The 288,358-nt window shown below is 40.0% G+C and overlaps 7 protein-coding genes, 2 long non-coding RNA genes and 5 other non-coding genes across 33 annotated transcripts in view; 11 read left to right on the forward strand and 3 right to left on the reverse strand.

The window, feature by feature from the left end:
- Positions 1 to 7,938, forward strand: part of LOC134297979 (uncharacterized) — a 35,976-nt gene extending 28,038 nt beyond the window's left edge. The window contains exon 2 of the long non-coding RNA XR_010004935.1: positions 7,308 to 7,938. This is a non-coding gene — a long non-coding RNA (uncharacterized LOC134297979). The remainder of the gene's footprint in view (positions 1 to 7,307) is intronic.
- sytl2 (synaptotagmin like 2) overlaps positions 1 to 10,561 on the reverse strand; it is a 93,004-nt gene extending 82,443 nt beyond the window's left edge. For 4 of the 8 annotated variants that reach the window (XM_062977075.1, XM_062977079.1, XM_062977076.1 and 1 more), the window contains exon 1: positions 10,293 to 10,560. The gene's annotated coding sequence lies outside the window, so the exon portion shown is untranslated. Of the gene's footprint in view, positions 1 to 10,292 lie in introns of all 8 variants that reach the window. The other 4 variants (XM_062977078.1, XM_062977077.1, XM_062977080.1 and 1 more) reach the window with 3 other exon arrangements.
- Positions 10,562 to 23,372: 12,811 nt separating this feature from the next.
- ccdc83 (coiled-coil domain containing 83) lies at positions 23,373 to 58,999 on the forward strand. Its single transcript, XM_062974341.1, has 11 exons — positions 23,373 to 23,485; positions 25,603 to 25,732; positions 26,907 to 26,991; positions 29,694 to 29,862; positions 32,961 to 33,128; positions 36,697 to 36,788; positions 38,458 to 38,526; positions 40,145 to 40,266; positions 52,412 to 52,482; positions 55,759 to 55,928; positions 58,946 to 58,999. Exons 2-11 carry the CDS (start codon positions 25,632 to 25,634, stop codon positions 58,997 to 58,999), a joined length of 1,101 nt encoding a protein of 366 aa, XP_062830411.1. The 5' UTR covers positions 23,373 to 23,485; positions 25,603 to 25,631.
- LOC134298103 (5S ribosomal RNA) lies at positions 45,414 to 45,532 on the forward strand. The gene has a single exon (XR_010005079.1). It is a non-coding gene; the product is annotated as a 5S ribosomal RNA (ribosomal RNA).
- LOC134298179 (5S ribosomal RNA) lies at positions 46,404 to 46,522 on the forward strand. Its single transcript, XR_010005128.1, has one exon. It is a non-coding gene; the product is annotated as a 5S ribosomal RNA (ribosomal RNA).
- On the forward strand, positions 47,728 to 47,846 carry LOC134298114 (5S ribosomal RNA). Its single transcript, XR_010005080.1, has one exon. It is a non-coding gene; the product is annotated as a 5S ribosomal RNA (ribosomal RNA).
- Positions 48,835 to 48,953, forward strand: LOC134298122 (5S ribosomal RNA). The gene has a single exon (XR_010005083.1). It is a non-coding gene; the product is annotated as a 5S ribosomal RNA (ribosomal RNA).
- LOC134298178 (5S ribosomal RNA) lies at positions 50,061 to 50,179 on the forward strand. Its single transcript, XR_010005127.1, has one exon. It is a non-coding gene; the product is annotated as a 5S ribosomal RNA (ribosomal RNA).
- Positions 59,000 to 60,789: 1,790 nt separating the features above from the next.
- On the reverse strand, positions 60,790 to 137,760 carry picalm (phosphatidylinositol binding clathrin assembly protein). Of its 9 annotated transcripts, none has more exons than XM_062977107.1 (24): positions 137,308 to 137,760; positions 99,754 to 99,896; positions 96,502 to 96,577; positions 95,803 to 95,905; positions 93,145 to 93,238; positions 91,055 to 91,166; positions 88,981 to 89,087; positions 87,135 to 87,176; positions 86,339 to 86,424; positions 85,224 to 85,347; positions 83,245 to 83,375; positions 80,471 to 80,571; positions 76,776 to 76,922; positions 75,851 to 75,934; positions 75,503 to 75,583; positions 73,943 to 74,050; positions 73,366 to 73,497; positions 73,230 to 73,260; positions 72,457 to 72,556; positions 71,267 to 71,290; positions 68,177 to 68,236; positions 67,333 to 67,437; positions 63,507 to 63,610; positions 60,790 to 62,378 (listed from the first exon to the last, which is right to left on the reverse strand). In XM_062977107.1, exons 1-23 carry the CDS (start codon positions 137,435 to 137,437, stop codon positions 63,518 to 63,520), a joined length of 2,214 nt encoding a protein of 737 aa, XP_062833177.1. In that variant the 5' UTR covers positions 137,438 to 137,760; the 3' UTR covers positions 60,790 to 62,378; positions 63,507 to 63,517. The 9 variants fall into 9 exon arrangements, with proteins under 9 accessions (XP_062833177.1, XP_062833176.1, XP_062833178.1 ...); XM_062977106.1 differs by having other exon boundaries at positions 83,245 to 83,381; positions 137,308 to 137,756; XM_062977108.1 differs by lacking the exon at positions 71,267 to 71,290 and having other exon boundaries at positions 83,245 to 83,381; positions 137,308 to 137,754.
- A 128-nt stretch (positions 137,761 to 137,888) lies between these two features.
- Positions 137,889 to 144,824, forward strand: LOC103278449 (uncharacterized). Its single transcript, XR_506063.2, has 3 exons — positions 137,889 to 138,280; positions 138,703 to 138,859; positions 142,714 to 144,824. It is a non-coding gene; the product is annotated as an uncharacterized LOC103278449 (long non-coding RNA).
- Positions 144,825 to 153,531: 8,707 nt separating this feature from the next.
- On the forward strand, positions 153,532 to 169,882 carry eed (embryonic ectoderm development). The gene is made up of 12 exons (XM_003219358.4): positions 153,532 to 153,743; positions 156,784 to 156,936; positions 158,312 to 158,404; positions 159,023 to 159,088; positions 160,859 to 160,984; positions 161,093 to 161,174; positions 162,360 to 162,451; positions 162,732 to 162,865; positions 167,653 to 167,758; positions 167,906 to 168,064; positions 168,494 to 168,567; positions 169,568 to 169,882. The coding sequence occupies exons 1-12, from the start codon at positions 153,573 to 153,575 to the stop codon at positions 169,692 to 169,694; spliced, it is 1,383 nt and encodes a 460-aa protein (XP_003219406.1). The 5' UTR covers positions 153,532 to 153,572; the 3' UTR covers positions 169,695 to 169,882.
- Positions 169,883 to 172,688: 2,806 nt separating this feature from the next.
- Positions 172,689 to 180,338, forward strand: hikeshi (heat shock protein nuclear import factor hikeshi). Of its 2 annotated transcripts, none has more exons than XM_003219344.4 (5): positions 172,689 to 172,843; positions 173,353 to 173,590; positions 176,390 to 176,541; positions 178,732 to 178,850; positions 180,112 to 180,338. In XM_003219344.4, the coding sequence occupies exons 1-5, from the start codon at positions 172,814 to 172,816 to the stop codon at positions 180,164 to 180,166; spliced, it is 594 nt and encodes a 197-aa protein (XP_003219392.1). In that variant the 5' UTR covers positions 172,689 to 172,813; the 3' UTR covers positions 180,167 to 180,338. The 2 variants fall into 2 exon arrangements, with proteins under 2 accessions (XP_003219392.1, XP_062833185.1); XM_062977115.1 differs by lacking the exon at positions 172,689 to 172,843 and adding an exon at positions 172,944 to 173,080.
- A 140-nt stretch (positions 180,339 to 180,478) lies between these two features.
- Positions 180,479 to 215,937, forward strand: ccdc81 (coiled-coil domain containing 81). 2 transcript variants are annotated; one of them, XM_062977110.1, is made up of 16 exons: positions 180,479 to 182,135; positions 183,693 to 183,810; positions 186,838 to 186,899; positions 187,283 to 187,439; positions 189,114 to 189,370; positions 191,142 to 191,227; positions 192,654 to 192,745; positions 193,260 to 193,479; positions 198,197 to 198,317; positions 200,453 to 200,599; positions 203,828 to 203,935; positions 206,144 to 206,313; positions 208,689 to 208,767; positions 211,137 to 211,363; positions 212,811 to 212,936; positions 215,593 to 215,937. In XM_062977110.1, exons 2-16 carry the CDS (start codon positions 183,732 to 183,734, stop codon positions 215,732 to 215,734), a joined length of 2,073 nt encoding a protein of 690 aa, XP_062833180.1. In that variant the 5' UTR covers positions 180,479 to 182,135; positions 183,693 to 183,731; the 3' UTR covers positions 215,735 to 215,937. The 2 variants fall into 2 exon arrangements, with proteins under 2 accessions (XP_062833180.1, XP_062833181.1); XM_062977111.1 differs by having other exon boundaries at positions 180,479 to 182,071.
- Positions 215,938 to 226,119: 10,182 nt separating this feature from the next.
- Positions 226,120 to 288,358, reverse strand: part of me3 (malic enzyme 3) — a 175,166-nt gene continuing 112,927 nt past the window's right edge. For all 3 annotated transcript variants that reach the window (XM_062977085.1, XM_008108123.3, XM_016992694.2), the window contains 11 exons: positions 285,310 to 285,385; positions 263,530 to 263,691; positions 252,973 to 253,076; positions 242,262 to 242,371; positions 237,928 to 238,025; positions 234,702 to 234,815; positions 233,262 to 233,367; positions 229,275 to 229,417; positions 228,962 to 229,135; positions 227,417 to 227,515; positions 226,120 to 226,395 (listed from right to left, as the gene is read on the reverse strand). In XM_062977085.1, the coding sequence (XP_062833155.1) occupies positions 226,234 to 226,395; positions 227,417 to 227,515; positions 228,962 to 229,135; positions 229,275 to 229,417; positions 233,262 to 233,367; positions 234,702 to 234,815; positions 237,928 to 238,025; positions 242,262 to 242,371; positions 252,973 to 253,076; positions 263,530 to 263,691; positions 285,310 to 285,385 (1,348 nt within the window). In that variant the 3' untranslated portion in view covers positions 226,120 to 226,233. The remainder of the gene's footprint in view (positions 226,396 to 227,416; positions 227,516 to 228,961; positions 229,136 to 229,274; positions 229,418 to 233,261; positions 233,368 to 234,701; positions 234,816 to 237,927; positions 238,026 to 242,261; positions 242,372 to 252,972; positions 253,077 to 263,529; positions 263,692 to 285,309; positions 285,386 to 288,358) is intronic.

Consider the following 288,358-nt stretch of genomic DNA (forward strand, 5'->3'; position numbering starts at 1 on the left):
GTCTTCTAAATGGGAATGCTTTTGAAAAGTGCTCAGAAGCTTCCATTGACCTGAAGAGTTACTGATTGTTCACCAAGGCTGGCACGAATCAAAGTGCTATTTTGGACCTATAAAACCCTATATAGTTTGGGTCCAAGTTACATGAAGGGCTGTTTATGAAAAAGTGATTAGAATGGGGCTCTAATGCTTGTAGGTCATCTTTAATGCTTTAATGTCTACACTTTATACATTGTTTAATCACTTTGTGCTTTCATTAATAACTACCGTGTTTCCCCGAAAATAAGACAGTGTCTTATATTAATTTTTGCTCACAAAAATGTGCTAGGTCTTATTTTCAGGGGATGTCTTATTTTTCTATGAAGAATTCACATTTATTGTTGAACAAAAAATGAACATTTTTATATACTGTACAGTAGTTGTCATCACAAACCAGCATAACCAGACAAACTGTGAATCCTATTAAGAATTTCTTGTTACTACCATTATTTCCATGTACAACTGGTATGTACATTTACTGATCCTGCAAGCTCTGGTGTTTTGTTTGGCAGGCGCTGGGCATGCTTCCAAACAAAAACTTTGCTAGGTCTTACTTTCAGGGGAGGCCTTATATTTAGCAATTCAGCAAAACTTCTACTAGGTCTTATTTTTCGAGGATGTCTTATTTTCGGGGAAACAGGGTATGTATGTATAGCTTTCTTCCAGAACCAGCATGATGTAGTGGTTTGAACATTAGGCTATGAATCATGAAATCAGACTTACAGTTTGGGGTGTTATGTGCCTTCAAGTCAGTTCTAACTTATGGCAACCCTAAGGTGGCCTTTAATCATGGAGTTTTCTTGGCCAAGTTTATTCAGAGCCTTCCTTAGAGACTGAGAAAATGTAACTAGACCAAGCACACCTAGTACGTTTTCGTGGCTGTTTTTAATGTTAGTAGCTGTCTAGATTCCCTTTACTGAGAGAAAGGAGGGATATAAATGAATTAAACAAAAAAAAAATTCCAAGAAAGGGCAATTACTCTTTTTAAAAATCCCAAAATGGGGGGAATTGTTCTGCCCAAATATGTGTTTCTCCAATTTTTCACCATCTTCCCAATATTCCATGTGAAACACACATTTGGGTGGAACATTCCCCCCATTTTGGAACTAAAAAAGTACAGTAGAGTCTCGCTTATCCGGCAAAACGTTGGATAAGCGGAAACGTTTGGATAATAAGGAAGAATTAAGGAAAAGTCTATAAAACATCAAAATTACATTATGATTTTACCAATTAAGCACCAAAACATCATGTTTTACAACAAATCGACAAAAAAAGCAGTTCAATCCACAGTAACGTTATGTAGTAATTACTGTATTTACGAATTTAGCACCAAAACACCACAATGTATTGAAAAACATTGACTACACTGACTACTAAAAGGCAAACTGCGTTGGATAATACAGAATGTTGAATAAGCGAAGGTTGGATAAGCAAGACTCTACTGTAATTGCCCTTTTAAAACTTTGTTTGTGTTTTCAAATACATTACAACTTGTACCCTCAGTTGCCTTCTGACATGATAAATAAATAAATGCCATCCTCCCAATGCTGACACTGTTAAAAAAAAACTTGCAGCAAGGCAGAGAATGTGGAAGACAACATGGGGTCTGGAGGAGTATTGAAAGGCTTTGTAAACATCAGCTTAGTTGTCTGAGGCTATGTTAGCTCAAGTATGCCTATACTGTTGAAGAAACTTGGACGTCAAATTTCAATTTTTCACGCACAGAAAGAGGAATTACAGCATACTTTAAAAGAGATTAGAATCCAGCACAGCAAGTTACCATGCCCGGGCGAAGTTTGATGACTCTCCGCTACAGGAATGAAGAGTGGACTGAATCAACAGTTTAGAAAATAGCACCAACCTGCCACAAATTGTACAAGGAACTCACAAAAACAAGCAACTGGAAAAAGCCAGCCTTGATTTTTCAGAATGGAAGGAAGTGGTAATGCCACAGAAACAAACAGCGTAAAACAACGTAGATGTATCTGAACAGACAAAGCTGCTCATTAAAATGATTAAATATAAACGTGTTAGGCTTTTCAGACTGAAAACAAGTGGATTAACTTCCCTCTTGCAGAAATTTAGTTTCTTCCACCTGATTAAGTCTTACAGGTCTTAATAATTACAAATTTGAGAAATTAGTAACACTTGCTTCCTACAAGTGTTTTCTGTGTTGCTCAAACAATAGCATGCTCAGGTTTCCAAGCCCTGGTTTTTATCACCTATTCATACTACATGTTAAATAGCATGCTTTACCGGGTGCTATTAGACTAGAGCGTGAAAAGGTTGTTTTTTTTTTCTGACTATAGGAAAGCCCTCAACCAGCAGTGCAATTGACAAATTGATTTCTGGATATTGTAGTCACCAAAAGTAACTTTTCCAAGCTCTGCTTTGAATACATAGCCATATATTGCATGGTTGTCCTGGTGTAGTTGGCATAAATTGCAGTCAAAAGCTACATACCAACTTGATCCAGGCAGCATTAGAGACTTACTGTAATTATGCAGTGCCTACAGCTGACCTGAGTCATGGCTTTTAAACTGTCTGCCTGGCATAATCCCATTTTCTAGTTCATGCAAGTCTTGCTTGGGTGAATCTGTATGTTGTACTCGCTGGCCTGTCTGTACAATGTTATTGGTCTTCAGGTAACACTAAGTATTGGCTTTGAACCCTATATTCAAATAAATATATTGTCTCTGGTTTAGGAACTGTGTTTTCTGTTTTGCAAGAGTAGAGGCAGATGTTTATAAACACAGATAACTTCTGATTTTACCGTACAAAGAATCCAGTGGCTACCCTCTGTATCCACGGATTTTGCACCCACAGATTCAATTTTATTTGTTTATGTATTTATTTTGTATCAAAAGAATTGCATAAACTGGTACAAAACTGATAAAAATAGAAGGAGCACAAGCTGCTAAATATCTTTTGACCAAAAACGGGCAACAGCGATCGCATTGTCTGTAGCCTCAAACAATTCTTCCTCGGTACATGTGGCAGGACACTGTGGAAAAGCATACAGATGCGAGTTGTCTGTTCTGCTCCACAGTCGCACAGGTGGAGGATTCTTTTAGATAGTGCCATTTTGCCAGGTTGTCTTTTGATCTGCCCAGTCCACTTCTGAGTCTGTTCAGGGACTTCCAAGTTGCCCATTCTTGGTTTGCTGTTGGAGGAAGACCCTCGTGGGGGGCCATCCAATTGGGATTTCCTGGTTTAGCTGCCCAGAGGGATGAGTTTGCTGTTGTTGGGGGAATGTCAAGAGGAGTGGTGGTCTTCATGAAACTTTTCTTTGATTTGAGTCTACTGGGAGGAGGCTGATAGGTATGCAGTGGATGGCTTTCACGGTGTTCAACCTTATTTCTCTCAAGGTTAGCAGCAACTTCCCATCACACATCGGGGGGGGGGGGGGGGGGGCAATGCCAGCTAGCTTGTATCAACAGGTGTAAGTTTAAGACATCTTGTGATTATTCTGCATATTTTGTTCAATGCTATGTTCACCTGCTTTGCATGAGCAGACTTGTGCCAAACAGGGCAGGCATTCCCAGCAGTTGAGTAAGATTCAACTATCCATGTCCCTTTATCCATTCAAAAAAGCAAACCTTGGTTTTACCATGGTATATATGGGTTGTCATTTTACTAAGCCATTCTAAATAAGTGAGTGAGGGTGGCTAGTCAGTTTTCCCAGACAAACCAACCTCATCATAACATTGTTTGATGCCATGATTCCTTTCCATTGTGCTGCCTCTATTGGTAAAACCTCAGCCCCAGTGCAGAATGGCAGGTGCCAATCTTGTTGGTAGTTCTATACCTGTGAAAAACCTCCTATATGTTTAATCAACTAATCCTGATTTTTTTAAACTAGCATAATCAACTGTGAGGGCCCGTATTTGCATTTTAATTCAACTGTGGTTTAAATCATGTTTCCAACACCATGGCATTTTGTTAAAGTAGAAAAATATTAAAACTATTCTAAGTATTAATCTGTTAAACCATTATTTTCAGTTCATTGTATAATGCCCCAGTTTTTCTTGCCTCCTGTCACTTTCTCCTAAACTTATTTCATTTGGTGCAAAGTTTAACATTCAAAAGATGTTTTCATTTTTTCTCTCAGCAGAAAGCAATGAGAGAAGAGTAAGTGGAATCACCTTCCCAGTAAGATCAGGCCAAAGCAAACTGTTGCAGAATCTCTAGAAATCTGCGTTCTTACTCATGAAAAAACTTTAAATATCTTAACCATACCCTGATGTTGCTTGGCCCAGTTTTCATCTTTGAAAGGGTTTCATTTAACCGAGATTTGGAGCATTAACCCAGTCACAGAAAACAAAGCAGCAATGTGCAGAATTTCACCTTTCCTGACACCATAGGTTACTTTAACCCTTAGGATTATATTGCACATTGGGAAAAATGCCAGGCAAAGTTGTTCAGTTGAAACAGAAGTCAGACCCATTTCTCTCCCAAGTGCAGTAACTTGATAGCAAACCAGAGGACAAAGGCATCGCTTGATTCAGTCTTTCTCTTTGGTTTCTTGGTTAAACTCCCATTTCATTCTGTGAATGTTAGCTGTGACACAATCTAACCTCACAGTCCCCACCCACAAAAATAGAATAACCTAATGCTAGACTTTCACATGCTGCAATCAAGGAGTAAGGAGATAAAATAGAAAAAAAACCAATCACCACCAGACAAATATTTGGCTCAATGATTCATCTCAATGCCTCACACTGTTGCAAGAGCATTCACTTTTGAAGAAATTATAGTATTGTTGCTTTCAATATTTCTATTTTTCCTTTAACTTGGAGAAGTGAAAGTGAAGACCTCAGATAGCAGGCAGCCCTCTAGACAACATGGAAGGGGGATCCCTTATTGACTTGGGACTAGGAGAAATTGTTTCGTAAACAGGATGTCAGCCAGATGTTAACTTTTTCCCATTTAAAAAAGGTCTCTCCTGCGCTAAATGGCCCAGCCACAAATGATGTCAAACTGTTCCCATGGCTCCTGTGGGTGTGAGGTGGGGTAATTTTGCCCCATTAAAATACTTTAAAAGGGACAAAGTGGAGGGTGCGGCCGTCCAAGATCTGATGAAGGAGAATGTAGCCCTTCCACTCTTCATTTTATCTTGAAAACAAGCTGGCTCCATCTTCAATTTGACATATTTTCAAATGTTTAAACAGAGCTATCATATCATCTTTTAACCTTCTCTTTCACAGCTAAACACACTGATCCATACAGTTTCCAGACCTTTGGCCATTTCAGTCATGCTTCTCTGGACACCCCGTAGCTTGTCAATATCCTTCTTGACTTGTTCTTGACTCCAGAACTGAAGCTGATATACCAGGTGAGGTCTGACCAAAGCAGAATAGAGTGGGATGATAACTTCCCTCGATCTAGACACTAAGCTCCTATGGATGTAGCCCAGGACTGCATTGACTTTTTTTAGCAGCCATAGCACACTGTTGAGTCATGTTCAGTTTGTGGTCTACTAAGACTCATAGATCCCTCTCACTGATGTCAAGACAGGCGTCAACTATCCTATATTGTGCATCTCATTTCTTCTGCCTAAATGCAGTACCTTACACTTCTTATTGTTAAATTCATTTTGTTAGTTATGACCGAATTCTCAGTTCGGTTAAGGTCATTTTGACCTGTAATCTTTTCTGCTGGGATATGAGCTAACCCTCCCAATTTGATGTTATCTGTACATTTTATAAGCATGCCTTCTATTTTGTCTTCCAAGTCAGTTTTAAAATCTATAAAAATGAACCCCAACACACCCTATTACTCACTTCTTTCCAGAATGAAGAGAAGCCACTAGCACCTTTGGAGTTCTTCCATTACCAGAATATTACCAGGTTTTACTGGTATATATACACAAATGATCAGCCACTGCCAGAAGGGACAGAGAGTTTCATCGATGCTGACGATCGTGCCATCACAACCCAAGCAGGAAGCTTTAAAATGGCTAAACAGAAGCTCTCTGAAGCTTTAGGTGCTCTTACTGCCTATTACTGGGAAAACCATCTGATTCCTAATCCATCTAAAACACAGACATGTGCTTTCCACCTTAAAAACAGACAAGCACTATCTGGGAAGGAATCCCACTGGAGCATGGCGGCACACCAAAATACTTGGGAGTTACCCTGGACCATCCTCTGATTTACAAGAAGCACTGATTGACTATCAAGCAAAAAGTGGGTGCTAGAAATAATGTCATACGAAAGCTGACTGGCACAACCTGGGGATGACAACCAGACACAGTGAAGACATCTGCGCATGTGCTTTGCTAGTCTGCTGCTGAACAAGCATGCCCAGAGTAGAACACATCTCACCACATTAAAACAATGGATGTGGCTATTAAGGAGACATGCCACATTATCACAGGATCTCTGTGCCCCACACCACTGGAGAAATTATACTGTTTAGCCAGTATTGTACCACATGACATTCGCCGGGAACTACCAACCAATAATGAATGGACCAGGGCAAGACATCTCTGGGCCATGCCCTGTTCGGATATCAGCCAAGACGCCAGCGCCTTAAATCAAGAAACAGTTTTCTAAAATCTACAGAGGTACAGGAACATCTCAGCAAGCAAGAGTCCAAAAGTGGCAGGCTAAAACCCTGAACCTCAATCCGTGGCTGATACCAGATGAGAAACTCCCTCCTGGGCACACAGAAGACTAGGAGATATGGAAGGCTCTGAATAGACTGCGCTCTGGCACCACGAGATGCAGAGTCAACCTTAAGAAATGGGGCTACAAAGTGGAGTCCACGACACGCGAGTGTGGCACAGAGCAAAGCACAGACCACCTGTTACAATGCAGTCTGAGCCCTGCCGCATGCACTATGGAGGACCTTTTTACAGTGACACCAGAGGCACTCCAAGTGGTCAGCTTCTGGTCAAAGGATATTTAGTATAATGCCAAGTTTTTAACTTAGTTTGCATTTTTAAATACATTACAACTGTACTCTCGGTTCGCTTCCGACACAATAAATAAATAAATAAAATACCAGGTTTTACTGGGAGATGTGCCACTTTTCCTTATTTCATTAAACACTCACCCTGCTCTTACTCTAACATATAAATCACCAACAAAAATGCAGCACAGAATGCATAACAATGCACCTTTTACTTAATCACTGACTTGTCTTCATTTATAAAAGCAAGTGCACATGAATTTGTACCAGACTGCTTCGTCTTCTCACCAATTTTTGTGGCTGTTTCCTTATTGCAGAGCAATTCCAATTTTGCTTTGTTTTTCCTCTCATTTTAGATATGACATCACAGAAATCTAACATCGAAAACAACACCATGGAACAGCAAAAAGCGTATGGATCGAGATCAACGTACAACAGAAACCTATAATGATAGAATCACAGAACCACAGAGTTGGTCGAGAGCCCAAGGGCCCTCCAGTCTAATCCTATTCTGCCATGAAGGAGCACACAAGCAAAGCACTCCAATAGATGGCCATCCAGCCTTTGTTTAAAAACTTCCAGAGAAGGAGACTCCATTGCACTCTGAGGCAACATATTCCAGTTGAATAGCTATTACTGTCAGGAAGTATTTTCTAATGTTTAGGTGGAATCTAAATATTGTCAACCATTGTCAACCATGAGAAGTGCAATGCCTGCATGTTACCCTTAAATATGGATTTTCCCATTTGTTGCTCTGTTAGTGTAACCCTTAAGTGAGCAAGTCAATCCTTGGCGTGACACACAGAATTAGCTGGCAATCATTAGGCTGAAGCAAGTCTTAAACATCTCAGCGGGAATTTCATTCCAGTAAACACTGTGTCGCTACAAATGCAATATGGTTATTGGAAAATTAAAGCAAAACGTCTCCCCTTGTACTATTCAAACACTTGGAAAATATTCTCAGAATTAAAAATTGCACAGCAGTTACACTATCGTATTATAAACCTGACTTCAAGACACCCTAATCACATTTAACTTAGTTGGGCAGCTTGAGATGATAGAAATTGCATTTATTGTGCACTAACTGACAATAACATTTTAACAAGGTTCTAGAAAATGTAGGGAAATTCACATGCAATACATATCCCATGAGTCACTCAAAGATATTCATCATGTCAGTATTGCAGAATGGTCAGAGTACTCCATTTTGAAGAGTCCTGTGTTCAAATCCCACTGCTTGCTGGGTGATGGGAAGCCAGTCAGTATTTCCAGTGTGACTTACCACTCAGGGGTGTTGTGAAGAAAATTCCTTGTTACATACACCCAGGGCTCCCTAGATAAGCAGGTGTCTAAGGTTGGATCTACACTGCCATATAGTCCAGTTTCTGAATCCAGGCTGCCTGCTTTGAACTGGACTATATGAGTCCACACTATCTTTAGACTAGACTAGGAAGGTTACATTGACAGCATGGATCTTCTAATCAATGGCTATTGACATATTTTATTGACGCTATTGCTCTTGCTAATTTTATGTCTGGTTTTAAATGTTATTGGTTTTTAATGTTGATATTTTATATGTTGTGTGGCACCATTGTATGCTATTTGTAAGCCGCCCTATGGGAGATGGTGGCGGGATATAAATAAAAGTTTATTATTATTATTATTATTATTATTATTATTATTATTATTATTACACTGCCCTATAATCTAATTCAAAGAATATCATCTGGATTCTTAAACTGTGTTATATGGCAGTGCAGATGGGGCCTAAGAAATCATCCACTGTGTGACCCTGGAAAAGTTACCTATACATTTTCCTTTTCCTTGACATATTTATTTATTTATTTACCTTGTAAGCATTTTTATATTTTGCATTATAGTACCTTGTCCTTGTTTTCATGGCAGCTACATCTACTGCTTTTGCTATTATTATTCTTCTCATCATTGTCATCATTCACTTTATTCTGTGCTTTAACTGCAAGTATGCTTAAATATCTAAAGGTACCAGAACCATCTGATCATGGGCCAAGATCTGGTCAGAAGTTGTATAGGAGACAGTCAGTGAATATCAGGTGCTACAGACAATATTTCAGAGCAAAACTACTGCCTGACTAAGAAAACCCTATAGAATGTATGGGGTAGCCATAAGTCGACAGGAAACTTGGAGAAACATAAACAAACACATATAAATATAGCTCAATTCTAGGCAAGTCTGCTCAGGAGCAGGAGCCTGCGCATCAAACACCTTTCCAGACAACATACCTCACACTAGAGCTTGGGCCCACTTTAAATCCACTTTAGGGAGGGGGCTTTAAACAGCTCAGCCAGACAGGCCCTGGGCCTTACCAAACTACAAACCCCAGCATTCTGCAGGAGGCAGAAACCGGATTTAAAGTTGATTCATGCTCTAGTGAGATGGGGTAGTTATCAGTTCCAGATATACAGATAAAATCTTCTTTGGGGGCTTATAAACAGAGACTGGGTGGCTATCTGTTAGGGTATTTTGATTGTGCTCTTCCTGCACAGCAGGGGGTTGGACTAAATGGCCTGTGTTGTCTCTTCCAACTCTATGAGTCTTACAATACTTTGCAGCAAACAAGTGATTAGGATGGGAAGGCTACTTCAAGCTTGTCAACAGGCATTGTTTCAAGAGACAGGGAGGGGAAAATCCATGCAAAATGCACCATGAGTTGCCTAACAGTATTTTTTAAACATTTATTAAAATCCAGCGATGTTTACATGGAGTAAAACACGAATACAATAGAGTCTCACTTATCCAACACTCGCTTATCCAACGTTCTGGATTATCCAACGTATTTTGTAGTCAATGTTTTCAATACATCGTGATATTTTGGTGCTAAATTTGTAAATACAGTAATTACTACATAGCATTACTGCGTATTGAACTGCTTTTTCTGTCAAATTTGTTGTATAACATGATGTTTTGGTGCTTAATTTGTTAAATCATAACCCAATTTGATGTTTAATAGGCTTTTCCTTAATGCCTCCTTATTATCCACCATATTCTCTTATCCAACGTTCTGCCGGCCCGTTTATGTTGGATAAGTGAGACGTGAAGTACAGTACTTAAGACCAACGCTGCCAGAAACACCCAAAAGGTAAGTAGGTGCATCCGGATGAATTACAGTATCTCCAAGTGTTTGTAAAGTATGATGAATAACAGTATATCCAACTGTAAAGGGAATCCTTCCATAACTTACTGCACCGGCGGGTTTTGAACCTTCTCCTTACTTTAAGAGAGAGGCAAGTTCTTAAAGTAAGGACTAGTCCAAGAAGGAAGGCATCTCCCTCCCTCCCTCCAGCTCCGCGCCTTTACGCACCTGTGCGCTCTCAAGATAAACTCTTTCTTCCTTCTCTCCAGAATTGTTGTCCTGCTTCCAGCCCGGAGAAAGAGGCTCCGGCGCAGCCCGCTCCTCCTCCTCCTCCTCCTCCTCCTTCCCGCTCCAGGTGAGGGAAAGGTGAGAGCTCGCCCTGGCTGTCTTGGCTCCCTTCGAGCCTCTTTCCAAACCCTCCAGCCTGGAAGAAGAAGGCGAAAGGTGCGCCTAGCTTCCTCCTCCTCCTTTCTCCCACTCCGCCCCCGGCGGGCCCTTTGCGTGCGCCAATGGGGAGGAGGCCGAGGCAGAAGAAGCTCCCGCCCCATAAGATCAGGGACTCCTCCTTGGGCTTCCTGCACGCCTCCAACTCACAAACCTGTGGGTCAGTGAGGCCAGGCTGTCCAAACACCAATAAGGGAGAATACACCTTCTGACAATCAGGGACAGTGTGGAACAGGGCTCCCCAAACTTTTCAAACAGGGGGCCAGTTCACTATCCTTCGGACCGCTGGAGGGCCGGATTATAGTTGGCCACCGAGCAATAATAATAATAATAATAATAATAATAATAATAATAATAAACAACCACGGGCAGAAACCAGTGCAGGTGGTCCCGGTGGTGATGGGCACACTGGGTGCCATGCCAAAAGATCTCAGCTGGCATTTGGAAACAATAGACATTGACAAAATTACGATCTGCCAACTGCAAAAGGCCACCCTACTGGGATCTGCACGCATCATCCGATAATACATCACACAGTCCTAGACACTTGGGAAGTGTTCGACTTGTGATTTTGTGAAACGAAATCCAGCATATCTATCTTGTTTGCTGTGTCATACAACAACAACAATAATAATTAATAACAATAATACTAATAAAAAGAGGGTTGGAAGAGACCCTTTGGGCCATTGAGTCCAACCGCCTTCTGCCTCTGTGCACCGAAAGCACAAGCAAAGCCACCCAGCCTCAATGTTAATAATAATAATAATAATAATAATAATAATAAAGAGGGTTGGAAGAGACTCCTTGGGCCATTTAGTCCAATCCCCTTCTGCCTCTGTGCACCAAAAGCACAAGCAAAGCACCCCTGACAGATGGCCACCCAGCCTCAATGTTAATAATAATAATAATAATAATAATAATAATAATAATAATAATAATAAATACATCACATAGTCCTAGACACTTGGGAAGTGTTCGACTTGTGATTTTGTTATACGAAATCCAGCGTATCTATCTTGTTTGCTGTGTCATACAATGTTGTTGTGTCAATAATAATAATAATAATAATAATAATAAGGGTTGTAAGAGAAGAAGAGATCCCTTGGGTCATTTAGTCCAACCCCCTTCTGCCCTTGTGCCGTGGGGGCCGGATAAATAGCTTTGATGGGCTGCATCTGGCCCCCGGGCCTTAGTTTGGGGACCCCTGGTGTGGAAAGTATAGGGCAGTGATGGTCGAGCTTTTGCACTTGGTGTGTCAAAATTCGCCAAAAAACCTAGCATGGCTTGGGTGTTGTGTCACTTTGAGAAATAAAACCCCATAATTTCGCAATATGTATAGTTTAAATAACAAAAATTGTATAAGTGTAATATATAATTGTGTTTAATAAATCAAAAACTATTTACTACTGTTATTTCCATGTACAACAATCTATGGTACTTCTTGCAGTTTAAGCTTCACAAAGTTTCCACACTGATTTCTCTCTATTCTAGTTTCAATATAGTCATGAATAATGAATAATATAATTATAATATAATATAATAGTAATAATATGATAATATACTACAATAATAGAATAATAATAGAATGAATGATATAATAATAGAATATAAAAATATAATATAATGATATAAAATATGTTAATAGGATAATATAATAATAGGATATAATAATAATTATACAGTAGAGTCTCACTTATCCAACACTCGCTTATCCAACGTTCTGGATTATCCAACGCATTTTTGCAGTCAGTGTTTTCAATACAGTAGAGTCTCACTTATCCAACATAAACGGGCCGGCAGAATGTTGGATAAGCAAATATGTTGGATAATAAGGAGGGATTAAGGAAAAGCCTATTAAACATCAAATTAGGTTATGATTTTACAAGTTAAGCACCAAAACATCATGTTATACAACAAATTTGGCAGAAAAAGTAGTTCAATATGCAGTTATTCTATGTAGTAATTACTGTATTTATGAATTTAGCATCAAAATATCACGATGTATTGAAAACATGGACTACAAAAATGCGTTGGATAATCCAGAACGTTGGATAAGCGAGTGTTGGATAAGTGAGACTCTACTGTACATCGTGATATTTTGGTGCTAAATAGATAAACAATTTGGTAACCATTTTATCAGAGCAGCATTATTGGCAATCTGGCAAAAATACAAGAGATTCTTTTATAAGAATACTCCACTCTGGTTGTCTCCGTTAGAGGCAACGCAACGTAGATTGCTCGGCTGGCAAAAATGGCCGACATACTCGGAAATTATTAAGAAAACAGAGGCGGGGATATCTACACCCCCCATGAAAGAATGGGAGGATATTAAAAAAGAATATAAGAATGTCACATGGCTACAATATCACCAACTAAAAGAATATTATAAAAAAGACAAAATACTAGGTTTCAGTACCACTACAGGCTTCTGGGATAATCTGCTGAAAAGGGAAAAAAAACTATAACAATCCTTTATAAAAAATTGTTAGAATGGAATACGGAAACCGAAATAGTTAAAGAATCAATGACAAAATGGTCCAGAAATATAGGTAGATCTATAACTATAGATGAATGGCATACTATTTGGAACAAAAAAATTAAACTATGTTACTCCACTGATTTAAAAGAAAACTGGCTGAAAACAATACATAGATGGTATTTGACGCCAAAAAAACTAGGATTAATGTATAAAAGCAGAGACAATAGATGTTGGCACTGTAGGGAACGAGTAGGATCATATTATCATATGTGGTGGAATTGTAAGATAATAAAAAAGTATTGGAAAACAATCCACAAAGAATGTAAAAAGATACTAAAACTGGAATTTGAGTGTAAACCGGAATATTATTTATTAGGTTTGTATAACTTTAAAGAGAGGGAGACAACAATTACAGAACAAGAGAAGAAGAACAAGGAGAGACTATTTACCTATATGGTAACGGCCGCCAGACTGGTGATAGCAAGAAACTGGAAGGAGGGGAAAAACCTCTCAAAAGATTTGTGGCTGGAGAAACTAATGGAAATTAAAAGCATGGACAGACTAACCTTTCTGATCAAAAAAAACTACAGGAAGACCAATGAGAGAAACGAACTGGTCACCTCTGGAGGAATATCTTCAATGAATGATGAAATGAAGAAATTATATGCGTTCGAAGATGGAAGCTAGCTGATTGGAAGTCACATACCCAACCCTCCCCCCCTATCCTACCCCCTAGGTTAGGGTCCTCCCCCCCTCCCATATTTACTCTTCACCTCCCCCTCTCCCCATCCACCTTCCCCCCCTCTCATACCCCCTTCCCATCCCCTCTGCCTCCCCCTCTCATCCCCGTATGCCCTCCCCCACTTACGTGAGTCTTACCCTTTCCCCCACATTCCCCTCCCCACAATTCACTGTAAAATACCAATAAAAAGTATTATTAAAAAAAAAGAAGGCGCCTCCACCACACTCCGAGGCAGAGAGTTCCACTGCCGAACAGCTCTCACAGTCAGGAAGTTTATTTATTTATTTATTTATTTCCAGCATTTATACCCCGCCCTTCTCACCCAGGGGGACTCAGGGCGGCTTACAACAGTTGGCAACATTTAATGCCAAGAACATAATAATAAAACAAAAAAGGTACATATGATCAATTAAAACTATAAAAATACATCATTAAAATACATTATAACAATTAAAACATATGTAAATTAGATCCATTTGTCTAAAAACCTCATGCTTCAGCCTTCAAACATGTCGACGTTATCATATTACTCATTAAAAGCTTGTGCACACAGCCATGTTTTCACAGCCTTTCTGAAACCCAGAAGAGTTGGGGCTTTTCGGATATTTGTGGGGAGGGTGTTCCACAGCCAGGGAGCCACAACTGAGAAGGCCCTGTCTCTTCCCGAAGTTCTTCCTGATGTTCAGGTGGAATCTCCTTTCCTGTAGTTTGAAGCCATTGTTCCGCGTCCTAGTCTCCAGGGCAGCAGAAAACAAGCTTGCTCCTTCCTCCGTATGACTTCCCCTCACATATTTATACATGGCTATCATGTCGCCTCTCAGCCTTCTCTTCTTCAGGCTAAACATGCCCAGCTCTTTAAGTCGCTCCTCATGGAGCTTGTTCATCAGACCCTTGATCATTTCTAGATGTCGTAGTCCCCACAAACCCAGTCAACAATTGGGACACACAGTTTACAGAAAACCTACACACATGGATAATACTTACATAAAAATCTCAAACCATCACCCAAGTTAAAAAAAAAAAAAAAGCACCATTAAGGCCCTGGCAGATGATACAAATAGAATCTGTGAACCCCATCTCCTCCAGGGTGAACTGAACCACCTAAACTGGGCTCTACAGGCCAATAGATAATCCACCACAAATATCAGAAGAGCTGCAAGATCAACAACAAGCCATGAGAGTAAAGACAAAGATCCACCCAGAGGAAAAGTTTTCTTGCTATACATCAAGGGAACCACTGACTGCACAGAAAAGCTGACAAAGAAACCCAACCTACAAACTATCTACAGATCTACTAAGAAAACACAACAAATCCTATGTTCAGCAAAGGACAAGAGGGATCCTCTCACCTCTGCAGGAGTCTAACGTATACCATACAGCTGTGGAGAAGTCTACATAGGAACCATCAATTGCAGTATTGCCCAAACACGAATCAAGGAAAATGAAAGGCACTGTAAACTAATTCAACTAGAGAAGTCAGCCATAGCAGAGCACTTGATGAACCAACCTGGACACAGCATATTATTTGAGGACATAGAAATGCTGAACTACTATGTCAGACTATACAGAGAAGCCATTGAAATCCACAAGAAGCACGTGGACAATTTCAAGAGAAAGGAAGAAACCATGAAAATGAACAAAATCTGGCTACCAGTATTAAAAAAAACTCTAAAATCAGGACAGTAAATAAAGAATGAGGAGCCCCAGTGGTGAAGTGTGTTAAAGCACTGAGCTGCTGAACTTGCAGACTGAAAGGTCCCAGGTTCAAATCCCGGGAGCGGAGTGAGCGCCCGCTGTTAGCTCCAGCTTCTGCCAACCTAGCAGTTCGAAAACATGCCAATGTGAGTAGATCAATAGGTACCGTTCCAGGGGGAGGTAACAACGCTCCATGCAGTCATGCCGGCCACATGACCTTGGAGGTGTCTACGGACAACGCCGGCTCTTCGGCTTAGAAATGGAGATGAGCACCAACCCCCAGAGTCAGATATGACTGGACTTAACGTCAGGGGAAAACCTTTATCTTTACCTAAATAAAGAACACCTCTCAGAAAACAGGGGAATTCCAGAGAGGAAACAATCAAGGGCAACTAATACCTCCCAACAAAGGATTCCCCCAGTCAGCTAGCAGCTAGGCTTTGAAGTTGCAATTTATTTATTTACTATATTTATACCCCGCTCTTCTCAACCCCGAAGGGGACTCAGAGCGGCTTACAGATTATGGCAAAATTCAATGCCGCATTATACAGCAAATAATAAATATAACGTATCAAATTAAAATAACGTATCAAATAATTAAAATAACGTTTCGAAGTTGCAAGTCTATTCAATGCTAATCAAGCTGGCCAATTGCAACATTCACACTTGCCTCCAACAGACAAGAGTTCTTTCCCCAAACCTGGACCTTCCACAGATATCTAAACCCCACTTGCCTAGTTTCCAACATACCTCACAACCTCTGAGGATGCCTGCCATAGATGTGGGCAAAACTTAAGGAGATAATGCTTCTGGAACATGGCCATACAGCCTGAAAAACTCACAGCAACCCAGTCAGTGCTGAATTTATCATTTTATATAAGGGCACCTTTTTACCACGATATTGTATGTAATGGGATTTGAGCACCCATAGATTTGGGTATACATAGAAGAGAGGTTGAATCCTGGAACCAAACTCATCATGGGGTTTAGCTTAGAATAAGAAAATCATAGAATCATAGAGCTGGAAGAGACCACATGGACCATCAAGTCCAACCCTATTCTGCCATGCAGGAAAAGCAGTCAAAGTTCCCCTGACAGATGGCCACTCAGCTTCTGTTTAAAAGCTTCCAGGGAAGGATCTCCCATCATACTCCGAAGTTTGTAGAAGGAAAAGTTGAAAGGGGACATAATAGCTATGTTCAAATATTTTAAAGGGTGTAATGTTGAGAATACGACAAGCATTTCTGCCACTGTAAAGAGTAGTATATGTAACAAGGGATTCCAATTGCCGGAAAAGAGACCCCACCTAAACATTAGCAAAAATATTCTGATTATGAGAACTGTATTGGAGTCTTCTTTTCTGGAGCGTTTAAGCAGAAGCTGGATGGCCACCTGTTGAGAGACTGTGTGTTCCTACATGGCAGGATTATGATGATAATGACAACAATACATTTTTTTAATTACCTGCCTTGTGGTCTCCTCCAATTCTGTGATTCAATTATATCAACATTTGTGCAGAAGGGGTTTGCCTTTGCCCTGCTCTGAGGATGAGTGACTGTGATTTGCCCAAAATTACTGAGTGAGTTTCCATGGCCAAGTGCAGATGCAAATCTTGGTCTCCAGTATTATTTACGTATTTATTTACAGTATTTATATTCCGCCCTTCTCACCCTGAAGGGGATTCAGGGCAGATCACAGAACACATATACAGCAAACATTCAATGCCGATTATAACAATGGCACGACAGACAACAGATAGAAGTATATATAGGCTTTCCCATCTTTTGGCATCTTTGAAAGCTGTGCTCGGTTTCAGCCACCGATGGGTGCTGTTGCTCCATCTCCCTGCCAAAGAGGTTTCTTTGTTTGTAAACTTCCTTCTTTTTCTGATCGAAATGCCCAGCCTACATACCTCCCTGCTTTAATGCAGTTCCTATTCATCCACTCACATTTGTTTTCAAACTGCTAGGTAGGTAGAAACTGGGCTAAAGGTTTGGAGCTCACTCTGACCAGGGCTTCAAACTCTCACCCAATTCGCCTCCCACAGACCACTGCGATGCCCACGAATGAGGGAACTGGACCAAACTTGGCACACAGATGCAATGTGGCCCACTTTACGCCCTGATGTGGTGTGGGGGAGGATGGACCATGGATGATGGGATTTGCAGTACTTTCAAACGCTTCATCTCCCACAGACCACTTTTACTCTATCCAATGACACGTCAGGACCAAACTTGGCACACAATCCCCCCCCATGACCCACTTTACGTTCTCCTGCGGTTTGGAAGACAACGGACCATGGATGATGGGATTTACAGTACCTTCACTCACTTCCAGAGACCACTGCAACCCACACTGTCAGGCTCACTTCAAAGGACCAGTCTGAACGCAGATCAAAGATAGCTGCTCTCAAATCCAATCTTTATTGAAGAATACATGACTTTGGAAAAGTCGAGAATGACCTAATGTTTACATACATCCATTTTTATCACCTCTGATGCAACGTAACACCACACGCAAATATCATCATCAAACCCCACCCTCTGGATCACATTACTACTATTCCCACACACTATACCAATTATAATTGTTTATACTTTCAACCCTGAGTTCCCAGGCTCATACTATCTTCTCCCGCCAGGTGCTTTCAGGGTTATTTATGTTATGACGCCAGGTCCAGGGCTCGGAAATTCAGCCCTGGGATCTGGCTCCATGACACACACCAATGACTGATAACAAACTTGGCACACATACTCCTCATCACCCACTTTACATCTTGCTGCAGTTTGGGGGACAATGGACCATGGATGATGGGATTTACAGTACCTTCACTCACTTTCAGAGACCACTGCAACCCACACCAATGACTGATAACAAACTTGGCACGCATATTCCTCATCACCCACTTTACATCCTGCTGAAGTTTGGGGGACAAAGGACCATGGATGATGGGATTTACAGTACCTTCACTCACTTCCAGAGACCACTGCAACCCACACCAATGACTGATAACAAACTTGGCATGCATACTCCCCATCACCCACTTAATGTCCTGCTTCAGTTTGAGGGACAACAGACCATGGATGATGGGATTTATAGTACTTTCATTCACTTCCTGATACCACTGCAACCCACACCAATGACTGATCAAGACCAAACTTGGCACATAGAGCCCACATGAACCACTCTACATCCTGGTGCTGTTTGTAGGGGGTGGACCATCGGTGATGCATATGGGAGTTGTAGTTCACCCATGCCCACTGAACCCAGCTGACATTGGATCTAAAGTACACTTGGAACACAGGCAAACAATGCCTTTCTCAAATAACTTGGGCACCATCATGTCCCCAAGCTAGTACTTTATAAAACTATAAACCCTAGGATTCTATAGGATCTTGTCATGGCAGTTAAACCTAAATAATGGCACCATAATTGGATATTGTAAATGTCCTCCAGATTTAGAAGAAGTGAGATTTCATTCCTGGCCTAGGATCCTTTGCATCTTCCAGCTTAGATGCTGCTAGCAAAGATAGCAGAGTAGTTAGTGCAATCTACCCCACTTTTGGGATATCCATCCCAGTTAGATAATTGTCTGCCTTGAAACTCATTTATAATTAATACAATTTTTGAATGGGAAGAAAGCCACAAGAGCCTTGTAGTCCGTTCAATCCTGAAAGACATCCATCCAACTTCTGTTTTAAAACCTCCAAAGAAAGAGGTAGTCGATTCCGCTGCTAATCAGATTTTACAATGAAAAAAAGTTTTGGAACCTCTTTTCCTGTCATTAGAATCCAACAAGTTTAAGAGACTTGCATCAATTGGCATTTTTAAAAAGCCTATTTCTATTTTCTTTTAGAACGTTCTCATGGCATGCCTTTATCTAGCTCGATGTAGCCTGTCACCACGGGATAGTGGAATGTGGTCTTGCTGGGCGTTTGGAGCGGAAAAGCAGCATTCTGCAGATAGGAAGAATATGGGGTATTTTTTATTGTTTTTGACCAAGCGAGAATATTTTTAGAGATAAAAACTGGCTTTGTGACATTGAGAAAAAGTGTTTCTCAGCGCTGGGTTTCGTAAGAAATGCTCAAAATGCTGCCCCCGGAGACAAGAGATCAGATGTTACATGAGCAAAAGAATTACACAGTACTGTCACAGCAATTCTTAAAATGCATAAATTGAACTTTAGCTATGAGGAGAGGAGATGGAGACATTGCTACAGCAATATATATATATATTTTCCTCCAGTGACTGACTAAATTTTGTAGCATTGCAATAACTTTATAAACTTCAGTTGAGCATTGATAAGGGCACTTTAGCCATGGAAAGAAAAGGGCAGGCAAAGTGACCATGAGGAAAAATACCTTTTTCAAGCTCTGAGAGGAACTTAAGGATAATGCTTTTTATAACCTACAGATACAAGCTTCTACTTTATAGTGTCTTAGATTTTGGAATCCATGCTTAGCCCTTATAATGGCAAATCTGAACTTTGTTATGATACACAAGGGAACTTTATATCAAGGCTTTCATGACTGGAATTATTGGGTTGCTGTGAATTTTTCGAGCTGTATGGCCCTGTTCCAGTAGCATTCTCTCCTGACATTTCACCTGCATCTTTGACCTGCATCTTCAGAGTTCTGTTGGCAGTGAAGCAAGTGCAGTGTGTGTGTGTGTGTCTGTATCTGGAATATCCAGGATGAGAGAAAGAACTGACACTACTTGCACTTTCTTTGGCCCATTTTTTTTTGGAGCCAACCCAGGATTTTATCATAGTATATTTATTATTATTGTATGTGACCTCATTGTTTTATGCATTGTTTTATTGTTGATTGACTTGTTTTATTGTTGTGTTTTTATATTATCTGTTGCCTGGGCTTGGCCCCATGTAAGGCGCCCCGAGTTCCTTCGGGGAGATGGGACAGGGCATAAACATAAAATTATTATTATTATTATTATTATTATTATTATTGCCTGTTTAAAGCAAGTGTGAATGTTGCAATTAACAAGCTTGAGTAGCATTAAGTAGCCATGAAGCTGCAAATTCAATCAGTGAGGGAATCTGTGTAGAGATAGCCTGGCTGTTGTTGCCTGAAGGCATCCTCTATTTGGGAGGTGTTCATTGGCACTTGATTGTTTTCTGTCTGGAATTCCCCTTCTTTTTGAGTGCTGTTTGTTATCTACTGCCTTGATTCTGGTGTTCATTTTCATGGTTTCCTCCTTTCCGTTGAAATTGTCTGCGTGCTTATGGACTTCAATGGCTTCTCTGTGTAGTCTGACATAAAGGTTGTCAGAGTGATCTAGAATTTCCTATTGGGTCAGTGGTCCCCTTGAAATATGGTAAGAACACTTTTCCTCAAGGTAGATCTTTGTTTTTACTCTCGTGGCTTGTTCTTGGTCTTGCAGCTCTTCTGGTGTCTGACATCAGGGAAGCTGATGAAGAAACACAACCTACAAACAATCTACAGACTCACTTAGAAAATTCAATAAATTCTAAGTCCAGCAAAGGATAAGAGAGATCCTCTAACCACTGCAGGAGTCTACCGTATACCATGCAGCTACCAGTTAATACCTTCTATACAGGATTCCTTCAGACAAGAACAGCCAGGCGACCTCTATGGAGATACCCTCACAGATTGACTTTGCGGCTTCATGGCTACTCAATGCTATTCAAACTTGCCCATTCCAAAATTCATACTTACTTCAAACAGACAAGTTTTCTTTCTCCCGCCCTGGACATTTCATTATATATACGGTACACTCCACTTGTTTCATTGCCAACAGAATCTCTGAAGATGCCATTAGCCACAGATGCAGGCGAAACATCAGGAGAGAATGCTGCTGGAACATAGCCCTACAGCCTGAAAAACACACAGCAACCCACATTCATGTTATGTCTGAATTCTGAACTCTTTCTGTACATGGAGAATTGTGACAAAATATGTGCTATAAATTAAATTTAATGTACAGTAGAGTCTCGCTTATCCAACATAAATGGGCCGGCAGAATGTTGGATAAGCGAATATGTTGGATAATAAGGAGGGATTAAGGAAAAGCCTAGTAAACATCAAATTAGGTTATGATCTTACAAATTAAGCACCAAAACATCATGTTATACAACAAATTTGACAGAAAATGTAGTTCAATAATGCTATGTAGTAATTACTGTATTTATGAATTTAGCACCAAAATATCATGATGTATTGAAAACATTGACTACAAAAATGTGTTGGATAATCCAGAACGTTGGATAAGCGAGTGTTGGATAAGTGAGACTCTACTGTATTTCATATCCTGTCTTTCTTCCTAACGGGACCCAATGCAACTCACATATGACACAGATTTCGATATCCACAGGGGTCTTGGAACCAAACCGCAGTGGATACCAAGACCCAATTGTGTACAATACTGGTAATATTGTTTAGGAAATGGTCCAAGTCAAAATAGAAGAGTCAACTTTCACAAAGGGAGAGGGAGGAAAAAAACAGCCCTGGAGTCATGTTTCTTGGCTTGCTGAAAACCAGAAAACTGACAGCTCTGGCGTGTTACTCCTTGAACCTATTAGAGTTTGTTATTATTATATGCCACGGAGTCTGCTTGTCTTTGGTTTCCAGTCCTTCTTCTTCTTCTTCTTCCTGGGTGTAACATTATTTTGTCAATATATGTTCGAAACATTGTTCTGAGTCACCTGTTTGCTGGTCCAGCCCAGTTAGTATATATATCCTATTAACAGGCAGCCTCCACACCCATTGGGTGCATCCACACTGCTGAATTAATGCAGTTTGACACCACTTTTACTGCTGTGGCTTAGTTCTGTCAAATCCTGGGATTTTGTAGTTTGTAGTTCTCTTTGGCAGAGTAAGCTAAAGACCTTGTAAAACTACTATATATATAGTAGAGTCTCACTTATCCAACACTTGCTTATCCAACATTCTGGATTATCCAACACATTTTTGTAGTCAATGTTTTCAATATATCATGATATTTTGGTGCTAAATTCGTAAATACAGTAATTACAACATAACCTTACTGCGTATTGAACTACTTTTTCTATCAAATTTATTGTATAACATGATGTTTTGGTGCTTAATTTGTAAAATCATAACCTAATTTGATGTTTAATAGGCTTTTCCTTAATCTCTCCTTATTATCCAACATATTCGCTTATCCAACGTTCTGCCGGCCCGTTTACATTGGATAAGTGAGACTCTACTGTATATTGAATACAACTCCCATGATGCCATAGCATTGAGCCATGGCAAAGTGGTGTCAAACTGCATTAATTCTGCAGTGTAGATGCTCCATAAATCCAACACATAAGCCTTTACATTTCTTTGGCTGCCCACCTATCACTACTACAATGAGATCCAAATTAAATTGGCAATATTTCCTTCTTATAGGAATCCCACAGCTGTTTAAAAGTTGGCAGCTCGCAGGAGGGTAAACAAGAGCCTTCCCTCTCCAGCAAAGCAAATTGCATTATCGTTTGGCAAATATTGAAGTTGTAGGAGTGGGTCCTTGTAGGGAATGCAGTAACGCCGGTTGGCCTGCAAAACAGATCTAGAAAAGGAAAGAACAGACAGTTTAATGAATGACTCGGGCGGCGGCACCTAGGCTATAGGGCACGAACGCGGATGCATCGTCTACACTGTAGAATTAACGCAGTTTGGCGCCACTTCAACCACCATGGCTCAATGCTATGGAATCATGAGAGTTGTAGTTTGGTGAGGGACCTTTTTGGCAGAGAAGGTTAATAAAGACCTGGAAATACAATTCTCTGGATCCCACTGCTTTGAGTGAAAAGAAGTCCAAGAATGCGTCTTCCCCGGCTTGAAATAATGCATGATTTGTGCATGGAGGTGCAGTCGTTCCCAAACAGAGGCGCAAGAGGGAGATATTGGCTCAGAAAAGGATGCAAAGAGAGCTTCCCTCCATTCAGAGAAAACAGGGAAATAGACAAGGTAAACCAATAGGAAGGCCCTCCTGGTCCGGTTGCCATGCAACTGGGAAAGTTTGGACCAGGCTTGGAATTAGTGGCCGGCAGTTGGAAAACAAGAGGCAGGCCTGGTAAGGAAGTTGATGGAAAGGAAGGAAATTAATATATGTGTGTAATTGTGTATATATGTAGCAGCTTTTGTATCGGCTTATGTACCTGTGTATATATTTATGCAGCTGTGTATATGTATCTGTGTTTCAGTATGTACCTATGTTTCCATATGTGTATGTATCTGTATTCGTTTAAGTATCTGTGATAGATTATTATTATTATTATTATCATTATTATTATTATTACCCCACTATATCTCTCCCAAGGGAGCCTCTGTGTTCATTTATTATATGTATTTGTATTTATGTGTCTGTATTTGTTTATTATTATTATTATTATTATTATTATTATTATTATTACCCCACTTTATCTCTCCCAAGGGAGCCTCTGTGTTCATTTATTATATGTATTTGTATTTATGTATCTGTATTTGTTTATTATTATTATTATTATTATTATTATTATTATTATTATTATTACCCCACTTTATCTCTCCCAAGGGAGCCTCTGTGTTCATTTATTATATGTATTTGCTTATTATTATTATTATTATTATTATTATTATTATTATTATTACCACCCTACTTTATCTCTCCCAAGGGAGACTGTGTGTTCATTTATGTATCTGTGTTTGTATATTATTATTATTATTATTATTATTATTATTATTATTATTATTATCCTGCTTTATCTCTCCCAAGGGAGACTCTGTGTTCATTTATGTATCTGTATTTGTATATTATTATTATTATTATTATTATTATTATTATTATTATTATTACCACCCTACTTTATCTCTCCCAAAGACTCTGTGTTCATTTATGTATTTGTGTTTGTCTGTTGTTGTTGTTGTTGTTGTTACCCCACTTTATCTCTCCCAAGGGAGACTCTTGTGTTCATTTATGTATCTGTATATTATTATTATTATTATTATTATTATTATTATTATTATTATTACCCTGCCTTATCTCTCCCAAGGGAGACTCTGTGTTCATTTATGTATCTGTGTTTGATTATTATTATTATTATTATTATTATTATTATTATTATTACCCTGCCTTATCTCTCCCAAGAGAGACTGTGTTCATTTATGTATCTGTGTTTGTATATTATTATTATTATTATTATTATTATTATTATTATTATTATTATTATTATTATTATTACCCTCCCAAGGGAGACTCTGTGTTCATTTATGTATCTGTGTTTGCATATTATTATTATTATTATTATTATTATTATTATTATTATTATTACCACCACCCCACTTTATCTCTCCAAAGGGAGACTCTTGTGTTCATTTATGTATCTGTGTTTGTCTATAATAATAATAATAATAATTATTATTATTATTATTATTATTATTATTATTATTATTATTATTACCCTGCCTTATCTCTCCCAAGGGAGATTCATGTGTTCATTTATGTATCTGATTATTATTATTATTATTATTATTATTATTATTATTATTATTATTATTAGTATTACCACACTTTATCTCTCCCAAGGGAGACTCTTGTGTTCATTTATGTATCCCATTATTATTATTATTATTATTATTATTATTATTATTATTATTATTATTATTATTATTATTACCCTGCCTTATCTCCCCCAAGGGAGACTCTGTGTTCATTTATGTATTTGTGTTTATTATTATTATTATTATTATTATTATTATTATTATTATTATTACCCCGCTTTATCTCTCCCAAGGGAGACTCTTTACCCTTCATTCCTAAATTATGTTATCCATAATTTATTTAGTTATTTATTTACATCACTTTTACCCTGCCTTTTTCTCCAAGGAGACTCAAAGCGGCTTACAGTAAATAGGCAAAAATTCAATGCCTAAAAACAATGTAAAAACAACAATTCATATAAAACAATCTACAAAACAACAGTTCATATAAAACAGATACCATTACAAAATAAAATCACATTATGTAAAATTTTAAGAATGTCCAAGATTAAAATCCATTCATCCAGAATCCTCAAGTCTTTGTACAGGTCATGTAAAGTCCATAACTCCCTTTCCCCAAGTGTACAAAGTAGGATTGCTACAAAATGTAGTGGGCCCTGGATGGAGAGATACTTCTACAGAGTATTAATCTGTCCTGTTTCTTTGTTTTAGATCTATTTCGCCCTACAAAAGCATAAGCCATGGCGAAGGACAAGAAAAAGAAGGAAAAGAAAAAAAAGGGCTCCACGCAACACTCCAAGGAACCTCGGACCTATTTTCCAGAAGCTCTATTAGCTTATCAGTAAGTTTAACAAAGAGGAAACTTAAAATCTTCTTATAAGAATGTCTGATTGCTTGCATTTTTGCCCATATTTTCAGGCATTAAATATTTTCCCTCCACACCACATAACTCATTAATGTAAAATGCTTGGGGGAAAATTGTTTTAAGTGGTATAAATAAATAAGCATGGCATATAGAAGTAGAGGCTGGTCTATAATTATGCAAAATGTATTGTAATGTGAAAAGAAGCTTTGATGGCAGTGATTCTGTACAGCGTGCCACTCAATCAGCCATGACTTCTTCCAAAATATTCCTGATTGGGATCTTTGGAATTTTTTTTAAAAAAATGTTTAAATAGAGCAGGTTAGATATTTCTCCCAGTATTGGGTTTCCTTTAATCATACTGTTTTGTTTCTTTTGTAAGGGTTATTAAGTATTTATACTGGCAGAGTGCAGGGACTTAGTGCTGAACTCGTGGCAAGAATGACTACTCCAAAATTGACAGAAAGAAAGGAATTTAAGCCTAAATCTAATTCCATACTAGTTTATTCAAAATGCATGCTAATATAGCTGTATAAAGGAAAATGTATATGAGCAAGTGTGGTGAAAGTGGTTTGAGTTGTGGTCCAGGATTACAAGAGATCATGGTTTAAATCTGCTCAGCCATGGAAACCCAATGGTTAACATTGGGCAATTCAAACTTCCTCTGATTAAAGAAACCTACCGGCTGTTAGGAATTGTGGGAGTTGAAGTCCAAAACACCTGGAGGGCCGAAGTTTGCCCATGCCTGCTCTAAGAAAAGGTTGCCATAAGTCAACGGATGACTTCAAGGCACATTGTTTTACTTCTGTGGGGACTGCCATTTTGGAAACATAAAGATCTAGATTTGCACTATGAATTTACTCTTAGGCTAGTAAGAGTATTACATAACCCTAGAATACAGCTCTCTCTTCCCTGTCCATTCCCCTTCTGTTGACCTTTTGCTTTGTAAGCTAGATGGCAGGGTCTCTGTCTCTCTCTAATTGACGTGAGTTGCTTTGCAAAGCAATAATGGGCTGAAAAGCAGGATAAAATGTATTAAGAAGATAAACTAAGTAATGCCTAAGTATTTCAATCCTGTTCTTCTTTTAAGAGGAAGAGCTTAGTTTGCTTTGGTAGCCAACTGATTCGTTCTCGGTGTTGTACATATCTTTAGAATTCAGATCAAGGAAGAGATTATTGATCAGCTTCTGCGTGACATAAAGCGCCTGGAAGCAGCAAATGACAGAAACAAAGAAAGGGTGAGCAAACAATTGCTTTTTGTTCGGTTTTGGGAGGACCCTAGTTTACTTGTAGGGTTCTGACTGTGTCTGAAGACTCAGTTGGGAACATTCCAGGGAGCAGTTTTAACACTCAGATCCACTTGTGGATCATAACAACAACAACAACAACAACAACAACACTTTATTTGTATACTGTTCTATCTCTTCGAAGGGACTCAGAGCGATTTCCAACATAAGTAAAACATTCAAAACCAACACAAAAACATACAACACAACCGTAATACGAACATAGACATAAAATTACTATTAAAACAACATACTCATTTGGAGTTAAAAGCAGTTTCAGTACTACTCCATTGGGTGAAGTTCAACTACCAATGGTTAAATTCCAAGCCGGGCTCGGGGAGTGGGCAAGGTGCAACCCAATAGCCAAGATAAGGTCTGGGCTCCTAGATCTCACATAGCGATGAATGAACTTTGCAACTCCTTCCCCACTAAATTCTGCCGCTTGCGCCCTCAACCACTTGTTTTCAACAATGGGGGCGTGGCTGGCAACGCAGCGTTTTGGCGACGCTGCGCAGCTGCGGGAAGGGCTGACTGGCTGGTTGAGGATGCAAACGGCAGAATTTTGTGGGGAAGGATTTGCAAAGCTCATTCATCGCTATGGTAAGTGCCTAGATTTGAATGGCGACTACGTGAGATGTGGTATTTGGGTGTGGCTTCCAACTGCATATGGTAAATGTTTTCTCCTATACTTTGTTCATTTTTAATTCCAAAACGTAACCTACTTTGTGGATAACCCTCGTAACACTACTTCCAGTCACTGTTTAGACTAATATATGGCTGAAAGCAGAATTATAGTGGTAGTGATGGAGTGTTGTGTGACACTGGAGATGTTTTCAGAAATTTTTGTTGGTTTTGACATGTGTTTTGGGTGAATATTGCTCCCAAGAAATACAATTAGAGGAACTGGTATGTTTTTCAGGTACCATAAAACCATACCTTGTGTTTTTGGCCTAAAGGCACAGTTTCCACACCCTTGATTTAAACAATGCTAGCTTCAACATATAAATGCCTCTTTGGTCTTCTTAGTATAAAGGCAGAAGTTAGCACAATCACAGGGTCCTTGGGCAGAATATCTCCTTAACAATGTGCTGCCTTAACAATGTGCATCATTTTCTGTTTTGGCTTCTGTTATTTTAATTGTTTTGGGTTTTAATTGATATGTTTTAAACTTATTTTAATTATTTGATAGTGTACTGTAATCGCATTCAATTCATGTATTCTGTGAATTTTAACTACCCATATTTTTTTACTCTTCTGTAAGTTCAATGCAGTTTGAAACTGCATTATATGTATGGTCAGTGAAGACATGTGAAATGGAGTTCAAGGCAATTAAACTGGATTGTATGTCTTTACACTGAACATATCAAGCAGTTATATGGTTAGTGATAGTGTAGATGGGATCTTGGGAAAAGGCCGGATATAAATACAGCAAAAATCTGTTCTCCTCACTAGTGTCTATTTAACTGTCTTCTTTCTTTGAGCTCAGTCCATACACCTGTCCAAAGGGAGAAGGCAAGACAAGTAGAGATGGTTTGTGTGTGTATGTAAGTGTAAAGTGGTCTCCAGGACTGGTGTTTTGCTGGTACAGTAGAGTCTCACTTATCCAACGTAAACGGGCTGGCAGAACGTTGGATAAGTGAATATGTTGGATAATAAGGAGAGATTAAGGAAAAGCCTAGTAAACATCAAATTAGGTTATGATTTCACAAATTAAGCACCAAAACATCATGTTATACAACAAATTTGACAGAAAAAGTAGTTCAACATGCAGTAATGTTATGTAGTAATTACTGTACTTACAAATTAAGTACCACAATATCATCATATATTGAAAACATTGACTACAAAAATGCGTTGGATAATCCAGAAGGTTGGATAAGCGAGTGCTGGATAAGTGAGACTCTACTGTATTTGGCCATTGGCAATCAAAACGTTATCCAGATGTATTTTTCATGATAAATGGGCAAATATATGCACATGACTTTTTCCCCAAATACCCACTATATGCACACTAACACATATAGAGCAGGCTTGGGGCCAAGAGGAGATTTAAAAATTGTGGATCAAGAGGAGGATCATTGCTATGCCCTGACCTTTTTTTTCTAATCAGAAATTGTCTTTTGTATGTACTGATAGATTTTCCACATTGGATAAATCAAAGGATATCAATTGGATTATTTCCATTGAATTATTTTTAATACACTACACTGGCCAAAACACATTTTGGTATCTCAAATGTTAGCCCTGTTTCTGGGTATATTTGACCTGCTGATTCCAAAAATAGCACCTTTCTCCTATCAGCTCTAGCTTTTGAGATATGGAATATATACCATATACCAGTCACCATCTGCTCGCCCAAAGAAAACCATATCTAAGAAACTAGAGCATCATGAGGTCTATCCAAGGCATTTTTCTGAATTAGAGCCCCAAATAATCCCAGGAACAGGTCTGAAAACCAAAACACCAAGACTTTTTTTTTTGTTCAGCTTTGTTATTCTTGATGTGGATATTTTCCCTCTATTCCACAGTGCTACAAAACTATTTAGCTTCAAAGTGGTAAATTTATTTAAGCCAATTTAAGCATGTTTATGGAGAAGTAGGACAGCAAATGACATCAGTAAGCACATTTAGTTTTCAATTGCCTCCTGTTTCAGAACCAGTACTTACAGCAAGAACAGATTGAGAACATCCGGGCTCTCTTTATCGCCCTAAAAGAGCAGGAGAAAGAACTAGAGAAAATTGAAATAGTTACCAGGGATGATGTAGAGGAAGCAATGAAGGACAAATGGCAGTATGTCAAAGACCAAGAGAAGCTTATTAAAGGTGAGTTATAAGATCTTTGTTAGATGCTGTTGTCGTGTTACCTTCTCTAGACTTTGACTCTCTAGTTTATTTATTTATTTATTTACAGTATTTATATTCCGCCCCTCTCACCCCAAAGGGGACTCAGGGCGGATCACATTATATACATATTGGGCAAACATTCAATGCCCATATACACATAGAACAGAGACAGACACAGAGGCAATTTAACATTCTCCTGAGGGGATGTTCGATTCTGGCCACAGGGGGGAGCAGCTGCTTCATCTTCCACTGTGACAGCACTTCCTCATTCCTCATTCCAATGTCGTAAATTAGTTAAATTTGCCTCCCTACTTTATAAGTGGTACCTTATTTCCTACTTGATAGATGCAACTATCTTTTGGGTTGCTAGGTCAGCAACGAGCAGGGGCTATTTTTTATTTTTTAATTGACGGGTGCTCACCCCGCCACGGGCTGGCCTCGAACTCATGACCTCATGGTCAGAGTGATTTATTGCAGTAGGCTGCTCAACAGCCTGCGCCACAGCCCGGCCCCGGTTTAGTGGGTCCCCTGTATTCATAGGAGTTTGGTTCTGAGATCCCACATGGATATGGAAGAATGTGTGTGATCACACCCCAAATTATTAAACAAAAATGATGTGAACATGCACACTTTCATGCAACCACATTTGAGAGTGTCTATCTAAGGGTGAGTGGCCGGGACAGAACAGGGATTCTGTTGGTGTACTGTCCACCCCATTGCACAACAGTCTCCCTGCCTGAACTATTCGGGGTAATCTCAGGCCTGGTGTTGGAGTCCCAACAGCTAGTAGTGCTGGGGGACTTCAACATCCATGCTGAGACCTCTCTGTCAGGAGTGGCTCAGGACTTCATGGCCACCATGACAACCATGGGTCTATCCCAAGTGGTTTCTGGCCCCACCCACAGCATTGGACACACTCTAGACCTGGACTTCTGTTCTGGATGGGATGATGGTGATGGTATTGTGGAGGAACTGTCCCCAGTTCCTTTGTTATGGACCAATCACTACCTGGTCAGGTTTAGCCTCACTGGGGCCCTAAACCTCTGCAGGTCCATCCCAGGAGGTTTATGGATCCGGATGGATTCCTGAAGGCTCTTGGGGATTTTCCTGCCTCTTCGGTAGGTGATTCTCTCGTAACTCTGGCAGACCTCTGGAACAGGGAAGTATCCAGGGAAGTTGACACAATTACTCCTGAACGTCTCCTTTCACAAAGCAGAGCCAAATCAGCCCCCTGGTATTCCAGGGAGCTGGCGGCGATGAAGCAAGTGAAACAGAGACTAGAGCAGTGTTGGCATATAACTCGTAGCGAATCTGACCAAGCACAGTCTACAGCTCATTTAAAAGCCTATTCCGCAGCAATGAAGGCAGCAGAAAAATAGTTTATTACCTCCAACATTGCATCTGCACAGAACTGCCCAAGAGAGCTGTTTCGAGTGGTCAGAGGACTATCAAACTCTGCTCAGCCAGGGATCCCTGACCAATCGGCAGCTCATTGTGAGGAGTTTGCTAGGTTCTTTGCAGATATAGTTGCTCAGATACATTCCAACATAACCACCACTATTAATGCAGTCTCTGTGGATGTAACTGAGGCATCTGTTTGTGATGGTTCTATGGATTCTTTTCAACTTATTCAACTTGAGGATGTGGACAAGATCTTGGGAGAAATGAGAGTGACCACTTGTTCTCTGGACCCTTGCCTATCCTGGCTAATTAAATCGGCCAGGGGGGACTGGAAAAGTGGGTGAAGGTACTGGTGGATGACTCCTTGACCCAAGGCATAATGCCGATGAGTTTCAAGGAGGCTGTAGTAAGACCTTTATTAAAGAAACCAACACACTCAACTGAGTAATTATTGGCCAGTATCAAATATCCCCTTCCTATCCCCTTCTGTTGCCCCTGGTGGCACAGTGTGTTAAAGCACTGAGCTGCTGAACTTGCGGACCAAAAGGTCCCAGGTTCAAATCCCGGGAGCGGAATGAGCACCCGCTGTTAGCCCCAGCTCCTGCCAACTTAGCAGTTCGAAAACATGCAAATGTGAGTAGATCAATAGGTACCGCTATGACGGGAAGGTAACGGCGCTCCATGCAGTCATGCCTGTCGCAGCTATTAAATTGGGGTTCCAAACTCTCAACCCCTTCTGCAGAAGTTGTACCCTTCATCCAAGGAGAAAAACCCCAAAAACAAACTGTCCTTTAGTAAAGAAAGATTTATATAAACAAAACATACAAAACACAGTCCTTTGCTTTTATCAGCAGCAAAAAACAAAGCTTTCTTATCTTCAAGCTTTAACCTTTCTGGTTTCTGGACTCTCCGTCTTCAAACCTCTCTTCGGTTCCACTTCAATAGCTTTTCAGCAGCAATACCATCTTTGCCACCATCACAAGCATCTTCACATTCACCTTCACATAACACAAACACACAACACTAACACAAGATTTACTCAGTCTCTATTAATAGCCCTCAGTCTTTAGCAGGTGTCTTGATTGCTGCTGGTCAAACATAGATAGGACATGATTCTTACAAACACTTATCCATTTTCACATAAGAAATGACCCAAATAATATAAAACTCTGACAATGTCGGCCACATGACCTTGGAGATGTCTACGGACAACGCCAGCTCTTCGGCTTAGAAATGGAGATGAGCACCAACCCCCAGAGTCAGACATGACTGGACTTAATGTCAGGGGAAACCTTTACCTTTACATTATTATTATTATTATTATTATTATTATTATTATTATTATTATTATTATTATTATTTCTAACATCTTCCCTGGAGATGTTCCCTTATTTCCTACAATATTATTGTTTAGATACTCGGGTGGGGGGAACAGTGTTATTCTATTGTGCCTAAAAGTCTGCTTAGCACTCAAGATCCTCTATCTCTTTCTTTTAGTCTTAATGACATAATGTGAAAAACAAAAGCTCCTCTCGGCATTTGTATGCATTTTTACAAATTGTAATCTTAAAATGACAGACATAATTATTTGGTGTTCTACTAAGCATTTATTAAGCAATAGCAATGACTAACCATGAGATTTTACTCCCTCCAACGGTCTCGTTTCATCTAACAAGACATGCGCTACCAAATACATTATGTTGAACAAAGGCTTCTGCAGAAGCAGGCCGAGGTGGATTACTGGGAGGCATACAAAAATGTGGGATGTATTGACCATGCCAAACAGATTGAGTGCCTGGAACAAGACATCAAGAAGTTGAAAGAAGATCTGGAGGAAATGACAGGTAAGTTGATGTTATGTCTGCGCTTCAACCAGGCGTCTAGTCAGAGGCTCAGTCCCTAGCAGTCTGAGTGACACACACTTCCTTGGCCCATTTCAAACTGACTTCAGAGCAGGATATGGAGTTGAGATTGCTATGGTCGCCTTAGTGGATGATCTCTGTCTTAACAGGGATCGTATGTCCCTGTTGGTGCTTTTATTTATTTATTTATTTATTTATTTATTTATTTATTTATTATTTACCTTATTTACATCCCGCCTTTCTTTAACCCACGAGGGACTCAAGGCAGCTTACAAACGGCACTTACACAGTGCCACAAACATAAAAACAAAAACTTGAGATAAAATTAGGTTAAAATTGATGCATACATAAAGGCATAGTTAAAATACGTTCCAATGATAAGACATGCCATCCACAAACAAAGTCTAAGCCATTCCATATCAATTGCACAATTTCCAGTTAAAATTATTGCACTGTGCTATTTTTCAAAGGCCTGCTCCCAAAGCCAGGTCTTGACTCTTCTTCTATAGCAATGATGGGCAACCTTTTGCACTTGGTGCGTCAAAATTCACCAAAAAGCCTAGCATGACTTGGGTGGTGTGTCACTTTGAGAAAAAAAAACCATAATTTCACAATATATATAGTTTAAATAACAAAAATATGTAATTGTAATATATAACTGTATTTAATAAATCAAAAACTATTTACTACCATTATTTCCATGTACAACAATCTATGGTACCTTTTGCAGTTTCCACACTGATTTCTCTCTATTGTAGTTTGAATGTAGTCATGAATAATGAATAATATAATAATAATATAATAGTAATAATATAATAATATACTACAATAATAATAGAATGATTTTATATATATATAAATGTAATTTGCATAATTCCCATGGAGTAAACAACAAAACCACTGGACCAAATCACACCAAATTTGGCCACAAAAGGCATTAGTCATCCAATCAATCTGCATGCGGCAGCGTGTCAGCAAAAATGGCTAGGCGTGTCAGTGCTGACACATGTGTCATAGGTTGGCCATCACTGTTCTATAGCCTAGGAGGCAGGGGGCTGATCTAATATCACTAGGGAGGGAGTTCCACAGCCAAGGAGCCACCACTGAGAAGGCCCTGTCTCTCGTCCCCACCAGTTGTGCTTGTGAAGGGGGTGGGATCAAGAGCAGGGCCTCCCCAGACTATTTTAAACTCTGAGGTGGTTCATCGGTGGTTTTACATCTCTCAGCAGCATTTGATACCATCAACATGGTATCCTTCTGGAACGCCTGTGTTGCAATGGTTCTGCTCATACCTCTCAGGCAGGTTCCAGATGGTGGTACTTGGGGATAGCTTCTCCTCCAAAAAAGGATCTGTTATATGGCATCCCACAAGGTGCCATTCTATCCCCAATACTTTTTAATATTTACATGAAGCCGCTGGAAGAGATTATCTGGAGGCATGGGGCAGGGTGTTATCAGTATGCTTCAGTTAAGGATAGTGTGTCTCCTCTAAGTGAACACCTGGAGGAGGTAATGGGCTGGGTGAGGAAAAACAAATTAATAATAATAATTAAAAGTGTATTTATGCCCCGCCGCCTCTCCCCAAAGGGACTCGGGGTGGCTTACAGCAATCCACAAAAACAGAAAATAATATAAGCAATACATAATAGACAACAATAAACAATATCAATTAGTAGAATTAAAATAACGTAAGTATTAATAACCATTTTAAATTTAAATTTAAAAGCTATTGCCCTCTAAACAAAATTGATATATATACGAGGGTTATCCAGAAAGTAGATTACGTTTTGGAATTAAAAATGAACAAAGTATAGGAGAAAACATTTACCATATGCAGTTGAAAGCCACACTCAAATACCACTTCTCAACATAGTCGCCATTCAAATCTAGGCACTTATCATAGCGATGAATGAGCTTGGCAACTCCTTCCCCACAAATCTCTGCCGCTTGTGTCCTCAATGCAGCGTTTTGGCAGTGTGACCGGCTTGTTGAGGACACAAGCGGCAGAGTTTTGTGGGGAAGGAGTTACCAAGCTCATTCATCACTATGATAAGTGCCTAGATTTGAATGGCAACTATGTTGAGAAGTGGTATTTGGGTGTGGCTTTCAACTGCATAAATTCATTTATGACATTTCTATCTCGTCTTTCTCACCCCAGAGGGGACTCAAGGTGGTCACTTTCCGAATCAGCCATTCCTATTGTCAGGCTATCCAGAAGTTATGATTAGCGTTCTCGTGGTCATTCAAGTCCTGTCTGATTGTTACGAATACGGTCTAGCCATTATCAAAGGCTTGCTTAAATAGCCAAGTGTTTAGCTCTTTCCTGAAAATTTACAAAGTGGGAGCATGCCTTATTTCCTTGGGGAGAGTATTCCAGAGTCGGGGGGCCACTATCGAGAAAGCCCTCTCCCTCGTCCCCACCAACCTTGCTTGTGGAGCCTTCGGTGGCCTAGGGGATAAAAGCCTTGTGACTTGAAGGTTGGGTTGCTGACCTGAAGGCTACCAGGTTCAAATCCCACCCAGGATGAGCTCCTTCTATCAGCTCCAGCTCCATGCGGGGACATGAGAGAAGCCTCCCACAAGGATGGTAAAAACATCAAAACATCCGGGCGTCCCCTGGGCAACGTCCTTGCAGACGGCCAATTCTCTCACTCCAGAAGCAACTCCAGTTGCTCCTGACACGAAAAAAAACCTTGCTTGTGAGAGAGGTGGGATCGAGAGGAGGGCCTCTCCAGCTTATCTTAAAGTCCAAACAGGTTCACAGGGAGAGATGCAGTCATTTAAATAGGCAGGACCTGAGCCGTATAGGGCTTTGTAGGTAATAACCTGCACTTTCAATTGGGCACGGAAGAACATTGGCAACCAATGGAGCTGCTTTAAGAAGGGGGTCGTATGTACCCTACAATCCGCCCCTGTAAGCAGTCTGGGGGGTTTACAAAAATTTAAACCAAGGCAGCCATTTGAAAGACCGCCAGTTATGCCAGTCTTCGAATATTTTTCGGTGCCCTTAGGTTGCCCTTTTTTTCATTTCCTTGCAAGCCTCCCAGTTCCCACTGGCAGCAGCTGGAAGTACCCGGAAGTGGCACGGCTGTCAAGAGCCCATCGAGTTGGTGCCAAGTATTAGTGGGCTGCAGATAACAGTATTCAAATCTCCTCTTCATTTCCTCCTCTGAGTTTGCAACTCTGAAACTGTGCTTGGCCCTGATCAATATCTTCTTTTTATTACCAACTGAACGTTACACATTTAAGACAGGCACACATCTTGTTCTGTATTATCCCTTTATAAATCATTTGTGGACCAAACTGAAATGCAACATGAAAAGATCTATGCTCTTGCTCAAAGAGAGAAGATAAAAGCTGGTATTATATTATTAGGATTGAATTTTCAATGCACATGGAACTCCCATTGAACAATATAAAACAAGTGCTTGAGAAATGTCAACATGACGATCGAGCTTTTTGAATTAATTCATGAGTTTTGGTGTAAAGTACTTCTACATGTTTTGTTTTCTTCTCTCCCTTCCCTTGGCTACTTTTCCTCCTTCATAAGAATATTTTAGGATTGCTCTGGAAGAAACAAAGGAAAAAATTGATAAGTTCACCCTGAAACAAATAGAACAAAAGAAGGAATGGGCCACTGAGGTATTGGGCTTTGTTTTGTTTTGGTTCTTCTGGGGTTTTGTAAACCAAGGAGCATGATGCAGCCAAGTATCAAATTCATTCGGTTTATTGTACAATCTGAAATGAAATATATACTGGGTTGCTGTGAGTTTTCCGGACTGAATGGCCATGTTCCAGAAGCATTCTCTCCTGACGTTTCGCCCACAATCTATGGCAGGCATCCTCAGAGGTTGTGAGGTCCATTGGAAACTAGGCAAGGGAGGTTTATATATCTGTGGAAAGTCCAGGGTGGGAGAAAGAACTCCTTAGTTAGCATTGAATGGCCTTGCAGCTTCAACACCTGGCATTCTCTCCTGACGTTTCACCTCTGAGGATACCTGCCAGAGATGTGGGCGAAATGTCAGGAGAGAAGGCATCGACAACACAGATATATATATATATACTCATTAGATATATATGTATGTGTGTGTAAGAAAAGCAGCATATCCACACTCACCTTTCATCTCTTCCCCTTCCAACTCTTCTGGGTCGCACATGAGCCTGCTCATTGCCAGAACCTTGTTAAGAATATGGTCCAAAACCTGGATGGTTCTCGTACAAACTGGAGAAGGAGACATAAAACTAAAAATAGATATGCCACTTCAGGCATGGGCAAACTTGGGCCCTCCAGGTGTTTTGGACTCCAACTCCCACAATTCCTAACAGCCTCAGACCCCTTCCTTTTCCCCCTCAGCCGCTTAAGCCCCCGACTCCTTATTATCTAACGTTGCAGTTTCTGGCTTCTCTAACTGATCTTGAGGCCCTGCACTTTCTGAGTCAGGTTTTTCCAGAGAGAACCATCATTTCTCTGACTTGAACCTTTCTCACTTTGTGCCCCAGGAAATCTCACAGGAAATCCCACAATTCTGACTAAACCATCAGTGAACCCATCAGCCTCAGGCTGTACTACAACACAGAGCTCCTACAGCTGATCAGCGATAATAGGCCATTTAAAGTCTGTGAATAGAATAACCATGGCAAGTTTTGTATAACTGAATGTCATTTTCCTGGGACAAATCAGAAAAAGCTTCAACTATTCATCTTGGCCCTGTACTCCTGTCTCCATCATCTATCGGAATGCACCCCTTTCCACTTTTCCTAAACTGGCATTTGTCTTTGAAACCAAAAAGGGTTTGTGTTGTCGAAGGCTTTCATGGCCAGAATCACAGGGTTGTTGTATGTCTTTCGGGCTGTGTGGCCATGTTCCAGAAGCATTCTCTCCTGACGTTTCGCCCACATCTATGGCAGGCATCCTCAGAGGTTGTGAGGTATGGACCTCTGAGGATGCCTGCCATAGATGTGGGCGAAACGTCAGGAGAGAATGCTTCTGGAACATGGCCACACAGCCCGAAAGACATACAACAACCCAAAAAGGGTTTCTTACTCATCCCATAGACAATATAACACTGTTATCTTTAGTCGCGCCATTTATATGTTGAAGATTGGACACAATTGAATTTCCCACTTGCAAAAATAGTGACTCATGTGACATGACATGAGCAGCATTACGTATCTGTTCTGATAATTTAGAACAATGGGAGCTTTTTGTTCCAATTTTCTGATGTTCATCTTTGGGTAACCTGTCTAGACTTGCACTTCTCACTTCCTTAATGCGGTATTTCCAATATCAGTTGTCACTGTATTTCCTCAGAATGCCGTTAAGCACATCGACAAGATCAGCCGAAGGGAGATTAAGGAATATGAGTGGCTAAAGGACGAGGTGAGTGCATCAGGAAGGAACACCAATAAATAAAAGTACGTAAAAGACACACTTCACACCAGGCATCTAATCTTGCAAAAAGATATGGGCTGAAAGCACCCCAGATCCACAGTCCACCAGAATGGAACTGAACAAGACAATCTGCAGCTATTAATAAGAGGAGTTGCAAGTTGGAGCAATGGACATGGCAAAGCAGCTATGGGAGTAGGAGGTTTGAGAACTAGTTCTATGCAGATGCAACAGCCAGTTGATGTTGTAGTTTGATGGTTACTTGGAGGCTCTGGGAACAAGGGTTTGAATCCATACTCAAATGGAAACTCACTGGGTGACCCTGGGCAATTCACTCAACCTCAGAAGAAAGCAATTGCAAATTCCCTCTGACAAAAAACCTATCGTAGAATAGGGTTGCCATAAGTCAATCAACCTGAGGGCACACAAAACAGCTGTAGTTGTTGACTGATTGACTAATGTTCTTGAAACTGGGGGCTGCAGTCGTTTCCAATATAAAAACTTATTCCACATACTGGCTCTTTAAAATTATAGTTGCAGTGATGTGATAGCAATAACAATGTCTGCTTTGTATCATCCCAAACTATCTCCATTTCCATTTCTAGCCTCTGCTGTGGACTTTACTAATTTAGCTCAGATTTTTTGGGCTGCAACTGCAAATGTGGCAACCTTTAATGTTATATTTTTGGAATAATCCACAAACAAATCACAGATAACTGCAGACTGTTGCCATGCTGCCCTTTCTTCCAAAAAGGATCCCAGAAGATTGTTTCTAGCGTCATTGTACAAAGGGCAATTTAACAGTGTATTAAATCCTCTCTTTCCCCGACCCACAAATACAAAGTCATTGGGCATGACGGATTTCTCTAGATCTTCCCTCTAGCCAGTCTGAGGGCATTATTTGGAAGCAGAGGGCTGTAAATGCTTTTCTAAGGGCTACAAACATTAAGTCTTGAAGTTACTGTGTACAATATTGGTCACTCTTTAGTAGAGGATACTAAGTGATGAAACCCTGCTGTTTACTAGTCCGCAAGTTTTCAGATGCAGGGGTTGCAGTAAATGCAACAAGTCTGGGGTGGGGCAGAAGTCTACTTCTGTCTTTGAGAAAACAGGTAGAAAATAGGTGTTTTTAATACTGAACAATGCAGAGCAGAACTTTCCAAACTTTTCATGTTGGTGACAAGCTTTTAGACACAGTAATTCAGTTTTACTGACAAACTGGAGGTTAACCAACCCTTTCATACAATATGTGTGTGTGCGTGTATGCATAGACACACACACACAAGTTTCTATAATCTTCCTATATAAATACGGTTTGGAATCTTTTCCATTAGATTATGTACCTCAGTTGATTCTCTATGAATCACTCCATGTGATTTAACATAAACATCATTGTCAACAGATTTTCCTCTTTTTCTTTCTTTCTTTCTTTCTTTTTTTTTCTTTTTTCTTTTTTGAATTAAAAGCTTATCCATTTTTGTGGCAATTACTGCAACTCATTCAACAAATGGTTCAAATTATAAAAGTTACAACTTGAACACCACAAGCTTGCTTTGTCGGGGTGGGGGAAGCATTTTTCACACAATACGCCTTTTGCATTTCATGTCAGGTTGCAGCTTACCGAAGAGATGTGAGTGACCTGGAAGTCGCCATCCATGAACTGGAGACGGAGAACATCTATCTCATCAACAAACTGTTTGAGCGGAAACTACAGTTCCTTAAAGTGCCCAGGTAAAAGAAGTTCCTAGAAGTTAAATGCCTTTAAGCATGGTAGAAATTCTTTCAGCTGCAGCCTAGTTTCATTACACCTTGTAGATCATCAAAGATAGGTAACGCAAGATAGATTAGTCATTGGATTAGTACAATTTGATATACTTGGCAAAGAATCATGTTCTATGATGTAGCAGACTGTCAGAAAAATTAGTTTATGAAGTGGGGATTTGCCAGGATTTGAGAAAAATGTGAACTACAAAGTGTAAAGTGATTGGGAAGTTACTACCATACCACTCCAAAGGCATAAATCTCATCTGATTTCAGAAGATAAGCTAAGTATGACTTGAAACATACTTGAGATGAGAGAAGATCACGTAAAGATAGGAATTTCCAGGTGCATACCCTCTAACTCTCCTGATTTGTCAGTTCTGTATCATTCCTGTTTCTCAGCTGCTTTTAAAATGTCAGTTTTTTCCTCCTCCCACTTGTCCCCTTGCTCCTCACCTTACTTCAGTTGTTTTAAATTGGGTTTAAAATGCAGTTTACATTCAATGAACTCGGCAAGGAAGAGAACGGGGATGAAATTTTGCCCTTCTGAGTAAGCTCTGGCAAAAGCAAACTGCTTGTGTGTTCTTCCTCACTAAGAATATTTTCCCATCATAGTCACATGTTGAAGTTGGACAGTATTTAGACAGAGCTTGTAAAGAAGCCTGTCTGGAACTCTAGAGAGATTGATGGCTGCCAGTCAAAATTGCGTATATACTGAGCTAGATGAGTCCATAGTCTGTCTCAGTATAAGGATGCTTCCTGTGCTCCATTATGGCACATAAGCTGAGAAATTGCTAGAGGAAATATGGTCAGGGAGGAAGGATTCCTAGGAAATTTGAACTCTGAGAGAAATGAAGTTTGGAATTTTGGTGGGGACTTGCATCATTGTAAGTGGATTTATGTCTGTAGGAATTAAAATTGGGCAGTTGCATGATGTAGATCCAGTAAAGGGTGCTGTTACATTAGGAGTGCCAGCAAAGTAACTGATACACACTGGGACTGATGCACAATGTTTCCAATGAGTGTGTATCGGTCCTATTGTGCATTGGAACACCTCCATTGTTGTGCATGGGGACACCTGTGTCAATTCCCACACTCCCAAATTCTTTTGGAACCCGTGCCATATAACTAACTATACTTACAGTTAAGTTATTTCCACCATGATAGAGGATTCTGATACAAGTTTCTAGGTTTTATGGATTAAGAGATGTATTTGGCAAACCCTGCTGAATCAGAGAAGCTTCCTGGTCTTGAAGGCCCCTTCTACACTGTCATATAAAATCCAGATTATTTGCTTTGAACGGATTATATGGCAGTGTAGATTTATATAATCCAGTTCAAAGCAGACAATCTGGATTATCTGTTTTGATAATATGGATTATATGGCAGTGTAGAAGGGCCCTAACTCCCTTCTGTACTGCCATATATTCCAGATTATCAAAGCAGACAACCCACATTATCTGCTTTGAACTGGATTATATGATTCTACACTGCCATATAATCCAGTTCAAAGCATATTTTATTTATTATTTATTTATTTACAGTATTTATATTCCGCCCTTCTCACCCCGAAGGGGACTCAGAGCGGATTACAATGAACACATATATGGCAAATATTCAATGCCAACAGACAAACAACATATATAGACAGACACAGAGGCATTTAACATTTTATTTTCCAGCTTCACGATTCCGGCCACAGGAGGAGCTGTTGCTTTCACTGTCCACTAGTGGCTGTACTTCCTCATTCCTTTCCTCGTGTTTTGCTGGCAGTTTTTATGATGTTGTAAATTAGTTAAATTAGCCTCCCGCATAAAGCGTACCTAAATTTCCCTACTTGACAGATGCAACTGTCTTTCGGGGCTGCATAGGTCAACAACAAGCCGGGCTATTTTATGGTCGGGGGCTTAACCCGACCCGGCCTTCGAACTCATGACCTCTTGGTCAGTAGTGATTTACTGCAGCTGGTTACTAGCCAGCTGCGCCACAGCCCGGCCCGAGTTGTTTATTGTGTCAGAAACAACTTGAGAACATACTGCAAGTTGCTTCTGGTGTGAGAGAATTGGCCGTCTACAGAGACATTGCCCAAGGGATGCCCGAATGTGTTACCATCCTGCTGGGAAGCTTCTCTCATGTCCCTGCAAGTTAGAGCTGACAGACAGGAGCTCACCTCGTTGCTTGGATTCGAACCGGCAACCTTCAGGTCAGCAATCTGACCTTCAGGTCAGCAGTCCAGCCGGCACAAGAGTTTAACCCACTGCGCCACCGCAGCTCCTTTCAAATCAGATGATCTGGTTTTTATATGGCAGTATAGAAGGGGCTCGAAGTATACAGAATAATAAACATTGGTAGTTAAATTATGTAATTTAAAAGGGAGAAAAGACCTGCCATATTTGGCCTCAACTTCTGTTCAAATACTGTGTAACCAGGCTTTAAAGTTACATATAACATTTCGGCAGGCATCCAGCTAGTATCAAACTACTTGATGAATATGTTTGTCCACAGTAGCACATTGGCACAGAAGGGGTAGAATTAGCAACATCAAGCTCCATTCTTTGCAATTAATGAGGAAATAAATGTTCCACTGGTTCTTTTCTCATAATTGCTAATTTGGATGACAAGCTATCATGCTATACTGTTTAGAATGAATACTAATTGCACTTGGCAAGGAAATGAAAAATGTCGCCCTTTTAGCATTGTTTAGCCATTTAATTGTGGACAAGGAAGCATTTTATGGAACAAATCATCTGTTAAATTATCTTATACATTGCTGCACTATCTTTTCTGCCTTTTGATCTACAAGAACTGAAAAATTAGATAAAGCACATTTTACTCCAGTACATTTGAAACAATGGAAGTGGCAACAATCAAAACACAAGTTGTTTCCTCAAATTTCCCTGCAGTATATCGCTCTAACCAAACTAAACTCTTTCTCATGTTCTTCTCAGTTTTGCATTTGTGGCCAGCTGCCCATTTCTAAGTGAGAGGTGCCATGAAAACCATGGGCATAAAAGGCTTAGTTTGGGCAAAGTTTAGTTCCCCTGATATCAACAGTAGTCCAGCCCTGTCTTTTTTCCCATATGTGTCAGTCTGGTTGAAGTCAGTGACATTATGTATATATAAGATTACAACCTTCAACACATGCTTGCCCTTGAGTGGGCCATATCGTCACTATTGAATATACTTGTGCATAAATCAAGGGAAGGTTTTGAGTTCAATTTATTTATCATGTCAGTAGCAAATTGAGAATAGTTATAATGTATAGAAAAACCACAAAGTTTAAAACTTGGCATTATACTAAATTTCCTTTGACCAGAAGCTGGCCACTTGGAGTGCCTCTGGTGTCATTGAGAGAAGGTCTTCCATTGTGCATGTGGTAGGGCTCAGGCTGCATTGTAGTAAGTGGTCTGTGGTTTGCTCCTCTCTACACTTGCATGTCGTGGACTCCACTTTGTAGCCCCATTTTTTAAGATTGGCTCTACATATCATGGTGCTGGAGCCAGTCTGTTCAGTGCCTTCCAAGTTGCCCAGTTTTCTGTGTGCCCAGGAGAGAGTTTCTCATCTGGTATCAGCCACTGATTGAAGTTCCAGATTTTCACCTGCCACTTTTGGACTCTTGCTTGCTGAGGTGTTCCTGCAAGTGTCTCTGTAGATCTTAGGAAGCTGCTTCTTGATTTAAGGCATTCTGGCTGATATCCAAACAGAGGAAGGGCCTGAGATGTCAATGCCTTGGTCCGTTCATTACTGGCTGCTAGTTCCTGGCAGATGTCAGGTGGGCATAGACATCCTGTGATAATGCGGCATGTCTCATTAAGGGCCACATCCACTGTTTTAACGTGGTGAAATGTGTTCCACACTGGGCATGTGTATTGAGCATCTGAGTAGCAAAGCACAAGGGCAGATGTCTTCAATGTATCTGGTTGATATCCCCAGGTTGTGCCAGTCAGCTTTCGTATGATATTATTTCTAGCACCAACTAGAGCAGTGGTTCTCAGATGTTTTTGGCCTTACAACTCCTAGAAATCATAACAGCTGATAAACTGGCTGGGATTTCTGGGAGTTGTAGGCAAAAAAAACATCTGGGGACCCCAGGTTGAGAACCACTGCACTAGAGGGTGAATTATAATTACAGTAGAGTCTCGTTTATCCAACCTTCGCTTATCCAACATTCTGTAGTATCCAACGCAGCCTGCCTTTCAATAGTCTATGTTTTTGTAGTCAATGCTTTCAATAAATTGCAATGTTTTAATTAATTAATTATTTTAATTAATTAATCATTAATTCATCAGCCCCAGTGGGTTTTTAATAAATTATCCTGTTTTTATTACGGTCTTACCATTTATGTGTTTTAAATGAAATTTTTTATCTTGTATTGTTGTTTATATTGATATATTGTATTATTGTTTTATCTTTTTATATTGTGATTGTATTGTGTTGCTTATATTTTGTTATGTTGTTTGGGCCACTGCCCCATGTAAGCCGCCCCGAGTCCCCATGGGGAGATGGTGGCGGGATATAAATAAAGTTTTATTTATTATTATTATTATTAAATTCATAAACATAGTGATTACTACATAACATTACCATGCATTGAACTGCTTTTTCTGTCGATTTGTTGTAAAACATGAGGTTTTGGAGCTTAATGTATGTATGGCAGGATGGGCAACATGTCCTTCAACTTAATTCTAAAAGCCGTCTCAAGTTGAGGTTGCTGCAAAAGCAATGTATTTATTTATTTACACAATTTATATTCTGCCCTTCTCGCCCCGAAAAGCACTCAGGGCAGATTGCAATCCACATATACATGGCAAACATTTAATGCCATTATTAGACATACAACGCAAGGTCTTGGGCGGACACAGGGTGGGAAATGGGCACAGTGCCTCAGGGCCAGCTGAAGCTGGGAATAGTGTGCAGTGTTTGGTCAGCGTCCTTTCTAGGCATTCGGGTGTATGTGTGCGCTGGTGTATGTCTCTAGTAGAAAGGTGGTGGTGGAGGAAAGTTTGAGAAAGAAGAGGAGGAGGTGCTCAGTGTCAGTGACCAACAGATGGTGCTGTTTTGAGATGAAGTGGTGGAAGTTGTTCAAATCTAAGAGAGGGAAAGCGAGCAGCACATCTGCCTACGGCCATACCACCCTGAACACGCCCGATCTCGTCTGATCTCGGAAGCTAAGCAGGGTCGGGCCTGGTTAGTACTTGGATGGGAGACCGCCTGGGAATACCGGGTGCTGTAGGCTTTTTTTGCCTCCATCGCAGATCTCGGTTCCTTCAAGGAAGGGTCTAAGCTGACTTTCCTTTCTGCTGCCTGGCCTTAGCGCCCAGCTCTCCTGCCTACCGGAACCAAAGCAAAGAAGTCCTACTGAAATACCTACCTTGACGCAGACTCACGTCCTGCAAATTAGCTCAGATTTCTGAAAATTGCAGAAAATATTGTAATTCAGTGATCCGGGGCTTTTAGACTGCTACGTTTCCCAAACAAAAGGGTTACACCGGGAAACAGAATGACACGTCCTACTATCGTTATTTCAAAAAGGCAATTCAGCTCTCTCGCCCAAAACTTACTAAGCTCCTTGGATTTCCCACCTTTGGCCATGCCGCCAAACCTGCAAATGCGGTTCAGGTGTCTAACACGTGGAGAAAACGGCAATGAAGGGCCCGATCTTCTGTGTTCCAGGGCTTTTGGAATTTCAAATTTAGGGGGCTTTAATCTGAAAACATGAAAAGATTGGGGCAGGGCAGCTGAAGTCTTTTTGTTGTGGTGCTGCAGCATTTCTCCTTGCTGTGTGTTCCTGGTCTTTCAGGCCTGTCTGTCTTCCGCGGCGGCATTTTCAGAGAGCCCAGATGGTAAGGTCGTGGGCAGACACAGGGTGGGGAAATGGGCACAGTGCCTCCGGGCCCGCTGAAGCTGGGAATAGTGTGCAGTGATTGCTCAGCATCCTTTCTAGGCATTCGGATGCATGTGTGTGCTGGTGTATGTCTCTTGTAGCAAGGAGGAGGAGGAGGAGAAGGTGGTGGGCCTCTGTGTCAGTGACCAATAGATGGTGCTGTTTTGAGATGAAGTGGCAGAGGCTGTTCGAATCTAAGAGAGGGAAAGCGGGCAGTCTGTCTGCCTATGGCCATACCACCCTGAACACGCCCAATCTCGTCTGATCTCGGAAGCTAAGCAGGGTCGGGCCTGGTTAGTACTTGGATGGGAGACCGCCTGGGAATACCGGGTGCTGTAAGCTTTTTTGTCTCCATCGCAGATCTCGGTGCCTTTCAATAGTCTATATTTTTGTAGTCAATGCTTTCAATAAATTGCAATGTTTTGGTGCTAAATTCATAAATACAGTGATTACTACATAACGTTGCCATGTATTAAATTGCTTTTTCTGTCGGTTTGTTGTAAAACATGATGTTTGGGTGCTTAATTTGTAAAATCATAAGGTAATTTGACGTTTAATAGGCTTTTCCTTGATTCCTCCTTATTATCCAACATTTTCGCTTATCCAACATTCTGCTGGCCCTTTTATGTTAGATAAACGAGACTCTACTGTAGTAACTACCGTTACGGAAATGTATGCAGGTAGTCCACCTTTTCAAACAATAATACGGTCCTATTGCAAGTAAATGTGGGCATAAAATACTTCTTGCCTTTGGCAGTGCACTCATATAGGAACAGAAATAACATTGCCTTCCATAGGCTTCTGGACTTCAACTCTCACCAAAATTGCCATAGTGAGAAGAGCTGAGTGTTGTGGATAAGCAGCATCTGGAGGACCATTTGATTCCCTCTCCTCCAGTACCATTTTACTATTCCTTTAAGGAAGAAATCATGGGGTCAGTGGTAGAGCACTTCCTTAGCAACTAATAATCCAGTTAACAACAAAAACAATAATTTTAAAAATCTTCTTCCCAAGACCCATGACTCTGACGCACATTCTATTAATAAGTGGAAGCCAATTCAGGAACGGTGTATGTATGACAGGATGGGCAACATATGTCCTCCAACTTAATTCTAAAAGCCTTCTCAAGTTGAGGTTGCTGCAAAAGCAATTTATTTATTTATTTACACAATTTATATTCCGCCCTTCTCGCCCCGAAGGGCACTCAGGGCAGATTTCAATGCACATATACATGGCAAACATTTAATGCCATTATTAGACATACAACGCAAGGTCTTGGGCGGACACAGGATGGGAAATGGGCACAGTGCCTCAGAGCCAGCTGATGCTGGGAATAGTGTGCAGTGTTTGGTGAGCATCCTTTCTAGGCATTTGGGTATATGTATGTGCTGGTGTATGTCTAGTAGCAAGGTGGTGGTGGAGGAGGAGTTTGAGAAAGAAGAGGAGGAGGAGAAGCATCAGTATCAGTCACCAATAGATGGAGCTCTTTTGGGTTGAAGTGGCGGAAGTTGTTCGAATCTAAGAGAGCAAAAGCGAGCAGCCCATCTGCCTACGGCCATACCACCCTGAACACGCCCGATCTCGTCTGATCTCGGAAGCTAAGCAGGGTCGGGCCTGGTTAGTACTTGGATGGGAGACCGCCTGGGAATACCGGGTGCTGTAGGCTTTTTTTGCCTCCATCGCAGATCTCGGTTCCTTCAAGGAAGGGTATAAGCTGACTTTCTTTTCTGCTGCCTGACCTTAGCGCCCAGCTCTCCTGCCTACCAGAACCAAAGCACTGAAGACCTAATGAAATACCTAGATGCAGACTCACGTCCTGCAAATTAGCTCAGATTTCTGAAACCTACTCAAATACCTAGATGCAGACTCACGTCCTGCAAATTAGCTCAGATTTCTAAAAATTGCAGAAAACATTTTCTCCAATCGAAATTCCATGATCCGCGGCCTTTAGACTGCTACGTTCCCCAAACAAAAGGGTTCCACCGGGAAACAGAATGACATGTCCTACTATTGTTATTTCAAAAAGGCAATTCAGCTCTCTCACCCAAAACTTAGTAAGCTTCTTAGATTTCCCACCTTTGGCCAGGCTGCCAATCCTGCAAATGCGGTTCAGGTGTCTAACACGTGGAGAAAACGGCATTGAAAGGCCCGATCTTCTGTGCTCCAGGGCTTTTGGAATTTCAGAGTTAGGGAGCTTTAATCCGAAAACATGAAAAAAATGGGGCAAGGTCGCTGAAGCCTTTTTGTTCTGGTGCTGCAGCATTTCTCCTTGCTGTGTGTTTCTGGTCTTTGAGGCCTGTCTGTCTTCCGCGGCGGCATTTGCAGAGAGCCCAAATGGGAAGGTCTTGGGCGGACACAGGGTGGGAAATGGTTCCTCCGGGCCAGCTGAAGGTGGGAATAGGGTGCAGTGATTGCTCAGCATCCTTTCTAGGCATTCGGATGCATGTGTGTGCTGGTGTATGTCTCTTGTAGCAAGGAGGAGGAGGAGGAGGAGGAGGAGGAGGAGGAGGAGGAGGAAGAAGAAGAAGAGGAAGAAGAGGAGGAAGTGGTGGTGGTGATGGGCCTTTGTGTCAGTGGCCAATAGATGATGCTGTTTTGAGATGAAGTGGCGGAAGTTGTTCGAATCTAAGAGAGTGAAAGCGAGCAGCATATCTGCCTACGGCCATACCACCCTGAACACGCCCGATCTCGTCTGATCTCGGAAGCTAAGCAGGGTCGGGCCTGGTTAGTACTTGGATGGGAGACCGCCTGGGAATACCGGGTGCTGTAGGCTTTTTTTTTGCCTCCATCTCCTTTCTCCATTCCCTTGCCGTTTCTTCAAGCAAGAGTCCAAGCTAACTTTCTTTTCTGCTGCCTGGCCTTAGAACACAGCTCTTTTGCCCATCGGAAAGAGAGCAGCCAAGTTCTTCTGAAGAATCCCTTCCCTTGAGTTTTTCCTTTTCCACTCACTTTTTCACATGTGAAGGAACTGCAATCGTGGCCTCTCTTCCTGCTCATTAAGGTTGTTGACACCGACTCGAGTTCTGCGAATTTGCTCAGGTTTCTGAAGTTGGAGAAAACTTTGTCTACAACGGAATTTCACTGATTCGGTGCTTTTGGACTGATGCGTTTGCCAAGGAAAAAGGGTTCTATTGAGGGGGACATGGGTTTAAAAATAGAATTTTCAAAGACACTTGTAATGACTACAAGTCCAATATGTTTTGATTGACCTAAGTTGCAAAAGGCCTGTGTTTGAGAAAGGCCTGTGCCAGACAGGGGAGAGACTGACACGTCCTGTTATCCGAGACCTCGGGTGCGCAAAGTAACATTACAGCGGCCCCCATTATTACAAACAGGCCGTTCAGGTCTCCCAGACAGCACTTAAGGAGCTCCATGGATGTACCCGCCTTTGACCATGCTGCCAAACCTGGAAACGCAGTTCAGGTTTCTAAACGATGTAGAAAATGGCAATGAAGGGCTCGATCTTCTGTGCTTAGGGCGTTGGAATTCCTGTTAGTTCGAGAGCATAAAAAGGTTGGGGCAAGGCAGCTGAAGTCCTTTTGTTGTTGGACTGCAATGTCTCTCCTTGCCGGGTGTCCCAGATCTTTGAGGTCTGCCTGTCTCCAGCAGAGAGATTCGCATAGAGGCCAAAGTCTAAAGTCTTGGTTAGGCAAAGGGTGGGAAATGGAAACAGTGGCTCAGGAATAGATGAAGGTGGTAGGGACAATTGTTGAGTGTCTGTTCATCATGAATTCTTGGCATTCGGGTGTATGTGAGGTGGAAGAGGAGGAGGAGGAGAAGGAGAAGCATCTTAGTGTCAATCACCAATAGATGGTGCTGTTTTGAGTTGAAGTGGCAGAGCTTGTTCGAATCTAAGAGAGCAAAAGCGAGCAGCACATCTGCCTACGGCCATACCACCCTGAACACGCCCGATCTCGTCTGATCTCGGAAGCTAAGCAGGGTCGGGCCTGGTTAGTACTTGGATGGGAGACCGCCTGGGAATACCGGGTGCTGTAGGCTTTTTGCCTCCATCCCAGATCTCGCTTCCTTTCAAGGAAGAGTCCAAGCTGACTTTCTTTTCTGCTGCCTGGCCTTAACACGGCTCCCCTGCCTACCAGAACCAAAGCACTGAAGACCTACTGAAATCCCTACCTTGACTCAAGTCCTGCAAATTAGCTCAGATTTCTGAAATATTGCAGAAAACATTTTCTCCAATCGAAATTCCGTGATCCGCGGCATTTAGACTGCTACGTTTCCCAAACAAAAGGGTTCCACCGGGAAACAGAATGGCACGTCCTACTATCGTTATTTCAAAAAGGCAATCTCTCACCCAAAACTTAGTGAGCTCCTTTGATTTCCCACCTTTGGCCATGCCGCCAAACCTGCAAATGCGGTTCAGGTTTCTAACATGTGGAGAAAACGGCAATGAAGGGCCCGATCTTCTGTGCTCCAGGCTTTTTGGAATTTGCAATTTAGGGGGCTTTAATCCAAAAACATCAAAAGATTGGGGCAGGGCAGCTGAAGTCTATTTGTTCTGGTGCTGCAGCGTTTCTCCTTGCTGTGTGTTCCTGGTCTTTCAGGCCTGTCTGTCTTCCGTGGCGGCATTTGTAGAGAGCCCAAATGGTGATAGACAGACCCTGAGGCAATTTAACATTTTTCCATGAGGGTATGCTCAATTCCAGCCACAGGGGGAGCTGCTGCTTCATCATCCACTGTGATGCCGAGTCCTTGATGGTAGTACTTCCTCATTCCTTGCCGCATGCTGCTGGCAGATTTTATGGTGTCGTAAATTAAGTTAAATTAGCCTCCCTGCATAAGTGGTATCTAGAATTTTCTACTCAACAGATACAACAGCTTTTTGTGGACAGTGAGCTAGGCTATTAACGGCCGGGAGCTCAATCTGACCTGGGCTTCGATCCCATGATCTTTCGGTCAGTAATGATTTATTGCAGCTGGCTACTAACCAGTTGCGCCACAGCCCAGCCCTTGCTCCCTTTCTCACAGTGAAAAAAAAGAATGACAGAATAATATTAATTATACACTTTTTAAATATTCCGTTTTATCTCTCTGGAGAAACTCAGAGCAGATTACAGTGCATATAAGGCAAACAATCAATGCCTTTTTTCATGAGCAATGACATACAATAACACAGATAATGTAAAGGGCTTCACCTTTTTTCATTTCTGGCGTCTGGAGGCCACGCTCAACTTCCAGCCATGGGGAGGTGCTTTTGTTCTGTTTTCCATGCCAAAGGAACCTGCTGTCCATAAACATCTCCAATCCGTTTTGCCGGCATGTCTGCATAGGACCCCCTTTTACCTTCCCGCTGAGGCAGTACCTATTGATCTATTCACATTGCATGCTTTTGAACTGCTAGGTTGGCAGAAGCTGGGGCTAACAGTTGGAGCTCACCCCACCTCGTGGCTTCGAACTGTTGACCCTCCGGTCAGCAGTCTTTCCTGCAGCTAGTGGCTTTTACTGCTGTGCTACCGCGGCCCCATTACAAGAGAGTGGACAATGGCCCAAATCTTCACTGTCTTCAAACCTTCTCTCCAACAGCATTTAGCTTCTGACAAATTATTTCCTTAGTAAAGGAATCACTGTTTCCAACCTCTGCTCTAACATGTATAGCAAAAACAAAAGCTAAACATAACAAACCCAAAACAAATTGGTGGGATTGTGAACAGCTAGTCCCTTGTTTTTCCAACCATTTGCCGAAAAGAAAAACAAAAAGCCACAAATCACGCTCTTGTGGTTTTCCCCAGTGTGTTAGCGATTTGCCAGAGGCAACTACAAGCCCTTGTATGCATTTTGCATGAGCACAGGCTTTTCAATCAGAAGGCCCTAGGTTCAGATCTCCAGAAAGTGATGGGGAAGGAATCCGGTGAGACTCCTGACAGTCATATTAACAGTATGGTGCAAGATGTTCTCAGGCAGGGGAAAAGAAAATATGGCTTTCTCCTTTTTCCCATATTTTGGTTCAGGGAATGTGGAAGATGTCACCTTTGAAACATTTTTGCCTTTGGGGAACAGAATTCATTGCTCAAGCATCCCAAGGGAAATAGCAGATACATAGTTTGCTCCTGCTGTGTGTGAGTCTAAGAGAAGTTAGAGCGCATGGAGGAATAATTCAAGCAATAGATCAATGCAACTTGCTAGCATAAACATATTTTTTAAAGAAAAGATGTTCTCTGTTTAAATAGAAAACATTTCACCCATTGATGTTACTTTTTCTGATTTGTAACTTTGCAGAAAGTTATTTCTTACGCAAGGTGCTGGCCTACAGATTCCTGGAAAAGACTGGGAACATAGTGACTTCACAGGTAATGTATTTGTACTGGGGCCATAGATGAGGAACCGTTTAGGCAAGGAATGGGCAAACTAAGGCCCAAGGGCCAGATTTGGCCCCCAAGGCACTTACCTCAGGCCCTCTTCATTTTACTTGCAGCAGCCCGTCACATCCTTACGCTTACTTACTTACTTACTTAGGTGATCCCTCTTAGTTCAAGGATGATGGCCTTCCAGACATGGGGTCCTGTGGGTGGTTTCTTAGGTGGCTGAAGAGACCTATTCTTGCTCTGCATGTTCTCCAGCAGTGAGGACATCGGTTTCCAGGTGGAAGGCGGTCTCGGTCAGGGTTTGCTTGATGGGTCTTCCTCTTGGCACGTTTCTCCCTTAAGCCTCTCCATTCGTGCCTCTTTGAATTCCACAGCACTGCTGGTCACAGCTGACCTCCAATTAGAGCACTCAAGGGCCAGGGCTTCCCGGTTCTCAGTGTCTATGCCACAGTTTTTAAGGTTGGCTTTAAGCCCATCTTTAAATCTCTTTTCCTGCCCACCAACATTACGTTTCCCGCTCTTGAGTTGGGAGTAGAGTAACTGCTTTGGGAGACGCTGATCGGGCATTCGGACAACGTGGCCAGTCCAGCAGAGTTGATGGAGTAGGAGCATCGCTTCAATGCTGGTGGTCTTTGCTTCCTCAAGCACGCTGATATTTGTCCACCTGTCTTCCCAAAAGATTTGCAGGATTTTTCTGAGGCAACACTGATGGAAACGCTCTAGGAGAACGGATGGGGAGGAGGACACATAGCAGCTGAGAGCGCTCTGGAGTGCTCTCAGCCACTGTGTGTCTTACCCTCCTCCCGGCATAAGGGCAATGTGAGCAGCCCTGTCTTTATACCAGGAGGATGGCTTGAGGAAGGCACACAGTGGTTGAGATCTCTCCGGAGCGATCTTGGACGTCACCAGTCTTGCCCTCCTCCTGGCGTAATGCCGAGAGGACAGCCTGAAGATCAAGGGAGGAGTCCTGGGGAGGAAGATCGGGTCAGTTGCCACAGGTCTCGTTTGCAGTGAGCAGCCTGTCCTTATGCCAGGAGGACAACCTGAGAATGACGTATCCCATCCTGGCCCCACTATCTCCCAGGCCTTTCCCCTCCTGGGTCCGTCCCTCCCAGCATGTGCCTGGCTACCCTCTTTCCTGGACCAGCCCACAATGCAGCCCCCAAGGCAAAACGGTTTGCCCATGCTTGGTTTAGGCTAAAGGGATGTCTGAACCGGAAAATATGGACGGATCCCCAAAACCTCTGGTAGCTCCCCCCACTCTTTCTGAACCTGAGAAAAATGTATCCGCCTAGGAAGTAAATAAAATCTGATAGACTGATATCTATATTAGGGAAGGACAAGATTGGATCTGTGGCTTTTGGTGGTGTACTACAATTCCCATCATCCCTGACTATGCTGGTTGGGCTGATGTGAGTCCAAATAAATATAAACACCTGAAAAACTACACATTCCCAATCTTTTTGCCTTCTCTGGTTGATTGCCGATCCAATTAGAGTAAATCCACTGTTAAATAGGATTTCTGTACGTATTGGCATACTCCTTCAGCAACTGTTTCAGTGGATTTACTCTAACTGGAACCAACAATAAGATGTTGAGCTGAGCATACTGGCATATGAGAGCTAGCATGGACTTGGGTTGAAGCCCTTTAGTAGTGAAAACCCAGTGGGTTACATCATGCAGAGAGGAGAGCAGTGGTGAATCTTCTTTGAACAAACCTTGCCAAGGTTCTATAATAGGGTTGCCACAAATCAGAAATTATGAAAACACACAACATAGTAGCAGGTCTTCACTTTCTGAGGCACTCTATCACAAATATTCTGAAGCTTTGTGGAATTTTTCTCTGCTGTGTTATTCTGAAGGTCAACGTAATGACTACAAAGAGAAATGTGCATGCCCCAATGCACCAAACCTTTTCTTTTATCCATCTTCCCGGTAGATCATGGTCCAAGTCTTGCTGATAGGATTTCTCAGAGTCAGAAGAGGTGAAATGGGTGGTGGTAGCCCAGATATAACTCCACTTTGTAGCACTCAATATAAAATAGATTAATGTTGAGTTGTACTGAGGCCATGATGAAAAAGATAGCATATTGTGCAAATGAGTTGCGCCACACAGTCTCTCCCCTCCCTAACAGGCTGTGGGAACGAACATTAGTAACTTAACCATAGTTTCTAAACTATCTGTGCAGTTGAAGATCAATAAAGTGGGCACTTAGAAAACAAATGGCCAGCCTGAGAGTGTTTATGCTGAATTTTATGATTCAACTTCACCACTCTATTGCACCATAAAATAGTTTCAGGATTGATTAGTTCTCTCATGTGCCATGAAAGGGATATAGAAACTGTAATTTTGGGGAAGATGTTAAGAATTGAGAGACCTATACAGATAAACTCATTATTTACCAGCTAAAAAAGCTATCGTAGTTTGGTTTGATTGCCTAAGTTGATTTTTTTTTGAAGAAGCAGGATGTTATTTTCAAAACAGTAAGGAATATATGTGCCCTTATACCATGCCATCTGTGTTGCTGCTGCTTTTGGAACCATTGCTCTGTTCCCCTTAGGAATTATGGGTGATGTAGTATAAAAATCTGAAGGGCCAGATGTTGAGAGAATCAGTGCTTTGGAAAATCCTAGGCAAAACCTCAAGCCGAGGAGAGAACAGGTCTCTATAGATGGGTTAATGTAAAGGTAAAGGTTTTCCCCTGACGTTAAGTCCAGTCGTGACCAAATGGTGCTCATCTTCATTTCTAAGCCGAAGAGCCGGCGTTGTCCGTAGACACCTCCAAGGTCATGTGGCCAGCATGACTGCATGGAGCGCTGTTACCTTCCTGCCGGAGCGACAACTATTGATCTACTCACATTTTCATGTTTTCAAACTGCTAGGTTAGCAGGAGCTGGGGCTAATTCTGCTCCCGGGATTTGAACCTGGGACATTTTGGTCTGCAAGTTAAGCAGCTCAGTGCTTTAACGCACTGTGCCACCAGGGGCCCATATAGATGGGTTATTGTTCTTTAACTGTATGATTAAAAGTAAAGAAACACTACTTTGGTAAATAACCATCAACATAAGGGAAATATTACTTCCCATATCTGCACCTTGCTTTGATTATCCTGTACTAGGATGAGCTGATGCGAAGAATAAGATTAGAGTCATCTACAAGAGAGGGAATTTAAAAGCAAGTGAGGATGGCGACCCCCCAGAACCCCTCTATGTTGCCTGCAGCAAAGATAACCCCTTCTACGTTTACCCCCCAATTTACAGAATCAGCATCTGAATTCGTGCTTGCTGTGGAGGACAAACCAAGCGAGGAGAAATATGAGCCAGACAAAGAGGATGAAGAAATAGAAGAAGACGATGTAGTGTATCTGCGAGGAGATGCCGCCTATAGCTTTCTCCCCCCAATTCTGTATGAAGACAGCAAGGATTTCAAGGTGAGGATCTTTTGCCCAGGAGAGGGTCTGAATGGGATAATACTAGTTTTGCTAGAAGACTAAAATGTGGCCACTGACCCTCAGTTCCTAGAGGCTTACAATGCACTGAGTGACTGAACAAGGTAAAGTTTTCCCCTGACATTAAGTCTAGTCGTGTCTGACTCTGGGGGTTTGGTGCTCATCTCCATTTCTAAGCCGAAGAGCCGGTGTTGTCCGTAGACACCTCCAAGGTCATGTGACCGGCATGACTGCATGGAGTGCTGTTACCTTCCTGCAGAAGCGGTATCTATTAATCTACTCATATTTGCATGTTATTGAACTGCTAGGTTGGCAGAAGCTGGGGCTAATAGCGGGAGCTCACTCCGCTACCCAGATTCGAACCGCCGACCTTTTAGTCAGCAAGTTCAGCAGCTCAGCAGTTTAACCTGTTGCACCACCAGGGACTCCTGACTGAACAATCACATCCTAATTTATCAATAGTCTTCCAAAATTTTGAAACAAACCTGTTGCTTTTTACCTACTCCTCACTTCAGGATGGTATCTAACCTTAGTGAGTGGCTGCCTGCCTGTATGGTGTTGGGTTGTTGTATGTCTTTCGAGCTGTGTGGCCATGTTCCAGAAGTATTCTCTCCTGATGTTTCACCCACATCTATGGCAGGCATCCTCAGAGGTTGTGAGGCATGGATAAACTAGGCAAGGAAGGAATATATATATATCTGTGGAGAGTCCAGGGTGTGACAAGAGTCCTTTGCCTGTCTGTATGTTTCTAGAAATACTGATGGTATTGTGTTGTCGAAGGCTTTCACGGCTGAAATCTCTGGGTTGCTGTGAGTTTTTCGGTCTCACCCTGGACATTCCACAGATATATAAACCCCACTTGCCTATTTTCCAACAGACCTCACAACCTCTGAGGATGCCTGCCATAGATGTGAGTGAAACGTCAGGAGAGAGAGCTTCTGGAACATGGCCATGCAGCCCGGAAAACTCACAGCAACCCACTGATATTACTCAGCTATGAGGCTGTGTCTGTTTAGGTTAGGCAGCTGCACTCTGACATTTACATAGCTAGTGCAAGCATTTCTCCAATTCCGGCAGTTGTCCCAGAGCCAACCTAGCTATTCCTGTTTCCTGTTTGCATTTCTGTCTCCATTCTTTCTCAAATTGAAAGTTAAAAAACTGAATATGCTCTTTTTAAAAATCTATCTTTCCTATCTCCCCCCCCCCCCCCCCACACACACACACTGCATGCCTTAGTGCTTGGAAATACATAATTCTAAGATCCAAACTAAGTGTTAAAGGAAACATGCATTTCTTGTTATAAGCCCATTTTTCCCCTCTCAGTGGGATTTGATGCGTGCCTCAGCAATCATATTGTAAATTAAAGCTGGTGCTTACCTTCCAAAGGGCAATCACAATCAGAAAATGCAGAATATGAAACCTAGAAGCAAAGTGGTGTGACCCAACAGGGACTTTCACTACTTGATCACCTGGGGACAGATGGCTATCTGGGTTGAGGGACAGATGGCTATCTGGATTGCTGTGTGTTTCCGGGCTGTATGGCGATGTTCCAAAAGCGATCTCTCCTGACGTTTCACCCACATTCTTTATTTAATGTCCTGGTTTTAAAGAACGACATTCTGCAAACAGGGGAATTCCAGACACAAAACAATCAGGGCCAGCTAACACCTCCCAACAAAGGATTCCCCCAGGCAGGAATCAGCCAGGCCTTGAAGCTGCAAGGCTTTTCAGTGCTAATCAAGGTGATAATTGCAACATTCACCCTTGCCTCCAACAGACAAGAATTCTTTCTTTCTCCCACCCTGAACCTTCCAAATATATAAACCTCCCCTAGTTTCCAACAGATCTCACAAACCTCTGAGGATGCTTGCCTGAGATGTGGGCAAAACATCAGGACAGAATGCTTCTGGAACATAGCCATACAGCCTGGAAAACTCTCAGCAACCCAGTGATTCCGGCCATGAAAGCCAGAACACAACAACACAGATGGCTATCTGTCAGGAGTGCTCTGAATATGAATTCCTGCATGACAGAATGGGATTGGATGGTCCTTGTGGTTTCTTCCAAGTCTATAGATTCTATGATTCTAAACACACATGAATGTTTTGTCTCTCGAGAGTGAATGGTCCAGGGCCACAGAATGAGCTTGATGAATGAGCAGCCCACATTTCTAGATGCAACCTCTCGCCATTACAAGAGTGAAATAACAATGACTTGATGCTCGTGAGGACGTGGTTCTAATATTGCAAAAAGAAGTGAGGGGAGAGGAGGAAACGTCAGGAGAGAAAACTTCTGGAACATGGCCATACAGCCCGAAAGACTCACAGCAACCCAGTGATTCCGTCCATGAAAGCCTTCGACAATAAATGTGCTTCAATTCAAATGGCTGCTGGGAGAGCCTGTTAGTCAAACTTCGTTGAAAAGATTATGCAAATTAGCCAACAGTAGAACATGAGATGAAACCACTGCTATGCCTAAGGGCCCAAATATCCTATGCCATTGTTTAGTCTTTCACCCCATTTATTTAAAAAACTAAGCAGTCATAAGATGTTAAGAGAAATCAAAGTGAATATGTGAGGACTGGAGAAACTAGTAGGAAGTCTCAGCCAGAAGAAACTGACCACTCAGAAAAGTCCAAGGCTCTTGCAAAGTGTACTATTTACAGAGAGAGAAATGGGCAATGTAGAGCCCATCCTTTTCTGACACCACATAACGTCCTCATAATCACATACATTTGAATCAAAAGGGCTGCTTTTCTCCTGTAAAGCAGGCATGGACATTTTTCTCAGGCTGCAATTGTCATCAGCATCTGGAGGACTGCAAAACAACCCTAACTGTCCTTGAGCAAAAATGTCTTGGGAGAGTGACCTAAATCAGAAGAGACCCTAGTTACTTCTGGTTGCAAAAACTAAGGGAAAATATATTTCTCGTGAGGCTGTGCTCCACAGGTTATTGGGGAAAAAGCTGCTTGGTCCCATGTTCTCATATTCCCATTACAGGAATCCCTTGTCCCAGGGCAAGGGTTCACCCAAGGCTCTTGCTTCCATGTGTGAAGCATTTCAGATGCTCTTGGATCAAGTATTCAACACCTAAGAAGCAACCATTCAGTGACTAAGAAGGACAAAGCGTGCGGAAGTAAGGCTAACTATAGTATCTAGTAGCCCAGATTCCTGAGCACTCAAGTGATGCTGTTTTTGTGGCGTTTATGAGAGATTTGGACATAACCTATTCTCTATAAAGGAGCATTGGATAAGAAAGGGGGACTGGAGGAGGGTATTCATAATTCCACATCAATCTCCTCCCCTCTCTATGTATGATTTATAATATATATATACACACACTCTCTCTCTCTCTCTCTATATATATACATGATTTGTTCCAGAAGTAATGAGACTTTTTGTGTGCAACGCATATGGTCCAGGAAAGGAAAGTGGGGGTTGAGATGGGGAACCCAGGCATACAATTTTACCTTCGTCAGTTGAGTCCGCATCTTTGTAGCAAAGTGCTAACATCGCAAGTGAATACCTCCTCCAACAACACTGGAAGTACAATATCCAATTACAAGGAGCCTATTTTCAAGAGAATAAACTGTAATTGCAGGTATGTTCCATATTTTTTAAAGCGTTATCATTCCTTTTGGGACAAACCATATATCTATAGAGGGGGGTCTTGATCTAACCCTAGTCATTTTCCTGATGTGGAGCTCGACGTAGTGGAGCCAAGACACATCCACTAGTTCTGTGATGGCCCCTTTCATCAAAAGAAAGTTGGCAAAGGACCAATGGCATAAACCTGACACAATTTGGTCATTATCCACTGAAAAGTGTATTCACTTATTTACTTATTGTGAATGAAGGATTTTGCGAGGTGCTGATTTTAAGAGATTAGCTGGTTGTTTCAGTTGTGATGGCAGCTTAAGTGCACATTTTCTACTTGGTCCATCAAGCTAGTGATAAACAGCTAGGATGTCTTGTCGAAGGCTTTCATGGCTGGGATCACAGGGTTGTTGTATGTATGGCCATGTTCCAGAGAGTCCAGGTTGTGAGAAGAACTCTGTCAGTTGGAAGCCAGCGTGAATGTTGCAGTTAATCACCTTAATTAGCATTGGAAAGGTTCATCTCCTGCTTGGGGGCATCCTTTGTTCAGAGTCATTAGCTGCCCCTATCTGGAACTCGTTTTCAGAGTGTTGCTTCTTATTTACTGTTCTGATTTTTGAGTTTTTAAATACTGGTAGCCAGATTTTGTTCATTTTCATGGTTTCCTCCTTTCTGTTGAAGCTGCCCACATGCTTGTGAATTTCAATGGCTTCTCTGTGTAGTCTGACATGATAGTTGTTGGAGTGGTCAAGCATTTCTGTGTTCTCAAATAATATACTGTGTCCAGGTTGGTTCATCAAGTGCTCTGCTATGGCCGATTTCTCTGGTTGAGTTAGTCTGCAGTGCCAACTGACAAAGAGTTCTTCTCACACCCTGGACTCTCCACATATATATATTAACCTTCCTTGCTTAGTGGCTTCATGCTTCACAACCTCTGAGGATGCCTGCCATAGATGTGGGCGAAATGTCAGGAGAATACACTTCTGGAACATAGCCATACAGCCCGGAATACATACAACAACCCAGCTAGGATATCAATGTACACTTGTTGATAAACTGCAGAGTCCTTATAGACCGGTGACTCTCAACCTGTGGTTTCCCAGGAGTTTTGGCCTACAACTCCCAGAAATCTTTTTGTAATTGTAGGACTGTATAAATGTACAGATTATACATGTACCAGTAATCGTATGACCCTGAAAACAAATGCCACTCACAAGTCATTGTAAATGTTCACAACATAACAAAAGTTCTGTGGAAGCTGCATTTTATTTGAAAATCCACCTTTTTTTTTTGCTAACGTACATTTTAAGATTTTAAACAAAAATAGAATCTGCGGAGACAATGCAGCAAGTATGCTTAATTCATGTACAGAATTGCTTTCATACCTCTGACTATCCTTCTTAAGGCCCCAGATGCCACCCGAACTGGTATGATGTATTTACACAAGCACCGATCAACAGCGCCGCTTCAAATTATGCAGAAAACTAAAAGGACTCCTACACACCGAGAGGACAGCGCACCCGGACATTCTCTGGCACAAGCTCCCTGAGAGTGGTGCTTCTGCTGGAGAACTCCATGGTGGATTACATCCTTACTAAAGATGCTACTTCCCTTCTGAGATTTCAGTCTATGTCATGGTACATGATCACGGAGATGGCACTAGCCAAATGAAGAGGGAGGGAGGTCAAGGCGGTTTTCTTTTCACATAATACCTCAGAAGTTGCATGTGTCCCGTGTGGGTTTTTTTGTACAGAGAAGAAGGAAAGTCTTTGAAAGTGAAAGCAATTCCTCACATTCATTTTGGAAAGGCCGTACGTCAAGTGTAAGATAAATGACATGCCAAGCACAAAGCAAGGAAAGTTCATTCCAGAAGCACTGACGCCTGGTCAGAAATACTGTGCTCCTCCCAATCAGTCAGCTGCCCCCCTTCCTCCCCAAACCTCTTTGCCAGTCCTTAACGGAACTGACCATTCAATACATCGACACCTCTAATTCCTGTGGAAATTTGACAACGGGTGTTTTCAGACCTTTGAACATACTCAGTGCTCTGTGTGGTTTGGTGCGTACTGAATGAAGATGCAAGTCTCAACCAGCATCATTCTTGTGGATAAAAACGGGAAAGGGGGGGAAAAAAGAACTCCAAAAGGGAGACATACTGTATACATCCACACTCATTTCCCCACATAGGAGACTTTGCGATACAATGTTACTTGAACTGATAATCATAAATAAATACAAACAATAATACATAAAGGAATGTCTATGCAAACGGAATATATAATTCTTTTTCTTTTAAAGTTAAACTTTTTCATTATTGAGTCTAACGTTTGTGAAGATAGAAGAGAGGAAAATTGTAGAATTAGAGAGTTAGGATTTGATCCCCTAGAGAAAAGTCATTGGCGTTAATGGTAAAAGGTTGCTCAGCTCTTTGTTCCATATGGCAGTTCCAGGTACACGTTTTACCCTTCATAGCAGAACAAGAGGCTTCTTTTTAGTCTATTATCAATTGATGTTATGGAACAGATGATGAAAGTTACTGACATGTTAAGTCATGGGGAGGGGGGGAGAGAAAAAATTCCCACACCATAATTATGGCAATTCTTGGCTTTATACCGAGTGCAGGGAGGATGCCGAGGCTTCCCTATAGTGCTGCTCCCACTGTTCTTGTTGTTGTTGTGGGCCTGTGTGATTTTACTGGATGATTTCGGTGAAGGAGAATTTGAGACACCATCAGTTCTGATCTGGCTGGAAAGAAGGGTTTGTCTTTGAGCACATGTCTCCCTGGAACTGTTCCCATTCCTCTCCACTCCATCTGGCATGATCACATGAACTGTATCTGGAGAAGACAAGACAGCATCAGCATCACACATCCAAAAGGCCATCTTCAGCCCCTACTGCCAACAAAACTCTCCTTGGATCATCCACAATCTTGAACATGAAATAAGGCTCTGTGGTAGTGGACCAGAAAGACAGTAATATCTATCTTTGTACAACGGAAGTGTAAACCCTTTTGGGGAGGAAAAAAAACTTTATTCATGCAAAGGAAAAAAGTGTGACAGTTGGTGACTCAACTCTGCCCCATCTCACAGACTTTTAAACATGCAATTTGTCTATGAAAACTGATGCATATGTGTCCTATTCTATCTTACTGCAGAATTCAAACAGTAGGCTGATGCTGTTAGGGTTGCAGTCAGGGGATGAGATAACAGTTTTGCAGGTAAGATTTAATTCTGGCTGCGACAACTGATTATATTATGCAGAAAACTAATAATCTATGAAGTGGACTGTATATTTCTACAATAAATTGAAGCCACTGAAGATTCTGAGACTTTAAAGAGTGAAGTAGGTGCACTTTCTGAACAATTACAACACCAAAATGTTGGAATGAATTATAAAACTAAAGCCATGCATTATTTTTCTACTGTTTTCTTTTGTTCTTCTACTTTACACTGACTACCAAGATTTGTGAAAAAGCTGTTGTTTAGCATGTTGATCGAGTTAATTTACAGAAGAGAATGATTTGGGATGACCAACAAGTTGTGGGAGTGACTGCTCCCAAAATGGGGAGACACAGAACCATGATATTTTTCTTCTTGTGTGTTTGGAGATAAGGAAATAGCTGCTCCCTTTGGGTAAAGAGCCCCTCCTTTCTTCCTCATAACCCACCAACTTTTAAAATCATTTCAACAAACAAAAGACTTGAGGTATTTTTCACATCTGCCTCTAGCGTTATAAGGACCAGAAGTTTTCTTTTAACGAACACAGAATTCTCAATATGCTACTCAGGCTCCTGCATTCCTCATGAGCTGCCATAATTTAAATGTGGTCACAGAATCAGAGCATGCAAATCTGTGGAGCTCCCCCCCACCCCATGTTTTAATGTGATAATAGGGAGGTGCTCAGGCTTATACACATATGAGACAGTCAGCACGTCGCCAACGCTCCCAGAGTTAGCATGCAATACCTAAAATTGTCCTATAAGAAATCCTGGTGGGAGAGCTCTGCAAAAGGATCCTTCCCTGAAGCTCTGTGAGGACTCTGAGTGGATGGGCTGGAAGCTGCAGACAGCTGGGAGAGACGATGGCAGAGAGGAGGGAAAGAGAAAAAGAAGGCCTCAATGACAGAAATATGAAGGCAGAAAATGTAATGATGGAGGAGGCAGTTAGCAAGACAGTGCTTCGGGTTGAAGCAGCCTGGTTAAAAGAAGAAGCCTGGCTGCATGCAAAGTTGAACCTGCTGAAATGGTATGGCAGGTGCTGGTTATGTTGGAAGTGAAGAAGCATCCACACTTGTATATAGAGCAATTAGGGATAGAGGGAATCCTGTAGCCGGCTGTCTTTTTTGGCACTCTGTTTCCTAGATCTAGGCGCTCACTGTTTTGCTTCCTGCCTGCATATAGAGGCCACTTTTCCTTTCTTCTTGGAAGTCTTTAGTGTGCTTTATTACCCTTTGTTTGAAAAAGGAACAACATGAGGCTTTTTATTCTCAAGATGGCTGATATAGTACACGAGAGTTAGGGACTCTTCTACCAAAGTTAGGTAACTTTCTTTTGTCTATTTACTCTTTTATAGGAGATGTACTCCCTGGGCTAATAAAAGTAAGTCCCAACACCTTTTAAAACCTTACCATTGTGCATATTTTCTTTCCTGTTTCTTACCAGTGGCAACACGGAACTCTAGATACCAACAGGTTAGAGAATGACTACAGCCAAGGTGAATTGGAGGCAGCTGGAAGAAATTACCAGCACCTCAGCCAGTGGTCAGACACAATATCTCAGGTTAGGACCAATCACATACTACAGCATCTCCACTGGCCAGTAACAGGAGCCAGAGCAAGGCAACCTTTATTAGATCTCTGGCTGCTTTGGTACTGGCACATTAAACATGGTCAGCCTGCAGCATCAGCTGCTAAATGTTACAAAAACAGCAAATATTTGCAGAAACACCAGGGGTTCTTATCTGTTCTGTCTGAAGGCTTGAAACAAACCCATTCCATTGGGAAGAATGCAATGGGGTTAGACTCAATCAATCTTGTATGGCAGTTTTGACTTGCCAAATTTCACTATAACATTGATTTCTGGTTACTAAACTTTACTTTCTAAACCTATTCCTCTTGTTTTCATATTGTATGATGTACGTTCATCTGGAACTGTTCTCAATTTAAAAGAATATATTTTTAGTCTAGCCTCTTTCCAATGTTCTGGCTTAGTCATTCTTCTCATTTCCTCCCATCTTATGAAGATGGCCTCTTCTGTAAGTTATCAGCACTGCTTTCCACATCTTAAATTAAAAAAAAATTGCTGCTGATGACGCAAATTCATGTTGCTACAATTATAGGGAAAATCAGTATACAAGCAAAGCATCTTTAGGATTACTTTCCACCTGGCAATGTAGAAGAAACCGGTGACTGAATATACATATGGGATGTTGGAGACATATGTGATGCCTTCACATGAAGTATGAAGTGGAGGAGGAGAGAAGGGGCAGGCATCCAGTCATAAAACCACCACTGTTAGTCCTTTCAGAAATTATTAATTAGTAGCACAACACAGTCTTTGCATGCAAGGAGTTCCAGGTTTAAACTGATGTCACCTCCAATTAAACGCTTCAGAAGAAATGATAGGAATTCATCTTGTGCAGGACAGAAGAAGTAATGCAGGGCTAATGTGAACTACTAGTTGGCATTGGCTAACTTCCCACCTCCTCTGAGGGGAACCAGATAAAAAGGCAGGATTCTAGTTTATAAATGTATTACTACTCCTGCCTAAACCAATCATGCCATAATAGGCATATTCCTTTAGAGGCCCATGTCACTGTGTTCAATGGAGTTCAATTCCAATTATGCAGAGGACTGCAAAACCTATCCAAGATTTGGGACAAGAATTCAAACTGACTATCTTAAAATTAACTGTCTTATCTTAAAATTGTCATTTTACTCCTTGTGTTCATGGCACACTGTGGCCTTTCACACTCATACCAAATGCAAGGACATCCCTCTCCTTTTCATTGGCTCAACCACATACCATTTTAACTTTCAAGAGTCATGGTGACCATACAATCTATTCAAATTTTATACACATCTGTACTAACATTAAACACCAGGTGTTGTGTGTGTGTTTACAACTAACATTGAATTTGATATTCTTGCATTTTCTGTTTTCTTATTTTAAAGCAATAATGACTGTTGTAGGTGCTAGTTCTAACAGATGATGCAACTGCCCAGTTTAACCTTCTCCTAAGACCAGACTGCTTCTCAACAAAGAAGTAACAACAGCACAGCATCTATGAAGCAGCAAGCTCTCTATCCATGGCTGTAGCAGGTGCTGGTGACTCTGAAAAGGAGACATGAAGTGGGACACAGACGTTTGAGCATATGAATCCTGGATCTAGAATCAAACAATATTTTTCTTCTTGCGTGTTTGGAGATGAGGAAATAAATGTGGAAAAAAGAGGAAAAGTAAATTGCACAGAAGGTTACAATGGAAGGGGAGGAGACAGTGTAATGGATGATCATGTTCAGTTTCATGGCACTGATGGGAGCTGAGGCTCATCCACTCAAGTTAGTTTTGAAACATGTTTGGTTCCCATTATGTGGAAGACTCCTCCACCCACACAGCTTAAATAACTAAACACCTGCCAACACCAACAAGTGACGGAGAACTTTCAGAAGCCACAGCAAGCACACAGTGCACAATGCCTCTAGTGTGAAAAAACAGGAGGCAGAGTGAAGGCCCAACACTGCCAAAACTTATGGCACCAACAAGCTCCTACAACAGCTCTTTGTTTCCTCCCCAGGAACCACTAATAAATCTGACATCAGCAAAGTCAATCCAAGCACAAGGAGAAAAGACTAAACTCTCAATCCAATGGCCAGCTCAGCAAGTGCCTCAATTAAGAATATGGTGCCAATCCCGTGTGTGGTTTCCAGAGGAAATGTATTTCCCCACCCTTTAAGAACACAGTCAGGACCCAGCTATCTAGATATTCCAAAAGAGAACATGGTACAAATTCATTTCAAACCATATCAGTCATGGATATTTGTGGGGAGGATAGGAGAAATAGCAGTGTTTCCAGGATTTCCTTTCTACAATGATTCCATCCAAAGGTACAGACTTGTCTGAAGCACCAAGAAACTTCCTATAAAAAGATGCTTTATGTTATGAATGAACATACAGTCCATTTTTAAAAGTGCACCAACAGGACAACATTCATCTATTCTGAGAACACACACAAGAATAGTATTTTTCAGGATGTGTGCAAGCAGCCCAAAAACCGCATGCTCACCACCAACCTATTCAGCAAATTATGCACTTTCATACAAAAGTTGTGCCAATTAAGAGGGAAATGTGTAACACCAAAAACATGTCTTTAAAATGAAAGTGTCAACAATCTCCTCTTTTTAATTAAAAAATACATACAAAACTCTACATATCTATTCCCTTGCATGAGTCTTCTGTATGTGCTTTTTTAGGATCACATCTTCTTAATTCCTGTATCATCATCTCCTCCCTGCCAAGATGCCTTTTTCTTAAAATCCACTTTAAGGAAAACTTTCTTGGGATTCCACTCGCCTTAACGATCTGAAAATGTCTGAGTCTTGTCAGAGCCTCTGTATTTTTTAGTTTGACCACAACTGTCTATGCAGAGCCTATTTCATGTCTGAAGCAGAAACTTTATGCTTCCAGACAAGACAACAGAATATGTAATTAAAACACAGCAATACAACATGCAATAGATTGTCTTCATGTGCTGCTGAAGCCTTAAGGCTTTAGGGTCCAATTCAACACCCACCTGGGCTCCCGATACAGGGCCAAAAGGATTTGGAGGTCTCATGACAGGTTGGCTGTATATTAAGGTTGGTTGTGTCAGTACTGGTACTCCTCCCATTTGAGATGGCTAAAAATCCAGAAGAGCACAGAATTAATTGTATATACATCCTTTTAAAATCACCAAGAGACAAGAATATTTCCAATAATAAAATAGTTACTGGTGCTGTAGATAAAACATTTAGAAAATATCAAAAGTGTTTTAAAATGTTTAAAAGGATTTAAAATCACCACCAAAAGAGCACTAGTTGCACTTCTCCTGATCTCTAGTTTTTTTCCCATAAGCACCTTCACTCCCCTCAGGACCGACGAGTGATGACAAGTTCCATGTTTCATTCATATACAAGAAGTTTTGATGGAATTGGCTAAACCTAAAACTTTTTTAAAATACCAATTTTTAAAATAAAAGTCTTTGGATATGCCTTTTTTTATACTTTGACAGCAGCTAACTTTGAAATGATACCACACTCCATATTCTACAATAGTGTACATGTATGAGTAATCTATATTTGTTATATTCTGCATGCAGTTTCATAAATGTATATCCTGAATTCCCACAATTAACAGCGTTCAGGATGGTCTACTTTATCTGAAAACGATAAAATTGGTTAAACAAGCTAAATCATAAAGAGATACAATAGCAGCTATAAACCCATCACAATAGCAGATCTGTCAGGTGTGCAGCAGTTTGTTTGTACAACACTTCACTATTTTCCTCCCTACCACCGGCTCTACAAATATACAGAAGAGAAAAGCAATACTAATAGCAGAGACAAATGTTATTCTTACACAAAATGGAGTTTACTTACCATCCCATATCCCATCATTCCTGTTGGCGTTGTAGCAGGATAAGCCATGACAGGTGGTGCCTAATAAGAGAGAGAGAATGTTAAACTTAATAAAAGAGGTAAAAATAAGTTTTCCAAAACACTAATGACTTGGCTAGACTAGGAAAGTGAAGTGACAGCCAATTTCCTGCTTTACCAAGACAGCCAGTAACTGGCACTCAAGCAACTTCCTAGAAAGCTCACATTGCTATCCTCATAGGGAACTATTTCCTTTTTTAGTTGAACACAGCTGAAAATATCCAAGGTCACACATGACAGCTGGTTCCCGCCATGACAAGGTAGAGTAGCATGTTCCCACAGAGGCTTAAATGATAATATGTACAGTGATTACATTTTGAGAAAGGGGCTTGCAAAAAGCACAAGTAGAGGTGCTGTCAACTCATTTCTAAAGCTGCATAAAAGCCCAAATGATGAGCTTCACTCAACCAGAAGGAACCTGAAAAGCACCTGAATGTCTTTCCTTTACAGAATAGTCCCTTTTATCTGACAGACTGTTCTGGAAAAAAAAACTATAAAATTTGATTAGTGTCAGTGCAAAATAGTTTTGACCAAGAATTTAAACTGTGGCATAAATTGTTAGTTGGCTTTTAAGATATTACAATGAATATCTGGAGTTTTGGAGTACAGAGCCACGTATAGGCAGATGACACCCAACTCTATCATTCTTTTCCACTTAATTCCAAGGAAGGTATCCTAAGCTGAAACCAGAGTCTGTCATCAGTAATAGACTGGGTGAAGTTAAACAAATTGAAACAGGCTCCTGGCCAGTCGAAAGGTAGATCAGGAAATAGGGATTCAGCCTGTGCTGGGTGAGGTTACACTCCCCCTGAAGACACAGGTCTGTAGTTTGGGGGTCCCCCTGGACTCAGCTTTAAATTTGGAGATCCAGGTATCTGCGGTGGCCAGGAGGGCCTTTGCACAATTAAAACTTGAGCGCCAACTGCGCTCGTTCCCTGAGAAGCCAGATGTGGCCATGGTGGTACATGCCTTGGATATATTCCATGTGGATTACTGTAACACATTCTATGTGGGGCTTCCTTTGAAGAGTGCTCGGAAACTTCAGCTGGTCCAAAGAGCTGCAGCCAGGTTGCTAACTGGGGCTGACTACAGGGAGCAGACAACCCTCCTGTTGAAGCAGCTCCACTAGCTGCCACTTTGTTTTCGGGCACAATTGAAAGTGCAGGTTATGACTTTTAAAGCCCTAGACAGCTCAGGTCCAAGCTATTTGGATGACCGCCTCCCCTGTCTGGTCCCTGAGATCTTCAAGAAATGCCCTTCTCTTGGTCCCCCTTCCATCTTAAGCACGCTTGGTGGGAACGAGAGAGTGGAGCCACCCCTCAACTCTGGAACTCCTTGTTCACAGAAGCCAGAATGGCCTCCTCCCTGCTGTCCTTCCAGCTGAAGGCTAAAACCTTTTTATTCAGGCAGGCTTTTAAAGAAGATTTTAAAGATCAAGCCAGGGGGTGTTGTGGTTGTTAGCTTTATGTTTTATTACGTTTAACTGAATTGTTAATACCATTTATGTTTAATTTTGCTTTAATGTTTATATATTTGTTGATTTTAAATTGTGGAGAGAAAAAGTGAGGTATAAATAAACATAATAATAATAATAGGCAGATTACAAAAAAAATTTATAAAACGTAAGAATGTAATTAAAGAAGAGAGGGTCTCCATGTGTGAGTCCCAATCTTCAACATAACCTTGGCTAAAAAAAAAATCTATCAGTAAAGAGGAAGGATGTAAGTGCATAAGTAGAAATTCCACTCAAATATCTACCTTTGACAAACACTCACAACAAAATCAATAAATCTTAATAATTGAGTATCGCCACAAAATATGGTAACTTAAGGAAAAATGCATGACTATACAATCCACACTGGGGCTTAATCCTGTGCAAATCTCACCAAAGCTAAGGGAAGAAATACAAAAACACTGTTGCATGTTAGGTCAGAAACTTGACATAGTAGAATTTCTTCAGGAGGTTTAACCCCCTGAAAACAAAATTGCTCTAAAAAAAAGTGGAGGAGTAAGGAACAACATAGGTTTTCAGAAATAATTGCTCCCATGAGTTAAAATGTCCACTGGACAATGGAATCCCAACTTGCGACTGGCTATCATGGTTAATGAAATGATACAGCAATTAATACTCATAAAGCTAAAGAAGCAAAGTATTATACATATGCAAACATATGGCCATACAGTTGCTGGGCTGTTTAAGTGCTTAAGGCTAGCTTAGGATTTTCCCCACAACAAAAAGAACACAGGGAAAGACCAACAGTAACACGCAAGGAAAAACAAATTACGTTGAAGTGAGATAACACTATAATTATACGAGCTAAAGAAATAAAGCCATTACATTTATGGATATGAGACCATTCATAATATCCAAAGTTTGATGTGTAAAGCAAACAGGTATTTGTAATAAATTAAAAATATTAGTGACTTTATCCTTTAGCTCTTCATGTGTCTTGTCATCAATTAGGTTTACTGGCCATTTGTGAGCTGTCATTTTAACTACTATTATTTGATGGTTTTTGTACAGAAATGTGATGGTACTCTTTAAAAGAAGAATTTAAAAATAATGATCAACCTTTGCATTATCCAATGGGTAATAAATTCACTTTTTATCATTTTGGGACCTATTGGTCTCTCCCCATTTGAAAAGAAGTCTATACATAGTGGAGTGTGAATAGAAGCCTGTGAGATTCCATGCAGTTATTCACACGCACAAATGCCTTTTTTATTTACTTTATTCAAATGCATTAAAAAAGGCAATATGAACACACACACCCACACCAGCTCTCTGGCAGCAAATGGCAAAGAGTTTAAAGCAAGAAATAAAAAATCATTGTAAGATTTTTCCATGCCGTCATTGGCGTCAAGAGACCTGCAGAACACCCATAAGATCTGGAGCCCCTCAAGATTTCCAACATGCCCAAAGATCGTAACATAAGGAGAGTGAAAGAGCAGGATTATGAGGTTCTGCTGTAGTGGTTAATATCAGCATGCCAATTTGATTGCAAATAAAGGCTGCAGGTTTTGTTCACTTACGTATTGTGGAAAATGCATGCCATTCTGTTTTTCCCCGGAAGAACAATTACATAATGCAATAACACTGGATTAGAAATGAGTACTTACACAACAGAATATACACAGAGCATTTTAGTCACAAGTGCACTTAACAATCCTGAAAACACACATTCTTATAATCCAAAGCCATTTATATGAAGCATCTGGTAAAAAGGACACTGACAAGGTTGATGAGCCCACAACCAAACACTGCACTTGTTTTAACATGTTTTTTGGATGAAAACATGGATTTCAAAAATAATAGAATCCACCAATTAAAGGTAAAGCATACACAAGAAAACCAGAGGAAAAATGAGTTAAAGCAGAAGATGCAGCAAACAGGTTAGTCCTTCCTATCATAACATTACAAATTTTAGGAACTCTTAGTTTTGGATGTGCCAGAATACATATTTTATTCTGTATCACAAACATCCCTGAACTGGACCTAGTACTACAATGGTTTTCTATGTGCAGAGATTGGAGAAAGCCTCTGCAGTATGACGTAATACAATTCAGAAAGAGCAATTATCACATAATCATCTAGCCTCTGGAAGTACCGTTACTAATTTAGAAGCAACAATCTTTGTACATGAGCAGTTAGCAGTGAACTATGTGTCACCAGAGGAGTTAGAGCTTCCCAATTATCTGCCCCTCACAATTTCACTGGAGATTGAAATCTTCAGAGAAGCAACGAAGACTCTTTTCTGCTCATCTTCCTTGGAAACTGGCCATATATAGAAATGTATAACTCTTTCCCCTCCCAAAGCTGGAATAACTACAAGGGCATAGAAATGAACAGCCTTTGCTCTCTCTTTCTGATCCATCCTATGATCTCTGCAAATGCATAGCTAAAAATGAGTCTTTAGTTCCCATTTTATAGTACAAAAATAGCAGCAGAAGTGGGCCACGTTGTCCAGCAGTTAGTACATGCTTAATACACACCATTTCAGAAGCACCTCCAAATCTGGGAAATTACTTTAGTCCCTCTCTTATGTGAAAGGGCAAATGATCTGATGGTTCATGGCTACTGACTTTAAGAGAAACGACCAATGACCACTTGATGTGATATGATTTCAAGTGGGCTTCTAAATTGCTCTCCTGCCCAAATCCTTGTGCTAACTTACTTTCCCAATACATTTTGAGCTGTTGAAGTTGTGACTAGAATTGCTTACCATTGTTGGGGCATTCCATGCTGTCGTGGGGGCAACTTTGGGTTGCCAGTTGGTGCCTCCTGTTAGTTTCTTTTCTCCTGGCTGTGTCCAATTCACATCACTTGAAACAAATGTTTTAACATATTAACACTTGGATGTTATTTTCTAGCTCGTTTTCTTGCAGATGAAGTACAGAAGAACAAAAACAAGTTACAGCCAAATCTGTCTGTCTCCCCACAAGTATCAACATCTTGAAAAAAAAAACTGTTCAAGCCTTCAAAAAAATAGCTAAAATTAAAAAAATAAAAGCAAACAAATTTTATTCACATCCTTTCAACCTGAGGTGAACAACACACCACTATCTTCAACAGGCCAAATAGGTTAGGCAGAAGGCAAATAGGCACGAAGTTTACATGTGGGAGATAAGGCCGAGGAAATACTTAAATGAGACACCATGGTTAATTCTAAGAGGCGGTAATAGTCCCATAACTGCGACAGATGTTGTTTTCAGAAGGCTATTTGCTCACATTTCAGCCCCCGTCTCTCTCAAAGGGTTTAGTGCAACCCACCACCCCATTGCTCTTGTTCAGGAACACTCTCCGAAAAAGAAACTCCAAGGAAGGGATTGTGACAGCAGTGCTCTCTCCTTTCCTTGCAAAATTATTACTTCTGAGGGTAAGCAGAATACTCATTGCTCCCACAATCAATTTCATAGAGGAATAACAACCTGGATTTGCCATAAAATGCTGCTGAGGAGTTTTGCTGTGTTAAATTCTCTATTAAGATATACTCACTTCTTAGTTGTTCCATTTCCAATGCCCAGATCTATTATGAAACAAAAAAATAATAATTAGACACAACTGTTTTCTTTCTTTTTTGGGAAAAGGCTTAACAAGCTGGTACTGTAAAGTTTGTACAAAAAACACTTACTGCCCACAAGATTGGCTAAAGATGAATCCAGATCATCCAAGACTAACTTGTTTGGTGGTATTTTGGAAGTTGGAAGACTCTGATTTTGAGAAGCCACTGTTGGTTTTAGGAGTCCACCCAATTCATCAAATCCTTACCAAAAGAAAGCAGGGTGCATTAAGTATCATTATCAGATATTTTAAAATCTTAAAATATTTAAAATCTAAAATTGTAAAAAAAAGATAGGTATGCTAAAGCTTCAAAGTACTTTAGAAGAGACTGTTCTTCAATGTTTCTAGATCAAAAAGTAGGCTGATATTGATTCTTTTGTGAGAAAGAAATATTGCTGCAATACACTTAGCATTCAGGTTCCAAAAAAGAAGTGCCAGAGCAGTAACAATATTGCTTTGTTGCAGAAGAAAGTACTGAGATGCTATACAAATTCATTGCAGCATAGGCATTTGTGAATCAGGAACTACTATGGTTGGCGAGAGTGCACCATCAATGAACATTCAGGGTTCCCATGAATTTAACACAACATAGTGAAATTCCCCCCTTCTTTGCTCAATATTACATAACTGTTACTTGTAAGACCTACCACTAGAATCCACTGGTACATTAGAAGTTTTGTTTCCAAACACAGACTCAAAGTCAACGTTAAGGCTTGCAGAGGGCTGCGATGGAGCAACAGGAGATGGAGAGAACCCTACAGACAAAGAAAGAATGCTAAGCTTGTTTATATGCACTACATGAACTCTCAGCTTCCATACAAATAGCAGCTAGGTGGGCATAAACAGATGATGGATAGACACTGGAAGAGACATTTGCAGGAACTGCATGTTATGTGACTCAGGAAAAAGTCTATAATGCGAGAAATGATACAGTCAATACTGCTTGTTGCATACAAAATGGGTGGAAGCATTTTGAGGACCAGCTTCTAAAACTAAAGTTCTATGGTGTTGATACGTTTCTCATTTCCAGCTTTCCTATTAATGCGGAAAAGTACAATTCTTCAACAAAAGAGGACCTGTGATGGAAATTGAGTGTCAACTGCTACGCTATTTGCTGTGGAGGCCTTCAAAGCTTCCCATTTCAGTTCATTACCTCCAAATCTGTCACCTCTGTTCTTGAGAAGTGTTCAAAATCGCAGACTCTGGTTCTCCTGACTTTGTTGTCTCTATTACCATTTCCCAGGCCTGGCAGCTATGCCACAAAACCACAAACAGTTCATTGAGACTCAGAACCTACATCACATTTACTTTAACTCTGAGCTTCTGCATTAAGTGTCCATAAATTCAAGTCAGTCACGAGCCAAGAATATGTTTTAAAGTCTTTTTCCATCTGGCATCCATGTTACACATTACACATTCTATTTTCCTTCCTTTTGCAAAACAGTCTCTTGCTTAAAAATGTACAAAAGTTTTAAATAAATGAATGCGTCAGTGTGGTACCATAACCAAATCAGAAGGAACATCCATCATTTGAAAAAGAATTAGTGTGAGTTTCTTACAGAGCATAAATTTCCTTTTACTGAGAATCACGATGATGAATTTCCAGCATACTGAGTGCTCCAGAAGAACTTCCCTAATCAAATCAGCCTGATGCAATTCTTAAACACAGCAAGAGACCGAAAGAGCTGCAAGTGCACCTATGATATATTATAAATACACATATGCAGCAGTTTGGGGCTACTCAATCACATATAGCTGGAAACAGAATAGAAAAATGTTTTTAAAAGCTATTATGGGTTTTTTTCCTTACAAAGGAAGGCTAAAGAAAATGAGGATTTATTGTTTAGAAAAACAGAGGGGCATGATAGAAGACCATAGTGATGAACACAACAGACAGAATATTGAAAAGTGAGGTATCAGAGGGTGGGATCATCTGATAAAAAATGTTTCAGCAGTAGATTTACGACAAAAGGGAGTACTTAACACAAAATGTAAAGAAGGTACTATTTCAAGAGGGTTTAGTGACGGGAAGAACAGACAGATGAGCCAGACTTGAACTGCATCAGACCTTAATATAATGTGATGCTGATCAACAGATGCCATATAAAAAACAAGGGAAATCATCTCTATGGTGTCCATTTGTCAGATTTGCATAGATTAGGTGTACTTCAAATGTTTATGTTCTATAGACTAATACTGTTACCTACCTCCAAATAGACCAGCTACAGTTGAGGGCTCACTGCGGAAATGGGAAGCATTAGGGTAAGCTTGTGGACCACAAAAAGAATCTGATAAAGGCATATGAAGCAGAAAAGCAAAGAGGGAAAGTTACAGAAAGAAAGAAAAAACAGGATATACTCTAGTTGCTTAATTAAATAACTGGAAGGTAAGGTAAGACTACATCTACAACAAACACATACACACAGTCATTATAGGTGACAGCTTCTAAAAGGGGGAAACGTTACACTACCTAAAGACATTAAGGCTCAAATGCCACGTTTTACACCTCTGGTAACATAAGGAAGTGTAAAACCCTTGAGGCATTTATATTATACCTGAAGTAAAGTGATAGAGCTGAACAGTGGATGCATATTTGGTTGTCACAAAGGGGTTTGAATCAGTAAATGGGTTGAAGTGATCTAAAGAACCAGAAAAAGTTAAATTGCAAGTCATATGCATGACATGACAATCTTCGATTTTATCCTTTTGAAGTCAGACTGCCCCACATCTAGCTTGGATTCTGAACACTAATTAAGGGGAACTAAGGGCACACATCTGCTAAACCCCATGAGCTGAATGTGATCCATAAAAGTCTGTTGTACAACTTGCTGAAGCTTCCCTAACCGTACTTATTTGGATGCCCAACATCCAAACAACATTGTAGATAAGGGTGACACTATGGAAGGCTACATTAATCCCACCGGAGATATTGGGGTGCCCTTAAATTCCTGCTGTGTTTCAGGCCCTTCCAGATTATTTCAAGGCCTTCAAAATAAGGGTAACTTTCCTATGCTCAAAATTGCTGGGATGTAGGTAAAGAATATGGCCCAAATATCCATCATGCTCTGCAGCGATTCAATGTAATCTATGGCTGCACTTAGATTAGGCATGCTAGATGAAATGATAGCAGTCTCTTCCCCCCACCCCCCTTTGGGGAGAAGAATTTCCCCAGAAGCAATGATCACTGGGGTTCTAGGTAAGTACTATCAGGATAAGTAAATACGATAAGTAGATAGGCAAATACTCTAAGATCTATAATGTTGGGATGGGAAGGACATGAAGTCTTCCCACCATTTCACCCAGCTCTGCTCTCTATTGATGAAACTAGATAACCTTAAAAGGCTGGGTTGTAGTTTAAACTAGAACTTGCCTATCAATGCTAAAGCATATTTCGTTTTTAATCTTTTGGAAATCCCCAATTTGATCAACACAGTCCAGTTAAAGCACAGAAAGGGAAAAGCCAGTCAGATGGTACTTTACCAACAAAGATTTCATGAGTTGGTGTCCTAGAAGTGAAAGTGGGTAGTACATCAGAGGAGACAGAGAGGTGATCACTAGATTTTGTGAGGAAAGGATTTAGGCTTGGAATGGCATCATCAACCGCATCAGCAGAAGAAATAAATGGATCTGTGTGGCCCAGACAGAGCGAGAAGGAGTGGGGAGATGGAGTAAGCTGTGCATTAGTATTCAGGAACAGCATTAGTGGGGTAAGAAGTTACTTTTTTTCAAGAATACAAGCTAGCACCCCTGGACATACATTGTAAGTGTAAGTGAAATGGATACCAACTCTAAACGAATTCTTAGAAAAGAGCCTATGTGCATTCTCTAGGTTACACAAGTTCCTGGAAAAGGTTCTCCTCTAAATGTTGTGTATTTGGAAAACCTGCTTACTTCATACTGTACATTCCTTTTATCCAGATCAGTTCACTGCTGTAGTCCCTCTTCCTCATATAGGTTTTGCAACACTTGTCCTGAGCCTTTTCAATTCCCTTTTTTAAAAAACTTCCATCCTCCCAAGTTATAGATGGCTAAGCTTGGTAGCAAAACACTGCTATAAAATGTGCCATATGAAAATACAGACCTAATATTCAGAATACAGACAAAGAGGAGCCTTTTCCATGGCTGATCAAATATTTGGACACTAAATGCGTAATTGGCAAAGGTATAAAACAAAAACGAGGTACTATAATTCAACAGCTTGGGAATGGAGTGGCAGTACTCCAGTCATTGTTTTGGATTTTATCTCTTGTGTACTGAAGTAATTAAGACACTGATTTGCACTTGAATTAGAAGTTGCAAACTTAGGCAAGGGCACAGTTAGTGTATGTGTGAGGCATAAAGGATTTAGAGTATTTTCTTTCTCATAGTACATGTCAAATAATAGTAAGAATTAAGGTGTCTTATTTATGTTTGAAGACCACTTTCCACAACAGCAGATGCATAAAGTGTTATCGAAAGGTGCTAAGTTAAGACATATGTAACTCCAGAGGAAACAGTCCCTCTCTTACATATTTGGTTAGACCTTTTAGAACTAATCAATATTCAAATTACTATGTTGCTCCTCTGTTTTTTTCACACCACATCAAAATTCAAGAAAATTACTTTTTAACATTTTGGCGATGAACACATCAATCCTTGATTCGTAATACTCTATTATCAGTGTAGAGACAAGCCAAGTTGTACAAAGCCTTTTGTTGTTCACACTAGGAAAGAGGGAAGTAGGACAGTCTTTGCTGGAGTCCCACCTTCCAAATAAACCAGAAATTGAATACCGTATATGCTGCTTTGCTCATTTAGAATAACCCTCTTGTTAAAAACTATAACTTTGGGGGGGGACATGTTATTAGAACATATTGTACAAGCAAAGGGTAAATGCCTGAAAAGTATCTTTCTAGAGGAAAATCCTGCAACAGCCAAGATTATGACATTAATATGGAACAGCTATATTGCACTGTATTCATTTATTTTCTACCAAGGTCAAACAATTCTAGCATTAGCAACTTAAGTCGGCATACAGAGACTTTTGCTCAAGACAGCACAAAATGAACAAATAAAAAACCCTAATAGCTACCATATAACCATGTTTGTCCTCTTACTAACCCATAAGATTTCGTGGTTTGAAAAACAGAAATTGCAGGAGGCCAATAACAGTGCAGAAGACGGATGAAGTAGCAAAGATAGGTGGCCCAACTAACTATACTTTTTTAAAAAGATATATTTTGTTTGAGATGGGCCGTGGTGGTGCAGAGGGTTAAATCATTAAGCTGCAGAACTTGCTGACCGGAAGGTTGGCGGTTTGAATACACATTGAGCTCCCTTCGTTAGCCCCAGCTTTTGCCAACCTAGCAGTTCAAAAACACTCAAATGTGAGTAGATCAATATGTACTGCTTCAGCAGGAAGATAACAGCGCTTCATGCAGTCATGCCGACCACATGACCTAGGAAGCATCTATGGACAATGCTGGTTCTTCGGCTTAGAAATGGAAATGATCATCACCACCCAGAGTCGAACTCGACTAGACTTAATGTAAAGGGGAAAACCTTTATCTTTACTAAAGATATTACCCAACATTCTAAACGGCATTTGAAATATGCGGTATCTCATTGATTCCATTAATTATTGTACAGAACTATGCAACTTCTCAATTAATGTAAAGAGAAATTAAGAAAAGAAAGCCAGGGCTGTTAAGTGTACTGACTGCGGTAGCAGATATAAACGCAAGCATTTATTAACTGCATAGAAAGTATCTACCCCTTAAACTTGGGGTGGACAACGATGGAAGGCCAAGGGGGTCGCACTAATCCCCTAAGAGATCGGGGGTGGGGACGACACATGCCACCATACAATCCACCACAAAAAAACAACAAATGTTTTCCCCCAAATGCCCACCCACCCGGGGGACATTCTAGAGACTATAGGATGCACTTCTGACACATTTTAGGCCCCCAGTACACTTGGATATACATTAAGAACAGGACATAGGTTCCAGCTGTCAAGAGCATAATCCTAATGAAATCACTAAAAAGAAGTCTGAATGGAACTTATTTGTTTTCCACATATCTTCCCACTCAATTTGAGGTCACTAAATCAGAACATAGCTCTCAAAAAGTAATATAGTTTGATTTCCTACTAATGCAAGAAATCACATGCAACACAAATTCTGATAGGTAGCCATAGTTTTTGTTTAAAAACCTCTATAAAATGAAGGCTCGCCATGTTCCAGGCAGTCTCAAGCATCTAACCTTGTTCAGATTATCCTCCATAAGGATGATCTGAAAGACTTGAAATATACTGTGGTCTCTCTCCTATTTCCTCCAACAGGGGTTTGTTTATAGTTCTCTACTCAACATGAATCATATATTTTCCTCCCAAGGTGAAATTCTGTTCCATATTTTCCTATTACTGTTTGGAGAGCACACACAAATTGTATTTTGATCATCAAAATGTCACTCCAAGACTTATTTTACAAAATTATTCTGCTACAGGAATGTAATTAAAACTCCACAATAAAAGGCAAAAATTAAAACAAAATAAAAGTGATTCAAATGGAATGTAAGGATACAGGTTTGAATGAAAAGTAATGTCTCCACCTTCGTGACTCCTCAACAGAAGGCAGTACTGGTATGCGGCAGGTACTGGCTTGTTCAGTAGACTCTCCTCTACAGTTCCATTTGGCGGGAAGCCTTAGATTTGAACGGTTGTGCTGTTAAAGTGCGAAGTATGGAACCCTGCACAGACGATTGGTCTCTGATGAATCTCCTTTGGGGTGACACCTTCTGCTGTTAAGAATTCAATGACTGCATATTGCTTAAGTCGCATTGACCGACCGTCTGCCACGGGTTCCATACTTCGCACTTTAACAACACAACCACTCAATGCTAAGGCTTCCTGCCAAATGGCACTGTAGAGTCTACTGAACAAGCCAGTACCTGCCGCATACCAGTACTGCCATCTGTTGAGGAGTTACGAAGGTGGAGGCATTACTTTTCATTCAACTCTCGTATATGAAGGGTCACGGTTTGTTTCCTGATTGTCCAAACAGTTAGAAGAATTAATTGATTGGAACATTTAGAAAAATCTAGTTAATTAAATTTGCAAGTAAACAGAGCCAAGATTCAAAGATTTTAGAAATAGCAATCTATAACCACAAATGATATGTAATTGAATTTCTTACCTCCCCAGGTCCCTCCTACTTGTGGTGCAGAAGATATGGGATGCACAGAGGGATGAAAGGTTGGCTGCAAATCAAGCAGGTCATTTGGCAGCTTTGATGTGCTACAGAAACAAGTGAGGCAACTATCAGAGACCCGGACAGCACTGTCATTCTTTCAATAAATATACCAAGCTGTTTCAAAGAACAATCATGGACAGATGCATAGATATACTATATTTTGTGGAATTCAACTTCCTAGGAATCCAAGGTCAAGATCAAATATGAACTTTAGGCATCCCTGAGATTATCAACATACTCAGAGAGGCAGGCAGATTATTTTTGGAGCAGCAGATTATGCATGCACTATTACAAAACTGTAATAGAAAATCTCTTTCAAGACAAAGATGCTTTCTGTTTTACGAGGGAAAGGGGGATAGTATTGTTTGAGAAACAGGCCCAGTGGACTCACAGATGTCATTGCATTGTTGTTTGGTTTCTGTCCTGGTTTTCATATCATTTTGCTCCATTTTATTATAAAAGCTCTCACTCTCACAGCTATATTCCAGAAAGAATACAGGCAATGTCCGTGGTAATGTTTGATGTCAGAGATAATCACGAAAATATTGAGTAATGAGAGGCAGGGACACAGTGTGGACCAGTTGTTTTTTGGGACTAAACTGGATCCTCCTCATTTATAGGGCTGAAGATACAGGACCCCCAACAAAAGTGGGAAAATGTAAATAAATCCCCCGATTATTTTAACGTAAGAGAATAACTTTTTTAGGGTCAAAGGTTGATTAGAGGTCATAGCTGGGAGAAATCCCTATAGAGAACATACTAATCAAATTCATGAATAATCAAATCCATAAAATTCAAATCTGTGTAAGTCAATGGCTGACTGTATATCCCTCAGAATTCCCTAGCCATCGTGATTATATGAGAGGTTCTGAAAGACACAGTCTCAGCAAGCAATTACTTTTTGAAGCAATGGGCAGCGATTTTCTAACTTGTGCTATTTTGGCTAACCACATCACAAATAAATTATAACTGGGAAAAGCACATTCTAAAACAGGAAAAAGTGAAAAGGCAGCTTGTGACACATTTGCAGATCTCTGGGTGAGCTTCAGATCTTCAGTTTAAAATCTTTCCTTTTTAATTTTTTAATTTTTTTTAAGTAACTGGAAAAGAAATGTGGATGAAAAGGGCTTGAAATAATTGATTTTGGTACTGATTGCAACATGCTCAGATACAGACTCTTCTTGCTTGGTATATATGAATCCAAATAAGCCACAATTTTGCAGGCTCCAGAAGCCAGAACAAGAGTAGATCCTGCATCCTGACATAAGACCCCTCTGTTCCAAAAAGTATGCTCTTGTTTTTGCAAGTGAAATCTTAATTTTAAAAGGCTGTATGTAAATTCTGCACTTTGCAGAAGTCAGAGGTAGCACAATGAAGTAGTCAAAATGCTCCACAATACAACAATATACAGGCTAGAGAGGGACTTGTGAAATGTGGATGGAGTCCTCCCAAAACCATAATACTCAGTTGATTTTAAGCCAGCCACTCTGTCTTAGTCTATTCTGAACATCAAAAATTGTTGTGAAGATAAAATGTGGAAGAAATGAGACATATACCCTTTCTTAAACTCACAGCAAATAAAGGAAAATATAAATATACATATCAAATTTTTCATGCCAAACAATTCCTAAATAAGTTTAAGATCAAAGTCAGGATTAGTTTTATTGACTTGCTTAGCACATGACTGAGGTTTCTGAATCAAAACTCCTGATTTATATATAAACAAGCCAGGAGTCTTCAAAAGCAAAACTGAATTCTGGCATATATCTCTTTCTGGTCATGTGATAGGAAGAAGGGGAGAAGCATGTGAGTCCAAGTTATCACACAAAATCCTTCCTTCCTTGAGCAACTTTGGTTTACGTTTTGGTAAACAAATGCAGCCCATACAACCCGAGCAAATTAAATTCCAGTTTTATTTATTTATTCCAATTATTTATACCCCGCCCTTCTCACCCGAGGGGACTCAGGGCGGCTTACAAGTGGCAATTGATGCCGTTACACCTTCTTAAAATGTTTTAGTGATTCTTGAAATACAGGCAATCATTGTTGCGCAGCAAGCAAATTAATACAAACATGCCTACTTGTATGAACGCCTTGAACAACCTGAACATCATAGTAAAGTATTCTATGGCACCAGTGTTGATATCTAGGCTATTTTGTCTTGGTTGCAGAAAGCTAATCATCTAATAGCTCATGCCAACAAACTGCACAATTAAAGAGCAGCCTCAAATTAAGGATCCACTGTGGCTAGAATCAATCTTTTTCAACTTAGCAGCAGTGCTGAAATACAGTTAGCTACAAATTTGTCATCTGCATTTGCTTCCTGTCTGTTTCCAGGCTTAACACAAAATGCCAGTATTAATATTTCAAGATGTAAATAGTTCCAACCCAGGTTACCTGGAAAATGCCTCTTCCCACATATATCTCAGATCCTATCTTCTTAGATTCTCCTACAGGCATCTCTGCCAAATGAGGCCAAGCAGGTAGGCCTTTTCTGTATTAGCAGTCTAGTTTATGGAACAGCTTCCTAGAGCAGCATGACTGATATACACACATTGTTTTTTTCAGCACCAGGGGAACACATTTTATTCTCCTAGGTTTTTCCATTTTAAATATTTATTTTTGTGCTGTTTTTAATTTTTTTTATTTGGATATTGCCTCACAATCTTCTTATATAGTCAATTATAAATCCTGGCAATAAACAATGAACGTAATACCTGTTTGAAGAACTAGGTGTGGAGAAGATGTCAATGGCTGGTGTAGTCATTATACTCCCTGCTGTATTAGACACCGGGGAGGAGGCTGTAGTTAAGGAGGTATGAGGTTTCTTTGCAAGTTCTTTTAGACGCTGTTCCTATTCAAAAACCAAACCAGCATAAGAAACTTGGAAACAAGTAGCAATGGTTAAACGGGAAAACCCTCAAGCAGTTGTCGTCCTGAGGCTCAACAAAACGTATTAAAGAAGAGATTCTTCACTTCAGCAATACTAGTTGTTTTGGCAAATATTTTATGCATCATAATTATGAATGAAAAAGGAAGGGTCAGAGAAAAAGAAGGTAGGAATGTAAGATAATATCTTTTCATTCTTTTACTTCATTTGCGGCAGTTTACAGCACTGAATGTTTGCCACTGTTTTTTGTCAACCACCCTGAGTCCCCATGGAGAGATAGGGTGGGATATAAATGAAGTTTTACAATTTTTATTATTATTCATTTTATTCATTCATTATTTACTGTGACTGAAAGGATTTCTCAAGGTTCACAGACAGATCCTTCCCATCAGCTGAACAATGTTTAAATTAGAGATGCCAGGAGCTGAACATTACAGTGTGCAAGTCTGTGTTTGATCAATAAGAAGGAGCCATTTAATAATAATAATAATAATAATAATAATAATAATAATAATAATAATAATAATAATAATACAGTCCTAAACACTTGGGAAGTGTTCGACTTGTGATTTTTTGATACAAAATCCAGCATATGTATCTCATTTGCTGTGTCATATTATGTCTTTGTGATAATAATGTAATAATAATAATAATAGAAAATCAGAAGTGGCCATTCCAAGTTCTGGTGAAATTACATTTGCTATTTAACTGGAATGTGGGTTTCCACAAAAGTTGCAAAGTCTGGTCATCTGTTGCTATGAATGCGATTTTCCTCCTTCTTGGCAGGAGGTTGGACTGGATGGCCCATGAGGTCTCTTCCAACATTATGATTCTATGATTCTGGGTGGTCCTGGGACATTATGAGATTTGTTTGTTTTCTAGAAAAATTGGAGGCGTCTCTGTGTCCTTTGGCCATGACTCCAAAAGATGAAGGTGTCCAAATTAAATAAAGTTATCTAGGCATCACATGGTTATCAGAGCTAACAGTAAATTATATTTTAAATCTCTTTCTGCACTTCTGACAAGTAGTTTCCTTTTTGCTCATCAATGCCAGTGACAAGAAGCAACATCTTAGGATAGAGGTGGGCAACACGTCAGATATGATCTGCCTGGTCAACTTGCCAATCATTTGTGGTTGATCATGGGGCACTCATAGGCAATCCTATGGCTTCAAGAGAAAAAGAGAGTGTGAGCCTATGCATGTGAGTCAAAAGTAGGACTCCCCACTCTCAGTGGACTTGCTCAAATTTGTGTACATTTTCCTTTTGGAAGAGGGCATAAACATATACTTAGAAGCATGTCCTAATGTGGTAGTGAGACTAACTTTGCTCTGATTGTGTCTGCAACAATTATATGTGTGATTGTGTTGCAATCTCAAGCACAAATACATATCTGGATATTCCACATTAGGTCCAAAACCTATTATTCTGTGGATAGTTCTACTTCTGAGCCACCCGTTATGTGAGCGGCTTTGACTGGCAGAACCTTTGGCTTTGAAAAGTGTCACCACCAAAGATTCTCACAGAAATCAAAGCTCCCCTGATCTAGGAAATTACAAACACATTACAGTACACACCGTTGCCTCTTGATACTGTTTAACCCTGCAGTCCTGTGCCACAAACAAAAATACTGCAGGGCACCTCACTCACAAACTTGACATGTACCTCAAATCTTGGCTGGCAGAAGACCTGTTCCCCCCACTCCCCACCCACATTATTTATGAGTCTTGTATGACCATAGCCCATTTTTCAAACTAAAAGACTGCAGAGATAATTTGGGTCATAGAAGAAAAGAAATCATGCCCACCTTTAAAGCTTTTAAACGTGCCTGCTCTTCCTCTAGCGCAGCTTGTTTTTCCCTTTCGTCTACTTTGGTGAGTGACAGGCCGGTACTTGCCAGGGAGGAGACAGCATTGGAGAGAGTGGTAGCCCTAGGAAAGGTTGTCAAGAGGAAATCTGGCAGTTACATACATGGCACGACAGGGAAAGATACTCTAGAGTGATTTTTCCACTTTATTCAAAAATGTTTTATGGTGCAACACCTGTCTTTCTAAGGGAGATGTTATTGTGGGCATAATTTGAGAAGGAGCGCCTTTTAACTTCCTTTCTACTACTGTATAGCTAAAAAAAATTAACCACCCTGTTCAAATGCCTAAAGGTGGCCTACACTGGGGAATATATGTTTTTAAAAAGCCATGGAACTAACATGGGAAGTATTTATTGCAAAATATGTGCTGCAGCCCCAAAACTGTCAATTATGTTGATTACAGTGTAGAATACAAAAGGGGGAGATATTAAGAAATTGGACAATGTTGCAAATGTTCTATGGGATTATGTTCAAGACTGAGATTATAAACAAAATTGCCCTCAATTTTATGAACATCTTCTGGACTTCAAGGGAATTAAATGGAATAATTCTATTAGGGTTGGATCCAGAGACATCATTGCACTTAATGCAGGTCTGCTGATGAAATAATTAAGCCTAATTGATTTCAAGAGGATTTGAAGCTGAACTTCTCCAAAGAAGTCAGACATTACAGACAGCTCCCAAAATAAAAGGAAATGCTGTGTGGCAGTTGCAGTTATTTCTTTTATTCAACAGATTCAAACAGGCATGTTTTTATAGAACAATACCACTTTTGCAATGTTTAAATAATTTCCTAGAACACTGCAGTTAGTTTTCTCTTTGATATATGACTTGATTATGTGCAGGAGTTCTGCTCCATGGGGTAACATGAAAAATTTAATTCTTCATCTCCAAAGAGATGCAGTCCAGAAAAGTGGTTAACACCTGTATCGGTCAGACACAGGCTGGCTTCAACAGTTGTTTAAACCTCCTTATTCCAATGAAAACATGCAAACAATATTTAAGGAGATTTCAAGCACTATGCAAATCCATCACAAAGAAGAATGAATACATGCCTGCTTGCAGCAGTTGAGTCTTTGATTTTCTTTCCCTCCAAAGAGCCTAAGTGCTGTTCCAATGCATCAAGAAGGCTGCTCGGTGCCTACAAAATAAATCAGCAGCCTTTCAGGAATTCAGGTCAAATAACAACAGCAGCTCCCAGTAACCACTTTCCTTGACACAAGTATGCAATATCCAATGACAGACAATAGCTCTTAACTGCACTAACACCAAAAATGTATTAAGCACTACATAGAGTAGTATGGTTCCATGATTCATTAATCAGGACTACTCATTTAAAAATCCATCCATTAAGAGAAAGTACAAAGGAAAATGGTACACTGAACGAAGGAGACACTACTATATATGTTCAGAGTGATATGAGAAGAGCTACTACTTTAAGCCATATAAACATGTTAACGCACTATAAATCTCTGCCATGCTGACTAAGCATTTGGCATTTATATAGTTTGGTTTAACAGCTTATTAGAAATCATTAAGATGCAAAGGCTAACACTATAGATATATGCACCTGTACCACAGCATTTAAATTAATTTAATATGTAGGAATCTATTGCTTTAAGGTATAATCTTTTACTAAGGATCCTCAGCAGCAAAACAAAGCAAAATAGGAGGTTTTATACTAATATTTGACAACAAGTGGAACAGCAGACTCAAACCCATTCTTTGTTTTTAAAGCTTCTACACACAATAACATAGTGACAACCAATTAAAGCGTTAGTAACTAAATAAAATTCTTCCAGTTATGAAATCCCAAAAACAAACATGCACGATGCATATTGAATTATCTACCTGAGAAAGATCTGGTATGTCTCCTCTGTCTATTCCCACTTGCTGCAATAACAAATACATTGAATAAGATATAGGCTTTAAACATGTTTGGCTAAATATGTGATAGAACAAAAGCACACTGAAGATAAAAAAAGAAAGTTTGCACATTATGAAGACTAATAGAACTCAGGATCTATATCAAGGTGGGCAAAAGTGAGGCTGGTCTGGGGACTGCTTTTCTGCCCAAGGAACCTTTATAGGCCATACTGACTACCAAAAATATCCATCCAATAATGAAGAAAAGAAGTCAACTGAAGCCCACTTCCAGATTTGCAAATTGGATTTTTGAGGAAGTATTTAAAAGTATTTCAGTTTCCTGGAAACTCCCTGGACAGACAATTCATTAGGGGAGACGGTGGAGAGGATACAAAATGAGTTGTGTCAGGAGTCTGGATTGATCCTGGGATACAAAAACAGCTTTGGGGATTCCACACTAGAGATTGGCAAGGTATTTGTCGTATTTGTTTCAGTCATGTTAACGTTTCGTATCGTCCATTTGGATGGCACAAAACGGAAAGACCCTAAACGAAACAAAAACTGACTCAAAACGAAAGGCAGGCGGGAATCGGTATCGGCTCTAAGCCTGCCTTTCGCATTGATCAGCTGTAGACCCTGTAAGACCCGAGTGTGTAGGCCCAAAACCTGCACCCATAGGCCAGGGCGCCAGGCCTATGGGTGCAAGTTTTGGGCCTTCACGCACAGGCCTGGCAGTGGGGGGGGGGGGGGAGATTGAGGGTGGCTGAGTCATCCTGCACCTCCCCCCCTTCATTTGCCCAGCTCCTTACCGAGCATTTGAGTGGCGTTGGCTAGTGCTGTGGCCTTAACTGGTGCCTCCCCCCCCCCCAAAAAAAACAAATAAAAAACAAAACAAAGCAAAGCAAAAAAACAAAAACAAATGTCTGACCTCCCGATTTTGGGAGGTCAGACGAATACGGATCAGGGCCTCGCCAAAAGCTGGGACACGAAACGGAACAAGGTAAGTCCCGAATGCACATGACTACACTGCACCATCTCCATAGTCTTTTCAGCATCAGAATTTCCATCATTCTGTTCCTTAAGTGTTATTTTTATCTTGATCTTTTATCCTGAGTTCTTAGGGCAACAAACAGACAGAAAAATACAATCAATTTAAACAATGCCAAATTACAATGAATAATTTAAACAAGATAAAAACATATTAACACAATTCAAACATGGTGAAAAAGCTTAAAGAAGCTTAAAGAGTTAAAACCATATTCGTGTTTAAAAGTAAACTAGGCCCCAAAGACATTAATAAAAAGATACATCTTGACCTGGTGCCAAAAAGAAACTAACTTTGGTCCCAATTCATAGATGGGATGCCATGGTCAAAAAGCCTTCTTCCACATTTAAGTTAGCCTTTTATGTTACTTTGGGTTTTGTTTCTTTTTGTTTTTTAGACTGCGCTTCTTACTTTAAAATTCTGTGTTTTTAACTGTTGTTGTTATATTATATTTTAACATTCTTTTTCTGAGCAATCCAGAGATTTTGTCATGAAAATGATTTATAAATAAAGTAATAAATCAAAAACACTATTTAATAATATTAGCTCGTTGACAGGTTTTGTTAAGAGATGTTGGTAAACTGCTGCTTTGAGTCAATCATTTATACAAGCTGCTTTCTGCTGCACTAATAATACCTCAGTCTGGTATGAATGGTACTTGGCATCTATTAAACTAAAGCATTCTGGTTTCACAATTTTAATTTTTATCCTTCGCAATATTTTCATTGGCAGCATTCTGTCAGCATAACTAATTACAGAATTCTTGACAGGACCAGCATTTGTTACCTCTGCAACTTTGAGAAACTCAGAAATTCTTGTCATCCTGGTCAGAAACTTCTTATATATGTCAAGGCCTTCTTTGCATTGGTTTTTTTTCATGTCAAAGTACTTTTCTATGAAAAAGAATTTAAAAATGAGAGTAGTCAAGGTAACTTTCTTGTTTACAGCACAGAACCATAATCTATAACACAGCAGATATAGACATTGAGGATGTTTGCCAAACAAATGAATAGCCTCTGTAGATTTTTCTCTTCACTGTGTCATTTCTTTCAGGTTCAAAAACAAAGGCCTGGTAGAAGGGAAGTTTTGAAACTTTGGTGCAAAAACTAAAATTCCAAATTAAGAGTTAACTGGGAAGCCTGGAAGTCATAGAAGGAATTTAATTTGAAGTCTAAAGTATATTTTTAGAATTAAGACACAGAGAACTCACTAAAGGCTATGTTTGTGTCTCTGTAAAAATGTCACTGGAAATATGTTTAAACAATTGAAAAAATTAGCATCATAAATCACTCCCTTCCTTCTCAAGCCCCATTTTTAAAAACTACCAATTTTCCCTGGTGAATGCACAAAGCCAGAAGCTATACAAATAGTAGAGCACTTCAGTTCAGCAATCTATTTCATAACAGATACCCAAAATACAGACAGTGCCAAGAGTCATGAAGGAGTTTTCTCTATCTCATGCAAATTTAATGAATGACAAATTGGGGAATAAATTACTGGGTGTAAATAATCATCTAGTTGTCATTTTCAGTGTTCATTAGTTTAACTGTTGTTCTGCATTTGATTTGGAGGGGATTTTTTGCCTTCTCATTCACCCAACAGTTAGATTATCCTTTGTCATAATGTATTATTGTCACACGTAGCTAAAAATCAAGAGTTCAATATGTTGTGGAATAACAGGGGAAATACGAAGCCCATCTTTCTCAAAAGCGTATCACTTTAAACACAATAAAATATATTGTATGTTGACATTTGGTAAAGTGAGTTAATTTTGTTAATTTGCTTTATTGCCAATAGTTTCCATTTCATTTCAGAAAATAAATTCATTCTGAGCGCTATCCTTGAAAATAATAGTGCCCTATCAATTATTGCAGAGCTTTTGTTTCTATAACAGCAATTTCTCATTCAAGCATGTATCAAATGGATCGTTATATTCATTCATTCTCTTTATTTCTATCCCACCTGTTTTCCCAGAGCTGGAATGCAAAGAGCTTATATTGAAGGTAATGACACTATGAGAATTGGGCTATCTTGTATACAGTTTGTACAAATTTAATAAACAAAAATTTTAAGAGCCCCAGGTGCACCAAAGCCTGTCCATCAGCCAACCAGATGATTTTGGAAAGACTACAAGCAAAGCATAGAGGCAAAAACTCTCCTTTCCCATTGCTGCCTTTGTGCCTTCAGTAATAAGCCTGACAATAGAAATTCTACAAATAAGAATGAGCCTTTATGTTTCCACAAACCCAAACTACTACCAATTTTTCCTCTTTGCACCGGGTTGTATCCAAATTTTGGTATACGGGTACATAGATCAAACATATTGAAATGAGACCACAGCCATGGTTAATTTCACCAGGTCTTCTCTAAACATCACAAAGTCTGTATCCAACGTAATGTGTTTGGGAAAGCCTATATTCAAAGGATAAGGAACTACAGCAGTGCATTCTCTCTCGTGGGGTCTGGCAGCTACCCAAAAATCCAAATGCAGACACTCAATCCCACTAATTTCACCTTATGACAGTCCCCCTGAAGACAGAGAGTTGATTAAAGACAGGCTAAAAGTTTAAAATCTTCACAAAATTGTCACCTTCCCAAAATAGGATGCAAAGACTAAATAGTCAGCTTTGCAACCTGGTTATGTGGTAGTTGGACAAGCACAAAATTATAGTGCAAGGAAACCACTGTTCTTGCCAAAAATTATTCCCGAAAAGCTTACATTTAGGCATATTTCTGTTTACATATAAAGAGAAACAGCCCGAAAAGGCAGCCTAAAACTATCTTTAAGGAAGTCAAGTCAGATAGATGACTACCTTGCTTACTAAGTACAAGGAAGAGATGTAACAGAGGTAGTATTTACCCAACAGATTAATAATCCCTTCATTATATGCTGCAAAGAGTCTAATGGCATCTTTGAAGAGAAGCATGAAGGCAGCATTAATTACACCATTTGTAAGCTCATTGCTGTTGACCTGCCAAGAACAAAAAAGGAATTTAGTTCAGCTGGAGGAACTTCTAGTTTTATTTTGTGTCAGTACAAAGGACGAAGACCCCCTTTCCCATTTTACACAATGTACTACAAGCTAGTGTAATCAGATCTTGTCAAAGCTAAAGCATCTATTTGGCTTCAAGAATTCTGCAGAAATAGACAAGGCAGAAACAAAATGTGTTCACTGCCTATAAGATTTCAAGGAAGACTTTCTGGTGAGCAGGAAACGCACAAAGCATCCAATTGCTATACAAGTCCTTGAAAATGTACTTCTGTGATTCATGTTTCTGTTACTGAGTAAATCTCTAACTTGGTTACAGCACTTTGTAACCCACCATTCATCACTCCCATAAGATCACATGAATTGTTTACAGATCAAGTTACATTTGCCCCAAGAAAAATTCACTTCTAGTGTTCTACAGCCCTCTTACATTATCCTCTGGAAAATAACAAAAGGAGCCCATGTATTTCCAACTTAGAGTAAAAGAAAAAGCAAACTGCTCCTTATGCAAATGCTGAGCAACTAATGGCACAAAAATCTATGAAGACTGATCCTGGTTACCTTAGTTTATCAAATGCCAAGGGGAAGCCTTAAGTTTGGCATCAAAGATGTCAGTTTTCCAGAAAAAGTACATTTTTTCTTAAATGTTCTTCTACATTTCCAGTAGCAGAACAAATAATATTACATGATTTAGCATGCTTGTCTTAATATTATATCCAAACATATTCAAAGGTTTGTGCAAAAACTATTTTACTCGTATGTCTAATAATATAAAAGGACTAGCATATACTCCTCTATATGTAGCACTAATGACCACATCTGAAGGACTGCTATTTTTATCACACAAACTATATAAAGGTGTAGCCGATATATCTTATATCAAGACTTCCTTTTCATGAAGTATATAGGCAATCCCCATGTTACAAACAAGGTAGGTTTTGTAGGTTTGCTCTTGAATTGAATTTGTTTGTAAATTGGAGCAAGTACATTTTTTCAGTGTAACTCCAGCCATATATATCTATGTATGCATGTATGTATGCATGCATCCTTTGGATAGCATATGAAAGGGTTAAGACTCCTGTGATGTTTGTTTTGTTGTCTGTGCCTCTCTTCTGAAGATTTCACCACACTTTCTGTCCCTACGATAATTGGATTTGAAAACATTTGGGTTGTTGAGGAAACAAGAATTTGTGAGAAAGCTTCAGTGGCGACGCCTTTCCCCCGTGATAACTCTTTCAAGAGTGAATTTCCCTTCAGAGAGGTAGATTTCTCTCACTTCCTGTTGTTTCACCTCTGTTCTTAACTATGTTCTTAACGATGACATTTTTTTGCCATTTTGGTAATTGGTGGCAAAGAGACATGTTTAATGCTCTGCTGCTTAGCATCATATGAATCCAACATATACCTGTAATTCTGAAGCAAGAAGAAAAACCCAATAATTTGGGAAAGAGAAACTGAGGTATACAGAGTTCTTCAGCTGGTAGGTGCTAAAACATATTCTAGCTCCAAGCTCAGAGCTAGAGAAAGATGGGTGGGATCATTCACCCACCTGCTTAACATACACTAATGCCCTGTTCAAAACTTACATACTGTCCTTTCCAGCTATACCTGATAATGCTATGTATACCTACTTGAAAATAATCTCCACTGAACACCCTATAAGTCATTTCAAAGTACAGACACAAGGAAGGAGAGAACAGGGTGCTAGCAATGCAATGTTTGTCTTGGCTCCCAAGATCCATCAAAAAAGGAGGAATACTGCTCAATTCAGACATCAAGCTAACGATGCTTAAAGAAGCTGCATGCTGTGGTTTGCTTGTGTATATGAAAGCTTAAACCACCCTTGGTACTGAGTAATAGCTCAAATTGTGGTTTTAGGGAAATATCTGGATTTAACTACTGATCTGATTTTATAGAGTCTTTCATGCTTATACATGCAGTAACTTTTAAAAAAACTTACATTGAAATCAAGAAGTGCATCCATTTGATTTTGTATAATTGGTACGGTTTTTAAGAGTTTCTCTGTATTCATTGTCCTCATAACCCCATCAGCCCTAAGAGAAAACAGAAACATTAAGTACAAACAAAACAAACCTATTTCATATAATTCACCTTTTCTGAGGGCCCATGCACACAGATGACTGTTTACTAGATCAAAAAGAGATCTTTCATCTAATAACAACAACAACTCTCATCATCCAATGTTTTCTTCCATATATATCCTATCTTAATACAAGAGGTGGCCTACAAGCCACTTTATAAACTGTCTGGAAATAAAAAAGCTTTTCTGACAACAGCAATTTTTCAGCTAAATGCTATTAGGGCAAGTAGAACCATGTTCCTAGGACCACTATGTATTTTTTTTCTAAAACTTAATTTTGTATTTAAGGAGTTTCTAGCTTTCAACACTACCTCCATTTGTATTTTAACAATTGCCAGATTTGATCTTCCTCAGCAGAAGGCAGTGTTTTCAAATCAATACTGAGCCAAAGTACAAGAACAAAGTAAAGGAGACCTTGGCCAAAATTCACTTGGGGACTTGGGTCTTCATAAGTGAATTTGTGCTTGTAGGAAATCAAATCTAGTAGCTTCACAGCATCCATATTCAGCAAGAGGCTGCTATCTCATTACAATGCAGGAGTCAGCAAAGCGACCATTGCACATCATAACTGATGTAAAAAAATGACACCAACTAGTAACTGCTCATTCACAGAGGGAAATTTTTGTCCATTACACATCTTTGCAATTCATTAACAGGGTTGTTTAGCAACTCTGTAATTTAGCTAACTGTATATAAACTTATGCAACAGAGATCACAATAAAGAATCCCAGCTCCTTTCCCCCTAAAAGCGTTTTAAAAATATCAGGGGATCCCATAGGATAGCTGTGTCCCTATCTTACCACTGGCAATTGCCCACTCTTGTTTAAAATAGTATGGCTTTAAGCTATGCAAAACACATCAAAGCTAGATCCAAACACAGATTTATACTGCAACTTTTAAAAAAACTACACAATTCCATTGGAAGCACGTAGTTTAAAACACATACATTTAAAACATAATTAAAAACATACAAGATAATAATATAGTATGCCATTTTCAAACATTGTTCTGCCCAGTGCTTCAAAATCAAAGGCTTGCCTAAATATAAAGATCTCCATGTGCTAGAGCGGGGAGACTGCGAACTGGGCCTCCTATGGAAGGGAATTCTCCACCCTAGGAGTAGACATTGTGAAAGCTCTCTCTTACATCCTTACCAAATGGGCATATAATGGTGGTGGGACCGAAGAAATATCCACCCGATAATTTTAAAACTCATGCAAATAAAATTTCGATTAAAGACACAAAACCTGGCTTTCTTAAAGATATCCTAAGGAGTGAAAGCTACATTTTGAGTGGCAGACCCTAACTTTATAGTTATCACAAACTACGGGGCTATGTTTATATAACAACATCTAGCATCAGAAGGTATATTCTACTGAAAACAAACTGCTATAGAACAACAGTGAAATGGGAGGGTTGATTTCAATCCACTTTGGAGATTTTAAAGGTGCATCGGGTTCGTCAATTCACTAGTTAAGTGTACATCTTGCCTTTTTCCCAATATGCTCATGTCATATGTGGCTTTCCTCCCTGCTTTATCCTCCCCAGAGTCATCTGAGAAAGACTTGTCCAAGATCAAACAGTGCATTTTATGGCTCATGAGGCACTACATGGTACTTTCTCCAGAAGAACCTGAACAGTGGACCAGAATGAGCCAGCAGGATTCTTTTTATGTTTGTTATCACATCCAGGTTCTTAAGCTTTCTATGACTTCAACAAAGGTTTGTCAGGCAGTACGTGAGACTACGATTGATGAAGCACGTGTCCAAAAGTTATGTGGCCTGCAGAGCTGTTTGTGCAGGGTCTCAGGTGACTGGCTTTGACCTCCAGGTGCTTGTCTGATGGCAATATGGTATGAAGGATCTAAGTTAAACTTTGATAGAAACCAATATATTACAAGTTGCTCCTAGTGTTTTGGGGTATTTCTTCTGCTCAGGTTATCCACCAGGAGTAAATATTTTAAACAGATCACTTGCATACTTGACACCATCAAGTACAAGAATATGGAATTAATTTTAAGAACTATACATGCTGGCACATTTTCAAGGGCTACTGACATTGATCCACTCTCATAAGTTACCATGCTTCCAGCCTCCAAATGACATTTTTGAGTGCAAAATTTTCACACAGATTGCTCATGCGCCATAATTCAATAATGATCATGGAAAATGTTCAGATGAGTACTACATCAATTCACTGGTGAGTAAGATTTTTTGCTTGCTCAAGAAAAAAAACTTTTTAAAACTTTCTGAAAGGAAAGGAAGTGCATGGGAATCAAACTATCCACCAGAAAATAAAGCACAATGTGTATGTTTTATTTATGTAATGATATTCCCAGGCAGCTTTTCAAAATACTTTCAGATACTGGGTGCATGGCCAGCCAGTCAGCCTGTAGCCTTGTGCATATTAAGTTATTTGTTTCAAGATGTGTTTATTTTAAAAATCCCTAGAGAATTTGGAAGCTATACATAGGATAGATTTGCCAAAGTGTTTCATGCCAGGCAGTACAATCCTTACCCTCTTTTTACTTTTGTGAAGTCAAAAGCTACTTGTCTGTAGGAAACTGCTTTTTCGTTCAGATACCTGCTATACCGCCTGATAAATGTGGACATATCATATCCTAAAGAAAGAAAAAAGAACAGAAGTTAATTCCCTGTTTTGTATGGAAGTATATCAACATGAATAAGGCACCTTATTAAATTCAAGGACTATCAAGTAGTTACTGTACATGTTCTTTTGAGTTACTGCAAAAACCATTGAGCAATTAAAAGCCAAAAAACCTCTATATGATCAGTTTTAGATCATGTTATTGTGTCTCGAGTGTTCAGTTTCATTTTTCAAAAATTTCTAAGCTAAAAAACGACTCCTCACCCTGCATGCACACACACTTCCTCCCACTCAACCACTACAGAAACTAGTCCAGACTAGCACTATCAACTGTCACGGCTGGCATACCTTGGTTGAACATAAACAGAAATAGTGTCTCTGCCCTATCCATAGAAATATTAGTTTTGTTACACTCTGGGGGGAAGATGGGCACACTTTCCTACTTAAATCTAGTCCGACAAGATGCTAAATAGAGGTCAAATATTTAAGTATGTGAAAATGTAAAGGACCATACACTTTGAAATTTTAATTGAGCTATGAAGAAATTGTCTTGTTGTCCAAGACCTTCTAAGGCATTATGACATGCTTGAAGTAAACCAAGTAATTTACCTTGCAATCCGCTTTTGTCCAAGAAATTGCTCAAGTTAAATAATGTGTTTCTGGAAGCCAGATACTGGATGAAACGCTAAAGGAAATAAAATGACAAGTTATCTAACTGGAATCACTCATAATTCAACGTGTATATTTTGCATCCAGAATTATAATAGTCAACACACCCATGTGTCATACCTGCCACTATACAGTTGATTAAAAAATCCTCTGTTGCGTCTGCTCATGAAGTGTTCCTTTAAAAACCTTTTTTGAAAGAGCAGTGAGCACAAAAGATGATAATATATAATACTCTGCTGTGAATCATCCCATGCACCTGTTATAATAATCTAATCTTTATTTTCCTACTGAAGAGGAAATAAGAGCTATTGCTGCTAAGCCTATGGACTCTGTACAGTTGCTCAAGGCTGTGGAATGATCTACCTGACAACTGTATGCTATCAGTTCTTTACTTGCTTTCAAGAGGGATCTGTTTGGCATTCATTCCAGCTTGTATTTCAATTGTCATACTCTTCCTTCCTTGTTTTAAAGTAGCTTCCTTGTTCTAATAATTACGGTACTATACATTACCATTGCCTGTTAAAAGGTAACATTTTCTCCAAATGAAACTGAGACATTGTATCCTGGTTGAGAAAAGAATCATGATTTGACATGATTTCTAAATGTGTATCTGAAAAAATAGGACCCCAAACACTTTTAAAATATGTTCATTTTTATAGTTACAGTTTTATGTGTGCGTACTTTTAAAAAAATCTGTTGCATACTTGAAATATTTCACTGCTCAATTTAATCAATACAAACTATGGATTAGCATGATAACTGAACTGAAACTGTTAAGCCTGGTTATTTATTAAAATAACCTTCATCCTGAAAGTTTGTGTGGGTGTAACATATAAAACACATACACTCATTCTTTCCCCACCATAATTCTCTATACCTGAGAGACTCTCCCCAGTGCACTTTGTGAAAACACTTCAGGTTGTGGTGAGACCTGAAGTGTTTGAAAGGCAAGCAATCTTAAAAGGCTCTACTGAGTAGTAATAGAAAAGTGGGGAAGAATTGGATGTAAATGTTCCTATTTTGTTTTCTTGGTTTGAATCTGAGACTAGTTGCCATTTTGATCTGAGCAGATGGAAGTCTCCAGAAACAAAGGATATGTAACAGTACATTTTGAATTAACTTTCTGACAATGGAATCTAACCCTTACAGCAATGATTTACTGAAATGACTGGATGGGATTATATGTATTAAAGGTGAGTCTCTTTGGGCATTTAATCAGTCAACGATTTAGTTACGTTATGATGATGCACACTTCAAATGACTCATATTATACCCATTCATTTCACAGCCTTAGGCAGTCCACGGCTTCCTTTTCCTTCAATGATCAAACCTCATCAATTCCATTGACATGAAGTGCTTGGTATAAATAAAACTTTTGTATAGCATGAGGTAATAGCTTCAACAATACAATCCTGGATATATTTCAGAGGGAGGTGGGGGTGGCACCACTGTCCTGCAAACATATTCAGCAGCCCCTCTCCTTCAACAGAGAAAACCACGCTCTATGACCTCAATTAGCACAGGCAATATTAAAGCTGCAAAATAAAGGAGTATTCTTCCTGTCCACATAAGACAATCCCTTGGATTCTTTCATGTTATGCACATGCCTGTGATGATATAAAACTGAACAAATATAGTAGGTCCATGACATTTTTACTGAGTTTTCATTTTATTGGGGCTTGGTTATTGGACTACTGCAAACTCTTCTGAAGCATTTTTTGTTGAACAAATATTTAATAAAGGAAAACTTTACTGTCTGGGTTAAATGGGAGACACATTAAATGGTACAAAGGCACAAGCCACATTAAGAGTTGTAACCTATATTGAAGATAAGCTACAAAATGTATACTATGCAGAAACTGATCCAAATACAGGGTGGCTTATGGCTCTAGTAATATTCTGATCATCTTTTTCTAGTTTGGAATGGCAGCTATGCTATAAACAGACATTTCTTTTAAAAAAGATAATAAAGTTCCTCAAATTCAAGAGTGCACACAAAGTGCTTTTGAACCTAGAACATCTGTGACATGGGTGCCTATATTCTGTATGTATACATTTAGCACCCAACTCTATCATCACCCAGTTTCAGAAAGAATATCTGCTAAGCATCTGAAGAGAAGTAGCCACCAATCAAAATATGGGAACACTGGGTTAGATGGATATATAATGTGTCTTGGTATAAGATAGCTTCATATGTACATGAATATAACTACAGGAAAAGTTGGAAGTAGCTACTAAAACTACACAAGGTATGACTGAATGGGAAGATAAGACAAGCCTCAGTGTTCACAAGACATTATTAGCCATGCATGCAAGGTTATTCAGATTCCAACCACTGATTTCACCTTGAGATTTACTTATTTTTTTAAACCACAACCAAGTGATATATAATCATTAGATTTAGGAGGAAGCCACTTTCCCTCCATTGCTGGCAGAAGTTATATAGACTTCCACTGTGAAGAAGAAACAGTATATAGGCTAGGCACAGAAATCTCCTTGCCATGATTTATTACCATATAAATAAAGGTAGCTGTGTTTTATTATGCATGATATCTTATTAAGCACATAATTATTTATACTCATTTTTAATTCGTAACAGATAAACAGATCAATATACCCAATTATTGTTCTCAAAATTTAAAAACCCTTAAAATACATTTAAAATCATAATGTTTTTTTTTTTTTTGCTTTGTGGTTGATATCTGTTGCACTTTTAGGGTAAGTACTCAAAATGAGTATTCATTTTGAAAAGGTATTCTAACTAATATAGAAATATTTGGGAGTTCTCAGACATGAATCGCTGTATGAATCGCTGTGTTTGTGCATATTTTCCAATTTCTCCATGTAGCATTTGGACAAAGATGCTGTAAAATTGTGCCAACAGTTTTTTAATTGAGGGCATTAGGAGACTGGCCTCTTTTGGGGGCTTAAAAAGTGGATCCAGGGACTGCACGAGATTCTGTGCTGCAGTTTGTACACCTCTATGTTCAACAAACCTACAACCTTATCTGTCAGATGTAGGTGCTATTAATTATGTACTTTAGTGCTTACACAACAATTGGGATCATTCTTTAATCTTCATACATCAGGCCGTTTTTAAAGACAACCGCTGTCCATGACAATCAACAAAAACCAGGTTGCACTGAGAAAGTATATTCTCTAAACTTTTAATGGTCTGCGGTAATCAGTTACCTCATTTCCATACACCATTAGATGGTGAGTTGTGATGAGCGACTTAAATACCACTACCCAGCTGCTATTCATTGTCCTTTCAAACAAGCTGTCCGCCAACTGTGGGATATTTACGTTCATCTCATTTGTGCACTGTATTAAATCTGCAATATAAAAAAATAGATATCATTATTTCAAATGGATAGCCACCAGGTCAGATCAATGGAGGAGACATTTCTTCAGAGATAGAATGAATGAGAAAGAAACACATGTGTGAGTGTGTTCTCTGAAATGCATCTTCTAATGGTGTTGGCTGTTTATGTTGTGAACAATATTAATAGCAATATAGCCATTTGTACCCCATAACAAGGGAAGCCCAACTGCTGTAGAAAGAAAAGCAGCTTAGAAACATTCAAAGTCAGTCTGCACAACACTGACACAAGACTTTAGAATAAGAAAAAGATGGCAAGATCTAAGGTGTCTCTGGTTTATGTTTTAGCTTGTTCTGAAAAGTCATAAAAAGAGGCGAAGTTTAAATAAAACTATGAACATGGTGAATAATTTCTATTCATTCTCAACACTAAAATATAACCCATTAGAAAGTATGGTGATGAGTCCAAATGTAACAAAAAGAGAACTTTTGCACAGTAAATAATGGTTATACACAATTATTTTATGGTATTTGTTAGCATCATGGCCTTTAAACATCCCCCCCCCCCACACACACACATAGAGCAGCACAGTACAAATATATGATAAAATACAACAAGAGACTTTTACTGGAACCTTTCTGAGCACGGTACCTAAAAATAAAACAAAAAAACATTTTTACTAATGCCTTTAACCAAGGCCTTATAACCTGTAGCCCTTTATATGGTATTAGCATGGGATTTAGCTGCATTCCAAGTTCAGGTCTAACCAAAAGACTGAGAAGTCTGTCAAAAATGTTAAAAAGAAAGACCCACTTCCTTGTACTCAGAGATCTGTTTCTGGGAACACGCTAAATAAGTAGGGATTCTAATTATGATGATCCTCACATAGTCCATGTCTTAAAAGAAACAATCTGGTCCCAGATCATTAAGGTTTTAAAAATTGTACTTTAAGTTACTGATTCTGAAGATACAGCTCTTTTTTCATTCTGGGAATTTGATTCTTGGAGCAGGAACAATAACAAGGTCAAGAAAACTACCTAGTCTATATGGCATGTAGCTTAAAGAGAAATGTGGCCATGTTGAAGAAATCTAACAAATAGTAAGGCATGAAAGTGGGTTCCACGTGCTAAACAGAAAGTATGCAAGTCAGCTCCATGATGTGCCCAAGAACATTTGAGAGCCTCAATACAGACAGACTGTACCAGCAGACATATCAGGTTGGTGTCCAATTCTCATGCTCCCTGGCCCTAGCAGAGAAGCGTAAATAACCAAACTGGCAGATTTTACCATTCTGAACACATGAGCCTTTCAGATTTTGCTAAATTTACACTTCTTATACAGCAGAAGAAAGACCGCATGAGCCTAGTGCCACTTCTAATACTACTTCAAATATCACCCTGGGGGAGAATTAACATCTTTATAGAACCTAAGAAGTCCCCCCCCCTTCTGGGTTTTCCAAGTAGCAGCTCTTTCATACAATTTCAGTTCACCTCTCAAGTGCTGCAAAAAATGAGTCATGGTTAGAACCATATTTTTACAGCTCAAGGGCCATTCAAACTAAATTCTTCCAGATCCAAACACTAAATGCAACAATATGCTGCAAATATTAGTACTAGCCCAATACGTAAACTGTCTCAAATCTACTGTAACACTGGAGGGGGGGGGGGGGACCCAAAAATTGAGACAAGAAAAGTCAACTGCCAGCTTTGTCCATTAACAAGGATAAAGCTCAACTACACCAAGACTTTCTTTCAAAGTTAAGAGATTTATGTCTGGCAGCCATCGAAATGCTTAAGTGATTTAGCAGATTAAAAATGTTAAAGCGGCATTACAGCCATCTAAGCTAGCCATACTGCCAAGTTTTAGTTTAATAGCTTTAATATTAGTGCACCCAGGAATAAAGGGGTAGGGAGACAAACAAGACAGCAAATGATCAGGGAGCGGGGAACCACATTTCCTTTTACTCTTCCCTGAAGCTTCTGAAATAGAGTGTTATAAAAATAAAACCTTAAAATGCTCACTAGAAAGGTATTCGCCATTTCCTTAAACCAACCCAAACAGCTTCCTGCCCCCACCTTTCATGACTAAATGTTAGCTTCCAGTTGCCGTCAGCTGAAGTAATTTGCAATAAATCCAACCACTGTTCAGCTCTATAAAAAGATACACTATTCTCTAAGTTTTGCTTAAGAAGTATGCACATCGAGATTCCAAAGACCTTTAAGGTTTTGGCCATACATAGAAGATTCACACATGCTGATCCAAGATGAAGCGTTATAAAATAAATAGCATAACATGAAGCACTTTGGATACGGATTTTAGGTTACATCCATAAGGCTTATATCATTCACACCTACAAAAATACACTGTAGACCAAACACACACCAAAACTATTAGTTTTGCGCTCAGTTTGCATATTATCTGTATTTTCACTGGAGCTTTCAAGTTTCACATCGTACAATGTTCCCATTCATATGCAATCTGGAGATGAAACGGCAGTCTTGCCTCACAAATACAACTTTCTAGCCAGCCTTAAGCAAGCTAGTCACATTGCAAGAGTTTCAAAAAAGCATATTTGTAAGTACAAATGATTTTTTAAAATCCTTATATATAATATAATTGCTATAATTGCTTTTCCGGAAAGCCTTTGATGAGTGACTTTTGTTGGTTTAAGATGCCTGCCTATGTAATAATAGACCCACTGATCTGCCCTTTTATTGTCACTATTGTCATTTATAGTACTTCATTGACTATGTCAATTATGTAACTATCTCCTCCCGATTTGACACATTCACCTTTCGGCCCAGACTTGTGTTTGATATACCTGTTTTAACGTTTTATCTTGTAAGATTGTCCTTTTCGATTGTTTTACCGATATTGTTAATTTATTGTTGTAAATTTGTGTTTTTGTTTTATATTGTGATGTTGGGCAAGGCCCCATGTGAGCCGCCCCGAGTCCCTTCGGGGAGATGGGGCGGGGTACAAGAATAAATTATTATTATTATTATTATTATTATTATTATTATTATTATTATTATTATAAAGAGTTGTCAGATGTATTTTTGTGGTGAAATAAAATAAGTCACAGATCAAATGAAATCAAATGTCTTATATATGTGGAAAAGGCAACGGGTCAAAAACATCAAGTAGACCTTTAGAACTAGTGGGAGCAAGAACTGCCTGGTCATTCCAGGTCAGGAGTTCTAAAACTTTTAAAGTCACTGAGAACTTTTTGAAGCACCTAAAAAACTTTTGAACACAGGGGCTGCACTGCATTTTAAAATTTGACAGAAGGGCCAGGCCAGTGGCAGATAGATGGAGAATGTTTGTGTAAACTAGTTGAAAAAAACATAAATAAATCATTATGCATACTGCCCATATCTTGTTTATAGTGCCAAAGAAAGAAAGAGCAATACAATATTTAAAATGAAGAACAATTTTAACCAACATAAACTTAACAGTATTTCAGTAGAAGACCCCAGGGGCTGTCTGGGCTTTACAATATAACAACAACAACAGGAACAACCCAGGGGCTACCCAGTCCAACTTGTTTCTGTCATGCAATAAAAACACAAATCAAAACAGCACCAACAGATGGCTATCCAGCCTAAAGTTATTATTATATTATAATGCCTACCAAAACATCAAAAACATGAACTAGACTGGAAAGAGATCATCAGAATCCCTGGTGAATATAGGTGATCTTGAGATCCCTACATTCTCATTAAACCCATGTAGAAGTAAATGGGAAGTATGGGGCCAAAATTGTAGTTTTAAGTATGGATAAGTTCAGGACATGTAAAAAGCATGTAAAAATGTCTGTTTTAAAGTACAGCGATACCTTGAGTGAAGAGTTTGATTAGTTCTATGACTGAGCTCTTAACTCAAATCACTCTTATTTCAAATTAATTTTTTCAATTGAAATGCTATTAATGCATTTTTAAATAAGAAAATTTACTTTATAAATAATAAATAATGTATAAATGCACATTCACATGGAACAATAAAAAGAAAGATCACTTTAAAATTGTTCCTTGTGGCAAGGAAGCACAAAGTGAAGAGGCAGAAGCATCATTTTCTTCATACTGTACTAATTTCAGCCTCCCTCCCTTTCTCTCTTCATGAAGCATAATATACAATGAATAAAAACCACACAAAACTAACCAGAAGTTCCTCAAAGTGGACAAGAACAAAACGGATCGCAATCTCCCAAAGTGGACAAGAGCAAAGTAGACAGCTATCTCCCCCGAACCAGACAAGTCTTGTGCATTTGTATGGAATTACTGACTGTTTATATTTGTACCATTCATATGGCCCCATTTCCGTTTCTGTCTGCCGCATACAGAAACGTGAGCCTATACGAATGGATTTTTTCTGTCCTAGGTCTGAACAAAACAAAGATTTTTCAGGTCTTGAATGGCAAAGTGCCAGGCCCTGCAAGGTGGGCCTACAAGCCATTGAGCACTTGATGGCTCATAGGCCCAGCTTGCGGGGCCTACAGTCAAGCACTTTCTTTTGTTCCTGTGGGGTTGTACTATTCTGTGCAATCTGAATGGACGGAATGGAACAAAACCACAAAAGAAACAGATGAAAAAGGATTCGGGCCCTACTCTAGAGGCGGTTCCCTTGAAGCCCTAAAGTTGTGTACTCTCACGTTAGCATTAACTCAAAATTCTGCTCATACTCTGTTTCCCCTAAAATAAGACATCCCCAGAAAATAAGACCTAGTAGAGGTTTTGCTGAATTGCTAAATATAAGGTCTCCCCTGAAAGTAAGACCTAGCTAAGTTTTTGTTTGGAAGCATGCCTCCCAAACAGAACAACAGAGAATGCAGGATCGGGAAATGTACATACCATAGAATGTTGTACATGGAAATAATGGTACAGCAGTAACAAGAAATTCTTGCTAAGATTCACAGTTTATCTGGTCATGCTGGTTTGTGATGACAACCACTGTACAGTATATAATGTTCATTTTTTTGTTCAACAATAAATGTGAATTCTTCTTCATAGAAAATAAGACATCCCCTGAAAATAAGACCTAGCACATCTTTGGGAGCAAAAATTAATATAAGACACTGTCTTATTTTCAGAGAAACACGGTATGTTGAAGTGAAACCAGGGCTAAGCAATGTCTCTTAACTCAAAGCACTCTTAAATTGGGACACTCGTAAGTTGAGGTTCCACTGTATTGACGACAGGATGGATCATAGGCTCAAATTACACTTGACCCATGGATAAGTCAGCTCAGATTCTGGGTTGATTTTGTTAACTTTGACATGAGTACATACGGTATGTGACATAAAAGTAAATGATGCACACTACAGGGTAGCTAATGTAAAATGCATATAATTTTTTAGCTTTTAGACACAGTAGAAACTTGAAGTAAAATCTGTAATTGGGAAACAGCCATCTGAAATCAGTATTTCGCTATTAATATCATAGCGACCTCAGGATTCAGTTTCTACAATTTTAGCTGCAGCTTCCAATGTCCTGTAGTCATGAGATTTCATCCCTATTTACACTCTTTATGCAAATAGCTATAATATCATAGAGAAATATAAATCTGGCTCTTGATTTCAATGTCATAAAAACATACATTAGCAATTCTATATAAGCAATCAAGTTATGGATTGAAGAAGTGAAAGGGGCAGGAAAGGATTAGGATGTCTATGTTTGCCAGCCATTGTCTAGAACAGGGGTCCCCAAACTAAGGCCCGGGGGCCGAATGCGGCCCTCCAAGGTAATTTACCTGGCCCCCGTCCTCATTTACAATATAATATTTTTATATCAGTTTTAATAATATAATATATTGTATATGCATATAATATTGATAATAATATTATCATTTTATACAATACAATACTAACAATATCATATAATAATATTAATTATATGTTATATATTACATATAAAATTACAGTATAGTGGTATAGTTCAATATAGTATAATGCTAATATTGTGCTATGCTAATAATATAATATATTGTATGTACATACAGCTGCTCTGAGTTCCCTTCGGGGTGAGAAGGGTGGGATATAAATGTAGTAAATAAATGTAGTAAATGAATAAATAAATAATTTTGGACTTAGGCTCGCCCAAAGTCTGAAATGACTTGAAGACACACAACAACAACAACAACAACAACAATCCTAATTAACCTGACTATCTCATTGGCCAGAAGCAGGCCCACACTTCCTATTGAAATCCTGATAGGTTTATGTTGGTTTAAATTATTTTCATTTTTAAATATTGTATTGTTCTTTCATTGTTGTTGTTGTTTTGCACTACAAATAAGACATATGCAGTGTGCATAGGAATTTGTTCGTCCCCCCCCCCCCCCAAATGATAATTCGGCCCCTCAACAGTCTGAAAGATTGTGGACCGGCCCTTTGCTTAAAAAGTTTGAGGACCCCTGGTCTAGAATATGTAAATGAAAGTGATACATCTCTGTATTTCCTGAACATTTCTACATATCCACGCAATGAAAACATTAGCTAAATCTGCAAACATTTGGCCACAAAAATAATGTTCAATTTAAACAAACAGTTCCACAGGAGTGGGATAGCGGAAACTTGGTAGATAATATATCGAGCTTTTAGGTTTAAAGTCCTTCAGTTCTTCCAACAACCTGATAGTAGCTACAATAAAAGTTAGCAAAAAAAAAATCACGCTAGATATAAGTAAAAGCTTTGTCCTCAGATGTCCCATCAAAGTGTACGTACGCATGACACCCTTGAAAATACATTTATTTGGAAAGGTTTTTAAAGTGAGAAATTTTCCTTAAAACATACAAATGATCTAACTGCACAGATTTTATATGTTACATCATTTTTAAAAGATGATGAACCTCATACTAACAGCTCATATCAGTTTACCTCTGTCTTTCCATTTTGCTCTTTGAGCTTTGTGGCTCTTATTAATTTAACTACACCTTGATTTTATCTGCGCATTACTTCATTTTTATTGGAGATAATTAGCCAGACAAAAAACTGAAGGAATGTCACTGTCCAAAGGGCAGCCTAAGTGCAAAACGGACAGAAATTATGTAGATATTTCCTCTCCTCAAAGTAAAAGGAGTTAAGCAACTGTACCGCTGCTATGGCTTAAACAAGGAATTTTAGAGTTAAGAGTTCTTTAAAAGGACAAATGAAGCTTATTGCCATTTTGAATATCAATGTACTTACCTTCGCTCTGAGCACTTTTTCTTAGAAAAAAAGTCACATTCAACTAATGAATTGCCTTGGAGTAAAAAAAAAAAGGATCTCTTTCCTGAATCATTACAGCTCATGGATAGCTAGGTTACGAAACTGAGATCTACATACAACAATAGTTTCTTTTTTGCTCAATATGTCATCTCAATCAACCACCAAGAAAAAGATATAACATTGATACTAGTTTGTAAATAACGTTGGTCTTTTGAGACTACTCAATAAATTCATGGTGGCTGTTGATCAACAAGCTATTGTTATGATGGCTGAAGGGAGTACCAGTCTGCGACTAAGTACCAGTTGCTGGTGGACACCAGTGCCACCTGTGTGTGGACTTCCCAGAGGCATGTGACTGATCACTGTAGACAGAAGTGCTAGAATAGAACTTCTGTCTGACAAAGCAGACCTTTTCTCAGCTTCTAATAAGCAAGCATCAAGAAAAAAAGCACTGTACTCCTCCATTCTAGTAGAAACAGGTAAACATATAGAAGATTTCCCTGTCTTCTAGACGGACATTTAAGGAGTCTAATTTGATCACACAGTCACTAGGTTACACTAAAGCAAATAATGAACCAGATATTCTGGAGAACAAGGTGAGAACGAACTGAAGTTCAGATATGGGCAGCAGTACTACAGGTTTAGAATTGTACTCCTAAATCATCCAAATGGGTGGCTGAAATAGTGATACGTTTGGCTTTCTTGTGGTTCAATGTACACAAATTGTGCTTCATATGCACAAAAGTATCAAAAACTGTATAAAATCATGTTCATGCTATATGTATAAGGTGTACATAAAACATACATGATTGTCATGTTTAGACTTGGGTCCCATCTTCAAGATATCTTGTGAACTTATAAACAAATACAGGCATTCCAAAATCTAAAAGAATATGAAATCCAAAGCACTTCTGATCCCAAGCCTTTTAGATAAGGAATATTCAACTTGTAGTACGAACCTGCCAAGCTGTTTTTCTGGAGTTGTAAGTTCTCCTTCTGTATTTATTTAATAACACAAATGAACACTTAGTCTTGATCAAGCCTTTGCACTAGAGCATACACGATTTTCACCCAAGATCATGCAAGTACAACGTGGCTATGGAAGTGAGCTCGATAATTATGGATTTCTGCACTGCTCATTATTGCAAGGCCTTTTATTTATTTGTAAATTATACTGTAGAAAATTCTAACTGTAAATACTTGAGATTCCAGCAAGACAAAGATATCAAAGGCCGTTTTGTTGCTTATCCAATACTAAAACAGGATTTATTTGTTATAATAGAAACATTGTGATGGCCTTTTTTTTAATAGAGAGAACATGGAGGCTAAAAACTGTTAAGGGCATGCAGCAATATTTCCTTAGTTGTTGTGGAAATACAACATAGTGCAGTGGCAGCTGCTGGGAGATGTATAAGCCAGTAGAGATGCTGATGCATTACTACTCTTTAGGCAAGTGCAACTCAATAAAGGAAAGCAGCCAATTTCATAACATGAATAGCTATGATGGGTGTACGTGCCTTTCAGTTGTACTTCTAGCTTGAAAGCAAGTAAGCAAAATCCAACTACTCAAAGTTATGTATGTTTTTTCACAGGAAAATGAACAGTGTATCAAATTTCAGCTACTTTCAATTTTGGTCCAATAGTGAAGATTGATACCAGTTAACGTAGTCAGAAAAAAAACATTAGGATTTTTCATTTAAAACACTAAAAATACTGACGATAACATACATATATGATGCATTTTGAAAACACTTTTTAAAAACTAACAAACCAATGTCTAAGTATCATTATTTCCACAATTACTATCTGAATATCGAATAAACCAATGGTCCTCAACCTGTGGGCCGTGGCCCACTACAAAAATGTGGTCCATGAATCTCCTTCCTCTTTATTTATGTATTTAATTTATTTTATTTCCACTCCTTTCTGCAGAGCTGACCATTGGATTGGATAGGCCAGATATGCTCAAGATTATTAAATATGGTTTTCTGTGGGCGAGCATATGGCGACTACTGGATGGCATATGTTCTGTATCAGAAACTAGAGCTGATGTAGTCTGTCCAATGCAATTTTCTGAATCAGTATCCCAAATAACCAAACTGAATTTAAAGTTGACCAAAAGCCGATTCGCAACCCTTTTGGGACTAATGTTGGAGAGTGGCCCCTAGTCAAGATGGTCCCTGGTCAAAGTGGCCCCTGTTCAAAAAAAGGTTGGGAACCACTGGAATAAACAGATAATGTATAAATGTGACTTAAGAAACTAGAGGTGATGTCATCAATTTAAAAGTATGTATGCATGTGTGTGTATAGCGAGAAAAAGGAATTTATGTAGTTTACCAATATAACAGAATAACCAAGAATGCAAATACAACAATGCACATTCCTAAAATTCTTATTCTCCTGAGATTATACCTCAGTAAATTTCATCTAGGAAGAAAAAAAAAAAACATTTCCAGTGGCTAAGTGGCAGATGAAAGGCAGTCTGTCAAGAGTCCTAAATCCAAACATCAAATTGGCATCAAATTCTGCCAGATCTGTAAGCCGTACTGAGTCCCCTCGGGTGAGAAGGGCCAGATAGAAATGATGGAAATAAATAAATAAATAGACACCAGAAAAACATAGTTCATAGAACATGCATTTGTTCAAAGTTAATTCCTCTTCCTGTGATTAAAGAAAAAGAATTCAGAATCTAATGTTAATTATAACCCTTTCAGTTGTAATCTAGCATCTTGCACAATCAAAATCAAACTTATATGTACGCATGCATGCATGTGTGTGGGTGACCTTCCTATTTGCTCCCACTTCCAGAAACCACTATGACCCCCACTGATGACCACATTTGGCACACAGAACCCCCATGATCAACAGAAAATACTGTAGAGGTTTGGGGAGACTGGCCCACCAGGGTGGGAGTTGTAGTTCACTCTGCATTTAGACAGCACTCTGAACCTCACCAAAGTCAGATCTGGACCACATTTGGCACAGAGAACCCCCATGATCAAAATAAAATATTGGTTGGGGGGGATTAAACTGGCATGACGTGGGTTGTAGTCCACTCATATCCTTATATATTTCTTAATGGTACCATTCAGCACACCCCATAACAATGACTTTTTCTAATAGTGTTACAAATTACCAAATATCTAATATCATTGCTAGTTACCTAAGTTAGTATTACAAATAAATGTACCAGGAGTTGTTCATCACTTCAGTCTTTCCCTTGAGAGGCTTGCTTGTGTGTGCACTATCTTGCTCTCTCTCAAACACAATCCAGTGTGTGGTATGATTCCAGGTTGCCTTAAACAATTTTAAATTAATGTTTAAGTGAATTGTGCTTTTTCATTTATGTATTTCAAACTGTTTTATCATATATTGTGAGCCACTTTGGGGTCCATATGGGAGAAAGCTAGTTATTAAATATTTAAGTGAAGCTGGAAAGTTCTGCTTTAAGAGTAGAAGCTTCATTACATAATGTTTCTTTGTACCTTAAATTGTTAACTTTGCCTCTCCCTCCTTTCACTGAAATTCTCCTCTTTGTTCTGTCACATTACCCACACGATCAGCTATATTTTGCACAGTAGAGTTCTGGTTATCCGAGTTCCGGTTAACCAACACTCCGTATTATCTGAGGCGCCGCCGGGGGCTTGGCAAGGAGGGAAATGACTTTTGCCCACTATGCATGGAGGATCATGGAGGGGCCCTTCCAGCGGGAGCAGACGGGAAGTCCAAACTAGAGAGGCGCCCTTTGTGCAACTTTTAAAACTGAGGCTGCGGGAAGGTGCCTCGAGGGAGGGAGGCAGGCTCTGAAGGAAGTTCTAATGGAAGATTTCTTCTCCCCGCGCCTTGCTTGCTCACCTTTGAGGAGCTCGAAGGCTCCCACCAGCTCCTCTGAGGCGATGGACAGCAGGGCGGGCTCCATGCAGAAGAGGGCGCAGAGCTGTAAGGAGGCCCGAGAGGGAGCCGCCGCCGCCGCCAACGCTGCGCTCATGGCTGCCTCTGCCTCACCCTCTGCCTCTTCCTGGGGCAGCCAGAGGAAGAGGGAGATAAAAGTCCTCCTCCCTCTCCTCTTGAGTTCCTTCCTAGGGCAGCCCGAGGAAGGGAGCGCTGCTGAGCCAAAGGGAGCTTGAGAGAAGAAGAGGGAGAAGGAAGCGCCCCGTGAGCATTGCTAGGCAGCAGCGCTCACGGGGCACTTCCCTAAATCGGATTGCCGGGAGGCGTAATAGGGCCTCCCTATTATCCGTCAGTTCCGGTTATTTGACATTCGGCCCACCCATTTATGTCGAATAACCGGAACTCTATTGTATGTCCTTCACAACACTCTCTTTCCAACTATATTCCTACTTTATATCTCGCTGCCTCATTTCTCTTTTCTCCCCCAAGTTCTACAATTCAAGTGAATTCAAGGTCAGGAGATGTGTTTCAACAGGTTAGAAAGCCTTTGGGGACTTCTCCACAAAGAAGTGACACCGGTCACACATAGACAGGAGGAACAGAATGGCCTTCATGACCTATGCTGGACATGTCTGCTATAGAGGTCCGCTTAAGCCCAAATATTTTCCAGTTCTTTAATATTTGAATAGGCTCTTGTAGAATAGTCAATAAGTAAGGCAGTTATAGCAGCTTTTATACATATCTACCTTTGAAAAACTCCAAGTTGGCATAAGATTACAGAACAGGTATATGAAATGCTGCCAGTGTGTCTTCTGAGAATTCAGTTGGAAGCAATTATTTTCCATTCCTTAAGAATGACAGAGACAGGTCAGTATGGAAGATTATTTCATTTAATAGCCAGAACAGACACTGGTTATAACATGCTCATACTATTTCATGATTCCACCAGGTTTTTAAATTTTGAAGTTGATCTGTGCTGGGAAGGCAGCAATACATGAATATTTTCCATATTCAACTACATTAAGTATATGTGTGTATGTATGTATATGTGTTTGTGTGTGTGTGTATGTGTGTGCGTTCTTAAATTGGGAATACTGTCATTCTGAAAATACATCACAGACTCCTACCACGTCTACAACTGAAAATCTACTGGTTGATTGCATCCCAGTAACTTGGGTGGAGTACAGAAATAGGGAAATATTTAAGAGAAACATTACTTTGGGCTTCATCACACTAGAGTTTGGATCCACTTTAAATCCACTTTAGAGAGGGGCCTTTAAACAGCTCAGCCAGACAGCTCCTTGGCCTCACCAAACTACAAACCCCACAATTTTGCAGGAGGCAGAAACTGGATTTAAAGTGGATAAATACTTGAGTGTTATGAGGCCCCTTTGTTTCCATTAATAGTGAATCTCTTTCAAACATTTTACAGATGTATTTTTGTACTTTTGGGTTAGACAAGCACCCAAAATGCCCAGATATAGCACTTGTATCCACACTTTGCTTTAAATATGAAATTTGAATCTCTTTATTTCCAAACTACATTATACAAAACACCCAAAAATAGTAGTAGATGAAAGAAGGAAGAACTTTGTGGGTTCACCGTGCTTAGGGACAGTTAGGGTTCTGCAGAGAGAGAGAAAACCCATAACCAAAAAGCTGGGAACTGCTGGCTTAGAGAATCCAGAATGGAAACTACAACATCCCTGACTAGATTTCATCCAATCACAATTAATCAGCATGAGGTTGATTAGAAGTAATCACTTAGTTGCCAAGATCCTACTGGGAATCTGCACTATAGAGTTTTATCTGAAAAAACTAAGCACTATTTTTAGCATCATGCCCAAGTGAGAACACAACTGCATATATGATAGAAGAGAATGCCCATGAAGCTACTTTCAACGAAGCTTTGATCCAACTAGTTCAATATTATGGTATCTCCCTTATCAATTGGCTGCGTGTGGTAGCTCCAGAATTTCAGAGTCTCACTCTACTCTTGTTGGAGAAAAAAATCTTTTCTTTTCTTACGTTGTACTCTGCCATTGGTTATGGGCTACTCTAAATGTGAAAAAGGATTAATGTTCCCCATGTCTTTAGACAAACATGGGCATGTTCGCTGTTTAATTATACTCCAACACATAATAAGCTGTTTATCTAGGCTTAGACACCATTTCAGGATCCAGTTTATTTAAAGCCATGAAGTTTGAACATAATTCATCCAAAAATCATGTAAACCATTTCTCATTATTGAAGAAAATCTGATACCTTAAAGGAAAAGCATGACAGTGTACAGAAAATGAATACAATACTCCCCCCCTCCCCCCCAAAAAAAACCCAACATCATAATTTACACCAGATGTGGGCTTTGGTTTGAAGCTCTGAAGCTTCTGGAACCTGTTATGGCTATCACAAAAATTAAATTTTGACAATTCTGATAACAGAATTACCTTAATACTGTGTGCCTAGAGCAGGCGTTGCCAAACTGTGTACCACAGAACCCTAGAGTTCCACGAAGGCATCACAGGAGTTCTGCGAAAACTTTTAAAAAATCTTTATCAAAATAAAAGTATACTTTAAGTCCAAGAGCAAGTTCAAATGAAAAGCAAACTGTATCTAACTTTATTCTAGCTCACTTTCAATTAATTTATTAGAAAAAGCATTGCTTAACTAGATAGCAGATTACATCTTACCAATCCAAAACAAATTACTTTTGCCCCTTTGCATAATAGTCATGCCTGTTAATTGTGGATGTGACTATTATGTGAGGAAAACAAAAAATATCATTTTAGCACCCCCAAAAGGGGGATATGACTATTATGCAATGAAAGAAAGACAGTGTGGTTTATAATGTGACGTTAGAACTTGAAAAGATGCCCAAGGACAGGCTAGTTACCAAACAGAACTATTTAATTAGTTGCATCAAAGTTATTTATCTACCTATGTACTCATGTGGTTGAAAAACATGCCAGAAAACAAATATAAAGTTTAAGGAAGCTTCACCAAACTTATTTAGTTTAAATCTTAAGTATATTTTACTATTACTCTTTAAGTGTAAGTCATATTAACCGCTATGTACTAGTTTTGCTTGCTAGGTCAGTTCATAAATTCATTCATTCATAGCTGTAAAGAATAGCTATTTTAGCCACAGAGGTCAGTTAAAAGTTTTCTGTTTAAGAAGAAATATTTTATTGATATAACAAACAACATTTTCAAGTATACAATACTCTAGGTTTCAAATTTCTCTTTGTATTGTTTAAGGCCAAATTAAGACATGTAGTGTTAACTGAAAGCAGGTTAGCACAGGCAATGTTTAGCATGGCATACAGGTGGAGTATAATGAATGGGTTGGGTAAAATTGTGGGTGACATACAAAGATTTGGGTTTCACTGTGTGGGTGTATGCATAACATTCTATGAATGATATCAAATTGCAAGAGCTTTTAAGGACAAGTGAAAAATTACACAATCATTGTGTACTGTTGCTTGTACAGCATATTAATTAGAATCCTACATAAGCACAATAAAAACAGCAGTAAAACCTCAGTTGCCTTACACAAAAGATATGGAAAAACTGTTTTAACTACAGATATAGTTACAGCTACATTAGAACATTAAGATACAATCACAAGATTTTTTTAAAAAATTGCTTAGGCATTCTGTTCCCCAGTAGTGGTTCATTGAACAGCAAACCACTTTTGAAAATAAGTGACTTACAATTTTTCAACAATACGATGAAACAGGTATGTAAAACCTATCATAAGAAAGAAGAACAACTCTTCTTAATTTCTTCCAGATAGCAAGAAAGATGAAAAGTAGCATATAGTGCCCTGAAAGTGACCACATAGTGTTTGAGAACCTTTGGCTCAACTAAGGATTCTAGATAGATAGTTTGCTACTCAACAACAGAAATCAAATTTTCATTTCTGGTAGCTCACTGTCCTTCCAAATATGAGGTATTTGTTTTTATATTCAAGATAGGACATCTGTTAGTAAATGAAGTTTGTTCTCTTAATTAATATGAGGATAAGCGGAGGCTGTAAAATTATTGCTCATTAGAGATATAATTCACTAACTAACTTCAAACAGATATTATTTTAGCAACAATAAGCACACTTTGCTAAAAAAAATATCTACATTCCATTTATATTACTGAGGTGATCAAGTTGAGGCTCTAACCATTCTTATTATTTGCTCACTATCTACTTGCCCCATATATTTTGAATAATAATAATAATAATAATAATAATAATAATAATAACAACAACAACTTTATTTTTATACCCCGCCCCATCTCCCCGAAGGGACTCGGGGCGGCTTACATGGGGCCAGGCCCGATAAAACAAACAAACAGTAACAAAGCAATAAAACAATTATCCCAGTAAAAAACATCAACATCAATAAAAACAATTATTAAAATCAACAAGCAGGATACAGTGTTAAAAACAGGAGACTAATTCGTAGAACCCAGGCGAATGTAGAGTGTTACGAAATGAGAAAGGAAATCTCAAGTTGAATGGACAATAAAGTGCTGTATAAAATGGCAAGACAACAACAATGGGACTATTATGGAATGGACAGATAGATCAATCCAGCAACAACTAAACACCGAAGGCCTTTTGAAACAGCCAGGTTTTTAAGCTCTTCCGGAAGGAGAGGAGGGTAGGGGCCTGCCTGATCTCTCTAGGGAGCAAGTTCCAAAGCCGGGGGCCACGACGGAGAAGGCCCTCTCTCTCGTCCCCACCAACCGCGACTATGAGGGTGGTGGGAACGAGAGAAGGGCCTCCCCCGACGAGCGAAGAGAACGTGTGGGTTCATAGAGGGAGATGCGGTCTCTAAGGTAGGTGGGTCCCAAACCGTTTAGGGCTTTGTAGGTGATAACCTGCACCTTGAATTGGGCCCGGAAAGTAAATGGCAGCCAGTGGAGCTCCTTAAACAGAACCATGAACATTTATATCTTTTAGAAAATTGCTTTTGGTTCGCCAATTCTTTAAATGGATTCATGGTACTGACTCTGCCTACTGAGATTCACCAGGCTGCTCATGTGTCACTTTTGGTGTGGTCACATTTCAAGGTACTCATTATAATTAAAGTTAACCAATAAAGTATTGCAGAAACTTAAGTGAAGAAAATGTTTTACAGTCATAAGTTTCTTATAACCAGAGACCAGTTGGCAATTTGGCAAGGCTTTATTCACCTTGCTGCCAAGTAAGTTCATTAACTTATGGTCATTTACCTAACATTAAGGCATCTTTTTGAAATAGAGGGGTAGTATTCTGTTAATGAACTATGCTTGAAGTATGGCTGAGCTACAAAAATAATCAAAACATTAGCCAGTTGATAGTATTTGACAAATAGACTTTCAAGTCATCAATACAGGTGAAAATCAGATCACTATTTCAAATGCCGTTTGCCCTAGGAAATGTATAAAATAGCATGCTTTACTGTGGAAGCATTTGAATTATATCTGACTAATGATATAAAACTGTACTGAGCCCAAAATGCCTGCTGCTTCATCATACGGTAGTTATAGCCAGGAATATACAACAAGAGTAAGAATTCATGGCATGGCACACCATGGTTATGAAACTGCTTTTCTAAGAAATGAACCTAAGTCAGAAAGTTGTCCAAGGCATTTGGAAAATCCTGCATTAGTTCATAACACAGTAGCTTGGAATGTAACATGTTGGTTTTTAAAGGTAGGAGAACCATTGTCTTTTAGTCTTAGGATAGGGAAGGCTGGCATTCACCAATAACACTGTTCTATTAGACCCAAAGCTACCAGTAACTTGTAAGTAACTTATTAAGCTAAAATTTTATAAGATTTAAGCTAAAATATCATGTACACATGTACCTTTGATAAAAATAATTTATAGAAGTCATTCACAGATATCATATATTCTGTCCATTATGTCATATTACACATGAGAATATACCCAACATTCTAGTATGCTAGTATTAAAGTATTCTTTGCATTCACCTTCAATATCGGGCTACAAAGAGATTCGTTATGCACTTATTGGAATAGCAATGACCTGAATATGCGGAAATGTAGTTGAATAGCCATGAACAATTTTAAGTATTTCTTATCCCTTGAGTCCCATGTCAAATATATATACACACGTTTCAAATTAGAACTGTAACACTACAGTTCTGTCTCAAATATCTGCACAATCAGAAACAAGCGTGTCTGCATACAAAAGGTGGCATGATTCAGAAGTAATATTAGCCAATCTTGCATATGTTACGAGCCTGAAGGGTTATTTTTTGCACCTTTAAACCCAACTAAGATCTTTCTCTGGTTTCTAATACCACAACTGCTCCTCTGTTTTTGGTACTCTGATAATTTAAGCACCATAGGAGTACAATGTTAAGACAGGCTCATCCTCTGGTAGGTCATTTGGGCAAGGAACTTTACAGAATATCTTCAAAGCACTAAGTGAACATCTGTGTAAAAAAGTGCTAATGTGCTAACATGTGTTTAAACTACTCAGAAAAGACACAATACTCTCTCAGGTGAATAGCCAAATAATATAACACCACCAAGGATCTGAACTATTATTAGTATGAATTCCAGTTTGCATATAAAGGGACGTTTTGCTGACCACATGACAACTTAATGAGGTTCTAAAGCAGGCATGAGCAAACTGGTTGTTAGAAATTGAGGAAGTTGCAGCCCAAAACACCTGGAGGGCCAAAGTTGCCCATTACTGTTCTAAAGTCATGGTGCAAAGGAATCTTCTCCACTGCAATACTCTCTTCCTCACAACAATAAGAGCAACTGAGATCAGGCAATTTCCAGTACAGTTTCTCTCTTTAAATGAATAATTATGTGCATACCCGACATTTTCCTGACAATTTCCCTTATTCCTATTTATTACAGAAAAACATAGTTGGTTTTAATATTTACCATTGTTACGTTATTTCGCAATACATTTTATTTATCCTGTCTTTCTGTTTTTTAAAGAGAAATAATATACCAATACTTTTCAATAAATAAAACATATATACATTCAGTTATAGAAAGATTGATAATTTTAATAATGGGAGATCTCTTACCCATACATTTACGTACATTTAATTTTAGGACATATGAATTGTATTTTAAAAGGGGAGATAATTGACCACAATTTTCAGATGGCACATACCTCGGAGCTCACAATCAAGATTTATATAAGCAATCTCAGAGAAATAACTTAAAATAGAAAGTAAACAGGCCAGATTTTTTTCATATGGATATTAGAGTCTTAATATAAAAACAAATAACATGCCAAAAATGGAAAACTTTTAAATTGTCCAGAAATATTCTGAAAATAGTGTTAAATGCAATTAGTTCTTGGCACTCCAGTCAGCAAAAGTGGGAAATATTATTGTATATTCAATAAGGATAGATAAAGAATACATCAAATCTGAATTGATAATGTTTATTTTAACAAGCAGTGATACACGGAGAAGGTGTCTCAGTATGAGATATCTTTAAATATATAATTATCTGGAAATCTCTAAATGATTTAGGATAAACCAGTTTAAGCTGGATATGCTAACTACGACACTGGATATTCAGACTGCACTGACTGGTTTTCAGTCGTTTATAGTAGTTAGCCCAGCAGTAAAATAACATGCGTACACTTAGTATTCTCCACAATTCCTTAAAATGTGAAAAAGATCTAGACAACAGAAGATAAGAACTGAAGGCTGAATCATATCAGCCTGTCATTACAAAATGTTGATGGGTATTCTACTTACTAACTAATAACCATGTTGGCTGGGGAACTCCAAATGCTGTATAATCCAAAAATAGATTTGGCTAGTCACATATGAGAGAAACAAATGTTGGAAATACTGATATCACCACGATGACTTTTCGGAAACAATAAGGTCTTTGACCTGTTTGACATATTTTAAACCTTCTGGAACCTTTCAACCAGGTAACATGAAAGAGTTGGCAGATTCTGAATCAAAACACAATAGCATTAGCATGTGGAACAAGGCATAACATCCTATATCTCAATTAGAACCTCTTAGAAACTGCATCTTAAACTAATCCTAAATTAGTTATAGGAAAAATCAAGGAAAATTTCAGTATTGGTATTGTTATACTGTTCTCAGAATCTCAACTACTTCAAAATTGAACAACAAAATAACTGAAGGCTGCAGTCCATTTCAAAGTCTGGATTAACAGCAAATCTACTTCTTTTGAGTTACAATTTTTTCAAAAACATCTTTGCTTACTTAAAAATGTTTGGGAATTGTAATTCATAATATCACAATTCCTTGAATTAACAAAGCTATCAGTATCATAGAATTCCTAATTTTGCAATTTAATTTAACCTATATTTTAAGCAAAGGAAGGCCCTGTTCCAACACTGGAAGTAACAAGGGAAGCATGAGGAAGCAACATAGTTCTTTAACAAGTAAATTATTTGCTGCCCAAAATGCTAAATTGGAAAATAAGGGCAAAATGAGAAGCATTTCCTTTTGGAAACTTTTACTGAGTATTAAGAGGCAAAGAAGTGATTGATCCAGCAATGTCTTTGCTTTTCATAGGCAAGGGCACAGAAAAAAGTCTCATAATCTCTCTCAAATATCACTAACTGCTCCCTGGGCAACCACCCCTGTGTGTCTCTGTAATCCTGAGATTATCGTTATAGCCAGAAAGCATAGTTTCAGTCATCTGCTTCAGCCACTGAATAAATAAATAAATGTAATGAAATTAAATATTTCAAAATTAATCAATTTTGAGATAGTTAATGCTAATTGGTTTTAGAACATGACAAGCATCATCTACTTTAAACATTAAAATGAAAACCAAAAATATTAAAAATAAAAAACTGTTCTTTTGCATTTCTCCATACCACTGCAATGACAGACCACTGAATTATGAAACCACTGAGATGTACTGTTAAGTCAGTTATTCTCTAGCCTGAGAGACATCCATAATATAAACTAGATCAAGAAACAAATGTAAGAAGCAGACACCTCCATCTTACGCAATGAAATGAAGATGTAATAGACAACCTTATATCTTATACATCTCCAATAACTTTGTATGAATTCTACTGGGAAGTTGTTTTAACTAGAGATAAATATCTATAAACATGTCTTATTGGCTCTAAATTAATTTTGTACAAGGGGAAGACTGGCTTTACTTTCAGATGCTAAGCAAACTGTGTACATTTAGCCCATTATTTGCTACCACACCCAGAGAGGAATAGAAGAGAACACTGCACTTCCTTCCATCTCCACTTCCACCAGCCTGCCCTCAGAAAGAAAAGGCAAGCACAGCTATATCATGCCATGGATTAGATTGGTTCCCAAGATTTGGTCCTCCAGGTGTTTTGGACTTCGGCTCCCACAATTCCTAACAGCTGGTAAACTGCCTGGGATTTTTGGAAGTTGAAGTCCAAAACTGAAGGACCAAAGGTTGGGAATCATTCACCTAGGAGGCTAAAGCCTAGGCCCAGAAATAGATGAAGGCCCCCATCCTAACAACTGCCACTGTCCTGAGGGAGAGAGAAGTAAAGGCAGTATCTGCTGAATATAATCCCCTCCCCACACTGCCACCCTCTTTTCCATTTTTGTCTTAATCAGATTGTAAACTTGGTAGAAGAAAACTGTTTTGTTTTTCTTTTACTTGCCAAGCACCATGTACAGCATGCATGGGCAAACCTCGGCCCTTCCAGGGATTTTGGACCTCAATTCCCAGAAATCCAGCCATCTTACTGGCTATTAAGAATTATGAGAGTTGAAGTCCAAAACACCTAGAGGGCCGAAGTTTGCCCATACCTGATGTACAGTGATGGTATGATATAAATGAATTATGATGATGGAGAAAGCATTGAGAGTCAGTACACTGGTTCATGCAAACCCAGTCATCAGATCTTTTAAAAATCCTATAAGAATCTCCCTATTATTTTAGTACCTTCATATGAAAAGTTATGTCATGTAAATGAAAAAAATTACAAACCATTATTCAACAAGGAATATGTGGGGGAAATGCATCTAAAAATTATTTGTTAGCTATCGATGTCCCAGAAATATAACATAGTAAAATTCTTATCTCAGAAATCAGTGTTAATAGATGTCAATACAAAAACACATTTCACTGAAGCCCAATGTAGATCCTGTTTAGTTATACTAAATAGGATCTAGATTCAAATAATGCATTTTAGAAATCAGCACTATCTGTTTAAATTTCTGGTAAGTATATGCAAAAAATTAAGATTTATCTCTGCCGTTACTTATAAAATGGTGAGTAATCACTGAACAATGTAATTTTGAACAAAGATCAAAAGCAGCACGATTAATGTATTTACAAGTTACTGCAAAAGTTGCACTGGGAATCTCAGTTCTATCATATGAAGTAACTTAAATTAACGTATATGAAATGAATAACAGGGTTGTTGTTTTTTTTTTGGATTTTTGATCCAAAGGAAGCAGTCCCAGGACTATTGCTCTCCCTTTCCTCATATATTGTTTAAACTGTTGTGTGAAAAAGGCATATAAACTAATTAAAGTTAAGACTACAAAATAAGATAGTTAACAGATGCAGTTTAGAAAAGAAGTGTGAGCTAGAATTGTCAATTAATAAAAGTATAACTTTGCTATTGAACTACAAATTGTAATTTTAGACATAACATCCTTAAGTATCCTTGACATTTTAAAGCAAGATAAGATGTACTCTGGACATCAATAAACAATTTAAAAAGAGCTGACAAAGCAACATAATTTAAAACGCGTTTAATTGACTGGTCAATTAAATACTTTTGCACAAATGCAGATACTTTATCCGTTCTACTTGGACCATTTGCATTCTAACATCAGGTTCCCCAATGGACAAGAATTGGTTATTTATGCCTGACACAAGTAGATTTGTAGGCCCTTTAACATCCTGACCATCCACAAAAGATGTGTACTGACATATATTACTTTATTCAAAACCCACACAAAGAACCATGAAAAACAAAATGGCTCACTTCACGATTTTCCAGAATGAAAAACCACCACAAATCCACAGTTGATGCACTCATGCTATATAAAACTTACAATGGTCAAGCCACTTTACCTGGATTGCCCTTTGCCTGACAGCCCTACCTGTTTGACCTGGTGCCCCCTCCAGATGCTTTGGACTACAATTATCCTCCCCTTCTATCCAGGATGAAAGCAGCTGCTGTCCAATGTCAAAATCCAACTTCTGGTCCCAATTAGAGCATACCCACAGATACAAAGGGATTCATTTACACACAGACTTACCATTCAGCCATTGACTCAATGTTTGCACTAGAATTAGGCCTGTCAACTGGATATAGTAGTCTCAATGCATCTGGATGTATCCAGGAATGCTTTACCACCTTGCTGCCAACACAATGTAATTTCAATTAATAGTTCTTCCAAAATCACTGCTTTAAGCTAAAGGATTTTGATACTAGAAAATTACCACTCTAGTTAGAATCACATAAAATTCTAAACAATCATAATCCCATTCCTGCTTTTAAATTAAGAGAAGTTTTAAAGGCAAAAAAGAGCAATCAGGAGAAGAAAAAGAAACATTTTACATTCCACATAAAGTGCATGGGTGATAAATAATTGTCAGACATGCCTTCATAGAAGCAACAAGTGGATCACTATTACTCCATCCATCGATCACCGTATTTGACCCACCTATGACCCAAAGCTGAGATTCCTCTCAAATAGAAAAATGAGGTTGTCAGCAATGTATCCCATGCCATTAAATACCATAGCTCAAAAAGGACTGGCTTTTTGAGATGAATAGACAAGCATGATTCTGTATAACCCCATCTGTTCTGAAACCAACAATCAGCAAAAATATGTAACCATATGCAATATACATGTGGATTTCTTTATAATTTTGAAAGATTCAATGAAATCATATATAGTGTTCCCTCACTTATCACGGGTGTTATGTTCCAGGACCACCCACAATAAGTGAAAATCCACAAAGTAGGGGCACCATTTTTATTTAATACTTATGATTTTTTTAATAGTTAGGTGGTGTTTCTCGCCCTTGCAAGCACCAGGGAGCCAGTGAAGCCTTCCCTACCAGCGCGGTGGGCCTCTTGCTCCATGCCCACCATATTGTTCTGGCTGCCTCTGTTCCTGCAGCCAGGGAAGAAGGAATGCAGCTCCGGCCCAATGAATGAGCGAGCAAGGGAGAGTGGGTGAGAGAGTGGGGGCAGGTGGCAGCAGAAGCCTAAAGGAGGCGGCCAGGCTCCTTCTGCCACCACTCTAGCTGGGTCACGCTGGAAAACGTAGAGGACTCAGAAGAGGCGGCGGGACTTGTGGAGGACTCCACCCCCTCTTCTGAGTTCTCCATGTTTGTGTGGCCCAGCTGGAGAGGCAGCAGAAGGAGCCTCGCTGCCTCTTCCAGGCTCCTGCTGCCGCCCGCCCCCACTATCTCTTGCTCGCTCATTCACCGGGCCGGAGCTGCATTCCTTCTTCCCTGGCTGCAGGAGCAGAAGCAGCCAGAGCAACATGGTGGGCACGGAGCAAGGGGGCAGCAGCAATGGGGTAAATAAATAAATAGTTTTCCCACGAAACAGCGAGTCTGTGATAAGCGAACTGCGAAGTAGTGGGGGAACATTGTATATGTTCATGGGTAAAACACATGAGTTGCAAAACTGTCTCATCACTGAGATCACGCAGCAATTCTATGGGGTCAACATACAGTTCAAAGGGTATGACAGAATTCTGCCAAATCTACTGACTCCACTAAAATTCAATATTTTTAATCAGGATCACTAAAATTCCTTCCAAAGCACAAAATGTTAACATTATTAATCAAATAAATTCAGGAGTAACTCAACCAGAACAGAAAAAACTTTTCCTGTTTTAAACCGTATTGTACTTTACACTCAGATATATTGCGTAAAGACACAATGTGTTTTTCAACACCTTCCTCTCACAATGAGCATTTTTCCTATGCACTTGGCGGTGCAACCCAGCCTAGAAACTGATTGGCCACAATTTAGTGTTAGAAAAACCTAAGCCTAAAGGTAAAGGTTTTCCCCTGACATTAAGTCTAGTCATGTCCGATTCTGGGGCTTGATGCTCATCTCCATTTCTAAGCCAAAGAGCTGGTGTTGTCCATAGACACCTCCAAGGTCATGTGGCCGGCATGACTGAATGGAGTGCCGTTACCTTCCCGCCAAAACAGTACTTATTGATCTACTCACATTTTGCATGTTTTCGAACTGCTAGGTTGGCAGAAGCTGGAGCTAACAGAGGGACCTCACCCCCCGCAGCCCGGATTCAAACCGTCGACCTTTCCGTCAGCAAGTTCAGCAACTCAGCGGTTTAATCCGCTGCGCCACCAGGGGCTCAGCGGGTTAAACCTAAGCCTTGCAGGCTAATATTTTGCATAACTAATCATAATTTATATATCCCCACCAATCAACATAAAAATATACAGATTCATCCCAACATATATTGCCATGCCAAGTACCAAATAAATAGACGATTTTTAAAAAACATACAAATGATTTGCGGGTAAGTACTACCAAAAACTAGAACTTAAAATTAAAACATTAACTTTTACAAGGCTTTTAGAAAGTATCAAAACATATTCTCCCAAAGTTTCAGAGGAATTCAACATGCTGCAATTTAAATTGTACAGTGTGTGAGGTCTCAATGTGATACAATCCATCTAGACTTCAGCAACAGCCTCCAAATGACACAATTCAGGTCCAGCTGAAGTTGTTAGTAATCCTGTGAAAGCAGCAGTACAATCCCACCAGGATAATTTTCTCTGCCAGACCAGTTTCCCAGAAAGATTCTCTTTGCTCCTTAATGACATCTTCTACTGCCATCCATAAAGCAATTATAACTGAGACACTGACAAACTAAGCACATACTATGCATGCATAGCATACTTCTATTCCACTAACTAATGACAATGTGCTAAACTGGGGGAAAGACGAATGGAACACTTGGTATTATAAAACACTGCAATCTAGAATTTTTTTTTAATCCAATGATTCCAGAGGCAGCAGAGCATATGGTAAAAGGCATTACTGGGAAGCTGGAGTGCTCCTAGTACCAAATGAATGTTGTCAGTTAAGGGATTAGCCATTCAATATCCACATGCTGCTCACAGAATGCAAGTAGATCAATCACAAAAATCACACTGTACTGTCGGGCTTTTGAAGTCTGCAGCAGTCGTAAGCCAAGATATTTTTCTTTGGACCCAATGATCGGAGTTCTGAAAGACATCACCAGGGTTACTCCTTGGTTGACAGACAACCTTGCAAGGTACAATTGTCTATCTGAATTATTTAATGCTAAAGATCAAAGTCACCCCATAGTGAAAATAATACAGATAAGAACTAAAGGCAAAATATATCAGTCAGACAAACTTGTGCTACATTGATTCTCGAGTTATCCTTAAAAAGCACAAATACCATTTGCATCTACTGCTAGAGCAAAAGGACTCACAATTAAAAGTTTATGAGCAAAAAAGGGTTCACTCAAATATTTATTTATTCAGTATTAGCTGTGCCCGGCCACGCGTTGCTGTGGCATAGTCTGGTGGTGTTGATAAAAAATTGTTGAGGAAGTGGTGGTATTTAATATATGTTATATGCTTGTATTTATGTTCAGTATGCATAAGGTTGTGTGTGTACTGCGACATCATGCCTGCTTTACACTTACAAACTGCAGTAGTATTTAAAGTCTGTTATCTTCCACAAGTTTGGTCTCGATAGAACATTCTTGGGTTCAGTGTTGTCTTTGGTTTCTGGGTAAATTTGATTTCCCACTTTGGCTATGCTCCTCATTGAAGATAGGGATTGGATGGGTCTGTTGATGCAAAGCTTTGTAGTGCTATTCATGTTGGCTACTACTGTTTTGTGTTTGGAAGGAAGTAGTGAGAGGCTAGAGGGGGCTTATGTCCCTGTGAAGTATTGTCCATGTTTGGTGTTCAAAATTTTGTGTGTTGGGGGAAAGCATGAATGCTGCAATGAGTCATCCTGATTAGCATGTAATGGCCTTGTTACTTCGAAGCCTGGCTGCTTCCTCCGTGGGGGTATTCTTGGCTGGCTGGTGTTAGCTGGCCCTGATTGTTTCCTTTCTTGAATTCCCTTGTTTTCAGATGGTTTCTCATTTATTTGTTGTCCTGATTGTATACATTATATTGTTTTGTATTATTTTTCCTGATTGTTTCCTGTGTGGAATTTCCCTGTGTTAAAAGTGTTGTTTATTTAATGTCCTTTTTTATTTTTAATACTGGGACCTTGGTTTTGTTCATTTGCCATCGTTTGTTGGAAGGTGTTAGCTGGCCCTGTTTTCTCTGTGTTCATAGTGTTGGTGTGTTTTCACTATCCTGGTTGTAGATTGCTGCAATATTTGGAGTGAGATGTTGTTTTTCATTGGATTTCCCTTGCTAGGAACCAGACATGCATGCTGCAATGTGTCACCCTGACTATTACTTAACGGGCTTTTAGCGTGATAGGCTGGCTGCTTCCTGGGTGGTGGATTTCTGTGTTTGAAGGTGTTGGTTGGCCCTGTGTGTTTCTTGTTTGGAATTTCCCTGTTTTAAAGAACGCTGGAAATATTTTGCCTCTTTAGTATGTATTGTCCTTGTTGTTTATAAGATGGTAGGAGCTTGAGCAATCTTGTTGTATTGTCCTAGTGTTTTGTACTTCAACTCCCATAATCCCAATAGCCGGTTTCGGATTGTGGGAGTTGAAGTCCAAATGGGGGCCCATTTTGTCTGAGAAGTGCTTGATTGTGCTTAAAGAAACAGCCTCGCAGCCCTTCGGAGGGCATCTGGTAAGTAAACTGAGGCGTCTCTGAAGTAATGGCGACGTGGCTTTTTCCATCCCAGCTCTTTTGCCTTCCCTCCTCCTGCTAGAGTTTGCGCTATGTCCTTTTCGCAAGGTCCCTGACTGAATTCAAAGAAAATAAGTTTTCAAAAGCTGGAAAAGGGGGAAGCTTTCCTTCACCCATTTCTCCTCTGCCTCGTTCACCTCCACAGTTTTGAGGACTTGCCGGATGTGGTTGTGTAGGCCTAATGTCCTCCTCCTTCGCGTTACGCAATCCGCCGGCCCCGGCCAGTGCAGTAACGGTTTTCTATATTCGGTTGGGATGCTCGCATGCTGCTGCCTGTCATTGATGTAGGTTTTCCAATGGTGGAGGCTGCTCTGCGCATGCGCATAATGCAGTATTCGTTTTTGGGGGTTTTTGAGTGACTTCCAGTTTGAATTGTTTTTGTTGTTGTTGTTGATGTTTTGATGTCTAAACACAGCCGGAATAACCATGTCTTTTATGGCCAAGTTTTGGGGGTATTTAGTTTTGCTGTTTACCTTAAAGCAGAAACGGTCAGAATATTTATATATAGATAGATAGATACTAACATAGCTCCTATGTGAACACAGGAGCGTCATTTCTACCGTTGCTATTTGCAGAGGGCAGCAAGGGCACTTTGAAAAGGTAGCTGAAAGGACCCCAAAGGCCACCTGCTTCAATTCCCAGTTAAACATTATAATCATTCACCAAGTCTCCACTACGCTAAACAATTCAGACCACACTGTATGAGACTCAAAGTACAACTGCATCATATAAATGAGTCAGCAGCGCAAACAGTTCCCAATTACTCAAGCCATTTCAAGCATCTGCCAAAAGAAAGACATCTTTCTCCACCTAGCTCATTCAATAAATCAACATGGACTAAGGATTCCTTCCTGGTATCAAGTATGGTGGTCACACTTAACATAAATGCAAAATCTCTACACCAAGCCTTTCCAACCAGAATATTGTGGATGAAACACCGAAGATTGTTATTCCAGTTTTATTTATTTGTGATGTTCCCTTTGATTTTTCTCACCTTAACAAGAATTTCCACACACTAAAAGTCAACAATTTCTCATCTACAACTACGTTTTTTAGAGATCAACTGAGTACATATTCCTGTTGAAAATGCTCTGAACCAGAAAACAGAGAATGAAACATTGGCAGGCCAAGAAAGAAAGAAACCAACTGGAAACCTCTTCAGCTTTAGCAGACTAATCTTTAAAACTGATTTAAAAAACACTGCTCTCTTCTCCTAAAGTCAGAGGAAGATTCCTACAGGAAGTTAACAAAAAGATCCCCTGCACCTATGGCTCAGCTTCACATGAGGCAGCTTTCTTAAGCACAATATTAAAGAGTATACAATAGCAATAGTCTATGTTAATAGCTATTTCAAGTGTATGTATGCTACAATAGTACAGATTCATGGTAAGCAAACCTAAATCTTGTAGCCAGAATACATGCACACAAGCATGCTTCCAACAATAATCTTAGATTACTTTATCACGAATCTTGGAGGAAAAGGAGAACCAAAATGAGGAAGGAACAAGAAGCTTAGGGTCAAATGTAGAATGCAAGGAACATAAATAAGGAACAAATCACAACAAAAAAGATCATTTTCTAGGTTGTTGGCTCTTCATCAGACATCATATGCACACATTTGAACTTTAGTTTGCAACTTGAGAACTAAAGCTAAGTGTTCTTGTTTGAGAGTTAAGGCTATGGTTCTCAGAACAGCAAGATCTCTGCCTAGCATAAGAACTTAAATGAATGTGTAACACTGACTAGGCCTTATAACAAAATTAAAGGTTACACCTCTTCTATAAAGCTACCAAGTTAATTTCTCATGAAGCAATGTCTTATCATTTCAAATTACTCAGGTGTTCTTTAATATTACAATGATAATTCAGGTGCAATCCATTTTAATCTGACCCCAGGGACAGAAGCCTTCAAACCTATTTTTACAATGTAAACCTGTTAAGTTTAGTATATTTTTTCTTGCACTGTCTTACAATCCAGTCCATGATCCTTATAGGAGAAATAAAGTTATCTTAAGGTAGCAATCTCAGTTTATTTTATGATATGACAAGGAAAAGCACATTAATAGGATGCTTGCTCTAGATATATTACAGAGTACCCTTTTGCTCTACACACAGTGAACGGTAAAGACTTCATTAGGTTATTACGTCTAATGCAATTCAGTGACAGTAAATATTCTCAAAAGAGGGCTGCTAAGACCCAAAGTTAAATGTCATTGACTGCAAGACATGGCCAATCAAAGACATATAAATTCCTAGATATCCAAATTAACAATTCGGTGTTTCAGATTTCAACAGACCATTGTAAGATAAGCAGAGAAATAGACACCCAAATTTCAAAGTGTCTATTTCCCCACGTTCCTTGAAAAGATCACAACCAAATTAGCCTTGCAACCACAGATAAACCCTCACACATAGCTACAGACATGAAAAGAAAACATAGGCTCAAAGGCAATCAAATCTTTATAAAAATACAGCTTGCATATGTTTGTGCACGCAGAACTCAAAAAGTAGTTGGTCGATCAACTTAAAATTTTGACACCACATGGAATACCAATACGCATGTGTTTTAATGAGTTTGGGGGACAGAGAGCCACAGATGATGGGATATGCAGTACTTTCAATCACTTCACCTCTCATAGACCACTGTGACTTGCATCAATGACAGATCAGGACCAAACCTGGCACACAGACCGCCCCCCCCCCATGCCCCACTTTATGTCCTGGTGCAGTTAGGGGAGGACAAACTACGGATGATGGGATACGCAGTACCTTCACCCCAATCAGACCACTGAGAACCCAAAGAACGACAGACATGGACTATATTTGGCACACAAACACGCCATTACTCACGTCATGTCATGATACTGACAGGAAGAAGATGGATCACAAATGATGGGATTTGCAGCACCTTAGCCTGATTCAGCTCCAAATTCAATAGACCACAGAGACCCACACAAATAACGGACATGGACAAAACAAGGCATACAGACTCCCCATGATCAACAGAAAATACTGGAAAAGTTGGGGGATATCAGCCTTGAATTATGGGAGTTATAGTTTACCTGCATCCAGAGAAATTGTGATCCACTGACAATGGACCGGGACCAAACTTGGTGCAGAGAGCCCCCATGGCCAACTGAACATACTGCTGTTGTATGTTGAGCTGACCTTGATTATGGGAGTTGTAGTTCACCCTTATCCAGAATGCACTAAACCCAGCTGACAACAGATCTGGACCAAACTTGGCACACAGACCCTGTCAGGGTATTGTGTATTGTGAAATGTTAAAATCAATCTCGATTCAGCAATTATGGAGTTAATGAGAGTCTGCTATGATTGATGTATCACAGGACCAATGGGGTCAAGTGTGTTTTGACCGGGACTTACTATCTTGGTTCCTGTGGAATGCAGGGGAGTGTTAGTTTCCTGTGTCGAGCGGAGAACAGCGATGAGCAATGTGCTGTGTGTGTGCATGGGTGCTTTCGGCAAGCACTCATGGAGGAAAGGACTGAATTGACTCTATTTGTAAATAGTTCATGTAAATAAAGTTTAATCAACAGTTGGACTTCGTCTGCTGGAGTGAGTTTATCCAGTGCTGTTTTCCACACGGGGAAACAGTCTGGAGAGAAGGAGGCAGACCGGGATGGTGAATTTTTGGGATTTCACTCTGCTACCCATCATCCCCGCTGGCAGACCCAACATGGCTAACACTATATACACACAGGAGTTGGAGGTGATTGCCCTGGGAATCCCACTCATTCCGACAGACATGACTTTCATTACCAATACACCTTGCATTCACAATTACTATCAATAAAACCCAGGGGCAATCTTTGCAAGTGTGCGGTTTGAAATTAGAAAACAAAAACTTCTCTCATGGGCAATTATACATCACATGCTCCAGAGTCGGTAAACTGTCTGATCTTAATGTTTATGCAGAAAAAAGACAAACCAAAAATGTAGTCAATCCACAAGCACTACAATAAAAAATGGTTTTTTTTTGGGGGGGGGGGACTCTTTTTCCTTCCTTTCCATACATTCCACATAGACACAGGAACACAAGGTGGGGTACTGAATTGAATGAACTCAATCTATGTTCGCTGCAATACTTTACTTTCAGATTCATTACATATCATAATAGCCGCAGCGAAGTGTGGCCAGGTTTAGCTAGTGACCATATAAAATAATAAGGAATTGTGAAATATTATTCCAATAATGATTGACATCATTATACAACTGTCTCAATTGACAGTTCTTCAGCAAATTCTACAGAACCAAGAGATGTTTTTTAAAAGATTAAGGTATTATAATAAAGAGACAAACTTAAACAACTAAATTACAGTAAGAAAGAAATGGACATCCATACGATAAAAATGCCAATGTTAAAAACAAGTAGCTGCGGGTATTTTTTTTTTATCCAAAAGACACTGGAAATGCTGAATTAAAAGCAACAAACAATATCACCAATTCTGAAGCAATTTTATTTTTGCAATACAATTGTAAAAGAATACAAAAATGAAATATGTTAGCTGGTCTTAACAGGCCTACATGTTGTAAAGCTTTTAAAATATTTTATTATAATCTCTTTTGAACTGTCATTAGTTAAGCTTTTAGAACTTAAAGAGACAGATCAATTAAAGTATCTGATAGTGGTGGACACTGGATGAGGGTTGGGTGAGTAACTCAAATTCAGCATTGAGAACTTTCTATCAAGTATTTGCTCTAAAGCAGTGGTTCCCAATTTTTTGTCCTCCAGGTATTTTGGACTTCCAAAATATCTGACAGTTGGTCAAGCTGGTTGGGGCTTCTGGGAAGACCAAAGGTTAGGAACCAGTGCTTTAAAGGAAACATCATAAATGGAAATTAGAAAGAATGGGTCACACATGGGGAAAAACGTAAGCAGCTGCCCTGCCTCCACCCTTCCTCCCCAACTATTCAGAAGCATTCTGAGTTCAGCTGATAGCCTTTTCCTAGACTTCTGCTCCTCTGCAAAAATTCTTCTGAAAGACATCCAAACCACTATCCAGAAAATTTTCTAAGCAGCAAGCAAAAGAATTCCAAGCACATTAGAGAAAGGGATGAAAAGGAAAAGAAAGTTTCAAATGAAAAGCATCAAAGAAAACTAGTGAGACAAAGAGGGATAAAAATACATAGGGGGAGGGAAAGGAAGACATAATGTGCTACAAGTAAGGTAGGGAGACAAATGATTATTTTAGACAGTAGCAACTCATTCACAAAATGCAAGAGAGGTGATGGGGAAAAGAAAAAGAAGCAGCATCTAGAAGAAACATTAAAATTCTGTAATACCAATTTTCACTAATGAAGGAAATACTGTATTTTCTCTAGGAATGGTTGGGAGATACTACTGATGTTACACAGATTGACTTTAATTGGGAGAGTAAGAATACTTACATTGATTGTTTTAATAGAAGTAGTTATACTTAAGATAATATAGATTTGTTCAAATTTAAACTGGGGAGCAGAATGAGAAATATACTGAGTGCTTAATATTGCATATATATGGACAGAAATCCATAGACTTTCTGTAGGGAATACACTTATAAAGTGATAAGATTTGATTTAAATAACCAATCATTGTACCTGATGGAAAGGTGTGGAATTACTGTAGGAATATTGATGGCTCTTATAGCTTGGTTTAATAAGAGACACTGAAGGCTGCTTTTATCTTTTCCCCTCTTTATATATCTCTTCTGCTCTTTTTCTTTCTTTTTTTGTCTTATGCATTATTATTGTTCTATTTCATACAATCCTTTATCAAGAATTACAAAATTCCTTATCCTGAATTACCAATGCATTGAATCCAAGAGGTTCCAAAACAATCAATGTGGACTGCTGAGATAGTGGCATCTTTGCTTTCTGGTGGGTCAAATGTCCACAAACTTTGTTTCAGGTACAAGGTTATTTAAAATATTGGGTATAAAATAATCTTCAGGCTAGATGTAGAAGGTACCTATAAAGCAGAAATGAATTTTGTGTTCACTTGGCTCCCATCTCTAAGACATCTCATTATAGGATGCGTCCACACTATAGAATGAATGAATAAAGTTTGACACCACTTTATCTACCATTGCTCAATGCAATTAAATCCTAGGATTTATAGTATGGTGAGAAATTAGCACTCTGACAGAAAAGGTCAAGGACCTTGTAAAATGACAGCTCCCTGGATGTAATTGCATTGGGCCATGGCAGTTATGGTAGTTCCAAACATCATTCATTCTACAGTGCAGATGCATTCATAGAGCTGAAAGAGACCCCAAGGCCATCCAGTTCAACCTCACTCTGCCATGGAGGAAGACACAATCACAGATGTCCACCTGTTTAAAAACTTCTAGAAAACATGTCCTCATCACACTTGAGGCAGCTTATTCAAGTTTTGAACAGCTCTTACTACCAGGATCCCCTCCCCCTAATGTTTAGGTTGAATCTCTTTTCCTGTAGTTTCTGGGGCAGCAGGGGGGAAAAATCTGACTCCAGCTTCAATGTAACATTTCTTCAAATGTTAAAACATTGATATCATATCACCTCTGAACCTTGTTTTTTCTCTCTAAGCTATCATATGGCTTGACTTCCAAACCCCATGGAAGCACAAATATGCCAAAATCTAAACACATCCCAAGATCCCAAACACTTCTGCTCCCAAGTGATACTCAGCCTGGACAGTATTTGGAAAGCTTAAAATAAAAATGGTAAAATATGATAATGGTGATCTTCATAGTGAAAGTTTACCTGGAATACCATGTCCAGTTCCAGGCACAACAACAATTCAAACAATATTGACAAGTGAAAAATCGTTTGGAGAGGGCGACCAAAATGATCAAAGGCCTGAAATCCAAGACCTATAAGGAGCTTAGGGAGATGGTTATGTTTAGGATGGAGAAAAGAAGGCAGAGAGAGGATATGATAGCTATGTTTATATATTGGAAATGATGTCATATCAAAGATAGAGGAGGGTTGCTTTCTGCTGGTGTAGAGACTAGGACACAGAGCAATGGATTCAAATTTCAGAAAAAGACATTCTACCTGAATATTACAAAAAACTTCATAATGTAACAGCTGTTCGACAGTGGAATACACTGCCTTGGTGTGTGAAGTCTCCTTCTCTGGAGGTTTTAAAGCAGAGGCTGGATAGCCATCTGTTGGGGGCACTTTGATTGTGTATTTCCGTGTGGCAAGAGGTTACAGTATGGCTTTTGTGGTCTCTTCCAATTCTGTAATTTCATGAAATATCTCAAAATCTGAAAATATCCCTAAACTCAATGTACTTCTGGTCCTAAGCTTTTTAGAGAAGGGATACCAGCCTGTATTTGGAAACCTTAAATGAAATAATTGTAAAAAAACAAACAAACCACACAACAACAATACTGAAAGTTTACAATTCAATTACTGTTTTTACATTTATATCCTGCTTTCTTCTCTTAAAGGAGACTCAAGGAGCTGATGAGCAAATAAAACAGAAGGGAGATGTTATTTTACAAAAGAAGAGGAAGGAAGAACAATAGAGGGCAAAAGGCACATAGGGAAAAGGGAGCTTGGGGTTAATCCAAGAGATACCCAACCTGTATGAGAGAAACTCCAATATAATAATTGTTTTTTTTTTTGAAAAAAAACAACAACCCAGTAATGCTGAAGGTTTAAAAATTCAATGCATGTCAAGGGGTTGGACTGAGTCTGTTGTTACTATTATTGTTGTTGTTGTATTTATTTATATCCCACTTTACTTTCCTAAAGGACTCAAGATAATATTGACTGAAAGTTTAGGATTCAATGCATGGCAGGGGGCTGAACTGAATATCCCTTGAAAGGGTCTCTTCCAACATGGATTCTATTATTATTATATTTATTTATACCCCTTTTCTTTCTCAAAGGAGACTCAAAATAATAATTGTTTTTTAAAAACCCCAATAATACTGAAGGTTTAGGATTCAATGCAAGGCAAGCTAAAACCTTTTTATTCAGGCAGGCTTTTAAAGATGAAGATGATTAAGATCTAGTCAGGGGGTGCTGTGGTTTTTAACTTTGAGTATGTTTTTGATAAATTTAACTGAATTTCTAGTGCTGTTTGTGTTTAATTATGTGTTAATGTTTGTATACTAATGCTTTCATGTCAAGCCACTCTGAGTCCCCTTTGGGGAGATAAAGAGGGGTATAAATAAATAAATATAATACTGTAATCATAATGGGCTGGACTGGATATCCCTTGGGGAGACTCTTCCAACACGGATTCTGCTATTGTGGTTGTTAGTATTACATTTATTTCTATCCCACTTTCATTTCTTAAAGGACACTCCAGAAAATAATTGTTTAAAAACTCAATAATGCTGAAGGTTTAGGATTCAATGCATGTCAAGGGTTTGGACTGATTATTTATATCCCACTTTCCTATCTCAAAGGAGACTCGTGATAATAGTTCAGGCATGGTCAAACGTGGGCCCTCTAGATGTTTTGGACTCCAACTCCCACAATTCTGAACAGCCGATAGGCCCCAAGTTTCCCCATGCCTGTAATAATTGTTTTAAAACTCCAATAATACTAAAGTTTTAGAATTCAATGCATGGCAAGGGGCTGGACGTCTCTTGGGGTTCTCCTCTAACATGGATTCTGCTGCTGTTGTTGTTGGAGATTAGAAATACATTTATTTCTATCCCATTTTCCTTTCTTAAAGGAGATTCAAGAAAATAATGGTTTTAAAACTCAATGCTGAAAGTTTAGGTTTCAATGCTTGTCAAGGAGTTGGACTAATTATGTTGTTGTTCTTATTACTGTATTTATTTATATCCCACTTTTCTTTCTTAAAGGAGACTCAAGATAATAATTGCTTAATAACCTCAATAATACTAAAGGTTTACAAACCAACGCATGGCAAGGGGCTGGACTGGATCTCTCTTGAGGGGGGTCTAATATTGTGATTATAATATTTATTCATTTATTTATTTCTATCTCTTTCCTTTCTTAAAGGAAACTCAAGGTAATAATTGATTAATAACCTCAATAATACTGAAGATTTACAATTCAATGCATGGCCTGAATAGTCCTTGGGGGTCTAACACTGTGATTCTATTATTATATTTATTTTTATATCTATCTATTTGATCCCTAGAATTACATTTATTTCTATCTGGGTTTCCTTTCTTATAGATGAGTCAAGATAATAATTGGGTTTTTTAAAAAAAACAAACCTCAGTAACACTGTAGGTTTAGGATGCAATGCATGGCAAGGGGCTGGACTGGATGTCCCTTGGGGTCAAACAGGGTGATTCTATTATTATTATTACTATTACTACTGTTGCTGCTGTTAATTCCTATCCATCCCTCTTTCCTTTCTTAAAGGAAACTCAAGATAATAATTGCTTAATAACTTCAATAATACTGACGGTATACAACTCAATGCATGGCAAAGGGCTGGCCTGAATATCCCTTGGGGTGTCTTCTTTAGGTTTCAATGCATAGCCTGGATAGTCCTGAGGGGGGGGTCTAACATCTATCTATTTCATCCCTAGAATTACATTTATTTCTATCCCACCTTCCTTTCTTAAAGGGGACTCAAGATAATAATGGCTTGATAACCTCAATAATACTGAAGGTTTAGGATTCAGTGCATGGCAAGGAGCTGGACTGGATATCCCTTGGGATTCTCTTCCAACATGGATTCTACTATTAGTATTATTGTATTTATTTCTATCCTGGTTTCCTTTTTTAAAGGAAACTCAAGATAATTGCTTAAGTTTAGTATAACCTCAATGATACTAAAGGTTTAGAATTCAATGAATGGCCTGGATAGTCCTTTTGGGGGGGGGGGCATAACATTTTGTTTCTAATATTATATTTATTTCTATATCTATTTGTTTCATCTAGAGAATTACATTTATTTCTATACCGGTTTCTTTTCTTAAAGGGGACTCAAGATAATAATGGTTTGATAACTTCAATAATGCTGAAGGTTTAGGATTCAATGCATGGCAAGGGGCTGGACTGGATATCCCTGGGGGGGGTCTAGCATTGTGATTCTATTACTGTATTATAATTATTTATTCCTCTCTATCCCATATTCCTTTCTTAAAGGCTAGATAACCTCAAAACTGCTGAAGGTTTAGGATTCAATGATGACCTGGATATCCCGGGGGGGGGTGTCTAACATTGTGAATCTATTATTATTATTACTATTATTTCTCTATTATATTTATTTATTTCTTCCTATCTATCTGGGTTCCTTTCTTAAAGGAAACTCAAGATAATGGCTTGATAACCTCAATAATACTGAAGGTTTAGGATAGAATAAATGGCCTGGATATTCCCTGGAAGGTCTAACATTGTGATTCTATTATTGCTATACTTATCGATTTCTATCTATGCTGGCTCCCTCTCTGAAAGGAGACTCACTCCAAGGCACAATTCGGGCGAAGCAATAAGGAAGGAAAGGGATGTGATTGTATGAAGGAGGGAGGAAGGAAGGGCTGGGGTCCACTCACAGTCGAGGTGCTTCTTCTTGGGGCCCATGACCTCGTGCGTGGTGGCCTTGCAGACGGTCTTGGAGACGGCCGAGCCGGTCACGCTGTGCTGCGCCGCGGTGATGCGGTCGGTCAAGCTCTGCCCAGACATGGTGGCCGTGGTGGCGGCGGGGAGGCAGGCAGCAGGCAGAGAAGAGGAAGGAGACGGGGAGAGAGAAGGCTCCGGTCCGCCCTCCGGAAGGGCCGGGCCTGTCCTGTCCTGTCACCCGGGAAGGGGCCTCCTCCTCCTCCTTCTTCCCCGCCCCGCAGCCGCGCCTCTCCCCTTCTCTCTCTCCCTCACACAGGCATCGCTCTGGCCGCGGCGAGAAAATGGCCGCCGGTGAAGCCGCTCTGGCTCAAGTCCTAGATCACATGACTCCCTCAGCATTCCACCTTTAAAGAAAGAAGGCAAACTCACTCCTCCTTCTCCGGTGGCCCCGCCCCTTCAGTCTTTTAAGGCCACGCCCCTGTCACGTGACGCTCCATTCTTGCCGCTTGGCTTCGCCCTAGCCACGTGACCTCCTCCACTACACCCCGCCCCGTAACAAGGAGGACGGCGATGACGCAAGCCGACTTTCCTTCCCTTCCCCCTCCACCCTCAGCGGTGACGTCACTTCGCCACGCCCCCTTTTCGGAGGGGCGGGGCGCTTTGTAACGGTCACTCGTGGCTGCTGCTGCTGCTGAGGGAGATTTAAATTCCCGCCAAAAAATAAGTCTTTTTACACTGTAGATTTAATACTATTGCAACCCATAGAGTTGTAGCTTTGGGGAGGCCCCAAAACTCTTTTGGCAGGGAGCCAAGGAAGTTAAAGGGGTATCAAACCGCATTCGTTCCACAATGTAGATCAGGCCTGGGCCAACTTGGGCCCTCCAGGTGTTTTGAACTTGCAACTCCCACAATTCCGAACACCACAGACATCAGAAGAGCTGCAAGACCAAGACAGAGGTCCTCCTGGTGAGTGCTAAAGCTGAACAAGGCATAGGGTTACAGCCTGGGCTGGATGGGGTTATATGCCCCCTTGAATAATAATACAGTAGAGTCTCACTTATCCAACATAAACGGGCCAGCAGAACGTTGGATAAGCGAATATGTTGGATAATAAGGAGAGATTAAGGAGAAGCTTATTAAACACCAAATTAGGTTATGATTTTACAAATTAAGCACCAAAACATCATGTTATACAACAAATTTGACAGAAAAAGTAGTTCAATACCTCGGTGGCTTCTACTTCAACTTGGTGAGATTTATCTAACCCACAACAGTCTGGATCTTACTATCCACTGCTGTTTTAAATTGCTTGATAACACCTCACTCTGTGAAGACTGTGTGTTGATTGGCTGTGCACTGACCTTCACACATTTTAAAAAATCACACAGAAGCGTCTTCCAAGAAAAATAAAACCAAACCAAAAAGTCCCACGGCGATCAGCAAGTGGTGACGGGGGCAGGACTGTGAAATCTGGAAGCCCCTCGTAACAGACTGGCATGTGGGCAGTGGTCATTCTACCCAGGGGCGGCTGAAGCTATAAGCTGGGTAAGCAACTCATTTTCTCCTTGTGCTAATACTACAGACACATTTAAATAATTGTATGGAGGATGGGATTTCATCAACTCTATTTGAATGGTTGGGCTTTGAGAGGTAGATAATAACAATAAAGATCATCCTTAACATATAAGACAATTTGAGTGTGCAGATTTACTTGTGTGAACTGTAGCTGTGACTTGTTTTAAAAAGATAAAAACAGAGACTTATTCTAATTGGCATAGCTGAAGGTTTGCAAGCACAGTCCTGGACATCAACTGACATACAATGCGTTTCATATTTATGGGAAAGGGAAAGGGGGAAGAATGCAGTACTTGGCAGATAAAAGCAGCTGTAACCAAAACAATTTTTAAAATAGGACACACGTAGCTAAACATGTTTGTTTTATCAGAGCATAAGCCAAATATTCAACGGTAATGCTAAGTTAGCTGAGACAGAGAAAAGAAGCATGAAATGCAAATGAAGAACTTTTAATAATCTTGTACAAATTCCTGAACAGTACCATGTCTAGTCCAGAACTCTGCTTCCACATTGGTCGGGCGGATGTTTCTGGAAAGATCATATGCAGACCATCTGGAATTCAGAGGTATACTTATGGATTGGTTCAGAAGTAGAGAGAAAGCTGCATTTTACCAAAAAGAAAATATTACAGCTCAAATATTGGGGGAAATGTCACTTCCTCATAAGAGAAGCAGTAACTTGAGGAAAGACATCTGGATCCTGCAAAACAACATATGAGCAATGATTTTGCAATCGTTGCACTGTAGTCCATTGTTAGAAATGGTGGCTCTTGGCCAGAGGCAAAGCTTGGTTATCGGCCCCATGTAATGTCCATAGCTTAGTTTTACAAATTCAAAATATATTCTGGAAGAATCTGGAAATAAAGGTTTTATGAAACACACATCCACAAGATGTGCTTTGGTGGAATGCATACATAATATCTTAGGTTCAGTTACTGACACCTATGATGAGAAGGATTTGAAGGAAAGGGACCAAGAAAACTTCCTGATTCAGCATGTCAGGAAGGAGTATTGGAGATAGTAAATCTCTATATATACTGTATATATCAGAACACAATTCTCACCCCCCCCCCCCTCAGCTGGCATAGCTATTGTATTTGCCTTCAAAACTACAATGACCAACATATTTTGGAGCATGAACCAGATCAACTTCTATGGTCTGGATGATATATGTGTAGGACTATGTTACTAATTTCACTGAGTTCTGGAATGAAATACCTGTTAACAACCTGATGAAGAAACCTGCCTCACTTTATTCTAACTGGCAAATTTCCTTATGGAGTGAAGCCAGATTCCTGAAGAAGCACCTCAGCCAAGATGGCTTTGTTTACTACAATCCTCTCCAGTTAAGGAGTGCATAGGGTTGGCAGTGCAGAGAACAAACCTTGAGATCATGCAAATCAAAACCAATTTCTTTGACTTCAATAGCTGTTCTGACTGCTTTGCATGCTGTTCATTATATTGACTGGGATGCCATGTTGTATGTGAAGGGCTCAGCCACAAGTAAGAGAAAATGCTTCTTTAAGTACAAGTTGAGTCATCTTGGGAGTGATCGACAATCACTGATTTGAGAACATGGAAGAGGTGATGCTTCCCACCAATCTGGGGGAAAAAACCTCTGTGAACCACATGCAATTGCCAGAAGTCCACATTGCTCAAAGGATCGTATAAAAGCCTGTGCTAAAGTCCCCACAAAAATGTAAAATAACAAGACAATGTTTTGCCCCATAGTCATTTCCAGTGTGCCAAAATGCCAGGCAGGCACATAGTGAAAAAAGTGCTCCCATTCTATACATGGTTGGTCGACCCTGCTTTACATAAATATGCTATAACAGCAGAGGAACATAATGAATTTTCCTCAGGTACAAAAACAGTGTTCGCTAAAGCCAAACATTCCTGAATCAATTTAGAAATAGAATTTACACAAACCTCTCTTGAGAGGTATCAGGGTCTGCTGAATTCATGTGCAGCTGTCTTATGTTGTCAACAACTTCCCTGCAAACATCAGTGAAGTATTCTCAGGAACCCATCAAGCGTTCCAATTGGATCCTCCTGGATAGGAAACAATATAAAAAAGCTTCCGCTTGAGCTTTGCTTGGGGAAAGGTCTTCATATTCAGTATGTTTCTGTTTGTTTAATTATCTTTGGCTTTGACTTTGATTTGCTACTTAACCTTCCTCTGCTATTTTGGTTCTGACTTTCTCCTTGGTCCATGCTGCTAGTTTATCTGTCTATCATCCAGCCCCAAAGGCATGCAATCCCATAGTTTGGGAACTGTTCCATATTTTAGATGCCACGATTGAAAATGTGCTTTTCCTTATCTTCAGGAATTGCACATCTATCAGTAAATAAGCACGGATGTGAGCTACAAACTGAATACAGATTCTCGTCATATATGGTTAGCTGATAATTCCTGAGATTTATTGATGTTTTGGAACATCAGCATTTGAGTATGGCAATAAAACAAATGTCAATGAATTTGGCACAACATTAGTCTGACATGATCTGTCCCTGACATTTCCTAATCACAAGGGTTCTTCTTCTTCATTCACTCAGTCATTTCCAACTCTTTGTGACCTCATGGACCAGCCCACGCCAGAGTTCCCTGTCGGCCATCACCACCTCCAGCTCCCTCAAGGTCAAGCCAGTCACTTCAAAGATACCATCCATCCATCTTGCCCTTGGTCGGCCTCTCTTCCTTTTTCCTTCCATTTTCCCCAGCATCATGATCTTTTCCAAGCTTTCCTGTCTTCTCATGATGTGGCCAAAATACTTCCACTTTACCTCTAATATCCTTCCCTCCAGTGAGCAGCCAAGCATTGTTTCCTGGAGGATGGACTTGTTGGATCTTCTTGCGGTCCAAGGCACTCTCAGGATTTTCCTCCAGCACCAAGTTCAAAAGCATCTATCTTCCTTTGCTCAGCCTTCCTTATGGTCCAGCACTCACATCCATAGGTTACTATGGGGAATATCATTGCTTTAACTATGCGGACCTTCGTTGCCAGTGTGATGTCTCTGCTTTTCACTATTTTATCGAGGTTGGCCATTGCTCTCCTCCCAAGAAGTAGACGTCTTCTGATTTCCTGGCTGCAGTCTGCATCTGCAGTGATCTTCACGCCTAGAAATATAAAGTCTGTCACTGCCTCCACATTTTCTCCCTCTATTTGCCAGTTATCAATCAGTCTGGTTGCCATAATCACAAGGGTATTCTGTATAAATTAAAATTTGTGGAGTGTCTTTAAGGGAAGCATAATACAGAATGCAGCAATCTAACCTGAAATATATTAGGACATAAAGATTGGCATCACCAATTTAAGGATAATGTTAGAATATTCTGATATATTTTCTGGGGATCCAATTTAACTTAATTTAAAGTAACATTCAAGGTATTTCGTTCTGCTCCTTTTAGTACACAATTTTATTTTATGAACTCATAAACATGAATGCAAACCCTTCCACACAAGAGTCTTCAGAACTGTGCTGATGTTGGCTGTGTCCTCAAAATTCTCTTGAGATATCCATTTTCTTGGGGAAGAGCTCAGTTCAAAGCTGAAGACAAAGAAGTACTTAGAAACAGTTTGCTTTATTAAAATGTGCTATTGGTGCAAAGACCTGATGAGGCTTTAGCTTGGAATTCTGGGTGGCCTCTATACACATCTGGAAAGTATTTGGAACAGAGTACTTGAGTCTTTTTGTCATGGGCTTCATGTCCCTTTCCAAGATAATCTAGATGCTAATTCCTCAGATATAAGTACTGCTTTTTTTCTGGAGATTCTAAGAAAATAGTAATAATCTTAATTTCTATCCCATTTTTCTCCCTCGTAGGACCCAAAGTGGCTGAAGCATGTGATCCACCACCAAACTATGACCCTTTTTTTCTGTTTTCTGATGCAGCTGAAAGTTGTGCAAATATGCTTATTACAAACTGACTGAAACAATGGGAAATTGTGATGTTTGTATAAGCCATGCCTTTTAGTGCAGCTTTCTCTTCTTTGGAAGTAATAGCTAAGTACATTTTGTTTCACAGTTTGTCAAAAACAGATGGCAGCTAAATTTTTCATGCAGTTCTTTTAAATACTTATAATGTGAATCTAAGTCCATTTTACTTCAACTTTCATAACTAAAAATAAGGAAAGGAAAGAAAGGAAAGAAAAATGACCCCAACGGGAGTAGCAAATATGTTCACATGGTTTTGTTTGCTGAGAGGGGGAAATGTCATTGCTTTCTCACAGTTTGACATAAAAGAGACTGGAGCAATATATACTAGAGGCTAATAATAGCCGTAGCCAGAAAACCTGGAACTAAAAATGTCCATGGACATAGCTGTAAGGGACAGAGATAATTCAACTCTCACCCTGCTCCCCTTCTATGGGGCAGAGCAGACTCATTATCCCTCTCATATAGCATTAAAAAAAAGCCCATAGAACAATCACAAGAGAAATCTCCTGGCTAAGTAAAAGCAGCAGGTCTCTGTATTTTAAAAATAACGGAATTCACAATTAAATTTTGGGTCATCTTTTGTGACTTCAAAACATACTGTGGATCTCCTTGTGGAGCAGAATCATACAATGTTCTGTTCCTTTATCATCAAAGGAGCTGTGCAAGGCTGGTTAGGCTGGGAAAGAATAAATGGCCCAAAATCACTCAGTGAGTTTCGTGGCTCACTTGATATTAGAACCTGGATCTCTTCTCAAACTCTGGTCAATTCTCAAACCCAGGGATGAGTGAAATATGACCCTGGGGCTGCACACTGCCACAAAAGTCTATGCTTATGGTTTGATTAATTCAGAGAATTTTTACTCAGCGTGGCTTACAAAATGTTAATTTGCCCTCAGGCCTACAATCTACATAGGATAAATAAGATGTACTGTATAAGGCACGATGTAGCTGTGTCTTACTGGCTGCCTCCCTCTCCCTCAATGAACAGCAGAATTGCAGTTGAAGATAGTGTTTATTTATTTATTTACAGCATTTATATTCCGCCCTTCTCACCCCGGAGGGGACTCAGGGCGGATCACATTACACATATAGGCAAACATTCAATGCCTTTTAACATAGAACAAAGACAAGACAAACATAGGCTCCGAGCGGGCCTCGAACTCATGACCTCCTGGTCAGAGTGATTCATTGCAGCTGGTTGCAGCTGGCTTGCTCTCCAGCCTGCGCCACAGCCCGGGCTCAGGCTAGGAGTGTTATCGAAACCCCAGGACCCCAAACTGAACATCGAAATCCACAGTCCCATAAGTGCCAGCAATGAAGCCCACAGTAACTTTTTCCCCACTTTTAGCTGACTTCTCAGTGAACTCGCCACAAGTTGCACAAGCACTACATACCCACCCCACACCCCAGGGCATGGTTCCACATTTAGTTTAGGAATGACCTTAATCCCTTCACAGTGCCCTGGGAGATACATATCCAGTTTAGGAAGAGTCACTGGGTTCTTTCCAGATGTTATCTTAATATTTATCTCAGAACGTTTCCCCATCTTGATTTCCAAATCAGACCCCTAACTTTGGGATAACATTCAAAGTGTGCCAACACCCTCAGCATCCATTGTATGATCAGTCAGATCCCATTGTCCTTTTGCGGCCAGGCAGCAAGAGGGCCATCAGATCCCATTATCTCTGATGTAGCCTCCTATGCCCCTTTCCTGGACGGACCAAGAACAGTTTATTAAATCTCCCTCTACAACTGAAGCCAACCAACAGCAATGATGGATGGCGTTCCTGGGCCTATCAGAGAACGTACCTAACCTGGCACTGATTTGCATTAATCAACAACAGATGCAGCAAAGTCTCTTTGTTTTGAATAGATTTCAAAGCAATAAAAATAAAACTATACGCTTGAAATTGTATTTATGTCAGTGTTTGGAGTGCAGACTCTGCTGACATCCTCTTTTGGCCAAAGGATAATAAAGCCTCTGATCTTTGCCTTCATCCCATCTGTGTTTTATTCGATCCTTTGAGGAGCTTGACGCGCCGGGCCCCAAACCTGGGGCCCAGCGAGTAGCTTACAGTAGTTGAAATCATGACACACGATGGACACCCCTGATATAAGTCAAAGTCAACCTGAAGGCGGTTAACAACAACAAAGATTTTGTTCATTTCAGAGTATTGCATTATTGAGGTTATCTCTGTTGCTAATAAAGCATGCAAATGAGCCCCATGCTCCTAGTAAAAGATACTACACCATCATAATTGTTAGCTAGTTGAGACCGCCTATATCGTTTTTCAAAGTCATTTCAGCTGGATAAACTATTCCCCATTTCCCTTCCTTGGTACTTTTGTGAAATACTGCTGGCATACACAGAATGTCTGCTTCTACTTCCTTCCACAGAAACAGCTGCATTCCAGCTCTGGGCAAAATGTTCTAAACCTACAAAAGCTCTCTAATAACCCCAGGTTCCTGTTTTTTTTACTTAGAATTGCAAGGATGATGGTAGGATAACAGTATCATATCCACACTCAAAGTGAATTCCTGTATGCTTGCCAGTTTGGTACAAAGGCAAAGTTCCATTCAGTGCACCTTCTCCCATTCCTTCAACATTTCTGCATCATGTTAATCTTTTGTTCTGGTAAAATTTGTTCAAATTTAAGATCCACAACTTCATTGAGAAAGAAATTCCTGATTGTATCTAAAAATGACTGAGCCAAATGAGAAGGAATACACAGCTTTTCTTACGTTGCAGGACTGCCCCTCTTACAGCCCGAGCCAGTGGACCCAACAAATAATGATGATGGATGTTGCAATCCAACAACATTAGAGGCTTTAAAATATATCTATATACATAAAAGTCGAAGTATGCATGTATGTTGGTTAGTTGGTTGGATGGTTTGTACCACAAAGGCTCCTACATAGTTTGATGGATCTGGACCAAACTTGGCACACATACCCTTTATTATCCAACTTAAAATAATTGACATTTTGAACTTTTTTAAAAAAACCACCCCTTTCGGACCCAGAGAAGAAGGAAAGAAAAGGAACAAAGTAGTTGGGCTAGGTGAAGTGGCCCTTTGTCATGTGACTGGGAAAGTTGCTAAGGTATGGCTATAAAAACATTGTGAGGTAGGCCTTCTCAGAGTTGGTGAAAGGAAAAAGCAACCAGGCAGTGGCACCTTCGACATCCGGGCAACCTTGTTTTTGCTGTTTGGACACCATTTTACTATATTTAATGGGACTTGAGCATCCACAGATGTTGGCATCCATAGGTTGGGTGTGTTTCTTTCTATGTCCTGGAACCAAACCAAACCAGGAGATGCCAAGGGTCCGCTGTAATGATCAGCATATGGATCATGCAAACTGCCACTGTACACTTTCCATGTGTCTGGCACATTGAAGCAGACTGTCCAGAACCTGGGAAAAACCCTCTGTCTGAGAGCAAACTAAGAAATCCCTTTGTTGTTGCTGTGCCATCACTTCTGGTTTATTAACAATAGCAGCGCTCCAGCATTATCCAAATACTTTGAAACCGCAGGAATGGATGGAGTGCAAACTCCCATCGGATTCTTCCCTCCCTCTGCTCCAAAATGACTTATGCTTTTCTATGTACAAAAGCCAAAAGTTGCATAGCAATGCTGCTCACTGTTCCCATTTTTTTTGCCTAATTTTCTTATACGAGAAAGCCTTTGATTCTTTTTTAAATTTTTCATCTACTTCAAAATGTCAGTTAATTGGTGTGCACAGAGGCATGCACTCGTTTGCTAATGAATTTTAATACATTTCACATGGTGGATGCTGATATCAAAACACACAGATTATGAAAAGCTCTTCCAGATTCCAAAAGAAACTAGTTTAGAAGCCAGAATGAAGTAGCTGTCTGACTCTCTGTATAAGGCAGCTTCTTCTCTCATCCTTCAAAATAGATCAAGGACTCTCAGGAGCCTGCTACTATTTAAATTATTTCAAAGAGAGCCCTTCAACAATAAACTCTGAGGCTAAAATCAGCAGCTTTCTACCAGTAGCACTTATGTATCCCATTATGATAGTCTGTAGGCGTTGTAGCGTGCCTTGAGTGGTGAAAATAGGAAACTTGAAGTACAATTTCGTTTTTCCAGATGTTTACAAAATTACTCATTTGAACAGAGGAAAATCATTAATTCCTTTTTAAGGCATATATTTCTCGCCTTCCTTTTCGGCTCAAGTGTTACCTTCCTGCCTGTCGTGGGTTGAAGGCTTCACTTGTCCTTCAATGTCGTCATTGCTTGCCTTCCAATTGTGAGCTTCCGATTTACGAAATGCTGAAAATACAGACGTGTAGGTGGATACAGCAGTCAATTTGAATCTCTGAAAGCAAACGAAAAACATTTACATCCGTCTGCAAAACGCAAGAGGCACTACAACACCTTTTTTATAAGTTTCCTACCACTGAGTATGTGAAGAAAAGTTCTGGTCCTCAAAGAAGCTGGTTTATCTCTTCCATTTGAGCGAAACTCAGCTGCATCTAAACTTCAGAAGCAAAACAGTTTGACACCACTTTAAATGATATGGCTCAATGTTGTGGAATCATTGAAGTTGTAGTTCTGCAAGACTTTTAGTCTTCTCTGCCAAAGAGCGCTGATGCCTCACAAACAACAGCTTCCATGATTCCATAGGACACAGCCATGGCAGTTAAATTAGTGTCAAATTATATTAATTCTACAGTGTAGCTTCCCCCATAGCAACCCCCCGGTGGTGCAGCGGGTTAAACCGCTGAGCTGCTGAACTTGTTGACTGAAGGATTGGCGGTTTGAAACCGGGGAGCGGGGGTGAGCTCCTGCTGTTAGCCCTAGCTTCTGCCAACCTAGCATTTTGAAAACATGCAAATGTGAGTAGATCAATAGGTACTGCTCCAGGCAGGAAGGTAACAGCGCTCCATGTAGTCATGCTGGCCACATGACCTTGGAGATGTCTATGGACAACGCCAGCTCTTCAGCTTAGAAATGGAGATGAGCACCAACCCCTAGAGTCAGATACGAGTAGATTTAATGTCAGGGGAAAACCTTTGCCTTTACCTTAGCTTCCCCCACAGTCACCTATTGCTCATTATTGTTAACTGATCACAATTCATTTTGACTAATGACCATCCTATAAATGAGAAACTACTGTACTTTGAGTCTCCTTGTGGAGAGAAAAGGCAGGATATAAATAAACATAATAATAAACAACACTGGGATTTGTAATTTGGAAAGGCACCAGCACTCTTTGGCAGAGATGACAGATGGTTTTGTAAAACTACAGCTCCCACACTTCCATGGCCTTGTGCCATGGCAGTTAAAGTGATGTCAAACAGCATTAATTCTACAGTGTAGATGCACCCAGTAACTCTGCTTCTCTTCTGGTCTATAACTTCCAAGAAATGAAGTTGAATGGGAGAACCCCTGAAATATTGGAATTGCAGGGAAATGAAATGCAAAAAGTACATTGTGTAACAATTCAATGACTACAGTATTCATAAGAGCAGTAATTGCTGATAACAAATAGCACTATCGTTCAAGATTGTTGAATTAATCAACACCTGCGGCAGAAAAAAAATCCATTGTCCTTCTTCATGTTTTTTGAAAATAGTTTCCTTGATTGGAAAAAAGCTGAAATCAGCAAGCAAAGTCTCTTTCAACACTGCATTTCCATGCCAGGAAAAAAAAAACACCAGTTGATCTTGGTGTTTTTACCCAATTTTATGCAAGTTTTACTGGGTCCAAAATAAATAGATGATTCATTTAAATTTCCTTGCTTTTGTGTTTTGTCCAGAAACTCAAGACATCCAAGGAATTGATGTCTTAAAAGGCTGGTTAAAGGAGCATCTACACTGCAGAATAAATGCAATCTGATGCCATAATAATAATTATTTTTATATCCTGCTTTCTCCACTTTATTATTGTATTTATTACTGTTGTTATTATTATATCCTGCCTTCTTCTTTCAATGAGACTCAAAACTGCTAGTAACACTAAAAACAGTAGATTATAATTTCAAACCTATGATATTTATACATTCAAATAGAGTTAAGGATCGGATTGTTCAAACAGATAGTTAAGATCACCGAAAAACAATAATAATAATAATAATAATAATAATAATAATAATAATAATAATTTTTTTATTACCCATTTCTCTTTGAAATAGAGCAATCTGTGTGCCTGGCGAGACAAAGAAGCTCCCCAATGTTCCCAAACAAAATTTCACCAAGTTGAAAAAGAAGCCACCAAGGTAGTTTATTAAGCCAGCTGAAGTGATGCCAGCTCACGGTAATCCACCAAAATAACCTGAGATACCATTACAGTGAAAAACAGACATTTTTATACAGTAAAGTCTTTTGAAATTCCCGGTCCCACCCCAGCTGGAGCCAGCTCTGCCATGATTGGGTGAGCCCTGTTGACGTCAGAGAGGATTCCCTGCAGAAGCTGGACTGCAACACCTGTCAGTCAATAGTAGAGCCTTTGCCGCTTCCAATGCAGATTTGCGCTTTCCAATGGCTGACGAGGGGTAAGATGGAAACTTCAGACATAGAAAACATCGTTTTATGATTGGATTTCATTGTCCCAACTCCGGGCTGAACAAAGAAAGGTCATCAGGTCTCATGCAGTCTCTTGTTCATTATTGTCTTTATGACCCCTGACCACGCAGGCCTGGTCACTCTGCACCAGTGTCCATTGTATTACAAAGCAGCATATTGTTCTGATTGATGGAAGTATAAGATCCATTGCTGGGAAAAGGGGAAATGTCACTGTGGAAAGCAGGGCAATTCATCCCAACATCAGGGAAGAAAATGCCAGGTGATTAATGTCTTAAATGTCTTTTCATATGTCTATGTGGCTGTACAAAGAATAGGTGGTCTGACTTGGAGGGTTGTTGTCTCTTGCACCACTGGTAGTATGGGTCACAGATGATGGGTGATTGAGTCCTTTGTAAGTAGGTGATGAAATATGAAACAAAAACACACATGAGGGACCCGTGGATATCAAGGGGACCCAACAACTGCAGACGCCCGTTATCCATGGGGTGAGGGAATTATGTACACAGGAGATCTGTGGATACCAAGGGGGACCCGACGACTGAGGAAGACCTGGGTACCCATGGGGGGTGGAGATTGTAAAAAGGCGGTCCGGGGAGATGGGTGGGAAGTGTAACACTCCTGAGCGGCGCGAACACTGGGAACCAACACAGAAGCCAATAACAATATAATATCTTTATTAAAGCAAATAAAGTTCCAAATAAAAATAAGCAGTAAAGTAGAAGTAGCAACTGACCTTCCAAGAAAGATCAATTTTAGTCGAATAATGTAAAGTCTTATGTCCAGTATTAGAGTTCAAAAATCCAGAATCCGAAACATACTCAAACTCCGTCTGAGTTTTGAGCGGGGAAAAGAGCAGGGAGCAAGAAGAGTCTTTTAGAAGAAATGTTCCAAACGAGCTGAAACGCAGTCCCAACATAGCAAGAAGGTAAACCAACACCCGGTCTACTCCAAAGTAATCGCACTGTCAAACCGCTTGGAAATCAGGAACAAGATGCGACTATGCTTCTTAGTCAAAAGTTAAGTTGACACCGCACAGAAGATTCTCAGCGCACAACTTTTAATGAAGTTCATAGCTCCCCCAAAACAGGTGTTAAACTCCCCAAAACATCACGCCAGGTGCCTGCCTCCCTAATTCTTCCCAGGAAACTGGGTTTAGCCACAATCGCCTCGCTCTGCTAATCTGGCACTTCTTAAACTTTGCCTTTGAGAGCAGTCTGTTTTCAAGAAAGCCCTTCTATCAAACAGTAACCCCTCCGGAGAGCCGAGAAGAGCCGGCTACTTCTCAAGGGCATCCTTAATTGACTCTGGCACGGAAATGTCAACAGGAGGCATCTGGAAAGTAATTGAATCTTGCTCACTTGGGAAAAAAACCAAGTCTTCTTCAGTTTGGTCAGTGTGATGACTCATGGGCCTTGTAGTCCTGTTCCTAGTACTATTGTGGCAGACGAAGAGGAAAACATGGGATTTTCGCCGGTTCAGCAAGAGCCGGAGCCTTTTCACCTGCAGGATGTTGACGTTTGCCCTCAAGAATTCAGCCAAACAGGCCTTGGGCAGAACTCCCCCCCCCCCCCCGTTTTCCAGGAGGGAAAATTATACTAAAGATAGGGGAGTCAGGGAGGCTAATCGCAGAAACCTGAGAATCGCTGCCAAACAAATGGCTGATTAGGTCTGCTTCCCTTGGGAAATTCTAAGGAGTCATGCATCTGGACAAGAGTTGGGTTTCGCTTCTCGTTCTCTAGGGAAAGAGTTCTGTTGGCGGGAAAACGAGACCCAATATAGGTGTTTGGCGCAAGGGATACTTTGCGGAGTCAATTGATCAGCTTGAGGAGAGAGATCGTGTGTGGACTTCGTAATCCCAGTTCCTTGCTTCCCGGATCAAGCTTCAAGCCTTGCCTTGTCTCACGGTTTTACCACGGACTCTGTTTCATGCTTCATGTTCGTCTTGCCTCCAGTCACGGATCTAGTCGAGAATCAAGTTTATTTCCAGCCTTGTTGTCAAGCTTCATTGGACTTTAAAGACTCTGTTATTTCCCCACACTATTGCTTGGCAAAGTGTGTGTTTCGGTCAAGTGGATTAAAACTTTGAACTCTAATATCTTATATTGGACAATACATTTCTGGACTATATTTGACCTTATCTGAAAGGTCTGCTTCTGAACTATATTCTTCACTTGTTTTTTATTGATTTTATATATTTCTTTAATAAAGATATTAGATAGAGACTGGCCTCTGTGTAAGGTTATTGGTGCTCTGCAGCCAGGGTCCTGACAGTCAGCAATGGCTGCGGGGTCAGGGGCCAAAGGTGCCTGAGACATCACAGGAAGTTGGTATGGGGTAAGGGGAGAGAATGAGCCCCGTTGCGAAGGCCAGGGAGGGCCGAGGGGTCCATGGGAGCCATGTGGCCCTGATGGCCACCGAGCCGGCTGCGGAGGGTAAAAGCTGAGGGAAAAGACTCAAAAGGCAAAAGGAGATACAAAGAAAGAGAAATATAGGGTAACACACCAAGGTGCATGTTTATTTAGGGCTTGGGAAACAATATCTATACACAAAATAAAAGTTTAAATGTGTATGTTGTACGTGGCACGGGTGTCCGCTTACACAGCCTCTGGCCTCCACAAACAGCTTTAAGCCGCAGTGCTGGGAAGCCACCAAAGATCTCCCTCCACTGACATTGCTGGTTACAGCAAGCACATCCCAGTGTTCCTTTCTCTCTCTATTTGCATGATCCCCGCCCACTGCCTCTCCCTTAACTCTTTCCTATTTTTTTCTATGGCACACAGCAATTGAACATACTAAAGAGAGAGGTTTGGGGAGAATTCACCATGATTTATAGGAGTTGTAGGAACTGGGATGTATAGTTCACGCATAGTCAAAGAGTACTCTGAACCCCACCAACAATGGACCTGGAACTAACGTATAATAATAGAATATTAGTATAATATATAATATAGAAAAAATAACAATATAAATATAATTTAATATAACAAATTTATAATAATAACATTAGTAACATAAATAAACAATATAAAAAGTATCATATAATATAATATCATAAAATAATATAAATATAATATATTAGTAATATTATTATAAATCTGATAATAATTTAATATAACAAATTTATAATAACAATATTAGTAATATAAATAATATAATAATAAATAACATAATAATATAAATACAATAATATAATAATTCAATATAACAATTTTATAGTAACAAGATTAGTAATATAAATAAATAAAAAATATAATAATATATCATAATATATAATATAGTAATACAGTAGAGTCTCACTTATCCAACACTCGCTTATCCAACGTTCTGGATTATCCAATGCTTTTTTGTAGTCAATGTTTTCAACACATCGTGATATTTTGGTGCCAATATATAAATACAGTAATTTCTACATAGCATTACTGTGTATTGAACTATTTTTTCCGTCAAATTTATGGTATAACGATGTTTTGGTGCTTAATTTGTAAAAGCATAACCTAATTTGATGTTTAGTAGGCTTTTCCTTAATCCATCCTTATTATCCAACATATTTGCTTATCCAACGTTCTGCTGGCCCGTTTATGTTGGATAAGTAGACTCTACTGTATATAACAATATATAATATACTAATTCAATATAACAATTTTATAATAACAATATTAGTAATATAAATAAACATAATATATTAGTCATAAATATAATACTGATATAATTAATATAATATAATAATAAAATATAATAGTATATGATAATAATATAATGCATATTGTAAAATAATATAACAGAATAACAGAACATAAATATTATAATATACTAATAAATATAATATACTAATAAATATAATGTAATATAACAATTTGGTATGTATTATAATATAATATAGGGATCCTAAAGTGGTGTCGAACCGCATTAATTCTACAGTCTAGAGACGCACCCAAAGGATGACTTTCTTTGACACGCTTTCCATCCCCAGGCAGGCGCGCGCCCCCCTCTAGCGGCGGATTGGCCAACTCCAACCTCTCTGCTTTCCTTTACTGGGCGCTTTGTCCAATGAGCGTCTTCCTTCGACTTTGTTTTTTTCAGCAGTGTGGCTTTGAGGGCGGTACTTTCGCGGCAGCCAAGCCGCTGGCACTTTACGGCGGGGTGGCAAGAGGCTCAAAACTGTATCCCGCGCTTTACGGCCGCGGCCAGGAAGATGTCTGAGCGGAGGCGAGGAGGAAGAGGTGGAGGTGGCAACGGGAGCAACGAGGCGGCCGAAGGAGCAGCGCCAGCGGCGGCGGGAAGCGGAGCCGAGATGCCGGCCAAGAAGCAGAAGCTCAGCAGCGACGAGAACAGCAACCCGGGCGACCTCTCGGGGGATGAGAATGTGAGAGGCCGCAGCGCCCAATCGAGGCCAGGCTTCGGGCCTACTTACCGCGTCGCTTAGCAACCAAGCGAGGCCTCCCTTTTGAGGCGGGATCCATTGGCGGGGTGGGGGTGTCTTTTCAGGTTTCATCCACACTGTAGAATTAATGCCATTTGATATCACATGGACTGCCATGGCTCCATGCTATTGAGTCCGAGGCCTCTTCCACACAGCTGAATAAAATTCCCCATGTTCTGCTTTGAACTGGAATATATGGCAATGTGGACTCAGATAACCCAGTTCAAAGCAGATATTGTGGGATTTTCTGCCATGATATTCTGGGATATAGGGCTGTGTGGAAGGGCCCAGAGAAGGCCAAAGAGGAACCTTGGGAAAAGAGCGAACATGCCTGCATAGCATTGATCCATGGTGGTTAAAGTGGTGTCAAACTGCGTTAATTCTACAGTGTAGATGCAGTCAGCACTCTGGCAAAGAAGGCCAAAGAGAAAGTTTGGGAAAGGACAGCTAATATGCCTGCAAAGCATTGAGCCATGGCGGTTAAAGTGGTGTCAAACTGCGCTAATTCTACAGTGTAGACCAGGCATTGGCAAACTTTGGCCCTCCAGGTGTTTTGGACTTCAACTCCCATCATTCCTAACAGCCGGTAGGAATTCCTAACAGCTGGTAGTTTGCCCATGCCTGATGTAGATGCAACCCATGTCGAGGTTTGGAACCTCTAGAATATGCTGTTCTCTGTTTAAATAGCTAGTAATGTTAATGTTATATATACACCCATTTTAGAATCTTTAAATGTACCTGTATTCACAAAGAAGTTAAAGTTGTGCCAGACTGCATTAATTCTACAGTTGTGTATTCCTGTGTTAGCACTTGTTCCTATTCTCTTGTTGTTGCGTGTGCCTTCAAATTGTGCGTACTCTTAAGGTGTATCACTGGGCTTTTGTTTCAAATATTTGTTCAGAGAAGGTTTGCCTTGTCTTCCTCTAAAACTGAGAGAATGTGACCTGCCAAAAATCAACCACCCTTTGAATTTCATGTCAGAGCAAGGATTTGAATCCCAGTCTCCCAGAGTTCTCGTAATTGCCTTACAGCAGGCATGGGCAAATTTTGGCCCTCCAGGTGTTTTGGACTTCAACTCACACAATTCTTAACAGCCTATCGGCTGCCTTATAGGAAAACAATGGCAAAACCGCCTCTTGATAAATCTAGCCAAGGAAATCCTAGAATGGGGTTACCTTAAATCACAGTTTTCAAAACCTGTTTTCAAAACCTGGAAAATATGGTGTGCCATCATAATCTAGGCCTCTTGTTGGATGCTTGAACTGTGGCCCCTTCTACACTGCCATATAAAATCCAAATTATCTGCTTTGAACTGGATTATATGGCAGACTCATACAATCCAGTTCAAAGCAGATAATCCGGATTACCATCTTTAATAATCTGGATTGTATGGCAGTGTAGAAGAACCCTGTGTTTTCATCTTGGTGGCATGGATACAAAGAAGGGAAGAGGTTTTATTTGCTCAGGCAAACCTGAGAGGTAACAATAGTGTGAATCGTGTCTCTGTATAGAAGGCTGAATAATACAGACTCCTATCAGAATAGAAGCAACACACTTCAGAGTAGTAAACCTTGGTCTTTGGGAAAGATAATACAGGAAATGCATGGTGGAGTCTCCTCAACAGGTTTTTAAGCAGAAGCTGGATGACCATCTGTTTGGGGTCTTTTGATTGTATTTTCCTGCATGGCAGAATGGGGTCAGACTGGATGGCTCTTGGGGTCTCTATGATTCATTAAGCGTATCAGAGTTGGTGCTATTTTTGCTCTGTATAGAAATATGGCCCCTGGTGGCACAGTGCGTTAAAGCGCTGAGCTGCTGAACTTGCGGACCAAAAGGTGCCAGGTTCAAATCCTGGGAGCAGAATGAGCGCCCGCTGTTAGCCCCACCACCTGCCAACCTAGCAGTTCGAAAACATGCAAATGTGAGTAGTTCAATAGGTACTGCTCTGGCGGGAAGGTAATGGTGCTCCATGCAGTCATGCCGGCCACATAACCTTGGAGGTGTCTACGGACGACGGCTTAGAAATGGAGATGAGCACCAACCCCCAGAGTCGGTCACGACTGGACTTAACATCAGGGGAAAACTTTTACCTTAGAAATATGGCATAGTATCAACTCGGTTTCCCCGCATTAGCAGAATGAAGAATGGTGTGAATTCTGCCATTTTGCCATTTCAGGTTTTACCATTTCATTTTTTTCTGAGCGAAGGAAAAGCAAAGTTAGATAATTTCTAGCCCAATATCTTGTATCATGGTTTTTGAAGGCCTTAAAACAAAATGAGAGATTAAATAGGACCGGAGGGAAAATAGGAAATATAAGTAAATGCTCATTTTGTCAGTGGAAGTTTTATCAGTTAGATACTGCCCACAATCTCTACACTTGGAAGGCAATTATGCTCTGCCACGAGTGATAGCTTATGATGTTGATTATAATCTCTACATTTCCTGAAAGGAGGGGGGTGACCTTTTGCAAAGCTCTGAATCTGCTATAGGAAACTACTTATTAGATATTCATAGTGCCAGAGACATGTTCTCAGTTTTCGTCACAGTTTCCACCTGTAAGTTTCAAAATTATGAAATGGAAACTTGAAATTGGCCTTAGTATAACAGTAGAATGGACCCAGAGTGTCATTGTAGTTTGAATGTAGGACTTTGCCTGTGAAGAACCGGATTTGAACTCAGACGTGAAAGTCCACTGGATGACCTCTGGCAAATCACATACTTTTAGACTCCGAAAACCCTGTAATAGGACTGCTATAAGTAAAAAATTACTTGGAGGCATACAACGAAAACATAACAATGTGAAATATCTTCTCAGTTTTTGAATGCTCATCTAGCTGGGAGGAGGCCTTCCTGTTTCCTACTATTTTGAATAGAAGGAAGAGATCTCTATACTTCAGTAATCTTGTTTTTGCTTGCTCCTGAAAACATCACTGTTGGTTTTTTTGATATGAAAACCAGTTTGTTTGTTTTTTTAATTTTCAGGACGATGCTGTCAGCATAGAGAGTGGTACCAATACAGAACGCCCAGACACCCCCACAAATACGCCCAATGCTCCAGGAAGAAAAAGCTGGGGGAAAGGCAAATGGAAGTCAAAGAAATGCAAATATTCCTTCAAATGTGTAAACAGCTTAAAGGTATTTAACAATTTAGATCTCTCATGGAGAGTACGTTACAGGATAAAAACTGTTTATTGTTATCAATCTACAAAGTAATTTTGTATCACCTTTGAACCTAACTAGGAGAAAGAAGTGTATAGCACAACCTTTCATAGGCTCAATCTAATCATCAGATGCAGTAGTAAACATTCATTATTAATAGTAGTAAAGAAATACTGTTCTTAAGCTGTGATAGGAGTGGCCATCAGTGTCTCTAGATGTTAGACTTGACCTCCCAACATCACTGACCAAACTGGGGCCTATAAAATCTGTTTTATTTATTTCAAGACCAGGGATTCAGTTATTCAAGAGGACTGTAATGGAGATAGTAGTCCTCACCTTTTGTATTTAGGGAACATGGAAGCTTGACCATTACGAGCTTCCTTAGTCATATCATTCAGGCTATTCAACTCACTATTACATATGTCCCAAGTTTAGGCAAATTGCAACCCTCCATATGTTGTAGGTTTGCAAGTCCCACAAATCCTAACCAACATAAGAGGTGGTTGGTATTTATTTATCGTATCAGAAGAGAACCGAGGGTACAGTTGTAAAGTAGTTGGTAACTACATGGGAGCCAAATGACTCAGGCAATGAACTAAATATTAGTATATAAAAGAGTTTTGTTCTTGCTGCCCTGTAAGTTGATATCAGTTGTGTCTGAAGAAATGGTATTAAAACCAGTTTATTGGTGGCATTTTTTGCCCCACAGAAAGTGTCTTATCTTTATTGTGATAGTGATACATTTTGGAGAAAGTGTGACGTAATGGGAATATTAGAACATATGTGGGCCTTTTGCTGGAAACTCAAATCTTTTTGGCATAATTGAGTGACTAAATAAAAAGAGATAAATAATTTCAAAATAATATTTTCTAATTTACGGAACAAAATCAGGAGTTGGATTAAAAAGAACTGTTGGAAATCCTGGTAGGCACTTTGAGTGTTGAGATTACCCTAACTTGGAAAAATGTTCAAGCATTTCTATTTCACAGATCTCTTGATAGAACATGACTTGCAGAAAAATTAGCCAGCTATTTTTGTGGTTAGAGTTGAAATAAAGTAGCATAAGTTTGTAGGATCTTAGCACCCATATTAAATGTATTCTAAAGAACTGAATGTTAAAAATGGTTCACCAACTTAACTGTTTGATTTAGTAAGTATTAAATACATTACAAATAATTTGTTACTGCATATCGTACATGGCTGTACTTCATATATTGCTATAACATTGTTAATTTGATGGCAGGGATTGCTGTATTTCTCATTCTCAGGGTTTTACAAAGAGTAAAAAGAAATTAGGAAAAAGAAAATATACAGGTTTGTGATGTAACTCTCAATTATGTTTCCTCTTTAGGAAGATCATGGTCAGCCATTGTTTGGGGTACAGTTTAACTGGCACAGCAAAGAAGGCGACCCCTTGGTATTTGCCACTGTTGGCAGCAACAGAGTGAGTGATATAGTTGTGTTGATCTTTCTTGTAATTTCTTCTTAATTTGCTTTCTGTTTCTCAGATATTGGTTCCTAGATAATTTTGGGCCAACCCCCATAAGGCTCCAAGTTAGTATGGGTAAAGCAGAGTTTCTGGGAATCGTAGTCCACCATCATTTGGAGCCCCAAAAGTGTTTGTCTGTGAGTTCATCAAGCAATCAGTCTGAGAGCTAAACAACAAATTCATATGACTGGAAAATAGATTCCACCTAAACATTAGAAAGAACGTCTTTTTTTTAGACCAAAGCAATGGCAAGCCTTCTCTGAACAAATCTTCTCCAGAAATGCTGTATCAGCTTTGTTTCAGTGTTGTAAATCAAATACTATTTGAAAACTCACAACAACAACACAACCAGAGTCATAGGAGGTGGGCAAGGCTAAGAACATTTGGAGCAAATTACTGCCCTGATCATACATTGTGGATGCCCATCAGTCATGCTGTTTTTTTTTAAAAAAATTGTCCATCTGTAATAGAAAAGAAAGGTAACTTGAGACATGTGAGTTAACACTTTGACAGTGTATCTTTAAAATTTATCTAGCCTAATACCTTTTCTTTTTTTTTTTTTTTCATCTCCAGGTTACTCTCTATGAATGCCATTCCCAAGGAGAAATACGATTATTACAATCCTATGTGGATGCTGATGTATCCTTTTATTTCTGGGATGTTTTTCAGAGAATTGAAAATACTAACTTAGTGTGCAGCTGTTGTAAAAATAAAAAGGAAGGGAGAGCAAACTTGATGTTGGACATACAGTAGAGTCTCACTTATCCAACATTCTGGATTATCCAACGCATTTTTGAAGTCAATGTTTTCAATTCATCGTGATATTTTGGTGCTAAATTCATAAATACAGTAATTACTACATAGCATTACTGCGTATTGAACTACTTTTTCTGTCAAATTTGTTGTATAACATGATGTAAAATTTGTAAAATCATAACCTAATTTGATGTTTAATAGGCTTTTCCTTAATTCCTCCTTATTAGCCAACATATTCGCTTATCCAATGTTCTGCCGGCCCGTTTATGTTGGATACGTGAGACTCTACTGTAATTAGAAACGGTATTAAAACAAAACTGATAGGATCATACTGTCGTTATACAGATCTGTGGTGTGACCACATTTGGAATATTGTGAACATTTTTGGTTTACTTACTGACAAAGTATTGTCGAATTGGAAAAGATGCAGAAAGGGTCAACCCAAAGGGTAAGAGTAAGCTCTTTGTCTATGATTATGTCAAAGCAACTAGACAGGACAGAGGCATATGCTATTTGTATTGTGTGGAGAAAATGGATATAGATTCTTCAGTCTTACTATAGATCCCAAGAAGGTCCAGTTTAATTCAGTAGAGGATTTCAGAGAAATAAAAAAATACTTGCTACTGTGACATTTACTCTCCCAAGATGTAATGTTGACCACAGCTTAGGATAGTTTTAATAGAAGGTTAGGCGAGTCATGGAGAATAATACTGCTCATGGCTACTAGTCATATGGATATGTATCCTCTCCAGTATACTGGTAGATACAAATTGATGCGGAACACAAATAGGATAGGGATACTGAATGTTTTCTTTGTGGAATGTCTAAAAGCCAGAGATGGGGAAAGTGTACTTCCCAGGCCGCGAGTAGTGGGAGAACCCCCTAGAGCTCTTTCTACAGTTCTGTTTGTTTGTTTTGCTCTCAACTGCCATTTAGGGGACATATGAAGGGAACTTCTCTCCTTTTGCACCTTCCAAGCTATTTAAGTCCCAATGAGGCCCTTTTCATAACAAGAAGTGACCCAGAGTTGTCTTCCGGATAATTTCCTACTGTAAAAAATGGCCTCTCCTATGGCAGTCCCCAAATATGACAAAATTGCTTTTTGTATCTCTATAACTTGTTTTGGGACAAAATACAAACAATGTTTTTTAATGTTGGGGCAGTGATGGCAGCCCTCCAAGGATTTCCTTGGCGGCCAACATGGTCGTCAACCCCTCAATAGTTTGCCGCATTTACCATAAGCATATAGTTGGCTGATGTAGGAACAGACTGCTAAATCATATAGGCTTTGGCCCAATCCATTATGGTTTCTCTTGTGTCTTGGAGATTTCCATGTTAATTAGGACCCTGTTGAAGAGGTTCTTAACAAGAAATGTCACCAAATAAACTGATGTGTTCTGTTGCATCTGCTCAATGGCAACTGTCCGCTTTCTTTTCCCTACTGATGATTTTCTTCATTCCTTTCTCCTTGCATTAATATAAGCACAGTGGGGGCAGCATATGCCTGCATTTTGTTGCCCAATGAATTCTGTCCACCTGGTTTTCAAGAAGTTAATAGCATCTCAGTGCATTTTTCACATTTTCTTTTCCAATATTCGATGAGCAGTAGACAACTGGACAGATGCATGTTTAGACCTTAACAGTACCTTTTAGGCAGATGAAAACTTTTACACTTGTGCATGGACCTACGATAGCAACACAAGCCACCCCCTTCTGGCTGTGGCTGGATCCAGAGGCATTATTAGGATAATTAACCCTATCACAATGCAGTGCATCAAGGTGAGTTCATAGAAGAGCTAAATGCTGTCCTCAAAATTATTTTGCTAACTTTCGATGCAGAATATTGAGATACGGTGACAATAACCTCATATGTGAATTTTGTTCTAGCACTATGTGGGCCATGGCAATGCAATCAATGAACTGAAATTTCACCCCAGGGATCCGAATCTTCTTTTGTCTGTAAGCAAAGGTATGAGTCTGTTTATGGGGCACTTTTGTTAGAACAACAATGACAATAGAGAGAGAAGGATTTATCATCAGCATAGCCTTCTGCTGATGTTAAATCAAAAACGTGTTGCAAAAGTAGAAATTTGTCACATATGTTGTCAACCTGTTTTAACAAATCACATTGAGAACATATAATAGTATTTGCTCATGTACGTTCATCCTTTTCCTTTTACTACTGTTTGGATGAGTTTGAACATAACATTGAATCATAGTTCAGCGTTACAAGATCAGATAAGGGCAGACTTGGTTTGTGATCATTCTGTTCCTCTTTTGGCACAGTCATGAGACAGAGCTTCAGAGCATCTTCTGTTTTGAAACTTGGTTTGTTATGTCTGGCAAACTCAATCTTGATCCTGTCTTGCATGAACACATCATAGTTTAAACAAGTGGTAGGCAACCTAGAATGTTGCAAGTGTTCTAGTATAAAACTCATGTATGAACACCACCAGCATGGCACAAGATCCTGAATTCTGAAATTGCAGTCCAAATCATAGTGGTGGAGACTACCAGGTTATGTATATTTGGTTTAATTTAACCAAATAACTGGCAGCTCTGATTAGTCCAAACCAGGAAGCCGATGCTTCTGTTCTAGCAACTACATCAGAGTAGTGTCTTGAGTCTAAGCTTCACCAAGATTTGCTATAGAGTTGGACCAGAGTGCCTAGAGATTACTAGAGAGAACACATTCAAGTCTGAATATAAAATCTCCAAAAGTGAAACCTGCAAATGTGGAGGGTCTGTGTTAGATGCCATTGTTGTGAGGGGAAATGCTACTCGGTCCTTTAATATGAGCATTACATAATGTCAAAGACAAAGGAATGTCTTTGAGAGTTTTGGACTTCATAATTTCTCATAAAATAAAACATCAATAGTGAAGTTTTGTTTTAATGTAGTGTGTCATTGCTCTGTCTTGTATAATGATACATATTCAGATTATGTTGAGAATTGAGAAGTTGCAAGAATAGACAAACAGTTGTATGAAACTAGTTGCTCAACCATGATAGAAGATGCTGCTATCTCTAGTATGATTTGAACCATGTTCAAATCATACTAGAGTTATTCATCATATGATTCTCAGATAGTTCCTAATGCTAACGGCAAGAAGTACTGATGTCCTGATACAACTTCTCGATTTATGTTTTATTAGATCATGCACTAAGATTATGGAATATTCAGACAGACACCTTGGTGGCAATATTTGGAGGTGTTGAAGGGCACAGAGATGAAGTTTTAAGTGCGGTAAGTTATATGAATTACTTATCCTTTTTTCACTCTTCACTCCTTTCTTTGACAAGCAAATTGAGTATCCTTGAGAAGAACTTCTACGGATTTCACTGATTACATAATTTATGGGGAGCCCAGACTCTTGTCTTCTGTTTAAGACGAAATAGCTGCACAAGGACTTTTGATTGATAGTGTTAGAAGTCCTTAGTCTAGAAGTGGCTGTTGTCTTGGCTTATACTTTGATTGAATTTTATTGTTTAATGCAAACCTAAGATAGTATATTTTCTACATGTAGGATTATGATCTGCTTGGTGAGAAAATCATGTCTTGTGGCATGGATCACTCCCTGAAACTCTGGCGAATCAATTCAAAGAGAATGATAAATGCAATCAAGGAATCCTATGAATACAATCCCAACAAAACCAACAGGTAAGGGCAGTCCTGAACTAAATGTTTTCTCTGGATTTGTACAGTCTTCAAATCTGTATCAATATAGTCATCAAATGATAAATTCTTACATCAAAAACAGCACAGCTTCCAAATTGTCCTTTGACTTTATTTTCGTTATAGTATAGATTGCTTGGCACCAATGTCCTTCATATGTTAATTTACTCATTTCAGGTAAGTTTATGCTCAATATAATAGGCATAGAATTGAAACATATATACTGTTATACCACTTTCCATTTTTATACAGGAAAAGCTTTACCGTATCATCAGTTGATTTTATTAACTATATATATATTTTTAAGCCTTAGGGACTTATGGAGTTTCTATTTCCACGATTATCCCAAAGAATCTGATACAGATTCTGTATTCTGTGGAAGTCCTTAAACCATAGGATTCTGGTTTAGATGTCACAGAAGATTTAATCTTTTCTTTTTAATTAAAAAAATATATTCACTGGAATTGAGCAGGCATGTAGAGAATGGAACAGTAGGCATGTGTCATCTCTGGCCCGAGAAGCCATGAACATTTGCTTGGTTATTGAGTTTATATCCCACCTGTCTCCTAAGATGGTGTAAAGAAGTGTGATGTGATGACAGGGATGGAATCTTTTTGGATCCCACCGCTGCCACCAAATGTAAAGACTTGATGTGATGACAGGGATGGAATCTTTTTGGATCCCACCGCTGCCACCAAATTGCGAAGGATTCACCTTCTACCTCTATGTATTCCACTTTTCTATGTTGTCGCTGCCACCACCTTTGAAAGATGCTTTGCTCAAATAATAAGCAACATTTGAAGAAACAGTAACTTGTTTATTTATAGCACAAAGCTTTATGGTTGCAAGAATGTTATATCTTGAGGTGAACGATGTTACTTCTGTACAGTAAGTGTTGCAAGATTTCTCAATAGTTTCACTGAGCTTAGTATGGTATCAGCTTTATATTACTTGTTTCTTTCAGTTAGGAATATTGTCCTTCTTGAACTTAGTTGATCTATACCCGATCAAACTTGGACTGGGGAGTTTAACTGGTTAACCCTAGCCCTCCTTGACTTAGGGATATAGCCTCAGCTCTTTAGTTATTCCTACTAAAGGCTCAGCAACTTTAATTTTAGCCCTTCTCCGCTAAAACTCTCTAGCTGCTCAACTTCCTCCCACAATCTCCTTTTTTCGATCACACTCCTTTCTCACTGAACAGAACCAACTGCTCTGCTCAACTGCCAAATTCCAACTGCTAAATTTTGAATTCTAAGGCTTCCACCAGCAAGGTGAAGCCACGCCCCTTTTCCTGGCCATGCCTTAGAGGCTCCCAGCTTCTGTATAAGAATAGCTGAAATATATAACCTTAAACAGTCAACCTAAACATAGCAATCATGAATAAAACACAATGATCATGACATCTTTACATACCTTCCAACCCGGAAAGATTATTTTTGCTTTTTCTAGACCCAGAATAAGCAAAAATAATAGAGAGTAACACAAAATACATATCTATACATAAACATAGCATCATACCTTAAACTCTAAATACAAACCTGTAAGTCTTCCGATCAAGGTGCCCTGGATAGAGCATCAGCTACTACATTACATTTGCCCTTTATATGTTTAATATCAAATGTAAAGTCCTGTAGTGATAAACTCCATCTCAATAATTTGTTATTGGTCCCTTTTACATTATCCAACCATCTTAGGGGTGCGTGATCAGTTTGTAACGTAAACTTCCTTCCCCACAAGTATGGTTTCAGTTTCTTTATGGGCCACATCTAACAGTTGTTTCCTGTAGTTTACAGGTACCACTATTTGGGTACGTGTTTCTGGCTTATTCAAAGTCTTATGGCTTGTACTTTTCCTGTATAAAACTCCCTCCTTAAGTACGAACTTAGGAGTTTTACTTTCTTCTGTTCCTGTGGCGCTCTGAGCTTGCAAGAACAAAGGTTGTAATGTTTCATCTGCTAGCTGCTCTCGCAGTATCTCTTGTTTTCCCTCTATTCCGCTGACCAACTCAGTGATGTTCGAACTAGACTCAGGAAGTTGTTCTGAGCCAGCTTGGATGGTCAAACACTTGGCTTTTGGAGTGTGGACCTCCATGTTGCTTTCATGTTTATCAGCTTCTTTCTGCCAATTCCTAACTTTTCCATTTAAATCATTCCCAATCAAACATCTGTATGGGATATCCGCGCAGACAGCGAAGTCCCATAATCCTTCCCAGCCTTTGTACTTGATGGGTAAGGATACTACAGGGGTTGGTATCAACGGGCCTATCCCCTTTAAATTTATCTCTGAAGAGGGATGTTGGTATCTCTGTGGGACCACTTCAGGACGTATAATACAGACATCCGACCCAGTGTCTCTCCATCCCTGCGTGTGTATCTCATCTATGACAATAGATTCTAAATAGTCTTCAGATACTTCTCTTGAAAGGATAAATAAACATTGTTTTTCTTTTGGCCTCGCATCAGGGCTTCTAGACTTAACTTCAGGTTCCACTTCTTGTTCTATTGGAGCTCTATTTACAAAGAAAGTAGACCTGTCTTTCTTGATTAAGTTACATTGATATCTAAGATGCCCTGGCCTTCCACAATGGTAACATTTTATCTTTTCCTCAGGCCTGGCTTGGCCTGCAACTGCCTCATGCTTCCTATAGGCGGTGTTTTCTCCTGAACCTCCCCTTTGCATCTGTGTGCGTGCGTGAGGGTAAAACGTCGGCTTTAGAGGTTTTTTCTCTTTTGGTTCTTCCTCCTTCCTAAAACCTTCTTTCAAGGTAATTAGCTGGTCAATCATAACTGCAGCTTCATTGGCTGTCTTTGGGTTTCGGTCTTGAATTAGCCATCTGTATTCTGAGGGAACTAGGTGAAAGAGCTGTTCCAGCTTCAATAGTTCCTTAAGTTGCAGAAAGGAATCTACTTCAGAAGTCCTCACCCAGCTGTCAAAGTATTGAGCTTGCTTTGAAGCAACTTGCGCAAAACTTTGGTGTCTGTCCCTCTTTAAAGTTCTGAACTTTAATCTGTAAAATTCAGGCGTCAACTGAAACTTTTGTTGTACCTGCAGTTTAAACATCTTATAATCTCTGTGAGTGTCTTCAGCCATATCACTATATATTTCTAGAAGCTTTCCACTAATTTGTGGCCTCAGATATAACATCCATTTGTCTTCACTCACTTCAAAATCTTTACAGCACCTTTCAAAGGATATAAGGAACTTTTCTATATCATCTTCCTTGTTATATCTGGGAAACCTTTTTAAAATTACATCAGGTGCTTCAGCTCTCAAATCCCCTTCTTGGGTATCAGCATGAGGTCGAGAGTGTGTCAATCTTTGCTTCTCCAAATCTATTTCCATTCTCCTCAACTCCGCCTGCCTGGCCCTCTCCTTCTCTCTTTCCTCAGCCTCCATCTTTTTCATTTCCAATTCAGCCTGCCTGGCTCTCTCTCTCTCTCTCTCCTCAATCTCTAATTTCTTCATCTCTAATTGATACTTGAGAGACATTTCAGACAAGGTTACTTGTTCTGAATCTGAGGAGGAAAGCTCTCCCGCCTCCTCTGCCAACTTTTTCTGTTTCCTGGTGGCCATTTCCAGACAAGTTTTACCTCAGCCCTTTTACCTAAAGCTGATCTCCGGCACCAAACTAACCTTTGCCAAACGAATTTCAGGCACTGAATCAGTTCTTGTTACACGGATCCCAGGCACTGAATCAGTCTTTGTTACACGGATCCCAGGCACTGAATCAGTCTTTGTTACACGGATCCCACCGCTTGGCACCAATATGTGAAGAAGTGTGATGTGATGACAGGGATGGAATCTTTTTGGATCCCACCGCTGCCACCAAATGTAAAGACTTGATGTGATGACAGGGATGGAATCTTTTTGGATCCCACCGCTGCCACCAAATTGCGAAGGATTCACCTTCTACCTCTATGTATTCCACTTTTCTATGTTGTCGCTGCCACCACCTTTGAAAGATGCTTTGCTCAAATAATAAGCAACATTTGAAGAAACAGTAACTTGTTTATTTATAGCACAAAGCTTTATGGTTGCAAGAATGTTATATCTTGAGGTGAACGATGTTACTTCTGTACAGTAAGTGTTGCAAGATTTCTCAATAGTTTCACTGAGCTTAGTATGGTATCAGCTTTATATTACTTGTTTCTTTCAGTTAGGAATATTGTCCTTCTTGAACTTAGTTGATCTGTACCCGATCAAACTTGGACTGGGGAGTTTAACTGGTTAACCCTAGCCCTCCTTGACTTAGGGATATAGCCTCAGCTCTTTAGTTATTCCTACTAAAGGCTCAGCAACTTTAATTTTAGCCCTTCTCCGCTAAAACTCTCTAGCTGCTCAACTTCCTCCCACAATCTCCTTTTTTCGATCACACTCCTTTCTCACTGAACAGAACCAACTGCTCTGCTCAACCGACAAACTCCAACTGCCAAATTCCAACTGCTAAATTTTGAATTCTAAGGCTTCCACCAGCAAGGTGAAGCCACGCCCCTTTTCCTGGCCATGCCTTAGAGGCTCCCAGCTTCTGTATAAGAATAGCTGAAATATATAACCTTAAACAGTCAACCTAAACATAGCAATCATGAATAAAACACAATGATCATGACATCTTTACAGATGGGATTCCAGATGGCTTAATTTTTTTTAAGATTTATGTCTGAGCTGTGCCAGTGCCTCTTCTATAATGTTGGCAATAATTTGATCCTAGACCAGTAGATTCATCCATCTTCTCAAGCTTTGCTACTTAACTATGTTTGCTTTTTCTTTTGCAGGCCATTTGTTTCTCAAAAAATCCACTTTCCTGACTTCTCTACTAGAGACATACATAGAAATTATGTAGACTGTGTGCGATGGCTTGGAGATCTTATACTCTCCAAGGTATGTTCCTTTAATTGCTGGAATTAGAAAATTCAGTGGGATATAATCTTTAATGGGATAATTTTACTTTACAATAAAGTGTTTTCATATATTGAATGAGGCAGTGTTCTGCAGTTTATATTGTAACTTTTTTTATTCCCTCCACAGTCCTGCGAAAATGCCATTGTATGCTGGAAGCCTGGCAAAATGGAAGATGACATAGATAAAATTAAACCCAGCGAGTCCAATGTGACTATTCTGGGCCGGTTTGACTACAGCCAGTGTGATATTTGGTATATGAGGTTTTCGATGGATTTTTGGCAAAAGGTAAGGGCCAAAATGGAGGATACCGTTTTGGAAGGGGCATTTGTGTATGAAATCAGTCCAGTTACATATATGGAAGTCACGGTGGCAGAAAAGCAGCATGGAGTCTGGAGAGGTTAATAAGAGAGTTTTAATATAGGTGTGGAGAGCTTATAACATTGGGGTATGTTAAGCCTCACAAACCTTGATGCGAATTGCAGTCATTTAACATTTGGAAAATCAGGAATTTTGCTTCCCAGTTTAGTGCATCTGACAAAATATGCCTTCTTCAAAATATGTATTTCCTAGGTTCTCAAGCATGACCCGATGGTATGCTTCCACTAGAGGTTTAATGGTGTCTCATAGTGAAGAATTAGTCTGACGTTCTTTCCATGTAATTATGTTATATTGTTACACATTGACTTTATGTATGTTTTTTCTTCTTTTTTTCAGATGCTGGCACTAGGTAATCAAGTTGGCAAACTTTATGTTTGGGATTTAGAAGTAGAAGACCCCCATAAGGCCAAGTGAGTGTTTGGTTCCTGCTTGTTGAACAGGGACTTCAATTCCATTAATGTGCTCTTAATTTGGTAAGCTGCAATAGGCAAATATACAATCTGTAAGTATTTGGAGGCGACTAGATCTTATGTGAACTTGGAAGCTAAGCTGGGCTATCCATTGATACTAGTTGGACATGAGACGACTAGAAAACAGCAGGTGCTGCAGGCTATATTTCAAAGGAAGGAACTGGCAAAACCACATCTGAGTACTCCTGACTTAAGAAAACACTATGAAATTCATGGCATCAACATAAACCAACAGGCAACTAGAAGGCGCACGCACACACGATGATGGTATAAGGGAGCTAATAAAATCCACCTCCCCAAGCACGTGCATTTTTGTACGATTTCCCTTTCATTTTTGCATTACCTTGGGGAGAATGAGATATGCTTATTTTTGACAGAAGTCATCATGTGGGCAATATTCCCTCCACCTGGGAATACTTATTTTGCAGATTCTGAAGCATTACTATAGGTATAGTTTTCACTGAAGAAGTAGACCTAACTCAGGAGCATATTACTTTGCAGGCCACATGGGGACAGTGCATGACAGTAATATCTTTCTTCAAATTGGTGGAAGATTTCCTACATTTAGGGGATTTAAAAAAATAGTACGAGGGAGATATTGTGGAACTGTGAGTGCTGTCTTACTATTCTTGTGGTAATAAGACTGTTCTTCACATGGTAGAATAGGTATCTACAGTCATTTTTGGACCCACCACCAAAACACTATACTTCGAAGACAATCATATTTGGCCATGAGTGATAGTCTGTGACAGGCATGAGCAAACTTTGGCCTTCCAGATGTTTTGGACTTCAACTCCCACACTTCTGAATTGTGGGAGTTGAAGTCCAAAACACCAGGAAGGTCAAACTTTGTCCATGCCTGGTCTAGGATGATGATAGGTTATTCACATGAGAGCGAATGAAGAGAAACATGAATGTAACACTGAATCTTTTTTTTTAGGTGTACAACTCTTACTCATCCGAAATGTGCTGCTGCCATTCGACAAACCAGCTTTAGCAGAGACAGTAGTATTCTTATAGCTGTGTGTGACGATGCCAGTATCTGGCGCTGGGACAGGCTCCGATAAGTGATTTGAACTCCCTGATTGTGATACTGTTTTTTGTGCCAAGATAGTGAACTTGCTAGCATTGTAACTGCTTTGAGAGTAGCCCTCCCTTGCGTCTGTGAACTGTTGAATTTAGCAGTGTTTATATTTGGTTTGGTATTGTCCTGTTCAAAAATACCTGCTTTTTAATAAAAAAATATTTTTGTAAATTTGGTTTATTGCTTCTTTATACTTGGTACTTATCCTCTGTAGTCTTTCACCCTATGTTGCCTATATATTCACAAGTGCTTTGTTTTTTTTTCTTTTTAATTTTGTAAATAGGTTCATCTTAAGTCAGAAATGACTTCACAGCAAATATCTATATACATAAAAGTCAAAGCATGTATGTTCATTGGTTGTTTTGTCCATTTATACTGCAAAGGCTCATACATGACTTGATGGATCTGGACCAAACATGGCATGCATACTATTCATTATCCAACTGAAAATAATTGAGGGAAAGAAAAGACAAAGTGAATTGGCTGTGGCTAGGTGAAGTGGCCCTCTGTGATGTCACTGGGAAAGAAACTATGGCCCCTTCCACACAGCTGTATAAAATCCACATTGAAATGGATTATATGGCAGTGTGGACTGTTCAAAGCAGAGATTGTGGATTATTTGCCTTGATATTCTGGGTTATGTGGCTGTGTGGAAGGGCCCTAAGTGAAGTTGATTGGCTGCTGCTGGGCGACGTGTATGAGGGGAAACTCCAACCATGGTCCATGCTCAATGGAGCTTTGGAACTAATTTCAGCATCCCTGCCACTAGCCTAGCACATGTGATGCTGACATGAAGTCCTGCTGAGCGTCATCACTATGCAAAAATTACAGTTGGTCAAAAATGGGACCCATCTACTTAAGAGCTTTGTGTCATTGCCTTTACTTGTGCCTGAAGAAGAGTTCTAATGAAACCTTGCAGGTTGCATGCACCAATAAAAAAACACGTTATTTTGTTATTTCACTATGTTATATGATCTAAAATGCATTTTTCCAATAGCAGTTGGCAGAGAGAGCTATAGGTTGAAATACCTGCATCGTTTATTGAAATACGTCAACTATATTGCTCCATAAGAATAACAACAAAAAAGCCACAGCTGGGCAATATTTCTATTTAAACCAAATATAATACCAAAAACAGCAGGATTGTGTGCTATTGTGGGATTATAGAATAATGGAAGGATTCTAGTCTGCAGTGCCTTTCATTTTTCTTGATTTGTGTCTGGGCAAAGCTATACGTTTGGTAGTCCCTATGTAGACTTGTCAATAGTTGCATAGTATATGGTAGAATCCTGCAGAGGTGAGAGGATCTCTACAACAACAACAACCTTATTCTTATATCCCAACCTATCCCCCCCGAAGGGACTTGGGGCAGCTTACATGGGGTCGAAGCTCAGCAATGCAACAAAATACAACATTAGATATATTCAATTAATGAATTAATACATAAAATTAATTTTAATACATAAAAACATATAAAAATCATAAACGCATAAACACAACAACAATCTCTCTTGTCCTTTGCTGAACGTAGCATTTGCTGGATTTTCTTGGTGGGTCTGTAGATAGTTTGTAAGTTGTGTTTTTTCATTAGCTTCCCTATGCGGTCAGTGGTTCCCTTGATGTATGGTAAGAACACTTTTCCTCTGGGTGGATATCAACACTCAAGAACAGGAATTCCAGACAAGAAACAATCAGGGCCAGCTAATCACCCCCTAACAAAGGATCCTCCCCAGGAAGGAAGCAACCAAGCTTTGAAGTTGCAAGGCTATTCAATGCTAATCAAGGTGATCAATTGCAACATTCAACTTGCCTCAGAGTTCGTTCATCTACCCTGGACCTTCCACAGATACATAAACCCCACTTGCCTAGTTTCCAACAGACCTCACAACCTCTGAGGATGCCTGCCATAGATGTGGGTGAAACGTCAGGAGAGAATGATTCTGAACATGGCCAGACAGCAGGGAAAACTCACGGCAACCCAGTGATTCAGGACATGAAAACCTTCGACAACACATATAATGGCTACATTATATATGTGTGTGTGTGTATTTATGTATGTGGATAGATAGATAGATAGATAGATAGATAGATAGATAGATAGATAGATAGATAGATAGATAGCCAAAGTATCTATATAGATTGGTTTGTACTATTAAGGCTCCTCTGTGGATCTGGATCTAATTGGGCTCATATACCTTTTGTTAGGTAAAGGTAAAGGTTTCCCCTGACGTTAAGTCCAGTCATGTCTTACTCTAGGGGTTGGTGCTCATCTCCATTTCTAAGCCGAAGAGCCAGCATCGTCCGTAGACACCTCCAAGGTCATGTGACCGGCATGATTGAATGGAGCGCTGTTACCTTCCTGCTGGAGCTGTACCTATTGATCTACTGACATTTGCATGTTTTCGAATTGCTAGGTTGGCAGAAGCTGGAGCTAACAGCGGGAGCTCAGTCCGCTCCCCGGATTCGAACCTGCAACCTTTCGGTCTGCAAGTTCAGCAGCTCAGCGCTTTAAAACACTGCACCACTGGGGGTTCCCTTTGTTAATCAACTTAATATAATTGTGGGATTTGAACTAAAAGAAACCAACTACCCCTTAAAGGCTCTGAAAAGTACAAAACACATTAGCCATAGCTAGGTGAAGTGGCCCTTTGTCATGTGACTGGGGAAGATTAGAGTGGAGAGGATTGGTGACCTGTTTAGGGAGGGAAGGGGAGGGAGGAAGAAAAAGAATGAGTGGGGAAAGGTGTCTAAGGAAAAGCAAGAGAAGCAAGAAAGAAAAGGGAGAGAGAGGTAGTTGTATCAGCTGTCCTACAGACGGCCTTATGCTTTGGGGCTAAAAAGACTACATCTCCCAAGAGAACCTTCGCCACACCAAGATGCCACTCAACCTCTCTCCCCGCGCAGTGCATCCCGGGAGGTGTAGTTCTTTCCCTGGATCCCTGACACTCACCCATAGGAACGCCTTCTCTGTAAGCCTCTGGTCGTCGTTAGCTTCCGCTAACTCCGGATGTACTTCCAAAGGGGGGCGTGGGATACAGGTTTCTAGCCAAGGAGGCCCAACTCAGTCGGAGCAGGGCTGAGGTCTCGCTTTTGCTGCCTGCCATGTTCGGCTGTTTAGTCGCAGGGAGGCTGGTGAGTGACAGCAGGGGCCGGAGTGGGCGGGGAAATGGGTCTCTATGGCAACCACAGAGGAGGGAGGGGGTGGTCACCATGGAAACGGGAGGGCGCTTTGAGGTAATTCTGTGAGGGTTCTTGAGTGTGTCAAGTTATGGCTGGCCTTCACTAAATAGGCCTTTTGGACAATACTGAGTCTTATATTAATAGTTTTTGTGATGACACATTTGCAGAGGACGTTTATGGTTTCCTAAGGTGGGTGGCATTACTTTTTTAAAGTTGTTACAGACCATTTGCAGGCCTGGGCCAACTTGGGCCCTCCAAGTGTTTTGGACTGCATCTCCCATCATTCCTAACAGCCTCAGGCTCCTTCCTTTTTCCCCTCGGCCGCTTAAGCGGCCAAGGGGAAAAAGGAAGGGGCCTGAGGCTGTTAGGAATGATGGGAGATGCAGTCCAAAACATCTGGAGGGCCCAAGTTGGCCCAGGCCAGCCCTACATGCATTTATCTGCCTTCTTTGACTTCCCAGGTCCAGACCGTGGCACAGCAGGTGGCGGAAGACAAGTTTGTGTTCGACTTGCCCGACTACGAAAGCATCAACCATGTCGTGGTCTTCATGCTGGGCACCGTCCCCTTCCCGGAGCGCATGGGCGGCTCTGTTTACTTCTGCTATCCCAACGAGAACGGGTTAGCGGTGTGGCAGCTGCTGGGGTTTGTGACCAACGACAAGCCAAGCGCCATCTTCAAAATTTCTGGCCTGAAAACTGGTAAGTGTTGTGACTCAACTGGAACCTCAGATTGACTCTGATGAGGATGATGGGATTCAGGTTCAAAATCAGGTTCAAAATGTCCCTGTTATAGAAGATGATGAACAGAGAGTGCAAGTTCATTTTCCCACAGCAATAATAATAATAATAATAATAATAATAATAATAATAATAATAAAACTTTATTTATACCCCGCCACCATCTCCCCAACGGGGACTCGGGGTGGCTTACATGGGGTCATGCCCAGAACAATACAATATAACAAAATATAAAAGAACAACACATCATAACACATTAAACAATACAATAGATAATAATATACATTACAACGCAAAATCAGGGAAGCAATAAAACAAGGGCGGGCCACATGAACACTAAGTTAAAACTCGGGGTGAGAAAGAAATAAGAATAAAAACCACAAAGAACAGGGTCATAACATAGTGGTACAGTCTAGAGGATAGATATTGGAGGGTAGCAAGGAATGATGTTGATGATACTGAAACTAGTCAGGTGCAAATTGACTTGGAAAAGGAGGACAGTTCTCAGTCTGATAATGAGGCTCAGCAAACTAACGAGCAGGATGACCTTCATGAAACAGGTTCCCTAGATTGAGCTGACCGTTTGGAAATCAGGGTTCGGAGGAGTGTGAGAATTGCAAACAAGAGGGAGGTTAGAGGCCAGAGAAATGTTTTCATGCTTTGCAAAGGGTATTAAAGCAATGTGTTTGGAGACAAACCTTTGTCAAGTCAACTTTTTGTTCAACCAAGAAGGAAGCTCTCGTTTTCCTGGATTATCTTTCAGCTCATGTGTTCATGTTCTTGGGACTTTGTCATTCTCTAATGGGACTTTGTTTATTCCTGGTGATTTCTAGAATTATGCTCTAAGGCTTTATTTTTAACTATCTTTTCGACCTTTTGTTTTTAAAAAAACCTTTTATCTTCCATTTTGTAATAAACCAAAAAGACTCCAACCTGTGTTCAGTTTGGTGTATACAGCAAGCTGAAGCTATCCTGAGGTGCAACAGTAAGAGACTCATAGACTCAAAGCCCATTCAGCTTTAATAATAATAATACAGTAGAGTCTCTCTATTTATTTTTCATGTTAGAAGCGAACCAAGGATACAAGTTGTAATGTATTTGAAAACACAAAGTTAAAAATTTACAACAGCAACTTGCCATTATACTTGGAGTGTCTGTGGTGTTACTGTAGAGCATTCCTGGAACTTTTGGTCATTTCTATGGTTTATCTCTGTATGTTTCATGGACACACAACATGTCACATTTCTTATCTCAGCACAGTACATAAAGCAGCTGTTCTTTGGCAGCTGACATGCCTTCAGTGTTGATTGAGGTTATTGTCATAGTTGGTCCTGAAAAGGTCCATTGGTTTGTTTGTTTGTATGTATGTTGCAAGTCACTTCTGGCTGTGAGAGAATCAGCCGTCTATAAAGACATTGCCCAGGGGACGCCCGGATGTGTGACGTTCCTGCGGGGAGGCTTCTCTTATGTCCCACAGAGTCTCGCTTATCCAACATAAATGGGCTGGCAGAATGTTGGATAATAAGGAGGGGTTAAGGAAAAGCCTATTAAACGTCAAATTAAGCACCAAAACATCTTTTTTTACAACACATTGACAGAAAAAGCAGTTCAAAACACGATAGCGTCATGTAATAATTACTGTATTTACAAATTTAGCGCCAAAATATTGTAATGTATTGGAAACATTGACTACAAAAACAATGACTACTAAAAAATTAACTACAAAGAAAGGTAGAATTGCGTAAAATGAACATACAGTAACAACATTGTTGGAAGTTAAATCCATAAAAAGTTCAGTCCCTGATGCCTAGAGAAAGAGCTGTGGATCTGGGCGGGAGGCAGACTGCATTGGATAATCCAGAATGTTGGATAAGCGAGACTCTACTGTAATAACTTTATTTTTGTACCCCGCCTCCATCTCCCCAAGGGGACTCAGAGTGGCTTACATGGGGACCAGCCCAGTCAACATCATAAAATATAAAACATTAAAATACATACACAATATCATAAAACAGAATAAAACAACAACAATTATAACAACATAGCAGTTGTGACAAAACAAAAACAAACTCAAACCAACAGCCAATGAGCCTGAAATAAAGTTCATTTCTAGGCATGGATGGGTAGGCAGATGCTACTCACTTTTAAAATGAGGGCTAATGGATAAGGTGCATAAGTCCGATGAGATGGGTGAGTGATGTAAAATGGGGAATAATATCTTTGTGTAGAGGACATTAGTAAAGTGCAAGGATGAGATTTTATGCCGTAACTGGAGCCAGTTTATTTAGGGAATTATTTAGTTAAATGCACAACAGAACATCCACGTTTTCAGTTCTTTACGGAGGATGGACAGGGTGGGTGCTAACCTAATCTCCTTGGGGAGGGAGCTCCAGTGCCGGGGGGCCACCACTGAGAAGGCCCTCTCTCTCATCCCCACCAACCATGCTTGTGATAGGGGCGGAAGCAAGAGAAGAGCCTCCCCAGAAGATCTTATAGATTGCGCACGTTTGTAGGGGACGATGCAGTTGTGAGGATAGGCCGGTCCTGAACCAAGAAGTGAGCCCAAATCTTGGAAACAGGGTACTTTGTTAAGGATTTTAAAAATGTCATTATTGTATAGTGACATTCTCTGTTTCCTCCTGCTAAAAGGATAGGTGCCACTCTTGTTCAAGAAGACTTGTGTAAATCTGGGGCTTACTCAGAACCAAGCTCCTGGACAAAAGAGTTAATGCTTCAGGCCAGTTCTGATGTCTCTTTCAGGGAAGGGCAGCCAACATCCTTTCGGAGCCATGAACATCCCCCAAATGCCTTCTGTAGCCCAGATTGGGATTTCCGTGGAGCTGCTGGAACTGTTGGCTCAGCAAACTCCTGTAGCAAGTGCCGCTGTATCATCGGTCAATTCATTCACAGAGGTAATGAGAAGTCATTTTGATTCCAGTTACCATTGCCAGATCTACCCTATTGTTTTTGGGTCTTGTACTGGACCTCATCCAGCGTGGACAACTGGTTCACTTGTTAAGGCAGTGCTTGTTAAACTGTCTCCAGAAGAACCATGAGATTCGTGATAGAAAATTATTGACTTCTTTTTTAAAAAAATATTTACTTTTCTACCTACACAGGATTCAAGCCAGCATATTCTCATATATAGCAAATTGCAACTTAAAGGACTTACAAAAGTTTTTTAAAAAAACCCAATTCTGTTTTACAAGTTAAATTCTGTTTTTTAAATAACAAAAACAGTACAACCAATTAAAAGCTCAGTCTGCTACAACAAAGACCTAACTAAATGAACAAAGTCTTTACTCACTGATGAAAAGATATCTATTGATTAACTCTTTTGTATTAAAGTGGTGTCAAACTACATTGATTCTATAGTGTAGATGCACTCCATGTCTCTCCAAGCCAGATAGCTTCAGATCCCCTGGGACAGAATACAGGGCTTCTGGGGACAGGAAAATTCTCCTGCAATTAGTACTTATTAATCTCGAATGTCTATCCCATGTTATTTGTGAAGTTCCCCTATACCACTCCAAGGGAAAGTTGGTAGGCACAGAATGCTGATATCTCTTCAGGGGAGGAATGTTCTATAGTTTTCCTCCCATTTACTCATCTTGGGAATTGAGATTTATGTAATGCATATGTTCAGACAGACATTTTCAGCTCAAATTGGTCTGGTAAAATTCTCCTCTCGCTACATACACGGATATAAATGGGGGGATGGGACTTTTTTCCCTTGCAGCTTCAACATTTCTAGAAATGTTGTATCTAGATTAACGTAATCCCAGTAGCATAGAAACATTTCCAGTTTAGCTTGTTTCTTGAGTGCTGAATAAGCTTTTTCATTACAATGTGATTCCAGAGGCATTCAGAGTTAAATCTTTTTTGACTGCCAAATGCACCTGCCATTTCTAACAGCAGCATTAAAATCTCTTTAAAACTAAGACTAGAAAAATGCCTTCTCTCTTATTTTATGTGCTGACTTACAGGAATGTTATGTTTTGATTCGCAACTGTGTAGGCAGGCTGAAAAAGGGGCCAAGAGCATTTGGAGTATGGAATTGTCCTATTTGTCTCTAATTTCTATGATTCTATGATTTTCTTGAAATTGGCTTTCACATATATAAACAATGTTCAGTGACAAAATAATATGCAAAACCTCCCTTTGAGAACAACCATTTTATACCACACAACCTTTGAGGATACCTGCCATAGATGTGGGTGAAACGTCAGGAGATAATGCTTCTGGAAGATGGCCATACAGCCCAAGAAGTTCACAGTAACCCAAACATTTTATAGTTCAGAAGCAACCTCACCCTAATGTTGGTGTGGTTCTTTTTACAATTGCTTGTATTTGTCCCTGCTCCTTTTCGACATGTCTGGAAGCAGTCATTTGCTCATCTGAAGTCTTTCTTGAAACTGGTCTTGATTTATCAAAGTCAAATGGGTCAGCTGAGCATGGACTGGATGGCCCATGAGGTCTCTTCCAACTCTACTTTTCTATGATTCTATGATTATCACTGCTATGTAGGAACTGAAGATATTCACAATTGTTCTAGTATTCTGAGGGTTGTGCGACCAGTCTTTCCTTGCCTCTTCTCCACCTCTCCCCTCTTGGGCCTCCTGTAACTTCTAAGTATGTCACAATGTGTGAAATGCAAGAAAGAAATTGCATATGTAGTTGGCTCTTCACGTTTGTTGGTTTGCTTATTCACAAATTTGAATAATTTCTAGGTCGTCATGTTGGAGGACCTAGAGTTTATTAGAGATGCCACTTCTTTAGCATATGTTGGTCTTTTAGAGAAATTTTGTAGTTAAGTTATAGAAGATTTTGACCAAAGTCATGCTGGAAGAGCTAGTGATTCCAAGAAAGGTGTTCTCTCAGCTATAAATAAATGAATGAATGAATGAATGAATAAATAAATAAATAAATAAATAAATAAAGTGGGGGTATTTATCCATGGTTTTTCTTCACTCCGGTGAATGTGGAGGGCCTGCTGTAATAATACAGCAAACCATGCAATATATATTTGCATGCTTTTGCATAAATCATACATGTACGGTATATAACAAGAAGCACTTTTCTATTTGTTTTGTGTTTTTCAGTTTACTCAAAAGATGCTAGACAATTTTTATAACTTCGCTTCATCCTTTACTATCACTCAAGCCCAAATGGTGCCCAACCCATCTGAAGCTTTCATTCCTGCAAATGTAGTCCTGAAATGGTAAGAGGACAAAAGCTGTTTTGCCACTCCACAGAGTCTTGAGAGGAGTTTCAGCTTTAGCAATCTTAGAATTGTAAATAGCCATAAGAACTCCCTTGTATGGGAGTTCTTGCATCAGTTGCATCAGTTGAGCAACATGGATTATATCTTCTGTATATCTTATCAATAGCTGCTTGTAGTAAGCCTGAGTTGTCTCCAGGAGAACAGTCATGGAAAGTTTTCAAACTTGGAATATTGGGGGAAGATATATTTGGAGTACAACATGAATGGGGAACATATTTAAAAATGTAATTGTCTGATCTCTTTCTGAATATATTTGAAAAGATTTCTAGTATATCAACTGAAACATAAAAACTGACCTTTACAGTGTGTAGAACCAAGTTTCTTCCCTTTGAACTTGGGGTGTTATTTCTGTCATGACATCAGTGCATAATGTTTGGCCATTCCCACTAACATGAGAATAAATCATGTGTTTCATAGCTCAGTGATATTAGAGATTGCGGTGAAGTTTTAAAATGTTGGAGTACAATAAGATTAATCTGGATTTGAAGGGGAAAACTGAGGGATAACATAAGATGAGAGGATTAACCTAAATATATTTTAAAGGGAATAACATTGGGAGACATATTAAGATAATAATCGAAGGACGAATGTATTTAATTTGAAAAGAATTGGAGTTCTTGTCAAATAGATAACCTTATTAACCTTTTTACTCAAGATTATTAACCTTTTTACTAAAGGTAATGTATCAATTTTAAATATTTTGGTTTATATTTAGGAGATGCTGAAATGCAATCATATAATAGTTTTAATAGTTACCTTTGCTTGGGGAGGGGGGAAGTCAGTTGGATTTTTAATGTGTTTTTTGAATTTTTTATTATTTTACTGTTTTAGTTTAGTTTATTATAGTTTAAATGGTAGGTTGTTGGTTTGTGGGGAAACATGTTGTGAACTTTTTAGTGTGGAGTTTGGAGTTGTATTTTTGTTTTTAAATAAATAAAAACAAGAACAGGTAGTACAAAGTAAATAAACTGGAAAGTAATACAGCAACTGTGCCACAGGCGGAGAATCTCTGCCCCTTCAGATGGTTTAGACTACAGTTTTTGAAGTGCTTTCCCACTAACTCTGGCTGGAGTTGATGGGAGTTGATTTCCAGAAATTGGAGATCCCATCTTTGATGTGACTAGAAGACCATAAGAATTCATGTTTAAAGTGTTTCATGACTTACATTTTAATTATGTTAATCTTCCTCTTTTTCCAGGTATGAGAATTTCCAAAGACGACTGACTCAGAATCCTTTATTTTGGAAAACATAATCTTGACTCAAGTTCTTTGAACGTACTCTAACAATTGGTGGCATCTTGAAGGACACAGCATATTGAGACTCATCTCAATGGATTCATTCAAATTTGAGAAGAAGATGAGAGGGGAAACACAGCTTTTGTAATATTTTTGGGACTCTGTTTAAAATTAAAACCCTAAAAAGAGTCTCATGTGATTTTTTTGTTTTTTAATTAAACCCATTGCCTTGTGTACATTCCAAACAACTCATAAAACTCACACCCAACTATTTTAGTTGGGTGAATAAGCAAAAGGTCAATTGTTTCTTCTTTAAAGTACCAGACTTTGACATACCCTTGCCTGATGGCAGCTTAATCTATGCCAGAAGCCTGTATTCGCCCTCATGCCCATACAGTTCCATTAGTGGCCTCTTATGCTAATTAATCACCATGCCTTACAGATCTACTCCTGTTGAATTGTGTTCCAGCATTAGGAGGATTGCAGAGAGCTAGAGGAACATAGACTTTTGTTGTGGGATTGTTATAACCTGTCTGAAGGAAACAATACAATAAAGCCTGTGTTGGGAAAGAGCAAGATTCTATAGCTTTCCAGACATTTCATGTTGGTGACACACTTTTTGGCTATGCATCATTTTGTGACACAGTTTTACTAGCAAATCAAAAATTGAACCAACCCTTTATAAGAGATATAGGCACGCACATAAACTGTAATAATGAAATATATGGGGACACAATATATCTCTATGAAAACCATTTATATTTTAAAAAATATATGATTTATTGCTTATTTTGCATAGACTCAGGTTTCTCTTTATGTTCGCCCTATGCACCGCAGCCGACACACTATTGTGTCATGACAAACAGTTTGGAAACCTCTGCTCTATAGTCAGCCCTCCACATTTTCTGGAGTTAGGGCGCAAGACCTTCATGAAAATGGAAAAATACAAATAACAAAATTGACTTTTTATGTACCCTCAACATTTTAAAAATGGTTCAACCACTAAAATAAAAATCATCAGAAAAATGGAGGATGGCAGATAAAAACAACGATCCCTGGCTGTTTTTATTTACTTGTGCAAGACTTATCTAATCTGGTTGTTTCATTTCACATGTGTGTATTTTTGGTTTGCTGAAATAAGTATGTTTGTAGAGTTTATATATCTGTGGAATAATCCAGGGTGTTTTTTTGTAGGATAGGTTATTTTTGTATCAAATCTTCTAGTATCAAATTTTCTATTAAGTCATGGCCAGGGATACTTCTAATTCGTTAATTGAAATATAGTTAAAACTAGGTTTAAAGCTACTGGGAAGTTTTTCAAACATACTTGTTTCGGGGGATGTCTGAATTAGGTAAAGGTAAAGGTTTTCCCCTGACATTAAGTCTAGTCGTGTCCGACTCTGGGGGTTGGTGCTCATCTTCATTTCTAAGGCGAAGAGCCGGCGTTGTCCGTAGACACCTCCTAGGTCATGTGACCGGCATAACTGCATGGAGCACTGTTTCAGGGGATCACATCAGCAATCCACTGGGATGTCAGAATTGACACTCTCTTTAAAAAATATTAATGAATATTGCATCCGCAGATTCCACAATCCGGTGCTTGAATATATTTTTAAAAATCCTAAAAGCACACCTTATTTTTGCAATATGCATACATACCTATTGCAAAGTCTCTGTCCTACAAAGACTGTTCCAAGGTAAAGTGGCCTGCTGTGATACAACCAGATTGATGTGCTAGGTGATGGATTGGCTGTTGCTATGTGAAGTGACCCTCTGTGATATCACTTAGAAAGAAAGGAGACATTGGTGTATAAAGGGAAGGGAGGGAGGGAGGGAGGAAAGCACCACAAAGAAAGCCATGTTACTATGAAGACATTTGACGGAAAAGGGAGAAAGGGGAGAGGAAGGAAGGAAAGAAAGAGGTAAAGAAAGGAATGGAGATGGAAGGGAAGGGAGAAGGAAGGAAGAAAGTGTAAAGGGAAAAAGGTATGAAGGTATATTGGCTCTGGGGCCAATATACAATATAATATGCAGTAATATATAATAATATAATACAGTAAAGTCACTTATCCAACATTCTGTATTATCCAACGCAGTCTGCCTTTTAGTAGTCAATGTTTTTGTAGTCAATCTTTTCATAGAATCATAGAATAGTAGATACATTTCAATACATTGCGATGTTTTGGTGCTAAATTCCTAAATACAGTAATTACTACATAACATTGCTGTGTATTGAACTGCTTTTTCTGTCAAATTTGTTGTCAAACATGATGTTTTGGTGCTTAATTTCTAAAATCATAATGTAATTTGATATTTAATAGGCTTTTCCTTAAGCCCTCCTTATTATCCAACATATTCACTTATCCAACGTTCTGCCGACCTGTTTATGTTGGATAAGTGAGACTCTACTGTATATTGTATATACATATAATATTGATAATAATATAATGCAATACAATAGAATAATAATACTAATACAATATAATTATTATTATTTATTATATAGTACATGCAATATTACTAATAATATTACAGTATAGTGGTATAGTTCAACATAGTAATATATAATGCTAATATTGTGCTATGATAATATAATATATTGTATGTACATATAATTTGTAAGCCACTCTGAGTCCCCTCCAGGGTGAGAAGGGCAGGATATAAATGTAGTAAATAAATTAAATTAAATAAATAAAAGAGAGGGTGTGTGTTTGTGCCCCAGATATGCTAGTTATGTCATCAACACAGTGATGGCAGCTTCAAAGCCAGACAGGAAACAATCAGGACCAGCTGACACTTCCCAACAAAGGAATCCCCTAAGCAGGAAGCAGCCAGGCTTTGAAGCTGAAAGGCCATTCGATGCTAATCAGGGTGGTCAATTTACAACATTCACACTTGCCTCCAACAGACAAGAATTTCTCCCACCCTGGACATTATTCCACAGATATATAAACCCCACTTGCCTAGTTTCCAACAGACCTCACAACCTCTGAGCATGCCTGCCATAGATGTGGGCGAAACGTCAGGAGAGAATGCTTCTGGAACATAGCCATACAGTCCGGAAAATTCACAGCAACCCAGTGATTCCAGCCATGAAAGCCTTCGACAACACAGTTTAGTTAAAACCCCATAAAAACTGCGGGGAAAAAATCATTAGGTTAAAACTCAGTAGAAGCAAACAGACCATGTTGTAATCAAACTATCTCAGACTTCAAAAGAACGTCAAAGTAAGCAAGGCGAAGCTTATTGGGCGGTGAGTTCGGAGCGATTGTGACGTCGCCCTTAGCAACAGCCTCAAAGACTCGCGTCCTAGCAACAGTCCCGCCCACTTCCATTCATACTTTTTTTAAGCTTTCCCAGGAGTTCTCCTCCTTTCCTTCTCTCCCTTGACTTTTAGAAAACCAGTCCCTTGATTTTGCATTGATGGGGAAGGAAAGGGGCTGGCAGGGAAATGGGGCAAGCATTTTTTTAAGGTTGTAAAGTCAAGTGATCAGAGGAATAAAAGGATGTGACAGCCACTTTCAAACTTCCAAACCTCCATAGACCATCACAGTCTACCTGGCTTTTTGCTGTGGCCTAAAGATGTTGGACACCATCCAGACTGCAATCCTGGAAGGAAGAAGGAATGTCTTCCTGACACTTCCCAAACTCACCTCAGAGGGTAAGCAATATTCCTTCTTCTTATATAATAATAATAATAATAATAATAATAATAATAATAATAATAATAATAATAATAATTCTTTTCTTCTTCATATATATATATATATATATATATATATAAAATATGTATTATATATTATTATGAAATAATACTAATAATAATTCTTTTATAATAATAATATAATATATGTATTATATATTATTATAAAATAATAATAATAATTCTTTTCTTCTTCTTTTATAATTATGATTATTATTATTTTGCTATACATTTTAAAACTCTTACTGACCTGGTTTAACCATGAAGCTAATAATACAATACAGGTTTCACATCCCTTATCCAAAATGCTTGGGACCAGAAGTGTTTTCTGCTTTGAACTGGATTATATGGCAGTGTAGACTCATTTAATCAAGTTCAAAGCAAATACAGTAGAGTCTCACTTATCCAACGTAAACAGGGCGGCAGAATGTTGGATACGCAAATATGTTGGATAATAAGGAGAGATTAAGGAAAAGCCTATTAAACATCAAATTAGGTTATGATTTTACAAATTAAGCACCGAAACATCATGTTATACAACAAATTTAACAGAAAAAGTAGTTCAATACGCAGTAATGCTATGTAGTAATTACTGTATTTATGAATTTAGCACCAAAATATCACGATGTATTGAAAACATTACTACAAAAATGCATTGGATAATCCAGAACGTTGGATAAGCGAGTGTTGGATAAGTGAGACTCTACTGTAATGTGGATTATGTGCTTTGATAATCTGGATTATATGGCAGTGTAGAAGGGGCCTTGGTCTGACCCTTATATTCTTGCCCAGCCATCTTGTGTTTCTCTTATTCTTATATGGAAATATGAATGTCAAACTGAACCGACCAAACAGGGATTCGATGTACAGTAGAGTCTCGCTTATCCAACATAAACAGGCCAGCAAGATGTTGGATAAGCGAAAATGTTGGATAATAAGGAGGGATTAAGGAAAAGCCTATTAAATGTCAAATTATGTTATGATTTTACAAATTAAGCACCAAAACATCACATTTTACAACACATCGACAGAAAAAGCAGTTCAATACACTGTAATGTTATGTAGTAATTACTGTATTTATGAATTTAGCACCAAACATCACAATGTATTGAAAACATTGACTACGAAAACATTGACTACTAAAAGGCAGACTACGTTGGATAATACAGAACGCTGGATGAGCGAAGGTTGGATAAGCGAGACTCTACTGTAACTGAATGAATGAGTTCAACACAGACATTCCCTTTTATACATTCTACACTTGAGACTTGTCTCACTTATGTGTCGCTTGTCAATCTGTCTCGCTCTGGCAACTGAGCTCTTGTCATGTCACTCACAATACACTCTTTTCAATCACCTGTAACATTTTTCTGGAATTTTCCCACTGAAGAAGTGAATCATTCGAAGCACCAGATGGAACTGTTTCACATAAAACAACATTGTGTTCCTGAATGAAGTTTAAAAGGCTTTGTTCAGCTTTACTGTCTCTGCTGAAATGTCAAGCATGGATGCTTGCCATAGATGTAGGCGAAACGTCAGGAGAGAATGCTTCTGGAACATGGCCATACAGCCCGGAAAACACACAACAACCCTGAAAATTGGAAATTAATTGCACGAGTTGTGGTGTCTATCATATAAGGCCCCTTCTACACAGCTGTATAAAATCCAGATTATCTGCTTCGAATTGGGTTATATGGCAGTGTAGACTCAGATAATCCAGTTCAAAGCAGATAATGTGGATTATCTGCCTTGATATTCTGGATTATAAAGCAGAGTAGAGGGCCGCTAAAAAGCAAAGATCCTTCATAAAATAAATACGGATGATTTTTGCTTTTTTGACAGCTAAGCAGGGTCAGCCTGGTAAGTACTTGAATTGGGGAATGCCAATTAATTTCAGATGCTGTAGGCTGTATTTCAGAAGAAAGATCCATCAAAACCAGAACTGAGCAATCTCTGTCTTCTACACTGCCATATAATCCAGATTATCCAAGCAGGTAATTCACATTATCTGCTTTGAACTGGATTATGTGAGTCTACACTGCCATATAATTCAATTGAAAGCAAATAATCTGAATTTTATACATCCGTGAAGGGGCCTTATATGATAGACACCACAACTCATGCAATTTTCAATGTTTGCTTGACATTTCAGCAGACAGTAAAGCTGAACAAAGCCTTTTGAACTTCAGTCATGAAAGCAATGTTGTTTTGTGTGAAACAGTTCCATCTGGTGCTTCAGATGATTTACCGGTACTTCTTTAGTGGAAAATTTCCAGAATAATATCCATAAAGCAAACTTAGATTTTGGCATTTTATATAAGAGATACACTTTTACTACACGATTGTACATAATGGGACTTGAGCATTCTCAGGTTTTAGTATCCATGTAGGGTTCTGGAACCAAAACCTTGCAGATGCCAAGAGCTCACTGTACACAGTTTCTATAGGTGGTTGTTGTTGTTATTATTGTTGTTGCGTGCCTTCAAGTCATTTCTGACTTACGGTTACCCTAAGGTAACACTATCATAGGGCTTTCTGGGGCTGAGAGTATGTGGCTAGCCCAAGTGGGCTTCCATGACTGAGATGGGAATCAAACCCTGAGCTCCAGAGTTGTAAGGTAAACGTAAAGTTTTCCCCTTGACATTAAATCTAGCCGTGTCCAACTCTGGGGATTGATGCTCATCATTTCTAAGCCGAAGAGGTGTCCATAGGCATGTGGCCGGCATGATTGCATGGAGTGCTCTTACCTTCTCGCTGGAGCGGTACCTATTGATCTACTCACATTTGCATGTTTTTGAACTGCTAGGTTTGTAGAAGCTGGGGCTAATAGCGGGAGCTCACCCAGCTCCCTGGATTTGGGCCACCAACCTTTCGGTCAGCGAGTTCAGTAGCTCAATGGTTTAACCCACTGCAATCTCCAGAGTCGTAATCCAACACAATTAGGACTGGGGTCTTATAATAACTATGTCTTTCTTAACATTTCAGAGATCCTTGGCATCTGGGACACTGTTTCTGGGTTTGTTGAAAAGCACCTCTCCATGAATAAGGTGGGGCGTCCTGTTTATTCACCTGCTTGAATTCTTACACTATGAATTATTCAAAAGCTTCTGGATTATACGAGAGCGTATGAAGTTGCCGTATGCTGAACCAAACCACCGACTTATCTTTTGAGCCTAGTACAGATGTCCCTCCATATTTGTCATTTTGACACTAGAGATTTCTAGAGAGAAATACAGCAGAAGTCAACTGTAGAGTTACGCTTGCAGATATAAAAATACATTCTTCTAGATAAAACAATGACTTTCTTTATTATGGTTTGCTTTCATGATCTTGCCCTACTTAAGTTTGAGCCTGATCTAAGTTTTGTAATGTATCTATCCAGCTCTTAGCTCATGTCCTTAACTCTTGCTCACGGATCCTTCTTTTTCAGGGTGTCTTGATACCAGGGCTGGGGACATTTTCTTTCTTCAGACAAAAGTTTGAAGTTGGGGGTTGCAAGCCCCGCATCATACAGCGGCCTGTTTTCCTTCTCTCTGAGAAACTCGCACAGATCCATGGACTGAAATTGAATAAAATACGCACTCCAGGTAAGAACTCCGGTTGCAGTGCAATGCTTTCCTTTTGTATTTATATGTATTGTACATATTTCTTACTTATCTTGGGCTGGTATTTTGTTGATTAGTCCCAACTAAAGTAGATTAATTCAGTCATTGAATGCTGAATCAACATGAGATACGTCTGTTGGATTCAATGGGTGTACTCTGATCAGAGCAGTGATGTGCCATCACGCCTGGGGCTATAACTCTTAGCGAAAGAGGCATGGACGTGACATCTTTCCCCAGGGGATTGCTTCTTGCCCTCCTTTAGGGAAACTGGAACTCCCAAGGACCAAAACACTGTAGATAACTCAAAACTGGTTTTATTGTTTACAAAAGGTTATCCCAATAAGCTGGAAATTTCAAAGGGGTGAAGGAAAATATACATTACAGTCTTTGGTTGTCTTAAGTCCAAGGAGTTCTGCAGCTGAGAAGCTTTTCTAGGTCCCTCTTTCTCAATGGCTGTGAATGCCGGAGCAATCCTCAGCCTCAGTCCAAATGGCCTATGTTTGAAGACACAGTCTTCCTCTGATGCCAAAGAACTGATTTGAAGGCACTTGAGACTCCTCAACGTCATCCAGGTAGGCCCTGAACATGAAGCATAAGTCTCAAGGATAAGAACCTCAGAATTGGTGCTGAGAGGTAACTTAATCAAGGGCTTTTAGAGCCAAGTCTCTCTCTCAAGTCCATCTGATAGAAAGCTTGGTGGAATGAAAAAGGAAACACTGACCCACTCCAGGAAAGGGTGGAGTCAAACAATTGAGCTGAGGGAGCAATATAACTGGTGCAAACAACATTGATTAACAGCTATAAATAACCAATCAATCCAACTACATTTAAAGGGTAAAGGCAAAATCAGGCATGATACAATTCAAATCTTGCAACTTACAGTTCAACATATAAATGGCGCCACTCGCGCCGTCACAAGTGATTCTAGCTGAAATGGGTAGCCGAAATGATCAAAGTTCTGGATTTTAAGCCTTATGAGGAGCAGCTTAGGGAGCTGGATGTGTTTAGCTTGCAGAAGAGATGGTTAATAGGGATATGATAACAATGTTTAAATATTTGAAAAGCTGTCATATTGAGGAGTGGCAAAGCTTGGTGTGTGCTGTTCCAAAGACTTGAACACGGAGCAGTTGAGTCAAACTAAATGTCTGAAGGAGACTTATTGTTTTTTGACATATTAATCCATCTGATGTGTTGCTTCCCATATACAGTGTTCCCTCACTTATCGCGGAGGTTAGTTCCAAGACTACCCGCGAAAAATGAAAATCCATGAAGTAGGGACGCTATATTTGTGTTGTTTACAATCTCACTGGCAAGTAACGTCTCTGTCCCCTCCTTGCCTCTCAAGCACACGCATGCGCATGCGCTTTCCAGCCGCTGCCACTGCCTTTTGAGGTAAAAAAAAAAGCTATATCAGCCTCCTTTTCTCTCCCTTCGGCTTCTCCTTCCTTCCTTCTTTCCTTCCTTCCTTAAACTTCTCCATAGGAAGGAAGTAGAAAGAGGGATTTATAATATTATTTTAGAATTTATACTATTCTTTTAGTGTTTATTAAAAACCACAAAACTGCGAGTCCGCGAAAAGCGAACCGCGAAGTAGTGAGGGAACACTGTAGAGCGTTTTTCTACTTTCTACTTTTTTCCCATGTGATCTTCCTCTAGGTGATATCCCAATTGTTCATCTGAATTTCATTGTGTTGTCCCTGGAGGGCCCCTTTAACAGGGAGACTGTGGAAGGATGCATCCGAGAGACTCTCTTGTCTTTCTCACGGTCTATTGCCACCAAGCAGCCGGTTGAGTTCACTTTCAAAGGAATTGGCGTTTTGATCGTTCGGGACAACAAGGTGAAAATGAAGTTTTACAAAGACTTCCTGCAGGCCATGGATGGAAGTGGGCGCCTTCTCAAAGCTCTTTCAAATGTAGGTTTGTCATTTAATTCTGGAACATTTGATTCCTATCAAATCTGTACTACAGTGTAAAGCAGTGTTTCTCAACCTGGGGGTTGGGACCTCTGGGAGGGTCGGGAGGGCAGTGTCAGGTGGGTCACCAAAAACCATCAGAAAACACATATTTCTGATGGTCTTGGGGACCCCTTTAGCAGAAAAAGCTGGATATAGGTGAACTACAACTCCAAAACAACAACAACTCAAGGTCAATGACCACCAAACCCTTCCAGTATTTTCTGTTGGTCATGGGAATTCTGTGTGTCAAGTTTGGTTCAATTCCATCATTAGTGGAGTTCAGAATTCTTCTTGATTATAGGTGAACTATAAATCTCACCAACTACAACTCTCAAGTGACAAAATCAATCCCCCACAACCCCACCAGTATTAAACTCTGGGTGTATCGGGCATTTGTGCCAAATTTGGACCAGTGAATGAAAATACATCCTGCATATCAGATATTACAATTCAAAACAGTAGCAAAATTACAGTTATGAAGTAGCAAAAAAATAATTTTATGGTTGGGGGTCTTTGCCGACCCCTTTGAATCCCCCTCGTGACTCCCAGGTTGAGAAATGCTATTTTATACTATTGTTATAAAACCTCCTTTTGTTCAGAAGAAATCTGATTTTTTCCCCCCAGAAAGCAACATTACTCTGCTGCTCAATCACATAGTCGTTTCCGACTCCTCGTGACCTCATGGACCAGTCCACGCCAGAGCTCCCTGTCGGCCGTCGCTTTTCCCAGTTCCTTCAAGGTCAACCCAGTCACTTCAAGGATCCCGTCCATCCATCTTGCCCTTGGTCGGCCTCTCTTCCTTTAACTACACAAGTCTCATTTATTAGATATGTAGTGGATAGATTAAAGTGAGGGAAACCTCTCTGTTATCCCATGCATGCCTAGATAGGCCTTTGCTGGTATTTCTCTTCTGTCCTATCTACATCCACTCCCTTGTTGTTTTAGCAATGTGATCTCTTCAGGGATGAGGTAACTTCCTCTATCTAGATTGGAATGTTAACTGCCCCAAAAAGAAGGCTTGGACCATGCGGTGGTAGCCATTCCTCCTCCTTTGTCTTCTGCATGAGAAGAACACAGTTTGCCCTCTCTGCTGGCAAAATGTAGCTATTTAGATATTCTTTGTTATTTTTACCTGCTTACCTTCCTTAGTGCTAGCTTAGACAGCTAGTTAGCTCCAAAACCTTTTCTATCCACGATGGATTTCCTTTTACCTCAATAAATACCTTTTTGAACTTTTAAGCTGACTTTGCAATCCTTTTCCATCCTAAGAAGAAAGGCTTCCCTAAACTCACCTCACGTAAGTTTCTGCTGTTTGGAAGTGTGCTTCTGCCACTCTGCTATATTTTAGGGAATCTCCCCCAGAAAGAGGGTTATTTTTGAGTCTAACCGCTCATAGATTCTCAACACCTTTTTCCTTCCATTTCCTCCAGCATCGTGATCTTTTCCAAGCTTTCCTGTCTTCTCATGATGTGGCCAAAATACTTCATCTTTGCCTCTAGTATCCTTCCCTCCAGTGAGCAGCTGGGCATTATTTCCTGGAGGATGGACTGGTTGGATCTTCTTATGGTCCAAGGCACTCTCAGAATTTTCCTCCAGCACCAAAGTTCAAAAGCATCTATCTTCCTTCGCTCAGTCTTCCTTATGGTCTAGCTCTCGCAACCTAGGTAATGAATATAATAACTCCCTCATTTGCCAAAAGCTGTATTGACTCCATCTTTTTTGGCTTTAGAGGCCTGGGACAGGAGATTCAGTGTTGTCAAATGGTGATGCTTCTTCTCCACGTACACGCTCCGGTAACACTGTTGTGTTTCCAAGGTAGGTGTATTAATTGTACTGTATGTTGACTCCCTTCTTTCTCTTTTGTAGTGGCTGGCAAATAGGCAAGTTCTTGCTAGCAGAAGATTGCCTGGAAACTGCAGCTTGCTTCAAACACGGCTACTGAGCTACCATCTGAGACTAGGGGTGATGCTGAAAGTTTCCAGCCCTGGGAGGTTTTTTAGATCTTTCCCTTGAGCTTCCAGACCATAGTGAACAATGGCTCCTGTGCCATGGGCCAATGAATCCACCCTTGGTTGTAATCTGAACTTTCAAGAAGCTGTCCAAGTTGTTAAACTGAATCTGAAGACAAGGTTTAGTGCTATCAACAATTTAAGATATGCAACTGATATACCTTGACATATTTGCCATATGCATGACAGGGAATTGGACTGGACAGCCATTACAATGTCTTCCAGCTCTATGTTTCTGTGATTCTATGAACTCTATTACTTGCTAAAATTAGCAAGGACTTGAAAGGACAATTGACGAAAGTTAAGGAGGAAATGTTCAAAAGCAAGGCTAAAACTACCTAGTAAGGAAACAAAAATAAGTGCTATGGACAATTTACATAACTTTCATGTGAATAACAGACTTTGAAATAGTCAGATTCCCTATACCTTGTTTAGGTCATTAATCAAGAAGGAGACTGCTGTCAAGAAATCAGATGATTGAGAGTTTGAAGGGCAGCTATGAAGGAATTAGATAAGATCCTCAAATGTGTTGTATTTCTTCAGTTCTTCAAAACACAATGTTCCCTACATAGTCATTTCTAAAAAGAGGGTGAGATATACCCGTATATACTCGAGTATAAACCGACCCGAATACAAGCCGAGGCACCTAATTTGACCACAAAAACTGGGAAAAACTTATTGACTCGAGTATAAGACGAGGGTGGGAAATGCAGCAGCTACTGGTAAAATTCAAAACTAAAAATAGATATTAATAAAATTACATTAATTGAGATGTCAGTAGGTTAAATGTTTTTAAATATTTATATAAAACCATAATTTAAGATAATAAAAGCTTTAATAAGATAAAACTGTCTAACTCTGATTACCTATATACTCGAGTATAAGCCAACCTGAATATAAGTCGGCCAGGACTCTCACTCAAGTAAAAGCCGAGGGGAGATTTTTCAGCCCTAAAAAAGGGCTGAAAAACTAGACTTATACTTGAGTATATATGGTATATGTTGGTGCTACCGAAATCAGTGTATATCCTATAATTGATGGGGTCTTAGAATTGAAGAAATACAGTTTGCGTATGTGTATAATCAAATACCAAAGTCAGAATCACCCATGTCATATTATTTCTAATCTCTGAGATTATGACTGTAGTTTTCTTAATCTAGAATGAATTCTTGAATACTGAGTTGTGCTAAAGGGGCCCTCAAATGCCTTTTGGCTGGATTTTTCCCTTATAGGATTGAAGCTAAAGAGATGGAAACCATCACTGAAGAAGGTGAAATACCCAGCACAGAAAAGGATCAGTCAGAGAAAGAGATCAGCAAAAAAGGTTGGATACAGTTTTTAATTTTTGTAATGTGTTTTATCATTGCTCACACAGTGGGAAACGGGTAGACCAGCTGTTTTTCTGGGATGCTTCCCAGGTTGTCTTGGAAACTGATTTCATAGAAATTGAAAACTTGATTCCAAGTAGAGATATAAACAGTTTGGAGTTATGGGGAAAGCGTCCCATCCTGTCCATATTTCTTTTTATGGAAATTTGAGAGTAAGAGTTTATTACATGCAGTATACGTATATCATATGTAAATTTACTTTACTTCTTGTTAAACAGAAGATATATTATGCTTTAACATATAAAATGGCACAATTTGTTATACGATCAGCCCTCTGAATCCCACCGCTTGAGATGAAGGTAACTAGTCTAAGTTCTGCCTCATAACACACTACTGTGTGTTCGGATAGATAGTTGGGGAAGTTGGGTTGGGAATAGTTGTCATACACAAATTTCACATCCCTTTACTTGCTGTTGTAGTGTGAGACAATCTCTGCTCTTGTTTGTCCAGAAAACCTTCCACCAAAGCGTCTCCTCTCTCGCCAAGCAATTACTCCAGCCAAAGTTTCTGGAGTCAGTCTGACTGAAGACCTTGAGAAGATTCTTAAGGCCAAAACCTCTGGAGCCAGTCTTCCTGAAGAAACAGAGAAGAACCTTAAGTCCAAAGTCCCGGTAGTCAGCCTGCCTGAAGAATTTGAAAAGAACCTTAAACTTAAGCTTCCCTCTGCAAGGTGAGAAGTTGGTTCAGCAGTCAGCAAAACTGGGTTGCTGTGAGCTTTCTGGGCTGTATGGCCATGTTCCAGAAGCATTCTCTCCTGACTGTTGAAACTAAACAAGTGGGGTTCATATATCTGTGGAATATCCAGGGTGGGAGAAATAACTCTTGTCTGTTTGAGGCAATATGCCGATGACAAGCTTGATTAGCATTGAATGGTCTTTCAGCTTCAAAGCCTGCCTGCTTCCTGCCTGGGGGAATCCTTTGTTGGTAGGAATTAGCTGGCCCTGATTGTTTCATGTCTGGAATTCCTCTGTTTAGTGAGTATTGTTCTTTATTTACTGTTTCGATTTTAGAGTGACAGCCAGATTTTGTTCACTTTCATGGTCTCCACCTTTCTATTGAAATTGTCCACATGATTGTGGATTTCAATGGCTTCTCTGAGACGGTGGTTGCCAGAGTGGTCCAACATTTCTGTGTTCTCAAATAATATGCTGTGTCCAGATTGGTTCATCAAGTGCTCCACTACGGCTGACTTCCTTGGTTGAGCTAGTCCGCCGTGCCTTTCATGCTCCCCGATTTGTGCCCAGGTGCTGCATTTGGTGGTCCCCATGTAGACTTGTCCACAGCTGCATGGCACATGGCAGACTCCTGCAGAGGTGAGAGGATTCTTGTTGTCCCTTGCAGAACATAGCATTTGTTGGATTTTCTTGGTGGGTCTGTAGATAGTTTGTAGGTTGTGTTCCTTCATCAGCTTCCCTATGTGGTCAGTGGTTCCCTTGATGTATGGTAAGAATTCTTTTCCTCTGGATGGATCTTTGTCTTTACTCTCGTGGTTTGTTCTTGGTCTCGCAGCTCTTCTGATGTCTGTGGTGGAGTATCCAGACAGCAAAACCTTTTTAGGTGTTGTCGAAGGCTTTCATGGCCGGGATCACAGGGTTGTTGTATGTCTTTCGGGCTGTGTGGCCATGTTCCAGAAGTATTCTCTCCTGACGTTTCGCTCACATCTATGGCAGGCATCCTCAGAGGTTGTGAGGTATGGATAAACTAGGTAAGGAAAGGAAAGAATATATATCTGTGTAGAATCCAGGGTGTGGCAAGAGTCCTTTGTCACTGGGAAGTCAGCATTAATGTTTCAGTTAATCACCCTAATTAGCATTGGAAATGTTTTGTCTCTTGCCTGGGGGCATCCTTTGTTCAGTCATTAGCTGCCCTCTGCCCTCAGAGTGTTGGTTCCCATCTACTGTTCTGATTTTAGAGTTTTTTAATACTGGTAGCCAGATTTTGTTCATTTTCATGGTTTCTTCCTTTCTGTTGAAGTTGTCCACATGCTTGTGGATTTCAATGGCTTCTCTGTGTAGTCTGACATGATAGTTGTTGGAATGGTCCAGCACTTCTGTGTTCTCAAATAGTATACTGTGTCCAGGCTGGTTCATCAAGTGCTCTGCTATGGCTGATTTCTCTGGTTGAATTAGTCTGCAGTGCCTTTCATGTTCTTTGACTCTTGTTTGGGTGCTGCGTCTGGTGGTCCCTATTATACTTGTCCACAGCTGCATGGTATCCGGTAGACTCCTGCAGAGGAGAGAGGATCCCTCTCTTTTTAAAACCCTTTTAGGCTGATTCTATGAACATAGGAAGGTGACTTGTGCTGAGTCGATCCATTGGTGTCTGTAGCCTAGCAATGTCTACTGATTTGCTGTCCCAGTAAGCAAAGGAGCTTTAGAGTGTAACTAGAGCAACAAAGTTGGAGCAATGGATTCAAATGGCAGGAAAAGAGATTCCACCTAAACATTAGGAAGAAGTTCCTGGTAGTTAGAGCTGTTTGACAGTGGACTATATAGCCTTGGATTAGGGTGGAATCTCCTTCCCTGGCGGTGTGGCTATGATGATGTGTTCCTGCATGGCAGGAGATTGAACAAGATGGTTCTTGTGGTTCTTCTAACTCCAAGATTCTGCCATTCTAAAGTAATTTACCAAAATGTACACTACCAACTTATTTCTTTCAGTTAGTCTCGAAGGTACTACATCCTTGAATTATATCTCAATATCCCAGCCAGAGGTTCCTTTCACAACTCCGTCCCTTTGCCTTAAGAACAAACAAACACATAATAATGCAGCTGTGCAATCAGGTTTCTCAGAGGTGTTTTTGAAAGATAACACAGACTTGATAGCCAGCAAGGCCATATTTCATGTCTTGATATTTTCTACTCCCCCTAATTTGGATGTGATGCGTTATGGTAATGTTATTATGTGTATAGTCAGCCTTCCACATTAGCAGGGGTTAGAGCAGGCATGGGCAAACTTTGGCCCTCCAGGTGTTTTGGACTTCAACTCCCACAATCCCTAACAGCCGATAGGCTGTTAGGGATTGTGGGAGTTGAAGTCCAAAACACCTGGAGGGCCAAAGTTTGCCCATGCCTGGGTTAGAGGCACAAGATCTCCATGAAAGTGAAAAATCAAGAAGAAAGTGCTATTTTTCACCCGAGAGAACATTTTTTAAGGAATGTCTTGGCCTTTCAAATATGTGAATAATCTGAAACAGTAAAAATCAAAATCACACATTTGGAGGGATGAGTGTACCTGTGAAATATTAATTTTTGGATAATGATGACATGCATATATTAACCACACCCATATACTCAGAAACTCCTCTGCAAATTTTTAATGCGTCTAGGATTTCCGTGGAAAGTATAAAGCGGTTGGAAGTCACAAATACAGTCCTGGGGGCTGCATAGTATGGCCTGCCTTGTTCTATTTGCTTTTGCTCTCTTCTCCCCTTACACTCTTTGTAGCCACTATTGTGACCGCTGAGCAATGATCCTCTTTCTCAATGGGAGTAAATTCTATCCTTTCCCACCCCTGCAGACAGGAAGCAGATGGGTTTTGAAGAGATGGTTGTCTTCTCTGCTAGACAGCTTTTAAATGTTTTAAGGGCTGGTCTAAGGTGTAGGGGGTGACAGATGATGTTATTCAGAGGCTGTTGAAAAGCCTGAAAAGAGAAGGGACTTAATGTGCAATTAAAGATGCAGGAGCATCTTTGGGTGCTTCCTTTGTATACGGGATTGTGAGAAATTGGAGGAGATGGATGAGAGATCTCCTCTATTATTTGTGTGCCACAGGGGGTCCTTCTTGGAAACTTTCCATTCTGGTTATTAAGGAGCTCCCAGTGGCGCAATGGGTTAACCCCTTGTGTCGGCAGGACTGCTGAGTTGAAGGTTGGGTTGCTGACCTGAAGGTTACTGGTTCGAATCTGGGGAGAGCACGGATGAGCTCATTCTGTCAGCTCCAGCTCCACATGCGTGGACATGAGAGAAGCCTCCCACAAGGATGGTAAAACATCAAAACATCCGGGCTTCCCCTGGGCAACATCCTTGCAGATGGCCAATTCTCTCACACCAGAAGCGATTTGCAGTTTATTTTATTTATTTACAGTATTTATATTCCGCCCTTCTCACCCTGAAGGGGACTCAGGGCGGATCACATGGTACACATACAAGGCAAACATTCAATTCCATATAACATAGAACAGAGACAGAGACAGACGCAGAGGCAATTTAAACCTTCTCCAGCTTTCGCTTCCTGAGGGTATGCTTCATTCCGGCCACAGGGGGAGCAGCTGCTTCATCATCCACTGCGACGGCAACTTCCTCATTCCAATGGCGGCTGGATGATTTTTTTTATGGTGTCATAAATTAGCCTCCCCACATATAAGTGGTACCTAAATTTCCTACTTGATAGATGTAACTATCATTTGGGTTGCTTAGGTCAACAAGGAGCAGGGGCTTTTTTAAAATTTTTAATTGCCGGCTGCTCACCCCAACACGGGCTGGCCTCGAACTCATGACCTCTTGGTCAGAGTGATTTATTGCAGCTGGCTGCTAACCAGCCTGCGCCACAGTCTGGCCCTTCAAGTTACTCCTGACATGAAAAAAATTCTGTTTATTTAGATAATTCTGTCAAATGTTCTCCATGCAGTGAGGAATTCCTGGAGTAACAGAACAGGGCTTTATTTATTTATGAACAGGAGAAACTTCAGTTAGCAGAGATTTGTAGCACAGCCTCTGACCTTGTTTGCTGCTCACCGCTTTAATAAGGCACTTGAGCTCTGGCTTTCATCCAGACTCCTAGGAGCCTCCAGTGGCCTAGGGGATAAAAGCCTTGTGACTTGAAGGTTGGGTTGCTGACCTGAAAGCTGCCAGGTTCGAATCCCACCCGGGGAGAGCGTGGATGAGCTCCCTCTATCAGCTCCAGCTCCATGCGGGGACATGAGAGAAGCCTCCCACAAGGATGGTAAAACATCAAAACATCCGGGCGTCCCCTGGGCAACGTCCTTGCAGACGGCCAATTCTCTCACTCCAGAAGCAACTCCGGTTGCTCCTGACACGAAAAAAAATAATCCAGACTCCTTTGTAGGCTTTATTCTTCACATGTTACTATATGGACAACTATTTACATTACTTTCTTTTTGCATTGCTTGATATTAAGTGGTGAACTAATCTACTTTCTCTTGCTGTCCATATTCTGGTGAGTTGGTGACTTGACCTGTTGGTGGTGCAGAAGTGAATTGACTGACTTGTGTCTTTTCCAGGAAGATACTCCTTTTCTGCTTTTCTAGTTATCCCTCGCAGTCTCTGAGGTGGATCCTGAGCAGCTGTTGGGTGCATTTGTCTTGATATTTATATCATTATGTGGCTACTGACCTCTACTGACAGATTGCAATTTGTGTTTTCTAGGCAACCGGTACCTGTTCCTGATCTCCCAAAGACAGAACAAGAAGCCACTTCTGCCCCAGTTCCTGCCCTCAGAGATCGGACTTCATCTCCCATTTGTCAAGATCATGGTAGGGCAGGACAGGTATAATATGTAGCTATTCTTCATTTTTGGCTATAACTCTGTGTGTGTAATACTGGGTGTTTGAGGGGATGTTTGGTGTCAGGAAGTAATTAGAAGATCTGTGTGGCTTTGAGTTTTCTGGCCTGTCTGGCCATGTTTCAGAAGCATTCTCTTCTGACATTTCACCCACATCTATGGTAGGTATCCTCAGACTTTGTGAGGTCTGTTGGAAACTAGGAAAGTAGGGTTTATATACCTCTGGAATGATGTCCAGGGTGGGAGAAAAAACTCTCGTCTGTCTGAGCCAAGTGTGAATGTTGCCATTGCCCACCTTGATTAGCATCAAATGGTCTTGCAGCTTCAAAGACTGGCTGCTTCCTGCCTGGGGGAATCTTTTGTTGGGAGGTTTCAGCTGGCCCTGATGGTTTCATGTCTGGAATTCCTGTGCTTTCTGAGTGTTCAGCCCAGTCATAGAAAATTTCTACATGGAACATTTTGAAAAGTAAGCCCTGGAAACAGCAACAAAAAAGCTCATTATATGGTTAGGATTTGTGGATGACACTTGTGATGGTCACCATTAAGCATGCCAACATAGCCAGTAATGGGAGAACATAACAGATGCAGTCCAAAAACTTTTGAGATTTTACACAACAATAAATGCTATATTCTACTTTAACTACCATGGTAGCATTTTATGAAATTCTGGGAGAGATACATGGAAGTTTCAGCCAGAGATTTCTAATGCCTCACCAAATTTCAAGCGTAAGTGGTGTCAAACTTTATTATGTCTACAGTGTATACGATATGTCCTCTTTTTTACTTTTAAGTAAGTAAAAGTAAGTAAGTATGTCCTCTTTGATTGCAATAGTTTGATTGCACTTTGAATTGTATGATGCCATCTGAGGTGGGAAAATGTAGGAAAACGGTCATTTAGTGCAGATGCTCCCTGCTTGTTTGACAGGTCAGGGACCAGGACATTGACAAAAACTTAAAATGTTTCAAAACTGCGACTCTTTCTTTAGCTTGCAAATGCAAGATTAGCAGTGAGTCGACTGTGACCGAGAAAAAGACAGCATGTGGTTGAAAGAGTGAAGAAGGGACCAAAACCGCAGTACATGGCTATAATGTAGATCTGTTGAAGGAGTGAATTGTTGGAAAGTAAGATGTTGAAAGAAGAAGGAGGTTTTTTTTACTACAGTATGCAAATTAGTGATACAAATATATTCTAAAAAGAGAGAAATATAAAATCTGATTTCTTGTGAAAAATGCATACAGGGAAAAAGTACAAAAATATGTGCTTTATTGAAATTGTATGAAAATACATGCAAAATTACATTTACACCATAGAATTGCAATGCAGTCTGACACAGTATTTTAACTGCCATGGCTCAATGCTATGGAATCCTTGGATTTGCAGTTTGATGAGGCTCCAGCATTCTTTGGTAGGTAAAGGTTTTCCCCTGACATTAAGTCTAATCGTGTCCGACTCTAAGGGTTGGTGCTCATCTTCATTTCTAAATCAAAGAACCAGCATTGTCCATAGCCACCTCCAAGGTCATGTAGCCGGCATGTGGTTACTTTCCTACCAGAGCGGGACCTATTGATCTACTCACATGTGTTTGTTTCTGAACTGCTAGGTTGGCAGAAGCTGGGGCTAACAGCAGGAGCTCACTCCACTTCCCAGATTCGAACTGCCGACCTTTCGGTCAGCAAGTTGAGCAGCTCAGCCTTACAAAACGACAACATCCACGATTCCTTGGCATTGACCCACATCAAAGTGGTGCCAACCTGCATTAATTCTCTTTAGCAGAATAAAATGCTAGCAAAAATGTAAAAATAGAGATGACTTCATTCCTGAACATGCTCTGATCAAGTAATGTTTGTCAGCTATCAAAGTCTTTTACAATAAATGAATGCGTAAATGGGTTAACACAAAATTAATACTTAGAAAAATAAGAAATAATAAGAATAAGAATAAGAATCTGAGATAATCCAAAACTGACAGATTTGCCCATCTCTATTGGTCCAATTTGTTTGTTGGATCACTCTCTGAGTTCCTCAGAAAAACTCCTAATGATTGGCCCTTTAGAACAAATGCAGACGCAGAGTTGCCTGGCAAATAATCGCCCTGTGTCTTGCCTTCTTTGCATCTCCAGGAAATGTGTTACTTGTGCCTGCAGCGAGAACAGAGGAACGTTCCTCTGCAGTTGACCGAAGAACGGAGGAAGAAAGACAGGGAAGAAGACTGCATCCTGGCACAATATCAAGCCATGAAAGACCAGGAAGCCCTTCAAAAGCAGCTGGTACTCACATATTTAAAACATGCACCAGAAAGTTTTTAAAAAAAAATATATACAGGGATGGGTCAAAAGGTTTTGCCTCCTGTGTCATAAAAACATTATGAAGGAACATATAACAGTAGGAGTTGCTACAGATCATAGCCTGAACTATCATCTATGCAAAACTACCGTTCAATATCATCACCATCAATTTGTACACATTTGCACCATCGCTTAACCCAGGTATCAAAATTGTTTTGGGAAAATTCAGAGTTTTGCTTTGAGAGCCGTGATTTTAAAGCTGTTTTAACGTCGTTCAAGTCATTGAATCTGAAACCATGTAGGTTGTCTTTCAGAGGTCCAAAAATACATCCTACGTGGTTTCAGATTCAATGACTTGAATGATACTAAAACAGCTTTAAAATCATGGGTCATGAAGCAAAACCCTGAATTTTTCCAAAATGGTTTTGATACCTGGGTTCGACGATGAAACAGATGTGTACAAATTGATAGTGACTAAGTTGAATGGTAGTTTTGCATAGAGGATAGTTCAGGCCATGATCTGTAGCAACTTCTGCTGTTATATGTTCCTTCATAACGTTTTTATGACACAGGAGGCGAAGCTTTTTAAACCACCCCATAAGTATGTGTATGTTTATATATATATATATATATATATATATATATATATATATATATATACACACACACACACACACACACACACACACACACACACACACATACATACATACACACATACATACACACACACACACACACACACGTATATATATTGGATAGAATGAACTGCAAGGTACAGTGTGCCCTTGGTGTCTGCTGGGGTTTGGTTCCAGGACTTTCCCAATAGATACTGAAATCTGTGGATACAGGACTCTCATTATATACGATGATATAGTGAAATTATATCCCTTACGAGGGTTATCCAAAAAGTAGATTATGTTTTGGAATTAAAAATGAACAAATTTAGGAGAAAACATTTACCATATGCAGTTGAAAGCCACACCCAAATACCACTTCTCAGCATAGTCACCATTCAAATCTAGGCACTTATAGCGATGAATGAGCTTGGCAACTCCTTCCCCACAAAACTCTGCCGCTTGTGTCCTCAAATAGCCGGTCACCCCTTCCCGCAGCTGTGCATCGTCACCAAAACGCTGCATTGATGATGCAAGCGGCAGAGTTTGGTGGGGAAGGAGTTGCCAAGCTCATTAATCGTTATGATAAGTGCCTAGATTTGAATGGCAACTATGCTGAGAAGTGGTATTTGGGTGTGGCTTTCAACTGCATAGGGTAAATGTTTTCTCCTATACTTTGTTCATTTTTAATTCCAAAACGTAATCTACTTTCTGGATAACCCTCGTATAAAAGTGCAAAATCAAGATTTGCTTTGGGGATATTTGGAGGGCAGAGAAGGGAGAATATTTTCAAGCTGTGGATGATAGAATCCATGGATATCGAGGGCCAACTGAATTATCTGCTTTTTTTTGTGAATTTTAGAGTACTGAGACCCACTAAGTCTTATTCATGGTGGAAAGGCAAGATTTCAATACAGGGATTGATTGATCCTGAGTATTTGTATCTTCTGTGTTCATAGGGCCCATGGCAGCATCCAGGGTTTAAAGCATATATCCAGGGAAAAAAATGAGATACTTTTGATCTCCAAATGTGCCTGGTGTTCAAAATCATAGTTCTAAATTGAGAAGAGCATCTACTGATAGCCCTGGAGAGCTTGCTCAGGTTGCTTGAGGATATTGGGCAACTGGGTTTGGAAAAAGCCTTTGAGCTGTTTGGGAATGGGAGGAGAGATGGGCACAGTCTTTGAGAAGTGAAAGACAGTTAGGTGCCTGGACCTAAGACTCATAGAAGAGTTCACAAGAACCATCTAGTTCCAGACCTCAATCATGTAGGGAGACACAATGAAAGCATGCCTGAAAGATGGCTATCCAACCTCAATCTAAAGATTTCCAAAGAAGCGGGATCCACCACTCTCTGAGGCAATCTATTCCACCGCCAGACCATTCTTACAATCTAGAAGTACTTCCTAATATTTAGGTGGCAGGTGGAGTGGCTTCAGCTTCATAGAGGACTTTAGGGGTAGCACATAAGCAACACTTGGAAGCTACGTATTAAATATCTAACTCCAGGGGATGTCACCACACATTCAAAGCACTGCTGTCTCCAACCTGGTAGAGTCCTATACCAAGAGAAAGAGATAATAGGATGGCGACAGCCCTTCACTCTTAGTCAATCTCTGGTGTCCCATGCAGTCCAACCCTATTCCGCCATGAAGGATGACACGATCAAAGCACACTAGATAGATGGCCAACAAGCTGCAATTTAAAAACGTCCAAAGAAGGAGACTCCACTGGGTTGCTATGAGTTTTCCAGGCTGTATGGCCATGTTCCAGAAGCATTCTCTCCTGATGTTTCACCCACATCTATGGCAGGCATCCTCAGAGGTTGTGAGATCTGCTGTAAACTAGGCAAGTGGGGTTTATATATTTGTGAAAGGTCCAGGTGGGAAAAAGAACTCTTGTCTGTTGGAGGCAAGTGTGAATGTTGCAATTAATCACCTTGATTAGCATTGAAAAGCCTTGCAGCTTAAAAGCCTAGCTGATTCCTGCCTGGGGGAATCCTTTGTTGGGAGGTGTTAGCTGGCCATGATTGTTTCATGTCTGGAATTCCTCTGTTTTCTGAGTGTTTTCCTTTATTTACTGTTCTAATTTTATAGCTTTTTTAATACTGGTATCCAGATTTTGTTCATTTTCATGGTTTCCTCCTTTCTGATGAAGTTGTCCACCTGCTTGTGGATTTCAATGGTTTCTCTGTGTAGTCTGACATGTTGGTTGTTCAAGTGATCCAGCATTTCTGTGTTCTCAAATAATATGCTGGGTCCAGGTGGGTTCATCACGTTCTCTGCTATGGCTGACTTTTCTGGATGAGTTAATCTACAGTGCCTTTCATGTGTCTTGACGTGTGTTTGGACAATGCTGCATTTGGTGGTTCCTATGTAGACTTCTTGTTCACAGCTGCATGGTATACGGTAGACTCCTGCAGAGGTGAGAGGATCCTTCTTGTCCTTTGCTGAACGTAGCATTTGTTGGATTTTCTTTGTGGGACTTTAGATAGTTTATAGGTTGACTCCACACACACTGATGCATTCCCTATATACTTTTTTTTTAATTTCTCCCTGTCATTTCCATCTCAAATGTGTTTCATCAACTACAGATGAAAGACATGATGAGCCGAGAACAGAGCCAGAAAATTGCAGCATTTAACCTGGGGATTTCTGAAGCCATCAGACAACACAAAAGTGAAAAACCTCCAGAAGCCTATGTAAGCATATGCATCTTTTGCAGTATTCTAGCTGTCTCAGTGCTTGGAAAGAAAAAAGATGAACTTTATATTGCACTGACCACAGTCCACTTCTTCAGATGAATCCATCCCTGACTTTGATGTAGTGTGAGTGATAGATCATGAAAACTTTTGACGATTCCACCAGACTCTCTTTCCCCTTTCCTTCCTTTCTTTTTATACAAAAAGTATTTTTTTCTGAAGTAGCATTGAAGCGTTAATGCTAATATGTTATTGTTAAATTGCTAAAGAAAATTAATTCATAAGTGTTAAAACATTTATTGAGTTAGACAAAACAATTATTTGCAACCTCTCAGCCCACTCAGAACATGTAATGAAACTAATTTGTTAATTGCCTTGTTAACTGAGCTGTTAAATTTTAGTTTTTTTTAAAAAACAAACAAACATATAAAATGACTGAAACGGTCTTTTGGTAAGAAATGCTAACCATTATTCAAAAGCATTGTAATTGGTACAGTAGAGTCTCACTTATCCAAGCTAAACGGGCCGGCAGAAGCTTGGATAAGCGAATATCTTGGATAATAAGGAGGGATAAAGGAAAAGCCTATTAAGCTTTTACAAATTAAGCACCGAAACATCAAGTTATACAACAAATTTGACAGAAAAAGTAATTCAATATGCAGTAATATTATGTTGTAATTACTGTATTTACGAATTTAGCACCAAAATATCACGATATATTGAAAACATTGACTACAAAAATGGCTTGGATAATCCAGAGGCTTGGATAAGTGAGGCTTGGATAAGTGAGACTCTACTGTATTTAAAAATTAAATGGAATTGTTTTGAAATATTCATGAAACATCTCCAAAGGACTGTAGCCCATTTAAAGATCAACAGAGCTTAAACTACCATATATTTAACTTCTGTACTCACGCTGATTTTTCCTATTATCATGTGCCTGGATGGGATAGACCAGGGGTCCCCAAACTTTTTAAACAGGGGGCCAGTTCATGATCCTTCGGACCGTTGGAGGGCCGGACTATAGTTGGCCACCGAGCAATAATAATTAATAACAACAACAACAACAACAACAACAACAAAGTAGGTTGAAAGAGTCCAACCCCCTTCTGCCTTTGTGCACCAAAAGCACAAGCAAAGCACCCCTGACAGATGGCCACCCAGCCTCAATGTTAATAATAATAATTATAATTATAATAAAGAGGGTTGGAAGAGACCCCTTGGGCCATTTAGTCCAACTCCTTCTGCCTTTGTGCACCAAAAGCACAAGCAAAGCATCCCAGACAGATGGCCACCCAGCCTCAATGTTAATAATAATAATAATAATAATAATAATAATAATAATAATAATAATAATAATAATAATAATGGTTGTAAGAGAAGAAGAGACCCCTTGGGTCATTTAGCCCAACCCCCTTCTGCCTTTGTGCCATGGGGGCCGGATAAATAGCTTCGATGGGCCGCATCCGGCCCCCGGGCCTTAGTTTGGGGACCCCTGGGATAGACCATGACTCTTATTAATCTCTGTTTTTTGGACAAAGGAATCTATATGTGTAGCCTGGTATATTAAATTATCCTTGAACTTTCTTAAAAATGAATAACAGAGGCCAGAGTGTCTTTGTTCTGCCAGGCTGGACTTTATTTACTTCTGCACTGAAAATAATTAGGCTTGTCAGATTGAAAACTAGGTAGGACTCTTGTACCTTTTGGTTGTGTAGACATTGTAATTTCAGTAGGTGTTGCTTGTTCCATGATTGTATGACAAGCAAGAGCTTCTGAAATTCCCTCTTCTAGGCAACTCTTCAAAGTAGAAGATCTGGCTCTAGTTATCATTTTGGCAACCCTATCAGGAATTGGTACAGTGCTTGGAGAAGTCACTTTTTTGGACTACATTTCTCAGGAGACCATAGCCAGCATGCTCTCTAGGCAATAACATAAAGGTTGGAGAATCCTGGGAGATGTAGTCTATAAAAGCTGTGGGTTGGGATTATTGCTGGGTGCTATTGAGTGATTTCTGACTCATGGTGACCCTAAGACAAACCTACTACAAAGGTTTTCTTGGCAATAGAAGATTTGAGGCTGGGAGAATGTAGTTAACCCAAGGTGGGTTTCCATGGCCAAGTGAGGATGTGAATCCTATTCACCAGAGTCCTAGTCTGATACCGAAACCACAGTGTTACATAAACTATGCTATCTTTCTTCTAATAGAAGTCCTACATTTTTGAGAAGAGGCCGGTTAGTTCCACTCCTCATCAAAAACAAGAAGTGTATGGACAACAGCTGGGGAAACAACTGGAGGAGAAGGAGAAGAGGGAAAAGAAAGAGAAGCGGGACCAAGACCTCATTGACCGCCTGGAGCATGTGCAACTGGCAGAAGAGTAAGTCTTCTAGGACACTGGTTCTCAACCTGGGGTCCCCAGGTGTTTTGGCCTACAACTCCCAGAAATCCCAACCAGTTTACCAGCTGTTAGGATTTCTGGGAGTTGAAGGCCAAAACATCTGGGGACACACAAGTTGAGAACCACTGTTCTAGGAGGAGTCATTCCTCTAAGTATCCCCATCTCAGGGTATTTGTTGCTTTAAGTCAAGGGTGGACTAAAAGTGACTCCTGGGCCACATGCAGTTCTTGCGGAAAGCAGTCAGTGGCCCCCGTATGTCCCAATGGATTTTTAATTTTCTCTCCGGAAAATTAAAAATATTTTCCTAAGTGGCTCAAAACCAGTACAAAATACAATATTTTGCTCCATTGGCCCCACCACATACCATGGAAACTCTCCAAGAGCACACAAAAATGTGGGGTGTCAAAAATGGGGTGAATTTAAACTCAGAAATAATGTTGCTTCTTGCTTCTTGGTAAACCTATTTTCAACTGCTGTTTCTGTTTCTGTTTCTGTTGTTGTTGTTGTTGTTGTTGTTATTGTTGACTTAAAGAGTCTCATTTGGTTTGATTTACTGGCCTCTGGAGTATTTTCAAAGTACAGTAGAGTCTCACTTATCCAACATAAACGGGCTGGCAGAACGTTGGATAAGCAAAAATGTTGGATTATAAGGAAGGATTAAGGAAAAGCCTATTAAATAATAATAATAATAATAATAATAATAATAATAATAAGAAGAAGAAGAAGAAGAAGAAGAAGAAGAAGAAGAAGTTTATTTATATCCCGCCTCCATCTCCCCCGAAGGGGACTCGGGGCGGCTTACAGCAAATGTCAAATTACGTTATGATTTTACAAATTAAGCACCAAAACATCATGTTTTAGAACAAATCGACAGAAAAAGCAGTTCAATACATGGTAACTTTATGTAGTAATTGCTATATTTTTACAAATTTAGCAACAAAACATCACAATATATTGAAAACATTGACTACAAATACATTGTCTACTAAAAGGTAGACTGCATTGGATAATACAGAACGTTGGATAAGCAAAGGTTGGATAAACGAGACTACTGTATTGGATTTTGGGAGACTGGGAGAACAAAACTTGTGCTTTACAGCAGTTTTGATTAATTTTTGGGTTCAGAGTGGTTGGAGCAAAAGTCACAATTTCTAAAAAAAACTTTTTAAGAGATACTAAGGCTTTGTTGCAGAAGTGATTCTAGCTAAAGGAAGGATAAAAATCTGTCCCTTTCCACTTTAAATTGGCATCTTTTGCGATTGAAGAGGGCATGGATACCATTCGAATTTTCTTATTCAATTAGTACAGCACTCTAAGCATTAGTCTTGCTTAGGTTTCCACAGTCTGTTGCTTTTCTGATTTGGAGACTATAACTCCCATCAGGCATAGCCAGCTCAATCATGATAGGAGTTGTAGTCCATCCAGAAGCCTGATCTTATGGCTTTTATTCAGTTTCTAGATATGGCTAGTCAAATGTAATTTGGAGTCTTTTTTTTTTTTTTACAATGGAGGTAACCATTCCCTATAGTAGATTTCCAAAACAAAATCAAATCCATGTATTAAACAACTGATCATTAATGAGAATTAGATTTGCAGCGTGAGAGCATGCATTGTGAGAGAAAATAATGTATTTAACACACTGGATGAACTTGTGTGAGTCACCTTAGGGTTGCCATATGTTGGGAAGCAATAACAATAAAGTGTCTTCAATAAAACAATCAAGCTGTCAACAGAGTTGGCTTTAGGTTCTTTGGAAATGGGATGAGAAACTAATTTAAGGACACTCATGATTGATGGTTATTGAGAAGAATCTTGCAAAGCAGAAAGACGAGGAGGAAATAATAGTTTTCATTATGTTAATCACACGTGTCAGTTTAGAAAAGACCATTTAATGAGTTAGGTATTTGAGGCCAAACATTCAATTTACTTCGAGTTACAGACTCAGATTTGTATCTGCACATATAAAAATGGAAATGTAGAGCCATCGTTATGAAAGGAAATTCCTAAATAATAGATGCTGTATATTCTAATAATTATATGCCATGCGGTGGCGCAATGGATTAAACACTTGTCCTAGCTGAACTGCTGACCCGAAGGTTGGAGGTTCAAATCTGCAAATCGGGGTGAGCTCACATCTGTCAGCCCTAGCTTCCCATGCAGGGACATGAGAGAAACCCTCTGCAGGATGGTAACAGATTTGGGCACCCCTGGGCAATGTCTTTGAAGACGGCCGATTCTCTCACACCAGAAGCGACTTGCCTCAATTCGCTTCTGACACAATTTTAAAAAAATCTAAAATCTAATAATTAGATATTGCATACTCTAATAACTGTGTGTTTCATCCTTTTTTCTAGGTTAGCTGCCCAAAGAGCAAAATTCCTGAAGGATAAGATGGAAGAAATGCAATGTTATAAGAAGGCTTTGGACATCCAGGTAAAAGTAGCGGGTTCTGACAAAAAAAATTCACAGTAAAATCCTGTACACAAATATTCAGAAACTGTTTCCATTGAGTTCAGTAAGTCCAAAGTAAGTGCTTATAATACTGGTGGCGAATTGGATGTATCAAAGTCATTTATACCGTCCAACATTTCCCAGATGAAAACTGGAACGCATGCAGCCAAGTAACATCAGAAATGTTATTGCTACTATTGCTACCAATTGGGACATTTGGAGGAAATGCTCACTGGCAGACCAATTACCGTATATACTCGAGTATAAACCGACCCGAATATAAGCCGAGTAACCTAATTTTACCACAAAAAAACCTGGGAAAACATTGACTCCAGTATATGCCGAGGGTGGTAAATTTCAGAAATAAAAATAGATACCAATATAATTACATTAATTGAGGCATCAGTAGGTTAAATGTTTTTTAATATTTACATAAAGCTCAAATTTAAGATAAGACTGCCCAACTCTGATCAAATCATTCTTCTTATCTTCTTCAATGTAAATGTCCTTATGTATCCTTTTAATAATAATAGAGTAAAATAATACATGTAATAATAATAATAATAATAAATACAGGAAAATAATACATGTAATAATAAATAGGGTAAAATAATAAATGCAATAATAATAAGATCAGAGTGAAATAATAAATGTAATAATAATAATAATAGAGTAAAATAAATGTAATAGTAGCAACAATAATAGAGAAAAATAATAAATGTAATAATACCAATAATAATAGAGAAAAATAATAAATGTACCATATATTCTCGAGTATAAGCTGACCCAAATATAAGCCAACCAGGACCCTCACCCGAGTATAAGCCGAGGGGGGCTTTTTCAGTCTTAAAAAAAGGGCTGAAAAACTAGGCTTATACTCGAGTATATACAGTAATTTAGTTTTATGCACTGCCCTCGCTTCCCCAGTTCCCCATATTCCTCTACCTAATCCCTAGAATTTGCGTTTGCTAGAAGGTCTGAAGTTTATCTGTTTGCATTGTGTTTTGAGACAATGAGCTGTTCCTGCTTTTCGGTTGACTCTGTTGCATAGTGGAATCACAAATTGTTAAGCTGAATGTGTGTAGGTTTCCCCCCAAGCTTTGGAGCTAGCAAAATAAGAAAATCAAAAATATGCTTCCATCATTTGGGCAAGCCAGTCTGGGGACCACAAACACACCCAGTTCCCCAATTAAAAAAAATTAAAATGACTTTGCAACTTCTAGTTTACTTCCTTATTGACTAAAGTCCTCTTCTGAAGGTCTCTAGTGGAGCCCAAAAGTCTGGGAATTATGGCAGGATCCCTCCCTGTTATAATAATTAAAAATATAAAATGTAAAAACAAACCAGAAGGGAGTTGAGTGTCCCTTATCCAATTGGGTTCAGAAGAGTTTTGGATTTCTTTCCAGATTTTGGAATATTTGCATATGCACACATAATGAAATATCTTGGAGATGGGAACCAAATCTAAAGATGAAATTCATTTATGTTTCATATACACCTTGTACACATATCCTGAAGGCAAGTTTATACTCAACATCTTCAATAATTTTGTGCATGAAACAAAAAGCGAAGGTGTTACTATTGCAGATTTTGGAGTACAGGCAATCCCCAAGTTTTGAACAAGATAGATTGTGTAGGTTTGTTTTTAAATTGAATTTGTATGTAAGTCAGAATAGGTACATTTTTGAGTGTTACTCCAGCTATATAGAAGCTTTGGATAGCATAGGGAAAGGTTTATTTATTTATTTACAACATTTTTATCCCGCCTTTCTCACCCGAGGGGACTCAAGGCGACTTACAACAACCAGCAAAATTGAATACCTCACTTTCTGGCCTTGTATTTATTTATTTATTTATTTATTTATTTACAGTATTTATATTCCGCCCTTGTCACCCCAAAGAGGACTCAGGGTGGATCACAACACACACAAATATTCAATGCCATTGGACATACATGATAGACAAACAGATAGAGGCATATTGGCATTTTTTCCAACTTAGGCGCCTGGAGGTTATGCTTGATTTTGGCCACAGGGGGATGCTGTCACTCCATCCACTATGTCAACGAGCCCTTTGATTGCAGAATTTTTCCTCCTTGTTCTTTGATCGCCTGCATTTTTAATGGTGCCATAAAACACCTCCCCATTTTTTTTCTTATATCAGGAGTGACTTGAGAAACTGCTAAGTGGAGCCTAAATTCTCTACTCACAGCTCAGAGGTTTTCAAACTGCTTAGTTGGGCAGTGAATTTTATGAATTCATATAACAAATGTTGAAAGCAGTTATAAGAGCAAAAGAGGCATGAGGGAATCTCTTTCTGTTGATTAAATTTCCTCCTTCTTTTGGTTCCAGGTTAAGCTGAAACCAGCTCCTTTACCGGAATATGTGCCCAATTCAACTGAGGTCATCTTTGGGAAGAATGATATGAACAATGAGAAAATGGCAGAGAGAAGGAAACGAGCCCAGGAGTATTTCAAACACCAGCTGCAGGCAGCTGCGGATCACCGGCGGGCAGCGATACTCAGCCAGTTGGTCGACCAAAGGAAAGCGGCAGAGATGATTCAGAAAGCAAGGAAGCAGTAAGAACAGGAACTCGTGTACTGGAGTCATTGCACAAAGTTTGGGATGTGCTGGGTAGTTTCATTTGATGCCTGTCTTATCCGGGGGTGAATTCAATTTCAGGGAGGTTGTCAAAGACCACATTCCTATACATTTATTTCCAGCTTTCTATTTATTTCTTCATTCATTGCCAGTATTTGAACCACTGTCTCCTTCCCCAAACTATGAGCAAGCAACTGGGCAAGGGAAATTAAAAAATAATTTCCGGAAGGAACACGTGATGTCCTCTTCTCGTTTACCAGTTTTTGTTTCCTAACTTCTGTGTTAGGATGTTTGATGGCTGTCCTGAAAATTATGGGTGTTCCAAGTGAATATGAACATGAAAATGAATATGAAAAATATAGTTCCATGGCATTCAAACCTTGCAGGCTCCAATTCAAATGGGCTTGGCTAAAAATGGTGCTCCCATCCATTTGTTCAGAGTAATCTTATAGGATTCTTATTATTATTATTATTATTATTATTATTATTATTATTATTATTATTACAGTAGAGTCTCACTTATCCAGCATTCGCTTATCCAATGTTCTGGATTATCCAACGCATTTTTGTAGTCAATGTTTTTAATACATCATGACATTTTGGTGCTAAATTCATAAATACAGTAATTACTACGTAGCATTACTGCGTATTGAACTACTTTTTCTGTCAAATTTGTTGTATAACATGATGTTATGATGCTTAATTTGTAAAATCATAACCTAATTTGATGTTTAATAGGCTTTTCCTTAATCCCTCCTTATTATCCAACATATTCGCTTATCCAACGTTCTGCCGGCCCGTTTATGTTGGATAAGTGAGACTCTACTGTATTATTATATTTTTTTATTCATTTCTATCCCACTTTTCTCCCATAGGTGGGACTCAAAGCGGCATACCATATATAAAATTCATACAAATGCATTCGACCACAATACATAATCAGTTAAAACATCATATCCCAATATAAAAACCCAATTTAACATATCAAATTAAACACTTTAAAAAGTGGGTTACTCAATGTTACTATGTTAGTACTAAGGTCTTCAGATATTGTTGTGTGTCTTCAAGTCATTTTTGACTTTTGATGACCCTAAGGTGAACCTATTACAGGATTTTCTTGGCAACATTTGTTCAAAGGTTTGCCATTGTCTTCTTTTGTGGCTGAGAGAAGTTGACTTGGACAAGGTCACCAAATGGGTTTCCATGGGCAAGTAGACATCCAAACCTGGTCTCCAGAGTCTCATGCTCAAACCCTGACCCCACCCTGGCTTTTTGATAACCTTAGACACCCCTTGATGCATGGAGAGCATCTATAGTGAGGACACTGGAAAGGGTTAGAGGATAGAATTGGTGAAGTTCTCGATCCCTTGAGAACATTCATTGAAAGTAGCCAATATCTGACTAGGTTTCCCCCTGATTTTCTAGGTGGATAGCTGAAAAAGGAGCACGGATGGAGAAGATCTTCCAGATGAATTTGGCCTTGCAAGAAGACTGGCGGAAGAGTGCGGAAATGAAAAGGCAGAGGGATTATGAAGAGAAGCTCTTCCAGCGGTAAAGATCTCCATAGGGAGCCACTTCCCATCCTTAGGGATAAGCTTATTGCTAGTGGGAGTGAGGCTACTAGATTGGCAAATACTTTGGCTACCTAGAGCAAAAGCGGAAACCACTACTTGGGTGGCAGTCTCATGCCACTTTGTGGATGCAGGATGTGGAATATCCCTTTCCTGCACCTTTATGGTTGGAAATGTCTTTAAATATTTGAAGGGATGTCATGTGGAAGATGGAGCGAGCTCTTCTTCTCCTTCTCCAGAGCACAAGGCAGTGCCATCTATTTCAAATAAAGAATCATTAGGAAGACTGCTCAAATGTGCTCAAGAGCGGAATAGAGAGGGTGTTTGATTTTCTTTCTTTGGTAGTCTTTAAAGAGAGGCTGGATGGGCATTTTTAAAGGATGTGTCTTCCTACATGGCATGGGATCAGATCAGATGCCTATAGCCGTCCCTTCCAGTGCTATGTTACTAAGTCTAGGCTTGCTGATTTCCGCTCTTTGTCACCACTGTGTCCAGGGCTTACTGGGTTCCAACAAAATTATTTTATTGTTTTTATTCCATTAGAATCCTTATCTTGGGAAGGGAGAGCTTTTATTCATTTGTTCGTTTTCCCTTCATACATTATCTCCTTTAAAAGAAAGATGAGCAGACACAGATGCAATTCCCTCTTCAGTGGGTTTCATTTTATAATTTTCAGTTAAAAATTAAATCTGTGACCCATTTCCACTACACAGTTATAACACCATGATTCCACTTTATCTGTCATGGCTTGGAGTTTGGTGAGCCATCTATCCCTAAACTATAAATCCCAAGATTTTCTTGGATGGGACCATGGTAGTTAACTACAACTGTGTAGTGTATAACTGTGTGGTCTGTTTATTTTGAGTTTCTTCTGGGCTAATTTGCCCTTATTCATGGATCTTGGAGGTATTTCGGGTTAAACACCATTCACTGTAGACCCTGGATCTTAGGTGAGGTCATTGCATTTTTGAGCCAGGACCCGCTGCAAACCAAAACAAATCTTAAAGAAAGCATCAAAAAACCAATAAAAACTTCCTAATTGTGAGAGGTGTTCAGCAGTGGAACTCTCTGCACCAGAGTGTGGTGGAGGCTCCTTCCTTGGAGGCTTTTAAGCAGAGGCTGGATGGCCATCTGCTGGGGGTGCTTTGAATACATTTTCCTGCTTCTTGGCAGGGGGTTGTACGGGATGGCCCATGAGGTCTCTTCCAACTCAGTGATTCTATGATTCTGTGATTCCCACGGGAAGTGGCCTTGCATTATGTGATGGCCTCTGTGGGACTCAGTTTCGGCAGCGCAGAGAAACAGAGAGAAGATCCTTGGATTGACAGCAGTAGCAGGGGAACACAATAGGACCAGAAAAGCAGTTTCAGGGCTTCTGTTGTCCATCTTTGTCCCAAGTAGATACAATTCAAATTGATGTTTTGAATTTTGATGCCAATAATAATAATAATAATAACAACAACAACAACTTTATTTTTATATCCCGCCTCCATCTCCTCACAGGGACTCAGGGTGGTTAACATGGGGCTAATAATAATAATAATAATAATAATAATAATAATAATAATAATAATAATAATAATAATTTATTTATATACTGCTCTATCTCCCTGGAGGGACTCAGGGTGGTTTCCAAAGGTATAAAACATAATACAAAATTTAACACATCAAATAAAACACACAGCAGTTTCAGTTAAAATGAGAGTCACAATCAGCGTCTTCAGTCAGGGAACAGTAATCATTAGTCAGGGCAATGCTGGCATAGTCCATTTTTAGAGATAAGTAAGAACTTATGCACATACAGTGGAGTCTCACTTATCCAACATAAACGGGCCAGCAGAATGTTGGATAAGCGAATATGTTGGATAATAAGGAGGCATTAAGGAAAAGCCTATTAAACATCAAATTAGGTTATGATTTTACAAATGAAGCACCAAAACATCATGTTAGACAACAAATTTGACAGAAAAAGTAGTTCAATACGCAGTAATGCTATGTAGTAATTACTGTATTTATTAATTTAGCACCAAAATATCACGATATATTGAAAACATTGACTACAAAAATGTGTTGGATAATCCAGGACGTTGGATAAGTGAGACTCTACTGTACCTTGGGGCCAGGAGATAGATGGAATACCAAGGTCTGATATGGATAATGAGACTAATCTTGGTCAAAAACCTGCTGAAACCAGTAGGTTTTTAGATCATTACGGAAGGTGTATAAAGTGGGGGCCTGTCTGATATCCAAGCCCAAATAATCAAGATAGAACAGAATAAAATACATACATAAGCACAACATCATTAACGGATCATATTAAAACAAATCAAAACATATTTGTACACAATAACATAATAATAAGATAAAATAAGAGGCCACCTATTAACAGTAGAACAAAGATTAACCTAGAAACAAACTGGGCTAAGATGCAAGGAGTGTATATTGTAAACCTGATGGGTGAGAAAGTGCTGCAGTGTTTAATGGGAGAATTGGAGGTGGGATAAGCAGTGAAATTATTCCCAACTGATGGAGCAGAGTAGAAATTTGTTGGGCAAAGTGATTGCCAAGTAAGCCATCTTTTCCTTTCTTCTCAGATATGCTCAATGCTTTGCTAAACTCCTATTTCCTTTCACTAGGACCGGTGACAAGCTCCTGCTTTTGGACCAGTGTGCGAGGTACCGTCGTTGCTATCGATGCAAGAAGGGCCTGGGCACCTGTGGGGAAAACAATGCATGGACAGATACAAAATACGTCCCTGGATCCCGGCTAGTTGTTTGACGCAATCTGATCTGCCACTTCCTTTCCCTCCCTCTTTGTATCATATGAAAACATTGTTCTTTTTTCTAAGAACAGAATTCTGTTCACTTTGCTGTGCGCATGATTCAATCCCTATTGCTTTCTGACTCAAGATTACCACGTTTGAGATATTATTGTGCAGAATTATGTTAAATTAAAAAATAATAATAAATGGAAGTACTCCAGTAAGTGATTTTTCTTTTTGTTTTGCGAGCTATAAATGTGTTGCTACCATGTTGTTTTAGGGAGGAGATGAACATGTGGATGGGAGATGGGCATCATATAGCAGGCTTGCGAGATCTGCTTTGTTTTTCTGTAATCATTTCAATGTCTGTAAAGAAGGACTTTTAGGGGCCCCTGGTGACACAGTGCGTTAAAGCGCTGAGCTGCTGAACTTGCGGACAAAAAGGTCCCACGTTCAAATCCCGGGAGCGGAATGAGTGCCTGCTGTTAGCCCCAGCTCCTGCCAACCTAGCAGTTCGAAAACATGCAAATATAAGTAAATCAACAGGTACCGCTCTGGCGGGAAGATAACAGCTTACCATGCAATCATGCTGGCCACATGTCCTTGGAGGTGTCTACAGACAACGCTGGCTCTTTGACTTAGAAATGGAGATGAGCACCAACCCCCAGAGTTGGACACGACTAGATTCAATGTCAGGGGAAAACCTTTACCTTACCTAAACATTTCTATGCTACTTTTTGATCTATTGATAATGTCTAGTATTCTACATCGGGTACTTAGTTAAGAAGGCAGCCTAGCCTGGCCCACTCAAAACTGACAGATGCTTTACCATCCATGCTCCAGTCATCTGGACAACGGATGTCTTTTCCTCCATGCAATTAATAACCCATGTTAAGGGGGAGTTATGTTCCTTATGATAGAGTCACAAGTATGACTAGGTACGTAGCAATTGTGAATATGGAATAATAACTCTCTACACTCCCCTGCTTTATTGGGCATCAACTGCATAGGGGAGGAGGTCCATTCTGCCACAGATTGGTGCATGACAGAATGACATTTCTGTCATTTGAAGTTAACTGAGGATTTTATCACACAAGGCACAATTATAGTTGGATAAAAGTGTCTTTAGCAGGACTCACTGCATGTCAACTGTCTCCTGTGTTTGTATTATGCTTGAATCGTGATTGGATTGTCTCTTTTCACTGATGGGAGAGTCTGTCAATGCAACCAACATTGCTGTTGTGTCGTAATTTCCTTTTGCTGCAGTCTCAATATTGCAAAGTGGAGGAAGCTCGCGTAAGAATGCCAAAACAACATAACTGTGCAGTTGCGGCAAAATAAGGAAGAAAAGAAAGAAAAAGGCACAGTCCAAATGTGCTAGGTAGGTAGGACAAACACAGGTCGAAAACAAGGCTATACGGAAGACTGGTTGAGGGAATTTGCAACCAGGCATAAAAGTGATTGTTGTGGGAATTCACAAAGAGATGGAAAAGTGATTGTTCTTATAACAGTATATTTCTGTTTGCTTAAACAACATGATAGCCATGAGAGAATCAGCTGTTTTGATAAACCCCTGATACAGAATACTGGTCAACTGTTTCAATTACTTTGATTAACAAAAAAGGAAATGGATAGCTTAAAAATATCCAGAACCATAGCTGTAACCTACGTTTGGGACCTTCTAACAATTACAAATTCCTTCTCTGTGAACCAAAAGAGCAGGCTACTTTTAATGTCCTTTCACAAATGATCAAGGCTTTCTACTCCAGGGAACAAATTAAGAGCAGGACACCATTTGCATATCTTAAGTGTTGGGCAATTTCACTTGAGTTTGACTCTGGTGTGTTTGAGAGCTATTAGAAATCAGTCTTCTGAACAGGGAACTTATTTCCAGCACAAAGCGATTTGTGCAATTCTAAGGAATTTTATGAGAATTTTCTGAAAACTTGATCTAAGCCGGCCAATATTTTTTTCTAGAACAATGCTGGCTGAATTGATGTTGTGCCACCACAACAAATACTCTAAATCCCATGTAAATCTTGGCCACCTGGAAGTGCAGAGTTGGAAGAAAAGTGGCTTGAACACAGAAACACTTTGTGTGTTGGCTAGATACAGAATAATATCAATGGAGGCACTCTGTAGACCAATTTATGAGTAGATATAGCAATGAATTTGGGATTTAATGTTTGAGTGTAAATTAGGATTTACATTTAGATCTTAGATGTAAGTGAATGTGAGCGATGAGTGTGACCTCTCTTCTATTTTTCAGAAAGCCTTTATGAAAATAGTTTGGCCTGGTCTCAATGTTTGTTTTGGACCAGCCAGTGATGGCCCGAAGTTCTAAAGGACTTCTTTCTAAGACCTATATCTACTATCTTTTCCCGTTTGTTGTTGTGTGCCTTCAAGTTGTTTCCAACTTCTGGTTATTCATAAGATGAACCTATCAAAAGCTTTTCTGAGGCTAAGAGTGTGCGACTTGGCCAAGATCATGGAGTGGATGTTCATGGCCAAGTAGGGATTTGAACCTGTTCTCCAGAGTAATTTTTTTTAGTTGAAGGAGTGCAAAAGAAGGAGGCTGGGTTGGACATTAGTGTCCTTGTATAGTTACTTCATTTTTCTTAAAGATATTAATAATGATTAGAAAGTATACAGCACATTTTGTTAGGAAAGTAGTTAACACATTTATTTGTGTAGTTGTGAAGTACTTACTTTACTTACTTACTTAGGCAATCCCTTGTTGTCTGAGTCTGATTGTCTTCCAGATGTAGTGTCTTGGTGGTGGATACATACATGACTGAAGAGCCCTATTCTTGACCCACATGTTCTTCCACATTGAGAACATCGGTTTCCAGGTGGAAGGCGGTCCTGATCAGGGTTGGCTTGACACGCCTTCCTCTTGGCATGTTCCTCCCTTTCATCCTCCATTCATGCCTCTTCAAATTCCACAACACTACTGGTCAAAGCTGACTTCCAACTAGAGCACGCAAGGGCCAGGGCTTCCCAGTTCTCAGTGTCTATGCCACAGTTTTTAAGGTTAGCTTTAAGCCCATCTTTAAATCGCTTTTCCTGTCCAACAACAATCCATTTTCCATTCTTGAGTTGGGAGTAGAGTAACTGCTTTGGGAGATGGTAATCGGGCATTCAGACAACGTGGCCAATCTAGCGGAGTTGATGGAGTAGGAACATCACTTCAATACTAAGTGGTCTTTGCTTCTTCCAGCACGCTGACATTTGTTCACCTGTCTTCCCAAGAGATTTGCAGGATTTTTCAGAGGCAACGCTGGTGGAATCATTCCAGGAGTTGAGTGTGACATCTGTAGATGGTCCACATTTCACAGGCTTATAACATGGTTGGGAGGACAATAGCTTTATAAACAAGTACCTTGGCATCCCTACAGATGTCCTGATCCTCAAACACTCTCTGCTAAGGATTGTAGATGATGTTAAATAGAAGCTCTTGCATCCACCTGTGAACCAAAGTCACCCTGCAGGGTAATGATGTGCCACTCAGCTTTGTAGAACAATTAACAGGAACTTTACTGACTTCAAAATGATCAAACAGAGCAATAATATGTACAAGTCTCTCTGATTGCTTATAGAGAACAGTGGGAATGAATAGTGCTTTTAAAATCCATAGAATTGCCTCAGTGCCTTAGAAATAACAGGGCCTCTGAGAGCCAGCAGCCATCGTCTCTCCTGGCAGTTTCCAGTCGGCATACACACACTCACTTTTAGGAAAAAACCTGCTCAAACCAGTTCCCCAGTAATATGGCAGAGAAATTGACCAATCAGATTCCGAGCTGTTCGCAGGCTCAGCCAATCCGCTTTTTACATGTACTTTTCCAGTTAACCCATCCATAATGGTGTCTTTACAAACCTCCACACTCTCTGCTTCATTCAGAAAAATGCTGCACTCACAGAGCTCAGACGGTGTTGGATTTCATTGTCAATGTTGACTTGTGGAAAGGTGGCTGCCAAGGTAGCAGAAATGGTCAACATTTTCTAACATTACACCATTAAGCTGTATTTCTGGCCTTGCAGAGGGACTGGCTGGTGCCTGCTGGAAGAGCACTTTGGTTTTCTCAATGTTCAATGAGAAGCTGAGCTTCTCATATGCTTCTGTAAAGGTGTTTAGGGTGGCTTGCAGGTCTTCTTCTGAATGCACACAGAGTTATTATCGGCATTTTGAAGTTCTACAACAGATGATGTTGTGACCATGGGTTTGGCTTTCAGTCTGCTGAGGTTAAACAGCTTGCCATCTGTCCAATAGTTGTGAAGTATGTATAGTAGGACAAATTATCTTCATATGGAAGATGAATGTGTGCTGTTTGAGCAGGATGATAGATTTCTTAAGGTCACCTCCTAGTGAGATTGCATCTGGGAAGATTTAAAGCATAATCTTTCCACTCTGAATCATTGTGTTCCACCAGATAATGCCAATAAAATAAGAATTTCAAGCTCAAGGGGCAACAGCAGAGATACTTTTGCAATGTGAGATTGTAACAACGATGAATGCAATCGACCCATTTCTTTGCACTGACTTTAATTTTATTCTGGTTTTACTGGACAAGTGACAGCAAATTGTATAAATGGTGTTGGCCTTCTGTGTAAGTCAAGAGCACAATGGCATTGTTTTGTAACCAGAAATTATGCACAGTTTCATGTGTTAAGTACTCAAGGTTGCCACAGTACAAAAACCTCACACCAAGCATATATTGTTCTTAATTTTTTGTATATAGACAGTACATTCATCTTTGTCTGAGGTGTTCAATAGGAAATCTAACATTGATATATTCTAGGTGTTTCAGTGTGGGATTGCATATAGTAATCCACAGGCCTTTACATAAAAATAAAAAGAAGGTAAAGACAACCCCCCTCTGAACAAGAAAACCCTATCATAAGGTCACAAGAAGTCTTAAACACATTGAAGGCACACATCCACAAGAATAGTTGGTGTCTAAGGGTTTAATCTTCCAATGAGTTCCCGCAGAACTTTTTGGAGCATGAATGTGCATTATTTACACAACAGTCTAAACTACAACCTCAAAGGATCATACAGGTCCCAGTTTATCTAAGATAATATACTCCAAGACTGTCTTAAAGCAATTTGGGCATGTTATGAAAACTGGGAAACTCTAAGCAAGAATATTGGTAAATTATTTTGAGCTTCAGTATGAACGAAGCACTAACTATTGCATAGGTTTTCTAGAAATGAGCTAAAACTTCTTAAATACATTTACGGGCATATATTGCTCTAGGATCATAAGAATGAAAACTTGAGAAAAATCCTGCACATTTAAGTTGTATAAAAAGGAATTTTAGTGTTGACTGTTACCTGGTTGTGCAACAAAACCACCATATAAATACCCTCCTCTATACAACCATTAAAGATGCAGGCATTATCTCTAGTTTTCAACCTGAGAATAAAACATAAATACATGAGATCCAGGGCTTGTCGTTTTGTATTTGTGGTTAATATATAAATATTGATGGTAAATCAGGGATGGAAAAATGTGACTCTCCATGTTATTGAATTATAGCTCTTTTCATGACTGATCATTGGCTGTACTGGATCAGTGCTATTTGAAATGGTGCACTGTAAAAACCATACCTCCGCTTGCTATAAATGACCTGTAGCATTCATTAGAGCAGTGGTTCTCAACCTGTGGCTCCCCAGGTGTTTTGGCCTACAACTCCCAGAAATCCCAGCCAGTTTACTAGCTGTTAGAATTTCTGGGAGTTGAAGGCCAAAACATCTGGGGACCCACAGGTTGAAAACCACTGTATTAGAGGAATGGTGAGATATACAATGCAACAAATATGTCATGATGATAGCACAATGCAGGGTTTCGAGGCAGCAGTTTCTAGTTTGGATGTGTCATTATTTTCTGGCATATGGATGTAACGCAAAGATGTCATCTTCAGGAACCACCCAAGGACCCCAGATACCTGCAGATGCCTGTTTCAGGAAAGTATGTGGAGGACTCTCTGTGGATCTCCTTGCTCTCCTGTGATATGGAAATGCCCTTGTTGGTGGCTAGACTACATCACTTTTGAGTTTTGGGAGGAATTGCATGGCTTAGAGAAAGGTTGCTGAGCATCAAAGAATAACACTCAGAAGGCTATGGAGAGAAAATATGAACCTGTTGGCACCTTTGATCCTAGCAACATGCAACGTAGAAACTATTTTTCTGTGGCTTGATCCCATATGGTGATATTCAGCGAGTATGTGCGTACATAAATGTGTGTGATAAGACACAAAATAAAGCAATCTTGCAGGTAGGAGAGTCTTGTAGACCTTTGTCACCTCATTTGGCATTGTCCCTTTCCCCATGTCATTGAACCAATGGTGGTCATAATGTAATCTCAGTCACAGCTATCACAGGAAGATTGAATTGACTTCTTCCCTCTTACATTACATGCTGTGCATTTTTCTTATAATCTAAATGGGACTCCTGAGTTTCAGTAATCACACTGGGATGCTGAAATCTATTTCTTCGCAGGTCAATGTATGTAGACGACGACTGAATGCTTGAAGCAGTGATTTTCTTTAAAAATCCATGAAGCTGATGATCATTCAACACCTCTCAATGCTGACATTTTGCCTGGTGAGATGTAATTTAGTTTGCTGACTATAATTCACCATGGGTGAACTTCTAACATTGCGCTAAAATCAGACTGCGGCATACGCTTTCTTCAAGAAAGTTCTACAAGTTCATCTGAGGACAGATTGGTGTTCTTTCTTATATAATCTATGTCTAACACTCAACAACTTCTATGGTTTGGGCAGTTTATCAGGCTTGTAATGCTGAAAGGACCCAATCTAGTTGGAGAAAACATCACACAAAAGTGAGTTGCCTATACTATTCCTTGACTTAAAAGAGACCTCATGGACTATCCAATCCAACCCCCTGCCAAGAAGCAGGAAAATCACAACCATAAACTTGTAGGTCTAACCAAAGAAATAGAGATACAGAAATAGTTCTTTAAGACTAAACTAGTCTAAAGAACTGAACATTCTTATGATACAAGTCAATATTGTTTCCACTTCCATTTGTTCCCGTCTTTCAGACAAGTATTTGCAACATTTAGTTGTATCTACATTACAGCTTTTCCAAAAGGTTTGTGTATATTGAGAATTGGTTTGCTGAAGGGCAAAAAAAGGTGTTGTAATATAATTATATATTGCCAATTGCCAATATATATGTTGCCAATTATAATGCCTTCCCCAGGATTATAATTGGCACTTTAATTGACTATGACAGCTTGGGTAACCACCCCTCCCTGATGACTTTGACATATTTTGCACTTTGGCCCAGATCCTTTGAATTTAACCCATAATTTTATCATTTATTTTTGTATGTGATTTTTTTATGACTGTTTTTATAGTTGCTTGATGGTTTTTATTGTTGGTTGATCTGTTTACTGTTCTGTTTTTATACTGTTGTGTCCGGGCTTGGCCCCATGTAAGCCGCCCCGAGTCCCTTCGGGGAGATGGGGCGGGGTATAAGAATAAAATTATTGTTTATTATTATTAATACTCTAATGGAAAAGTGTGGTTTCATAGATTTGCTGATGCACTACAACTCTTAAGAAAAAGAAAGGAAGAGATTGAGTTTTTTTTTGGTTCCAATATGTCAAAGAATGAAAAACACACACTCATGAAGAGTTGAACAAAATGTGGCAGCTGATGCTAGAAATAGCCAGAAACAGAAATGTTTGGATATTTTGAAAATGCGCTGAGAACAAAAGCAACATATTCTGGAATCTCCTAACACTCCTAAAATTCCCCATCTCGAAGAGCCTAACACATTTTCCCCATCTCACCATACATATTATTGTTTTCTTCCATTTCTAAACATATATTATCCAAACTTCTGGCACAGGGATCTGCTGTAACTAATTATCAGGAGTCTACCGCATACCATGCAGCTGTGGACAAGTCTACATATGGACCACCAAATGCAGCATTGCCCAAACACGAATCAAGGAACACAAAAGGCACTGCCAACTGATTCAACCAGAGAAGTCAGTCATAGCAGAGCACCTGATGAACCAACCTGGACACAGCACATTTGAGAACACAGAAATGTTGGACCACTCTAACAACCACCATGGCAGACTACACAGAGAAGCCACTGAAATCCACAAGCATGTGGACAATTACAACAGAAAGGAGGAAACCATAAAAAAGAACAAAATCTGGCTCCCAGTATTGGTGAGATTAAGCATAGTATGAACATGGACATTTAGTCCTAGGTATGTAGTTACCTTTTCCCATTCATATTGTCTCCTATTGGATCTAGAAAGCAGGAGAGATGAGATGTTGTGGGCACTGACTGACATTAAAATAAACGAGAATGAATGTTGTAGTCCCTGTGGTTCCAGATTTCATGATTGCATGTGGTGGTTTCCTTTTTACAGCCTTCTGTAGCCTTATGGCAACTCTCCCTTTAAGATTATAACTGGCATCTTGTTAGTCAGTTATGATGTTGTTAGTCATGTCAACCCATTTTTCTGCAGTGGTTTCTGAAGTCAAAGCTGCAAACCTGCTTTATCTGAGCCACAGAATAAAAAAAATAAGAGAAGGAAACATCTGCCAGTGTCCAACTGTGGTGGGATTTACTTAAGATCTTGTAGTACAGAAGATGATAAGGTTTTGCCAATGTGTTGGGAGAACTTCTAGTATGGTGGTGTGTGTCTGCTGTAGCATACTTTCCATGAACTCTCTAGTGATGCTTCAATTGCAACACAATTTTTGTTTCTAGGTTATAAATGTCATTTCCTAATTGGTTCTATCATAAAAACATAGAAAAAAGTTGATTAAACTGCAAAAACTTTATTTTTGTGTAACATCCTGCACCACATTTTGCTATTGTTTTTCAATGAATCTCTCATAGAGTCTAAACCAGAGGTCCCCAAACTAAGGCCCGGGGGCCGGATGCAGCCCGTCAAAGCTATTTACCCCGCCCCCACGGCACAAAGGCAGAAGGAGGTTGGGCTAAATGACCCAAGGGGTCTCTTCTTCTCTTACAACCTTTATTATTATTATTATTATTATTATTATTATTATTATTATTATTATTATTATTATTAACATTGATGCTGGGTGGCCATCTGTCAGGAGTGCTTTGCTTGTGCTTTCGGTACACAAAGGCAGAAGGAGTTGGAATAAATGGCCCAAGGGGTTTCTTCCAACCCTCTTTTTATTATTGTTGTTATTATTATTATTATTATTATTATTATTATTATTATTAACATTGACGCTGGGTGGCCATCTGTCAGGGGTACTTTGCTTGTGCTTTTAGTGCACAAAGGCAGAAGGGGGTTGGACTCAATGGCCCAAAGGGTCTCTTTCAACCCACTTTTTTTATTGTTGTTGTTGTTGTTGTTGTTGTTATTATTATTAATTATTATTGCTCGGTGACCAACTATAGTCCGGCCCTCCAACGGTCCGAAGGATCATGAACTGGCCCCCTGTTTAAAAAGTTTGGGGACCCCTGGTCTAAACCAATTCAACATAGTTTGTGGCAGCCACAAAAATGAAGTTTCTGGAGTATAACAACTGCTTTCAAAGTAAGTACAGTAGAGTCTCACTTATCCAACCTTCGCTTATCCAACATTCTGTATTATCCAACACAGTCTGCCTTTTAGTTTTTGTAAAATTTAATGTTTTTGTAGTCAAAGTTTTCAATGTTTTGATGCTAAATTTGTAAATACAGTAATTACTACATAACGTCACCATGGATTGAACTGTTTTTTCTGTCAATTTGATCGTATAACATGATGTTTTGGTGCTTAATTTGTAAAATCATAACATAATTTGATGTTTAATAGGCTTTTCCTTAATCCCTCATTGTCCAATATTTTTGCATATCCAACATTCTGCCGGCCCGTTTATGTTGGATAAGTGAAACTCTACTGTACTGCATAATTAAACAGGAAATAACACTTTTAAACAAGGAACAGATTTTTTTCAAATTTTGTTGCATTTTCTTAATTGTGTCAGACGCAGCTTAAGAACATACTGCAAGTTGCTTCTGGTGTGAGAGAATTGGCTGTCTACAAAGACGTTGCCCAGGGGATGCCGGGATGTGTTAGCTGGGAGGCTTTTCTCGTGTCCCTGCAAGCTAGAGCTGACAGACGGGAACTCATCCCGTCTCGTGGATTTGGACTGGCAACCTTCAGGTCAGCAATTCAGCCAGCACAAGGGTTTAACGCATTGCGCCACCGCGGTTCCTATTTTGTTGCACAGTGGTACGAAAGGAGAGGCACAGAATAGGGCCTCCCAGAACCCACCTAGACAAGTCCATATATGAGGCTGGGATACAAAATAGCTCCTCCTGACTATTTCCTGAAGAAATATGTAACAATGGGGAAAAAAGAAAAATACACAGCTGAATGAAGCAAAAATGGGTGATTCTTCACCCTTCCCTTTATAGTTGATGATTCAAGCCAGTAGAGATGTAAGAATCAGAGGATCAGAGCCCCTTTAAGACCTCCCCACAGGAGAACATTAAATATCTTGCGTCTGCATGGCTTCCTGTGGCCATTGATAATCATCTATAACAAATGAGTCATAGTCGGGACTGTAAATGAGGGATTTAACAAAGGCGTCTTTGTCTTCTGGCTCTGGGTACCATGAGGCCAGGTTGTGTCTGTAGGCATAGTTAACCACCTAAAAAACAAGGGAGAGAACACATTGGATGAAGGATTAGAATTGGGCTTAAATAAGTGAGGCTCTGCATGCATTTACATTGTGGTGCATCTACACTATAGAGTAACTGCTGTGGTTCAGTACTGGCAGGTATCCAGTCCCGGGTGACAGATGGTTTTTCCAGATGTTTTGAACTAGAACTGCATACATTTATTGTGAATCAATGTGTGCTCTCTAGATGAATCTGCAATGAACTATGTTTGTAAGAAGCATATGCAATACAGAATTCCATACTAAGCTAAGCTTAATTTTGTGGGTTATATAAACTATGCAGGCTGAGCTCAGTGTCTCTATTCTTGGTTATTCAATAATATTTTTCCATGGCTTGGGAATAAGATCTTCTGTATGAGGTTCTTTTTCTTCTTCCAACTCAATGATTCTATGACTTAGATCCCATTCTTCTCTATTGTAAACATGACTGAAATTTGGAGCCCATTTACGTTATATATAGCAACTAGCTTTGCCCAGCCACGCGTTGCTGTGGCTTATGGGAATCCTTTGTTGGCCAGGTGGAATAGCAGTGAATAGCCTTGCAGTCTCAAAGCCTGGCCGTTTTCTGGAGTAGCTGGAGCTTTTTGTTGTATGAACGTAGAGGCATGGATGAGGGGTTGTGCTGCCAAGTTTAGTGTTTCTGGGATGTGTAGTTTTGTTGTTTTGTCCTAGGCTGAAATTTCATTACCCTTTTATATATATAGATTCAATGAGCTTGCTATATGTACAAGTGATTTAGGGCAGAAATTTTGAACAAGAGTTTCAAGATATTGGCACCCAATTCTCAGAATTCCTGTCCATTAATGATTCTGGAAATTACAGTCTAACTGCCTAGGAAAGAAGTTTGGAAACCAATAGCATGAAGGAAAGGAAGAGGATCCTAGCAAGTGATTTCCAAGTCCCTCCTGTCATTTTGGAGGGATGTTTTGTTTTAGAAGTAGGAGTTTATATATCATTTCACCTAAACCGAAATATTACGGACTCTTCTCACCTTGACAGCAATTTTGAAGGAGACGTCTTGAATGGAGCTCAGAGGTGGATACAACCTTCCTTCCGCAAGGTTCTCTTCTGTGACTTCTTCTGCAATAGACTAAGAGAGGAGGAGGAGGAAAAGAGAAAGTTTCACATTAAACAATGCTGTGCAAATGGTCACGATTCTTTCTGGCAACACTCTGTATCTGACAGCAACATGGCATTACACCAGGCATGGGCAAACTTGGATCCTCCAAGTGTTTTGGACTTCAACTCCCACAATTCCTAACAGCCGTTAGGCTGTTAGGAATTGTGGGAGTTGAAGTCCAAAACATCTGGAGGGACAAAGATCGCCTATGACTGATCTACACTTATTTCAACACTGTATATTCTGACTGCCAGAAGTGCTTTTTAAGATTTGATGCCACTATAACTGCCATGGCTCAATGCTATAGAACCCTGGGAGTTATAGTTTCACAAAGTCTTTACCTTTTCCTCACCAAACTACAAATCCCATGATTCCATAGCATTGAGTCATGGCAGTTAAAGTGGTGTCAAACTGTATCAATTTGACAGCATAGATGCAGCCTGAGTCTACAAAAGCTTATGCTGCCAACTCCATTCTTCATCCAATCATCAGGAATTCTGGGAAATGATATCCAAACTACTTGGAGGACCCAAAGATGGGGGATCACCATAGGCCTCTTTTTGAAGATGTCCAAAGAAACAGACTCAACCACCTCTCTAGATAATTTGTTGCATTACATTATGTAATGCTATTTTTCTTCCTGGGTTATAAATGTCATTTCCTAATTGGTTCTATCGTGAAAATATTGTAAAATAAGTTTATTAAACTGGAAAAACTTTGTTTTTGCAGGACATCCTGCAGCACATGTTGCTATAGTTTTTGAATGACTATCTCATCGAGTCTCAACCAATTCAATGTTGTTTGTGGCCGCCACAAAAACAAAGTTTCTGGAGTATAACAACTAACCATATATACTTGACTATAAGCCATCCCGAATATAAGCCGAGGCACCAAATTTTACCACAAAAAACTGCGAAAACTTATTGACTCAAGTATAAGATGAGGATGGGAAATGCAGCAGCTACTGGAAAATTTCAAAAGTAAAAATAAAAATAGATACCAATAAAATTACATTAATTGAGGCATCAGTAGGTTAAATGTTTTTGAATATTTACAAAAAACTGTAATTTAAGATAATAATAAGACTTTAATAAGATAAGACTGTCCAACACTGATTACCTATAAACTCGAGAATAAGCCGACCCAAATATAAGCTGACCAGGATCCTCACTCGAGTATAAGCCATGGGGAGCTTTTTCAGTCCTACAAAGGGCTGCAAAACTTGGCTTATATTCGAGTATATACGGTACTTTCAAAGTACGCAACATACAATTAAACAAGAAATAACACTTTCAAACCAGGGACAGAAAAAACATCAAATTTTGTTACATATTGTTATCAAACCACAGACCTATGGGGTCCCTTCTAACTCTCTATGAAACATGCATGATAGTTGAATATAAGAAGAACCGAAACCTCTGCTGTGGTGAGAAAGAGGTCATCAGAGATGTGCCGGACCCCACAGGCAATAACTCCCAGAGCAAGACCTGGGAAAACGTAAGCGTTGTTCCCTTGTCCAGGAAAGAAGGTCTGCCCGTTTGGTAGGGTCACTTTTGCGAATGGGCTTCCGCTGGCGAATATGCCTCGTCCCTGAAAACAGAGCAAGAAAAAGTTTGGGAATCATGTTCTGTACTGTAAAAAAGGAAATAAAGGATTGTTTGGAACAATGGGCCTTGCAACAGCAAAATGATAAAGGCATATTTAAAAGCAGACCCAGAAATTGTCTTACCTCTGTCAAGCGGTAACACTGTTCAGCCGTACACTCGGCTTTGCTTGTGGGGTTACTGAGGGCAAACACAATTGGTCTCTCATTGAACGTCCCCATGTCCTTCAAAATTTGTTCAGTGAAAGCTCCGGCAATGGCAGCCACACCTACAAGAGGTTTACAAAGAAAAAAAACTAGTAAATAGACTAAACCAGATTGCATCAACGATATAGGAGATAGCATATAAGTTGTATTTTAGCCTAATCAATTTCAGAGATCTCTTGATCTTCCTAAAAGAACCCCTTTTAGCTTTTTTGGGAAGAAAGGGGGATTCAAACTGCAGGAAAAGATATTCTACCTAAACATTAGAGCAGTGGCTCCCAACTTTTTTTTAACCAGGAACCATTTGACCAGGGACCATTTTGACCAGGGACCACTCTCCAACATCACTACCAAAACGATTACGAATCAGTTTTTGGTCAACTTTAGATTCAATTTGGTTATCTGGAGTGCTGATTCAGAAAATTGTTTTGGATAGACCACATCAGCTCTAGTTTCTGATACAGAACATATGCCATCCAGTAGTCGCCCACTTGCTCGCCCACAGAAAACCATATTTTATAATCTAGAGCTGATGTGGTCTATCCAATGCAATTTTCCAAATCAGCACTCCAAATAACCCCCAAAACAGGCCTAAAATCGAAGACACCAAGGCATCCCCGCTTCCAGGTGCCACATGGAACGGCTCTGCTCAGGCGGAGGGAGGAGGAGGAGGAGGAGAAGCAGCAGTCAGGAGGCTTGTTGTCTTGCCTTTCGTGGGTAGACAGCCTCTCCTCTTCTGAAATCCCCGTTACCTCGGCACTATAAGAGGGTTTCACGAGACCAGTTGCTCTTGTTCCAACAGTGTAGTAACAGTGAGGCCGTGGACCATATTTTAGTTCTTGGGGACCACAGGTTGCGAACCACTGCATTAGAGAGATCTTCTTGAAGGTAAAAACTATTCAATAATAGAATATGCTTTTTTTGGAGTGTGGTAGAATCTCTTTCTCTGGAGGTTTTTAAACAAAGACTGGATGGCCATCTGTCAGGAGTGCTTTGATTGTGTATTCCTGCATGGTATAATGGAGTTGACCCTTATGATCTCTTCCAACTCTATCATTCTGTGAAGGGGAAAGAAATATATAATGACTGAATAACAATACTCCAAGCGAGAACAGGAATGGAGGCCAACCAGTCAGATTCCTGCCACAGATTGCAACCCAAAATATATTATTCTTAGACCACATTTCAGCTATGCGTTTGATTCTGATCTGTAGTTTTTCTGTTCTTAAAAAATACCCAATGCAAAAATCTCCAGAGAAAGCTGCTTGTGTCTCATGGATTGTTTTTGACAAGAACAATTGTGTACTTGATTTTGGTTTCTTCTAAGAAGTCTATCATTCCATTAATCATTCCATCTAATAGCGACCTTGGGAGGAGGATGTTTGGAAGGTATGAGTTTGGAAGCAAAATAAAGCTGTGCAAAAACAAAAAACAAGGGAGTGGTTTCTATATATATATATATTGGCAGACGCCTTAAGTATGGAAAAGTATACAAGTCTGTAAATTAAAAGAAACATATTTTTTAAAATACACAAATACACCCAAAAGAGCCTGACAACAATTTGTTGACCTCTGGAATGTACAAAATGTAGAGGTGATGTTTGGGGAGAGGTTGTAGTGAGATAGGAGATTTCTTTGGAAAAACAATTACAGATCTGCCCATACAATAAATAGCTATTAATCCTTATATTGGAGCTTAGAACGGGATCTTGTAGCACTTATGAAACTAATGTAAAGAAAGACATTGGTAGAATAGTTATTTTTGCTTCAACGCACATTTTCTTGGTCCATAGTGACTGCATAAATGCCACACATATTCTTACTAAATCGAAGTGGGAGTGACATTACCATCCACAGGCTTTCCCATGGATTCTCATTTTGGTGTTAAAGCACAGTTCTGCAAAAAAAAATTTCCGTGTCAGGAGCAACCAGAGTTGCTTCTGGAGTGAGAGAATTGGCCGTCTGCAAGGACGTTGCCCAGGGGACGCCTGGATGTTTTTGATGTTTTACCATCCTTGTGGGAGGCTTCTCTCATGTCCCTGCATGGAGCTGGAGCTGAGAGAGGGAGCTCATCCGCACTCTCCCCGGGTGGGATTCGAACCTGGCAGCTTTCAGGTCAGCAACCCAACCTTCAAGTCACGAGGCTTTTATCCCCTAGGCCACCGGAGGCTCCAGTTCTGCAATGATTGCATAAGTTATACTTTGATTATTTCCCTGGTATTCTTTGGGTTGGGTTTCAGGACCTCCAGTGTATACCAAAATCCTCAGATGCTCAAGTCCCATTTATGTGACAAAAAGGCAAAATCAAAGTTCGCTTAAATATAAATTTGGAATATTTTCAAGTCACAGGTGATGGAATCTGTGGATGTAGAATCCGTGGATACGGAGAGCCAATAGTATTCACGTAAGACATCTCTTGGGAGTGGTAATAAGTATTAGTTTCCTTATCTATACACATAATAAAAGTGAAAAATGTGTATGTGGAGGAGGTGTTCTTATACAGACAGCCTTCTGCCACCAGAAATAGCTATAGTTCCCATTGAGCAGGAGACGCCAATGGCCTTCCCTCCACTGACATGCAGGTAGTGAGCACCGTGAACACGTAGCCCAACTCCTGCCAGTGTCCTCCACAAACACCATTCTGCCCTCCACCCAAGTGAAGGCTTTCATGCAGGGACAATTTCATCCTAGATGTTCTGTTTTTCCTCCAGAATGGACATCCCAAGGTTCCTTAATTTGCATGACCCTGCCCACTGCCTCTACTTTAACCCTTTCCTACCCTTTCCTGTGGCACACAGTTAACAGAGGAATTGATCAGCAACTGAACAAGAGGTTTGGGGAGAATTCACCATGATTTACAAGAGTTGTACTTGACCTACATCCAGAGAGCACTGTTAAAACAACCAACGATGGATCTGGACCAAACTTGCAGCGGATAGTGGGATGCAGTACCTTCACTGATACTGTGACCCTCACCAACAATGGTCTGGGGCCAAACTTGGCACAGAGAAGCCCCATGACCAACTGAACATACTGCAGAGGTTAGTGGGAATGGACCTTGATTTTGGGAGTTATAGTTCACCTACATCCAGAGAAACTGTGACCCCCACCGACAATGGACTGGGACCAAACTTGGCACAGAGAAGTCCCATGATCAACTGAACATACCTCAGGGGTTTATAGGAATGGACCTTGATTTTGGGAGTTATAGTTCACTTGCATCCAGAAAGCACTGAACCCAGCTGATGTCAGATCTGGACCAAACTTGGCACATAGACCCAACATGGCCAACTGCATACGGGCCTGGTTTGGGGGTGATTGACCTCGGATTTGGGAGTTGTAGTTCATCCTTATCCAGAGAGCCCTGAATCCAGCCAACGACAGATCTGGACCAAACTTCAGTGATATCATCTAATATTCCAAAACAAACAAGGCCTTCTGCTAATAACCTGGGCACCGCCAGGTCCCTAAGCTAGTCTCAAATAAAAATCCTTGTCTGTTTTCACTAGAGTGAATTGCGAATCCACATATGGTTAGAAAGTAAGGAAGCAAAACAAAACACTGGTGGCAAAACAGAAAGGTGCAGGAATAGAATGAAAGGAGGTGGCAAAGGAAAGCTTAAAGAAAAGTAAATCTAGAGGCACAGCCTTGGCATTTTGTGTTATTGCAATAACATAAAATGTCAGTCGAGCATTTCGATGTACAGTTTAGGCATTTAAAAAAAGGAGCGGAAGAAGAAATCAAGGCGATGCAAACAACAGCAGATATGAGTTCTTAGGTGTGAATGATTACCATGGTTCACCCTCTACGATAATAAAAATTTGGGGACTGAAGAAAACATCATTCTTCTTTGGAGGGGCAATGCCTTCATTTTGCCTCCTACAATCCTGAGCAGACTTCATCCCTTACCAATAATGGCTGTTGGTTTCACTGTCCGCACTACTTCTTCTAGGGTCTTCACACCGGGATGATCCTGAGCAAACATCTCCTTTTCATGGTTCAAGTGACTTCTACCCTGTGAGATAAACAACAGAAACAAAAGCAATGGCTGCTTAGAGAAAAGTCTGAAGCAATAAAAGTTTAATAGCACCAGGGATCTGCTGATATTATTGTTTTGGTGTTTAAAGACTGTTTAACTTATCCTCAATTGACATTTTCTTAATGGCTTCCTCATGAAATGGGCAAAATTCCTTCTTCTTGGAGACTCCACCAAGTTAAAGCCCCAAACAACTGCAAGACAACTATTTGCTATACTGGCATTTGATGCCCATCGCAATGTGACAGAGTTTTAAAAATATTTATTGGATACTTTATTCTGCAAGTTTTACTCATGTTTTATGAAATGTTGTGGCTTGCAGTACATTGTGGATCTGCATCTCATTGATATGTTGGGCCCATCACATGTGCAAGTTAGTGATAACAGACGTTAACCAGGAGGTGCCTTAAAAAAAGATCGTTAACGTTTTTGAAATGCAATATTTTTCCTAGATTTCCCCTCCACAGTACATATATATCTTAATTGTGTTTAGTACCTATAACCATTCTCAAGAGAAGATGTTTGAACTTTGTTCTTAAAATGTTATGCCTCTTATCATTAGGACAACAAATACTATACTTGGGTTGCTGTGAGTTTTCCGGGCTGTATGATCATGTTTCTGAAGCATTCCCTCCTGATGTTTCATCCACATCTATGGCAGGCATCCTCAGAGGTTGCGAGGTCTGTTGGAAACTAGGCAAGTGGGGTTTATACATATGTGGAATGTCTAGGGTGGGAGAAAAAAAGACCTCTTGTCTGCTTAAGGTAAGTGTGAATTTTGCAATTGGCCATCTTGATTAGTACTTAATGGCCTTGTAGCTTCATAGCCTGGCTGGTGTTGCCTGGGGGATCCTTTGTTGGGAGGTGTTAGCTGGCCCTGATTGATTTTTTCCTGGAATTCCCCTGTTTTTTATAATAATCAATCAGGGCCAGCTAACACCTCCCAACAAAGGACTCCTCCAGGCAGCAACCAGCCAGGCTTTGAAGCTGCAAGGCTATTCAATGCTAATCAAGGTGGTTAACAGCAACATTCACACTTGCCTCAAACAGACAAGAGTTTCTTCTTCCATCCTGGACATTCCACAGATATATAAACCCCACTTGCCTAGTTTCCAACAGACCTCACAACCTCTAAGGATGTCTGCCATACATATGGGTGAAACATCAGGAGAGAATACCTCTGGAACACAGCCATAAAACCTAGAAAACTCACAGCAACCCAGTGATTCTGGCCATGAAAGCCTTTGACAACACAATACTACACTTTCTACAGGAAAAAAAGAACAAAAATAGGCCGATATCTTCAGGAGTACCTTGACAATAAGACCCTTGGAGTCCACCATCCAGATCTTTTTAACAGCTTCTTCTCTTGAAATGCCTTCTTTTTCAAGAGCCATAACTATCAGATGAGCGATGCCCATAGCAGCCTGAAGACACAGACAGAACAAACAATCATTTTCTCTGTGAAAGGATATAAGAAACTGAATAAGCTTTTATCAATTGAACCAAGCCATTGATAATAATAGTTTGGTTCAACTGACATTCTCTAAATTGCCTTGTTACAGCTGCGCACTCTCATATCTATCCTGATATTAAAGACTTATGTTCCCGGTTTGAACATGTTATTTCCTGTTTAATTGTGCTGTACTTACTTTGGAAGTTGTTGTTATACTCCAGAAACTTTGTTTTTGTAGCTACTACAAACTATGTTGAATTGGTTGAGACTCTTATCAGATATTCATTGAAAAACTATAGCAAAATGTGCTGCAGGATGTCCCAGAAAAACAACGTTTTTACAGTTTAATAAACTTTCCCATGTTTCTATGATAGAGCCAATTAGGAAATGACTTTTATAACCCAGGAACAAAATCATGTTACATATTGTCATTAGAAAGAAGACCAAATTTGGAATTTCATACTAGGAGTGAATTGCAGTTTTCCATTGAGCTCTGGGAACTCAACTGCAGATCTTCTAAACATTGGATACTATTTCAAAAGGGAAGGAAAACAGCTGATGTGGATCTGCAGAATGCATATTCTAATTAGAATACCTAACACTTTGCTAAATAGGTGAAAAATGTGGCTCTTAAGTCAATATAAGGCAATGCACGTGGTAATGTCTGTAACACAGGGCTGTATCTAGACTTCATCACATTTAGGTCAGACATAAATAAACCATATTGTTTGCAATTGGTTTCTTCTAAATACTGTATTAACATGTCTCGATCCCACTCCAAAGAAGGAATGGAAGATTGATCGATATTTGACACCAGGATGAAATGATGGGTGGTATCAGTATCAGTTGGAAAGCTTAGTAAGATAATATAATTTATGGATTAGATGACAGAGAGAGTTAGTATGTAGGATATGAGATAAGGAATGGGTTACAAGTTGAGGAGATGTCAGCATGGCTTATGACTACCTGTTCTAGATGTTGATATGTCTCAAACAACTACAGGTTTAATCTTTTTCTACCTGTGTTCTGGTCAGGGTGGATTTTATGCCTGGGATGTCATCCCTGACATCTTTGAAGGACATGGCCAAGGATATAAAGGGAAGAATTTGTCTGCATTCTGAAAATCAATAGGTGGTAGCAGAAGGTTATTTTAGAGTATTGTGGGCAATCTGGATCCAGTTAACTCTAGGGGCCAGGGTTTTATATATAACATATTGCATCTCCCCAGGTTTCTACCATCAATGCATTTTCTCATTAAAAACATCAGTGAAGAGTTGTTGATACATGCCTTCATGCCAACTCTTAGCTTATGGAAAACCTATCATAGGTTTTTCTTGGCAAGATTTCTTCAGAGGAAGTTTGCTGTTGCTTTCCTCTAATTCTGATAAGGAATGACTTGCCCAAGGTGATCCAATGTTGTTTCCATGGACGAGTCGGGAACTGAACTCTAGTTTCCTAGCATCATAGCCCAATGTTCAAACCACTACCTTGTGCTGGCATGTTTATATGGGGCAGGTTAACCTGAGTTATTTGTACTCTGAAACTGCCCAGAATCCATATGTGCTTGCTGAACCTGGGGCCATGTGTTCAGACAATCCGGCCCATTGCCTTGTCCACTTATCACCACAGCAGTTCTTCACTGGCCATGAAGCTCTCTGTGAGCATCATGACATTGCCTATTGTGTTTGCTGGGACCATAATGGGGAGCCTGCACAATCAACAAGGATGGGGTAGAGTGTCATGGTTTGTAAAGGTACTGTGCGGTGCGTGCATGCTGGAAAATGAAGTGCATGAAGCCGATTGGCTGAGCTTGCAAAGATCTGGAGATTGTTTTGATACTGTTTCTGTTCTGCTGCTGCAGAACCAGTTTGGACAAGTTTTCAGTTGCTGACTGAGTACTGCTGTAAGAGAGCTGTGTACTCAGAGAGAGGCCTTGCTATTTTGAGGCCTATTTTGCTGCTGAGGAAAGAGGGAGAAGAACCAGGTCTGTATTCTTCTCTGAAGCAGATTTGTGGATTGAGAAAGGACTGTTTATGACTGTAGACTTCTGTAAGTGATCAGTGGGACCATTGTAAATACTACTGTTTTTTGATCTCTTGGAATCCGTAAAGTTCCTTTATTTTCGTTCTGAAAACCTGAGTGACATGCTATTGTTCTGCGGGTGATTCTGGATTGCCGGCACACGTAAGAGCTTCCATTTATCATCATCAATCCGCTACATAGAGGAACTCCCTCATTCTTGCCGATCTCAAGGGCAACCCATTCTGACATCAGTAGATGCAACTGTAATGGTTTGGTGCTTGCAAGTAACTTCATGGCTGATGAAGAGGAGAAGTGACACAAGGACAATTAATCTCTTCCTCAAAAGGGTGAGAGCAGCGATATCCATTTAGACAATGGATCAGACTGAAATTGACTCAATCTAGTTATCCAGACACTGACAAAAACCTTTGATATGCCAGTGTTTCCTGCAAACTCCATAGCGACCCCTGACTTTGCTTGGTGAAGAGCAAATTCAAATTAAAGGCTAACAACTCTGGATACTTACAGAAGTCCCTGTGTGTTGAAAAGACTACTAGCACTGGATTCAGAGTGAGTACATGCTTTTTATACTAATGAAGACAAGCCCTCAATCACTTTTACAATACATCATGCTGACAGATCTGAACCCAAATGGTCATGTAAGAAGAAATTTAAAATCCATACAGGATTCAGTCAACATTTACTTCATTGGCTAGACAAAACAGAAGCCAGTGAAAAAGCTAATAGGCTGCCATTGATCAGTTCTCCTTCTCTACAAAATCTCTGCAGGGTCTTTGGTTCTTTTGGGATTTGGCACAAATGCAGTCTCATTTCCCAAGCAATAAACGCAAGGGTCGTCCTGGGCCATTTCCCTCACAGCTGTGCAATCTCCTTCTGCAAAGACCAGCCTGCAGGGAACGCAGCTCTGAACGATCCTTGCCCCCAAGGCTTACAACAACCTCACTGCTTAGACATTTCTGCCCTATTGTGTCTTGTTTTCAGAAAGCACAGGGAACGAGGCAATTTTCTTTGGCCTCCCCTCAAAGGAACGTGAACCCTACCTCTCCGGCTCCTTGGAAGACAAATTTATGGTCAGGAAGCTTGTTCTTTGTGATCCTTAAGGCTGCAAAAATTCCAGCTACTGCAACAGAGGCGGTTCCTACAACAACAATAACAACAAAAACAACAACATACACATACGAAGTTAGCGAGTGGGTTGTTTTCAGAACAAGGAACAAAGAGGCTACAAGACTGGCAAATGTTCCAGAGGACAAAATGGCATCAATATTATACATAGTGGGGTATTTGTTAGGACCTACGCACTCCACCAAGGTCTGGGGCTGATGTCTTATGTACTCCCACCACTTGAGTCATATACTCGCTGTTGTTATGTGTCAGTTAACCCAGTATTGATGTTTTTCTGTTCTGTTTCTTACTATTGCAGTCCCAGTATTGCAAAGCAGAAGAAAGACTCATGAGGGCACTTAAACTATTTGATTGTGCAGTTGCAGTAAATTGTAAAAAAAATCCACAACACGTATGCATTGGGTAGAGTAAGCACTGGCACTCAGTGAGACTGTGTGGAAGACCGGTTGCAGGGATTCACACCAGCAGAGAGTCAATATAGTACAATTGCAAGCACGGCATGAAAGTGATTGTTCCAACAACACTTGCTTCAGCAATATAATTGCCATGCAACAACAGGCTGGTGTGATCCTAAATCGTGAATGTGAATACAGAATATTTATCATTGATTAAATCCAGACAACTGTCCCATATTCACAATCACTACTTAATAGAGATGTGTGCAAAAAAAAATTCCTCTGTTTCCTTCATGCTATTGTTTTGTTTCAACCGTTTGTCTACACAAAATGAATGATGACATTTTTGTAGGAAATGAGAGGCGGCACGAAAATAAAAGCCACACAATCATCATGCTTGCTTTAGTTTTCCTTTTGTTTCGGCCCTGTAACAATAAGCAGGTACTGAAAGAACGCTGCTTTCCCATTACAGCTGATGTGTACCAATGAGTGTTAATAATAATATTAATATACCGTATATACTCGAGTATAAGCCGACCCAAATATAAGCCGAGGCACCTAATTTTACCACAAAAAACTGGGAAAACATTGACTCCAGTATAAGCCGAGATACTAATAAAAATACATTAATTGAGGCATCAGTAGTTTAACTGTTTTTGAATCTTTACATCAAACTGTAATTTAAGATATGACTGTTCAACTCTGATTAAATGGTCCAAAAAGTTTTGGTTTTTTTGTAAGCCACGTGAAAATTCATGTCGTATAGGGGACCCATTTTCATTAGCAGGACACGAATACGAAAATGAACTGACACGAATGAAACTACACAAAACGAACAGCAATTCTATACAAATGCACACCACTACTTCTTAATCACAATTTTGCTGTTATTTTGATGATTACTCGATGACCTAATATTTCCGGCACCGGCTGTCTGGGGTGAAGGAGATCCATTCTGTTGGTAATGAATGCTATTTTGTCAGGTTGGATCAAGAGAGTTTACTTCTCTATATACTCATGTATAAGTCCAGAAATCTGAGTCAAAATATCAGTCTGCAAAATTCGGTTGACTTATCAATAGGTCAATGTGCGTACTGTTATGTTGCCTGCACACTTTATTCAGAATTATAAACTTTTGTCAGTAGGAGGAGGATTGTATTACCTTGATGTTTGATATTTGGGCTTTCTATAGTTGAAGGATGGAGTACGGTTGCCAGGTTATAAGGAATGTTTCTTATTCGAAGGCTGCAAAGCTTGCACCTTAGAAGACTGGTTTTTATCCGCTTCCCCCAACTTATGCATGAGTATTTGGTAGTTAAATCTCTTCAAGAAACTGTTCTGCAGCCATCTGTCCTCTAGGAGGAGCTAGGAGTTAATCCTTAATTCTTGGAGCAATTATTGTTTATTGACTGGCTCTGCTAACTCCATGGAATAAATTCTGATGCTTTTGCAAAAAGGTAACCATAAAGAATGTAGAAAGAAGAAGAAAGGAAGGGGGAGCTGAAGAAAAGAGGATGCTATGACTCAGCCTGTTCAGCAATGCGGTTTGAAGAAGCCCATACATAGCCCTGTGAGATGGGGTGTGCCATTACTCATAATCTTATATTCCAATTACAAATAGGATGGAAAGACTGCAAGCCTTTGGTGCCGTGACAAAGGTCCGCAATGGGTTTTTACTCTTAAAAGATGTGTCTAATCCTCTGTTATCTCCACGAATTGTTCTCTTACTTGCCAACAACTTGAAACTCTCCATAATTAATCAACTTTGTTATTTACCACCAGGATTAGGGTTTATGGATTTTGAAGCAGAAAAGGGAGGGGGGATTTAATAATCCACAGCTGCTTTGCATGAACCGTTCCAAGAATCACTCATAAAAATTTAAGAATAATTCCTAGCCAAAGAGATTCTTTCATCTCTGTTGTCCGTTGACTCCACAGTTTCTACTTCACACAAAGCTTTTCTTAATTAAAGGAGAGCTAAAAGCCTAGTCCTTGCCATGTTTACTTAAGAATAAATTGCTTTAATTTCAATGGCATTTATTTCCAAGTGTTTCTATATTGAAGATTACAGCACTAATTTTGTTTGTGAAGAGAAAGATTAGAATCAAAGCCTTAATTGTTTCTTGGAAATTTTCTCCCACTTTGCTTGATACATCATTGCTCATAAGGTATGATTTTTTTTTGTCATTGCTTTAACTGTCGCTTTCTCAAGCTAATGTTGGACATGTTTCCCCTTCCCTGCCTAGCTGTTTATCCCTATAGCTTTGGACTGTGATTCTATTTTATTAGCATCCTTCTAGGTCACTGGTTCCCAACCTGTGGTCTGTGGACCACCAATCATCCCAAAGAACTAAAATATGATCTGTGGCCTCACTGTTGCTACTATGGATAGTAACACAGTCCAACCAAAACAAAAATTTCTTAGTGTCCTTGTTTTTAGGCCTGTTCCTGGGGTTATTTTGGAGTGCTGAATCAGAAAATTGCATTGGACAGACCACATCAACTCTAGATTATTAAATATGGTTTTCTGTGGGTGAGCAGATGATGACTACTGGATGGCATATGTTCTGTATCAGAAACTAGAGCTGATGTGGTCTATCCAATGTAATTTTCTGAATCAGCACCCTAGAAAACCAAACTGAATATAAAGTTGACCAAAAACTGATTTGTAACCCTTTTGGTACTAATGTTGGAGAGTGGTCCCTGGTCAAGTGGTCCCTGGTCAAAAAAGGGTTGGGAACCACTATTCTAGGTGCTCATCCAGATGAGCAATATAACCTGTATTCATTGGGAGTTCGATTTTGGCTGTCCCTACAACATTCCTGCACTTAATTTGGTGCAGCCTGCTTTAAAAAACACTGGAGAATGCTCCAGATTTCACTTGAAACTCCAAAGCAACCCAGTGGCTTTGGGGCAGGGAGACCATCAGGATGGGTCCGTTCTGGGTTGGTCCTCTGCCAACACTGAGTGCCGTTCACCATCCCCTTTTCCTTGCATTCATCAGCGCAGGAAAAAAAGATTGATTGTGACCTCCTAGTCTCAGATGACTGTAGATCTCCATCTGAGCTCCTGGAACTCATAGGTGTCCTATCCTGACATCCGCAGAGATGCCTGTATAACTAGGAAGAAGGTGGGAAAATTAACTTCCTTCTTCTTCCTGGCCATATGGGAGTCTCTGCCGCTGAATGACAGATGCACAAAGAAATCCTATTAATGAGCAGTAAAGATGCATAACAAGCAGCAGGGTTTGGATGCACATCCAGATATACTGATGCGCATCAACCCTCCCTGGCCAGTGTTCCGATGCGCACGAGGACCAATGAACAATGGGATTGATGCTTACTGGTTTTGTTATGCATCAGTTCCACTGGGCATTACATAGTAATGTAGGAGCAGACCTTTACTAGATATGAACACTATAGAAATGTAATTACTGTAGATGGAAGTTCACTTATGAAGATGTAGGTCCCAACAGGATTAAAGCCAATGATATTAGAAGGAGTGGATTGCAAAAAATGACATTTGTTCTGAGTTAGCATTTTCTGCTTTACTACAGGTTTGCATTCTTTGTATCCTGCTCCACTATTTCTGATTCACAGTTGATCATTCCCCTGTTAAGTACTGAAAAAAAGCTATGTTAACAGATATCACACACACAAGCTTGATTTGGGACTTTGGCTCATGTGTTTTTTGGACTACAACTCGTATTTGTCTGAGACAACAGTATGGTGTTCTGCAATCTTAACTTTTGGGCAAAGTGAGAATGACAAAATCAATATGGATGAGCATTCTTTTACAGAATTCCACACAATATTGAATTACCTCAATGAGTAACAATTACTTGCATCACTTACCCTGAATGTCATCATTGAATGTACAATATTTGTTGCGGTATTTGTTGAGAAGTCTGAAGGCATTGGCATTTGCAAAGTCTTCGAACTGGATGAGGCAGTTCATCCCATACCTGTGTAGTTAAAAAGAAAGAACCAGAATAGTCAAGGCAAGAACCTCAAAGTGAACAAGGCAAGCTTGCTTTCTGCTGTTCCAGAGACTAGAGCCCCATCTACACTGCCATACAGTTTGAACTACATTATAATGGCCAGTGTATACTGATATAATGCAGATTGAGCTGCATTGAACTGGATTATATGAGTCTATACTGCCATATAGTTCAACGCAGTTAATCTGCATTCTGAAACTGCATTACATGGCAGTGTAGATGGGGCCTTATACACAGAACAATGGATTCAAACTGGAGGTAAAGAGACCACCTAATCATTAGAAAGAGCTTCCTGATAGTAATAGCTATTGGAAAGTGTGGTTGAGTCTCAAGTATTTAAACAGAGGCTGGATGGCCACCTGGCAGGACTCCTTTGATTGTGTCTTCTTGCAGGACAGAATGGATTTGTGCTGGATGGCCCTTGTGGGCTCTTCCAAATCGATGATTTCGGCATTTATGTAATTATTGTCTACATTCAAAGGTGGAATAAAACAATTTTTCACTTGAATAAGCAACAGGGAAAGCATGTGGAACTGGAATGTGGGCCATTATTATGTTCGGTGGCCAGGTAAAGTTAAACCAAGCAGAAATGCAGACAAAATGACTGCACTGAATGAAAAATAAAAATATCCCCTTTGAGACCCTAGCATGGCAAGAAAACTTTCCATTTCATTGTGTTCCGCCGTCTCTCACTGAGAAATCTCTCTACAAGAGGGACACAACCAAAGTCTTTAAATCAGAAACTGGCACCAGAAACAGTCTGCTTCCTTTACACACAGGCCATTGAAAGCTCCATTCATCACAGCTTTAAAAAGGTCCCTTTTTTGTCCTCCTGTCTCAGGTGGGGTTTTCTGTTGTTGGTGTTTGTTAACCATTTTTCTTGGTGTGAAAAAGTATCTGTCAACGGAAAGAAAATGGAAAGGGGATTTATGGCTTCTCCCCTTAGATGCAGACAAGTAACCGAGCCATGTTTAATTAGCCTCTCTCTTTTGAAGAAAATAGGATTTGCCTCCTGTAGGCATATTGCATCCTATTCATTTTTGCACTGGCTCATCTCATCATCCTTTTCCTGAGCTCCTTGCAAAGGAGCCTTTGGTTGTTGTCAACAAAATACCATCAAGTTCCTGCCTGGACGGTACATCACTGCACCATTTGACAAAGTGTTGCTTAAATAACTAGCTATCATCTGGAAGGATAGGGCCCAGCATAAACTTGTACTCTTATCTATTTATATATGTATTCATTAGATTTATATGCTGCCTTTCTTTTTCCTAGAGCAGGGCCCAAGGCTGTTTCCAAAAACAGTAACACCAAGTCCCAATCACCTACCTGTGTGAAAGGGTCCTGAGTTTTGGGAAACTCAGGACCCTTTCACACAGCTGAATAAAATCCCACATTTTCTACTTTGAACTGGAATATATGCCATAACCCAGATAACCCAGTTCAAAGCAGATATTGTGGGATTTTTTTCCTTGATATTCTGGGTTATATGACTATGTGGAAGCAATTTACCCTAATCACTTATGTATAAGTCTATTAGAAATTTTAGTCTAGGATTTGATTCATCCATAAGTTAATATATGTACTGTACCTTAACTCTCATAAAAAAGGAACTACCCAACTAAAGCAACAAGTGTTTGAGGATCGGGACATCCATAGGGATACCAAGGTGCTTGTTTATAAAACTATTGTCTTTCCAGCCCTGTTATACACCTGCAAAACACGGGCTGTCTACAGGTGTCACACTCAACTCCTGGAACGATTCCACCAGCGTTCCCTCCAAAAAATCTTGCAAATCTTTTGGGAAGACAGTCGGACAAATGTCAGCATGCTGAGAGAAGCAAAGACCACTAGCACTGAAGCGATGCTCCTACGCCATCAACTCTGCTGGACTGGCCACGTTGTCCGAATGCCTGATCACCGTCTCCTAAAGCAGTTACTACACTCCCAACTCAAGAACAGAAAATGGAATGTTGGTAGACAGGAAAAGAAATTTAAAGATGGTCTTAAAGCCAATCTTAAAAATTGTGGCACAGGCATAGAGAACCAGGAAGCCCTGGCCCTTGAGCACTCTAGCTGGAGGTCAGCTGTGACCATTAGTGCTGTGGAATTCGAAAAGGCACGAATGGAGAGTGAAAGGGAGAAAGGCGCCAAGAGGAAGGTGCATCATGTCAACCCTGACTGGGACCGCCTTCTACCTGGAAACTAACGTCCTTACTGTGGAAGAACATATGGATCAAGAATAGGTCTCCACAGCCACCTACGTATCCGCCATCAAGACACTACACTTGGAAGGTCATCATACTCGGACAATGAGGGATAGCCTAAGTATATGCCCTGTACCTTAACTCCATAGAAAAAGGAACTACTGAACTAAAGTGACAAGTGATATAGGTCCCAACTACAGCACCATATAATCCAGTATTTGATCCTAGATTATCTGATTTGAATTGGATTATATGGCAGTGTAGACTCATATAATCCAGTTTGAAGCAGACAATCTGGGATCTGATACTGGATTATATGGCAGTGCAGATCCGGCCATAGATAGGAGCCTTAAATAGCAGCAATCCTTTCACAAAAAACACAGTCACTTAATGTCTACCCAAAGATATTTTGACAAGTAAGTAGCAAAAGCGTAAAGGGTTAATTGTCTCTCTTCTATTCCACACTCCTGATCCTGCCTGGGATCCCTGGGATCCCTCTGAGCAAATGTTAAACAAAAAACAGGACCAGACATATTAAATGTGATCACATGCAGAACACATCTTTGTAATTTTACCCTGGGGCTTTTGGTTGAAGTTCTGAAAACCGAAGAGGCATTTGAAAGGAAAGAACTCAGTATGTATGTGCGTATGTGTATACACACACACAACAAATCTCTTTTCCTGGTATTTCTATTATAAGATTTCAATGAACCTAGACACACGAAATCTTTTAAAAACATCAGCCCCCTAGTGATGCCCTGGAATGGCTAATGAGAAGTTCTGCTCTCATTGCCCTTATAAATAAATGCTTTGCGTCTGAAGCCCTGACATTTGCAGAGGGTGTTCTCCACATCAAAATTCCTGCTGAAATTCTGCTGACCGACTCTTGTTTCGCCTCTTCACTCCATAAATGAAAAAGGGCACCCTTGCTTTGCATGATGGATTTAGCAGAGCGAAAGAATGAATAATGTGGCAAGTGGGTTTGTATGGAGAAAGAGTATACAGTAGCTGGAATCGTGTTGGTGACACATTCATGTGTAAGTCGCACGAAGCATATGGGACAAATTATGTCAGTGTAACACAATATATTCCACAGACAGCAGGGAGAGAGAACGTCTACATACAGCAACAATGGCCTCAGTCCAACAGTGACTCTTCTACCCTTCTGATGAATTTGAATTCCCAAAGCCAGCTCACAGAAGATGTCATATAAGGCAAAGAAAATATAAAGCAAAGCAACAGAAAAATCCATGAAAAAATAATAAGGGCAACAATATCAACAAATGTCTTCTCGGAGACATCTGTATGAGGCTGCAAATAAATCAAGTTATGGAAACAAAGCCTTATGAGGCTTGCATAGGCTATATGAATACTAGTATCTAGAACAACGAAAGCAATAGGTGTTACCAGGTGAGAGTATAGCGGAATCAGTAGCGTCCAGTCAACACCATGTGCAAAAGACTCAGACCAGGCAGAGGAATTGAAAAGAACAAAGGAACTTTACTCTTGCTTGTTGAGTTGAAATACAAATAAACAGTTCTGCAATCGTACAATGTCCATGTAGTTGCATAAGATCAATAACCTAATCAATCAGCATCAATATATACAGCATAGCATATTCAAATCAGCTACTTGACCGTAACCAGAGAGCCCTGTCTTTTTCTGTGCTCTCCCTCCAAGCTCAAATTCCAACTGACATTCTCAGCCACCTGCCATCAAACAGATACATTGTTTTAGGCGTGGTCTTGCCTCTGCAAAGCTGAGCTCTTTTGCAGAGTTCCCTTTGCAAACCAACTTTGCAAGGATTTCTTTACACACACACACATATAGCAATTTGGCACAATAATAAGGCCATTCTCTTCTGCTTTGGACAGACCTCAACGACCAAGCTGTGATCAGTTTCTGACACCACACTTCAAGAAGCATATTGAGAAGCTCAAAAATGTGCAGAGAAGGACAACCAAATGAAGAATGGTCTGGAAGCCAAGTCTTATGAGGAATGGCTGCGGGGACTCCAAATGTTTAGCTCGGAGAAGAGAAGATGAACATGACAGCCATAGTTCAATATCAAGTCATAGAGAAGGAGCAAGTGTTATTCCTGTTTCTCTAAAAGCTAATATATTCAAATGATAAGGAAAAAAAAAGGAAATATTACATCTAAACACCCAGAAAATCATATTTACTGTAAGAATTGTTCAATAGAGGAATGGGTTGCCTTGGAGGGTGGTGGCTGTCCATCTTTAAATAGAGGTTGGAGGGGCATCTTTCAGGCATGCTCAAATTGTGTATTCCTGCATGATCAGGGATTGGACCATATAGGCCTTGCAGCCCCTTCCAGCTTATCAATTCTGTGATTCTGAATCTTGGAGAGGTGGTATCATCTGCTATCATGTAGCAGCATCTCTTCAGACTTTTGAGCAGTGGTTCTCAACCTGTGGGTCCCCAGATGTTTTGGCCCACAACACTGAAAAATCCCAGCCAGTTTAGCAGCTATTAGGATTTCTGAGAGTTGAAGGCCAAAACATCTGGGGACCCACAGGCTGAGAACCACTGCAATAGAGGTAGCAATCATGCAACTTTCCACACACTGTTGGACTGCAATGCCCAAAAGACCATTAACATGATTTCCTTTCACATTTAACATGTCACAAGGTATCAGGAACCAGCACTCAGCTGGAGAGAAGAGCATACCTTCTCAGCAGGACTCTACAAACAGATTAATCCAGCTGAATGGGTGGAAAACTCCCAGGCAGAGTAACAAGACATTATAAGTCTGTTTGCACTGCTACTCCTGAAAATATGACCAGGCTAATCCAAGAGAAGGGAAAGTTCCTTGTGATTTAATCACTTGTGAATCTTACACATGGCAATCAATGAATGAATAACTCATGGAATTATTATTACATGATGTCACAACACAAGATCAAGGCTGACCACTGAGAAGCAACAATGGTCAAATTCTTTATGTGTTGAATGGATGTTTTTGTTTGAAACCTCAGAATATTTTGATTCTGCTACTCCTCAGAATGGGGATCCAGGCTCCATATGATGATTTATTCATCACATAGAGAAAGACAGCATTTGACTGGAGATTCTCCACTCGAAATCCAATGGTTGACCATGGACGAATGACACACTCTCAGCCGTAAGGTTGGCCTTTGGGTCACCGTAAGTCGGAAACAGCTTGGAGGCACATAACAACATAAAAAACAACAATCTAAAGGCAGTCACCCATTCAACCATACATTTTAAGTTCTCTAAAGATACTTCTCAGAGTAGTTCAACACATTGGGTAGCAGCAAGGGGAAGAAGATTGCTCTAAGTGCTTTGGAAAATTGGAGGAGAGGCCTGTCTGAATGAAGCATCTATTTAGGGCTGAGTGCCTCCTATTCATTTCTCCTTTGAAAATGTCCACCATCCTTATTAAATCTATTAGGATCTCCCACCAGCTGTCCAAACAGAACAGGCTGATAAAAGCAGGAAAGCTCCTCCTTTTCACCACCAGCCATCATCCTGGCAAAACAGCCTGTGATGTGAAAGGAAACTGGAGAGAAGAGCTGACAGTTTAATGAGACCTCGGCAGCAGGGCTTCTTGGAGTCGGATAGGAGATCCGCTCTATTCATTTCAACACCCGTCAGGAAAAAAGAGTGAGAGCTCTGGAGGCTGCCTCAACCTCACAAGCACTTTCCAGGTATTGGGAGCTACTGTGTGACATGATTGTTGCATACATGTCTGCCAGTAAAGAAGCACGTGGAAAGAGGGGAGGCAAAGCTCAATCCCATATATTTATTTCTAAGTAGGTGCTGCTAGGGATTCAGTACAGTGTAGTAGCATGAGTGTTGAACTAGGACTCTGGGAAAACAGGGTTCAAATCCTTGCATGGCCATGGAAGTCCACGTGGTTGCCTTGGGCAAGTCACATTCTCACAGCCTCGGAGGAAGGCCATGGCACCCCTCCCCCCCAAATTGCATCTTGCCACGCAAATCTTCATTTAGGTTCTTAGCTGAAAGTGATTTGAAGGCATATGACAACCACGAAAGAACCAATAACTTCAGCAGATGTGTTGTCGAAGGTTTTCATGGCCAGGATCACAGGGTTGTTGTATGTTTTCTGGGCTGTATGGCCATGTTCCAGAAGTATTCTCTCCTGACGTTTCGCCCACATCTATGGCAAGCATGCTCAGAGGTTATGAGGATACACATGTCACCTAGCAGCAGCCAAACCACTTCACCCCCTTTCTTTCCTGGTGACAGCACAAGGGGCCACTTCACCTAACCATGGGTAATCCTCACAACCTCTGAGGATGCCTGCCATAGATGTGGGCGAAACATCAGGAGAGAATACTTCTGGAACATGGCCATACAGCCCGGAAAACATACAACAAACCCAACTTCAGCAGAGCTTGTTAGTATGTGTAGGGTTCTGCCAGACTACACGTGTTTTCACAAATTAGCTCTATTGAATTCTGATTTGTGACCTAATATCTTTATAGTGCCATATCATTAGATGTCATAGCAATGGTTTTCTTTTTGTCTCAGCTTGATTTCAGAACTAGCATAGGTACCAGATGAAGTCTAGTTTAGGTCTTCTGTAATGATAAATATTAGAAAAAGCCATTGGGGTTTTTTGGATTTTTTGAATGGTCCCATCTGAAAATGCATATGGATGTGGGTAAATCACAACTCCTCATATAATCTATCATTGTCCACAAACTGCACCAGTAGTTAAAGTTGTTCATGATGGGTATGGATTCCAAGTTTGGTCTAGATCCATCATCACTGGGATTCACAGCACTCTCTGGATGTGGGTGAACTACAACCCCCATTGTTCTGGGTCAATCCTCCCCAAAATCCACCACAATGCAAAGTTGGTCATGATGGGTATGTGTGCTAAGTCTGGTCCAGATCCATTGTTGGTGGGATTCACAGTTCTCTCTGGAGGTGGGTGAAGTACAACTCGCATCATCCAGGGCCATCCACCAGTACAATAGAGTCTCACTTATCCAACACTCGCTCATCCAACATTCTGGATTATCCAACACATTTCTGTAGTCAATGTTTTCAATACATCACGACATTTTGGTGCTAAATTTGTAAATACAGTAATTACTACATAGCATTACTGCATATTGAACTACTTTTTCTGTCAAATTTGTTGTATAACATGATGTTTTGGTGCTTAATTTGTAAAATCATAACCTAATTTGATGTTTAATAGGCTTTTCCTTAATGCCTCCTTATTATCCAACATATTCACTTATCCAACATTCTGCCAGCCCGTTTATGTTGGATAAGTGAGACTCTACTGTATTTAAAGTTGATCATGTGGGTATGTAGGAGTTACAGAACTTTCTGGATGTGGATGCCATATTGGAAACGGCATGCAAACATATTTATATATAAATAAACATATTTTCACAATCATAAAGTGGGGAAAATGACAGCTGCATTAGGCCAGTTGAAAAACTAAGGAGCTGCGGTAGCGCAATAGGTTAAACCCTTGTGCTGACTGGATGGCTGACTTGATCCGTGAGTGAGCTCCCGTCTGTCAGCTCTAGCTTTTGGGGAAAAACCTCCCAGCAGGATGGTAACACATCCAGGCATCCCCTGGGCAATGTCTCTGTAGATGGCCAATTCTCTCACAACAGAAGTGACTTGCAGTATGTTCTCAAGTCGCTTCTGACACAATTTTTAAAAAGTTGAAAAACTGTGCAAAACTTTCCATAAAGGCACAAATGTGATCAGGTATCAAACACAGCATTGGCAATCATCTATTGTATAGCTGAAGCAGTTTTTGAATTGTTTCACCTAGCATAATAACATGGTATGATAAGGAACAAAAACTCCAGTTATAAACAACACACTTACAAGGAGAATGCACTAGGTTTAAATTCCCAGTAAGCATGCAGGCTAACTGTGTGTAAATCACTCTGAACAAGATCACAAAGAAAGCAGGAAAAGCACACCTGTTTTAAGCATTTCATGGATGAGGTTTTGCACCCATTGCCCTGACATTTTATATTCATTTCAGACATTTATATCGTTTCCTGAATTAGCAGACCAATCCTTGCAACCCTGAGTTTTAGCAAAAGTGCAAAGCACTTCCCTCATGGCTTGAGATTTCAGGGACATGATCTCTGCCTGAATAAATATCCTCCCATATAACAACTACAGTACTGCTCAGAGCAGGATCTCTATGAATCAGAGCATTACAGTATGAAAGAAGATGCAAAGTCAGAGGGTGCAAAATGGATGGGTAGAGGCAATTCTCAAGCTATTCGGTTCTGAGCTCATTATTTATCTCTGAACGATTTCCAGAGAAATAGCTATACCAGCCTGTTAATTTAGAAAAAAATACACAGTCCTTGAAAACTTATGCCATAACAAATATCTCAAGCCTCTAAGTTGCCACAATATCCTTCATTATATATTCTAGCCTTTTTATATATTCTTTGGAAGAATGACTTGTTTATTCTCCCAACAGCTCATATTGCATTGCTATTCCAAATTCTATTTGCTGAGAACTCTTGAAAAATAATGTCCCATCCGAACTTTGTCATTAAGTGGCTAATTACTCACAGCCACAACATTATTCTAGAGAACCAGACGTGAAGCTTGATGTTACCAACAAAAGCATAGTCTTGGAGTAATGACATTTCCCATGTCCTTCTGTCTCCTTCTCTGAGCAGATAGGAGGGTTTTTTTTGTCTGTGCAACACTCTTTTTATAAGCCTTCCACAGCTATATATTTATTCCCTGTGTTTGTATTAACCCCTGATCTATAAAAAAATATTATATTTTAAAAAATTGGAAGAATATGAGTCTGCCCATGCTTCATGACAATCAGAGTTTGGGTAAATAAAAGCAAACTGGGTTTTGAATCAATATTTTAAAATAATACATAGTTGCATCTGTATGTGTGTATATGTGTGTGTGTGTGTGTGTGTATATATATATATATTTATATATATATATGCCCATCTATCACACATACGTGGTTTCTTCAAACTGGGGAGCCATTCACACTATGTTTGAAATTGCTTTGTAGAAAACAATTACTTGGTATCAGTCTGGTACAGCTACAACTTCATTAGTTAGGGATGTGAGTTTATCTTGTTTAGGCTGAGTTATGGGTTTTGTTATGGCAGCAAAGCTACTCCAAGCTGTTCTTATGTGAAAACCAAGAGAGTGGGAACTGAGGTTGTTCTGATTCTTCATCGATGATCACTTGTGGCCAAGTATGATCATCTTCCAAAAGCAGACATATAACATATACTGCATTCTGGCAATGGGGAGCAATGTGCACAATATTTGAATTGTACTACTTATGGTGGGAGCCAAGGTGGCACAATGGGTTAAACGCTTGTGCTGGCTGAACTGCTGACCTGAAGATCTGAAGGTTCGAATCCGTGAGACAGGGTGAGCTCCCGTCTGTCAGCCCCAGCTTCCATGCGGGGACATGAGAGCAGCCTCCCACAGGATGGTAACACATCCATGCATCCCCTGGGTAACATCTCTGTAGACAGCTGATTCTCTCACACCAGAAGCGACTTGCAGTATATTCTCAATTCACTTCTGACATTTATTTATTTATTTATTTACAGCATTTATATTCCGCTCTTCTCACCCCGAAGGGGACTCAGGGCGGATCACATTACACATATAGGCAAACATTCAATGCCTTTAACATAGAACAAAGACAAACAAACATAGGCTCCGAGAGGGCTTCGAACTCATGACCTCCTGGTCAGAGTGATTCATTGCAGTTAATTGCAGCTGGCTTGCTCTCCTGCCTGCGCCACAGCCCGGGCCCAATTATAATTAAAAAAACTTATGGTATATTATTCTAGTGATGAATGGCAGTTCTGACAATAACTAGGATATAGTGGTTTGGCTCTGTTTTCTTAAACTAGGCTTTACTATCCAAAAGTTGATTTATTTCCTGATTGGAGAGAGCATATTTCTGACAATCACAATAAAACAGTGAATCTGGAGAGGACTTGTGTTGTTGTGGTGGAAGAAAGATAATAACAACTTCTTCAACGGCCAAAAAAATGCAGGGGTGCTTTATGCTTATGTCACTAACAGGATGCTGGCCCATGTGAGTTACATCTGCATCTTCTGGGATAACAGCAGGAGATTATTCTAGTGTCCCATCAGATTTCTATGGGCTTAAATAACCTTGACTCAAGGATATTCAAGTACAAAAGGTCTTAGACCACCCATGAGGGCACTTACTTAGCGGATTATTTATGTGTGAATCTGCCTTGGGAAAAAAAACCCCACAAATGTTACCATGCTTATTTTTAACCTCCTTTGAAGCAAACGGGTGGAAGAGACACACACAATTCCACTCACTTGTTCGTGACGGCTTGCATAAACTCGTCCACCAGGTCATCGTACTGTTTCCCACGGACCCTTTTGTGCTTCAGACCAATGTAGAGCGGGTCATTCAGTAAGGCCTAGAACGGAGCAGGAGAAAACAAACTCTGTCAGCTTGCCCACTGAGAAAGAAATTTGTCTTCAAGTAGTTACCAGGCTGTCTGATCCTTATCTCTGTTTCAGGCAGTTAACCCTAAACAAGATCAACTCAGTAGGACACCTGGATGCCATGCAATTAAATGCACCCCCTGAGGAAGCAAGGCAAGTGCCAAGACTCCTTTCCAGTTTGTGAGTTTTCCCTTCCTTCATGATCCCAGCAAAACAAGCGGACCATTTGCTCTACATTCTCCCCCTCTGTCTCTTCAGAGGGATACTTTCCTGTGTCAGACCACCATTTGAGTACACAAGTGATGTTTGTAATTGCCACCAAATAAATAGTGTAATTGCATTTATTTATTTATTTATTTATTTATTACATGCATTTATATCCCGCCCTTCTCCCCGAGGGGACTCAGGGATAACTTTCTGCACAGTTTTGTAAACATCATTTCAATTTGTACAACTACTCAAGTCCCAATCTTGGAAAAAGCCGAGGTATAAAAATGAGCGATGAAGAGGTCCTTTGAGAAGTGGCTTAGGGAGCTGGGTATATTTATCATGGAGAAAAGAAGGCTGAGAGGGGCCACATGAGAACAAACAGCAACAAAAACTAGTGCACAAAACTAGATTGCATCAATAGGAATATAGTCAAAAGAAGTCATTATTGGTGAGACCTCACGTGGAGTACTGTGTCTGGAAGGTATTGACAAGCTGACAAGTGGCCAGAGAAGGGTGAACAAAAAGGTAAAATATCTGGAAGTCAAGCCATATGAGGAATGGCTTAGGGAGCAGAGTAGGTTCAGCTTGGAGAAGCTAAGGTTATTAATAGGTAACATGATAGTCATATTTCCATATTGGAAAGTACGTCACATTGAAGATGGATCAAGTTTGTTTTCTGCTGCTCTAGAGACTAGGACATTGAGCAATGGATTCACCTAAAAAAAGATTTCACCTAAATTATGAAAAACTTCATAGTGGTAAGTGATGTTTGATAGTGAGATATGCTGTCTTGGAGTGTGGTAGAGTGTCCTCTGGATGTTTTTAGCAGAGGCTGGATGGCCTTCTCTTAGGAATGCTTCATTGTGTTTCCTGCAAGGTAGAAAGGGGTTGAACTAGATGGCCTTTGTGGTCTCTTCCAATTCTACAATTCTATGGAAAAGCATATCTTGGGCACAACAATTGAGAAGCCATTGCCTATATCCCCAACAAATATGCCTCCAAGATCATGAGGACTGAAGGCTTCCTTCAAAGATTTCAAAACCTGGGCAAGTCCATCGAAGGGAATCCAAGCCCTCTCTAAAGCTTCAAATCACATGCACACACACATCATGTTGTCGGTGCATTTCCCATCCTGGCCTCCATGCCAGTTCCAAATTGGAAGGTCTACTTGAACCCATGACTCACAGGAAAGTCTATCTCCAGAATGGCTGGCTTAGTTTGGTGGGAAACAGGAGGTGGGTCAAGTGAAGGAAATACAAGCAGGTGTGTTGCTTAGAGGATGATTCACCAGCCCGTGTGACTAAATGGAAAGGGATTTTGTTTTCACCCTGTGGGGAATCAGCGGCTGAATGAGCCTGTATCAAAGAAAAGGGATGTGAGGACATCCCGTCAAGTGATCTATTGTTTCCCAGTGCTATGCAGTTGGCATGCCAACTGTCTAGCCATATTTTTGTTTCTTGTTTTCCAGGGCTACAGGCACAGCTGTGTTCCTTCACCAGGACACATAAAAGGGGATTCCCTAGCTGTGACTCAGGTTCCTCTCTCCATTGTGCCATAATGCTGTGCCTGATGGAAAAGGCAACCTTTTATTGTAATATTTTGTCCACAGGAAAAACTGTGAGGAAGCAGATCCATCTCCATTATTAAGATGGACTGTTGTCCAGACTGGCCTCACCCATCCTATCTTTGTGCATCTGATTGTATCTGTGTATGTGCCTTCAAGTTGCTTGTCAACAAATAGTGACCCCATGAATTTCATACAGGTTTCTTAGGGAAGGAATACTCAGAGGTAGTTTTGCCAGTCCCTTCATCTGAAATATAGTCTTCAGCACCTGGTATTCATTTGAAGTCTCCCATCTAAGTACGAACCACAGCGGTCCCTGCTTAGGTTCCAAGATCTGGCAGGACCTGGTACTTCTAGAGCAGTGGTTCTCAACCTGTGGGTCCCCTACAACTCCCAGAAATTCCAGCCAGTTTACCAGCTGTTAGGATTTTTGGGAGTTGAAGGCCAAAACACCTGGGGACTCACAGGTTGAGAACTACTGCTTTAGAGATTTAGGATGTGTATTTGATTTTGTTGTTTTGTTGTGTGCCTTCAAGTCATTTCGGACTTATGTCAATCCTACATCAACCCCATCATGGGGCTTTCTTGGCAAGATTAGTTAAGAACAGATTTTTCTGTCTTCTTCTGAGCTTGAGAGATGGGACTTCCCCAAAATCACCCAGTGGATTTCATGGCCAGTCCAACACTCCAATCACTACACTACACTGACTTTCAAGTATTTTACTCCTGCCTAAATGGGAACCTTATATTTATCCCTTTTGAAAATCATCTGATTAATTACACTGCCCAACACTATTTCTAGGTATATTTGACCTGCTGATTCCAAAAATGGAAGCAGTTTTCTCTTATGAATTCTAGGTTTTCATAAGGAGTCCCTCTGTTTCTTCAATCAAGCCACTTTTGAAAATGTTGACCATCTCTGGGTTCAGAACAACACTTTGCAGCAATTGACTTGTCACTTCACTCCAGGGTAATAAGAAACCACCAAGCCAGTTAACAAAGCTATCCAACTGTAGTACTGCTTGTTGCTGTAATTATTTACTGTCACTGAATTTGGCTTATGGTGAAGACACCAACGCTTGGCAACAAAAAGATCACATTACAGGTGGACAGACTCAATCAAGGAAGCCACGGCTGCACTGTTGACAACAGGGTAACTCAAGTCTTTCATTCATAGGGTCATCATACATCAAAGTCCAGTTGACAGCAATTAGCAACAGCACAACAAATGAATGGGACCTCCAAGTCACAGTGTCCTCAACAGTCCTGCTCCAATCTTAATATTTCAGGACTGTGGCTTCCTTGAATGAGTTTACCCTCCTTTGTCTTTTTCTACTGCCTTCTATCTTTGGGCAAATAATTGTTTGTTTTTGGCCCAAACTGTTTTCAAGGCAGGTGATGGAGGGGAGCTGTACAAAAGCCTCCCCAAGCCACACAATTCCTATTCCTGGGATAAACAAACTTGGAACATGGAGTGATTAAATGGACTTTCTTGCCTAAGCTTTTCTGAATCATCACAACTGATCAGAGGCAGATGGAATCTAATGAAATCCATGAATGTTTTATGGTTATAAATATATGATTATGAGTTCTGGTTTTGCTCATTAAAAGTAAGCTGGAGTAAATGAAAGCTTGTGGTGAAATAAACCAGTTAGTCTCAGTGGTGCTAACGGATCCCTTAATGCAGTGGTTCTCAACCTGTGGGTCCCCAGGTGTTAGGATTGCTGGGAGTGGCAGGCCAAAACATCTTGAGACCCACAGATTGAGGGCCTTTTTGTACTAAAACAGACTTAAAGCATTCATCTCTGGATGCATCTCAACTGTAGAATTAATGCTATAATCACACCACTTTAAATGCTATGGCTCAATGCTATGAGACTGAATTCTGTAGTTTGGCGAGAGCCAACACTCTTTGGTGGAGAAAGCTAAAGGCTTTATAAAATGACAACTCCTGTGATTCCACAGCACTGAGCCATGGTACTTGAAGTGATGCCAAACTGCTTTGATTCTACAGTGTAGACACACACTCTGTCTCTCGGAATATTATAACCTAAAACATCCTTATTCAGTCATGAAATTTACTGGGTGAAACTAGGTCCTGAGATCTCAGTTAGTCTAAATCAGGGGTCCCCAAACTAAGGCCCGGGGGCCAGATGCGGCCCTCCGATGTCATTTACCTGGCCCCCGCCCTCAGTTTTATAATATAATATATTGTATATACATATAATATTGATAATAATATTATAATGTAATACAATATAACACTAATAATAATACCATATAATAATATTAATTATATATTCTATATTACATAAAATATTACTAATAATATTACAGTATAGTGGTATAGTTCAATATAGTAATATATAATGCTAATATTGTGCTATGCTAATAATATAATATATTGTATGTACATATAATTTGTAAGCCACTCTGAGTCCCCTTTGGGGTGAGAAAGGTGTGATACAAATGTAGTAAATAAATGCAGTAAATAAATAATAAATAAATTTTAGACTTAGGCTCACTCAAAGTCTGAAATGACTTGAAGGCACACAACAACAACAACAACAACAACAACAACAACAACAACCCTAATTAACTTGACTATCTCATTGGCCAGAAGCAGGACCATACTTCCCATTGAAATCCCGATAAATGTATGTTGGTTAAAATTGTTTTTATTTTTAAATATTGTATTGTTCTTTCATTGTTCTTGTTGTTGTTTTTGCACTACAAATAAGACATATGCAGTGTGCATCAGAATTTGTTTGTATTTTTTTCAAATGATAATCCGGCCCCTCAACAGTCTGAAGGATTGTGGACCGGCCCTTGGCTTAAAAAGTTTGAGGACCCCTGGTCTAAATAGTACAGCAGAGTCTCACTTATCCAACATAAATGGGCTGGCAGAACGTTGGATAAGTGAAAATGTTGGATAATAAGAAGGGATTAAAGAAAAGCCTATTAAACATTAAATTACATTATGATTTTACAAATTAAGCACCAAAACATCATGTTTTACAACAAATCAACAGAAAAAGCAAAGTAACGAAATGTAGTAATTACTGTATTTACAAATTTAGCACAAAAATATTGCAATGTATTGAATTAGTATTACTAGAAGCAATTAGGAACAATAAGGGTCTCCAAGGACTGAGAATCAAAAACCATTGTTACAAAGTACGTGCCTTTGCGGACGATATAGTCTGCATGATAGAAGACCCAATAAAACAATTTAAAATATGGTGGGAAACTATTATGAGTTATGGTGAAGTGGCAGGACTAAAGATTAATAGGGAAAAAACCAAAATATTGACAAAAAATATGTCACCAAAAAACATAGAGAATTTGCAACAGATATCGGGCATAGAGGTAGTAAAGAAAATAAGATACTTAGGGATAGAACTAACAGCTAGTAATGCACAGTTACAAAAAAATAATTATGAGAAGAAATGGAAAGAAATGAAGGAAAAAATGAAAAGATGGGGCTTTTTGAAACTCTCATTGTTAGGAAAAATAGCGGCAGTTAAAATGAAGATCCTGCCGGAGGTACTGTTCTTATTCCAGAATATACCGATTTTGAGAAACAAAGGAATAATAAGAGGTTGGCAAAGAGAAATAAACAAATTTATTTGGGAAGGTAAAAGAGCCAGAATCGCTTTTAAACACCTAAAAGACGATACCAGAAGAGGTGGCATGGGTCTGCCAGATCTTTTGTTGTACTATGAAGCAGCTAGTCTGAGCTGGGTTAAGGATTGGGCAACCTTGAAAGAGAATAAAACTATAGATCTGGAGGGATACGGTTTAAATAAAGGGTGGCACAGCTATCTGTGGCAGGAGACAGCGAGGAAAGAAAAGAATTTCAAACATCATTATATACGAGCAGCATTGATAGATGTATGGGAGAAGTACAAAAGAAGATTCTATACCAAGGTACCATTGTGGTATTCCCCGATAGAAGCAGAACATAAGAGGGAATTACCAAGGAGAAGATGGCTAACGTATGGTCAATTACTGAATACAGGGAACCAAGGGCCAAGTCTGAAAAGCTACGAAGAACTAAAGCTGTTAGAGCCATCAATAACATGGTTAAACTTTTGGCAAATAAAAGGAAGCTTTAATGAAGACAAAAAGATAGGATTCGAAAGGAGGGAGACTGGATGGGACAGAATGTTAAAAGCAGATAGGAAAATAATTAAAATATTATATCAACAACTACTAATGTGGGACACGGAAGAAGTGCAGATTAAGGAGGTAATGACGAAGTGGGCTAGAGAGGTAGGCCATACAATTAGTATGTCAGAATGGGAAAGAATATGGAACAAAAACCTAAAATATACATATGCCGTAGAAATCAAGGAGAATTGGTACAAGATTTTTTATAGGTGGTATCTCACTCCAGGCAAACTCGCTAAAATTAATAAAGGAAAAGGGAACGGTAAATGTTGGAAATGTGAAAAGCATATAGGGGATTGGATGCATATGTGGTGGAAGTGTAAAAAAATTAAAAATTATACATAGAGAAATGGAAAAAATAATCCAAAAGAAATTTGAGGTAAAACCAGAATATTTCCTACTAGGGATATTAGACTTTAGATGGGATTGTAACACGGAAAAACTCTTTATATATATGGTGACAGCAGCCAGGATATGTCTGGCAAGAGTATGGAAAACCAAAGAAATACCGTCAAAAGAAGATTGGATTTTAAAACTTTTGGATATTAAAAATATGGACCTATTGACTCAAGCACTAAAACAAGATAATATCACAGGCAGAGAGACAAACTGGTCGCAGTTGAGTGAATATATGAAGGAAGAAATTACATGCTAAATGTAACATACAGGTATAAATGAATGTAAAACTAAAAAGCGAAGAAGGAGGCTGCAGCAGTGCTGATTGGAGTAGGTATGCCATGTAAAAGGACCGGAAGGCAACGGTTTCTCTCTCTTTTTTTTTTTTTCTTATATTTTTTTATTTTTCTTATATTTTGCTATTTTAACAATGTAAGGTGTATGGAAAATGGATAAATAAAGGTTTAAAAAAAAGAAAAAGAAAACATTGACTACAAAAACACTGACTACTAAAAGGCCGACTGTGTTGGATAATACAGAACATTGGATAAGTGGAGGTTGGATAAGCGAGACTCTACTGTACAATAAGATTGCTGCAGTTCTCCTAAGCTCCTTGGAAGAAGGATGGAATATACATAGAGTAACCAATCATTGCTCTAAATGAGATGTATTGTTCAAGAAAATTAAAATTAAGTGTTTCAGCCTTGATAACATATATTTATCTAAGCTTAACTCAGGCTTTGTTTTACACTTGATTATACCCTACTTTAGATAATAAGCTACTGGAAATTTAATAATAATAATAATAATAATAATAATAATAATAATAATAATAATAATAATAATAGTTATTATTATTTTAGAAAGTCCTTGTTTCATTTTGCTTGAAAGGAGCTTCTTTTTGACTAAACCTGACCACATCAAATAGCCATAAGATATTTACTGGCTAAAAAGCAAAACAAAGCAAAAAATCTTAGCAGATGTCCTTTTTGGCATGAGCGAGAACGGTTGGACTCTATCCCTTTGGAACCACAAGGCCCAAAACTGCAAACAGATGCAACCCCTTTACATTATGATTACAAGCATTAAGAGTGTGCGAGCTGACAAAACACTGAAATTAATTAGGGCCGAACTACCCACAGGGGAATTCTCCATTTGCTGAAACACCTCCAAACAGGCATGAAGATGTGCAGGTTTCCTTGCGATGATCCCTGGGAAAATAAAGTGTCCATATCTGCCTGAGATAGTTCCTCGTTGTGCTGAAAGATGTAACCGACTCCTTCAACTCTGGCTGGCAGAAAACCTATTTCAGTGGGAGGGAGGGCATCCAACACACATCTGTTTCACAGTATCTACTTGAAGCAATTTAGACACCAAAGGCTTGTATAAACTGATAAGAATTCCTGGTGAATTACAAGAGTCTCAGGTATCCCCTTCTTCAGAGGCTTGGCTACACTGATCCTATATCCAGGGGCTTCTAGCTCATAACATAGGGTAAAACAATTTAAGTCAATTTTACCCACCTTAGGAGAAGCTCTGAATTTTCATAGAACTTCTGACTCAGGGTTAATGTGAACAGTTGGATTACACCTTTTGGGCCAACACTCTTGGATAAGAATGAACTGAGCACTCCTCCCTCTTCTAGCCAAGATTACAGTTAGAGGAGACCAAAAATGCCACCCACCTTGAACCTTATTCTGCCATGCAAGAACACAACCAAAGCACTCCTGACAAATGGCCATTCACCCTCTGCTAAAAAAACCTCCAAAGAAGGAGATTCTGCCACACTCCAAGGAGCATATTCCACTGTTGAAACAGCCTTTACCATTAGAAAGTTCTTCCTATTGTTTAGGTGGAGTCTCTGTTCCTGTAGTTTGAACCACTGGTCCATGTCATAGTCTTTGCAGTAGCAAAGGCAAGCTTGTTCCATCTTCAACATGATGTCTTTTCAAATATTTAAACATGGTTATCATGCCTCCCCGTCCCCCTTTAACTTCTCTTCTCCAGGTTAAACATACCCACCGCCCTAAGCTCTCCTTGTCGGGCATGGTTTCCAAACCTTTGGCCATTTTGGTTGCCTTTCTCTGGACATGTTCTAACTTGTCATATTCTTCTTGAATTGTGGTGCCCAGAACTAGACACAGTATTCCAGCTGAAGTCTGACCAAAGCAGAATAGAGTGATGTGATGTCTTCCCTTGATCTAGGCACTATTCTCCTACTGATACAGCCTAGCTTTTTGCATGAATTTCCCTCTTGTTTGTTTGTTCTTGTTGTGTGCATTCAAGCTCTTTCTGATTTATTTATTTTCTCAGCAAGATTTGTTCAGAGCGAGTTTGCCACTGCCCTCCTCTAAGGCTGAGAGGAGGTGACTTGCCCAAGGTCACCCAATCTATTTCCATGCCTGACCAGTGTTGGAAATAGCAACCTCCCAAGCCACTCATTATTTTATTTGTTAATGTATATAGTTGCTAACCTGTATTCTATGTGTATGTTGATTTGCGGGTTTATACCTCTTTGGTGTAGAAGGGGTTATAGACATGTGATTATGCTGAGCATGTCAAGACTCAGGACTCCATTTTGTATTCAATGTGTGTTTGGACTTCAACGGAGAAGTATGTGTATGACCTTCAATGAAAGCAAGTGTATGTGTTCAGACCTCAGTGAAGGTGGATGCATTGATTCAGTCAACTCTTGAATGGTGAGTCAATACATAGGTAGATTCTACTGAATCAATAGGTTTGTTCTTTTTTAGAGTAACAATAGGTTTTAGGCCATACAAAGCAAGCACAGAGGGATAAGATTACACTATTTTTGTTCCTGGGTTATAAATGTCATTTCCTAATTGGTTCTATCATAAACAATATGGAAAAGGTTTATGAAACTGCAAAAACTTTGCTTCTGCGGGACATTTTACAGAACATTTTGCTATAGTTTTTCAAAGAATATCATATGGAATCTGAACCAATTCAACATAGTTTGTGGCAGCCACAAAAATGAAATTTCTGGAGTATAACAACTACTTTCACAATTAAACAGGAAATAACACTTTCAAACCAGGAGCAGATTTTTTTTTTCAAATTTTGTTACAGAGTGTTATGGATGAAAAATACATAGACAACCCATCCAAGATTTCTCTGCTTCAAATGTCCACGCAACAAAACAGGAGTAATTGCAATTTGCTTTAAATTGTTTTGAGCAGTTTGTACGATAAATGATTTCACAAATGCCAGTAAACTCTATGGGAGGAAAAAACCCAAACCCTTCACTGGTTCATCTAGTGATGAGAAATATTTTGAAAAATGTCCATTCTTGCATGTGAAGACAAGATAAGCAATTTCTATGTGACATTTACACTAAATTAATCAGTCAGCCTGAACACCATGTCAGTCATCAGCCACTGACCCTGTACATTTTTCCTCGCATAGATCATCTGCATGATCATGGGAATTATATACATCTAGGGGACACCAAGCTTTCCTGGCAGCAATTCCCAGCCTATGGAACTTTGTTCTAAGAGAGGTTAAGTTGGTATACTCCTTCCAGTCCTTCCAGTAGCAGGCAAGGGTTTTTAAAAAATGTATTGAGGCAGATTTCAGCAAACAATCTGGGTCGCTCTAGAAGAGATTTTGTACCAGACATATGCTGTTCTTTCTTTTATTGTTGTTTTAGTTGCAATTTTGACCTGCTTTAAATTGGTATCACATTCCTTTTTTTCATTATATTATTGTTAGGTACCCTGAGCATCAGTCTTTGGGAGAAAGCTGAAGGTATGTGATTCGGAGCTTAATTGCATAATTGTATAATATTTCAAAATAATATAATAATACAGGATCCAGGGTTGTGTGTTTTCTGGGAAGTATGGCCATGTTCCAGAAGTATTCTCTCCTGACGTTTCACCCACACCTATGGCAGGCATCCTCAGAGGTTGTGAGGCAAAATGACAGGACAGAATACTTCTGGAACATGGCCATACTGCCCGGAAAACACACAACAGCCCTGTGATCCTGGCCATGAAGGCCTTCGACAACACAACACAGGCTCCCATTTGATTTGATGGAATATGGTAAGTGCATAATCTCACCTCGTTGTCTGTGCCAACATCTAGAAGGACAGGAAGGCACTGCTGGGGATGAACACCACCGCAAGCAGTATAGAGAGCAAGTTTTCCCACTGGTATTCCCATGCCGTAGCTTCCTAGATCCCCCAGGCCAAGAATTCTCTCTCCATCAGTCACCACAATAGCCTGCAAATGAAGACAAAATCAGTGTGGTTAATATAAAACTTTTCAAAAACTGATGAAGACAAGACTGGTACAACACTGGAAAGGTGTGTTAGAAGCACCTTCAATATTTTCAGCATCAAATGTACGTTTTTCTTTCCATATTTGTAAACAAGGTTCAGATGTTGCCACCTGGCTGGCACCCATAATGTCACAAAAATAATTCTGCAACCCAAACCTTGACTTTTGGAAGTGCCGAGGAACTTATCACAGCAATGCAATTCATTGATGAATTGCAATTACAGCAGGACAACAGCGAGAATTTTTTTTTAACCAAAGGATATTATCAAAGGATGTTTTTTGTTTGTAAAATAAATCTTTTAAAAAAGGTCTCCCACTTAAGAGAGTGACATAAGAGGAATGATGTGTGATAAGACTCAGCCAAAGACTTCTTACCTGCTGTAATTGCAATTTATATGTCTTGCATGATAAGCTCTCAAGGTTTGCAACTACAGCAGTCTCACTTATCCAACACTTGCTTATCCAACATTCTGGATTATCCAACGCATTTTTGTAGTCAATGTTTTCAATACATCGTGATATTTTGATGCTAAATTCGTAAATATTTATTTATTTATTTACAGTATTTATATTCCCCCCTTCTCACCCCGAAGGGGACTCAGGGCGGATCACATCACACATATAAGGCAAACATTCAATGCCTTAACATAGAACAAAGACAGAGACAAACGCAGCTCCGAGCTGGCCTCGAACTCATGACCTCTTGGTCAGAGTGATTTGTTGCAGCTGGCTGCTTTATCAGCCTGTGCCACAGTAAATACAGTAAATACAGTAATTACTACATAGCATTATTGTGTATGGAACTAGCTTTTCTGTCAAATTTGTTGTATAACATGATGTTTTGGTGCTTAATTTGTAAAATCATAACCTAATTTGATATTTAATAGGCTTTTCCTTAATCCCTCCTTATTATCCAACATATTCACTTATCCAATGTTCTGCCAGCCCGTTTATGTTGGATAAGTGAGACTCTACTGTATTTCTTTCCTGTGCTTTAAACAAAAATACGGTCAATCATTAAGACACGAATGAATAAATAAATGTAGATGTTGTCCTTAGAAACATTCAAGATCCAGCTGATTTACAAATAAAGGGGCAAAACTGATGCCTAAGTGCTCAGCTTGACAGAAGCAAAAGAAATACCTTATTCAATTTAAATATTTATTAATTTAATTCTTTCTATCATTCTTGCCTCAGTTATTTAAAGGTGGCCTTTCTCCCAGAACTTGTACTTATGTCAACCTTTGTGGTAAGAGATGCTTTCTGATCTCAGAAACTATATAGGGTCAGCATTGGTTAGTACTTGAATGGGAGATTAACAATGAATATCATGTGTTGTAGGCTATATTTCAGAGGACGGATCTAGCAAAACCACTTCTGATTATTCCTTGCCTTAAAAAAAAACTATGAAAGTGGGACCACCATAAATTAACAGACAACTTGAAGGCACATACAGGCAGAATGTGCTATCAAGTAATCTACCAACTTAAAGGTGCCTCTTGTGAATTCATAGAGTCTTCTCAGGAAAGGGATGCTTATAGTTGTTTTGCCATGGCTTTCCTCTGAAAAATAGTCTAATGTACACTGAGCTTGCTTAGCTTCCAAAATCAATTGGCACTTGATGTCTTCATGGCACTTATTAAAACAAATACGGTGGGCCCATTGTATCATCTGGGATTTGGTTCCTAGACTTCCTGTGGTTACCAAAATCCAGGGATGCCCATGTTGCATTATATACAATGGGGCAGTAAGATGGTGTCCCCGATATGAAATGGCAAAATTAAGGAATTTATTTTGGGAGGAGAATATCTTTGAGCCATAGATAGTTGAATCCATGGATATAGAATCTGTTGGTTCAGATAGTCGATTGTACAAAGAATCCCACAAGAAAAAAAGGTATGGAGTACCTTCATTCCCAGCAGTTCAGATGAGCCAAACAACTCAAAATAGTGCTCCACGGGGCACATCTGTGGGCCATGAGATGCTGGTTCACAGTGACATTATTACAGGAAACCATGCAAATATGATAATAATATTGCACAAATATGGTACCAGTTGTTGGCACACTGAAAAAGAAATTGCTGGACTGATCCATCAGGGAGCATGGGAAACACTGACAGTTCTTGAAAGTGGGGCTTTGGTATAAGAACTAAAATATTTGTTCAATGTGCCATTGGAAATGCTTGCAAATAAAAGGAAGTACTGGTCTAGTCATACTAATGGCTGTCTTATCCAGAGTTTTAGGATCTAGTTGGTTATTCCAACTGGAATATATCCATTAAACCAATTGTTGAATGCTGAATTGACATTTGCGTAATGTGTTCAATGTGTCTGCTCCAGCTGGGAGTATCAAAAGTACTCAGAACGGTGTGGAAATTAGGAATGCTTTTATCTTATTCACATGTCAATATCTTTGGCAGATTTTTGAAATAATACAAACTTATTTTTGCAAAATTTTGCGCAAGTGATAAGTGAACCTGGCTTCGTTATGTTCAGTGCTTCATACTTTAGCAAAACTTGGTTGGTCCAAACTATAGAACCTTTGCCCAACAATTATTTTATTTTATTTATATTCAACCCTCTAGCTAAAGATCTCAGCTTGATTTATGATAAAATTGGTTTAAAATAATAACTAAAAAATCATCTAATATAGATTAATCAAAACTAAATCATTTAAAGTTGGTTAAAACAAGTAAAAACAGTGCAACGATAGCACCGGCATAGCCTGGGTAAAATGGCTAAGAATGACCATTTTTCTCTCTTGATAGATTGTCTCAGGAAGATCAAAGTCGGCTGTAATAAAGCAGAAAATGCAGTTTGAACTTAGCATGGGAAACTAGTATACTGAAAGATCTGAAGGTGGAAATTTGACAATTTAAATACTTCTTGGAAGCAGAATTCAGAAGTGGGAATTATTGTTCATGGTGTGTCTATTAATGCCATTTTCCTCTTTGATAAACACTTTGATGCTGTTTGAATAACTTATGTACATTGTTGGAAGTGATGTTTTTCCTTGACCACTTTGAACTCAGTTTTAAAGCTATTGTCTGCCCAGCCAGGAACAGGATTTTTAAAAACGACTAAAGACGGAAATAGGTGGATAGGAAATCGGCAAGGCAGAGCAAGATGACTGTAAAGATGAACTCTGAAATCCAAGAAAGCCCTTTGGATGCCCCTTCAAGGCTAACTGGAACAAGTAGCAATTGTGATTTCAGGAAAGCAATTTTATTTGCTTACATTCGTACATCTGGCTAGCAGCTTTATGAAAGGGTTATAGTATTTTATCATCCATGGGATGGTCAAAATATAATTTAAAGAAACCTGAATCCTCCCAACCCTTTTAGCTCTAAGTTTAGCTCTTTTATTACTTTATAATTTAGATTTTCTACTCCTTTGGCCAGCTACAATGCAGCATTTGGTACAATCCATAGAGAACGAAAATAAATAAATAAAAGGTAAAGGTAAAGGTAAAGGTTTTCCCCTGACGTTAAGTCCAGTCATGTCTGACTCTGGGGGTTGGTGCTCATCTCCATTTCTAAGCCGAAGAGCCGGCGTTGTCCGTAGACACCTCCAAGGTCATGGGGCCGGCATGACTGCATGGAGTGCTGTTACCTTCCCGCCGGAGAGATACTTATGGATCTACTCACATTGGCATGTTTTTGAACTGCTAGGTTGGCAGGAGCTGGAGCTAACAGCGGGCACTCAAGCCGCTCCCGGGATTTGAACCTGGGACCTTTCGGTCTCCAGCTCAGTGCTTTAACGCACTTCGCCACCGGGGCTCCCTAAATAAATAAATAGGTAGGCAAATAGATAAATAAACATATATAAACATATATAAACACACACACACACATATATAAAATCAAGAGCTGATTAAGAAGAAGATAATTTTTGCAGCTCTACAAGGTCTCAGGCACATAGTCTTCCCCCATCATTTGTGACTTGATCTTTTTCTTAACTGAAGACATTTGTGAATGAATCTGGAACTTCTACATGGAACGGATATGCTTTACCACAGAAGTAGGGTCCCCTCCCAACATCTGCCTTGCTTTGATTTAAAAGCAGAGTTTGCATTCCTTTGCCAATTATTCATTCATTTACTTATGCATTAAAATATTTTTATCCTCCCCTCTCTCATGGGATCCTAGGGAAGTGCGTTAAATAAAACTGTACAAATTGCTTAAAACAATTCTAGAGTAATACAATATCATCGTTTAAATAGTTTTTAAAAATTAACCGAATAAAAAAGTAAAGTAAGCTTAAAAGGTTACAGCAATTTTTGTTTGAGTTTTCTTGGAAGACGCCTGTGCATGAATTTGATTTATGTGTGGAGATCAGTGCACAATCGATCAATACACAGTCTTCAGAGGGGCCAAAAAGGTTTTCTTCGCAAATTCCCCAACAACAAATCAGGGATGATCTTGCAGCACTGCCTAGTTTGGAGAAAGTCAGCAAAGCCATCGGCCAATTAAAAAATAACAAAGCCAGCAGACCTGATGCGATCTCTGCTGAAACCTTTAAAGAGAGTGGCAATTTAAAACCAAGATCATGTACATTTAAAAGTGAATTCGGCCCCAAAGTCTTAAACAGAAAGACACATTTTGCCTCGGTGCTGGATGAAAACCAACGTTGGTGCCAATTGTATTTCATAGAACTCTCTTCCAGCATGACATTTTAAATGTCTTGATTCCTATCAGCTTTCTTTCCTCTTTAGCTTTCAGATCTGTTTATAGTATGCAGAAATATGATGGTATGGGCAATCCTGACTTTGGTATTCAATGATATCTCTTGACACTTGAGGATCTTGTCTTGTTCCTTCATAATGGCCTTCACAAATAAATGCAAGACCACCTTCTCCTTGTTAATTGTGTGAGCACCCCATTCTGACTTCATCAGGTACGATAGGCAATGGCCAGGCACTTGCAGGAAAAGGTCATGGTGTTAGTATCTATTTGGACAGTGGATCAAGTTGAAACCTGATGCTGCTGCCCATATGGCTGAGAAGTTTCAGGGTATCCCAGAATTTCCTGCAAACTTCAATTGAGCAAAGTTGGATTAAGGGCAGAAAACTCAGGATACTCACTTGTGCAGACACCCAGCGCTGGATTTGGGGTAAGTAAAGGTTTATTCATTTGTGTGAACAAGTCCTTAATCTTCTGATTTCCTGTCTACAGTTTACCATTCTGGCATACAGTCTCTTCTAGCTTGTATGTTCTTCTTAATTAACCTTGATCAACTTCACCATTCTGTGATGCATCCTGGCTTTCATGTATGAAATGTTGAAAGATATGAGAATGGGTTGCCATAACCTAATGTCGATCTGGCAGCACCAGTACGAGAACTAGAAATTCCAATTTGAGGTTTCTTACTATTACACAATTGTGGGTAATGCTACAAATCCCAGATTCAAATTGCTACAAAACTTTGATATAGATTTTGAAGAGATACTAACTTTAGGATTGTCCTTGACCCAACATTTATGGAAGAGGAGAGAATGTGACACAAGGCTGTTGTTTTGTTAGGCTCCTCCATCTATATATATAAAAGGGTAATGAAATTACGGCCTAGGACAAAACAACAAAACTACACATCCCAGAAACACTAAACTTGGTAGCACAACCCTTCATCCATGCCTCTACGTTCATACAACAAAAAGAAAAGAAAAATAAAGTCCTAATTAGAGGGAGAGGAATAATTGTTCTTATCTAATTGCTGCCAGTTAGAAGGCTCCGCCCACTTGGTCTCCTAGCAACCCACTCAGCCCAGGGGACAGGCAGAGTTAGGTCTCAGGCCTCTTCTACATTGCCTATAAAATACAGATTATCTGATTTGAACTGGATTATATGGCAGTGTAGACTCAAGGCCCTTCCACACAGCTATATAACCCATTTATAATGGACTTAATGTAAGGTAAAACATTTACCCTTTACCTTAACTACCACCAATTCCTCAATCCTTTATTTCCCATACCACCAGACTTCGCCACAGCAACGCGTGGCCGGGCACAGCTAGTAATGTATAGTTCCTCTTCCCCTCTTGCTCTCTAAGGAACCTACAAACTGACCCACAAACTGACATGATATTACCCTAAATGGCCTACATATCAGAAGAAAGCGCCCCAGAATAGGAGATCGCAAACTATTTGGGAGGTTTACCTGATTTAGGAAGTGGGTGGAGGGGAAAAAAGTTCTGTTTGCTTAGGAACGGAATAACAGAAGGCATTTGTTTTAACATATTTCAGATGATTACAGGGAGAAATCACAGAGGAACTGAAACTTGTGCCATATGGCTTGCATTTTTTTTTTTTTTGGTTGGAGAGAAATAGGCGTTGCTGTTTCAGCACAAAACAAAGAGTTCATTGCCAAGATATTTGACCATTTCCTTTTTTCCAGGTCTATCTGACTTTTTAATTGAGGTGATAAATTATGCAAAAACCTTGCATACAGATAATCATCTGAAGCATGAATGGAAGTGAAATAAGATTTAAAAAAATAGAACAGGAGGATGGGGAAAAGGAAAAAAAATGTGCATTTCTTTTGGTTTGGATGGTTTGGATTTTCTGGCGAACTCTGATGCGCATCTGTGTCCCATTGGTCTTATTAAACAAACTGCCAGTTCAGTGCAATGTTTTATTCATTGGAAGTCTCCTGATTGTGCTGAATGAGGAATTATGTCAAAGGACGTTCACAGTGCAAAAGTGCACTGAAAATCAAAAGCAAGACTCTGAAAGAGCTTAAACAGACATTGCAATCCACATTCCCAAAGCCTTTTGTAGCAGAGAAGCAGAGAACAGAGTTTCTTAGACTATCATTAAGTGAGGAACCGGCAACTATCCAACCCATGGGTCCTAAATCTGTGCCCACCTGGAAATATTCATTCTTTCTTTCCATGGAAAGTTGCTAGGGATCAACAGTTATTGAGTAGCACTGGTCCAGAGTACAGAAGAAAACCACAAGTACCACGTGTGTATTTATTACTAAGGAAATACCGTATTTGTGGGGGATTCTAGAGTTCTGATCCAAAAAAAAGGAACTTTTCCAAAATCTGTTGAATGCCTCCTTTCACCTACTTGCATCAAACAATTTTTTTCAAATGTCCTCCAGATGATTATATGATATGCTTCTCTCAGATGGAGGATCTATCTAATCCATCTTTGGTAACTTCAGCCAGAACTTGGTCATTTTAATAGTGCCCAATCCACGTTTTCCAGTTTCTACTGCAATTTCAATAGTGTTCAATAGCACTATGAAAAAATCTGTTCCTTGTTGGAAAGTGTTATTTCCTGTTTTATTGTGCAGTACTTACTTTGACAGTAGATTTGAGCGATCCATGAAAAAATTGATTCTAAACTCGTTTCAAAAGTAGGGGGCGCTAGCGTTTCGTTTCTGATGTCATTTCCGAATTTTGCCCTCAAAAATTTTCGAAATTTAACAAAAATTCGTTAGTTTCAAAAGTAATTTGTTAATGGCGGACGCGCATGCGCAGTGGCCAAAAAAAAACAGCACGAGGGGAGACTTTACAGGACTCTCCCGCCCTCATTTTTTGAGCGATCTTCTTCAAACTTGGTATAGTGGTAGAACACATTTAACACTGATAGTTCACCAAAATTCGGAACGTTTCCCTTATCCTCTGATTTTTGGCGAATTTTCATAGCTTTTATAATAAACCATTTTTTAATAATTGCAGAAATCTGTTCCTGGTTTGAAAGTCTTATTTCCTGTTTCATTGGGTTGTCTTTACTGTGAAAGTCATTGTTCTACTTCAGAAACTTTGTTTTTGTGGCTGAAACTTTGTTAAATTGGTGGACCAAACCATAATATGTTCCATCCATGTCGCTTACACAAAGTTCAGGCAGTGTCATAGATTTTGCCATGTTTCTATGACAGAACCAATTAGGAAATGACATTTATCACCCAGGAACAGAAATCATAGTACACCATCAAATCATTCCTGACTGTGATGACCCATGGGCCTTGTAGTCCTGCTCAGGACATTGTAATTCCTGATGAAGATGAAAACTTGGGTTTTTTACCTTCCCAGTCTGAACTGGATTCCTCTCAGCCAGATCTTTCCCAGGCAGATCTGGGAACCTTGCACCTGCAAGAAAGTTGTCTCCCAGAAGTATGTCAAACAAGCCCAGAGCCTACTTCTCCCGTATTCTTGCGCCGGGAGTTTTGTAAACAACAGAGAAGTTTGGATTCAGCTTCGCGCAGGAGTGCGAGGATTGCAGCTAAGAATGTGGCCAATTAAGACTGCTTCTCGTGAGAATCTTTGGGGAGTCTCACATCTGGTCTCAGAGTTAGCTTTCGGTTCTGATTCCCAGAGAACTGCTTCGGCGGGAAGCTAGACTCTATTTAGGTGTTTTACCCGCGTAGTAACTGCGCGGAGTCAATTCGTCAGCCTACGGAGCGAGTTGTGTCTGGACAGCGCGCTCCGGTTCAAGCCTCGCTCCTGCTCAAGCCTTGCCTTGCTATCCAGCCTTCGCCTTGCTTCCCAGCCTTTGTTTATCTACGGACTTTGCCTTGTTTCCCAGGATTAATCCTTGCCTTGTTCCACGGATTTATCAAGTTATTCCACGGACCTTGTTCTTGTTCTTAGTTACCTTGTTCCACGTTCAAGCCTTGTTTCAAGTATCAAGTTATTTCCTAGCCTCGCTCAAGTTTCATGGACTAAAGGACCTTGTCATCTCCCCTCACTTTGCTTGGCAAAGTGAGTGTTTCGGTTATTGGATTACAACTTTGGACCTTAATATTTCTTATTGGACATTGCTTTTTTGGACTAATTCTGACCTTTCCTGAAAGGTCTAATTCTGGACTATTTTCTACACTTGTTTTTATTAACTTTATATATTCCTACAATAAAGATATTAGATAGATTCTGGCCTCTGTGTATGGTTATTGGTGCTCTGCAGCCTGGGTCGTGACAGTTTGACTCCGCCACCCTAAGCACCAATTAACCTCGGCCAGAATGTCTACCGGAGTCGTACCTGGGCCGAGCGGCCAGCCGATTACCTACACCATCGACAAGGAAGAGGTGGACCGAATCCGTGATAAGCTCAATGCACAGGATGGAGAAATAAGGGGTTTGAAGGAACGCGGAGTTCGTCTTCCGGCCATGGCGTTGCCAACCAAGTTTACTGGAGAAGCTTCTAAGGTTCATGTCTTCCGTCGCCAATGTCAAGCTTATCTGGAGGCCCGTGCTGCCGAGTTTCCCCAAGAAGACATCAAAGTGGCATGGGTTTACAGTCTTCTAGACGGGCCAGCGGCCAGCTGGGCGACGGCACTGTTCGACCAAGCCTCTCCACACCTAAGATCAGCGCAACACTTCTTGGACCACCTCAAGGAGACTTGGGGAATCGAGGACAATTTGGAGGCAGCCGGTCACAAACTCCGTCGCCTTTTCCAAGGAGACAGACCTATGTCTCAGTATATAGCCGAGTTCCGAGTGCTGGCCCACAACACCGGCTGGAACGATGTAGCCCTCAGGGGACAATTCCGGGAGGGTCTCAACATTGAAATGCTGGAAGAAATCTCCAAGGTGGATCCTCCCCAGACCCTCGAGGCACTCATTGATCAATGTTTACGGGCTGAAGTCATGATTGCCAACAGGAAACAGTGGGTTCGAGGCCAGGGCAGTAGAGCCGGGGCAAAACCCCCCGCTCCCGCCAGCGTTCAGCCACGTCCGGTGTGGAGACCCCCACCGCCAACCCCATACCCCAGAGGAGGCGAGGAGGTGCCGATGCAGTTGGGCAATGTGCGTCCCAGACTAGATGCCGCCGAGAAGGCCCGTCGTCAACGCTTAAACCTCTGCTGGTACTGCGGGAACGGGGGCCACTTCGCCAGAGAGTGCCCAGCCAAAGGGAAGCCTGCCGCCCGTCTTGCGGCGGCGTCCTCCACGGAGACGAAGGCGTCTGAGCCGACTGGCACACAGCCGGCGGGGGAAGCCAACGACCGGGTGTAGAGAGGCTCGCCAACCCGGTCAAAAAATCCATCCAAGAGCCGCCAACCGGGGTCCTGTTCCTTCTCGTGGTCACATTATGGTCAGCAAAAAGGGGACCCGTCATGATCCACGCCATGATAGACTCTGGAGCTACCAACAATTTCATCGATAGAGAGTATGCCGACTCTCTGGGATTACAATATCATGATTTCAAGAATGCCCGTGTGGTGCAAGCCATAGACGGCCGTCCCCTCAAGACGGGCCCCGTAAGTCAGTGGTCGGAACCCACCAGGATGTGGATAAGGGAACATATGGAAGAGATTTCCTTCTTTGTTACCGAGGTCCCCCATTTCCCTGTGATTTTGGGAATTCCATGGCTGACTCTCCACGACCCTAACATCTCCTGGTCCAACAGAGAACTGCAGTTTGCTTCACCGTACTGCCAAAACCATTGCCTCGTAGCCAAGGTATGCCATGCCACAGACACCGAGCCCATCATCACCTTGCCAAAGAAGTACTCCGAGTATTGGGATGTATTCAATGAGAAAGAAGCCGAAAAATTACCCCCACATAGACCTTATGACTGTGCCATTGACTTGGTGGAGGGGGCCCCGATCCCGCGAGGGCATCTCTACTCCCTGACTGAACCAGAGCAAGAAGCTCTCAGGGAATTCCTAGAGACAAACCTTCGCAAGGGATTCATCAGACCCTCTCAATCCCCAGCCGCCTCCCCAGTGATGTTTGTGAAGAAGAAGTCAGGGGAACTACGCTTGGTGGTGGACTACAGAGCATTGAACAATATCACCAAGCGGAACAGCTATCCCCTGCCTTTAATCTCGGATCTACTGGATCGGCTTCGAGGAGCCAAGGTTTACACCAAGCTGGATCTTCGGGGGGCTTACAACTTAGTTCGCATCAGGGAAGGGGACGAGTGGAAGACCGCCTTCCAGACCAAATTCGGATTATTTGAGTCCCGAGTTATGAATTTCGGTTTATGCGGAGCCCCCACAACGTTCCAGCATTTTGTCAATGACATTTTTCAGGACTATCTAGACAGGTTCTTGATAATCTACCTGGACGATTTTTTGGTGTTTTCCAGATCACAATCAGAACATGAGAACCACGTCAAAATGGTGTTACAACGATTGCGGGATCATGGACTTTATGCCAAGCTGGAAAAATGCGCTTTTGATCTACAAGAGGTAGATTTCCTTGGTTACCGCATCTCGCCTCTAGGGCTTTCCATGGATCCAGCCAAAGTTTCAGCAGTATTGGAATGGCGGGCGCCAACTAACAAGAAAGAGGTGCAGCGTTTCTTGGGGTTCGCGAACTACTACCGCAAGTTCATTCCAGATTTTGCCCGCTGGTCCGACCCCATCACTAGCTGCATCCGTGGAAAGCAGCCTTTCCGCTGGACTGATCAAGCAGAGAAAGGGTTCCAGCAACTAAAGAAACTATTCACCTCCCAGCCAATTCTACAGCACCCAAATCCTGGAACCCCTTTTGTGGTGCAAGCGGACGCCTCTGATGTGGCAATTGGGGCTGTACTCTTACAACCGGTGGGAGATCACCTCCACCCCTGTGCCTTTTATTCTCGTCAACTAACCACACCAGAGAGGAATTACACCATTTGGGAAAAAGAACTACTGGCCATAAAGGCAGCCTTTGAAACTTGGAGACATTGGCTAGAAGGGGCCAAATTTCCCATTGAAGTCCACACTGATCATCGTAATCTAGAACATCTAAGAACTGCCCGCAAACTAAATCAGAGGCAGCAACGTTGGGCTTTATTCTTTGAACGTTTCAACTTCCAGATCCATTATGTGACCCCAGCCCAAACCAAGCAAGCAGACGCCCTGTCACGTAAACCGGAATACGCTGCAGGACGCAAGGAGACCTTTGAATCCCAACTGCTACAACCTGAGAACTTTGCCACGCTCACGGTGGGGAACACCAAATCCATTCCCATTGGTTCAACTTCCCCTACTCCAGGACCCATCTGTGCTCAAGAAATCAGGGCTAGTCAGCAAGCAGATGCCTGGGCGCAGGACCAACTTCGCCAAGGTCTGCATTTCCCCTTTTCGCTTAAAGATGGGCTGCTCTGCTATAGAAATCATGTTTATATCCCACCCGGACCGGGCAGGGAAAAAGCGCTTCGTCTGTGTCATGACTGCAAACCAGCAGGACACTTCGGACTATTTAAAACTATGCATTTGATCCTAAGGGATTTTTGGTGGCCCAAGATCCGCAAGGATGTGGAAAAATATGTCAACACCTGCCCAGTATGCCAGCGCTCCAAGATACGAAGGGAGAAGCCCTCAGGGCTTTTACACCCCCTTCCTACCCCATCTCGCCCATGGGAAATAATTTCTGCGGATTTCATCACTGACCTACCACCTTCCTGTGGATTCACCACGATCTTAGTGGTGGTGGACCTATTCACCAAGTTAGCCCATTTCATTCCCTGCGAAGGCCTCCCCACGGCCAAGGAAACTGCGGATCTATTTCTTCAACATGTTTTCAGACTACATGGATTGCCCAAGAGTTTAGTCACAGACCGTGGATCTCAATTCACCTCTCGTTTTTGGAAGGCACTACAAAAACTATTGGGCATAGACTCTCGCTTATCTTCAGCTCATCATCCCCAAACAGATGGGCAAACGGAGCGCACCAATGCCACTTTGGAGCAGTATCTTCGCTGTTATGTAAACTATCAACAGGACAATTGGGCTTCTCTGTTACCACTGTCTGAGTTTGCCTACAACAATGGAGTTCAAGCTTCTACAAAAGAAACGCCGTTCTTTGCAAACTACGGCTTCCATCCACGTTTCTTTCCCCCTGTCATTGAAACTTCAGAGGTTCCCGCAGCAGAGGATTGGCTGCAGGAACTCACAGCGGTGCAACAACTTTTGCTCCAGCAACTGGACCAAGCCAAGGAGGACTATAAACGCCACGCTGACAAACATCGCCAGCCGGGCCCTGAAATCAAGGTAGGAGATCGGGTTTTCCTGTCCACTCGCTTTCTGCCCTCCCACCGCCCTTGCCGGAAGTTAGATGCCCGTTTCATTGGTCCCTATCCAGTGGTGGCGCAATTAAACCCCGTGACTTTCAAACTCCAACTTCCGCGTTCAATGCGCATTCACCCAGTGTTTCACCGTTCCCTGCTCCTTCCGGCGGATGGTGTGCGACCTGATACAGACCAACCGGCCCCCCCTCCTGTTTTGATGAATGGGGAGGAGGAGTTCGAGGTTGAGGACATTTTGGATTCTCGCTTTCACCGCCGCCGCCTACAATATCTCATTGACTGGGTGGGTTTTGGCCCTGAGGAACGCTCTTGGGAAGACGCCTCCACAGTCCATGCTCCTGATCTAACCCGTCGCTTTCATCAGACCTATCCCACCAAACCGCGACCTCGCGCTTCGGGGAGAGGGCCCCAGTTTGGGAGGGGCCTTGAGGAGGGGGATAGTGTGATGACCCATGGGCCTTGTAGTCCTGCTCAGGACATTGTAATTCCTGATGAAGATGAAAACTTGGGTTTTTTACCTTCCCAGTCTGAACTGGATTCCTCTCAGCCAGATCTTTCCCAGGCAGATCTGGGAACCTTGCACCTGCAAGAAAGTTGTCTCCCAGAAGTATGTCAAACAAGCCCAGAGCCTACTTCTCCCGTATTCTTGCGCCGGGAGTTTTGTAAACAACAGAGAAGTTTGGATTCAGCTTCGCGCAGGAGTGCGAGGATTGCAGCTAAGAATGTGGCCAATTAAGACTGCTTCTCGTGAGAATCTTTGGGGAGTCTCACATCTGGTCTCAGAGTTAGCTTTCGGTTCTGATTCCCAGAGAACTGCTTCGGCGGGAAGCTAGACTCTATTTAGGTGTTTTACCCGCGTAGTAACTGCGCGGAGTCAATTCGTCAGCCTACGGAGCGAGTTGTGTCTGGACAGCGCGCTCCGGTTCAAGCCTCGCTCCTGCTCAAGCCTTGCCTTGCTATCCAGCCTTCGCCTTGCTTCCCAGCCTTTGTTTATCTACGGACTTTGCCTTGTTTCCCAGGATTAATCCTTGCCTTGTTCCACGGATTTATCAAGTTATTCCACGGACCTTGTTCTTGTTCTTAGTTACCTTGTTCCATGTTCAAGCCTTGTTTCAAGTATCAAGTTATTTCCTAGCCTCGCTCAAGTTTCATGGACTAAAGGACCTTGTCATCTCCCCTCACTTTGCTTGGCAAAGTGAGTGTTTCGGTTATTGGATTACAACTTTGGACCTTAATATTTCTTATTGGACATTGCTTTTTTGGACTAATTCTGACCTTTCCTGAAAGGTCTAATTCTGGACTATTTTCTACACTTGTTTTTATTAACTTTATATATTCCTACAATAAAGATATTAGATAGATTCTGGCCTCTGTGTATGGTTATTGGTGCTCTGCAGCCTGGGTCGTGACACTGACAGATGGCCATCAGCCTCTGAATAAGGAAATTAGTTCCTGGTTTGAAAGTGCTATTTCCTGTTTCATTGGCTTTTCTGGGCTGAGAGTGTGTGACTTGCCCAAGTGAGTGGCTGAGTGGGGAATCAAGCCACAATTGGAGTCCAAAATTCAAACCTCTCCCTCCCTCCTTCTCTCTAAACTTCTCATACCTTCCAAGAATTCACATACTGTATGAAAGTTTGGTCAAGATGGTCAGAGGAGGGCAACTAAAATGATCTAGGGTCTGGAGAACAAGCCCTATGAGGAGCGGCTTGAAGAACTGGGCATGTTTAGCCTGCAGAAAAGAAGGCTGAGAGGAGACAATATGTGAGGGGAAGTCATAGAGAGCAGGGAGCAAGCTTGTTTTCTGCTGTCCTGCAGACTAGGATGCGGAACAATGGCTTCAAACTACAGGAAAGGAGATTTCACCTGAACATTAGGAAGAACTTCCTCACTGTTAGCTGTTCAGCTGTGGAACTCTCTCCCCCGGGCTGTGGTGGAGGCTCCTTCTTTGGAGGCTTTTAAGCAGAGGCTGGATGGCCATCTGTTGGGAGGGATTGGATGGTGTCTTCCTGCCTGGCAGAAGGGGTTGGGCTGGATGGCCCACGAGGTCTCTTCCAACTCTACTGTTCAATGACTCTATGATTCTAAGTGAGGACAAAAGGGGGTGGGGAATGTTAAGAGGAGAGAGGCCTGGAACACCTGGGAATTGTAGTTTTAAAGTGGGCATAGTACTATTGGAGAAACGTTTGCTTCAGCCCAATGCTTTTATAAATGGTCAAAATTCAGAGGCTTCGTTCTCCTGCATTATGAAAGCTATTATGATGAAATTTGCCAGAATGGAAGCAAAAATTAAGTACTCTTTGCCTATCAAGTTTCATAATGTTTGACCCATCCACTGATTTTTGGGGATTTCTGAAGCAACATTTTTTAAAAATGCTAGCAGATCGATGGCCATGCCTCTCCCTCCCTCTCTCTTCCGCTCTGATTGGCTGAGAGGCATGCCAACATGGCTTCCCCTCTCAGAGGGGCTACAGCTACATCCGAAGACATCAGAAACAAACGAAAAAAGGTACTTTTTTCAATTCAAATTCGTAATATTTGTAAGGCAGTGAGCAGATGGTTCAAATATCAATTCAAAAGTACTTTTAACGAATTTAATGAACTAACGAAAAATTTGCTCAAGCATATTTGACAGTACCGTAGAGTCTCACTTATCCAACATAAACGGGCCGGCAGAACATTGGATATGTAAATACGTTGGATAACAAGGAGAGATTAAGGAGAAGCCTATTAGACATCAAATTAAGTTATGATTTTACAAATTAAGTACCAAAACAGCATGTTATACAACAAATTTAACAGAAAAAGTAGTGCAATACGCAGTAATGCTATGTAGTAATTACTGTATTTACGAATTTAGCACCAAAATATCATGATGTTTTGAAAACATTGACTACAAAAATGCGTTGGATAATCCAGAACGTTGGATAAGCGAGTGTTGGATAAGTGAGACTCTACTGTAATTGCTATAATCCAGAAGCTTTGTTTTTGTGATTGCCACAAACTATGTTAAATGGTTGAGACTCTATGAGATTTTAATTGAAAAACTATAGCAAAATGTCTTGCAGGATGTCCCATAAAAACAAAGTTTTTGCAGTTCAATCAACTTTTTCCATGTTTTTATGATAGAACCAATTCAAAAAGGGACTTGGGGACTTGAACCGTTTAGGCTAGCATTTTTCAACCTGGGGGTCGGGACCCGGGGGGGGGTCACAAAAGGGTATCAGAGGGATCGCCAAAGACCATCAGAAAAAAACATATTTCTGATGGTTTTAGGAACCCCTTTGGCAGAGAAGGCTAAAGATCTCCCTGCTTGTCCTTCTCAGCTGGCCTATCATCAAAGGGGAGGGCTGTTTCTGAGACTCCAAAAAGGGAGACTCCAAGCAGGCATTTCTCGGTTAACTATAAATCCCAGCAACTACAACCCCCAAATGACAAAATCAACTGTCCCCCGCCCAACCCCACTAGCAATCAAATTTCAGCGTATTGGGTATTTGTGCCAAATTTGGTCCAGATCCATTGTTGTTTGGGTTCACAGTCTCTCCAGATTTAGGTGAACTACATCTCCCCTAAACCACTGTCAATACCTCCCAAATCTGTCCAGTATTTTCTGTTGGTCATGGGACTTCTGTGTGTCAAGATAGGTTCAATTCCATCACTGGTGGAGTTCAGAATGCTCTTTGATTGTAGGTTAACTATAAATCCCAGTAACTACAACTCCCAAATGACAACATCAATCCCGCCCAACTCCACCAGTATTCAAATTTGGGTGTTTGGGATATTTGTGCCAAATTTGGTCCAGTGAATAAAAATACACCCTGCATATCAGAGATTTCCATTATGATTCATAACAATAGCAAAATTACAGTTATGAAGTAGCAACAAAAGCAATTTTATGGTTGGGGGTCACCACAACATCAGGAACTGTATGAAGGGGTCATCACATTAGGAAGGTTGAGAACCATGTGTAGGTGATAACCTGCACTTTGAATTGGAACCGGAAACTTACCAGCAGCCAGTGGAGCTGCTTTAGTACCTCAGCAAACTATATGGACAATTTTGGATTTCTGAACTTTCAGGTTCCAAAGAACAGTCTAAATACTACATAATTGCCCTTTCAATACTTTTGATTCAAGACTGATCTGCCACCAATTTTAAAGTGAATTTAAATAAAAGGGCTTATTATCCTTGGTGCTTTTTTGATATGTTGAAGAAAAGGTCACATAGTTCACCCTTTCATATGACAAAAATCACCACTCATAATGAGGCCATTCCTAATCTCTTCCATTGCCCTATTAAAGTAACCTGCTGGAATCGGGAAAGAACAGACTCCAAAAATAACTCACCACTAATTAAAAATGGCTCCTAGAAATTGAAAACTTATAACTTAATCAAAGTTTGCACTCCCAATTTATGAAGTTTCTGATTTCTACCTTACTATCCTGGATGGTGGTGTTCCAGGATGTGAAGCATATGATGCTTTTTAAAGTACAGATTCTCTAAACTGTAAGGGATTTGTAGTTTGGTGAGGCACCAGCACTCTTTGGCAAAGAAGGCAAAGGTCTTGCAAAACTACAACTCCCAGGATTCCATAGCATTGAGCCGAGGCAGTCAAATGGTATCAAGCTGCATTAATTCCACAGTGTAGATGCACACTGGTTGTGTGTTCCTGCCTGGACTGGGTAGCCCTTGTAATCTCTTCCAATTCTATGATTCTGTGATCATCATCTTCATTATCCTCATCCTGGATGTACCCATTCATCTCGCAGTGCTCTGGTCTCCCGATTTCTATCCTGGTTTGGCTCAATGCACTTTTGAACTAGACTTTTTGTCCTTGATGGTAATCCAGAGCCGGATGGTAACAGTAAACGAGCCTGGAATTTTGCAAATCTGAGACTACAGAAAATAATGGACCTCATACTTTGATGTCACATTTTGACAAAACCAGAGTAAATTCGATTCGATACACAGGTTTCTTCCCATGGAATGTGTTGTTTTAGGAATATCAAGCCTCAAACTAACCACATGATTGCTTTCAGCTTGATTTACTTAAGGCTCCTTAAAAGTTCCCATCCGACTGGGAAAACTTTTAAAGTGCAAATACTGAAAGGGATCTTTTTCATGCAAAAAACTTCCACAGGATAATGATTGGCAGCCATACTCAACACTGGTTGTTGCTACAGAACCCAACAGATTGGCACCCCGATGGGGAGCATTTTGCTAGAGAAGAGATGGTTAAAAGGGGACACGGGAGCTATGTTAACATATTTGAAAGGATGTCATATTGAGGTGGGAGACAAGCTTGTTTTCTGTTACTGCAGAGGCTAGGAGCAACGGATTTAAATTACAGGAAAAGAAATTTCACCTAAACATTAGGAAGAACTTCCCGATGGTAAGAGCTGTTCAGTGGAATATGCTGTTTTAGAGTCTGGTGGAGTCTCCTTTTCTGGAGGTTTTTGAATAGAGACTGGATGGCTACCCCTATATTCTGCCGTAGTCAGACCATACTGGAACCACAGTGTGTCCAATTCTGAGTACTGCAATTGAAGGGAGATGTTGACAAGCTGGAATGTGTCCAGAGGAGGGTGACTCAAATGATCAAGGGTCTGGAAAACAAGCCCTACGAGGAGCGGCTTAAAGAGCTGGGTATGTTTAGCCTGCAGAAGAGAAGGCTGAGAGGAGACATGAGGGCCATGGATCAAGATGTGAGGGAAAGTCATAAGGAGAAGGGAGCAAGCTTGTTTCCTGCTGCCCTGGAGACTAGGACGCGGAACAATGGTTTCAAAACTACAGGAAAGGAGATTCCACCTGAACATTAGGAAGAACTTCCTCACTGTGAGAGCTGTTCAGCAGTGGAACTCTCTGCCCCAGAGTGTGGTGGAGGCTTTTAAATAAAGGCTGGATGACCATCTATCGAGGGTGCTTTGAATGTGATGTTCCTGCTTCTTGGCAAAGATTGGACTGGATGGCCCACGAGGGTATCTATGATTCTATGATCTCTTTGGGAGCTCTTTGGTTGTGACTTCTGCATGGCAGAATGACATTGGACTGGATGGCCCTGGTGGTCTCTTCCAACTATGATTCCATGATGTAACCCAAAACTACAGAGAGCAATTTCATCTGGGATGGTGCACTGCCTTAATATCCCACGTGGAGAAGGACTTCCAATGGCTAAGTGGTGCTCCAAGACAACCACTTTCCTATTATTTCATACTGGCAAAATATTTTATTAAGGATGAAAAGTTGCATGGATCCCCATATTCTACTCTCTCCTTGGAAGAGGAGTGTGTATTACAGTTCAGTTCCTAAGAACTTCATAGCTTTATTGAGTTCTTGAAAAATAAATGATTCATTTCCCAGGAATTCTAGAAAGCCCAGGATGTCCTGATAAACATGCCAGTTTTGGAACCTCCTTTTTTCTTTATCTATTCTGGCTTTCTCCCCATAGGATCCAAAGCTGCTTACAGTGTAAATTAAAACAAAATAGCTAAAATAGCTGTGGGAGAGAATGACATTATCCTTGGGAACAGAAGTTTATCAAGGCCCTGAGTGAACAGACAAAAGGCTAAGGGGAGGGATTGACAAATACAACAAGGACAAAGCAGCGAGGGGACAACAATATCAAATAAACAGCTAAGGGGAATGTCCAACGGGCTTAGATGTCTTTACACTAATGCCCAGAGCATGGGCAATAAACAAGATGAGCTGGAACTCTTAGAAGAACAAAATAGTTTCTATGTAATAGGCATAACTGAAACCTGGTGGGACGACTCCTATAACTGGAATGTAGCAATGGAGGGGTATAACCTATTTCTGAGAAATCGACCAATAGATACAAAGTAAAGGTGAAACTAGGAGCCTCTGGTGGCTCAGTGTGTTAAAGCGTTGAGCTGCTGAACTTGCAGACCGAAAGGTCCCAGGAGCGGAGTGAGCGCCCGCTGTTAGCTCTAGCTTCTGCCAACCTAGCAGTTCAAAAGCATGCAAATGTGAGTAGATCAATAGGTACCGCTCCGGCGGGAAGATAACGGCGTTCCATGCAGTTATGCCGGCCACATGACCTTGGAGGTGTCTACGGACAACGCTGGTTCTTCGGCTTAGAAATGGAGATGAGCACCAACCCCCAGAGTCGGACACGACTGGACTTAACATCAGGGGAAACAAGTTGTCGAAGGCTTTCATGGCCGGGATCACAGGGTTGTTGTATGTCTTTCGGGCTGTGTGGCCATGTTCCAGAAGCATTCTCTCCTGACGTTTCGCCCACATCTATGGCAGGCATCCTCAGAGGTTGTGAGGTATGGATAAACTAAGTAAGGAAAGAAAAGAATATATATATCTATGTAGAGTCTGGGGTGTGGCAAGGGTCCTTTGTCACTGGGAGCCAGCATTAATGTTTCAGTTAATCATCCTAATCAGCATTGGAGATGTTTTTTGTCTCTTGCCTGGGGGCATCCTTTGTCAGTCAAGCCCTCAGAGGTTTGGTTCCCATCTACTGTTTTGATTTTGGAGTTTTGTAATACTGGTAGCCAGATTTTGTTCATTTTCATGGTTTCTTCCTTTCTGTTGAAATTGTCCACATGCTTGTGGATTTCAATGGCTTCTCTGTGTAGTCTGACATGATAGTTGTTGGAATGGTCCAACATTTTTGTGTTCTCAAATAATATGCTGTGTCCAGGTTGGTTCATCAAGTGCTCTGCTATGGCTGATTTCTCTGGTTGAGTGCCTGCAGTGCCTTTCATGTTCTTTGATTCTTGTTTGGGCGTTGCGTTTGGTGGTCCCTATGTAGACTTGTCCACAGCTGCATGGTATCCGATAGACTCCTGCAGTGGAGAGAGGATCCCTCTTGTCCTTCGCTGACCGTAGCATTTGTTGGATTTTCTTTGTGGGTCTGTAGATAGTTTGTAGGTTGTGCTTCTTCATCAGTTTGCCTATGCGGTCAGTGGTTCCCTTGATGTATGGTAAGAACACCTTTCCTCTGGGTGGATCTTTGTCTTGACTCTCATGGCTTGTTCTTGGCCTTGCAGCTCTTCTGATGTCTGTGGTGGAGTATCCATTGGCCTGTAGAGCCCAGTTTAGGTGGTTGAGTTCACCTTGGAGGAGGTGAGGTTCGCAGATTCTTTGTGCACGGTCTGTCAGGGCTTTGATTGTGCTCCTTTTTTGACTTGGGTGATGGTTGGAGTTTTTATGAAGGTATCTATCTCTGTGTGTAGGTTTTCTGTAAACTGTGTGGCCCAATTGTTGATTGGGTTTGCAGATGACCAGAACATCTAGAAATGGCAGTTTTCCTTCCTTCCAAATGCTACGGTCAGCGAAGGACAAGAGGGATCCTCTCTCCTCTGTTTTTGATTATGAAGGTAAAAAAGAAAGCAAAGAGTGAGTAAAATGAGCCTCCTTTGGGAAGGAGTTTCACAGCTTAGGAGTTTCCTGAATGAAGAATCTCAGCCCATACATATTATAGTTATTCCATTACTAAGAGTGGATAATAAAACATCATTCTGAAGCAAGTAAGTCCAACTCTCCAGTCATGTCCTGTACATGGAATATGTTCAACATCTAAACTCATCGTTTCTGTTCCATTAAAATTAAATGAAATTATCCATTACCTTTATGTTTTCTTCAGGCCATGAATTCAGCATTGTTGCAATATGTCCTTTGTCATGAATGGTAATAAACAGCCCACTGAAATGAGAAATACATTATATATACATATTTATATATTTCAGTGGCAGTAAATAGCTCTAAGAGACTAAATCAACTTGTATATGAAAGAGAAGAAAGAAGTTGATGTGTAGTGGTGAGAAAGGAGGTTTCGAATTAGTCCTTGGCATGGAAATTCATTGTAGGCACACAACAAAAACAACAACAACAGCAGCAGCAACAACAGCAACAACAACGAAGACATTTATTTATTTATTTATTTATTATTTACAGCATTTATATTCCGCCCTTCTCACCCCAAAGGGGACTTAGGGCGGATTACATTACACATATAGGCAAACATTCAATGCCTTTTAACATAGAACAAAGACAAACAAACATAGGCTCCAAGCGGGCCTCGAACTCATGACCTCCTGGTCAGAGTGATTCATTGCAGTGATTCATTGCAGCTGCTCTCCAGCCTGCGCCACAGCCCGAGCCCAGCAGTTGCAATGGAGATAAAAAAATAAAACAAAAGCAGGTGTATATAATAAAAGTTAAGGTATCATTAATGCAATTATCAAAATTAACCTACAAAAAAGCAGAAATAATTTGAATTCATGGCTCTGTTCCCAAATCCTGTGGGCCTCAATTACTATTCACATCCTCAATATGATCTGTCTGTACCTATCTATTTTTTTGAAAACAGGGTTAATAGATCGCAAGCCAATGGGTGTGGTTGGAAAGATGGTGTTTTATTTTACACAGGAGAAACAAATACGTGTATATTTCTGGCCCAAGTGTGCTGGCTAATGCTGGTCTGCATCTGTAGAATATCAGTGGTCACATTTTTTTAAAAACCGAAAACTCAGAATGAATTCAATCCTTTCTTTGTGGAATTCTGCTGATTAGGTGCATCTGATCTGAAAGCGGCAGGAACCAAACTGGGCCAGGCCTGTCATCTCAATTTTAAAATTCAAGTTTTCAGCCCACCATATCTGGTTTTTCCCCAAACTTCTTGGATTTCATCCATGTCTTTCTGCTGTATTTGGTTAGATATTGCTTTCCTAACTTTTTTTCAGTTCTGGGGGCTAAGACAGCTCATAACATGGTTAAAATACAGACTTGTCTAAAAGTCTGTTAAACACAACTAAACAAATCATTACATAAAAATGACAATTGACCTAAAGTAATTTTATTTTATTTTAAAGTACTGTATATACTCAAGTATAAGCCGGGTCGAATATAAGCCGAGGCACCTAATTTTACCACAAAAAAACTGGGAAAACATTGACTAAGGTATAAGCCGAGATACCAATAAAATTACATTAACTGAGGCATCAGTAGTTTAAATGTTTTTGAATCTTTACATCAAACTGTAATTTAAGATAAGACTGTTCAACTCTGATTAAATCATTATTTTCATCTTCTTCAATGTAAATGTGCTTATGTATCCTTTTAATAATAAGAGTGAAATAATAAATGTAATAATAATAATAAATGCAGTAAAATAAATGTAATAATAAATAGAGTAAATGTATTATTAATAATAAAAATAGAGTAAAATAAATGTAAAAGAAACAACAATAATAGAGTAAAATAATAAATGTAATAATAATAATTAATAGAGTAAAATAATAAATGTAATAATACCAATAATAATAGAGAAAAATAATAAATATACCATATATACTTGAGTATAAGCCAACCTGAATATAAGCCCACCAGGACCCTCACCCGAGCATAAGCCGAGGAGGTTTTTTTTTCAGTCCTAAAAAAGGGCTGAAAAACTAGGCTTATACTCGAGTACATACAGTACATTGATTTTTTTCATGTCAGGAGCGACTTGAGAAACTGCAAGTCGCTTCTGGTGTGATAGCGTTAGCCGTCTGCAAAGACATTACTCAGGGGACGCCTGGATACTTTTGATGTTTTACCATCCTTGTGGGAGGCTTCTCTCATGTCTCCACATGGGGAGCTGGAGCTGACAGAGGGAGCTCATCCGCACTCTCACGGAACAATGGCTTCAAATTACAGGAAAGGAGATTCCACCTGAACATGAGGATTTGAACTGGCAATCTTCAGGTCAACCTTCAAGTCAGCAGTCTTGCCGGCACATGACTGTGCCACCAGCGGCTCCTAAGAGCATTGATGAATATATATGAATAGATAGATATATAATAAGATAGAGATTAGAGAGGTGGGCCAGATTAGAGAGATGGGCCAAAACTAACAAAATGAAGTTCAATGGGAACAAATGAAAGATGCTCCACTTGGGCAGAAAAAAATGAAACACATAGATACAGAATTGGGGACGCCTGGCTTGACAGCACTAAATATGAAAAATATATTGGAGTCCTTGTGGACAAGTTAAACATGAGCCAACAATGTGATGCGGTGGCTAAAAAAGCCAATGGGATTTTGGTCTGCATGAATAGAAGCCTAGTGTCTAGTTCCAGAGAAGTCATGCTACTCCTCTATTCTGGTCAGACCACACCTGGAATCACACTGTGTCCAATTCTGGGCACCGCAATTAAAGGGAGATGTTGACAAGCTGGAATGTGCCCAGAGGAAGGCGACTAAAATGATCAAGGGTCTGGAGAATAAGCCCTATGAGGAGCGGCTTCATGAGCTGGGCAAGTTTAGCCTGCAGAAGAGAAGGCTCAGAAGAGACATGATGAGGGCCCTATGTGAGGAGAAGTCATAGAGAGGAGGGAGCAAAGTTGTTTTCTGCTGCCCTGGAGACTAGGACGCGGAACAATGACTTCAAACTACAGGAAAAGAGATTCCACCTGAATATTAGGAAGAACTTCCTCACTGTAAGAGCTGTTCAGCAGTGGAACTCTCTGGAGTGTAGTGGAGGCTCCTTCTTTGGAGGCTTTTAAGCAGAGGCTGGATGGCCATCTGTCAGGGCTGATTGAATGAGATTTTCCTGCTTCTTGGCAGGGGGTTGGACTGGATGGTCCACAAGGTCTCTTCCAACTCTATGAGTCTATGATTATCCATCCATCCATC

This window comes from Anolis carolinensis, chromosome 3 (genome assembly GCF_035594765.1).
Source record: "Anolis carolinensis isolate JA03-04 chromosome 3, rAnoCar3.1.pri, whole genome shotgun sequence".
NCBI lineage: Eukaryota > Metazoa > Chordata > Lepidosauria > Squamata > Dactyloidae > Anolis > Anolis carolinensis.

What these genes read in the sequence shown, in the direction of transcription:
- eed (XM_003219358.4), top strand. Translation starts at nt 153,573, where the DNA reads ATGTCTGAGCGGAGGCGAGGAGGAAGAGGTGGAGGTGGCAACGGGAGC. An exon ending in GAGATGAAGTTTTAAGTGCG is followed by an intron (nt 162,452 to 162,731) that starts GTAAGTTATATG and finishes TTCTACATGTAG; the next exon opens with GATTATGATCTGCTTGGTGA. An exon ending in AATCCCAACAAAACCAACAG is followed by an intron (nt 162,866 to 167,652) that starts GTAAGGGCAGTC and finishes TTTCTTTTGCAG; the next exon opens with GCCATTTGTTTCTCAAAAAA.
- picalm (XM_062977106.1), bottom strand. Translation starts at nt 137,437, where the DNA reads ATGTCTGGGCAGAGCTTGACCGACCGCATCACCGCGGCGCAGCACAGC. An exon ending in AGGGATTATTAATCTGTTGG is followed by an intron (nt 89,088 to 91,054) that starts GTAAATACTACC and finishes TCTTTTTCATAG; the next exon opens with AAAAGTACTTTGACATGAAA. An exon ending in TGTAGCTGGTCTATTTGGAG is followed by an intron (nt 74,051 to 75,502) that starts GTAGGTAACAGT and finishes CTTTGTCTGTAG; the next exon opens with GGTTCTCTCCATCTCCTGTT.
- hikeshi (XM_003219344.4), top strand. Translation starts at nt 172,814, where the DNA reads ATGTTCGGCTGTTTAGTCGCAGGGAGGCTG. An exon ending in AATTTCTGGCCTGAAAACTG is followed by an intron (nt 173,591 to 176,389) that starts GTAAGTGTTGTG and finishes TGTCTCTTTCAG; the next exon opens with GGAAGGGCAGCCAACATCCT. An exon ending in CGGTCAATTCATTCACAGAG is followed by an intron (nt 176,542 to 178,731) that starts GTAATGAGAAGT and finishes TGTGTTTTTCAG; the next exon opens with TTTACTCAAAAGATGCTAGA.
- ccdc83 (XM_062974341.1), top strand. Translation starts at nt 25,632, where the DNA reads ATGGCGAAGGACAAGAAAAAGAAGGAAAAGAAAAAAAAGGGCTCCACG. An exon ending in ATGACAGAAACAAAGAAAGG is followed by an intron (nt 26,992 to 29,693) that starts GTGAGCAAACAA and finishes CTCCTGTTTCAG; the next exon opens with AACCAGTACTTACAGCAAGA. An exon ending in AGAAGGAATGGGCCACTGAG is followed by an intron (nt 36,789 to 38,457) that starts GTATTGGGCTTT and finishes GTATTTCCTCAG; the next exon opens with AATGCCGTTAAGCACATCGA.
- ccdc81 (XM_062977110.1), top strand. Translation starts at nt 183,732, where the DNA reads ATGTTGGACACCATCCAGACTGCAATCCTGGAAGGAAGAAGGAATGTC. An exon ending in AGCACCTCTCCATGAATAAG is followed by an intron (nt 186,900 to 187,282) that starts GTGGGGCGTCCT and finishes CTTCTTTTTCAG; the next exon opens with GGTGTCTTGATACCAGGGCT. An exon ending in CTTAAGCTTCCCTCTGCAAG is followed by an intron (nt 193,480 to 198,196) that starts GTGAGAAGTTGG and finishes TGTGTTTTCTAG; the next exon opens with GCAACCGGTACCTGTTCCTG.